At 39.8% G+C, this 287,064-nt stretch overlaps 3 protein-coding genes and 1 pseudogene across 13 annotated transcripts; all 4 read right to left on the reverse strand.

Annotated features, from left to right (window-relative positions):
* Positions 1 to 72,275: 72,275 nt before the first annotated feature.
* On the reverse strand, positions 72,276 to 99,298 carry LOC129636656 (hepatitis A virus cellular receptor 1-like). 2 transcript variants are annotated; one of them, XM_055560229.1, is made up of 9 exons: positions 99,176 to 99,298; positions 98,711 to 98,765; positions 88,914 to 89,246; positions 84,954 to 86,324; positions 83,824 to 83,919; positions 80,500 to 80,555; positions 77,071 to 77,185; positions 76,190 to 76,226; positions 72,276 to 73,132 (listed from the first exon to the last, which is right to left on the reverse strand). In XM_055560229.1, the coding sequence occupies exons 2-9, from the start codon at positions 98,751 to 98,753 to the stop codon at positions 73,030 to 73,032; spliced, it is 2,154 nt and encodes a 717-aa protein (XP_055416204.1). In that variant the 5' UTR covers positions 98,754 to 98,765; positions 99,176 to 99,298; the 3' UTR covers positions 72,276 to 73,029. The 2 variants fall into 2 exon arrangements, with proteins under 2 accessions (XP_055416204.1, XP_055416196.1); XM_055560221.1 differs by having other exon boundaries at positions 99,007 to 99,221.
* A 13,689-nt stretch (positions 99,299 to 112,987) lies between these two features.
* On the reverse strand, positions 112,988 to 189,416 carry LOC129636665 (hepatitis A virus cellular receptor 1-like). Of its 4 annotated transcripts, none has more exons than XM_055560247.1 (10): positions 189,321 to 189,416; positions 173,078 to 173,132; positions 170,446 to 170,778; positions 167,045 to 167,578; positions 165,918 to 166,013; positions 161,085 to 161,140; positions 157,955 to 158,069; positions 148,698 to 148,734; positions 113,581 to 113,640; positions 112,988 to 113,085 (listed from the first exon to the last, which is right to left on the reverse strand). In XM_055560247.1, exons 2-10 carry the CDS (start codon positions 173,118 to 173,120, stop codon positions 113,025 to 113,027), a joined length of 1,335 nt encoding a protein of 444 aa, XP_055416222.1. In that variant the 5' UTR covers positions 173,121 to 173,132; positions 189,321 to 189,416; the 3' UTR covers positions 112,988 to 113,024. The 4 variants fall into 4 exon arrangements, with proteins under 4 accessions (XP_055416222.1, XP_055416233.1, XP_055416215.1 ...); XM_055560258.1 differs by lacking the exon at positions 189,321 to 189,416 and adding an exon at positions 173,543 to 173,559; XM_055560240.1 differs by lacking the exons at positions 112,988 to 113,085; positions 113,581 to 113,640; positions 189,321 to 189,416 and adding exons at positions 144,315 to 144,640; positions 178,806 to 178,899.
* A 28,636-nt stretch (positions 189,417 to 218,052) lies between these two features.
* On the reverse strand, positions 218,053 to 255,267 carry LOC129636686 (hepatitis A virus cellular receptor 1-like). 7 transcript variants are annotated; one of them, XM_055560273.1, is made up of 11 exons: positions 255,164 to 255,267; positions 247,453 to 247,561; positions 246,586 to 246,852; positions 242,555 to 242,609; positions 238,278 to 238,610; positions 232,695 to 234,050; positions 231,549 to 231,644; positions 228,385 to 228,440; positions 222,686 to 222,800; positions 221,763 to 221,799; positions 218,053 to 219,189 (listed from the first exon to the last, which is right to left on the reverse strand). In XM_055560273.1, exons 3-11 carry the CDS (start codon positions 246,685 to 246,687, stop codon positions 219,087 to 219,089), a joined length of 2,253 nt encoding a protein of 750 aa, XP_055416248.1. In that variant the 5' UTR covers positions 246,688 to 246,852; positions 247,453 to 247,561; positions 255,164 to 255,267; the 3' UTR covers positions 218,053 to 219,086. The 7 variants fall into 7 exon arrangements, with proteins under 7 accessions (XP_055416248.1, XP_055416256.1, XP_055416259.1 ...); XM_055560281.1 differs by having other exon boundaries at positions 247,444 to 247,561; XM_055560284.1 differs by lacking the exons at positions 247,453 to 247,561; positions 255,164 to 255,267 and having other exon boundaries at positions 246,586 to 246,957.
* Positions 255,268 to 259,529: 4,262 nt separating this feature from the next.
* Positions 259,530 to 261,519, reverse strand: LOC129631474 (plexin-A1-like; annotated as a pseudogene).
* Positions 261,520 to 287,064: the final 25,545 nt, after the last annotated feature.

A 287,064-nucleotide genomic window follows, 5' to 3' on the forward strand; every position in this document is an offset into this window, starting at 1 on the left:
CCGTCCATGGGATTTTCCAGGCAAGAGTACTGGAGTGGGTTGCCATTGCCTTCTCCAGACCCTGTTTACAACATTCTATATTTCAGGATGCTTTCCAAAGATAGGGTATGGTATTTTGCTATGGCAACCCTAGCAAACTAACATGGATATCAAGCAAACACTAATCTAAACTGATTTCAAAGTAAGTATGAGTGGCTATATTACCATAATATAAAGTAGAATTCAGACAAAAGAAAATTACCAGACACAAAAAAGGACATTATATAAAGATAAGAGGGCTAGCCGAGCAAGACATCAATCCTAAATCCATCCACATCAAACAACAGTGCTGTAAAATATGTGAAGGAAAAACTGACTGAACAAAAAGAAGTAGAAAATTTGATGATTATAGTTGGAGACTTCAGCACTCCCTCTCAATGACTAGAAGAATAAGTAGCCATAAGATCATCAAGGATATAGAATTCTATGATACTATCAGACAACAGGATATAATCAACATTTATAAAATCCATAAATAGCAGAATACATTCTCATCGAGTTACCACAAAACACATGTCAAGACAGAGAACATCCCAAGCCATAAAACAAACTTCAACACATTTAAAAGAATTAAAATCATACACAGTATATTCTGTTTACAATGGAATCAAACCAGAAATCAATAATAAAAAGATTACAGGAAGTTCTTCAAGCACTTAAAAACCAAATAACACACTTCCAAATAATCCAAGGATGAAAGAAAAAGTCTCAAAGGAATTTTACAAATACATTGAGCTGAATAAAAATTAGGTCAGAATTTGTGGGACAAAGCTAAAGCAATATGGAAAGGGGAATTTATAATAATTTTATGCATACATTAGAAAAGAGGAAATAAACTCAAATTAATAATCTAAAATAATCTCAAAAACCTAGAAAAAGATGAGCAGAAGAAACAAAACAAACCCAAGCTAAAAGACAGAAGACAATAATAAAGATAGGAGCTGAAATCAATGAAATTTAAAGTGAAAAACCAATGCAGGAAGTCAAGGAAACAAAGAGCTGACTTTTTAGAAAGGTCAATAAATTGACAAACTTCTAGCAAGACTAACTTTAAAAAATAACAGAAAAGGCACAAATTGCTAACAACACAAATGAAACCAAGACTATCACTACAGGCCCTGTGACCCCCCAAATGATAATAAGAAAATACTAAGAATAACTTTACACAGATAAACTAGTCATCAGATGAAATGGACCAATTCCTCAAAAACACTATCACAACTCACCCTAATTGGAATAGATAATATGAATAAGCCTACAACTATTATAGAAATTGAAATCACAATTTAAAAATGCCTCCAGAAGATCTGTAGGCATATATGATTTCACTGGAAAATTCTTTTTTCTCTCTCTCTCTTTTTTTAACTTTACTTTCTGTCTCTTCAATAGAGAATTCTATCAAACACTTAGAAAGGCTAACATTAATCCTACATGATCTTTTCCAAAAAACGAAAGTAGAATAGCTCCATTTTATGCAGTTGGTATTACCCTGATACCAAAGCCAGATAAAGAGTACAAAAAAGAATACACTCAAGATTATAGATACACAAATTCTTAATAAAATATTAGAAAATAGAATTCAGCAGCATATAAAAGGAATTATGCACTATGACCAAATGAAGTTTATTTCAAGGGTGCAAGGCTGATTGAACATTAAAAATTCAATTGGTGTAATCCATCATATCAAAAGTCTAAAGAAGAAAAATCATAAAATCACATCAATTGATTCAGAAAAAAACATTTGATAAAAGTCAACACCCATGTATAAATAAAGTTCTCAGACAGGTAGGAATAGAGGAGAACTTATTCAACCTAGTAAAAAACATGCACAAAGGAAAAAAAGTCCCTGCAAATAACATCACAATAATGGGGAAAGAGTAAATATTCCCCACAAAGAGTGGGAAGGAGGGAAAGATGCCTCTCTTCCCATTCCTATGCTACAGAGAGCTAAAGTTCTATCCAGGCAATAAAGCAAGACAAGGAAACAAATGATATACAGATCTGAAAGGAAGAATTAAAACTGTCCCTATTTGTAGATTACATGATTGATTGTCTATATAGAAAATCTCAAGGAATCTTAAAAAAACAACAAAAAAAAAAACAACTCTTTGAACTCGGAAGTGAGTTCAGCAAAAATGCAAAACATAAGACAAAAAATACAAAATTTGGTTTATTTCTATGTATTATTTTATTTCTATATACTATCAAGGAACACAGAGATGCCAAAATTTAAAAGAAAACTACATTCAAAGTTATAGATATACCAATCCTTAATAAAATATTAGAAACTAGAATTCAGAAACATATAAAAAGAATTATACATTATGACCAAACTATACACTATGACATTATGACCAAATGGAGTTTATTTGAAGTGTGCAAGGCTGATTCAATGCTAAAAATCTGTGTAATTCACCATATTAACAGACTAATGAAGAAAAATCATAAAATCACATCAATTGATCCAGAAAACGCATCTGATAAAATTCAAACACACATGGGTGAATAAAGCTCTCAGATAGGAAGAGAGGAGAACCTTCTCAACATAATAAAAAGCATATACAAAAAAAATTCCCCAAATAGCATTATACAAGGGGAAAGTGTGAATCTTCCCCATGAAGATTGGGAAGAAGGGAAGGATGCCTGTTCTCCCTGTACTTAGGCTGTGTGTTAATCGCCTAGTCCTGTCTGACTCTTTGTGACCCCAAGGACTGTGGCCTTCCAGGCTCTTCTGTCCATGGAATTCTCCAGGCAAAAATACTGAAGTTGGTAGCCATTTCCTTTTCCAGGTGTTCTTCCCAACCCAGGAGTCAAACTCAGGTCTCCCACATTGCAGGCAGATTCCTTAGTCTGAGTCACCAGGGAAGTCCATTCTAAAGCTACATAGAGCTAACATTCTGTCCAGGTCAATAAGACAAGACAAGGAAACAAATGATATACAGATTAGAAAGGAAGAATTAAAACCATCCCAATCTTAGATAACATGATTTGCTGTCTATATACAAAATCCCAAAGAATCTTTAAAAAAAAAAACAAACTCCTAGAACTCATTAGTGAGATCAGCAATGAGACAAAATACAAGATAAATATATAAAAATTGGTTTCATTCCTATACACCATTTTATTTCTGTGTACCACCAAGGAACACAGAGACACATATACATATATATGAGGCTTGTATGCTAAAAACTACAAAAATGCTGAGGAAACTAATGAAAGAAGATGTAAATATATTGAGAAACATATTGTGTTAATGAGTTGGACCACAGAGTAAAGATGTCATTTCTCTTTCCCCAGACTGATATATATGTTTAATGCAATTCTTATCAAAATCTCAGCAATATTTTTGTAAAAATGAAGATTATTCTAAAATCTATATGAAAATACAAAGGAACTAGAATACCTGAAATAATTTTAGAAAAGTAGAATAAAGTGGGAGGAATAAGTCTACTCAATATCAAGCTTAATTACATAGGTACAGTAATCAAGATTATGCAATGTTACATTCAAAATTGATAACTAATAAGGACCAAATATATAGCACATGGAACTCTGCTCAACATTATGTGACAGCTTGGATGGGAGGGGATATTGTGAGAAAATGGATACATGTGTATATGTATGGCTGAGTCTCTTTGCTGTTCACCTGAAACTATCACAACATTGTTTGTTAATCAGCTATCAGTCCAGTTCAGTTCAGTCACTCAGTCATTTCCGGCTCTTTGCGACCCCATGAATCACAGCACACCAGGCCTCCCTGTCCTTCACCAACTCCCGGAGTTCACTCAGACTCACGTCCATCGAGTCAGTGATGCCATCCAGCCATCTCATCCTCTGTCATCACCTTCTCCTCCTGCCCCCAATCCCTCCCAGCATCACAGTCTTTTCCACTGAGTCAAATCTTCGCATGAGGTGGCCAAAGTACTGGAGTTTCAGCTTTAGCATCATTCCTTCCAAAGAAATCCCAAGGCTGATCTCCTTTAGGATGGACTGTTTGGATCTCCTTGCAGTCCAAGGGACTCTCAAGAGTCTTCTCCAACACCACAGTCCAAAAGCATCAATTCTTTGGTGCTCAGCTTTCTTCACAGTCCAACTCTCACATCCATAAAAGACCACTGGAAAAAACCATAGCCTTGACTAGATGGACCTTTGTTGGCACAGTAATGTCTCTGCTTTTGAATATGCTATCTAGGTTGGTCATAACTTTAATTTCCTTCCAAGGAGTAAACGTCTTTTAATTTCATGGCTGCAGTCACCATCTGCAGTGATTTGGGAGCCCAAAAATTTAAAGTCTGACACTGTTTCCACTCTTTCCCCATCTATTTCCCATGAAGTGATGGGACCAGATGCCATGATCTTTGTTTTCTGAATGTTGAGCTTTAAGCCAACTTTTTCATTTTTTCTCTCCTCTTTCACTTTCATCAACAGGCTTTTGAGTTCCTCTTCACTTTCTGCCATAAGGGTGGTGTCATCTGCATATCTGAGGTTATTGATATTTCTCCCTGCAATCTTGATTCCAGCTTGTGCTTCTTCCAGCCCAGCATTTCTCATGATGTACTGTGCATATAAGTTAAAAAATCAGGGTGACAATATACAGCCTTGATGTACTCCTTTTCCTATTTGGAACCAGTCTGTTGTTCCATGTCCAGTTCTAACTCTTGCTTCCTGACCTGCATATAGGTTTCTATACCCCAATACAAAATAAAAAGTTAAAATAAATTAAGCATAAAAAAAGATTGTGCAGTGTTGAAAAAGGGATAGAAACAGACCACTGGAACCAAATGGGAAACATAGATAACTTGATAAGGGGTTAATACTCAAAACATATAAAGAACATATAAAAATCAATAGCAAAAACACACTCAATTTTTAAATGGACAGAGGATCTGAACAGACATTTTTTCTAAGATAACCAAATGGCTAACAATGAAACATAAAAAGAGGATTAACATTACTAATCATCAGGGTACTGCAAATCAAAACTGCAATGAGCGATCACCTCACACCTGTCAGAATGGCTATCATCAAAAAATAAGAAATAACAAGTGCTGGAGAGAGAAAGAAAACCTTGAACACTGTTGGTGAGAATATAACTGTAGCTTGCCTGTGAGATATACTGGTGGAGAAGCCCAGTCAGCAGTTCACAACCGGGCCTAAAGCTCAGGAGAGTGGTATGACTGTAATAGATAAGGTATCTGGGAATCTCCAGCAAAGAGGGAGATTACAAGAAAGAAGCAAGGAGTGGATTGAGTTCCGGGGACACTAGCACTTAGCCAGATAGAGAAAGAGGATCCAGGCACAGGTAGTAAGAACAAATGTAGAAAGTTAGGAAGAAAATCAGGATTAATGGCACCACTTCCTGAGAGCAAAAGGAAAGAGAGTTGTAGGAAGTATGGCTTGGTCAGTGGGGTCAAATGTTACAAAGAGGTCAGATATGATAAAGACTGAGAAATAGCCACTGCCCTTTCATTGAACTTTTGCTTCATGGCTTCCGTGGAGGAGTAGAGTCAGTTGCATTAGTTTCAGGAGTAAACTGGAGGCAAGGAAGTGGACATTTGGATAGAAAATTTGACTCAGATGTAAACGGAAGGGGGAGGAGGGGTACCTAGAGATTGTTAAAACATAAAATTATCAAGGGAAAGTTTTTAAGGGGCTTTGTTTGTTATGCTCACAGGCAGAGGGGACAATTAAAACAAATAAACAAACAAACAAACCCAGAAGGCTGGAGATGTACATGAGACCGGAATGTGCATATATGAAGATATATTATTTAAAGTTCTCATCAGATCAGATCAGATCAGATCAGTCACTCAGTCGTGTCCAACTTTTTGTGACCCCATGAATCGCAGCACACCAGGCCTCCCTGTCCATCACCAACTCCCGGAGTTCACTCAGACTCATGTCCATCGAGTCAGTGATGCCATCCAGCCATCTCATCCTGTGTCATCACCTTCTCCTCCTGCCCTCAATCCCTCCCAGCATCAGAGTCTTTTCCAATGAGTCAACCCTTCGCATGAGGTGGCCAAAGCACTGGAGTTTCAGCTTTAGTATCATTCCTTCCAAAGAAATCCCAGGGCTGATCTCCTTCAGAATGGACTGCTTGGATCTCCTTGCAGGCCAAGGGACTCTCAAGAGTCTTCTCCAACACCACAGTTCAAAAGCATCAACTCTTCAGCGCTCAGCCTTCTTCACAGTCCAACTCTCACATCCATACATGACCACAGGAAAAACCATAGCCTTGACTAGATGAACCTTTGTTGGCAAAGTAATGTCTGCTTTTGAATATGCTATCTAGGTTGGTCATAACTTTCCTTCCAAGGAGTAAGTGTCTTTTAATTTCATGGCTGCAGTCACCATCTGTAGTGATTTTGGAGCCCAGAAAAATAAACTCTGACACTGTTTCCACTGTTTCCCCATTTATTTCTCATGAAGTGATGGGACCGGATGCCATGAGCTTCATTTTTGGAATGTTGAGCTTTAAGCCAACTTTTTCACTCTCCACTTTCACTTTCATCAAGAGGCTTTTGAGTTCCTCTTCACTTTCTGCCATAAGGGTGGTGTCATCTGCATATCTGAGGTTATTGATATTTCTCCTGGCAATCTTGATTCCAGTTTGTGCTTCTTCCAGTCCAGCGTTTCTCATGATGTACTCTTCATATAAGTTAAATAAACAGGGTGACAATATACAGCCTTGATGAACTCCTTTTCCTATTTGGAACCAGTCTGTTGTTCCATGTTCAGTTCTAACTGTTGCTTCCTGACCTGCATACAAATTTCTCAAGAGGCAGATCAGGTGGTCTGGTATTCCCATCTCTTTCAGAATTTTCCACAGTTTACTGTGATCCACAGAGTCAAAGGCTTTGGCATAGTCAATAAAGCAGAAATAGATGTTTTTCTGGAACTCTCTTGTTTTTTCTATGATCCAGCAGATGTTGGCAATTTGATCTCTGGTTCCTCTGCCTTTTCTAAAACCAGCTTGAACATCAGGAAGTTCAGGGTTCACATATTGCTGAAGCCTGGCTTGAAGAATTTTGAGCATTACTTTACTTGCGTGTGAGATGAGTGCAATTGTGCGGTATTTTGAGCCTTCTTTGGCATTGCCTTTCTTTGGGATTGGGATGAAAACTGACCTTTTCCAGTCCTGTGGCCACTGCTGAGTTTTCCAAATTTGCTGGTATATTGAGTGTGGCACTTTCACAGCATCATCTTTCAGGATTTGGAATAGCTCAACTGGAATTCCATCACCTCCACTAGCTTTGTTTGTAGTGATGCTTTCTAAGGCCTACTTGACTTCACATTCCAGGATGTCTGGCTCTAGGTCAGTGACACACCATTGTGATTATCTGGGTCGTGAAGATCTTTTTTGTATAGTTCTTCTGTGTATTCTTGCCATCTCTTCTTAATACCTTCTGCTTCTGTTAGGTCCATACCATTTCTGTCCTTTATCGAGCCCATCTTTGCATGAAATGTTCCTTTGGTATCTCTGATTTTCTTGAAGAGATCCCTAGTCTTTCCCATTCTGTTGTTTTCCTCTATTTCTTTGCATTGATCACTGAAGAAGGCTTTCTTATCTCTTCTTGCTGTTCTTTGGAACTCTGAATTCAGATGCTTATATCTTTCCTTTTCTCCTTTGCTTTTCACTTCTCTTCTTTTCACAGCTATTTGTAAGGCCTCCCCAGACAGCCATTTTGCTTTTTTGCATTTCTTTTCTATGGGAATGGTCTTAATCCCTGTCTCCTGTACAATGTCACGAACCTCATTCCATAGTTCATCAGGCACTCTATCTATCAGATCTAGGCCCTTAAATCTATTTCTCACTTCCACTGTATAATCATAAGGGATTTGATTTAGGTCATCCCTGAATGGTCTAGTGTTTTTCCCTACTTTCTTCAATTTAAGTCTGAATTTGGCAATAAGGAGTTCATGGTCTGAGCCGCAGTCAGCTCCCGGTCTTGTTTTTGCTGACTGTATAGAGCTTCTCCATCTTTGGCTGCAAAGAATATCATCAGTCTGATTTGGGTGTTGACCATCTGGTGATGTCCATGTATAGAGTCTTCTCTTGTGTTGTTGGAAGAGGGTGTTTGTTAAAGTTCTCATAGTCATGGCTTTTGTTCAAAGCCTGAATGAGGTGCTTTTCCATTAAGTTAAGAAACAAGGTAAGGTTATCTGCTCTCTTTTTCCACATCATGCTTGACATCCTAGCTAATGCAGAAAAACAAGTAAAGAAAATAAAAGATATGCAGATTCAGAAGAAAAGCAAAACTCTCTTTGTTCACATAATGACATGATAGCCCATATAGAAAATTCCAGAGAATTGGCCAAATAATTCCTGAAACTAATGAGTGATTAAATAAAATTTACAAGATACAAGGTTAATATCTAAAGTCTTGCTTTCCTATATAATAGCAATGAAAAATCAGGACTTGAAATTAAATATACAATACAATTTACATTAGCGAACACAAAAATACTTAGGCATCAACCTAACAAAATATGTATAAGATCAATATAAAAAAACTGTAATATCTGAGGAAAGAAATAAAATAATTCAATAAATGGAGAGCTATTCCATATTCAAAGATCAGGAAACTCAATAAGTTAAGATGACAGTTTCTCTCAAATTGATCTTAGACTTAATGTGATTTCAATAAAAAATCCCAGAAAGTTATTTTATTGATAATAACAAACTGATTCCAAAGTGTATGTGGAAATACAAAAGACTCAGAATAGTCAAAACAATTTTGAAGAACAGAGTCCAAAGACGGGTACTCCCCAGCTTCAAGATTTATTACAAAGCCACAGCAACCAATACAGTATGCAACTGGCCAGAGAACAGAAAAATATATCAAAGGAACAGAATAGAGGGCCAAGAAAGGGAACAACACAAATAAAGTCAAATTATCTTTGACAAAGGAGCAAAGGCAATTCAATGGAGAAATGGTTGTGTGTTTTTATTTTTAATAAATGGTGCTGGAATAACTGGATATCTACATCAAAAAATGAATTTAGATGCAGACCTCACACCTGCCACAAAAAACTCGAAATGGATCATATTCTCAAATGTAAAATACCAAACTATAAAACTCCTAGATTATGACATGGGAGAATATCTGGATAACCTTGTATATGGCAATGACTTTTTAAGTACAACACCAAAGACATGACCCATGAGAGGAAAAAAAAAATTGGTAAGTTGAACTTCATTGTAATTAAAGACTTCTACTCTATGGAAGACACTGTTAATAGGATGAGAAGCCAAGCCACAGGTCTGGAGAAAATACTTGCAAAAAACAAACCTCTTAAAGAAGTATAATGTAAAATATACAAAGAACTCTTAAAATTGAACAATAAGAAAATGAATAACCTAATTAAAGATTGTCAAAAGACCTAAATAGATACCTCACCAAGGAAGATATATAGAGGTGGCAAATAAACATATGAAAATATGTTCAACATGATATGTTATCAGGGAATGCTAATTTAAAAAATGAACGGTTAAAGGAGGAGCAAGATGGTGGAAGAGTAGGTGGACATAGAGTACATCTCTCTCCACAGATCCATCAGGAATACACCTTCAGACACAGACGTGCATGCAGAACACCAGCTGAGAGCAGACAGGAGGACCTGACCAGAGGAAAAATATATATAGAACCATGCAAAACTCAGTAGGACAAAGGAACTAGGGGAAAAAACAGGAGTATTAGTAGGACTGGACCTGCCCTTGCCCAGTTGGGGAACTGAAGCAGGGGTTTGATCCCCAAAGTGGAGCAATTGTCTGAGTCAGAGGAGAAACATTTAAGGCTGAGAGTGAAACGCCTGATCTGTGGCAGCCTAAATGGAATGAGAATCAGACAGTCCTTGCCACAGCCATAAATATGCTGGGCAGGAATGTGGGTCTCCTGGAAGGGGCAGCGGCTGAGAGCTGGAGTTTAGGGACCGTGGAACAATCTCAGTGCGAGGGTTGCTGTTGACTGTGGAAAGACGGATCGAGGGGATGTGAGGGAGGAAGACCATGAAGGGAAATGCCTGTGGAGGAAAGCCAGGCAGCCATGGAAGCAAGAGGATACTGCTGAGTCATGCGTAGGAGGTGGAGACATCACCATAGCCTCTCTCTCTCCCCCCACACGCCAGCACTGGCAGCTGAAAAATAGAGAGACTGGCCTATCAAATGCCTCACGCACTGAACTTCAGGGTAGGACCCCACACAGGGTGCTCCTTTAAGTTCCTGATGCACCAATTTACAGAGTAGAACCCCGCCCGCCCCCTCCCCAATTGCTTCTCGGCCTTTTGGCTAAGATCAAGTGCAGAGTAGAACCCCAGCCAGGGGGACCCCTCTATGTGCCTGACATGCTGAACAACAGAGAAGGACCCCAGGCAAGGGAGCCCTCTAAGTGCCTGAACAGGCAGAGCTATGGAGAAAGACTGGCCAAAGAGGCCTTCTGATTGCCAGCCACAAGAGGCTCAAAAAAAGACTCTGATAGGGCCATAACTCCTGCCACGGAGGCAGTTTGTATCCTTGAGCACTTGGTGCCACCAGGGTCCCTGCAAGCCAAGCAGCTGTACCACTTTCACGCTCAACTCTCACTGGGGCAGAACTGCCACAGGCAAAAAAAAAAAAAAAAAAAAAGTCTTATGTTTATGTGCGCTGGGTCACTTAGGTCCTGTCCAATTCTGCAACCCCGTAGACTGTGGCCTGCCAGACTTTTCTGTCAGAGAGGGGCTTCTGCAGGCAAGAATACTGGAGTGTATTGGCCAATACTGGTTGCCATACCTTTCTAGAACACTGTATTTCCTGCTGCCATAGCCACCAACCCCCCTGAGTACCTGGTGCTGCAAGAATCCCTGCAACCCAAGAAGCTGCACCACTTCCACACCTGGCCCTCACAGGGGCAAACCCAAGCCCTCTAGGGCAGCCTCAGGAGCTAAACCCCAATGGGCAGCCCATATGTAAAGGTGGAACTAAAACCACAATTGAAACCCAGGGGCAGTGTGGCTGAGGAAGAAGACCCAAAACCTTCCCACCAGCTGTACAAGCTGCTTTTAACATGTGGTTAAATCCACATGATCAACTATGCAGACTCTGTGTCTATGGAGTATATAAAAGGCCATTGAGAGCTCCCACAAAACAAAACACACTCTCTGATAGCTGTGGACATTGGAGGCAAGAATATAGGACCAGATTAGAATCTGAGCAGCCCCCACAGCAGGTCCAGAGATCAGTATAGTGTTGGCGGGCATCCTAGGGAGGTAAGGTGAACTGGGATTCCCAGTGTGGGAAAGGACTCTGACAGCAGTGACTCAAGAAAAATTTTATTATTCTTATATTTTGACTTGTTCTATAGATTTTTTTTCTTTTTTTTTTCCTCCCCCCTCCCCTGCTCTGTTGTAGTTGTCAATTTTATTGGCACTATGAAATCCAATTAATCTTTTGAGCCTTTTTTTCTTTTTCTTCAGTCACATTTTTTATTGTTGTCATAAACCTCTACCTCTACGTTGGACTTTTGCAGTTCTATGGAGTTTTCCTGGTTTTTGTTTTTTGTTTTTTTTTTCTCTCTCTTTAATTTTAATTTTTTAAACCTATTATTATTTTTCTAAATTTATTCCTTTGTTTTCTTTTCCTACTGTTCTTTTCCCCTTGCAGTTAAACTTTAAAGTATATAAATCTTCTTTATCTACCTCTATTTAATGTTGCATATCTACTCTTTCTTTCCTTTCTCTCCTTTCCTCTCAACATATTTGTTAGTTTTATTTTCAATGCTTTATTCCCCAATTGACATCTCGCTTTAGTTTTTTTTTCCAGTTTGTGCTTTAATTAGTTTTGTTCTGGTAGATATAATTTTTGGTTTCCTTTGTTCCCCAGGTCAATCTATTGTAATTAATTTTTTTTGTACTGTTTTGATTTTGCTTATGGGTGTATTTGTATATGTGTATATTCAGTCACAGTTTCTACTGTTGTTATAAACCTCTGTCTGTACTTTGGGCTTTTGCAGTTCTGTGGAGTTTTCCTTTATTTCCCCTTTATTCTAACTTCTTCAGTTTTTTTCTCTTTTCTCTAATTGTAATTTTTAACCTTTTAAACCTATTATATTTCTTCTACATTTATTCCTTTGTTTGCCTTTCAACTGTTCTTTCCCCCTTGCAGTTAATCTTTAATGTATATAAATCTTCATCTATCTCTATTTAACTTTGCATATCTATTATTTCTTTCTTTCCTTTCTTTCCTTTCCTCTCAACGTATTTGTTAGTTTTGTTTTCATTGCTTTATTCCCCACTTGGCACCTTGCTTTAGTTTTGTTTTCCAGTTTGTGCTTAAAGTTAGCTTTGTTCTTAACTGGTAAATATAATTTTTGATTTCCTTTGTTTGCCAGATCAATCTACAGTACTTTATTTTTGTTGGACTGTTTTCACTTTGCTCATGGGTGTATGTGTATATTCCATTATTTTAATTATTATTTGCCTGAATTTCTAACTGCCATTTGAGGTTCATCTTTTTTGGATATTTGTTTTATTCTGTCTTAAAGCCATAACAAACCACTTGCAGAATCTTCGTTTCTGACCAGAGATCAAACCCTAAACCTTTGGAGTGGGAGCACTGACTCCAAGACCCTAGACTACCAGAGAACTAACCCTGCTGCTGCTACTGCTGCTGCTAAGTCACTTCAGTTGTATCCGACTCTGTGTGACCCCATAGACGGCAGCCCACCAGGCTCTGCCATCCCTGGGATTCTCCAGGCAAGAACACTGGAGTGGGTTTCCATTTCCTTCTCCAATGCATGAAAGTGAAAAGTGAAAATGAAGTCTCTCAGTTGTGTCCGACTCTTCGAAACCCCATGGACTGCAGCCTACCAAGCTCCTCTGTTCATGGGATTTTCCAGGCAAGAGTACTGGAGTAGGTTGCCATTGCCTTCTCTGGAACTAACCCTAGGGAGGATCAAATAGAATTCATACAAAGGAAACCACTTGAATACAAAACCCAGCATCACCCAACTACCAGTATCATCCTATGCAGGATGCCTCATCTAAACAATAAACAAAACAAAAACGCAAACCCAATCATCAGCAGACAGGAGTACCACCTCACTCAGCCTTGCCTATCAGAAGAAAAACAAACAAGCAAACAAAAACTCAACACAAATTTCACCCTATAGAAAGCTCACACAAACCACTGGACAAACCTTAGGAGGTCAGAAACCAAAAGGAATAAAGAATTCAATCTTCTTCAAGGAAAAAATTCAACTGTCCTTGAAGCCTGGGAAAAGGAGCCCTCAAACACAATAACTTAAAAAAAAAAAAAAATAAAGACAGAGAAATACTGCACGAATGAAGGGACAAACTAGAGACACAGAAGTCCAAATAAATGAAGAGGAAATAAGAAAATTACCTGAAAAAGAATTCAGAATAATGATAGTAAAAATGATAAAAAAAAAAAAAAACCTTGAAAACAAAATGGAAAAAAATGCAAGAATCAATTAACAAAGACCTAGAAGAATTAAAGAATAAGCATGCAGAGACAAACAACACAGTTACTGAAATTAAAACTACTCTAGAAGGAATCAATAGCAGAATATCTGAAGCAGAAGAACGAATCAGTGAGCTGGAAGATAAAATGGTGGAAATAACTTCTGAGGAGCAGAATAAACTAAAAAGAATGAAAAGAGCTGAGGACAGCCTCAGAGACCTCTGGGACCATATCAAACACACCAACATTCAAATTATAGGGGTCCCAGAAGAAGAGAAAAAGAAAGGGTATGAGAAAATTTTTGAAGAGATTATTGTTGAAAATTTTCCCAACATGGAAAAGGAAAGAGTCAATCAAGTCCAAGAGGCACCAAGAGTCCCATACAGGATAAACCCAAGGAGAAACACACCAAGACACATACTAATCAAACTAACAAAGACTAAACACAAAGAAAAATATTAAAAGCAGCAAGGTAGAAACAACAAGTAACATAAGGGAAACCCCATTAGCTGATCTTTCACCAGAAACTCTGCAGACCAGAAGGGAGTGGCAGGATATATTAAAGTACTGAAAGGGAAAAATCTACAATCAAGATTACTGTACCCAGCAAGGATCTCATTCAAAACTGATGGATAAATAAAAAGCTTTTCAGAAAAGCAAAAGTTAAGAGAATCCAGTGCCACCAAACCAGCTTTACAACAAATGTTAGACAGACTTAGATAGTCAAGAAATACAACAGAAGAAAAAAGACCTACAAAATGAACCCCAAACAATTAGAAAATGGCAATAAGAACATATGTATCGATAATTAACTTAAATGTAAATGGATTAAATGCTTCAACCAAAAGACACAGACTGGCTGAATGGATATGAAAACAAGACCCATATATATTCTATCTACAAGAAACCCACTTCAGACCTCAAGACACACACAGACTGAAAGTGAGGGGATGGAAAATTATATTCCATGCAAATGAGAAGCAAAAGAAAGCTGGAGTAGCAATCCTCATATCAGACAAAATAGACCTTAAAATAAAGAAGATTACAAGAGATAAGGAAGGACACTACACAGTGATCAAGGGATCATTCCAAGAGGAAGACACAACAATTGTAAATATCTCTCCACTCAATATAGGAGCACCTCAGTACATAAGACAAACACTAACAGACATAAAAGGAGAAATTGACAGTAACACAATAATAGTAGGAGACTTTAACACCCCACTCACACCAATGGACAGATCATCAAAACAGAAAATTAATAAGGAAACAAGTTTTAAATGATACATTAGATGAGCTGGATCTCATTGATATCTTCAGGACATTCCACCCAAATGCAGAAGAATAGACCTTTTCAAATGCACATGGAACATTCTCCAGGATAGACCACATCTTGGGTCACAAATCAAACCTCAGTAAGTTTAAGAAAACTGAAATTTTATCAGGCATCTTCTCTGACTGAAATGCTATGAGACTAGATATCAATTATAAGAAAAAACTGTAAGAAACACAAACACATGGAGATTAAACAACACATTTCTAAATAACCAACAGGTTACTGAAGAAATCAAAAAGAAAATCAAAAAATTTCTAGGAACAAATGACAATGAAAACACAACAACTCAAAACCTATGGGATGCAGCAAAGCAGTTCTAAGAGGGAAATTTATAGCTATACAATCCTACCTCAAGAAACAAGAAAACATCAAATAGACAACCTAACTTTACACCTAAAGCAATTTGAAAAAAAGAAGGAAAAAAAATTAGTAGTAGGAAAGAAATCATAAAGATCTGAGCAGAAATAAATGAAAAAGAAATGAAAGAAACAATAGTAAAGGTTAATAAAACTAAAAGCTGGTTTGAGCCAGACTCATCAAGAAAAAAAGAGAGAAGAATCAAATCAACAAAATTAGAAATGATAAAGGAGAGGTTACAGCAGGCAATGCATAAATACAAAGGATTATAAGAGACTATTATGGAAAACTATATGGTAATAAAATAGATAACCTGGAAGAAATGGGCAGATTCTTAGAAAAGTTTAATCTTCCAAGACTGAACCAGGAAGAAATAGAAGTTATGAGAAATCCAATTACAAGCACTGAAATTGAAACTGTGATCAAAAATCTCCCAAAAAACAAAAGCCCAGGACCAGATGGCTTCACAGGAGAATTCTATCAAACATTTAGAGAAGAGTTAATGCCTATCCTTCTAAAACTCTTTCCAAAAATTGCAGAGGAAGGAACACTTCCAAACTCGTTCTACGAGGCCACCATCATCCTGATACCAAAACCAAACAATGACAGTACAAGAAAAGAAAACTACAGGCCAATATCACTGATGAACATAGATGCAAAAATCCTTAACAAATTTAAGCAAACAGAAATCAGCAACACATCAAAAAGCTCATACACCATGATCAAGTTGGGTTTATTCCAGGGATTCATCAATATACAGAAAGCAATCAATGTGATACACCATATTAACAAATTGAAAGATAAAAACCATAGAATCATCTCAATAGATGCAGAAAAAGCCTTTGACAAAATTCAGCACCTATTTATGATTAAAACTCTTCAAAAAATGGCCATAGAAGGAACCTACCTCAACATAGTAAAGGCCATATATAATAAGCCTATTGCAAACATTATTCTCAATGGTGAAAAACTGAAGCATTCCCCCTGAGATCAGGAATAAGACAAGGCTGTCCACTTTCACCACTATTATTCAACGTAGTTCTGGAAGTTCTAGCTACAGCAATCAGAGAAGAAAAAGAAACAAAAGGAATCCAGATCAGAAAATAAGGAGTAAAGCTCTCACTGTTTGCAGATGGTGTGATACTGTACATAGAAAACCCTAAAGATAGTATCAGAAAATTACTAGAGCTAATCAGTGAATTTAGCAAAGTTGCAGGATACAAAATCAATACACAGAAATCACTTGCGTTTCTATATACTAACAATGAAAAATCAGAAAGAGAAATTAAGGAATCAATCCCATTCACCATTGCAGCAAAAAGAATTAAATATCTAGGAATAAACTGGCCTAAGAATACAAAAGAACTGTACACAGAAAATTATAAGACACTAATGAAAGAAAGAATGATGCTAAAGCTGAAACTCCAGTACTTTGGCCACCTCATGCGAAGAGTTGACTCATTGGAAAAGACTCTGATGCTGGGGGGGATTGAGGGAAGGAGGAGAAGGGGACGACAGAGGATGAGATGGCTGGATGGCATCACTGACTCGATGGACATGAGTCTCAGTGAACTCCGGGAGTTGGTGATGGACAGGGAGGCCTGGCATGCTACGATTCATGGGGTCGCAAAGAGTCAGACACGACTGAGCAACTGATCTGATCTGATCTGAATGAAAGAAATGAAAGATGGCATAAACAGATGGAAAGATATCCCATGTTCCTTGGTAGGAAGAATCAATATTGTGAAAATGACTATACTACCAAATGCAATCTACAGATTTAATGTGATCCTTGTCATATTACTAATGGCATTTTTCACAGAACTAGAACAAAAAATTTCACAATTCATAGGGAAACACAAAAGACCCCCAAATAGCCAAAGCAGTCTTGAGAAAGAAGAATGGAACTGGAGGAATCAAGCTTCCTGACTTCAGGTTATACTACAAAGCAACAGTCATCAAGACAGTATGGTACTGGCACAAAACAGAAATATAGACCAAGGGAATAAGATAGAAGCCCCAGAAATAAACCCATGCACCTATGGGTACCTTATTTTTTACAAAGGAGGCAAGAATATACAATGGGACAAAGACAGCCTCTTCAATAAATGTTGTTGGGAAAACTGGACAGCTACATGCAAAAGAATGAAATTAGAAAACTTCCTAACACCATACACAAAGATAAACTCAAAATGGATTAAATACCTAAATGGAAGACCAGAAACTATAAAACTCTTAGAGGAAAACAGAGTCAGAACACTCGATGACAAATCAAAGGAAGATCTTCTATGACCCACCTCCTAGAGTAATGGAAATAAAAACAAAGGAAACAAGTAGGACCTGATTGAACTTATAAGCTTTTGCACAGCAAAGGACACTATAAGCAAGGTGAAAAGACAGCCCTCAGAATGGGAGAAAATAATAGCAAATGAAACAACTGACAAAGGATTAATTTCCAAAATATACAAGCAGCTCATACAATGCAATACCAGAAAAGCAAACAACCCAATCAAAAAGTGGGAAAAAGACCTAACCAGACATTTCTCCAAGGAAGACATACAGATGGCTAACAAACACATGAAAAGATGCTCAACATCACTCATTTTTAGAGAAATGCAAATAAAAATGACAATGAGATATCACTTCACACCAGTCAGAATGGCCCTCATCAAAAAGTCTTCGAAGAATAAATGCTGGAAAGGGTGTGGAGAAAAGGGAATATTCTTGCACTCTTGGTGGAATGTAAATTGATACAGTCACTATGGAAGACAGTATGGGGATTCCTTTAAAAACTAGGAATAAAACCACCATATGACCCAGAAATCCCACTCCGAGGCCTATACCCTGAGGAAACCAAAATTGAAAGAGATACATGTATCCCATTGTTCATTGCAGCACTATTTACAATAGCTAGAACATGAAAGCAACCTAGATGTCCATCGACAGATGAATGGATAAAGATTTTGTGGTATATATACACAGTGGAATATTAGCCATAAAAAGGAACACATTTGAATCAGTTTCTAATGAGGAGGATGAACCTAGAACCTATTATACAAAGTGAAGTGAGTCAGAAAGAGAAAGATAAATACTGTATTCTAACACATATATACAGAATCTAGAAAAATGGTACTGAAGAATTTATTTACAGGGCACCAATGGAGAAACAAACATAGAGAATAGACTTGTAGACATGGGGAGAGCGGAGTGGAGGGTGAGATGTATAGAAAGAGTAACATGGAAACTTATATTACCATATGTAAAATAAATAGCCAACAGGAATTTGCTGTATGGCACAGGAAACTCAAACAGGGGCTCTATATCATCCTAGAGGGGTGGGATGGGCAGGGAGATGGGAGGGAGTTTCAAAAGGGAGGGGATATATGTATACCTATGGCTGATTCATGTTGAAGTTTGACAGAAAACAGCAAAATTCTGTAAAGCGATTACCCTTCAATAAAAAAATAATTTTAAGAAAAGGACAGTTAGAATGGTTATAATCCAACACCAATTGCTGACAAGAATGTGGAGCAAAAGGAACTCTCATTTATTGCTGATGAGAATTTTAAAATGTTATTTTGCTATTTAGCTATTTTTGAAGACAGTTTAGTAATTTCTTACAAAATTAACAAACTCTTACCATACAAGCAATTGATCATGCTCCTTTACCTACACATGAATTTTTTTTAACAGTTTTATTCATAGTTGCCAAAATGTGAAAGCCACTATTATGCCCTTCTATAGGTCAATGAACTTAAACTAAAAAATATTATTCCACAATAACAAGAAATTATCTATGAAGCCACAAAAAGAAACAGGAACATTAACTGCATACTGCCAAGTGAAAGAAGACAATCTGTAAAGATTCATTGCCGGGAGCCAGCGTGAGGAACTCCGCCCGTGGCAAAGGTCATGAGGAAGGAGGCTTGGCATAAGCAAAGGCGGGATCGAGCCTCAGGAGTTCCCCTGGAAATTCTTGAGCATCTACCCCCAAAACCAGAGTCTGCCTACTTTCTGCTTTGTGCTCTCACATACACCTCTGACTTTACAGGGGGCTGTCCCCCACCACCTCTCTCTGAAAAAAGAGTTAACTTACAGCTCCAGTTAATAAAGTTCCTGGGCATGACAAGAGTGTTTCAACCTACAAACTCCTTTGGAAATCCTCTAGCCTGCCTGAGTAGGTTCTTCCAGCCACATATGATTGTTCAGAGCCTCCCAACTGTGAAAGGCATGAGATGTTCTAAACTGTCTAAATACAGATTCCTTTGAACAGTTAAAAGATTGATGAGAAATTGTATTGGTGAAGGGTTTTTCACTTGTTGGGCCAATGTTTGCTGCTAAGTTTCCATATCCCTTACCTACTGTGTCCCTGGCAGTGTATTGATTAATATAATTGGTGTATAGGAATGTAAGTAGTAGCTTTAATGTTTGTAACCTTGGACCCTTGAGTTAATTCCTTTTCTTGTTATAGCCCACCACACCTTTGCCCTATAGGAATGCAACTTTATCTAATGCTTTCGGAGGGTGGTGCCTGACTTTAGAATAATCACCTTTAGAGAAAAATACGTTTTCTGAAAAAAGGATCTTAAAATGTTGACAGGCCTCAGGGCTGGAAGATGATGTAAATCAGCTAAACTTTTGCATATGATAAGTTTGCAGGAAGAAAGCCTGGCTTACTGCTGACCCTACCCCTTGCCCCATTGTCCTCTAGGCACAGCTTGAGGTATAAAAACTACTTTGGAAAATAAAGTGTGGGCCTTGTTCACCGAAACTTGGTCTCCCCATGTCGTTCTTTCTCTCACCTTCTGGCTGAATTCCCATCTTGAGCGTGGAGGCTCGTCAAGCCTACTAATTTTGCCTGGGCTTCTAAGACCTGACCGGGGAAGCCTTAGTGTCTCCTCTCCTTTGGGAGAATGAGAGGACGCCTGCGGCCTACGTAGGTGATGCAAATTCCTTATTTTGGAATTTTATTAGCTTTCCACGTAAACCAAGTTATTCAGCCTCTTTTCTCCACTGAATTTTCCTACTGAGCTATCCTTATTCTATTACTCTTTATGTCTCTAATTAATATTTAATTAAAGCTATTGTATCCAGTTCGCCGATGCCGTCCCCGCTTCGAATTCCCTGGACCCACCAGGGCTGGACCCCAGTAATTCATACTCTGTAATTCCAACTACATGAAATCTCAGAAAAGGTATGATCTTTCTATGGAGACAAGTAAAAGGTCAGTGGTTGTCACAGGTTTGAGGGGAGGAAGGAAAGGATAGGTGGAACAGAGGGGATTTTTAGAGCAGTAAATAGAGCAATCAAATTGTTTACCATGATTTGGTAATGGTGGATACATATAATGATACACTTGTCAAAACCTTTAGAATGCATCTCAAAAGTTTGAACTCCAATAAACTATGGACTTCTGTTAATAATGATGTATCAATGTTGGTTCATCAAAATGCCAACATTGAGGCACAAGGCTTGGGATACATGTGGATGGTGGGGAGGCTGTGTATTTTGGGGAGAGGGAGACAGGCATATGGGAACTCCCTGTACTTCCCCCTCAGTTTTGCTGTGACCTTGAAACTGCTCTAAAAAATAAAGCCTATTGAGAAATATGTGAATCATTTATTACCCAAGTATCTTTTGGCTCCAGCAGGTGCAGAAACTGCCAGACAGAGCACACCCCAACTCAGCAGTTGACAGCACAAAACACAGAAGGTCACGTTAGAGCACTTCCTCACAGGCCAAAGGGGACTTTCTTCTTTGCTTGTTTTTACAACTGGTGGAAGAAAACATTCAGTTCTTTGGAGGCCCAGGGATGGTCAAAGGAGACAGCTGTGGGCCAGCTTCCTGAGAAGTCTTACAAGAGCATGGCAGCATCCAGACTTCTTATTCCCGGGGCTGCACCAGCATCATGTGGTTGCCAAGGAAGCCAGATGGAGGACAGATCTGCTGTCTCCAGGCATTCTGCCCTTTCCCCACTTGGTGGCTCACCTGCCCCAGACTGGACCAGTGTTGATGTGTTCCTGTTTTAGTGTGTATCTTTCACGCTTTTCTAGAGCATTTGTCACACACAACAAGAAAATATGCCATCATCTTCCTTTTCCAAGTCTCTAGGTCAGTGGTTTCCAAGCTCGACTACACATTGAAATCACCTGGGGAGACTGAAAAGTTCAACACTACCTGTGGAGTCCCATATGGAGGTTACAGGTGTGAGGCCTTGTACTAAGGCCACAGACGCAGAGCCCAGAACTAAGGCCACCTCTGGACGTGACTGAGCCCCACTGTGTGTATGTGGGTGCTCATTAGCTTACTGCTGTCTGACTCTTTGTGACCCCTTGGACTGTAGCCCACCAGGCTCCTCTGTCCATGGAATTTTATAGGCAAGAATACTGGAATGGGTTGCCATTTCCTACTCCAGGGTATCTTCCCAACCCAGGGATAAACCCCACAAGTCCTATTGTAACCATTGCCAAAAAACCCCCTGCTTCTTACTGGCCAGCTCCCTTACCCCTATTAGGCAAAAATACCCACTCTGGTACTCACCCTATAGCACCCTGACCAATCACCAATGATGATGCCATGCTTCCAGCAGGAATTTCCTTTGTTTAGAGGCTATAAAAATTGGCTACTAGCCCATGAAAAGCATTGGTTCTCCCTTGAGCTCGCCCTCTGTTCTAACAGTCGACTCTCTCTGACCTGTCAGGAGGTTGGCCCACTGTGCTCCCAGTGCCTACATTTTCTCTGCTTTTTTTTCTTAGTAAATTCACTTTCTGTAATACTCTGCCCCTGGAAGTTTTTCTTTCAACCGGCTCTCCAACTGGACCACCACCACACTACCTCAGCCCCAGCTGCTGAGATCCTAATTTGATTGGTCAGGGTCTGAGTTCCCAGGTGATTCTAATATGCAATCAAGTTTGAAATTTACTAGTCTCAGTCTCTGGGGTTCACACAGGCTCTCATACTCCAGCCAGTCACAGGAAGGGGGTAGTTTCTAGTTTTAGAGACACTCTTTCCCCATCCCACTCCCAGAACACACAAGAAGGCTCTCAGTTCAGTTCAGTTGCTCAATCATGTCCAACTCTTTGTGATCCCATGGACCACAGCTTGCCAAGCTTCCCTGTGCATCATTAAACTCCTGGAGCTTGCTCACACTCATGTCCATTGAGTTGGTGATGCCATCCAACGATCTCATTCCCTGACTAGAAGGCTTTAGGGAACATTTTTTCAGTCAATGTGTTCACTAATTGTCATGGATAAGTATTGTGTAAACTGGATGCTGGGAAACTACATACACTTCCCTCAAAGAGGTCAGTATAATAAGCATCAGTGATCTGAACACCTCTCATATTACAAGACCAGGTTATAGGGTCACAATTTGTGGTTACAATTTGTAGAGACTCTATTTGACACATCGCTGCCCTGGCTTCAGGGCTCTGTCAGCCAGAAGGAGGAGGGGGTCTCTTTGTAATTCACCCCTAGGTTCAACACAGGTTAGGTGGGTGCTGGCCTCCTGCAGAGGGACCTGAGCTAGGCACTGGCACCATGCCTGGCACATGGGTGGTGCTCCATATTATTCACAGAGAGACTACAATGGGCTGCACAGAAGGGTTCAGGGAAAGGGATGCATTCTGTCTACAGGGATTAGGTGAGAAAGTGTGAAGAGGCTAAGGCTGAGATGAACCTTGAGGGATGGCATGCCTGGTAGAGAGACAGGAGACAAGCATCTCCGCAAGACATGCTGACCTACAGAGTGGAGAGTGGGTATGTGAGGCATTTCTATCTGCCAGAGCACCGCATGGAGGTTCTGCATGAAGTGGACAAGGGAGAAACTGTGAGGGGCTTATGATGGAGTAGGGACTTGTACCCACTGGGGAGCAGTGGGAGGATTTTCAACTCCCATAGCACAATCAGATCCTGGTTCCTTTGATTACACTGGTGGCTGTGTGGAAAAAAATTTAGGAACTATTGGAATCACCAAAAATGCCAACTCACAATTGGAAAGGCCCTTAAGGTTCTTTAGATGTAAAGAACATACTTTTGGACTCCATGGGAGAAGGCGAGGGTGGGATGATTTGAGAGAATAGCATTGAAACATGTATATTACCATTCGTGAAACAGATCACCAGTCCAGGTTTGATGCATGAGACAGGGTGCTCAGGGCCAGAGCACTGGGATGACCCAGAGGGATGGGATGGGGAGGGAGGTGGGAGTGGGGTTCAGGATGGGGAACACATGTATACCCATGGATGATTCATGTCAGTGTATGGCAAAAACCACTACAATATTGTAAATTAATTAGCCTCCAGTTAAAATAAACAAATTCATTTAATAAAATAAATAAATACAAAGATAAGCCATGTTCTTTGATGAGAAGATTTAATATCACAAAGAATCATCTCTCCAAATTAAATTAGGATACACAGGATTTACTATGTTGGAATTTTATAAAATAATCAAAAGCTTGTTTGTAAAGATAAATTAACAAGAATATGCAGGGACATTATGAAAAAGAATAGTGACAGGACTTGCCTTATTGGATGTCATTATATTATAATGTTAATGTCATTATATATGTGTGAGTGTGTGTGTAATAACAAAATAAAGGTGTGAGTTGAAATCATGTTAAAAAAACAAACAAACAAAACAAAACAAAAAAAAACTCATACATGCCCATGATTTGAAATCCTTGAGAGGTCCTAAGGAATATAACATTTGAAGTCACTTAATTAAAAAAAAAATGAAAAAAGGGATCATGAGGTGCTTTCATGTTAAATCCTTTAATCTCAAGTAAGGTTTGCTGATTTTAAGTTGCAGTCAGCTGTTCTGGACAGCCTTGATATCTGAAATAGTGTTTTTTGCCTCCACAATGAGAATTCTTGATGGATAACAGGATTCGTAAGGACTTAAGAGAATATACAATTCCAAAGAGTACGTGTTTAGGAGAGAGCTCTCCAATCACCAGAAAGATTGAGACACTTTTAGTATAAAAAATTAGGACTGTGTGACAGAATTTGACTCTACACAGATCAGCTGCACCCAATGTCCCTGACTCCTTGGAATGCCACTGGAAACTGACCAAAAAATTGTCCTGCTGCTTGAAAGCACTCTGATATGGTACTATCTGGTCACTGTCTTCTACAGTCAAGGGCATAACACCTTAGAAGGCCACTGATCTTAATCCTTGACTTAAAGCTGGTCATCACTAATGTCGACATTGTCTTCTGCTCGGACATGATTCACGTCTGCATTTTTCAAAATTTGAACATGAGAGTCCCCCAGTGGAATCACACTGCAAAAAGAATGACATGAATAAGAGAAAAGCAGACCACTTCTCAAGTATGAGCAACACAGTTTATGTTCAGGCACACTGGGTATTTGCATTTCCCAGAGCTCCATTCACAAGCCTATGAAATGCACAGAAGCTTCCAGAGTTGTAAACATGAAGTTTCAGGAAGTCTGTGTAATAGGGAGGTAGAAATCCTCAGCAGTCATTTCAAAAAACTCAGACGGTCTCCTCCAAGAGACTCATGTAACAGAACACAAAAATGGAAAAATCTAAGACTAATATAAGACATCAAATGGAAGTAGTAAACCAGGATGCACATTCTCAAAGATGGCCAGGAAATGGTTTGGCTGGGGTTTTCCCCAACCGTGGACTGTAACTCTTTAGCGAGGGTTAAATTAAATCTATTTAGTCATCTATTTCCTGTATTTAATATAAATATATATCAGTATACAAAACATAAGAGCACACTGGATATAGAAAAATAGGATTATTTTACATAAGTCTATACTGGCTCATGGAATCAGAAATCTTTCTGTGTCTTAATGGTGAGACTTAGAAAGCCATGGTTTACATGAGCTGTATACCATGTATGCTCACACATCAAGTGTATGAAAAGGTCATTTGTGGAGCTTTGATACAGCTACTTTTTTTAAAATTTGTATGCAGTCACTATTTTTATTACCTAAGTCTGCCCAGAAATGGTATAAAATGCACTGAACCTTCACTCAGTTACAATCTTTAAACAGATTAGTCATACATGTGTGAAAACAGTTTAAATGTTAGTAGCTCAAAATGAGTCAATGTGATATAGCTTCACAAAAAAATAACATCATGAGGAAATGCTCCTTTTTGTTTTGCTTTCTTTTCTATAATATACAATATTTTCTAAAATAAGTATTTTCTAACTAGGTGATAAAAGGTGAAACTTTAATAAAAGTTAACAGTGAAAGGATGAAAATGAACTATAAGGATGCTGTCTTCCATGCTTTTCTTCTCATAGAGAGTATATTTTTCATACATTTTTAGAATCAGATAGTCAAAAACTTCAAGTCTGTGTTTTTGACTCTAAGAGGCCTAAGATGGAGTCTTTTACCTGCTGTGGGATGTGACCTTGGATGTCACTTAACATCTCTAATCCTGTCTTCTAATCTGTAAACTGAGAGTAATACTAGTTCCTGGCTCACAGGTTTATTGCTAAGAAGGGCATAACTGCAATAATAAAAGCCAGCATCGATGGAACACTTGCAATATGCTGGGGATTATTTAAGGCGTGTTCTGTGGATGGGCTCATGTTATTAACTCAGACATAGGAAAGGCTGTGTACAAACATCCAATGAAAGTGAACTAGGAATAATGGATGATGGACTAAGAGGGGTGGATTTTATCAAAGAAAAACCTTTCTTAAAGCCCAAGCTGGACCAGATGCTGTAGGCTGTTCAGATTTGGAAGTAAGTCGTGGTTTCCCACCTTTACAGATGTTTGCAAAAATGACTACAGGGATGCATAGAGAGGAGTTAACTTGTCATTGGGAAGTGGGGTAGATATGTACAACTGTAAATTCAAATGCCTATGAGACCACACAACTAATTGAGCAGAGTAGGCTGGGGTGGAACCATAGGGAATGGTGGGAACCATGGAGAGCTGGAGGCATGTCCCTACCCCCTGCCTTTGTGCATCTTCAACCTGGAGCTATCCTCCTCCAGATCTTTGCAGAGCTGCCTTCTGCTCCTTTGGGGCTCACTCACATAACCTGTTGCCTTGCTACTGTAGTCCCCGTGGTATTTTTCTGAAAGTTCTAAAAGTACACTGTATTCATTTATATGTTTTCTGTTTCTTTTGCTCATCTCTTTGGAATAGGCATCTAATATACATTCAATAAACAAAGCACTGAATGAAATCAAAAATGTACCAAACAACCCATTCTAATGGCCCATCAAAAAAAAAAAAAAAAACACAAAAAAACCCCTGCAAATTAGTTCTTGCTCTTTGAGGTCTGGTTTCAGGTGCTGTTTCTGTAGCAGTTCTAGCACATTTGCAGAGAATACAGAGATGCTAAAATCATCACTGGAAGGTTGGAAAGCAGTGGAGGTTCTCTATATACTAGATTTTCAGGATCCAGAGTATAGAATAGGGAGTTCAGAAGGAATAGAGGAGAGAGACAGAGACATTTTTACTAGAGTAAGAATTGTTAAAAGAGTCATCGACACAAACCATTTCAAACTTACCATCGTAGCTCCAACTTGTTACCCAAGAATAAATTACCTAAATTGGGGAAGAAATAAAGAGAAAATTAAACATGTAAGCCAAGGAGTTCATGAGATGTTTTTTCCAAAAAATATTTTATTTCTGTTATTACTTTAATGTGAATAAAATCTGCACAGATCTCAAACCCTGACAAATTAATTAAGAAGAAAGAATATTTTTTAATTTATTTTTAGAAAGAATATTTTTAAAAAGAAAGAGAAAGAAAATAATTGTGGATCCTTTCCTTGACAACTCCAGGTAACTTTTTTTTTGAATCTAGGAGCCAAATAAGCCCCTTAATGTAAAGCATCACATATACATAGGCAAAACACTCTCCTACATACATCACAGCAGGATCCTTCCTCTATGACCCACCTCCCAGAATATTGGAAATAAAAGCAAAAATAAACAAATGGGACCTAATTAAACTTAAAAGCTTCTGCACAACAAACAAAACTATAAGCAAGGTGAAAAGACAGCCTTCAGAATGGGAGAAAATAATAGCAAATGAAGCAACTGACAAACAACTAATCTCAAAAATATACAAGCAACTCCTATAGCTCAATTCCAGAAAAATAAATGACCCAATCAAAAAATGGGCCAAAGAACTAAATAGACATTTCTCCAAAGAAGACATACAGATGGCTAACAAACACATGACAAGATGCTCAACATCACTCATTATCAGAGAAATGCAAATCAAAACCGATATGAGATACCATTTCATGCCAGTCAGAATGGCTGCGATCCAAAAGTCTACAAGCAATAAATGCTGGAAAGGGTGTGGAAAAAAGGGAACCCTCTTACACTGTTGGTGGGAATGCAAACTAGTACAGCCACTATGGAGAACAGTGTGGAGATTCCTTAAAAAACTGGAAATAGAACTGCCTTGTGACCCAGCAATCCCACTGCTGGGCATACACACTGAGGAAACCAGAAGGGAAAGAGACACGTGTACCCCAGTGTTCATCGCAGCACTGTTTATAATAGCCAGGACATGGAAGCAACCTAGATGTCCATCGGCAGATGAATGGATAAGAAAGCAGTGGTACATATACACAATGGAGTATTACTCAGCCATTAAAAAGAATACATTTGAATCAGTTCTAATGAGGTGGATGAAACTCGAGCCTATTATACAGAGTGAAGTAAGCCAGAAAGAAAAACACCAATACAGTATACTAACGCATATATACGGAATTTAGAAAGATGGTAACAATAACCCTGTATACGAGACATCAAAAGAGACACTGATGTATAGAACAGTATTTTGGACTCTGTGGGAGAGGGAGAGGATGGAATGATTTGGGAGAATGGCATTGAAACATGTATAATATATATGAAACTAGTTGCCCGTTCAGGTTCAATGCACGATACTGGATGCTTGGGGCTGGTGCACTGGGACGACCCAGAGGGATGGTACAGGGAGGGAGGAGGGAGGAGGGTTCAGGATGGGGAACACGTGTATACCTGTGGCGGATTCATGTTGATACATGGCAAAACCAATACAGTATTGTAAAGTTAAAAAATTAAATAAAATTTAAAATAAATAAATAAAGCATCACATATTTATAAAAGATTTAGTATATTTACCCACATGCCATAGGCTACTTTAATGCCATTATATTTCACTGTATAAGAGGTGGGAGATTGTGTTTCTTTCATAGATGACAGGTCTTAAACACACACACTCAATTGGTGGAAGGAAACCAGGAGACGTTGGATGATTGCCTTGCAAAAACCTTCGTTCTCCTCCTGGCCCTGGTATCATGTACCCTCCCAATAACTCATTGCTTCCTCTGTTAAGTTGGTGTTGTAAAACCCTCAACAATTTCACCCCCTATAGGGACAGAAATTGGTCTTGAGGGGAGGGGAAAATGAAGAGTGAGCAAATCTTATATATTATACTGGCTTGTTGACTTCCAAATTCCAGCTCTACCCAATCAATTCTTAATTCTCCATATTTAATTTCTTCTATGGAGAATTTAAATAACATGTTTCTCTTTATGGGACAATAATTTAAGAGAAAAAGAAAAAGAATAATGTAAGAACCAATCAAGAAAGTTACATGAAATTGAAATCATGTGGAATGTAGGGTTATAGGCAGGTTAGATCAAGAATACTTTTGCGGGCACAGTCCTGAGGTGACTTACTTTTATTAATCATGAATACCAAAAACGTGAGGAATAATACCGAGATTGTAACAGATATTCCAATACAGACTCCCTTGTTGATGCATATCCAAGTATCTGGTGTCAGTGTCACAGCCTAAGGAAACATCAGCAGATTAAAAGAAAAAAAAGTCGTGTTAGAATTATGAGTAGAAAACATTTTTGGAAACAATGCACCCTGACACATTTATCTTATTGGCCCTTGGCTAGTTTGGGATTATAAAGGGTGAGACCAAATGACCTGAAGTTATAGCCATATGGTGAAATTCTGACAATTTAAAATTCAAAATGTATTTGGGATGGTGGAAATGTTGTATATTTTGCGACATACACGATATGTATGTTGTATATACATATGTAAATATACTTAAAGAAGTGTATGCATTTGTCAAAAGTGAAACTTTAAGCTTCAATTGAATATGCAATATTATATGTAGTTTTAAATACATATTTTAAAAGATTGATAAGGTATTTCCATACTTCCCTGGTGGTTCAGACAGTAAAGAATCTGCTTACAATGCAGGAGACCCGGGTTGGAATGCAGGAAATCCCTGGGTTGGGAAGATCCCCTGGAGTAGGACATGACAACAAACTCCAGTATTCTTGCCTAGAGAATTCCATGAACAGAGAAGCCTGGAGGGCTAGAGTCCATAGGGTCACAAAGTCAGACACAACTGAGCAACCAATAGTGGCCACTTGCATAAATAATCCTCTTATTAGAAAACAACAACAATTTCTGTTCCTATATAAACTGATGTGGTGTTATTCAATGTTAACTGAATGTGCTCAGTTTTGAATTTGGCTCTTGATTTAACACTTTTTCTCTTCAGGAGAACTCAAGGTAATATCTATGGGTTCATAAATGGACTTGAAAGTGGCTGCTCAGATGTATGGCTCTGCTTAACAATTAAAATGCTGAGCAATTGAAGAAAATAGTTTATTTGAATCTCCTAGTGTGGTCCATAAGTGATCATCACCTCCTGAAATGAACCTGAAATACACCGGGCATCATGCTCTGCCCCTTTACATAGCTTAACTCTAAATCTAAAGAGTTTGCACTACATAGGATTTTAATAGAAACAAAGTGGATGGTCAGAGAAAAGTTTAAGTCTCATGTCTCTTCCTGCATAAGATGTTAAACTCTAGAGTCAGAATCCCAGCTCTTTTACTCTGCTGTGTGACCCTGGACAAGTTATTTAGCCTCCCTGAACTTCTGTTTCTCTGTCTGTCAAATGCAAATTAAAGAAAGTACTTGGGTAAGGTACAGTAGGTATTTCCTGATAAACACTAATAGGAATAGAGAAGATGGTAACTTAGCATTTGAGCTGTCCTTGCCTAAAGGGGAAAAGGCCAGTGTCTTGGAAGGGAAAAGTTGTGTTATCACCTTATTTGTGAAGGTGGGACAGTAGTTAGATGGGATATGGAGTTACAGGAAGTAGGCTTTGTTTCCTTTTTAAAAATACTATGTTACATAAACACTGCAGGTTCATTTCAGAATGTGCAACTCAAGATAAAGAAAGGAGCACAAAAATAAAACATCCAGAAACAGCCACTATTAGTATTTTTCATCACATACTCTTGTAAGACTTTATTCTTGTCCTTTTCTTAACAGAAACAGTGACTATGTTCAATATATAGGATATATATAATTTTACAAGTTCGTTTTTTCACTTAACAATTGACACTGTCTTATGTCGGTAATTCACTGCAGTGGCAACATTGTTAATGGCAATAAGTGAGCATCCTTAACTGACTGAAGTAATTAATCCCTTATCATTGAACATTAGGGTGTTTATAACACCTTCATAATTATAAATAGCAGCAATGAACACCTTTTCTTACACATCCTCATATGTTTGTTCAATTCTCTCCTTAAGAGAGAGTTCAGGAAGGTGACGTGCTGGGTTGAAATGTATGCTGCTTGGCTTTAGGACATCTGGGAGATACCTTGACATCTTCAGAGTCAAGATACAAAAAGTCCAAGATTTTGCTACTGCCTATTGTGAACTGGTTTCTACTTGCTGCTAAACATACCTGTCCTGCAGGTAACTGAGTTTAAGAACAATCCCATTATTCAGAATTTTTTTTAATCCAGGGTAAATCTGGATATTCAGGAGCATAACAGTCAGTTACACAGTGGCACTTCTTCTATTTAACAAGCATAAACAAATTCAGCCCATATCCATCAGATCAATCAGTGCCCATACCATCAGAGTGGTTAAAATCATTCATATCATTCCTATGTGGTGGTGTTCTCATTGTCACTAATCCCACTTTTCCTGAGCTTGACTTTCACTTACAATGGCTATGCTGCAATTACTCACCACTTATGATCAGGATTACTTTCATTCCTGAATCTCTTCATTTGTGTTGCTTCTAAGATTTATTTGCTTATAGTGAAAGGAAAGTTGTTTCACTCAAGGAAGCCAAAAGATCCTACTGGTAAATTCTTGTAACTTACAAAGATGAGGCTTTGATGAACATCCTGAGACTGGGTACCCTGAGCTTTTTCTCAAGCTAACTGTGAAAAACTGTGAGAACATACTACAGAATCACAAAGTTGTCCAAGACCTTAGTATCTTAAAAAGTCATCCTATGGTAAGGTTTACATATAGAAAGATTTAGCAGTGCCTCAAAAATTCTCCATAGAAGGACAATAAGGTTGGAAGAGGACAACAAGGAGCCTATGTTTAAGCAAGCAAACTCATTTACATAATATTTTTAGCTTGGATGGCCCCCATCCCACCACATCAACTCAAGGTATGTTATTTCTCTAACAATGATTAAAATCTTGCTTGATAGTATCTGATTATCTGTAAATTACTTCATTCGTTTTTTTTCTAATTTTTTTGGTCAGGAGAAAGTTTGTACTGTGTGTGTGAAGAGGGGGAAGGTAGATTAAAATATCACTTTTCAGGTATTTCTAACAAACTAGTGCATCTATATAAACTTCTAAAATTAGTTAATGCTTTAATCAATGAAAGCATCCCTATTTATGAGTCAAATTCTTTTCTTCCTTTTGTGAATGAGAAAGAATCAATTGTGAACAAGACTTACAATAATACTCTCTAAATGTAACTTGCTTCCAAGGAAACATACAAGTGAATCAGGCTAATAAAGTAGTAAGGAATACGCTTACACTTCCATTGCAATGCCAAAGGGGATCTGGAGACTGTGTCACCATGCCTTTTCCATCTGCTCAACAAGAAGGAAAATTAATTAGAATTACAAAAAATACTGAAGTTTCACTGTAAACACCAAATACATTCACATGCCTTCTGGTGATGAGTGAAAAGTTTAATAATCATATGGTCAAATGCTGTAGGCAGTGCAAGAGTTATACCAAATTTAAAATATTTACTAACTTAATCTCAATGGTTAAGAAGGTTATATTTTTTAACCATTTTGTCATGAACCCTTTCAAAATGAACCTGGTTTTTTTTTTTTCCATCTTTAACTGTGAAAATGCATGTTCACGGGAAGTTTACATACAGTTTTAAGGGAGTCATAGTAGCTCAGCCTCAGAACTAGGTTAAAAATTACCACTTATAGGTAGATAAAATAAGGAAATGGCAAATCCTGAAGAAGAAAATGGCAACATACTCCAGTATTCTTGCCTGGAGAATCCTGAGTGACTAAGCACAGCACAGGTAGATAATCAATATTTTCATGACAGCTAAGAAACTGCCAGCAACTGCTCAGAGGCCATTACACATCCAAAGAGCAGAGCCACTGTTTTCAAAATGAATGTTACATTGGTTTTACATTCAAAACATGAATGAAATGTATCAAGATACCTCAAACAGGAGCCATCTAAGTCCTACATTATATGCCAGCTTGCCCATTGATCCAAACTTGCTTTAGAAAATATGTAACATCAGCCCCAAGGCCAGTGTATCTTAAACGACATAATACCCCAGTATAAAAGGATATTATAGCATGAAGTTTTGATGCGCAAATTTTAATAGTGTTTTGAAATATCTATTTTGTCATACAGAACATATACTGTTGGACATCATAAGCAACTATAGGTCAAATACAGGATTCTCTTTTTGCTGATTATCTGGCATATACAAAACGCTTAATACATGCTTATACCAATTTCCTTAATTGCATTTTAGAGATGAGGACACTGACCTGGAATGGTTAAACAAGGTGTTCAGGAAAGAAACAGAAGTTACCTGTTGAGCAAGAGTGTGATAATGAGCCTGTTACATTGGTTTCATGTGTTATTGTAGGCTGGTTTTCACTGTCTGTGTTGGAGAAGATAAAGAAAGCACTGGAATGATAAGAATGGAAAAATCATGTACAATTATGGAGGAAAATTTCCACCTCCAACAAAGATAAAACACAAAGCTAAAATCAAGAATTACCCTTCAAATCTTTCTTAGAGAAGTATCACAAAGCTAAAATCAAGAATTACCCTTCAAATCTTTCTTAGAGAAGTATCAAAGGATAACCTTGAGGCATTACATTGACATGTAGGTATTTCATCATCATGAATAAATTTGATCTAGACAATGATCTGGAAAGCCTACCAACAGACAGAATTATTTTGCTTTTTATACTCCTGCTGCTGCTGCTGCTAAGTCACTTCAGTTGTGTCCGACTCTGTGCGACCCCATAGACAGCAGCCCATCAGGCTCCTCTGTCCCTGAGATTCTCCAGGCAAGAATACTGGAGTGGGTTGCCATTTTATACTCCTAGAATCCCCCTAAGGTCTACAACAGTGCATTGTAAGCAGGACATCCAATTAGACTTTTATTCATACCAATGACGTTTCACTTTTGTGGAGAATGACCTGGCACTAATCCATACTCTTCCCTTCACAAGAAACCCAATCTGGATTTCCTGACCTTATTCAAATTCCTAACTATCCATCCACATGTCTTTCCAGGGAGATGCACACGTTGACCAGCACAGAAAACATACTAAAAATATTCAATTCCTTGAGGTCCCTTCCAGGTAATAGTACTGTCCAATGTCTGAGTCTTGGTAATGAGCCACGAAGCAATGTCCCTGGTACCCTGGCTCTTTCTGTAGTTGTGTTCTGTTCACACCTTTCATAAGAATAATTTCCTGTATCATCTGACTAATCTTCCATTTCTCAACAAAAAGCTTCAGTAAGAATTCTCAGAGCTATATTTCCTTTTCCCTTCTTGAAAACTCTTCTTTATTTCCCATCAGACCTCTCACCTTACCTTAAGAGGTGACCCCTTGCCTCTTCAGTTCAGTTCAGTCACTCAGTTGTGTCCGACTCTTTGTAACCCCATGAATTGCAGCACACCAGGCCTCCTGGTCCATCACCAACTCCCGGAGTTCACTCAAACTCATGTCCATTGAGTCAGTGATGCCATCCAGCCATCTTATCCTCTGTCGTCCTCTTTTCCTCCTGCCCCCAATCCCTCCCAGCATCAGAGTCTTTTCCACTGAGTCAACTCTTCGCATGAGGTGGCCAAAGTATTGGAGTTTCAGTTTTAGCACCAGTCCTTCCAAAGAACACCCAGGATTGATCTCCTTTAGAATGGACTGGTTGGATCTCCTTGCTGTCCAAGGGACTCTCAAGAGTCTTCTCCAACACCACAGTTCAAAAGCATCAATTCTTCAGCACTCAGCTTTCTTCACAGTCCAACTCACATCCATACATGAACACTGGAAAAACCATAGCCTTGACTAGATGGACCTTTGTTGGAAAAGTAATGTCTCTGCTTTTTAATAAGATCTTTATATCTCTTCCTCTGAGAGTGCCACAGAATTTTAGAGCAAGTTAGTGGTATTTACTGCTTAGACATGAGTTTGTAAACCTGGGCTTTTCTTATTGCCCCTCATTGGTCTTCCTCTTTCCACTTCCTCACCATGGACTTCACATTTCAGCATCAACTCTTCTCTTATTCTGAGCTGTCTTTTATTTGTGTGTGTGTGTTTTGCTTGGTCATTTCGTTGGTTTGTTTTTAATTTTTACAATGTTGAGTTGGCTTCCTCCAGACAGCAACACAAATCAGCCACAATGACACACATATCCCCTTCCCTCTTGAGCCTCATCCATCACCCATCCCATCCCTCTAGGTCATCACACAGTGCAAGACTGGGCTCCCTGTGTTACACAGCAACTTCTCACCAGGTCTCCATTATCCACATGATAGTGTACATATGTTAACACTACTTTATCCATTCATCCCATTCTCTTGCTCCCCAACTTGTGCCACAAGTCCATTCTCTACTTCTGCATCTCCTTTCCTTCCCTGCAAATAGGTTCATCAGTACTATATTTCTAGATCCCATATATATGTGTAAATATTCAATATTTGTTTTTCTCTTTCTGACTTACTTCACTCTGTATAATAAGCTCTAGGTTTATCCACCTCACTAGAACTGACTCAAATTCATTCTTTTTATGACTGAGTAATATTCCATTGTATATATGTATAACATCTTTATCTATTCATCTGCTGATGGACATCTAGGTTGCTTCCATGTCCTGGCTACCGTAAATAGTGCTGCAATGAACAATGGGGTACACATTTCTTTTAGAACTGTGGTTTTCTCAGAGTATATTCTCAGTAGGGGGGTTGCTGGGTTATATGGTAGATTTATTCCTAGTTTTTAAAGGAATCTCCAAGGTAGTGGCTTTTTAACTTTGTTTTTGCTTCCCCCTAATTCCCAAATTTATAACAGGATATGACTCTCTTTAGGAACTAAGAACAGGACAATAAAAGAAAATCAGATGATCAGAGTCTTCATTCCTCTTAAATCTGTGTGAAAGAAGTCTTGAGCTTAACTTCTTTCCCTAGTTTGGGTCTTTGTGGGCATTTTTTTCCCTTCCCTGTTCCTATGACTTTACTTCCAACTATTACAGAAATATTTTAGGTAATTAGTATGGACAGATGCACAGAGAGGAAATGCATGTAAACATAAATGACTCCGCACTGGATCTGCTAAAATTCAAATCTAATTTCAAACTCTTCAGGAAACCATCGGTTCGGTTCAGTTCAGTCACTCAGTCATGTCCAACTCTTTGCGACTCCATGAACCGCAGCACCCCAGGCCTCCATGTCCATCACCAACTCCCAGAGTTTACCCAAACTCATGTCCATTGAGTGAGTGATGCCATCCAACCATCTCCATCAGGATACATATAATATTCAATGAATTATATCCCCCAGGAGGTCACATGGGCAAATACACTAACACTTTCCTTCTGAAACTCTGCTTTAAACAAAGGCCATAGCTTACACAAGTTCCCCAAACCAGGAGCACTAATCCATCCACTTCTGTCAGCACAAACTATTAAGAAGCTAAATCAATACTGAGAAAGTCAACAGATGCTGTAGTGTGTTTGCTGCCTGGAACTAAGCTTTTGCCTTTTTTTTTTTTTTTTTTATACAAACTTTTCTGACTCTAAAATCCCAGTTTTAACCTAAAGATCTTTCTTCCAAACTCTGTCCAAAATCTAATCCTTCAGATTTCTCAAGTTGAATACACACATGGTTGAATGGGAGTGAGAGGAAATCAATATGTTCCATCAGACTTTTTTAGCTAAGAGGTTGTGACATTTCTGTTATTCCTCAGGATCTAGAGCCATGTCAAAGAGAGAGAATGTTCACTAAAACATTATCTTTTTAATACTAAAAATAGAATGATTGAATGTAAACATGTCCTCAGAATGAGACACTATTTTCCAACCCATAAGGGAAATTAATCTCCATTTCTATTAAATCAAAACTTTTATCTAACTAAAATTTGAAGTATGAATCATGTAGCTTGAATTGAAAAAAACAAATACATGGATTCTAAATTTCTAAAGTCCTTAAAACTGATGTTTACATTCTCATCAGTATAAATAACATTTCTATGCTACATAAATAAATTAAAGGATGCTAGCAGCAAAACTATGTAAGTCAATGACACCCTGGAAAGATAGGGCTTTTCAGTGATGATGTAAAACTATGTAAGTTACTGACAACCTGAAAAGACAGGGCTTTTCAAATGAAGGCTTTTCCAGCGATGATGTCAGATCAGAAGTTCACTCAAATATAAGCTCTATGTTCATAATAGAAGGCAGAAAAGGGCCAACATTCAAACTAATGGGGACATCTAGACTCAACCATTTTTTAGTCATATGACTGTCAACAATGTGCTCACATTTCATTCCTCAGGACTCAGGAATACATAATAGGATTGAATCACACCTACAATTCATAAAGTTGTCCTAAGAATTAAGTGGCTTAATACTTGTAAAGCAGTTAGCATTGTTCCTGATACAGGAAACAAAGTAAAATTAACTTCATTGAAATTTTATCCTCAAGTGTTGGCTTCGGTTTCAAAATAAATTACCTGATCTCTATTCAGAACTCCTTGTAAGGACAGAGTCTCATTTACCTGAGCCTGTTCTGGCATTCCATATATTTTCCTCTGAAATCTATATTCAACTGGGCCAAATTCACTATCATACATAGATATCCAAATCAGTAGTCTGGCTTTCTTTAACTATTGATGAATTCCTTTGAGAATCAGATAATAGCCATGAGTCCCCTTCATTCTGAAAGTGCTTAGACATAAAAAACTGTGAATGTAAGAAGGGGCAGGGAGTTTCAGATTTTTGTGAAACCAGGTTTGGAAATTTGTTGATCATCCTACCATAGATTGTATTTCTGCCTTAACACAGTGCCCTTTCATGGTCTATATCCTCACCTGTAAAGCCTTCTGGGCTGAGAAGCATAGCTGCTTACCTGGTTGGAAGTCCTTTGTGAGTGATTGCATTAAAAAGGCAGAGGTAGAGGGCCTCATTTTCTCTGGAGCAGTGGTGACCATCGTGGTTGTTACAGCAGTGGTGTTCCTTGTTGGAGTGGTGGTGGTTGTCATTTTTTGAGTAATTGTGGTAGTTGTTGAAGTACTCCAGGTTGCAGTTGGAGTAATAGTGGTGGTCGTTGTTGGAATGATTGTGGTTGTTATTGGAGTAGTGGTGGTCATCGTTGTTGAAATAGTGGTGGTTCTTCTTGGAGTAGAGGTAGACATTGTTATCGGAATACTGCTGGTCATTGTTGGAGTAGTCGTGGTTGCTTGAGTAGCAGGGGTCATTGCTGTTGAGATCCTCATGGTAGCTACTGTCGTTGGAGTAGTAGTAGTGGTACTTGTTTCTGGAGTAGTGGTGCTAGTCATTGTTGGAGTAGTGGTGGTGATTGTTGTTGGAGTAGTGGTTGTTGTATTCAGTGGTGGTATCTGTTGTTGGAGTAGTGATAGTGCTTATTTTTGGGGTAGTGGTGGTGGTTGTTGGCGTGGCAGTAATGGTGGTGGTTGAAGTAGGAATGGTTGTTGTCAGAGTAGTGGTAGTGATTGTTCGACTAGTGGTGGTTGTTTTGGGGGTAGTGGTGTTTGCTACTGGAGTAGTGGTGGTGGTAGCTGGGGTAGTAGTGGTGGTTATTGGAATAGTGGTGGTTGTTGTGGGAGTAGTGGTGGTGGTTGTTGGAGTAGTGTTGGTGGTTAATGGAATAGTGGTGGTTTTTGTGGGAGTAGTGGTGGTGGTTGTCAGAGTAGTGGTAGTAGTGGTGGTTGTTGGAGTAGTAGTCATTGTTGTTGTTGGACTAGTAGTAGTTCTTGTGGGAGTAGTGGTGGTGGTTGTTGGAGTAGTAGTAGTTGTTGTTGTTGGACTAGTAGTAGTTGTTGTGGGAGTAGTGGTGGTGGTTGTTGGAGTAGTGGTGGTAGTAGTGGTGGCTGTTGAAGCAGTGGTGGTTGTTGTTGGAGTAGTAGTAGTGTTGGTCGTTGTTGTTGTAGGTGGAGCTAGAAATCAACATGAAAGCTGGGATTCATTAAGCTGCGGGAAACAAGAGACTTGTGCTGGGCCAGTAACCAACACAACCAAGGAGACTATCCCCAGGCAGAACTCAGACTCATCTCCCATGAACTTTGAGTTCTTGTCATTGGTCAGCTAGAATCTGTGACCAAGGAGGGAATGAAGACATGGTCATAACAAGGAAACACCTGCATTGAGAGGATGATATTTAGGGAAGCTGTCAATATAGAAAATGACATTTGGGATTTGTATTGAAGCACTTCATAAGGACTAGTCATGCATATCAGATTTATGCATCTTCAAAAACATCTGTGAGATAGGGGAAAATGTCTACAGCTTGTAACTGTCTTTGTCCTTTTAGTGGTGTATGACTAGGGCTTAAATAGTAATTCCCAAGAACTGGAATATTTATCAAATGAATAGCATTTACTTCAGTCAGTCCTCAGTTCAGTTCAGTTCAGTCACTCAGTCATGTCCGACTCTTTGCGACCCCATGAATCGCAGCACACCAGGCCTCCTTGTCCATCACAAACTCCTGGAGTTCACTCAGACTCAAGTCCATCGAGTCAGTGATGCCATCCAGCCATCTCATCTTCTGGCGTCCCCTTCTCCTCCTGCCCCCAATCCCTCCCAGCATCAGAGTCTTTTCCAATGAGTCAGCTCTTTGCATGAGGTGGCCAAAGTACTGGAGTTTCAGCTTCAGCATCATTCCCTCCAAAGAAATCCCAGGGCTGATCTCCTTCAGAATGGACTGGTTGGATCTCCTTGCAGTCCAAGGGACTCTCAAGAGTCTTAAGAGACTAAATGGAGACAGTGCATCCGGTCCCATCACTTCATGGGAAATAGATGGGGAAAGAGTGGAAACAGTGTAAGACTTTATTTTGGGGGCTCCAAAATCACTGCAGATGGTGATTGCAGCCATGAAGTTAAAAGATGCTTACTCCTTGGAAGGAAAGTTATGACCAACCTAGATAGCATATTGAAAAGCAGAGACATTACTTTGCCAACAAAGGTCCATCTAGTCAAGGCTATGGCTTTTCCAGTGTTCATGTATGGATGTGAGTTGGACTGTGAAGAAAGCTGAGTGCTGAAGAATTGATGCTTTTGAACTGTGGTGTTGGAGAAGACTCTTGAGTCCCTTGGACAGCAAGGAGATCCAACCAGTCCATTCTAAAAGAGATCAATCCTGGGTGTTCTTTGGAAGGACTGGTGCTAAAACTGAAACTCCAATACTTTGGCCACCTCATGCGAAGAGTTGACTCATTGGAAAAGACTCTGATGCTGGGAGGGATTGGGGGGGCAGGAGGAGAAAGGGACGACAGAGGATGAGATGGCTGGATGGCATCACTGACACGATGCACATGAGTTTGGGTGAACTCGGGAGTTGGTGATAGACAGGGAGGCCTGGTGTGCTGCAATTCATGGGGTTGCAAAGAGTCAGAGAGGACTAAGCAACTGAGCTGAACTGACAGAAATTTTCAGAACCTAGGGGGGAAACCACAAATTTGTATTCTAAGATGATTATTTTAAAGACCAAAAGAATAAAACATAATTTAAAAATTGACTTAGCATTCATGGACCTTAGGTGACTATATAGAACATAATGAAATTAGTCAATTGAATGCTGTAAAATTGTTTATATTAATCCAGGTCTTATTGAGGCAGCCGAAATGCCTAAGCTTTAAGAAATGATATTTTTCGAAATATTCTTACCTGTAAATCAGAGGTTGAAACATGGTAGGAGATTCAATAAGCCCCCATAATTAATGGAGCTAGGAACTCAGTGACAGTTCCAAGACATAGGATCAAGTAGGATGCAGGAAGGAAGAAAGGAGAGAGGAAGGAAGAAAGCAGGGAAGGAAAGAAGGAGGAGAAAGGAGAAAAAGTAAGAGGGAAATAAAAAAGAAAGAAAAAGAGAGAAATAAAGAAGCCAGTACATCAAGGGATATTTTAAGGTAATATAGAGGCCTTTCCTCAATCAATCTCTATTGAAGTACAGACTGCAGCCCTGGCAGGATAGAACTGATGTCTGATCCAGGGTGAAATTTCCTGGTCTTTTACTAATTGTCTCCAAGACCCATGGCAGATCAACTGGAAAATCAAAAAAGCTAACCTTTCCATAGAACAAAGGAAAAAATAAAATAAAAAAGGAAATCATGAAACTACAAAAGGAACAATTTAATGAATCTATACACACATATACACACAGTGTTATAGGATGAATATGTAGTCCTCACCTGAAAATTCATATGTTGAAGCCCTAACCCCTAGTAGTTCAAACGTGACTACATTCAGAGATAGTGCCTGTAAAGAGGTAATTAAGATAAAATTGATGCTATATGGATGAGCCCTACTTGAATATGATCGGTGTTCTTACAGAAAGAGGAGATTTGAACAGGAGAAACGTCATGTGATGATACAGGGAGAAGGTGATCCAGGAGAAAGGCCTCAGAAGAAACCAACACTGCTGACCCCTTGGTCTCCAGACTTCTAGCCTCCAGAATTGTGAGAAAGTAAACTTTTGCTGTTTAAGCTGCCCAGTCTGTGCTATTTGTTATACAGCCCTGGCAAACTCATACACACACACACACACATACATAAACCCTAGAACAAGTCACTAGGGTCAAGGGATCAAAAGTACATCTCAGAAGAGAAAGACTGGCCAATTGAATCAGGTACCTACAGTGAGGATGGGCCCCTCGGTGGAAGGCTCAAGGGTCAGTAGTATGGTGTCTTCCTCAGGAAGGGAGCTCAGGGTTGTTAGAGAGCACATAAAGGACATGGTCCTGAGGTCAACAGGGGTTCTCATCTGAAGTGGTGGTGTGGATGTGAGGTCAGATGTAGTCATGACTGTTGATGGAAGCACAGCTGTGGGTTGGGTGTCCTCATGCCAGAGGTGGTTGTGGTGGTGGTGGTGGTGGTGATTGGGTGGTAAGTGATTGTTGAGCATGTATTTGTGGGGGCTGTAACCGATTGAAGATATGTCTGGTACCAAGTGGAGACAGAGGAAGAAGGAAACACCACAGATATAGCTGGCATCTGTCCATTTCTTTGTGTTTCTTTGTGTTGCCTCATCTGGTCCACAAGTCTGGACCATTAAAATGCCCACAATAATTGGGATTATTAATTCTAGTCTTGGCCTTTACAACCTGTACTTCATACACTGGCTAGAATAATCTTTGAAAATAAGAAATTATTATGTAATGACTACTTCTGCTAGCATACTGTTGGCTCCATGAGGGAAAAGCTGGTAATTATTTTGTTCTCTGCTACAAAACTAATACCTACTACAGCATCTGGTTCATGGTAGGTATTCTCAAAACATGGCATGAATGAATAAATGAACAAGGCCATCCAAAGGGAGTGCAAGATGGATTTTGCTGCACACACTGTATTTATAATTAACAATAGTACATCAGTTATTGTTCTTTTTGAACATCAATTCAAAATGCTTGAACAGGGTAGAAACATGCTAGATATTTTTGTCACAATCAAAATCAAAAAAGCAGCTCCAAAGAGTGTGACATAGGGTGAAAACTCACCTCCTAAGCATCTGAATTTGGGCTCATTAGTAACAGTTATTCAACACATACCACCCTCTCTCAAATAGGCCAAAATTCCATGAACTTTAATGGACAAGAAAGACATCATTTTCAAGTGAATTTAGAAATGACCTCATATAATACTGAGGTGAACCAGTACTTTACAAAATAATATGAACAGCTGGTTATATCAGGCTTGAAAAGCGAAGACTTGGATTGGCATTGTTTATCTTCAACAAATAGGAATAACACTCTCTATCTCACAAAGTTGCTTTGAAAGAAAAATATACTAATGCTTATGAAAGTTCTCTAATTAAAAGCATCCACATCTGTTCTCCTCAAAGTTTAGAACACATGAGAGTCATCTGAAGAGATTATTACACATAGTGAGACCCCGCCTTCTAAGATGCCATCCAGTTAGGAAAAGAGCTGGAGAATCCTCAGTCCCTGGGACAGACTGATTTGGCATCTTTGAAGAGCACATTCAGCTCTGATCCTTGATGGTCTGAGTGGTCACTGTTTTCTAAAATGGTCATTTTAAAAAAGTAACTTGCCTTCTTCAAGTAGGATTGGAGAAGCTCACTCAATCAGTGTTCAGCCTGTAGCCTGAAAGGTGGTGTTAGCAACAATCAGCATCATCAAACCCTCCACACTTCCAGTCCACAGGACAAGATAAGACCAGGAAAAAACAATGATAAAGGAAGTGACAGAATTGCTTTCATTCCATGAACTCGCACAGGGTATCTGGGGAGAGACGTGATTAAATGAGCAATTATTACAGGGTGAAAAGTTCTCTAATTGGCAAACTCCAAGGAGGAGAGTAGATCTTGGTGGAAATAATTCAACCAGTTAAGAGGCTACAGATGGTCAGGAAAAGCCTGACTTACATGAAGCCTGAGGATGCATGGAATTACAGATGAAAGAAAGGAACAAAGAACAGTATAACAAAGGCTTGTTTTTCTTGGAATGTAGGTGTTTTCTCATGCAGCACATTTGAAAGATTCATGTGCAGAAACCATGAACTGTTTAAACTGCAAAGAACATTAGGTATTCTTTTCTCCTAGAGTCGTGGATTGTTAAAACCGGTCTTATCCAGGTCCTGCCTTTCTTACCTGGAAGGGCCATAGTTGCCAGTGTGAAAGGATAATAACCAAGATGACTTAAGCTCAGCACAGAGCATCTCACCCTATAAAATCAGGATGTGAAGGTCTATACTAGTCCACACTGAGTGTACACTTTTGCATCATCCAAAATCTGAAAATGATGTGTGGAAAAGGTAAACCTCACCTTGATGCCTGACCCCCACCAAAATAAAACAAATCAAAAGCAAACAGAAGTCCTAAAAATAAAGAGAACAATAAAATATGTATACAGAGCTCTTAGCAGAACAAATTCCTCTGGCTCTAACAGAATAACACCTACAAAGGATGTTTCTTTTCCACATGTTATCTGACCTCTCATCTCTATGTCTTTTCTTAACTTACCAGCTCTGGTATTAACATAAATACCCCCACCCTAAAACATCCAAACCAATCTCAGGATAAATCCTGTGTCACAAATAGGGGGAAAGACCTTCCAGGAAGAGAAGTTGAGTGGATGCAGGAATGAAATGGGCTTCTGCTTTACAGATCAGCCATGGAAATCCATCACAGGGACTCCTGGATGGAAGGACTGAGAACACTTACTCAGAAAAAGCCGCCCAAGTTCAATCACCAGCCAGAGAATCAGAGGCCTTTGGACATTTCGGCTGTTGGTAGGCCACAGGAGTCAGTCTGTCCAAATTCCATTTCTTACACTCTAATTAATGCTGACAGAGCAGGACTTAAGGTTTCATTTCTCTTTTGCATCATAATTTTCTTTTTCCTTCTCCTGAATAGCCTCCCTCAATCTGGGATGTACGATCAAATGTGCGGAGCACTTTTCTCCTGGCCATTAGTGTGTATGCAGACATGTGGAATGGTGGTGTGGGTGTGCTTGTACTCCCTTGTCCAAATCTTGGTACAAATCTTGCGTGAGGCACTGGACTCAAACTAAAACAGAGAGAAAAGGACGGAAATAGAGGGATTCAGAGAAAATCTTTCCACTCAATGTTCACTAAACTGTGGAATTCTTTTCCGATCCCATTCCTAGGAACCTGGAAGATGTAATCTCTGAATAAATGGAATGGTCCAAATAAAACACTCAATAATACTGAGATTTGTGTGCTTCCAACAACATTACCCAATCTCCCTTCAATAAAGTCATCAGAGAGTAAGTCTCGGTCATGCATGCACCTCTCCTAATTACTTTTTAGAACATCAATTTAAAATATGAATAGTAAAATGAGGATCTCCAGACATTTCAGGAAAGTCCTCTGTATGAAAAGGATACAAAAACAAGACAGAGACCAGAACAAAACAAGCAAGCAAACAAACAAATAACCAAAACCAGTATCACCACCCCCAAAAAAAGAGAAGGAACAGAGAAACTATAAAGCTAATCTGTAAAGTCAAATGGCTAGGAGTGTTTCAGAATAATAAAACATAAAATAGAGAGGAGGAAATTATTAAAGAAATCATTTTCTTAATTCTCATATCCAAAAGACATGAGTCTCCAGACTGGGGGGCTCAAACTAATGTTACACATAGTGAATAAAAAATATCCCAGAAAAATACTATTATCATGAAATATAAGAGTATGAGGAATTCCCTGGTGGTCCAGTGGTTAAGAATCCACCTGCCAATGCAGTAAAGAGGGATTTGATTCCTGTCTGGGAAGCTTACAAATGCTACCAAGGAACCAAGAAGGCAACTATGCCTGTGTGCCACAAATACTGAGCCTGCACTCTGAAACCAGTGTTCTGGAACAAGAGATGCCACCACAATGAGAAGCCCGCACACCACAATAAGAGTAAGCCCTCTCCCTACAACAAGAGAAAGCCCACTGTGCATAGCAATGAAGACCCAGTGCATCAAAAAAACAAATAAATGAATAAATAAATAAATCTTTAAGAAAAGAATATTAGACATAGTAGAAGATATTAAAAGACTCCAGAGGGAAAACAAATAAAAAGAAGGGATGCAGAATTGGAATGTCATTGGTCTTCTAAATAGCCAAGCTAGAAAAAATGCAGGAATGTTTTCAAAACTCACAGGGGAAAATGATGCTTATAATAAAAGAAATTGACTCTGGTTTAGTACAAAATTGCAATCTGATGACTTTGGGAAAATGGGCAGACAGAAAGCAGGATGCTGGTGCCAGAGAGTCAAACCTTATTTGCCCTTATAGGACGTCAATAGTTGATGTCCAAATTGACTAAACAATATCAGAGTAAGCATATTATGACTAATATAGAGGTAAAAAACAGAAGAAAAAAAAATCCCAAAGTTAAAATTTTATGGAAATTAATAGAAAAGGAATTTATTTTATTTTTAGTGATTAACCTTCTAAATAACTAGATTACTCTAAACCTTTAGAACAATTTATATTATTTAGAATACATTTAGTTTTTTTAAAAAATGTACATACTGAACACACCTAGCACCCAGATCTTAGTTTGCAACACTGCTCTATAACAAAAGGAACTAGAGCACCTGGGCAAAATGGCTGATTCCAGGATTGAGGCAGGAAATACAACCAGAGCCGGAACAATCTGAACCACATAATACAGGAGTTGTTGTTCAGTCACTCAATCATATCCTACTCTTTGAGACCCCATGGACTGCAGCACGCCAGGATTCCCTGTTCTTCAGCATCTCCCAGAGCTCGCTCAAACTCATGTCCATTGAGCTGGTGATGCCCTCCAACCATCCTGTCCTCTGTCATCTCTTTAGACGCTCTTTAGTTTCTCTTTGCTTTCTGCCATAAGGGTGATGTCATCTGCATATCTGAAGTTATGGATATTTCTCCTGGCAATCTTGATTCCAGCTTGTGCTTCATCCAGCTTGTCATTTCACATGATGTACTCTGCATATAAGTTAAATAAGCAGGGTGATAATATACAGCCTTGATGTAGTCCTTTCCCAGTTTGAACCAGAAGTTCAGAATTTGAATATAGGATTACTGAATTACAGCCCAAGGTAGATAGGAATACCTATGAGTCCATCAGTTCAGTTCAGTTCAGTCGCTCAGTCATGTCAGACTCTTTGTGACCCCGTGGACTGCAGCATACCAGGCCTCCCTGTCCATCACCAACTCCCAGAGTCCACTCAAACTCATGTCCATTGAGTCGGTGATGCCATCCAACCATCTCATCCTCTGCGTCCCCTTCTGCTCCTGCCCTCAGTCTTTCCCAGCATCAGGATCTTTTCGAGTGAGTAAGCTCTTCACATTAAGTGGCCAAAGTATTGGAGTTTCAGCTTCAACATCAGTCCTTCCAATGAACACCCAGGACTGATCTCCTTTAGGATGGACTGGTTGGATCTCCTTGCAGTCCAAGGGACTCTCAAGAGTCTTCTCCAGCATCACAGTTTAAAAGCATTAATTCTTCTGTGTTCAGCTTTCTTTATAGTCCAACTCTCACATCCATACTTGACTACTGGACAAACCATAGCTTTACTAGATGCACCTTTGTTGACAAAGTAATGTCTCTGCTTTTTATTTATTTTTTAGGACTATATATTTTAATTCTTTTATAAAGAACTTAAATGGGAAATAAACATCATATACCCAAAGTCACACAATTAATAAACATGGCAAGAATCTGTAATTGAAGAAAAAGAAAAAATCAGGAGGAAAAGTAGTCCCAATTTTTATTTTTCACTATCTCACAAGGAAAAGATTTAAAATGTGAAAAAATAGCAAACACTAATTTCCTTTTAAAGAAATTATTTTCTTTTCAAAAAAGAGTTATTTTCTTTTTTTTTATTTTATTTTTAAACTTTACAATATTGTATTAGTTTTGCCAAATATAAAAATGAATCTGCCACAGGTATACCTGTGTTCCCCATCCTGAACCCTCCTCCCTCCTCCCTCCCCATACCCTCCCTCTGGGTCGTCCCAGTGCACCAGCCCCAAGCATCCAGTATCGTGCATCGAACCTGGACTGGTGACTCGTTTCATACATGATATTATACATGTTTCAATGCCATTCTCCCAAATCTCCCCACCCTCTCCCTCTCCCACAGAGTCCATAAGACTGTTCTGTACATCAGTGTCTCTTTTGCTGTCTCGTACACAGGGTTATTGTTACCATCTTTCTAAATTCCATATATATGCGTTAGTATACTGTATTGGTGTTTTTCTTTCTTGCTTACTTCACTCTGTATAGTAGGCTCCAGTTTCATCCACCTCATTAGAATTGATTCAAATGTATTCTTTTTAATGGCTGAGTAATACTCCATTGTGTATATGTACCACTGCTTTCTTATCCATTCATCTGCTGATGGACATCTAGATTGCTTCCATGTCCTGGCTATCATAAACAGTGCTGTGATGAACATTGGGGTACAAATGTCTCTTTCCCTTCTGGTTTCCTCAGTGTGCATGCCCAGCAGTGGGATTGCTGGATCATAAGGCAGTTCTATTTCCAGTTTTTTAAGGAATCTCCACACAGTTCTCCATAGTGGCTGTACTAGTTTGCATTCCCACCAACAGTGTAAGAGGGTTCCCTTTTCTCCAGACCCTCTCCAGCATTTATTGCTTGTAGACTTGTGGATTGCAGCCATTCTGACTGGTGTGAAATGTTACCTCATAGTACTTTTGATTTGCATTTCTCTGATAATGAGTGATGTTGAGCATCTTTTCATGTGTTTGTTAGCCATCTGTATGTGTTCTTTGGAGAAATGTCTATTTAGTTCTTTGGCCCATTTTTTGATTGGGTCATTTATTTTTCTGGAGTTGAGCTGTAGGAGTTTCTTGTATATTTTTGAGATTAGTTGTTTGTCAGTTTCTTCACTGGCTATTATTTTCTCCCATTCGGAAGGCTGCCTTTTCACCTCGCTAATAGTTTTGTTTGTTGTGCAGAAGCTTTTAAGTTTAATTAGGTCCCATTTGTTTATTTTTGCTTTTATTTCCAATATTCTGGGAGGTGGGTCATAGAAGATCCTGCTGTGATGTATGTCGGAGAGTGTTTTGCCTATGTTCTCCTCTAGGAGTTTTATAGTTTCTGGTCTTACGTTTAGATCTTTAATCCATTTTGAGTTTATTTTTGTGTATGGTGTTAGAAAGTGTTCTAGTTTCATTCTTTTACAAGTGGTTGACCAGTTTTCCCAGCACCACTTGTTAAGAGACTGTCTTTAATTCATTGTATATTCTTACCTCCTTTGTCAAAGATAAGGTGTCCATATGTGCGTGGATTTATCTCTGGGCTTTCTATTTTGTTCCATTGATCTATATTTCTGTCTTTGTGCCTGTACCATACTGTCTTGATAACTGTGGCTTTGTAGTAGAGCCTGAAGTCAGGTAGGTTGATTCCTCCAGTTCCATTCTTCTTTCTCAAGATTGCTTTGGCTATTCGAGGGTTTTTGTATTTCCATACAAATTGTGAAATTATTTGTTCTAGCTCTGTGAAGAATACCATTGGTAGCTTGATAGGGATTGCATTGAATCTATAAATTGCTTTGGGTAGTATACTCATTTTCACTATTTTGATTCTTCCAATCCATGAACATGGTATATTTCTCCATCTATTAGTGTCCTCTTTGATTTCTTTCACCAGTGTTTTATACTTTTCTATATATAGGTCTTTAGTTTCTTTAGGTAGATATATTCCTAAGTATTTTATTCTTTCCGTTGCAATGGTGAATGGAATTGTTTCCTTAATTTCTCTTTCCGTTTTCTCATTATTAGTGTATAGGAATGCAAGGGATTTCTGGGTGTTGATTTTATATCCTGCAACTTTACTATAATCATTGGTTAGTTCTAGTAATTTTCTGGTGGAGTCTTTAGGGTTTTCTATGTAGAGGATCATATCATCTGAAATAGTGAAAGCTTTACTTCTTCTTTTCCAATTTGGATTCCTTTTATTTCTTTTTCTGCTCTGATTGCTGTGGCCAAAACTTCCAAAACTATGTTGAATAGTAATGGTGAAAGTGGGCACCCTTGTCTTGTTCCTGACTTTAGGGGAAATGCTTTCAATCTTTCACCATTGAGGATAATGTTTGCTGTGGGTTTGTCATATATAGCTTTTATTATGTTGAGGTATGTTCCTTCTATTCCTGCTTTCTGGAGAGTTTTTATCATAAATGGATGTTGAATTTTGTCAAAGGCTTTCTCTGCATCTATTGAGATAATCATATGGTTTTTATTTTTCAATTTGTTAATGTGGTGTATTACATTGATTGATTTGCGGATATTGAAGAATCCTTGCATCCCTGGGATAAAGCCCACTTGGTCATGGTGTATGATCTTTTTAATGTGTTGTTGGATTCTGATTGCTAGAATTTTGTTAAGGATTTTTGCATCTATGTTCATCAGTGATATTGACCTGTAGTTTTCTTTTTTTGTGGGATCTTTGTCAGGTTTTGGTATTAGGGTGATGGTGGCCTCATAGAATGAGTTTGGAAGTTTACCATCCTCTGCAATTTTCTGGAAGAGTTTGAGCAGGATAGGTGTTAGCTCTTCTCTAAATTTTTGATAGAATTCAGCTCTGAAGCCGTCTGGACCTGGGCTTTTGTTTGCTGGAAGATTTTTGATTACAATTTCAATTTCCGTGCTTGTGATGGATCTGTTAAGATTTTCTATTTCTTCTAGGTCGAGTTTTGGAAAGTTGTACTTTTCTAAGAATTTGTCCATTTGTTCCATGTTGTCCATTTTATTGGCATATAATTGTTGATAGTAGTCTCTTATGATCCTTTGTATTTCTGTGTTGTCTTTTGTGATCTCTCCATTTTCATTTCTAATTTTATTGATTTGATTTTTCTCCCTTTGTTTCTTGATGCGTCTGGCTAATGGTTTGTCAATTTTATTTATCCTTTCAAAGAACCAGCTTTTGGCTTTGTTGATTTTTGCTATGGTCTCTTTTGTTTCTTTTGTATCTATTTCTGCCCTAATTTTTAAGATTTCTTTCCTTCTGCTAACCCTGGGGTTCTTCATTTCTTCCTTTTCTAGTTGCTTTAGGTGTAGGGTTAGGTTATTTATTTGACTTTTTTCTTGTTTCTTGAGGTATGCCTGTATTGCTATGAACTTTCCCCTTAGGACTGCTTTTACCATGTCCCACAGGTTTTGGGTTGTTGTGTTTTCATTGTCATTCGTTTCTATGCAAATTTTGATTTCTTTTTTGATTTCTTCTGTGATTTGTTGGTTATTCAGCAGCGTGTTGTTCAGCCTCCACATGTTGGAATTTTTAATAGTTTTTCTCCTGTAATTGAGATCTAATCTTACTGCATTGTGGTCAGAAAAGATGCTTGGAATGATTTCTATTTTTTTGAATTTACCAAGGCTAGCTTTATGGCCCAGGATGTGATCTATCCTGGAGAAGGTTCCATGTGCGCTTGAGAAAAAGGTGAAATTCATTGTTTTGGGATGAAATGTCCTATAGATATCAATTAGGCCTAACTGGTCTATTGTATCATTTAAAGTTTGTGTTTCCTTGTTAATTTTCTGCTTAGTTGATCTATGCATAGGTGTGAGTGAGGTATTAAAGTCTCCCACTATTATTGTGTTATTGTTAATTTCTCCTTTCATACTTGTTAGCATTTGTCTTATATATTGCAGCACTCCCATGTTGGGTGCATATATATTTATAATTGTTATATCTTCTTCTTGGATTGATCCTTTGATCATTATGTAGTGACCATCTTTGTCTCTTTTCACAGCCTTTGTTTTAAAGTCTATTTTATCTGATATAAGTATTGCTACTCCTGCTTTATTTTGGTCCCTATTTGCATGGAAAATCTTTTTCCAGCCCTTCACTTTCAGTCTGTATGTGTCCCCTGTTTTGAGGTGGGTCTCTTGTAGACAACATATGTAGGAGTCTTGTTTTTGTATCCATTCAGCCAGTCTTTGTCTTTTGGTTGGGGCATTCAGCCCATTTACGTTTAAGGTAATTACTGATAAGTATGATCCCGTTGCCATTTACTTTATTGTTTTGGGTTCGATTTTATACACCATTTTTGTGTTTCCTGTCTAGAGAATATCCTTTAGCATTTGTTGGAGAGCGGGTTTGGTGGTGCAGAATTCTCTCAGCTTTTGCTTGTCTGAAAAGCTTTTGATTTCTTCTTCATATTTGAATGAGATCCTTGCTGGGTACAATAATCTGGGCAGTAGGTTATTTTCTTTCATCACTTTAAGTATGTCTTGCCATTCCCTCCTGGCTTGAAGAGTTTCTATTGAAAGATCAGCTGTTATCCTTATGGGTATTCCCTTGTGTGTTATTTGTGGTTTTTCCCTTGCTGCTTTTAATATTTGTTCTTTGTGTTTGATCTTTATTAATTTGATTAATATGTGTCTTGGAGTGTTTTGCCTTGGGTTTATCCTGTCTGGGACTTTCTGGGTTTCTTGGACTGGGTGATTATTTCCTTCCCCATTTTAGGAAAGTTTTCAACTATTATCTCTTCAAGTATTTTCTCACGGTCTTTCTTTTTGTCTTCTTCTTCTGGGACCCCTATGATTCGAATGTTGTAGCGTTTAATATTGTCCTGGAGGTCTCTGAGATTGTCCTCATTTCTTTTGTTTTTCTTTTATCCTCTCTGATTCATTTATTTCTACCATTCTAATTCACTAATCCTATCTTCTGCCTCTGTTATTCTACTATTTGTTGCCTCCAGAGTGTTTTTAATTTCATTTATTGCATTATTCATTATATATTGACTCTTTTTTATTTCTTCTAGGTCCTTGTTAAACCTTTCTTGCATCTTCTCAATCTTTGTCTCCAGGCTATTTATCTGTGATTCCATTTTGATTTCAAGATTTTGGATCAATTTCACTATCATTATTTGGAATTCTTTATCAGGTAGATTCCCTATCTCTTCCTCTTTTGTTTGGTTTGGTGGGCATTTATCCTGTTCCTTTATCTGCTGGGTATTCCTCTGTCTCTTCATCTTGTTTAAATTGCTGAGTTTGGGGTGTCCTTTCTATATTCTGGCAGTTTGTGGAGTTCTTTTTATTGTGGTGTTTCCTCGCTCTGTGTGGGTTTGTACAGGTGGCTTGTCAAGGTTTCTTGGTTAGGGAAGCTTGTGTCGGTGTTCTGGTGGGTGGAGCTGTATTTCTTCTCTCTGTTGTGCAATGAAATGTCCAGTAATGAGTTGTGGGATGTCTATGGTTTTGGGGTGACTTTGGGCTGCCTGTATCTTGGAGCTCAGGGCTGTGTTCCTTGTTGCTGGAGAATTTGCTTGGTATGTCTTGCCCTGAAACTTGTTGGCCCTTGTGTGGTGCTTGGTTTCAGTGCAGGTATGGAGGCATTTGATGAGCTCCTGTCAATTAATGTTCCTTGGAGTCAGGAGCTCCCTGGAGTCAGGGTTTGGACTTAAGCCTCTTGCTTCCAGTTATCGGTCTTATTTTTACAGTAGTTTCAAAGCTTCTCCTTCTATACAGCACCAATGATAAAACATCTACGTTAAAGATGAAACGTTTCTCTACCATGAGGGTCACCCAGAGAGGTTCACAGTGTTACATGGAGAAGACAAGAGGGAGGAGGGAGTTAGAGGTGACCCCAATGAGATGAGGTGGAATCAATAGAGGAGAGAGTGGGCTAGCCAGTAATCTCTTCCTTATGTGCACTCCACAACTGGACTGCTCAGAGTTGTTCACGGAGTTACACAGAGAAGAGAAGAAGGAGGAAGGTGACAGAGGTGGCCAGGAGGGTAAAAGGGGGGAATGAAAAGGAAGGAGACAGATCCATCCAGTAATCAGTTCCCTAAGTGTTCTCCACCGTCTGGAACACCCAGAAATTCACATAGTTGGATAGAGTAGAGAGGGGTTAGGGAGGCGACACAGGCGACCTGGTGGAGAAAAAGGAGAGTCCAAAGGGAGAGAGAGCAGTCAAGCCAGTGAAAAATGGGTACTGAAGATTGGGTTCTTAAAGGTACAAAATTGGTAACAAATACATAAAAGCAAAAATTAAAAATCTAGAGCAGAGTTTATATTTCAAAAATACGATGTTAAAGAAAAGAAGAAGGAAAAGAAAGAGAGAAAAAACGAACAAACAAAAACAAACAAGGTCGCAAAAATTATAAAGAAAATATAGGTACAAAATTGATAACTAATACCAAAAAGCAAAAGTTAAAAATCTAGAGTAGAGTTTGGAATTTCAAAAATACAATGTTACAAAAAGAAGAAGAAAAAGAAAGAGAGAGAAAAAAAAAAAAAAAACAAACAAGAACAAACAAAGTCACATAAATTATAAAGAAAATACAGGTACAAAATTGATAACAAATAACAAAAAGCATAAATTAAAAATCTAGAGTAGAGTTTGGAATTTCAGATATACAATGTTATTTAAAAGAAGAAGAGAAAGAAACAGAGAAAAAGAAAAAAGAAAAAAGCATCACAGAAATTATAAAAAAAAACCTATAGGTACAAAATTGATAACAAATACCAAAAAGCTAAAATTAAAAATCTAGAGTAGACTTTGGAATTTCAAAAATACAATGTTAAAGAAAAGAAGGGAAAAAAAGAAAAAAAAAAAAGAACAAGGTCAAAAAAATTATAAAATATATATATAAGAAGTTTGCTTTAAAAAAAAAGAATAGGGTCTTCTTTTTTTTTTGCAAAGTAATCGGTTATAAAAGTAAAAATTAAAGAAATAATAGAGGACTTAAAAAATTTTTTTAATTAAAAAAATAAAAAAAAAAGAAAGAAAGAATGATCGTAAAAATAGCAAAAATATATCTAGGACTTTCTCCGGTTTTGTTGTGAGTATTGTGGGTTCAGTTCATTTTTGGCTAGTTCCTTGGTCTGACTTATATTTCTCAAGATCTATAGGCCCCTTCCTATGTAGTTGGTACTAACCACAGGGTTTTAATCTATTGCCTGTAGCTTCCAAGGTGGTTCCCTCTGTTATAGCTTCTTCTGTTTACTGGTCTCTTCAGTGTCTGGTTTCTGCCCTGACACAAAGGGGACGGTAGAGGACACTTCTTTTTTTTTAGGCTCACTTGTTCAGTAGCGCTGTGGGGAGGTAGGGAGGGATGCTGCAAACAAATAACACTGGCGTGTGCTCGCAGTGCCTCAGCCACACTGGGTCTGCCCCCCGTTCACGGCGGGTGTAGCCTCCCTGCCCAAGCTGCTCAGGCTCTAGGTTGCTCTGCCAGGAACCATCCGTGGCCGGCCCTGGGCTGCCTGCACTTCCCAGGTCCATGCCGCTCAGGTTCAAGCACTCAGGTAGTCCTCAGAGGCGCAGACTCTCAGTTGGGCCTGCGTTTTGTGCCCTCCCCAGATCCGAGCAGCTCAGGTGATGAGGTGTTTGGCGCGCGATTGCTGCGACTTATCACGTCCCTGCTGCTCAGTTATCTAGGTGTGCAACTGGCGCACCTTCTCAGGCAGATGTTGACCGTCCAGACCTCCAAGAAGTTTTAGTTAGCAAAGAAGCCTGATTACAGTTTTATAGATAATGTCTCTCTGGGGCTCCGATTGTCCCCTTCCGGCTCTGGCTGCCTGTCACCGGAGGGGGATGGTCTGCCGCCGGCTATCTCTGTTCAGTCCTTTGTTCCGTGCGCAGGCATGGCGGTGTCTTAGGTTAGGGCTGGCTTTTCATGTGGTAGATATCCCACAGTCTGGTTTGCTAGCCCAAATTATTTCGCTCAGATAGCGCTCAGGGTATTCAGGCCAGATCCTTGCGATGCAGCCTGTGCCATGCCTCCCTGCCCAGCCCCCACTTGCTAATGGCGGATGCAGGCATCTGCGCTGCTTCTCCGCTGGGGGAGTTACCGTAGGGCTCGCAATGTGCAGGTTTTAATTGTTTATTTATTTTTCCTCCCTGTTATGTTGCCCTCTGTGCTTCCAAGTCTTGGCACAGATTTGGCAGTGAGAAAGTTTCCTGGTGTTTGGAAACTTCTCTCTTTTTAAGACTCCCTTCCCGGGACGGAACTCCGTCCCTCCCTCTTTTGTCTCTTTTTTTGTCTTTTATATTTTTTCCTACCTCCTTTCGAAGACTTGGGTTGCTTTTCTGGGTGCCTGATGTCCTCTGCCAGCATTCAGAAGTTGTTTTGTGGAATTTACTCGGCATTTAAATGTTCTTTTGATGAATTTGTGGGGGAGAAAGTGTTCTCCCCATCCTACTCCTCCGCCATCTTCAAAAGAGTTCATGTCTCTGCTTTTCAATATGTTCTCTAGGTTGGTCATAGCTTTTCTTCCAAGGAGCAAGGGTCTTTTAATTTCATGGCTGCAGTCACCATCTGCAGTGATTTTGGAGCCAAAAAAAATAGTCAGCCACTGTTTCCCCATCTATTTGCTATGAAGTTATGGGACCAGATGCCCTGATGTTAGTTTTTTGAATGTTGAGTTTTAAGCCAACTGTTTCACTCTCCACCTTCACTTTCATCAAGAGGCTCTTTAGTTTCTCTTTGCTTTCTGCCATAATGGTGGTACTATCTGCATACCTAAGGTTATTAATATTTCTCCCGGGAATCTTGATTCCAGCCGGTGATTCTTCCAGCCCAGTGTTTCTTATGATGTACTTTGCATATAAGTTCAATAAGCAGGGTGACAATATACAGCTTTGATGTACTCCTTTTCCTATTTGGAACCAGTCTGTTGTTCTATGTCCAGTTCTAACTGTTGCTTCCTGACCTGCATACAGGTTTCTGAAGAGGTAGATCAGGTGGTCTGGTATTCCCATCTCTTGAAGAATTTTCCACAGTTAATTGTGATCCACACAGTCAAAGGCTTTGCGTAGTCAATAAAGCAGAAGTAGATATTTTTCTGGAACTCTCTTGCTTTATCGATGATCCAGCGGATGTTGGCAATTTGATCTCTGGTTCCTCTGCCTTTTCTAAAACCAGCTTGAACATCTGGAAGTTTACGGTTCAAGTACTATTGAAGCCTGGCTTGGAGAATTTTGAGTCCATACAGACATAATAAATAATTGAATCAATATATATGTTATGGAGAAGAGATAAATCATCACAGAAGAATTCTGAAAAATTGATGTAGATACTCCATCCTCAAGGGGGTGAAACAAAACTCCCCTCTTCCAGTTGTTCTAAATAAAATTTATTTTTAAGGAAGTACCTATATCTTGGTAAAGACCCTGATGCTGGGAAGAATTGACGGCAAAAGGAGAAGCAGGTAGCGGAGGATGAGATGGTTAGATAGCATTACTAACAAAATGGACATGAATTTGAGCAAACTCCAAGAGGTATTAGAGAACAGAGGAGCCAGATGTGCTGCAGTCCATGGGGTCACAAAGAGTCAGACATGACTTAGCAACTGAACAACTACAACAAACATATACCTTTATTTTAGAAATGAAAATGTTAATAGTGATTTGGTATCTGGAAGGGGTCACACACTGGAAAGATGGACTAAGCTTGGTTGTCTCCTCTTCTTAAGAGCAGTGGACAGGCTTCAGGGAATGCATAAACATCCTAATACTGCATGGTTAAAGTTAGTATTCTTGGGAGAGAGGCCATAGAATTCCTAGATTCTTCATGTGTTTGCCACCTTCTCCCTGTGTATATAGGTTGCCTCTGGAGAACCAGTTATCCCTCTTTCTCTATCAACAAAGTTCAGTTGTCATTGATTTCATTTGTGGTGATTGGCTCAAGGATGAAGAGATGACCCAAACAAAGGTAAGGATACACAGTCTTCTCATGTTTACTGGGCTTTTTGAGAAATAGGGACTTTCCTGGTTTTTTACTGGGCTTTGAGCTATGAGGACATGATTCTGAGGCCAATATTAGTCATTAGGCCACCAACAGGTGAAGTCTGCCTGATAAGAGAACCAATCAGAAGGCAAATGGAGACATAGAAAAACCCTGGATCTCTGACAAGATTTGAGCCACTGAAACAAGGCACATCAATGTGCCAGTAAATTCTCTTTGGTGTTTCAGGCATTTCTGTTGAGTCTTCCATCATTTGGAATCAAAAGACCCTAAGTCTAAACTTAGAAGGAACACTACAGAGTGATAATCTGGCTGGATGACTAAAGTTTTCCCAGTCTTAAGAGTTTACACTATTATCTAGTTGAACTACCTGCTTCACCAATCACATGCTTTGCCCCAGCTAGTATTTGTCACTTATACTCTAGGCATGTGGAAATTCTCTTAGGCTCTGGGCTCTGGGAGTAAAGACAAATAAGACATAGATTTTATCATTAAGGACTTGGTAGTTTCAAATCTTTAAGAAGACATGGTACTATCAACTCCCATTTTAAAGATAAGGCCCTTGAGGTCACAGAGAATACGTTTTTTAAATACCAGAAAACAGAATCCAAGTTTTCTGATGAAGGGCTATTTGTGGTAGCCAATAATTCCTTTCTGGTTAAAGGTAATCCTACTCAATAATTTTTATTTGTCCATTTCTTCATCAGTTATAGTGGGACTCAGCAAACTGTGGCCCATGGACCACATCTAGCCCATCATCTAGCTTTGTAAATAAAGTTTTATTGCAACACAACCATGCCCATGTGTTTATGTATTGTCTATGGCTGCTTTCACACTGCAATGTCAGAGTCGAGTAAATGCGACAGATACAGTATGGTCAACACAGCCAAAAATGTTTACAATCTTGTTTTAACACTAAAGAATTGTCAATCTGCAAAACATATATATTGAGTTCTTGCTTTGTGTCCAGCTTCAATGTTTGCCCAGCCATTGTTGGCCTCAATAAGCTCACAGGCTAGTGCTTCCTAGTGTGAGACAAGCAAGTTAATAGACAACAGAGCACACTGTGATAAGATGTGACAGGAAAAGGACAGAACACTATGGGAGTGTTACAAAAGACCTAGCCCAGTCTTACAGGTGGAAGGAGAGAGTCAAGGTCAATCTCTAAGTCTCCAGGATAACTGATTTTCAGGTTTTCAGGAGTCTATATATGATTTAAATTATTTAAAGATGTATATGGTAGTATTTAAAAGTAAAAGTAGAGGTTTGACAGAAAACACAAAACTTTGTAAAGCAATTATCCTTCAATTAAAAAACAAATAACTTTTAAAAAGAAATCAATTCTCAAACTAAAAAAAAAAAAGTAAAAGTAAAATTTAACGCGCTCGCTCAAAAAAAAAAAAGAAAAGAAACCTTAAGAAATAAAACAAGGCTATGTGTAGACTAACAATGAGGCCATGTAGTGACCCAAGGATTATGACTGATGTATTCATGTGTGTGTTCATTTGTGTGTGTGTGAGTGTTTCACTATGGCTGGACTTGAAGTCAGGAGAATGAAGTGGAAGTGTAAACTGAGGTGCCTGGAACACAGTCTGGGGTCAGATCACCAAGGGCCTGAAAAGCCATATGAAGAAGTATGGGTACTTTCTTGAGAGTAAAGAGAAACTCTTTTTTTTTTTTAACTGAAATATAGTTGATTTATATTTTTCATGCATGATCATTGAACTTTAAGGCAAAATTTATTTAAAAGAATAAGAATTTCACCATTGGAAGCATTTTCAAGAGCTAGCTGTAAGATCACAAAAATCTCCTCTACCTTGTACTGTATAACTCTTGAGATCTGGAAATAACTTTAACCTGAGAAAGAGGCTCCTTTTATGGGCTCACTTACTTTTCCTGCTTATCATCAACCATGAGGATCCACTCAGCAAGCCTCCTATCATCTACGACATAAGCATCAGCTTCCGTACTTTCTGTGATTTCCTGTGGAATGGGAATTCAGACTGCCTGGATTCTATCTTGACCACATATGAGCTGTGTGGCTATGAGCAATTTCCTTAACCTCTCTGTGCACAATTACCCTTCTGTAAATTGGAGATAATCATACCTACATCTTGAATTGCTGTAAGTCCTAAATGACATGGTCCATGGAAAGCATTTAGCCAAATACTCAGCAGCAGCAGCAGCAGGCAAATAGTAAGCAACCAATAAAAGTCACTTATCATTCAAGTAGCTGCTATTCAGGTAGTGTTGGAGGAGCATAAAAGAGAGAGTGACCTGTTGCAGTGAGCATTTTGTTACTGCCTGCTCAACATTTCTTCTTTTGTGGAACCCTTTCTTCCTCAATCTGTGTGAATCCAGTCCAGCATCTGAGTCAGTGGGTGCAACCAATCATTTTAACCTAATCCTTCATAGGAACTGGTACAAGACAAAAACAATATATGGTTTACTGGGAGAGTCTAGTTCAGAGACATGGAGAATCATGACACCTGGAAAGGAAAGAAGATCGGTAAATTATCCATGTATCCAAAGCTTGATACATGGTGTCAAGCCTCTGCTTGTGTCTTTCTTTCAAGTTGTCCTTTCTAGCTCTGTACAGCCCTAATGTTAGGAAAATGGAAAGGAAGTATTAGTATCATTCACTCAGTTGCCATTATGTGCCAAGTACTATGTTGTGTACATATATTCCCAACTGCAAACCTGTAAAGAAGAATTAACATTTCACATGATATATGCAAATAAAGAGGAATTGCAAGTGTCAAAATTTTAAATCCCAATATAACTTTTGTTGTCTAGTATATTAGCTAGAGTTTTTATGGGACTGAGAGTCACTCATATTACCCCTGGGAAGAACTAATTCCTGATGAGGACACTCATGGTCAGGAATCACTACACCATCAGGAACCTCCAAGGCATCACTTGCTTTGCTCTCCTCTTAGGTGTCTCGCTCTGCTTGTCCTGAACCTCTCTCTGTGACCAGGTTCCTCATGAGTTCAGCTAGTTCCTGGTCCACTTTATACAACCCAGTCCCAAGTCCTCTCTATGACCCTCAACTCATCTCTCTGAGCTCACTGACTCATCCTCTCATTTATGAGTTCATTGGCCTTGAAAGAGGACTCCAGTCCCTCCAGTTCTCATTTCCCATGGCAGACTTCAGGTTGTAGTTCGCTAGCAGGTCTGCGACTGGCACCCCAGGATCATGAGGAAAAGGACCACGCAGAATACATCATTCCATTTGAAACTTGAGGAATGAGGGCAATGAATGGGACACAGTCCCTCAGAAGTGGCTGGGGTGAATGAGAAATGGCCCAAAACTCTAACACAAATAAGATTTGTTTATGTTTTCCCCAAAATAGTCAGTTGAATCCAGTCAATAGTAACAGAGAATCCATTTCACAGAAGCCTAAACACATAAAGAACTGATTTTCCCTCTCATAACAAGACATCTGGATGTAGGCAACCCACATATTCAAAAATGTCAAGGACCCAGGCTCTTTTCTTTCTGTTCCTCCCTATTGAGTTGTCACAACATGGTCACTGTAGGGCTGACATTATTTCTGGATGTCAAGTTCATCTTTAGGAAAGGAAAGGGAGAGTCAGAGCACTTTCACATCGTGTTCTATTCCTTTCACTGAGGAAGGGAAGACCTTCTACGGAGACTCCCTCTTATAATCTGGAGCATGGCTACCAGTCAATTCTCAAATCCAAACTATATGTCTATGACTGGTTTAGGATGAGCAGAGCAGGGACATCCCCTGAGTGTGGGGTTGGGACTTAGGGTCTCTGACATCAAGGGATGGAACATGCTGGTCTCATGAGAAAGTACTACAGTTGTATTAGGAGAAGGAAAGACTGTTAGCTGAGCAACAAAGAGCACCTTCTTTAACAGAGCACACCTCTAAGAAAAGAGATCCTGAAAATGCACCCTATAGCTGGTCCAGTGCTTCCAACAGCAACAACTTCTTATTGAGTGAATGAGTAGATGAATAAATGAATGAACATTCTGACTCTTGAAACACAGAAACTAATACCAAGTTGAAAGAAGACAAGAGTGACAGTTATGAGATACAAATTTTCAGAATATATGTGATATCTTGTCTCACCTCTTTGAACCTCCACTTCTTTATAAAATAAGACTGAATAATCCATTTGCCATAATTTGGGGATTAAATGAAACTGCTGCTGCTGCTGCTGCTAAGTCACTTCAGTCATGTCCGACTCTGTGTGACCTCATAGACGGCAGCCCACCAGGCTCCTCCGTCCCTGGGAGTCTCCAGGCAAGAACACTGGAGTGGGCTGCCGTTTCCTTCTCCAATGCATGAAAGTGAAAAGTGAAAGTGAAGTCGCTCAGTCATGTCCGACTCCTAGCGACCCCATGGACTGCAGCCTACCAGGCTCCTCCGTCCATGGGATTTTCCAGGCAAGAGTACTGGAGTGGGTTGCCATTGCCTTCTCCATAAATGAAACTGCATACAGGTAATTCTTTGAAACCAAAAAATTAGGAAGTACTGTTTCAATTTACAAGCAATGGAAGCAAACACAGGAGAGAACTGGCATGTGTCAGAAGGCCTTAAAGATCATCCTTCCGATGGGTGGAGGGGCTCCACAAAACACAAAGGAGAAATAGAGCTTGGGATACATATTCTGATTGGCTCAAGAAGTGATTGTTAAATTAATTTTACCCTCTGAAGATATTACCAAGAGTTTCCATTTGAATAATTTAGGAAGTGCTATAATATTGGAAACTCATAATCTTTTGGCAAGTCCAGGACTTGGGTTAAGAAATTGAAAATAGAAGCATTAGACATAAGAGATTAAAAAAAAAAGTACACCATTCAGCTCCCCTGGGGATATCCTACTTGGCCCAAATATAATATAATTACTACTTTCAAGTTATATAACCAACTGCATATGAGTATAGCTCTCTGCCTGTGACAGTTGAGCTCAGTTCAATTTCAGAGACTTAGTGACAGTTGTTTTTTACAAATATTTAAGCTAGCACGATGGCACCCCACTCCAGTACTCTTGCCTGGAAAAATCCCATGGACAGAGGAGCCTAGTGGGCTGCGGTCCATAGGGTCACTAAGAGTCAGACAAGACTGAGCGACTTCACTTTCCCTTTTCACTTTCATGCATTGGAGAAGGCAATGGCGGCCCACTCCAGAATTCTTGCCTGGAGAATCCCAGGGACAGGGGAGCCTGGTGGGCTGCCGTCTATGGGGTCGCACAGAGTCGGCCACGACTGAAGCGACTTAGCAGCAGCAGCAGCAGGCTAGCACAGGATGAAGGAGCATGCCCCACCCCCATGACATTACATATGGCCACCAGGCTTGATAAGGCCTGTGCATGTGGCCAGAACTGTCATGAGTCACCTGCAGGCAGAAGCCTATAAGAATTCATATGCAAGTCACTATTCTCCATCCCCTGTTAGAACAACTGGCTCCAAACAGTGGGAGCTCCACAAGCTAGATCCCAGGCTAAGAATGACATCAAGCCAGATCCCCTGCCTCATGGCCCTCCCATGGAAGCAAACAGAAACACAAACAAAGCTGTATTGTTCTAAACCATTAAACTGGGTCACTGCAGCATAATGTCACGTGTCCTAATGCCACCGCAGTCACATGGAAGCAGCAGCAAAAGGGGTTAGAAACATCTCTTGAAGTAAGGCAGTCCAGGAGTGGAGGCTCTGACACTTCTGAACCAGAAGTCCTTCTACTCTTCACCCTTTATCCTTGCTCTCATTCATCCATCAGCCCAGATCTGTGGCTCTCAGGTCCGCATCTTCGAATCACCAGGGGAACCTCAAATACTTGCCCAGCTTCTACCTTGGACATTGTGATTTCACTGGTCTTGGGCAGGGCCTAGGCATTAGTACTTTTTATGCCAGATGTGCAGTTGACTTTGAGAGCTACTTGTCTGCAGTTGCTTAATGTTATTTAACTGGTTCACCCTTCAACACTCAGTCTGAATCTTCTCCAAAATGTCCTCCTGAATTCAAAGTTCCCCCTTGGGCTCCAGTAGCAACCTGGTTACCTCCGATCTCTAATTAGAACATCACATAAAAGTATCCATTTCCACATCTACTTTTCAAGCAGAATGTAATCTCCCAGAATACAGGGACTGTACTAAAGTCTTTCTGTAGGCCCAGCACCTAGATCTTGGCATCATCCTATATATCAAGGTATATACACAATAAATGCTTATTTAAGCAGAGAAAATACCACCTGATTAAATTTAAGAAATCATTGGCAGTCTCATAGAAAACAACTTTCATGGAAGCTTGGAAGAAATGACAACCATTCAAAGTTGAGAAGTGAATATGAAAGTAAGTTATTTAAAGATGTCGTCTTGAAACGAGAAATAGAAAGGGAGATGATGATGATCAAGAGAATGGGTCGTATCAGGGATGGGGAAAAAAGTCAGTTTTGTAGCACTGGGAATAAAATTAATCAAAAGGGGAAATGTGTTCTGCAGAAAAGTTTAATTTTTATTAGCCAAAGATACAAAAGTACGAGAAGGAGGTAGAGAAAACAGTACAGGTGTGCTAAGTCACTTCAGTCATGTCCGACTCTGTGCGACCCCATAGACGGCAGCCCACCAGGCTCCCCCATCCCTGGGATTCTCCAGGCAAGAACACTGGAGTGGGTTGCCATTTCCTTCTCCAATGCATGAAAGTGAAAAGTGAAAGTGAAGTCGCTCAGTCGTGTCTGACTCTTAGTGACCCTATGGACCGCAGCCTACTAGGCTCCTCCATCCATGGGATTTTCCAGGCAAGAGTACTGGAGTGGGGTGCCATTGCCTTCTCCGAGTACAGGTGTACACAATGCCAAAAATAGCTACTTTTGTGTGGAAGGTTTGGGTGATATTTTTTTGTCTTCAAGCAAGTGCTCAATAAGTATTTGTTGGATGAACAAATTATCTCTGTGTGAGTAAATGAGTGTATTTTTTCACATCTCTACAGTTGAGTTCATCATCAAGTTGAAGGCAGCAGTTCCCAAACTTTTTTGTAGCTGTGACTGGTTTTGAGAGACATTTTTTACACAGATGGTAGTTTCAAGATGATTCAAATGCACTGCATTTATTATGCCACCGCTAATCTGGCAGGAGGCAGACCTCAGGTGGTAATGCAAGCGATGGAGACCAGTTGTAAATACAGATGAAGCTTTGCTCACAAGCCCGCCAATCACCTCCTGCTGTACTGTCTGGTCCCAGCAGGTTGGGGGACCCCCGCTTTAAGGCACAATATCGTCTCAGATCTGTTAAGCCTTCTCAGATTTTTCTTTATATCTCCACACCTGTCTCAATTTTTCTTTCGTGTATCATGTAAATGCCATTGGATATACAAACATCCTTAGAAAATGCAGGGTATTGCTTTGTATACTATGTTTCAAACTCACAAAATGTTTTTCTATTGATCTCATGCTGATTCCTTGTTACTCAACCCAATGTTCTTGAACTGTAACTGTGGTACCATGTGTACATTTATCTTATAGCCCCTAACCGCTGCATAATATTAATATATCACCGAAGTGAAAGAGGAGAGTCAAAAAACCATCTTAAAACTCAACATTCAAACAACTAAGATCATGGCATCCAGTTCCATCACTTCATGGCTAATAGATGGGGAAACAATGGAAATGGTGACAGACTTTATTTTCTTGGGCTCCAAAACCACTGCAGATGGTGATTGCAGCCATAAAATTAAAAGACACTTGCTCCTTGGAAGAAAAGCTATGACCAACCTAGACAGCATATTAAAAAGCAGAGACATTACTTTGTTGACAAAAGTCTATCTAGTCAGAGCTCTGGTTTTTCTAGTAGTCATGTATGGATGTGAGAGTTGGAGCATAAAGAAAGCTGAGTGCTGAAGAATTGATGCTTTTGAACTGTGGTGTTGTGCAAGACTCTTGAGAGTCCCTTGGACTGCAAGGAGATCCAACCAGTCCATCCTAAAAGAAATCAGTCCTGAGTATTCATTGGAAGGGCTGATGTTGAAGCTGAAACTCCAATATTTTGTCCACCTGATATGCAGAACTGACTCATTGGAAAAGATCCTGATGCTGGGAAAGACTGAGGGCAGGAAGAGAAGAGGATGACAGAGAATGAGATGGTTGGATGGCATCACCAACTCAATGGACATGAGTTTGGGTAGACTCCAGCAGTTGGTGAAGAACAGGAAGGTCTGGCGTGCCTCCCTGTTCATGGGGTCACAAAGAGTCAGACATGACTGAGCGACTGAACTGACTGACTGACTGTAGGCATATTCCATATTATAGTCATCAATTCTCTTAACAATGAACACCTAGTTTACCTCCAACTCACTACTAATACAAAAGAGAAAAAAAGTTGCAATAAAGAACCTCATACATGTCCAAACATGGACTTGAGAAAGTTTCTTAGGGCTAGGTATCCAGACAAGGGACTGTTAAACTATAGGCTAGTCACACACTTAACTTCAACAGGTTCTTAAGCTCTGTCCAGAACAACTGCACTGTTTTACTCCTACCTGCTGTGCTTCAGAGTTCTGTTTAACCACAACCTTGCTAACAATATGATCCCTCTAGAATTTTTGCTATGCTGACAGATGCAATGTGCTACTGTGTTCCCTTTGGATTTCCTGACTTCTGTTGACTTTAATCATCTCTTCACTTATTGGTAACATAAGTGAACATATTAAACTCATGTTTTCCCTTCAGTGAATTGACTTATCTTTGCCCATTATTCTAATTGTTCCTTTTCTCTCTCTCAAAGTGTGTGTGTGTGTGTGTGTGTGTGTGTGTGTAATGTGATCTCTGAACATTACAGTAATTCCTTTTGCTCCATTATCTCTCTGCCAGCCTTGTCCATTGAATACTTCATTGAACTGAAATCCTTAATAATGATCTATTAAAGCCTAGTGGAGGTGATGGAATGCCAGTTGAGTTTTTTCAAATCCTAAAAGATGATGCTGTGAAAGGACTGCACTCAATATGTCAGCAAATTTGGAGAATTCAGCAGTGGCCACAGGACTGGAAAAGGTCAGTTTTCATTCCAATCCCAAAGAAAGACAATGCCAAACAATGCTCAAACTACTGCATAATTGCACTCATCTCACGCACTAGTAAAGTAATGCTCAAAATTCTCCAAGCCAGCCTTCAGCAATATGTGAACCATGAACTTCCAGATGTTCAAGCTGGTTTTAGAAAAGGCAGAGGAACCAGAGATCAAATTGCCAATATCCACTGGATCATCGAAAAAGCAAGAGAGTTCCAGAAAAATATCTATTTCTGCTGTATTGACTATGCCAAAGCCTTTGACTGAGTGGATCACAATAAACTGTGGAAAATTCTTAATTAGATGGGAATTCCAGACCACATGACCTGCTTCTTGAGAAACCTATATGCAGGTCAGGAAGCAACAGTTAGAACTGGACATGGAACAACAGACTGGTTCCAAATAAGAGAAGGAGTACATCAAGGCTGTATATTGTCACCCTGATTATTTAACTTATATGCAGATAAATCATGAGAAACGCTGGACTGGAAGAAGCACAAGCTGGAATCAAGATTGCCGGGAGAAATATCAATAACTTCAGATATGCAGATGACACCACCCTTATGGAAGAAAGTGAAGAAGAACTAAAGAGCCTCCTGATAAAAGTGAAAGAGGAGAGTGAAAATGTTGGCTTAAAGCTCAACATTCAGAAAAGTAAGATCATGGCATCCAGTCCCGTCACTTCATGGCAGATAGATGGGGAAACAGTGGAAACAGTGGCTGACTTTATTTTTGGAGCTTCCAAAATCACTGCAGATGGTGATTGCAGCCATGAAATTAAAAGATGCTTGCTCCTCTTTGAAGGAAAGTTATGACCAACCTAGACAGCATATGAAAAAGCAGAGACATTACTTGTCAACAAAGGTCCATCTAGTCAAGGCTATGGTTTTTCCAGTAGTCGTATATGGATGTGAGAGTTGGACTATTGTGAAAGCTGAGCACTGAAGAATTGATGCTTTTGAACTGTGGTGTTGGAGAAGACTCTTGAGAGTCCCTTGGACTGCAAGGAGATCCAACCAGTCCATCCTAAAGGAGATCAGTCCTGAATATTCATTGGAAGGACTGATGCTGAAGTGGAAACTCCAATACTTTGGCTACCTGATGCAAACAGCTGACTCATTTGAAAAGATCTTGATACTGGGAAAGATTGAAGGCAGGAGGAGAAGGGGACGACAGAGGATGAGATGGTTGGATGGCATCACCAACTCAATGGACATGAGTTTGCATAAACTCCTGGCATTGGTGATGGACAGGGAGGCCTGGCATACTGTAGTCCATGGGGTTGCAAAGAGTCGGACACGACTGAGAGACTGAACTGAACTGAACTGAATGATTTTCCTATTCTATTGGTTTTTCTAGCAAAGAGGCTTTGAGAAGAGTTATTCTTTGTGAGAACTCAAAAGGAGTAAGTTTAGTGCCTATGACAGCACAGAGACAATTTGAGAATGGACTCTGACAGAAGAAGTGGACTAAATTTTTATCATTGTCATTGTGGATGGTTACTGAACTGGCTCTTTCCCTGTCAATAGATCTACCCCCACTCTAATATAAAAGGTCTTTTCAACAGGGTCCAAGTATTTTAAGAGATTTCTAGCTAGGAAAGAGAAAAGGAAGAGGAAGAAGTGAAACTTCTGGAGCTGCACTGCTAAAGAAAGCTTATTCTTTCAGACTCTTTGCTGTTAAATTATTACTTAAAGTTATCTTCTATAATTTAAACAAATAAGAAATGAATTCCCAGATGCCACCTTTATTACTGAATCAGAATCTCCAGGAGCAGACCTCAGGAATCTGTATTCTAATGAGTTCCCAGTTGATCTAACTCAAGAATCCCCAACCTTTGGCACCAGGGACCAGATTCCTGGAAGACAATTTTTCTGTGGAGGAGGGGCAGGGGATGGTTTAGGCAGTAATGAAAGCAATGGTTTAGGTGGCAATAAAATTCATGGGGAGCAATAGGGAGCAGCAAATGAAACTTGCTGCCAATCACGTCCTGCTGGGTGGCCAGTTTCCTAACAGGACTCCTACTGGTGCCAGTGCAAGGTCCAGAGGTTGGGGATCCCAATCTAACTCATTGTCTCCTAGGCTTCAGGCATCGGCATAACGTTGCCAAACTCACATTGTCCTTTTGCCATTATTCACTCAAGTTGCTTTAGGTTAACTAAAATTGTAGTCATCCTAAATAATATCCATTAAATCATAGTTTTAATGCACTGTTTTCTAAAAATGCAATTAAAACACATAACTATTTTAAAAATCCATCATGAACTAGCTGAGGGCAGCACCTGCTCCACTCTACTGATTCAAAGCTGTACGTTTGGGAAGACTGGATCAGCTGCTTCCAGGTCCATGTGATTCAAACTTTGGAGTCAAATTTTGGCCCTCTTATTCCAGGACCCACCTTCCTAGGCCTGGGCATCCTCACACAATCCTATGGAAAGCCCCACACTTCCAGGACCCTACCCTGTCTTTCCCCATGTACCCTCTCCTCTCATGCCAATCAAACTGGATTTTTACTTCTGAACTTAGGACAATATCACCTAAAGCATGTCAATAAATGTTAAAATATACTCTGCAGGTTTAACCCTTGATAGCAAAAGTGCTTTCTATTCCAAGAATGGGTTTCTCCTCAAACAGATACATTCATACACCCCTTTGCATCAGCATCTGAAATGGTACATGATTCTCCAGCTTCATTTCTTTTCAGTCTTCCTCAGTCACTCTGCCTCAGCCACACTAGAACACACCTTACTTTCTCCCTTTAATATACAAGCTCTTCCTACCTCAGTACCTTTGCACTTGCTGGATTTCTTCCACATGTCTGCCATCTACACATTCCTTGGGTTTCAACTCAAACTCCCCACTTTCCCAGAGGCAGCTCCTAACCAATCCAGCTAAAGCTACACCAATTCTCCACATCCCCATGCCCTCCAGGCATCCTCTATCACAGAAGTTTTTAACCAAGGGTGACATTTCCTCTAAGGGAGACTTTGGTAATGTCTACAGACTTTTGCAGCTGTCACTACCTAGGGCTGGGGGTGCGGTAGGGGGGAAACAAGTGCCCTGTAGCGAACAGAGGCCATGTATGCTGATAAACAATCCTATGATGCATAGTACAGTCCCCTCCTACAATGCATTATCTGGACCCAAATGCCATGTTTGAGAAGTTTAGCTCTATCAGTGTGTTATGTTTTTTGCTTCTCATCATCAGCACCAGAACTGATGGTGTCGGGGTTTCTTTCCTACTGAATAGAGTTCCTTGGGAACTGGAGTTCACGGTTGTTCTCCACTTCACCTCAGCACCTAGAGGAGTGCCAGGCACCTTGACTTTCAAATCTGGTCCCATTTATCCTTGTCCTGAGATCCCACAGCAAGTTGAGGATGACTGACCTCAAGTAAATGATGAGGATAAGAAAATATGTCACTTTAGAAAACGAAAACAAAAATGTGTTCAATTAATGAGTGTGCATACAAATGAAACTCATGATTGGGAGTTCTTCATGCTTTCATGTACTCACAAAATTATCTTTATAGCCATCAGTGAAAGATTGGTTCCTCTACTTTTAAAAATGTGCAAAATTTCTAACTCCAAATATATGGTTTTAATTATGTTGTTGTTGTTGCTTACTCACTAGGTTGTGTCTGACTCTTTGTGGCCCCAGGAACTGTAACCCACTAGGCTCCTGTCCATGGGATTTCTCAGGCAAGAATACTAAAGTGGGTGCCATTTCCTTCTCCAGAGGATCTTCCAAACTCAGGGATCAAACACACATTTCTTCCACTGGCAGATGGATTCTTTTACTACTGAGCCACCAGGATAGCCCTGGTTTTAATTATACCAGGATCCTAATGTCATAAGCAGATTGTAGAAATGTAATCCCGATAATCTCAAAAGACAAAAATGAAGGTCAATACATTCTATATTATTGGCATATCCACAGAAAATAATTTAATATTAACTAAACACCTTGCCTTCCTTCCTTCTAACCCATTCTTCCCCTTGCGTGTGTGTGCTCAGTCAGTGAGCTGTGTTCAACTCTTTGCAACCCCATGGACTGTAGCCCGCCAGGCTCCTCTGTCCATGGGATTTCCCAGGCAAGAATACTGGAGCAGGTTGCCATTTCCTACTACAGGGGATCTTCACAATCCAGGGACGGAACCTGTGTCTCTTGAGTCTCATGCATTGGCGGGCAGATTCTTTACCACTAACACCACCTGAAAAGCCCATTCTTCCCCTCAGTTATCAAAAAAACTTTTCTACACTATGATAGCCACATTAGCCATTATCAACTTTTCTAAAACAGATACATTTTTTCAGAAAAAATAATAAGGGACCATATAGCAAGAGATCTCTGAATGCAATACCACAGAAATTATATACTGACCCCTGATGATGAAATTAAAAGACGCTTACTCCTTGGAAGGAAAGTTATGACCAACCTAAATAGCATATTCAAAAGCAGAGACATTACTTTGCCAACAAAGGTTCGTCTAGTCAAGGCTATGGTTTTTCGTGTGGTCATGTATGGATGTGAGAGTTGGACTGTGTAGAAGGCTGAGCGCCAAAGAATTGATGCTTTTGAACTGTGGTGTTGGAGAAGACTCTTGAGAGTCCCTTGGACTGCAAGGAGATCCAACCAGTCCATTCTGAAGGAGATCAGCCCTGGGATTTCTTTGGAAGGAATGATGCTAAAGCTGAAAGTCCAGTACTTTGGCCACCTCATGCGAAGAGTTGACTCATTGGAAAAGACTCTGATGCTGGGAGGGATTGGGGGCAGGAGGAGAAGGGGACGACAGAGGATGAGATGGCTGGATGGTATCACTGACTCGATGGATGTGAGTCTGAGTGAACTCCGGGAGTTGGTGATGGATAGGGAGGCCTGGCGTGCTGCAATTCATGGGGTCACAAAGAGTCGGACACAACTGAGTGACTGATCTGATGATAGATCTCCTATCACTACAAACTACACACACACAGACAGAATCTGAATTTCTGTAGTGTTTTTCTTTTTTCTTTTTTTTTTTACTTCTATTTTTCTCCCAAATAACATGTCACTGGAATTACTACTACACCAATGTATGTGTGGAAATATTTCTAATAGGTGTAAAAAATATCAGGACAACATTGTAAGTCAACTATACTTCATTTAAAAATATATTAAAAATTAGGCATAAAGAATGACCTACTCTAATGTCCATGGGGTTGTGAAGAGTTAGACACAACTGAGTGACCTCATTTTCACTTTTCACTTTCATGCACTGGAGAAGGAAATGGCAACCCACTCCAGTGTTCTTGCCTGGAGAGTCCCAGGGATGGGGGAGCCTGGTGAGCTGCCATCTATGGGGCCGCACAGAGTCAGACACAACTGAAGCGACTTAGCAGCAGCAGCACTCTAATGTCATCCAACGTTCCTGGTAAAACTTAGAATTAGAGCTCAGAGAACAGTCTCTAATACTGTGTGCCACCTGCTTTCTACTAGTAAACACTGTTTAAGCAATCTTCTTTGACCATATAACCTTTATTCAGAGGTCCCATTTTAATAGCCAAGAATTTAACAGAAGTGTCAAAAAAACTTTGCCTTCAAAAACAAGCATCCAGCCACCATGGACCACTTTGGTGTGAGTAGCTCTGAATGTCCCCCAAATTACTCAAGCATGAGTTATTTCAGGGTTTACTCAAAGTGGAATTAATCTCCAGTTTTTTAACTGTTCATGTAGAAATGCTTCTAAATGATTAAAATTATCCTTACATTTAGCCTTTGTCTAATTCTTCTGAGAAAACCAAAATTTAATTGAGTTGTGAAAAAGAAATATAACACAGGTATTGATTCAATATGAAAAAGACCTTTTATCCTTCCAAAACAATTTTAAAAATCAAAGTGGTTTGAGGACAATTTAGCATTTTGTAGAAACTGGTAACACTATCAAACAATACTATTATATTTGCAAACTCTAATTTCTAAAACAGAAAGCCTCTTTTGCTACTCTCTCCTTCTCTTTTTTCCTTGTATTTATTTCTGCCCTGACTCATTCTAAAAATCAGAGCCTGCCAGTTGTCAGTATAAGTACCTAGAACTGTGGCACTGAGGTAGCAAAAATATCATAAATTATACGGCTATTGATTTTCTCCTGGTGCCTTCATAGTCTACTCAATACCATTGCTTCTTCTAACTGCTAAAATACCATCCTCCTCCCAAAGAAAGCATTTAATGCCCTGTATTTCCAGAACCCTGAGAAACCAAATTTGTCTATAATGGAAAAATCATACTCACCTCCATTTTTCTATTGGATACATAGAAACCTGTACACACCATGATTTGAAACCTTGAGGACCCTATGCAATATCACATTTGGAGTCACTTTATTTACAAAAATAAGGGACAATCATGAAATGCTTCCATGTTAAATCCTCTAAGTCCCAGACTAGATGTCCTAATTCTAAGTTGTTTTCAGGTATTCTCGACAGCCTTGGTAACTGAGGTAGAAGTGTTTTTTTCTAACTTGTTAATAAGAATTCTTGATGGAAAAGAGGATTCATGAGATCTAAAGAGAATGTACAATTCTAAGAAGTATGTTTCATGTTTTGAAGAGACCTCTGCAAAGTTTTGGCAACAGCTCCCCACTCAAGTACTCTTGCCTGGAAAATCCCATGGACAGAGGAGCCTGGTGGGCTGCAGTCCATGGGGTCGCTAAGAGTCGGACACGACTGAGCGACTTCACTTTCACTTTTCACTTTCATGCATTGGAGAAGGAAATGGCAACTCGCTCCAGTGTTTTTGCCAGGGATGGGGGAGCCTGGTGGGCTGCCGTCTATGGGGTCGCACAGAGTTGGACACGACTGAAGCTACTTAGCAGCAGCAGAAGCAGCTGCAATGATCAGAAAGTTTGAGCCAATTTAGTATAAAAAATTAGGACTCTGTGACAGAGGTTGACTTTACACAGTTGAGCTAGCATTGCTCTACCCAGTGGCCCTGACTCATAGGAATGCCATGGGAAACTGACTGGAAAATTGTGCAGCTGATTGAAAGCACTCTGACACAGTATCTGGTCACTGTCTGCTACAGTCAATGGCATAACACTTTAGAATCTGGATCCAGGACTTAGTGATTGTCATCAATAATGTAGACATTGTCTTCTGCTTGAATAGGCTTCAGAGCTGCATTTTTCAAAGCTCCAATGCGAGAATCTTTCAATGGAATCATACTGTAGAAACAATAACATGAGTAAGAGAAAAGAAGATCACTTCTCAAGTATGAGCAGCATATTTGTTTATGTTCATTCAAGCCTGGGTATTTGCATTTCTCAGAGCCCCATTCAAACATCCTATGAAATGAATAGAAGCTTCCAGAATTGTGAATATGAAGTTACAGGAAATTATTTTTAATAAGGAGGTAGAAAGTCACACGTTTTAGTTTCAAAAAACTCACACTGGTCTCTTTCAAGACACTCATGCAATAGAACACAAAAATTTATAATCTAAGAAGGCAAATACCACACATCAAATTGAAGTACTAAACCAGGAGGCACAGTCTCAAAGACGGCCAGGAAATGGTTTGGCTGGTGTTTTTCTAGCTGAGGACTGTGACCCTTTAGCGAATGTTATTTAGTGGTATGTATCCTATATTTTGAAAGAGGAGAGTGAAAAAGCTGGCTTAAAGCTCAACATTCAGAAAATGAAGGTCATGGCATCTGGTTCTATCACTTCATGGGAAATAGATGGGGAAACAGTGGAAACAGTGACAGACTTAATTTTTGGGGGCCCCAAAATCACTGCAGAAGGTGATTGCAGCCATGTAATTAAAAGATGCTTACTCCTTGGAAGGAAAGTTATGACCAACCTAGACAGCATATTAAAAAGCAGAGACATTACTTTGCCAACAAAGGTCCCTCTAGTCAAGGCTATGGTTTTTCTGGTAGTCATCAATGAATGTGAGAGTTGGTCTGTGAAGGAAGCTGAGCACTGAAGAACTGATGCTTTTGAATTGTGGTGTTGGAGAAGACTCTTGAGAGTCCCTTTGACTGCAAGGAGATCCAAACAATCCATCCTAAAGGAGATCAGTCCTGGGTGTTCATTGGAAGGACTGATGCTGAAGCTGAAACTCCAATACTTTGGCCACCTCATGCAAAGAGCTGACTCATTGGAAAAGACCCTGATGCTGGGAAAGATTGAGGGCAGGAGGAGAAGGGGACAACAGAGGATGTTATGGTTGGATGGCATCATTGACTTGATGGACATGGGTTTGGGTGGACTCCGGGAGTTGGTGATGGACAGGGAGGCCTGGCATGCTGTGGTTCATGGGTTGCAAAGAGCCGAACAGGACTGAGCGACTGAACTGAACTGATAAAAAATATCAGAGTATATCAGATGCAGTAAAATAGTATTGCTTCACCTAAGAGTGTTCTGGATCACAGAGTCGAAAATCACACCCTGCCTTAACAGTCAAAATTAGAAAGTCATGGGTTAGATGAGTTTTATAACATGAATGCTCACAAATCAAGTTTACACAAAGGTCATTTGTGGAGTTTTGATATCAATGCTTTTTTAGAAGTTGTCTCTAGGCACTATTTTTATTACCTAAGCCTGCCCAGAAATTATATGAAATGCACTGAATTTTCACTCAGCTCTGATCTTTAAACAGATTAGTCATACATGTGTGGAAACAGGTTAGGTATCAGTAGCTCAAAATGAGTCAACATGATATAGTTGCCTCCAAAATAACATCATGAGGAAATACACCTTTTTGTTTTTGTTTTGTTTGCTTTTCTATATTATATAACATCTTCTACAATAAATATTTTCTTTTCCAATTAGGTGATTGAAAACTGAAACTTTAAAGAAGTAAACATTGAAAGAACAAAAATGAACTAAAAGGATGTTATCATTCATGATTTTCTGTCTGTAGGGAGCACTTATTTTTTTTTTCCACTCGGAAGCTGACAGTCAAAAACTTCTAAAGGCCTGATTTTTGGACTCTAAGAGACCTGTTGTGTGGTGTGACCATGGATGGCACTTAACAGCTCTAAACCTGTTTTATAATTTGTAAACTGAGAATACTACTACTGCCTGTCTCACAGGTTTATTGCTGTGAAGGGCATGCCTGCAATAATAAAATCCAGCATCTATGGAACACTTGCAATATGCTGGAGATTATTCAAGGCGTATTTTGTGGACTGGCTCATGTGCTTAACTCAGATATAAGAAAGATTGGGTACAAACATCCAATGAAAGAGAACTAAGAATAATGGATGGCAGTTAAAGAGGGACGAATTCAGAACAAAGAAAGACTTTGCTTAAAACCCAAGCTGGACCAGATGAAGTTTATTTTGTTGGAAGTAGGCAGTGGTTTCCTACCTTTACAGAGGCTTGGGGAGATGAATGCAGTGATGCATACAAAGAAGAAAATTTTTTACTGGATGAAGGGGTAAACTTGCAAAAACTGTAAATTGAAATGCCTGTGAGGCCAGACAACTAATGTAAATGAACAGAGCAGGCTGGGTATAGAATAATAGGGGCGGGTGGGAACCATGGGGAGCTGGAGGCATGTCCCTACCCCCTGCCTTTGCGGGTCTTCAGCCTGGAGGTGTCTTCCTGCAGATTTTTGCAGAGCTGCCTTCTGCTTCTTTGGGGCTCACTCACATAGCCTACTGCCCTGCTCCAGTATTCCCCATGGTATTTCTCTGGAAGTTTTATAAGGCCCTGCTTATACATTTATATGTTTTCTGTCTGTTCTTATCTTTTCAGAATATAATAGAGATTCCATAGACATGCAATAAACAAAGCGCTGAATGAAATCAAATACCAAACTAAACAACCCATTCAAATGATCCCTGAAACAATATCTGCAATTTAGTTCTCTTGCTCTAAGAGATAAGGTTTGAGGTGTTGTTTTTATAGCAGTTATGACACAATTCCAGAGAAATATAGAAATGCTTGGAGAAGGAAATAGCAACCCACTCCAGTATTCTTGCCTGGAGAATTCCAGGGAAGGAGGAGGCTGGTGGGCTGCCTTCTATGGGGTCGCACAGAGTCGGACACGATTGAAGTGACTTAGCAGCAGCAGCAGCAGCATAGAGATACTAAAATCATCACTGGAAGGTTGAACAGCAATGGAGGTGCTCTATATACTAGATTTTTCAGGATCCAGAGTATAAAATGGAGAACTCGGAAGGAAAAGAGGAGAGGGACAGAGAAATTTTCCTTATGTTTACTAGAATAAGAACATCAAAAGGCATTATTAACACAAACCATTTCAAACATACCGTAGTAGCTCCGCCTTGCTACCCAGGCAAAAATATCCTAAATTGAGGAAAAAATGAAGAGAAAATTAAACATGCAAGCCAAAGAGTTTTTATTTTTTCCAAACCAGTATATTATTATGATTATTACTTTAATATAAGCAATATCAGTACAGCTCTCAGAGTCTAAAAAAAATCAATTTAGAAGAAAGAATATTTTTAAAAAGGAGAAAAAAATTAATCTGGACCCTAACCTGATAACTCCAGGTAACTTCTCTTGAATCTCTAGGAGCCAAGTAAGCCCCTTGGTATAGAGTATCTTGTGCTTCATAGGTTTAGTGTATTGACCTACATGCCCTAGCTTACTTTAATGCCATTATATTTCACTGAAAAAAACCCTGAATATTGCACTTCTCCCATAGAAGACAGGCTTTACACACACATACACACACAACTGGTGGAAGGAGACTAGGAGGTATGGATGACTGTCATGTAACCCTTTGTTCTTCTCCTAGCTCTGAAATCATGTACCCTCCTAATGAATCTTGTGCTTCTTCTATTTAGTGGGTGTTATAAAACCATCAACAGTTTTACTCCCAATAGGAATAAAATATTGTTATTGAGGGAATGTGAAAAGAACAAAATGGGAGGGAACAAATCTTGTATATTACAATGGCTTTTGACTTCCAAATCTCAACTTTATACAACCAGTGCTTATTTCTCCATATTTAAATTCTCAGAATTTAAATATCATGTTTGTGGAACAATAAATTTAAGATAAATTAAAAAAAAAAAAGAACAAGGTAAAAACCAAGAAAGTTATATGAAACTGAAAACATGCGGCTCAAGAAAACTCCTGTGGGCTCAAGAATATTTCTGAATATTTCAGTCCTGAGGTGACTTACTTCTCCTAATCAAGAATACCACAAACATGACCAACAATGCCAAAATAGTAACCGAGATTCCAATGTAGACTCCCTTGTTGGTGCTCATCCATGTTTCTTGTGCCAGCGCCACAGTCTACAGAAACATCAGCAGATCAAACACAAAACAGAAAAATAAAGCGATCTTGTTAGAGTTACAGGCAGAAAACATTTCAGAAAATAATATACCCAGACAAATTATTGTTTATTGGCCCCTAGCTAGTTCTGGATCATGAGGGGTAAGACCAAATGATGTAAAGTTATAGCCTTATGATGAAATTCTAAGACAACTCAAAATTCAAAATGTATTTGGGAGTGGTGGAAATGTTTACATCTTACTTGCAGTGATATTTAGAGAAGGGTACAGATTTGTTAAAACTCAAACTGGATGCTTCAAATGACTGTGCTTTATTATTATAATTTATACATATTATAAAAAAAATAAGCTCTTTTCATAAATAATCCTCATATGATACTAATCAAAAACAATTTTGGTTCCTATATAAGTTGCCATGGTGGTGCTATTTGAATGTGTTCAGTTCCTGAAACTGGCCATTAATTAAAACACTTTTTTGAACTAGAATTCAAGATTCTATGTCTTTATAAATGGGCATGAAAGTAGCTGCTCAGATTCATGGCTCTGCTTAACAATTAAAATGCTGTGCAATTGGGAAAAAAATTCCTAGTGTGACAGATCATCACTTCCTAAAGTAAACCCAAAATATACCAGGTCATCATCATGCTGGCCTTCTTTACGTAGCTTAATTCTAATTCTAAAGATGTCCTACCAGGTAGGTATTTTTACAGAAAGGAAGTGAAAATCAGAGAAAAAGATTAAGTCTCAAGTCTCCTCCTGAATAAGAGTTTAATCTCTGGAGTCAGAATCCCAGACTAATTTTTGTTTAGTTGCTCTGTGACCCTAGCAAGTTATTTAGCCTCTCCAAACCTCTTTTGCTGTCAAATGCAGATTAAATAGGGTTCTTGGGAAAGGTACTTCAGGTACCTCCTGATAAATACTATGAGGAATACACAGGAGGGTGACCTAGCCTCTGAGGTGTCCTTGCCTAAATGGAAAACAGTCAGTGCCTTAGGAGGGAAAAGCTGTGTTATCACCTTACTTGTGGGAGGGAAAGCAGTTAGATGGAACACAGGGTTACAGGAAGCAGTCTTTGCTTGCTTTTTAAAAAACATTATGTTACATAAAAACTAAAAGTTCATTTTAGAGTGTGCAGCTCAGGATAAAAAGAGGAAAACAAAATTCAACCATGATTTCAACATCCAGAAATAGTTACTATTTCCATTTTTCATTATATACTCTTTTAGAATTTTATCTTTTTAGTAGTTTTCTTAACAGACACAGTTACCATATCCAATGTATACTACAGTATATACATCATTTTATCTTGTATCTATAACCTATTATATAATATATATATATATATATATATTTTTTTTTTTTTTTTTTTTCAGTTTTGGCAATGCTACATGGCATGTGGGATCTTAGTTCCCTAATCAGCCATCCATCCTCTACTTACTTCATTGGAGGCATGAAGCCTTAATCATTGGACTGTCAGGGAGGTCCCAATGCTATCTGAAAAGTTAGTTTTTTCATTTAACAATTGACACTGTCTTCTCATGGCAGTAAGTACACTGCAGTGACACCATTTTTAGTGGCAATAAATGGGCATGCTTAATTGATAAGTTATTAATCTCTTACTATTGAACATTTAGGTTGTTTATAACATTTTCATAATTATAAACAGCAGCAATGTATATCTTGTTTTATACATCTTTATGTATGTGTTCATTCTCCTCTTAAGATGCAGCTCAAGAAGTTGACCTACTGGGTAGAAATATATGCTGCCTGGTTTTAAGATACTTTGGAGACACTTGATATCTTCACGGTCAAGACACAAAAAGCCCACAATTGTGCTACCATCTATTGTGAACTTGCTTCTGTATTGCTTACATTATATAAAAGAGATTAATTGCTACTGAATATACCTGTCCTGCAGGTAACTGAGGTCAAAAACAATCTTCTCATTCAAAGTGTTTGTTTCTTTTTTTTTAAACTATCACAAGTCTGACTGACATGACATTTACATGGTAGCAGTTCTGCTATTTAACAAGCACAACAAATTCAGCCCATATCCATCAGATCAATCAGTACCCATATCATCAGAGTGATTAAAATCTTTCATATCATTCCTACGTGGTAGTGTTCTCATTGTCACTAAGTTATGCAACATAAGGCCATTTGAGGTCACATTAACCCCACTTTGCTTGAACTTGAATTTCTCTTACAATGTCCATGCTGCAATTTCTCACCACTTGCAATTAAGATTATTCTCATACCTGAATCTGTTCATGTTTTTTTCTTCTAAGAGTTATTTGCACATAGTGAAAGGAAAGTTGTTTCACCCAAGGGAGCAAAAAGTGAAAAATCTCACGGATAAATTCTTCTAACTTACACACAAAGATGAGGCTTTGATGAACATCATAAGACTATAGTCCCTTGGATTTTTCCCAAGCTAATTGTGGGAAAAGTGCAAGAACAAATTACAGAAGCAAAGAGTTTCAAGACTTTAGGACCTTAATATGTCATCATATGGGGAGGATTATATATGGAAAGACTAAGCAGTGGCCTCAATATTTCTCTATAGGACGAAAATTGGATGGGAAAAGGATATTAGGTGGCCTATGTTTAAGGAATCACACTTTCATTGAAATAATAATTTTGGTGGGGATGGCCCCCATTCCACTACTTCAATTCATGTTATTTCTCTAACAATGATCTAAGTCTTTCTTGGTATGTAATGTTAAGTCACTATGCCTGAATTAATTTACTCTTTTTTTCTTATTTTCTGGTCAGTAGAAATTCTGTCCTGGGTGTATATGTGTGTCTTGGAGAAGGCAATGGCACCCCACTGCAGTACTCTTGCCTGGAAAATCCCATGGACTGAGGAGCCTGGTAGGCTGCAGTCCATGGGGTCGCGAAGAGTTATACACGACTGAGAGACTTCACTTTCAGTTTTCACTTAGATGCATTGGAGAAGGAAATGGCAACCCACTCCAGTGTTCTTGCCTGGAGAATCCCAGGGACAGGGGAGCCTGGCAGGCTGCCAACTGTGGGGTTGCACAGAGTCAGACACGACTGAAGTGACTTAGCAGCAGCAGCAAAGTAAAATATAACTTTTCAGCTATCTAACAAGTTAGTGAATTTATATACACTTTTAAAATTAATTAAACTATCCCTCCTTAAGAGTCAAATTCTTTCTTCCTTTATTTTTTTAAAATTAGAAAGAATCAATCTGTGGACTATTCTGACAATAATAATCTCTAAATGTAACTTGATTCCAGAAGAGACATATAAGTGAATCAGGCTAATAAAATAGGAAGGAATATGCTTACAGTTTGATTGTTATGCCAGTGGGGATCATGAGATGGTGTCACAGTGCCATTTCCATCTGCTCAACAAGAAAGAAAATTAATAACAATTACAAAAAGATACTGAACTTTCCTGCAAACACCAAATATATTCACACTGCCTTCTGGTAATGAAGGGAAAGTTGAATAATCATATGGCCTAATGCTGTAGGCATCCCAAGAATAATACCAAGTTACTAACATTTATTAATTTAAGTAGTAAGGTTGTGCTTTTAAACCATTTTGTCATGGACCCTTTAAAAATGAACACTTTTTTTTTCCCTCCCTATTGGAGGAAAAAAAAAATGCATGCTCACAGAAAATTTACTGACAACTTTAGACAAGTCAGAGTGGTCCATTTTCAGAACTAGATTAAAAATTACCACTTACAGATAAATAATCAATATTTTCATGGCAGCTCAGAAACTTCCAGTGAGTGCTCAGAGGTCATTACACATCCAAAGAGCAGAACCACTCTGTTCAAAATGAACATTACATTGGTTTTACATTCAAAATGTGAGTGAAATGCACTAAGATACCTCAAACAGGTGGCATCCAACTCCTACATTATATGCCAGTGTGCCTAGACACTGATCCAAATGTGCCTTAGAAAATATATTACGTCACTCCCAAACCAGTATACCTTATACTACCAAAACTCCCAATATAAAAGGATACTATGCCTTAAAGTTTTGAATGCCCAAATTTTAATACTGTTTTGAAATATCTCTTTTGTCCCACAGAACATATACTATTGGCCCTTCTAAGCGACTATAGGTCAAATACAGGATTCTCTCTTTACTGAGTATCTATTACACACAAGCACTTTACATCCTTATATCAATTTTCTTAATCCGAAATTTTAGATGAGGTGCTGAAATGGTTGAAGTTTCCAACTCTACTAAAGGACAACAGCCTCAGCTTATAACCACCGCACACACTATGTTCCCATCCAATGTAAATTCTGCAGGTCTCAGAGATTCCCGTACTACTGACAGAGCTATAAAACCATCATGTTCTAATGGTAGTGAAAATGAACGAACCATATCCCCTTAAATTTTAACAGTTTACATAACTGTATCTACAATTTAAACATTCTGACGCTACTTCTTCAAGAGACAAAGACAGTGTCTACAGTCTAGTCTCTGAATATGACTTATGTTATAACCTTAAATCCTTAAGCTATAGAATGAGTGATGTTTTTAAAAAAATAAAAAGGTCTTGAGTCAGATGAAACTTGACTTCAGTGCTGACATGTCACTTACCAATGTGATCTCGATCAATGTCTTTTACATACACATTACATATATATGAATGTAAATGTATGTATTTATATTTCTAGCTGGGGTAACCTTGAACTACAAGCTCTTGATAGCACCTGTCTCATAAAGTTATCACATTAGATGATGCATGTAAGGTGCTTAACACCATACTAAACAAACATCAGGTATCACAATTATGTTGCTATATAACAATAGGAGGAAAGGGGAAGGGACACCGTGCAATGGATTTTCCAAATATCACGTCCTTCATTCCTTACAAACATGTAGAGAGGAATGAAACAACTTGCCCATGGACGAGCAGCTTGAAACTGCCTTTGATGGGGAGTTGAATTGGAAGCTGTTTGTCTCCAAAGTAGAACTAAATGTCCTCCTCAGTCTGGCAATGGCAAGAAATAAACCTGCCTTGAAAGAATTAAATGAGATAATGCACAACAATTTGCTGGCACATGCATCTGAAAAGGAAGGTGCAGGCCCTATGAAAACCAAAATTCCTCCTGGACTAACATTCTTGGCTTTGTGAGGAGGCTTTAACCCACTGAAGTGTGACTCGGGCACTGTGAGGATTTGGCTAAAGGGCCTCAGAGATGCTGCCAAGATGGCAGCAGTCACAGAAGTTGTGGGGATACAGCTGCTGCAATGTCTGTTCCATGCTGCCAAGTCTACTTGACCAGGTTTCAGTGACATATTCTAGAGAACAATTTCCCATTTTCTACTTTGTTCTTCCTCTTAGCCTAAAAGTGTGGGGTGCAGTTGCCCCAACTGCTCTTACCTGTATTTTTATCTGCTTTCTCTTTGTTTCTGTGCCAAGAAACACTTCACACCAAGGATTCCACTTTCAAAACCAAATGTCACTATTAGCTAATTTCAAGTAAATTGGTCCCTCTCTGAGTCCTGCTGCATGTCCATTTTCAATTAAGAGCTTCCTTGAATGATTGGCGAAGTAGGCCACCCTGGGTGTCTGCTGCTGCTGCTAAGTCACTTCAGTCGTATCCGACTCAGCAACCCCATGGACTGCAGCCTACCAGGCTCCTCCACCTGTGGGATTTTCCAGGCAAGAGTACTGGAGTGGGTCGCCATTGCCTTCTCCGTGGGTGTCTGCTACAGATTAGCAACTCCTGAGCATGATGAATCATACGCACAAGTCTTACAAAATCTTACAAAATCTGACCTTGTTGGATGCTTCACAGGCACATGGACAAATAAGCCAGTTTTGCATTACAAAGGGGTTCACATATGGCACTCTCCAAATTTACCACCATGGGTAACAGAGTTAGTTGGGAAAGATGACAATTCAATATCATCTTTCTCCATTATAAGAAAAACAAACTAATCTTACATCTCAAAAGAATATGGACTTTCCCAAACTAGGGAGAACTGGAGTCTTTGGGAGTGGAATAGCACAATCCTAGTGGGACCTGCCTCTTTGGCTTTGGTGTCCATGTCCCCAATCCAACTCAAAGTGTCCATGTGAAATGAAAGCTCGACAAGGCAGCAAGGGAGCCTCCTGGCTCTGTGTAGTGTCTGGGGCTTAGAGGAAGCATAAACAGGCGACCAGTTCCATCTGGACCAGTTTGGATTTAATTGTTTTAAGGCTCTGTCCAGGGAAGTATGCCCAGAAATAAGTTTAAAAACAAAGCTGATTCATTTTATTTAGAAAAATGTGGATATGTATGTGGATGGTCCCAAATCATACAAGCTGCCTGTGTCACTCAAATGTACGTATTTCTGGACATTCTAAGTAACAGTCATAGTTGCCACTCTATCACTTACCTTGTAACTGTGTCTCCAGATCTTTATCTCAAATAACACTTGTAAGAATAAGTAATATTTCCTCCATTTTCCAAAGGATAAAAACAGATTCAAAGAGAGTAATAAGACATTTGTCCAAACTGCATAGCTGAGTGGAATAGCCATTGTTGGCATTCAAGTCATGCTTGTCTTATTTCAGAATACGTGCTCTGAAAAATGTGCTAATATTATCAAAATTTGAATGTTCCCAGGTGTTCAGGAAAGAAACTGAAGTTACCTGTTGAACAAGAGTGCCATGGTGAGCTGGTTATGTTTCTTTCATACAGGGTAGTAGGCTGGCTTTCTGCTGTCTGAGTTGGAGAAGATAAAGAAGCTATAGGAATGACAAGAATGGGAAAATAGTGTTCAATTAGTGGAGGAAAATTTACACCCCCAGCAGAAAGAACAAACAAAACTAAATCAGAAATCACCCTTTGACTCTTTCTTAGAAATATATTAATAGATGTCCTTGAGGTATTACCCTGCTATGTAAGCATTTCATTATCATGAATAAATCTGATCTAGATAATGATCTCAGAGCTTAACAACAGAATTATTTCACTTTTTATACTTCTTTTGTTGTTCAGTTGCTAAGTCGTGTCTGACTCTTTGCAACCCCATGACCGCAGCATGCCATGCTTCTTGTCCTTCTCTGTCTCCTGGAGTTTGCTCAAACTCATGTCCATTGAGTCAGCAATACTGTCTACCCATCTCATTCGCTGCCACCCTCTTCTCCTTTTGCCTTCAATCTTTCCCAGCAGCAGGGTCTTTTCCAATGAGTCAGGTGTTTGCATAAGGTGGCTGAAGCATTGGAGCTCCAGCTTTAGCATCAGTCCTGGGGTTGTCATAAAAATTAAGGGGCTTAATACTTATAAAGCAGTTAGGATGTTTCCTGACACAGGAAACAGAGTAAGCATCAACTTCATCAAAATCGTATCTTCAAGTATTGGGTTAGGCTTCAAAATGGATTAAGTGATCTCTATTCAGAGCTCCTTGTAAGACAGAATCTCATTCACCTGGCCCTGTTCTGGCACTCTTATTTTTTCCTCATAATTCTATGCTAAACAGGGCCAAATGCATCATCCTTCTTAGATGTCCATGACCAGTGGTCTGGCTTTTTTTTTTTTTTTTTGCTATTAATGATTCCTTTAAGAATCTAATAAAAACCATAAGTCCCTCTCACTCTGAAAATGTAAAGATACAAAAGATGAATATAACAGGGTTCAAGTGGTTCACAGATTCTGTGAAGCCAGGCTTGGAAACCTGTTAAGAATCCCTACCCTAGATTGTCTATATGCCTTAACACAGTGCCCTGGATGGTGTGTATCCTTACTTTAAACTTCTGCACTTAGAAGTACTTTTGCTTACCTGGCTGGAGGTCCTCTGTGGGTGCTGGCATTGGAGGAGCAGAAGTAGAGGACCTCACTGTCACTGGAGCAGTGGTGACTGTCATGGTTGGAGTAGTGGTGTTGATTGTTGTTGGCACAGCAGTGGTGGTGGTTGTTGGAGCAGTGGTGACCATTGTGGTTGGAGTAGTGGTGGTGGTGGTTGTTGGAGTTGTGGTGGGTGCTGTTTTTGGGCTAGTAGTGGTGGTTGTTGTAATAGTGGTAGTCGTTGTTGGAGTAGTAGTAATGGTTGTCTTTCTCGTAGTGGTGGTTGTTCTTGGAGTAGTGTTGGTGGTGGTAGTGGTTCTTGGAGTAGTAGTAATGGTTGTCTTTCTTGTAGTGGTGGTTGCTTTTGGAGTAGTGGAGGTGGTGGTGGTGGTTGTTGGAGTCGTGGTGGTTGTTGGAGTCATCGTGGTTATTGTTTTGGGAGTAGTAGTGGTGGTTGTTGGAGTAGTGGTAGTCATTCCTGGATTAGTAGTAACAGTTGCCTTTCTTTTAGTGGTGGTTGTTCTTGGAGTAGTGGATATAGTGGTGGTGGTTGTTGGAGTCATGGTTGTTGTTGTTTTGGGGGTAGTAGTGCTGGTTGTTGGAATAGTGGTAGTCATTGTTGGAGTAGTAGTAATGGTTGTCTTTCTTGTAGTGGTGGTTGTTCTTGGAGTAGTGCTGGTGGTGGTAGTGGTTCTTGGAGTAGTAGTAATGGTTGTCTTTCTAGTAGTGGTTGTTGTTCTTGGAGTAGTGCTGGTGGTGGTTGTGGTTCTTGGAGTAGTAGTCATGGTTGTTTTTCTAGTAGTGGTGGTTGTTCTTGGAGTAGTGGAGGTGGTGGTGATGGTTGTTGGAGTCGCGGTTGTTGTTGTTTTGGGGGTAGTAGTGGTGGTTGTTGGAATAGTGGTAGTCGTTGTTGGAGTAGTAGTAATGGTTGTCTTTCTAGTAGTGGTGGTTGTTCTTGGAGTAGTGGTGGTGGTGGTAGTGGTTCTTGGAGTAGTGGTGGTAGTTGTCTTTCTTCTATTTCTTCTTCTTCGAGTAGTGGTGGCAGTTGTCTTTCTTCTATTGCTTCTTCTTGGAGTAGTGGTGGCAGTTGTCTTTCTTCTATTGCTTCTTCTTAGAGTAGTGGTGGCAGTTGTCTTTCTTCTATTGCTTCTTCTTAGAGTAGTGGTGGGAGTTGTCTTTCTTCTATTGCTTCTTCTTTGAGTAGTGTTAGCAGCTCTCTTTCTTCTATTGGTTCTTCTTGGAGTAGTGGTGGTAGTTGTCCTTCTTGTAGTGGTAGTTGTTCTTGGAGTAGTGGTAGTGGTTGTAGGAGTAGTGGTGGTAGTTGTTGTAGTAGTAGTGGTGGTGGTTGTTGTCGTTGTAGGTGGAGCTAGAAATCAACATGAAAGCAGGGATTCATCAAGCAGCAGGAAACAAGAGACTCGTGCTGGGCCTGTGCACCAACACAACCAAGCACACTGTCCCCAGGCAGAACTCAGCACTTATCTCCCATGAACTCCAAGTTCTTGTCATGGGTCAACTAGAATCTGTGACTGAGGAGGGAGTGAAGACATGGTCACAACAAGGCAACAGCGGCATTTAAAGGATGATATTTTGGGAGGTGTTGCTATTAAAAAATGACACATGGGATTTGTGTTGAAGCACTTTGTACAGACTAGTCATACATATCAGATTTACATATCTTCATAAGCATCTGTGAAGGAGGGGAAAGTGTCTAGAGCCTGAAGCTGTCTTTGTCCTCTCAGCAGTACATGACTAGAACCCAAATAGTAGTTCCCAAGAACCAGACTATTGACCAAATAAATAGCATTTGCTTCTGTCAGTTCTAAGGGTACCCTCCCAACATATCTGCATCCTAAATGTGGATTAATTCACATCATTAACATACGCTGGATAACACAGATGCCATATGCCACCTGGGAAGCCCTGAAAACAGTCATAGATAGTATATACATGAATGGATGGGGCTGTGTTCTAATAAACATTTATTCATTAAAAAAAAAAAAACCCGTTGGTGAGTTTATTTTATAATCTGATCTGGTCCTATGGCTACAGTTTGCCAACCTGGGTCTAATAGTGTAGTTACAGATTTTGAAGAACAGTGCTGTCTCAATCCCCTCCCTGCAGTTTGAAACGAAACCTAGGAAAAAGAGGAAGCAAGAAAAACATCTGATCAAAGGAGTATAACAAGGAAGAAATTTAATCAGCTTGTTTCACTAATGTGTCTTGCTCAGGAGTAAATACTTCCTAAGGAAGAAGCTAGGACACTAAGGCTAGGAAAAACTGCTGAGAAAGAGCCCTATGAGAGGTTGAAAGTAAGCTCATTCTCTGAAAAGTTTAAGAAAGCTCAAGTAAAGTATTGGGTTGGAGGCAGAGAGTCACTTTGGCTCAGTTATGAACCCGTTTCCCACTGGACAGAGCAGTCACTTTGCAAATACTCATCTATTAAAGAATTTATAAGCACTATAAATGTCCCCTATTAATTTATTTCTTCCTCCAGACAAATCATATAATTTCACAACTCCAGAAATAATCTCTTCCCCACACACAGCCTCCTGCCACATGTATATAGCACCAGCATCTTTTGGCTTTTTTAAATTGCCTCCTAGATGTTTTCACGGAGTCAGCTATTTTCTGCATCACAATTGACCTGATTTTACTTGCCTTCATCAAATAAGCTAAGTGTCCTTGATGAAGTTAGGAAAAATTATGAAATTAAAATATCAAGTTCATTTAAACTAAAAAACAGACTTATATGGGCTCTGATTTGGGTTCTGTTTTCATTAGAAACTTTAGTGGGAGAGTACTTACTATGAAAGAGCATTAGAAACCAAAAAATCCTTTAGAACCTGCTCCTTTCACCAAGTGGTAAGAAAAATTAAAATGTCTACATCAAGATAGAAACACATAAACTTCCCAGAATTTTGGATTTCACAAAATTCTTAAAAGCCAAAAGTGAACAGTTATTGAGATGAAAATGTTCTCATATTGCAATAGGGCAATTTTAATTTTTAAACAAGCAATTTAGTGATATGATGTGAGTGAAAGTGAAAGTCACTAAGTTGTGTGCAACTCTTTGTGACTCCATGGACTATAGAGTTCATGGGATTCTCCTGGCCATAATACTGGACTGGGTAGCCATTCCCTTCTCTAGGGGATCTTCCCAGCTCAGGGATCGAACCCAGGTCTCCCACATTGCAGACTGATTCTTTACCAGCTGAGCCATGATATGGTGTGAATTGTGCTTCAAAAAATCCAAGGGTAGAGGGAGGGGATGAAACTACATAGACTCTTTCAATGTATATGCAACAAAATTGAGTTGACAATTGTCAAAACCAAATAATACATCTATTTGACAGGACATTATATTACCTGTTTTATATGTGTGAATCTCTCTATGAGTCTTAAAATGTTAAGAAAGAACATTTGAAAATTCTGCAAAGAAATGACCTCAGAGAAAAGGTAAGATTTTCAAGAAGAAGAAATTCAGCTCCATAAAAATACTCATTATATTTCAGTGTGGAACAGTGCATACTTTTTCATGAACCAACTAGTGTTCCTGAAGCACTGCTTCAGGAGACAGTTTGCTGACTGGGAAGATCCTCTAGCCTATGGTCTTGAATCAAGGTTAGTCTTAACACTTCACTCTACACAAAAACATGGAGAAGGCAATGGCATCCCACTCCAGTACTCTTGCCTGGAAAATCCCATGGACAGAGGAACCTGGTGGGCTACAGTGCATGGGGTCGCACAGAGTCGGACACGACTGAAGCGACTTAGAGCAGCAGCAGCAGCAGCTACACAAATAAAAGATATTCAATTGAAGAGTTATTAGAAAACAAGATCATAGGAAACTTTTCTTTCCCTACTAAAGGAAAAGAAAGTTAATATCAAATAGAAAACTCTTATCTCTGGGAACCCACAGGAAGTGATCAAAGAAGTAGGAAGATAAGCTCACCTGGATTGATCCTCAACTCTAGGGTGGTTTTTATGTCATTGAACCACCCTCTCACCTCAATTCGGCAACAATACAAGCCACTGTCAGACACGGCAGCATTGTTTATGGTCAAAGACACATCCCTTCCACGAATATTGCCATTTAGCTGATAACGTCCATCCCTCCGATAGGTGACTCTGTATCCATCAGTCCGGATGATGTTAGTTCCGCAATCAAACCATGGACATGCCCCTCGGCCCCAACACATGCTTGTGACTTCTCCATTATAGTAGCAGGGTAGAGTGACACTCTGACCCGCCACTCTAGTCACTTGATTGTAAGAGGTTACACCATCTGTAAATAAAGAGAAACCAGAGCATGAGGTCTCAAAATTTTAACTTTAATTTTATTTTAATTTTGTTCTTTATATAGTTTATGCTGTTTGAAATTATCTAACTATATCTTGAGTTTGTAAATTTAACATATGCATTTTTCTTGTAAACATATTCTTTAGCAGTATTATTATTAACCAGATATATTTGAGGATGAAACATCATATAAACATCTTTCTGTATTCAGGATTACTTTCTAATAGGACAGATTTATGAGAGAAAGTATCAGGATGTTAGGTAGGTAGGATAGGGAAATGGAGTCCAAAATGGCGGTGGCTAAAAGACAAGGAAGGTCAAAGGAAGTTCCGAGGACCAGAGTGAAGACTTCAGGCAAAACAAACAGCACTCCTGGCTAAGCCCAATTTGCATAGGGCAGGCTCAGGGAGAGGAAAAAACATAAAAGGAAGAGCCAAAGCGCTTTCTCACGGACTCTCTCTCCCGCGTGTGTGCACTGTTTTCTTTCTCTTTCTCTCTCTCACTCTCCTGCTGTCTTCTAAATAAAATAGAGCTGTAACACTGATTTGCCTAAGAGCTGTAGCACGGTTTGTCCAAGACCCAAGAGCTGTGATGTGCCAAGGGTTTTAATGTCCATTGCTCCAAATCTTTGTTGTGACGAGACAAAGAACCGAGGAACATACACTCACGTGACATCTATGGTGCCGTGACTCGGATTTAACCTGGCTGAAACAACCTTTGCGTGGAAGAGGCCAAGCACAGCAGGAGCCCAACTCAGCAAAGCTCCCAAGCTAGAAGCGGAAGGCGAAGAAACCCAGCGCAGGGGAAGGCCCATCGTGCTGGAAACCAGGACAGCATAAAACGAACTCAGCAGCAAGCTCACGCAGCCCAGTCTCAGATTCCAGAAGACCTCCGGTTAAGGTAAGAGGTCCTCGCTCCTATGGCTGGAGGGACCTTTACAATCTCTCGTTTCTTGTTTCCTCGAACCTCCCGTGAATAGGTGGGTGGCAGGGGACACAATTGAGGGACTCTTGAGAAGCTACTCCTCAGCATGTCCCAAAAGCGCTATCTGCTGAGCCCCAGTAGCTGTTACACAAGCCAGTGGGGGTTCATCTGTCCTTTATCTTTCTGTGCCAAGGATCAGACCAATGAAACTGTGAGCACTGGTAAGATATTTAGCAAATCTTCCGATGGGCTATGAAGGGGATTCCTTGGCACGTTTTTCCCATTGCTTTTTCCTCCTGTCCTTCAGCTCTCTCCCAGGACTCAAGCCCGGCCAAAACTAATGAAACTCAGGCTCTGATGTCTCATTGCAAAAATTCATTGAGAGACAAAGCGATAAGAGGTGGATTTGTTAGGATCCAGAGAGAAGCCACTCTTCAGGGTGTGAACCATTGCGGAGGGCAAGGGCTGGGGCCATGGAATTAGGCCTGGCTAGGTTTTGTGAAGGGATGGAATTCATATGCTAATAAGTGAGAGAATCATCCCAGCCATTGGGGAACCACTTTCTCCTCCCTCGTGACGTGACCTTGTGCCTTGGAGCTGTCCTGCCACCTCTGGGTGTGTCTGTTGGCTTATAGATTGGGGATTAAGGTTTACTTGAATTTGACTTGTCATCTTGGACCCAATTGATTTTAATTACTTTACATTATACCCTTGTGTTATGTCATTCTTTCAAAGGTTGTGCTCTGCCCCCTTCCCTCCTGTTTCATGCTCTTTTCCTGAGCCCCATCCAGACCCACAAGGTTGCCTCTACAATCTTCTGGAGAGACAACCAGAAAATAGCTGGCCTTGGGAGGGAAATACTCTATAATATTCAACCCCTAATCCTACCCAATACTGGCCACACTGGAGATCTTGGGGAAGCCAAAACTCCAGTCTGGGGGATCCCAGGAGGTCATCATGCCTTGACCTGCCTAGGGATTGGTCTTCAAAAGGTTGTCACGCCTCAACCTGTTCGGGGATCCTCTAGTCCCAGGGGTCTCAGGAGGTCGTCACACCTCGACCTGCCCAGGGACCCAATTCTTGGGAGGCCGTCATGCCTCGATCTGCCCAGGAATTCGATCTCTAGGAGGCTGTCACGCCTCAGCCTGCCTGGGGATCTGCACCCTGACCCGGGGTGCCTGGCTCTCAGGTTGCAACAGTACTAGGTAGGATGAGCTTACATATCTATTCCTGTCCACGGTGAGCAAACTAGCAATGAGTTACAAACCCCTTAATTCTACCCAGCTCTGGTCACACTGGAGATCTTGGGGATGCCCAAACTCCGGTCCAGAGGGTCCCAGGAGGTCATCACGCCTTGATCTGCCTAGGGATCGGTCTTTGAAAGGTTGTCACGCCTCAACCTGCTCGGGGATCCTCTAGTCCCAGGGGTCCCAGGAGGTCATCACGCCTCGACCTGCCCAGGGACCCAATTCTTGGGAGGACATCACGCCTCGACATGCCCGGGGATTTGATCTCTAGGAGGCTGTCACGCCTCAGCCTGCCTGGGGATCTGCACCCTGACCCGGGGACGCCTGGCTCTCAGGTTGCAACAGTTCTGGGTAGGAAAAGCTTCAGAAAGACTCACCCCTAAGGAAGTCCACCCATGGAAACATAAAGAAGCCTGTTACTTGTGGGACTGTGCCCAGTCTCAGCAATAGCTCAGGAGCCAATGAGAACCCCATTACCTTTCTGGAAAGGCTAAAAGAGGCACTCCAAAAGTTTACCAACCTGGACTTAGACTCTTACGAGGGACGGGTGATTTTAAAGGACAAATTCCTGTCCCAATGTGCATCAGATATCAGAATTAAGTTACAGCAGCTACAACAGCAGGACCCTGCTGCCTCTTTAGATGAGATGGTCCAGACGGCCACCAATACCTTTTATAACAGAGAACAGAAGAAGGAGGCCAAGGCCCGGGAGAAGGAGAGAAAGAAAGAGACAAGCCATGCCCAGATGCTGGCCGCCCTCCAGAGAAGCCCTATGGCAAACCCAGAGTCCTTGAGGGACAAGGCACGAGACAGATTCCTGATCTGTAGACAGGCGGGGCATTGGGCCAAAGAGTGTCCAAACCGTGACAAGTCTCCTAGAATGGCTTGCCACAAATGCCATCAACTGTGACATTGGGCAGCACTCTGCCCTGGGGACCCAAGAGCCTCAAGGTCAAGCGCCAAGCCTACCTTCACGATGGTTCAAGAGGACTGAAGCGGCCCGCTCCAGCCAGCCTGCCTGTCACAGATAACCATCACGGGGCTGGAGCCCAGGGTGCAACTGGATGTGGCAGGTAGGTCCGAAAATTTCTTGGTTGACACAGGGGCTACCTACTCTGTCTTGATCTTCTACTCCAGAGCCTTCTCTTCCCAAACCTGTACCATTTTGGGTGCTACAGGAAAAGCAACTACTAAAAGATTCACCCTAGCACTTCTTTGTTGCTGGGATGGACAAATATTTTCCCACCAGCTTCTGGTGGTCCCTGAGTGTCCTACTCCCTTACTGGGAAGAGATATACTCACTAAACTGGGGACCACCCTTGTGATGGGAAGTTTTTCAGCCCCTAGAGCTCTACAGCTCCTGGTTACTACTGAAGAACCCATTACACCTTCAATAGAGAGGGACCAAAAACTATGGGAAGACAAAATTAACCCCCAGGTGTGGGACCAGGGGATTCCTGGACGAGCCCACCAAGCTGAACAGGTCATCATTGTCCTCCGAGATCCCACTCGGTTTCCTAACTGGAAACAATATCCTCTCAAAAGAGAGGCTCAGGAGGGACTACAGCCTTTAATAAATAAATTCCTTGCTTGTGGGCTATTGGTCCCCACCAGTTCGCCATGTAACACTCCAATCCTCTCAGTAAAGAAAAAAAGACAGAACCTGGAGACTGGTTCAAGATCTCTGGATCATAAATGAAGCTGTAGTCCCCCTCCATCCCACAGTACCCAATCCCTATGTAATCTTGGGAGAAATCCCACCCAGTGCCAAGTGGTTTACAGTCTTGGATCTCAAAGATGCATTTTTTGCATACCACTGGCTAAAGAATCTCAATATCTTTTTGCCTTTAAGTGGGAGGCCCCAGGAGAAAAACACCAACAGATGACTTGGAAAGTATTACCTCAGGGGTTCAGAGATAGCCCCCACCTTTTTGGACAGGCCCTTAGCCAGGATCTCCTAGATCTGGACCTGGGACCTAATGGGAAAATATTACAATATGTAGATGATCTACTAATCTGTTCTCCAGATGAGAAAAGTGCCCAACAACATGCAATTCAGGTTCTAAAACTGGCAGAAAGGGGATATAAAGTCTCCTGTGCTAAGGCACAGATGGTCGAGACAAAGGTCACTTACATGGGAGTTCAGATTACACACGGGTCCAGGAGGCTGTCCTCTGATCGGGTACAAGGAAACCTCCAGTTGCCTTCCCCCATGACTCGAAAACAATTGCAAGCTTTCCTGGGGCTAACTGGTTATTGTAGAATCTGGATACCCAATTATGGTCTAATTGCCCAGCCCTTATATAAAAGCTTAAAGGGACGAGATGATTCAATCCCACTGATGTGGGGAACTCCTCAAAAGAAGGCAGAGGCTACACTAAAACAGGCCTTAACTCAGGCACCTGCCTTGAAGTTGTCAGACCCAGAAAAAGCATTCCAACTTTATGTCCATGAAAGAGAGGGAATATCCTTGGGAGTATTAACTCAAAGGTTGGAATCTGAGCCCCAGCCTGTAGCTAACTTATCCAAGAGGCTCGATCCAACTACCCGAGGTTGGCCCCCCTGCCTTCGAAATCTTGCAGCTATTGCAATCATGATAGAAGATGCTTTAAAACTCTCCTTTGTGGGCAAACTATTTTTACCAGCCACCAAGTAAAACAACTCCTAAATGGGAGAGGCCATTTATGGATGTCTGACCAAAGAATCCTCAGATATCAAGTAATGCTGATGGAAAATCCAGGCCTCACTATATCCCCTTGTGAGGTTCTTAACCCAGCCACCCTCTTCCCTACCCCCGAGGGCTCTCTCCCCTTTCACTCTTGTCTAGAAATCTTGGACCACTGGACAAAACCCCGAGAGGGATTGTCAGAAGATCCTCTGACCAATCCTGAGGAAATCTGGTACACTGCTGGAAGCAGCTTTGTCTTAGATGGAAAAAGAAGAGCCGGGTATGCAGTAGTCTCCAATTTTGAGACCATAGAGGCTAAGCCTCTGCCACCTGGTACTTCAGCCCAATTAGCTGAGCTCATAGCCCTGACTCAAGCTTTAGAGCTGGGAAAAGGAAAAAGAATAGCCATTTACACTGACTCCAAGTATGCCTTTCTGGTGCTACATGCACATGCGGCTGTTTGGAAAGAAAGGGGCCACTTGACCACCCGAGGGTCCCCAATCAAATATGGTGATCAGATTCTTCGACTCTTGGAGGCAGTCCACCTGCCCAGTGAGGTTTCAGTCTCCCACTATAAAGGACACCAAAAAGGGAACACAGAAGTGGCATGAGGGAACCAAGCAGCTGATCAGGCAGCTAGGAGAGCAGCATTACAGAACCATGACCTAATAGGGATTGCCACCTTAGTTCCACAGACTAATTTTCCAGAAACTCCTTCATATACTGAAGGTGAAACTCTTAAAGCTAAGAGCGAGGGCTTTCAAGAAGATCATATGGGGTGGTTCCAAAAGAAGGGACTCCTTTTTCTGCCTGGAACCTCCAATGGAAGTTGGTTAACTCCTTACATGCCACTACTCATTTAGGAGAAAAAGTCCTCCACAGATTACTAGAAAGGTCCTTCAGAGGAACAGACTTCCAAACAACTATAAGACAGGTGGTCTCCTCTTGTCCCACTTGCCAATTAAACAACTCCCAAGGAGCTTGAAAACCCTGGCCCAGCCGTCCAACAACGTGGGGCCTACCCAGGAGAGGACTGGCAGATGGACTTCACTCAGATGCCAGTTTCTCAAGGGTATGAATACCTATTAGTTATGATAGATACATTCATAGGATGGATTGAAGGGTTTCCCACTCGAACTGAGAAGGCTGAGGAGGTGGTAAAAAAAACTGATCCATGAAATCATTCCAAGATTTGGTCTGCCCAGGTCATTACAAAGTGACAATGGGACATCATTTACTTCTAAGGTCACCCAAGGGGTCTCGAAAGCATTGGACATTACTTATTATCTCCATTGTGCCTGGAGGCCTCAATCTTCAGGAAAAGTAGAAAAAGCCAATCAATTCTTAAAATCAGTGATAAAAAAGATAACCCAGAAGACCTCCCTGGGATGGAAGGAGGCTTTACCAATAGCTCTCCTCCACACCCGCATTGCCCCTAAGGAACAGGTTGGTCTTAGTCCTTATGAGATGCTATATGGGAGACCTTTTGTTTATGTCAATGACCTCTTCCTAGATCCAGAGGTTCAGACCCTCCAGTCTTATACCATGGCCACTGGGCAATTCCAACAGGATATATGCTTGTGGGGTATGAACCAGGACCCAAAAGATTCTAAAGAGTCACCACTATATGCTCCAGGGACTCAAGTCCTAATTAAAGTCTGGAAAGATGGGTCCCCAAAGGCTCAACTCCAGCCCACATGGAAGGGCCCCTACCCTGTAATACTTTCTACCCCCACAGCAGTCAAGGTACCAGGACATGACTCCTGGATTCACTGCTCACAAGTCAAGCCGTGGAAGAAAACAGAAGAGGACACTAGATACACCTGTGAGCCCCCGGGAGATCTCAGATACCTATTCAAAACTACAAATGAGTGTCATTCTAATGAACACCCCCAAAATCTAGTTTCTGGGGATAAAATTTCTCAGGATAACTCTAAAGAGCCAACACAGCTTGACAGAGACTGTACTCCAAAACAGACAGGAGATATATCTTCTGATCCCTGAACAAGGAGGGACTCGAGCCATCCTGGCCATGTGAATTTAAAATTGACTAATGTCCCTACTAGTCCTTGTTATGCTATATTCATGATGCTTATGATTATTCCATGTACTGTCAATTGGCTAACCTGTTTTGTCTCTGCCCAGGTCAACCAGCTACAACATGCAGTGACAGTTCAACAAAAATATAAAACTACAGCTGACCACGGAAAATATCAAACTCCCTTGGACACCGCTATAAGGACTCTGAGGATTGAGACTAGCAAGAGGGGGAGGCCCAATACCCCTCGCTGTCCCAGTTCAGCAGGAAGTAGCCAGAAAGACCTCGATGCCCCTATTCCCAAAGAATTGGGCCGCCCATCTCTTGAGGGGGGAATGTTAGGTAGGTAGAATAGGGAAAAGGAGTCCAAAATGGTGGTGGCTAAAAGACAAGGAAGGTCAAAGGAAGGTCCAAGGACCAGAGTGAAGACTTCAGGCAGAACAAACAGCACTCCTGGCTAAGCCCAATTTGCATAGGGCAGGCCCAGGTGGAGGAAAAACATATAAAAGGAGGAGCCAAAGCACTTTCTCAAGGACTCTCTCCCGCGTGCTTGCGCTCTTTTCTTTCTCTCTCTCTCTCACTCTCTCTCTCTCCTGCTATCTTCTAAATAAAATAGAGCTGTAACACTGATTTGCCTAAGAGCTGTAGCATGGTTTGTCCAAGACCTGAGAGCTGTGACGCGCTGAGGGCTTTAATGTCCGTTGCTCCAAATCTTTGTTGTGACGAGACAAAGAACTGAGGAACATACACTCGCGTGACAAGGATAAAGGGCAGAAATATGTTCAGTCTTTTGGTGAATATGATTCAAATTCCTCTCCAAAAGGTTTGAAACAAATGACACTCCAGTAATCCATCAATGTGTGTGCATTTTATCCTGTGTTTGACAGGTATCTGCTTACTAAATGTTAATATACACAGGCGGCTTTTCCTCTCCCCTAGATTCAGTCACTGTCTCAGTTGAAATCTGATTTTAAAAGAGAGTTGCATTTAAAATTTTGATTTTCAATTTTATTGCAATTTTTTAAATGGCTATACAAAAAATTTCACCTCACAAATCTTCTCTAAGTTAAAGAAAAAACAGCTAATATCCTACTTTCAGCATCATTGGCTAGAAGGCAGAAGCCTAGTAAAGTCTTTAGAAATCAGTTTTTAGAAAAAAGGGTTTATAATACTCTCAGAAGGAACTGAGGCTTATAATGGGCTTTGTTGTTTTTGTTTAGTTGCTTAGTTGTATTGGACTCTTTGCCACCCCATGGACTGCAGCCCTTCAGATTCCTCTGTTCATGGAATTTCCCAGCAAGAATACTGGAGTGGGTTGCCATTTCCTTCTCCAGAGGATTGTCCCGACTCTGGGATCAAACCCATGTCTCCTGCATTGGTAGGTGGATTCTTTACCACTGAGCCATCTGGGAACCCCATCATGGGATTTAGGAGTGATTAAAAAAACATTCAAGCAGGGATCCCTTCTTGTGAGTTGATGACTGTCCTGCAATGGAGCACTGTCCAGTTAGCCAGGTGAAACCAAAAAATTGGACAATATTCAATCAAATATTAAATTTTACCTCTTAAAAACAAACAGGCAGGAAAACTGTCTCCTGCAGCAGTGGTTTAAAAAACTGTATTGCCAAATGAAGTCTGAGTGGTCCTTAAAAGAAATCTGAGATTCAACAACCAGTCATAGTTAGAACTTGGCTGTAAATCTGGGAAATGCTCTGGGAATAAATCACTCATTGTTATATAAAATAAGTCCAGTTTTTATTACCGAAATTCTGATTATATTTAATTTTGCTTAATATCATTTTTGAATTATAAAGGTAATTTATGCTGATTATAGAAATTTGTTACAGAATATAAATTAAAACTGTACTTTTCCTCATATCCCTACTCTTGGGTTTTGTTTTTTTTTTTAATTTAGGATCATGTCTATTCCTAAAAATTTCCCCTATCTCATAGAATGTTAAAATATGAGATAAATTAAATAATTTTGTCTATTAAAAATTAAATTTTTTGCTTATTGATTAAAAAAAATTTTTGGCCACATGGCACCGCATGTGGGATCTTAGTTCCCCAACCAGGGATAGAACTCATGCTTCCTGCATTGGAAACACAAAGTTTCAACCATTGGAAAACCAGGGAAGTTAAAATATTTTCTTCTTAAAAGAAACAGTTACACATGGTTAAAAAAATCAAAAAGTACAAAATGGTACAATAAAGGATTCATCTCCTTCCCACCCATCCCCATTTCTTCTTCCCACCCTCGTCCACGGTTACTCTCTTACATACACTTGAGTAGTTCGTGCATACACATCCATATTCCTACTATTTTTTTTTTTAATTTAAACACAAAAGGCAGCATAAACTGAACTGTACTGCAGCATGCCTTATTCACCTACCCATAGATTTTTTAATTCTTAGAATTAAGCAATTCCTTTGGCTTAAGTTTTCAGCTTGGTTCTTTGCTCACTAGTTGATCCCATTACCTTTGACAAAGTCCCCCTCTACCACGCCCACACACCCCCTACATACCCCCTACATCCTTGGGGTTCCAAAGCACAATCCACCTATTCACTTACCTGGAAGGAGTAGGAGGCCCAGGATGGCTACCCAAGGGTGCATGATGCTATTGGCCTGAAGGAAAGAGAAAGCAGACTGCTTGGTGTGGCCTTCAATCAGATGGTATCAGAACAAGTCTTAATTCTCAGATTGCAACTTCTCCTTTCACCCTTACAGGGTGAATCACATAAGCCTGCCTGCAGGAAGCAGGAGCACACTTGCAAATGCTTCCGCTGTCTGTCTGCTCCAGGTGACTGAGAGCTCTGCCCCTTCCAACAGACAGGCAAAGCTGTCCTCTGAAACAGTGCCTACTTACCCAGCTCCTTTCCTACACCTAGAGTCCAAACTGACTCTAGGTGCTGACAGAGGAGATGAGGGAGCAAACATGAAGGAAATGAGAGAAAGGCTTAGCAGGGAAAGCCAGAGCAAAGGCCAGATTTCCCATGGCAAAGGTACACTTATCCTTAGCCTTGAAGATGAGTCACCTGGCTTTCTGGCGAGAAGAGGGTACTTCTTCTTTTGTGGTCACAATGGCTAGTTCCCAGCCTTAGTCAAATTATCAAATGCCCACTGAGCTAAGAACTGAGAGTTGTGATTTCACTTATGGCTCAGGAGACTGCCTCTCAGATAGCTCTGTGGAACCACTCCCAAGAGGGATGGAGAGATAAGCTTATATGTGATTTTGGAGAAGTACAATCAAATGTCTCAGTAGAGGTTGCCACTAGGTACAAGAAACAAATAGCTCAATTAATGCCTTTAGCGTTTTTCTAAGTACAAGAAGATGCAACTTGGATTCATAAAATTTTCTCCTGTAAACGTCTATCTGAAGGCTTGTTTTACCAGTTTTCCCAGAACACAGAATACTTCATTTGGATCACTGCACTGAATTCCTTTCAGGGTATATTGAGTATCAGTGACTACAATGGCTAGTGACTTAATTCTTACAGAACCAGATGGCTAGGGACACTCCTTAGCTGGCAGTGGCCCCTAATGGTTATAAATTCAATCATGATTTAGGAGGCAGTTCATGGCCACTTTATCCCATAGTGTGCTGATAAGTCACTTCAGTCATGTGCAACTCTATGCGACCCCATAGACGGCAGCCCACCAGGCTCTCCTGCTCCTGGGATTCTCCAGGCAAGAACACTGGAGTGGGTTGCCATTTCCTTCTCCAATGCATGAAAGTGAAAAGTGAAAGGGTAGTCACTCAGTCGTGTCCGACTCTTAGCGACCCCATGGACTGCAGCCCACCAAGTTCCTCTGTCCATGGGATTTTCCAGGCAAGAGTACTGGAGTGGGGGTGCTATCGCCTTCTCTGATCCCATAATGCAGAGAATACCTTTTTCTCAGTCAGGCCAGTATTTTGATGATCTTCAGTGTGTTCTTACTGGACTCAGTTCAATTCAGTCGCTCAGTCATGTCTGATTCTTTGCGACCCCATGAATTGTAGCACTCCAGGCCTCCCTGTCCATCACCAACTCCTGGAGTTCACTCAAACTCACGTCCATCGAGTCGGTGATACCATTCAGCCATCTCATCCTCTGTCGTCCCCTTCTCTTCCTGCCCCCAATCCCTCCCAGCATCAGAGTCTTTTCCAATGAGTCAACTCTTCGCATGAGGTGGCCAAAGTACTGGAGTTTCAGCTTTAGCATCATTGCTTCCAAAGAACACCCAGGACTGATCTCCCTTAGAATGGACTGGTTGGATCTCCTTGCAGTCCAAGGGATTCTCAAGAATCTTCTCCAACACCACAGTTCAAAAGCATCAATCCTTCAGCGCTCAGCTTTCTTCACAGACCAACTCTCACATTCAGACATGACTACTGGAAAAACCATAGCCTTGACTAGAAAGACCTTTGTTGGCAAAGTAATGTCTCGGCTTTTCAATATGCTATCTAGGTTGGTCATAACTTTCCTTCCAAGGAGTAAGCGTCTTTTAATTTCATGGCTGCAATCACCACCTGCATTGATTTAGGAGCCCCCCAAAATAAGGTTAGCCACTGTTTCCACTGTTTCCCCATCTATTTGCCATGAAGTAATGGGACCAGATGTCATGATCTTAATTTTCTGAATGTTGAGCTTTGAACCAACTTTTCCCTTTCCTCTTTCACTTTCATCAAGAGGCTTTTTAGTTCCTCTTCACTTTCTGCCATAAGGGTGGTGTCATCTGCATATCTGAGGTTATTGAGATTTCTCCCCGCAATCTTGATTCCAGCTTGTGGTTCTTCCAGCCCATCATTTCTCATGATGTACTCTGCATATAAGTTCAATAAGCAGGGTGACAATATACAGCCTTGATGTACTCCTTTTCCTATTTAGAACCAGTATGTTTTTCCACATCCTAGGCACTGCTAATAGTAGCCAAAAGTCTTGGACCACATATCTTTCAAATCTGTTTTGACCCAAGCAAAATACTCTGTGCTGCTTCTTCCCATATGTAGAGCTACACTATTACAATCTTGAGTTCGTAAATAAATATATACATGTATAGCTCTTAAATAAATATATATGTGCAAGTTGCCTAGTCATCATTTTTATCAGAGGCTTAGTCACACATTTAGTAATGCAAGAAATCACAATCTTGTAAAATAGGCCAAATGCAAGTGACATAGCATGTAGCATTAATAGGGTCATAAGTAAATATTTAGGCCAAGAGTTTCAATTAGGTGTGACCCAGTATATTACCAGCTCATCTGACTCAATCTGTCCTGTACAAATCACTATCTTAAAGGTAATGAAAGGCCTGTATTGTTCACAAGGCCTCCAGCCTAATTCCCTAGTGTTATTAGGCTGATAATCCTTAGTTTAACTGTTCCCAATGTAAGGGAGCTTTTAAACTTAAATGATTTAAATAATCTGGTGGGAGTCATATAAATCCACCCTGTGACAAAAGGAGGGTCCCTCCTAATAATCAGGAAGTTAGATTTGCTGGCTGAAATTTTGTTTGTTATCATCGAGTTTGAGTAACTTTAAAAGAAAATTCATGCTATAGCCATGGGCAGAGAAAGCACCATTAATTGGCCAAGTGAGGGAGTCCAGTCTAATAATATCAATAGTTGCTCAAACAGAACTATAGCTTTCTTCTGGAATAAATTTCCTAAGGGTCATCCAATTAGACCCGTGGAGAGGAGAAATCCACCAAGGTAACCCAGAAGTACTAGATGTAGGTAACAGATCATATGCCTAACAATTGGATTAATTTTTATTTTATTTATTTATTTTTTTAATTCTATTTTATTTTTAAACTTTACAATATTGTATTGGTTTTGCCAAATATCAAAATGAATCCGCCACATGTATACATGTGTTCCCCATCCTGAACCCTCCTCCCTCCTCCCTCCCCATACCATCCCTCTGGGTCGTCCCAGTGCACCAGCCCCAAGCATCCAGTATCGTGCATCGAACCTGGACTGGTGACTCGTTTCATACATGATATTATACATGTTGTTCTATACATCAGTGTCTCTTTTGCTGTCTCGTATACAGGGTTATTGTTACCATCTTTCTAAATTCCATATATATGCGTTAGTATACTGTATTGGTGTTTTACTTTCTGGCTTACTTCACTCTGTATAATAGGCTCGAGTTTCATCCACCTCATTAGAACTGATTCAAATGTATTCTTTTTAATGGCTGAGTAATACTCCATTGTGTATATGTACCACAGCTTTCTTATCCATTCATCTGTTGATGGACATCTAGGTTGCTTGGATCCTCTATGACCCACCTCCCAGAATATTGGAAATAAAAGCAAAAATAAACAAATGGGACCTAATTAAACTTAAAAGCTTCTGCACAACAAAGGAAACTATGAGCAAGGTGAAAAGGCAGCCTTCAGAATGGGAGAAAATAATAGCAAATGAAGCAATTAACAAACAACTAATCTCAAAAATATACAAGAAACTCCTACAGCTCAATTCCAGAAAAATACATGACCCAATCAAAAAATGGGCCAAAGAACTAAATAGGCATTTCTCCAAAGAAGACATACAGATGGCTAACAAACACATGAAAAGATGCTCAACATCACTCATTATCAGAGAAATGCAAATCAAAACCACTATGAGGTACCATTTCACACCAGTCAGAATGGCTGCGATCCAAAAGTCTACAAGCAATAAATGCTGGAGAGGGTGTGGAGAAAAGGGAACCCTCTTACACTGTTGGTGGGAATGCAAACTAGTACAGCCACTATGGGGAACAGTGTGGAGATTCCTTAAAAATCTGGAAATAGAACTGCCTTATGATCCAGCAATCCCACTGCTGGGCATACACACTGAGGAAACCAGAATTGAAAGAGACACGTGTACCCCAATGTTCATCACAGCACTGTTTATAATAGCCAGGACATGGATTAATTTTTAAATTCTGTGTAAGATTTACACCACGACAGAAAAACCTGGATTTATGAAAAAGTCCAAGAAATTATCAAAAATAATTATAATATATAATTATATCCATATTTCTGTAATTATAATTATATAATATGACATTATTATCTAATGTAACTATTATGCTGAAAGTAGTATAACTAATCACACAGGTCACATCGAGAATCTAGGGATAGCTGTCCACTTCTGATGTTGTCTTCTCTTTTTCTTGGTGGGAGTATAGTTTCTCCTCTGTTTGAGCTTTGTTTTAAGGTGAGTTTAAGGGCTCCAGTGCAAGAACTCTTTCTAAGTGGAAAATACAAATCCAAAAGTCAATTTCTTTTGTTTGTTCTGTGCATGAGCTAATCAAAATTATCTGACAAGTGCCCTTTGATGTAGGTTGAAGAAAGTTCTTTAAATGATGCCTTTCCAAAATGCATAATCTTCTGGTTATAGGTCAAGGGGCATCGAATATACAGAAATAAGCTTCAGAGACAAACTTAGAGTGTCCTTCTAGTAATTCAATTAAACTCTACAATAATGTAACCTAACAACAGGGGGTCTATCTCAGAAGTGAGTCTTGAGAAGTAAATACAGACCTAAATTAACAATACTAGAATTTAATATCCATATATATAATTTTTCTCTCTAAAACTATGCTGACTTCTATCAAATATAATCAAATTAAAAGTAATTTGTTTGCAAAAATAAGTCTGCTTTCAGTAAACTTGGCCTGATTACTTATATAAGTGTAATTGAACATATAATCCTTTTAAAATTTGGTTTAGGTAGACCTTTTTATAAAGAATCTCAGATTGAATTTTTAAAAGGCTTCTTTCTCAAAGTGAGAAAAGTCGTCCCAAGGGCATGCCATCAGATCCCACCTGTGATGCCTAAAGATCTGGATTAATTTCTCTCTTCTCAGTGTTCCAAAGTGTCTTCAGATTCCTGCAACTGTCGAGAAGTGGACTTTCTTATTTACTTGATAAGTCTGCTAGCAACCTAAGGGTTTACAATTTTGGAGGGATCAGGTAGAAAGAAAAGATACATGTTTCAATTTTGCTTACAATTGTATCACTAACCAAATTGCTGTAAGTCATAATTAGTTTAAGGGGAAAGGTTTCCTTATATCTGGAAAATAGATTAAAAAGCAATAATATTTCAGACCAGAAAAACCATAAAATCTATAACCATGTTCATCAGTTAACTCATTCCCAGGTAACTAATCCTTGATCTTTTGTTAACAGTTTTATAAAGCTTTTAAAAGCCTGCACTTGTCAAAAATCCTTTCTGTGAAACTTCTTGAAAATGAAGCATTTTTGCAAAGGCATCAGGATCAACCAATAACTGTCTATGAACAACAAAGATTATTAAAGACATGATTAAAGATCCGATTGTGATGCAAATGACAAAGAAACTTCTTTACTGCTTTGACAGAACATTTTAAGATAATAATCAGAATTAAGACTGATAACATTTTACTATGACATACCAGATTCTTAGAATTCCAATAACTTCTAGAGTATATAAAACAATATAGCCTAAGGATGTTTATCACCATCCCTTTGAAATGCTTCCCATGCAGTTTAACATAAGCCTAGTTAGTTTAATATTTTTATCTTTGATAAAGAGAGAAAATGATTCCCTTTAGGTGTTTCAGGACCTTTTGGAAAATCTCAAAGTAAGCTAAAGGTCAAATGAACGTCAAGTAGAATTTGATCTCTGGCAAGTTTGCCAATAATATCAAAAGGCTTTAAAAAAACACTTGGTTAGGTGGCATCACAGGTCACTGTGAAACAATACTTATTGACTTAACCAAGAAACAATAAAATATTTCAAAGGCAAATACAGAAAGTTATAAAAAATTACTTAAAATACAAAAAAAAAAAATCAACAATCTGTTACAAAAAGCAGATCAATATTCTTAAGAAAACTCTCCCCTCTTAATAGAGAGAAACCAAATTCAGATTTTGTACCATTTTACCTTTAATATTGAAATTCATTTGCCCAATTAAATTAATTCTAATCTTAGTTCTGCCCAAACATAAAATCTTTTCTAAAGATTCTTTTTCCTCTCAAACCTACAGTTTTCTATACTTATAATAATCTGTCTCTTCTTTCATATTTAGAAATAACTAGCATCAGAACAAAATTATTTTCTTTTTCCTTAATAAAATGCATTTTTATTTCTTATATCTTCTTCTTACTTGCATACAAATATGTTTTCCATATTAACTTTATAGTCTAACTACTTAGAATTATCAATTTTTTAAAAATATTTATTTATTTGACAGCATTGTGTCATCATTGGGGCATGCAGGATCTTTAGTCGCAGCATGTAAACTCTTAGTTGGGGCACATGGGGTCTAGTTCCCTGACCAGGGATCAAACCCAGGCCCCTGCATTGAAACCACAGAGTCTTAATCACTGAACCACCAGAGAAGTCCTGAATTATCAACTTTCAAAAATCTTAATCTCTAGTGAAAACTGAGAAGCAAGCAATTACATACTGTCTTTTACATTAGCATCCCATAGATTGGCAAACTTGAAATACTATTTATAAAAACTCAACATGAAAAAACTAAGATCGTTCAAAATTAAGAAAGGAGTACATCAAGGCTGTATATTGTCACCGTGCTTATTTAACTTACATGCAGAGTACATCATGTGAAATTCTGGGCTGGATGAAGCACAAGCTGGAATCAAGATTGCTGGGAGAAATATTAATAACCTCAGATATGCAGATGACACCACCCTTATAGCAGAAAGCGAAGAGAAACTAAACAGCCTCTTGATGAAAGTGAAAGAGGAGAGTGAAAAAGCTGGCTTAAAACTGAATGTTCAAAAAATGAAGATCATGGCATCCAGTCCAATCACTTCATGGCAAACAGATGGGGAAACAATGAAAACAGTGAAAGACTTTATTTTCTTAGGCTCCAAAATCACTGCAGATGGTGACTGCAGCCATGAAATTATAAGACACTGGTTCCTTGGAAGAAAAGCTATAATCAACCTAGACAGCACATTAAAAAACAGAGACATTACTTTGCCAACAAAGGACCATCTAGTCAAAGCTATGGTTTTTCCAGTAGTCACGTATGGATGTGAGAGTTGGGCCATAAAGAAAGTTGAGCACCGAAGAATTGATGCTTTTGAAATGTAGTGTTGGAGACGACACTTGAGAGTCCCTTGAACTTCAAGGAGAACCAACCAGTCCATCCTAAAGGAATGAATATTCAGTCCTGAATATTCAATCAAGGGACTCATGCTGAAGCTGAAGCTCCAATACTTTGGCCACCTGATGTAAAGAACTGACTCAATAGAAAAGACTGATGATAGGAAAGATTGAGGACTGGAGGAGAAGGGGACAACAGAGGATGAGATGGTTGGATGGTATCACAGACTTGATGGACATGCATTTGAGCAAGCTTTGGGAATTGGTAATGGACAGGGAAGCCTGGTGTGCTGCAGTCCATGGGGTTGCAAGGAGTCAGACACAATTGAGAGACTGAACCGAAGATCGTGGCATCCAGTCCCATCACTTTATGGCAAATAGAAGGGGGCAAAGTGGAAGCAGTGATAGATTTTCTTTTCTTGAGTATCAAAATTTTTGTGGACGGTGACTGCAGCCATGAAATTAAAAGACACTTGCTCTCTGGAAGAAAAGCTATGACCAACCTAGACAGTGTATTAAAAAGCAGAGACATCCCTTTGCTGCCAAAGGTCCATAGAGTCAAAGCTGTGGTTTTTCCAGTAGTCCTGTGAGAGTTGGACCATAAAGTTGGAAGTGTCACCAACTGAGACAGGGGTAGCTGTGTGTAACAGTTTGGGAGGAAATATTGTGGACTTCAGACACGTTGAGTTTCAGATTTCTCAGACACCCAAGTGAAAACTTTTCAGGAGAGGTAATCTGCACTGAAAATACTTATTTCAGAGACATCAGGATAGAAATGGGATTTTAAAGCCATGAACCAGAGTTGATGCTCAGGGAATGTCCTTGGTTCATAGACTAGGCCCTGGGGCCTTGTGCAATTGTAGGAGGTGGAAGAGGCACCATCACACACATAGAAACAAGCCAATGAAGCAGGAGGAAAGGTAAAAAGTAAATGAGATCCTACTGCAGCCAAGTGAAGCAAATGCATTAGCAAAGAGGCAATGATCATGAATCAAATGCCACAAAGGCAAGGAATGAGATTTGCCTGTAGGACAGAGCAACCTGGAGATCATTAATGACTTTAATAAAACAGTTTCAGTAAAGAATAGTTGAATGACTGTTCACTTTCCCAATCTATGTTACATCTCAAGAAAAGGGTTTACAAGGAAAGGGAAAATCAAAAGAGAATTAAAAATTGAAGTCAGGGAACTCTTTCAAGGAATTTTGTGGCAAAAAAATAAAAGGAAGGGGGAGTTTGGAAGTAGGGTTAAGAGAAAGATGATAAAAATAACAGCATGCTTGTATGATTTGGTGATGCCTGAGTTGAAGAATTGATTTGGGCAAGGAAAAAATGCATGGAGCAATAGAGGGACAGAATCCACTGTCCAATTAAGGGATTCTACTGAGACGTGACTGGGGATAGCACATCTTCGAGAGCAAATGGACGAGGGACTCAAATATGACCATTTGGAAGTGCTGAGGTGCCACTGGAAACCAAGGGGTCATGAAAGCAAAGCCCAGGAGGCCAATGTTCTCCAGCTATCTGCAATTGCCAAGTATGAGGAAGAAGCCACATCAGAGGATAGCTATTTTTTAAATCTTCTCCAGTATTTAAATAATCCCATCAATTATCTTCCCCATCTTAAAGCATTCAGGCGTTTTCTAAGACCGAAGTTGAAACTCTAAAAGCTGCCCAAAAGAGACTTCCCAAGATAGCCACACCCTTCCTTCTATCCCAAGCCAATATTGTATTGGTTTTGCCATACATCAACATGAATCTGCCACGGGTGTACACATGTTTCCCATCCTGAACCCCCCTCCAGCTTCCCTCCCCATACCACTCCTCTGGGTCATCCCAGTGCACTAGCCCTAAGCATCTTGTATCCTGCATTAAACCTGGACTGGCAATTCGTTTCTTATATGATATTATACATGTTTCAATGCCATTCTCCCAAATCTTCCCACCCTCTCTCTCTCCCACACAATCCAAAAGACTGTTCTATACATCTGTGTCTCTTTAAACTTCTCTAGTCTGCCAGTCTTTTTGCTGGATTTAATCCAGTCACTAAATAGATTACCGGGAGATTTTAGTGAGCTGGAATAGAATTTGCTCTCTGAAGGCAATGGCACCCCACTCCAGTACTCTTGCCTGGAAAATCCCATGGACAGAGGAGCTTGGTAGGCTGCAGTCCATGCGGTCGCTAAGAGTCGGACACGACTGAGCAGCTTCACTTTCACTTTTCACTTTCATGCATTGGTGAAGGAAATGGCAACCCGCTCCAGTGTTCTTGCCTGGAGAATCCCAGGGACAGTGGAGCCTGATGGGCTGCCGTCTAGGGGTCGCACAGATTCGGACACGACTGAAGCGACTTAGCAGCAGCAGCAGGCTGCTTTTACTTTTTAATTGAAGTAGAGTGGATGTACAATATTATAGAAGTTACAGGTGTATAATGTAGTGATTCACAATTTTAAAAGTTATGCTCCATTTACAGCTATTATAAAGTTTTGCTGTTGTACAATATGTGTTGTGCAGTATATCCTTGTAGCTTATTTTATACCTAATGGTTAATACCTTTTAACCCCCTACCATTGTTTCCTTTCCCCCATTCTCTCTCCCACTGGTAATCACTAGCTTGTTCTCTATAATTGTGAGTCTATTTCCTCATCAATTATATTGACTAGTCTGTTTTATCTTTTAGATTCCACATATAAGTGATGTGAGTAATACAGTATTTGTCTTTCTCTGACTTATTTCTCTAAGCATAATACCCTCCAGACCCACCCAAGCTGTTGCAAATGGCAACATTGTACGTGTATGTATACACACTGTAACTTCTTTATCCATTCATGTTTAAGGACAATTAGGTTGCTTTCCTATCTTGGCAACTTTAAATAAGGCTTATGTGAATATTGGGGTGCATATATCTTTTTGAATTATTGCTTTTGGCAGGGGCGGGGGGTAGGATATATAACCAGGAGTGGAATTGCTGAGTCATAGTCCCATTTTTAGTTTTCTTATGAACCTCCATACTGTTTTCCACTAAGGCTGCACTAAATTAAATTCCCACCAACAGTGTACAAGGGTTCTCTTTTCTCCATATCCTTGCCAACATTTGGTTTTGTGTTCTTTTTTATGAAAGCCATTCTGACAGTTGTGAGGTGATACCTCATTGTGGTTTTGACGTTTTGATTTGCATTTCCCTGAAGAGAAGCAATGTCAAACATGTGCCTGTTGGCCATCTGCATGACCCCTTTGGAAAAATGTCTACTCAGGTCTTCTGTCCATCTTGTAACATGGTTGTTTTTTTGACATTGAGTTGTATGAACTATTTGTATATTTTGGATATTAGCCTTTTATTAGTCATATCATTTGCAAATAATTTCTACCTCTCATTATGCTGCCTTTTTGTTTTGTGATGGTTTCCTTTGTTGTGCAAAAGCTTTTAAGTTTAATTAATTCCCATTTATTTTTGTTTTTATTTCTCTTGCTTTAAAAGGAGCAGATGCCAGAAAACATAGCTACTTTTTTTTTTTTTAATGTACAGGTTTTATAATTCAACATGTATTCTCTTGCTGGCTGACTGCAACATGGGAAAACCCAACTTCCAACCCTCTGGTCACTACATCCTGCTACCAACCAGGCCATTGGGTGTGACCTGAGACCTCGACACTGCCAGGTGCCTGAACAAAGTAAGCAGGAGTCCATTGTTCCCCTAAAAGATGAACAATGGCCCCCAGATGTCCCCTTGCTGCAAGGGGCCAGCATGCTGTTGGGGAGCCAGACTGAAGCCTCTGAAAGGTTGGTGGTGGGTCAGGGAGTGGGGAGGAGTGTGGTCATGACTACTCCTGGACCTCTACAGCTGAGAGCTCAGCCTGAGGCAGGGTGTGGGGGGTGGTGGGCATGGTGAGGGGGAATAAACGAGATAAACTTATACTCATGACCAGAAGCCCCAGGCCCCAATAGCTCCCAGAGGCACAGCCCTGAAGACAGAACAGGAAGTCACTAATGCCCTGGGAGGAACCATCCTGCAACCCATCCATAGGATGGACCCAGGGCCTCTCTCTGGGTGAGGTCAATGTGTCACTCCAACCTCAGCCATGGACAGCATGTGGTGAATCAAGAGGATGGTGGTTGTGGTTGTGTAGCAGTGAGCACAGGGGTGCTGAAACATAGCAGGTGGGTGGTGATGGCCTAGACAGACTTTAGCTCATCATGACTGAACCCTGGGCATTCACTCTCCCAACGTGGGCCATCAGCCAGACCTCCATCCTCAGACTCTGCCCAGGAAGCCAGGCACAGCTGAACCCTCCCAGCCACTGGGTATAGTCCTATCCTTGGCAAACTGGTCTCTCCCTTCCAGAGGGTCCAGCCTCACCTCCAGGTCCTTAGCAGTCACCTTATTGTCCCAAGAAGGACCCTGGTCACACCTGGATTCCCCAACCCCATGGCAAGCAATTCTGGGCACGAAGGGTGCTTCAGGCATTGTCTCATCCACACCAATTAAGAACTGGGACCTTGGCAGGCTCCAAGGGGAAGGTTAGTGCCAAGGGGACCAGGACTGGACACATGGCCCCCAGCACAGGGCACCTGGCACAGTTGGGACCAGGCCTCTTCTACGGATCTCCCAGCTCTGGCTGCTAGATAAGGGTCAGCCCCAAATTCACTCAAGTCCCCCTGGTCAGATGGTCATAGGCCAATGACTCAGCTACTCAGGGGTTCGGTGAGTACTACTCGCTCCAGCTTGCTCCAAAGCAGCTACCACCAGGTCTGCTTATCCTTCTCCAGGGCTGTGTTGGGGTCTTGCCCTTGTACTTGGTGATGTAAGAGTAGATCTCATGCAGGACTCTCATGTTATTGAATTGACTCAGGTCCAACGTGAGATATGCACTTGTGTCCTGGTAGCTGATGGCAGGCCATCTTGGTGATGTTGGCATAGTGAATCTCCACCTAGCTCTTGTAGTTAAGGATATCCTTGATGTAGAGCAGTTTCTTGGAGGGCAAGTCCTTGCCCAGCTTGTGCTCAGATGTGGAGCAGGAGTCCATGAAGGCCTAGGCCACCACTGACAGGCAGGCGTCAGCGCTGCTGCTCTTACAGATGTTGAATAGGACCTATTGGTTCTTGATCATGTTCAACCAGGAGCACAGGAGCAGACAGTTTTTCTTCCAGGTGTGATGCATATCTGCATCATGTACCTGGTATCAATCGGCCTGCTCATCCAGGAAATCAAACATGTACTCGATGAACAGCAGCAGGGCTGAGCCCCAGTACATGCTGAAGATGGTTTGGAAGAGGGCATCCATGAACTTCTGTAGTATGCCTTTGATGGCCAGAAGCCACATCAAGAAGATCTCGAAGACTATCTTGCTGCCTCAGTTGCCACTGAGCTGGTCCAGGTGGTTATGGTTCTTGACCAGGAACACTGCTACTTTTTATACCAAAGAGTGCTCTGCCCATGTTTTCCTCTGGCAGTTCTATGGTTTCCGGTCTATATATGTCTTTAACCCATTTTATTTTTGTATTTTATATTAAAGATGTTCTAATTTCACTCTTCTACCTGTAGCTGTCCAGTTTTCCCAGCACCGCCTTTTGAAGACTGTCTTTTCTCCATTGTCTATTCTTGCCTCTTTGTCATTGATTAATTGACCAAAAGTATATGATTCTGAATTCTCCATCCTCTTCCATTGATCTGTGTGTCTATTGAGCCAGTACTGTAATGTTTTGATTACCGTAGCTTTGTAATATAGTCTGAAGTTGGGAAGTGGGATTTCTCCACCTCTGTTCTCTTTCTCAATATTGTTTTGGCCTTCTGGGGTCTTTTGTATTTCCACATAAATTTAAAATTGTCCCTAGTTCTTTGAAAGATACCATTGGTATTTTTGTAGGGATTGTATTGAGTCTATAAATTGCCTTGGGTAGTATGATCATTTTAACAATATTAATTGTTCCAACCCAAGAACATGGTATAACTTTCCATCTGTATTATCTTCCATAGTTTTCCAAGTACAGGTCTTTCACCTCCTTAGGCAGTTTTATTCTAGGAATTGTATTCTTTTTGAGGTAGGCTGTTTTAAAAAGATTCAGGATAGGTCTTGATTTAGGGTCAGACTTTAGGCCTGAAAAGTCATATGAATTTTGAGACTCTTTATACAAGAAGGAACTTTAACTACCTGGGGCCAAACCTCTTGATTTGTATGTGAATAAACTGAGGACCAGAAAGAAATAGACGAGAGGACCCACAGAAGTCACTCGGGACCAATGCAGAAGTGAAAGCCAGGTTCACCTACCCCTATTCCACTGTTTCTCTTCCTCAACAAACATTATTTCACCAATGTTCTTTGTTGCTGTTTTTCACAACACTCAGCTTGTGGGATCTTAGTTCCCCAACCAGGGATATAAATTCACAGCCTCTGCAATCAAAGTGCAGAGTCCTAACCAGTGGACTGCCAGCTAATTCCTATTTATTTCACCAAATGTTCATCAAGTATCCCGTACTAAGCAATGCAACATTTTAAGTAGATAAAGCAAACCCACAATCTCCACCTTTGAAAGTTTAGGAAAACAAGACACCACTTTCAGTATGAATGAAGTCATCATAGGAAACAGGCTTATGGTTACCAAAGGGGAAGGTGGGAGATAAAGTAGGAGTAAACAGTTAACAGATACACACTACTATACATAAAATAGACAAGCAACAATGATTTACTGTATAGCATAGGAAACTGGTGACTCAGATGGTAAAGAATTTGCCTGCAAGCAAGAGAGCCAGGGCAGATCCCTGCGTTGGGAAGATTCCCTGGAGAAGGTAATGGCTACCCACTCTCAGTATTCTTCCCATGGACAGAAGAACCTGTCAGGCTACAGTCCATGGAGCTGCAAAGAGACAGACAAGACTCAGTGACTTACATCTCACACTATAGGGAACTATATTCATTATCTTGCAATAAACTATAATGGAAAATAATCTGAAATACATCCACATACACACACATGTGAATCACTTTGCTATAAACCTAAAACTAACATAATACTGTAAACCAACTGTACTTCAATTTAAAATAAAGGAGTCGAGTTACACTGTGCCCCAATATAATTTATATACCTCTCTCACATATAATACCATGTCCATTGATGTTCCAGGTTTTGAAGCTGTGAGTGAGAGGATGTCAGAAAATGGAATGTGAGCTAAGTGAGCTCCTGTTCACACAGCTAGAGGGCACTGCCTAGTGTAAAACAGAACATCTCCCCAATTTATGAAATGATGGGTCCTTTTCCTTCGTCCCCAAAACCAAAACAATGTTTTCTACTTAAAAACACTGACATCAGAGATTTGTTTGGGGATGAAAACTTTCACTTTTAGCTATGTACCTTGCTGCATTGTCACATGATTGTAAGTCATTTCCTCTGCATCCATTTGAGGGAAGATGACTGGATCAGAAAAAAAAAAAAAACATGATAGCACTTGGCTTTCATCAGATAAGGTTAAGGGAATCTTATGAAGGACTCAGTACTTTTCCAAACCAAGCCCACTGCAAGACTTGGGCACCAGTTGAACTCCTGTGCTAGTAGAAGTTATTCAAAATGTATGCTGAGCTTTGTCAAAAGTTTTGTCAAGGCACTGCATTTGTAGTGAGTATTGGGACTTACCACACTGACATCAGAACCCTCTGTTAACTAGCTATGTTGCTAAAGAATGTTGACATTTTAAAATGTTAAAACTTCAAACGTCAAAAATAAAAAATGAATAATTTCGAGTGAAAGGAACACTATTGAAATAAATTGCTTTCTAAAATGACTGCCTTGAGAAAAAATATACATTTAGTAATACACTGAATGGTATATTTCTTTAAAAATATACTATTGTTTTACTGTCATGATACTTCAAATACAATCACATCCTTTGACACAACAATTACATGTCCACAATCATAAATATTGGAAGTATACAAATGCATATAGGTTTTTGTATATTTGAAATGGAAAAAAAAAAAAAAAACTAAACATCTATGTGTGGGGAAGTGATTTAATAGATTAAGCACATTTGTTATACTTAGTACTACATAGCTGTCTAAGTAAAGGCTGTTGTCCCATTCTCACAGGAAATGATGAGCTTCTGTAAGTAGTGGAAAAAATTAGGTTACTGTGTGTGTGTATGAGTGAAAGAGAGACAGAGAAAATAAGAGAATAGCCCAGAACTTTGCTAACTCTAGAGCCACTAGCCACATGTGGCTATTGAGCACTTAAAAAGTGACTAGTCAGAATGGAGATGTCCTCTAAATGGAAAAAACTCACTGAACTGTGAAGACTTATAATGAAGAAAAAAAACAACATAAAAAAAACAAAAACACTGCATTTCTATTGGACAGTGCTGACCTAGGACTGTTCCTGGGGAGTGAGACTGGGGAAAATTTTTGATGGAGAGGACAGGGAATAGGCATTTCAACCTTTAATTATTTTCCAGAGAGCACTTTATTTAAAATTTTAAAAATCAGAGTAGGAATCCAAGCAAAATTTATTGTTTAGTTAATATTATGTGTCAGTCTTAATTTCTTAGTTTTCACAAATGCTACCATGGTTATGTAAGCTGTTAACAAAAAAAAAAAAATCTGCTGAATACAGGGACTTTGTACTATCATGGGAATTTTTCTGCAAATCTCAAAGTATTTCAAAATAAAAACCTAAAAAAAAAAACCCAATGAGGGAAACAAGCACTCTAACAAGATGTATCTTCTGCTTGAGATTCTTACTTGGAGTCTCAAAGTACTTGCTGTAAAGTAACTCGCCTACCCATAGCTCCTTGTAAACACGTTTGCTTGAAACAAGGCAGCTAGGATTACTAAATATCATATTCCTTAGCTCCCACCTGAAATTCCAATTCAGAAAACTACTTTCTCCCTTGGTGATTAGAAGCTGTCTGGCTGCTGCTTAGGTACCAGGAATTTTTGCTGGAGTAGGAGGCTTGCTCAAAGAAGAGCAAAGCTGCCACCTCTCCAAGGACTTCACTGAGGCCTGGGCAGCTAGAAGTTTTCAAAGCCCCTTCACTTGCTCCTTGCTCCCTCATCAGCTCCTTGCTTCATCCCTCAGACTAAACCAACACAAAGGTCAAGAGGTTTTTGCTAAGATCTCATCGTGAACTCTGAGATAAAAAAAATGAATCAAAAATCAATATTATTAGTATAACAATCTTCACCTATATTTATACAGGTGTTACTTTTTACTTAAAAGTGTTCAGAACAAGAACTAAACTCTCTTTTTGCTATTGATTTTCTAAGTCAATTCCACTACTAATCAAAGACTAAATTCTTTATAATTTCAATTTTCTTAAATATATTAAGCTTTCTTATGCACACAAAAAAAGAACTAAACTCAGCATGCAAATGAGTAGGAATGGCAGGTAAAACTGGATAACAAAATTAAAAAAAGATTTGATATAGATATATAGATACATGGTTATTTCAGAACTGGCCAAATGAAGATAAATTTAAACACTGTACTGGAGTGTAAAATACTTTTATTTTACATGAAGTAGGTTTAAAAGGCATGAAATGTAGAAATTACAAAGGACGACATGTCAGATTGTCATAAGGCATGTTGTTAAGTATAGACTATAAAGCTGTATTCCAAAGGTGACCCACCCAAAAAACAATTATATTAAAAATAATGTGGGTATTTAAACAAACATTCTACCACCACAACCACACCTTCATAATTTAAATAATTTTTTTAAACATCACTACTTTCTCTGGAAAAAGAGTTACACCATAAGCAGAAGGAGCTTGACTAAGAATTTACAAAAGAAAACTGCTACTATTGAAGCATCCTTGCATCCCTGGGATAAAGCCCACTTGGTCACGATGTATGATCTTTTTAATGTGTTGTTGGATTCTGATTACTAGAATTTTGTTAAGGAGTTTTGCATCTATGTTCATCGGTGATATTGGCCTGTAGTGTTTTTCTTGGTTTTTTTTTGTTTTTTGTTTTGTTTTTTTTGTTTTAGCATCTTTTTCAGGTTTTGGTATTAGGGTGATGGTGGCCTCATAGAATGAGTTTGGAAGTTTACCTTCCTCTGCAATTTTCTGGAAGAGTTTGAGTAGGGTAGGTGTTAGCTCTTCTCTAAATTTTTGGTGGAATTCAGCTGTGAAGCCGTCTGGACCTGGACTTTTGTTTGCTGGAAGATTTCTGATTACAGTTTCAATTTCCATGCTTGTGATGGATCTGTTAAGATTTTCTATTTCTTCCTGGTTCAGTTTTGGAAAGTTGTACTTTTCTAAGAATTTGTCCATTTCTTCCAAGCTGTCCATTTTATTGGCATATAGTTGCTGATAGTAGTCTCTTATGATCCTTTGTATTTCTGTGTTGTCTGTTGCGATCTCTCCATTTCCATTTCTAATTTTATTGATTTGATTTTTCTCCCTTTGTTTCTTGATGCGTCTGGCTAATGGTTTCTCAAGTTTATTTATCCTTTCAAAGAACCAGCTTTTGGCTTTGTTGATTTTTGCTATGGTCTCTTTTGTTTCTTTTGCATTTATTTCTGCCCTAATTTTTAAGATTTCTTTCCTTCTGCTAACCCTGGGGTTCTTCATTTCTTCCTTTTCTAGTTGCTTTAGGTGTAGAGTTAGATTATTTATTTGACTTTTTTCTTGTTTCTTGAGGTATGCCTGTATTGCTATGAACCTTCCCCTCAGCACTGTTTTACAGTGTCCCACAGGTTTTGGGTTGTTGTGTTTTCATTTTCATGCATTTCAATGCATATTTTGATTTCTTTTTTGATTTCTTCTGTGGTTTGTTGGTTATTCAGCAGCGTGTTGTTCAGCCTCCATATGTTGCAATTTTTAAGAGGAGAGGGTGGGACGATTTGGGGGAATGACACTGAAACATGTATAATATATAGAAATGAATTGCCAGTCCAGGTTCGATACAGGATGCTTGGGGCTGGTGCACTGGGATGACCTGGATGGATGGTACAGGGAGGGAGGTGGGAGGGGGGGGTTCAGGATGGGGAACACATGTACACCTGTGGCAGATTCATGTTGATGTGTAGCACAACCAATACAATATTGTAAAGAAAAAAAAAAAACAAACAGTGAAGTGATTGAAAAAAAAAGAAAACTGCTACTATGTAAATGAGTGACCTTTATAATTACAGGCAATACAACTGAAAAAGAGATGTAGAGGATCTAGAATCTTGAAAGCCACATTTCTGATGCATTCTCTACTGCACAGTTTGCCACTGAAAACTGGTTAAAATCTGAGCTGTCCTTAAGCTTGAGTACTCTCCAACCAAGTGTCCCAGCTGCCTCTCTCCTTTTGCCCTCTTTCCAGCTGAGTTCCAGACAAGAATGATGTAAATCTTTAAAATTACAGATCTAGGGCATCTAACCTATATGGCAACTGAACTTTCTTCTATTTAACTTTTCAGCACTGCTTTATTATAAGACATAGGTTGCAAAAAATAATAAACTATTTGTATTGTAAGCTGAAAAGAATGGAATCATAGAATAGATCTGCAGCAATCTCTTCTGAGGATAACATGAAAAATAGACATTTCAATTGTGCCTTTAAATTCACAATCAGGTTGATGGAAACAAATAGCCCCAGGTCGTTCACCATAAAACCTAAATAAAGAAACAAGCAATCGGCGAACCAGAGGTGTAGAATTGGTATAGAAATAAAGGCTCAAGATTTTCTATAACAGGTTAACCTGGGGTATCCTCTAATGCACATTAATGAAGTCTCCTTTATGTACAGTTGGGAAGGTCCCCTGCAGGAGAAAATGGCGACCCATTCCAGTATTTTTGCCTAGAGAATCCCATGGACAGAGGAGCCTGGCAGGCTACAGTGCATGGGGTCACAAAAAGTCGGACACGATTGAGCGACTAATACTAGGGCATCTCTACTTACCTCTGGAAAGACTTTCTCAGTAGAAATCTGGAGACAAAATTAATTTGTATTCAGTTAAAAAAAATTCAAACTTACGTGAAAATTAAATTTAAATGGAAATAAACATGAGGGGATGTTCCCAAATAAATGAATGACAAGTCAAACCACTCGGAATTTCTGCCTTGGGAATTCTAACACTAAAAGTGATAGGGAGGTAAAATATGGCAAGATCTTAAAAGATCAGGGAGCCTCTTCGGGCCCTGTGGGTGTCTATGGCAGAGATCTAGGAGAAAAATTTCTAAGGGACTTCTAAGAAAAAAACCACACATTTAATCTTTCTATGTTGTTTTTAATTAAGTTAACACTTGTCATCACCCACACCCTTTGGGGGTTCCTTGATAGTGTGTTATCTTTCTGCCATCTTCCTCATTACAAATCAATGATTCAGAATTGATCCTACCCTGAAAACCACGGTCCCAATCCCTGCTGGAACCACTCTTGACACGTCTAGAGTGATGCTACACACTACCGCTGGCTGTGACCTGAGCTTATCCAAAGTCTTCATTTCTTTCTATGAGGAGGAGAGTGGACAGGAAAACATTACAATCATACTTAAATCAAATTTTTTTTATTACAAAAAAATGGAGAAAATGGTTCAAACAGTTATAGAAGCACATAAAAGGAAAAAGTGAAACTTTTTTGACTATTTGTCCCTCTGAAATAACCATATTTAGAATATGCTTCTGGAATATTTTACAGTAAAAAAAAATAATTATACTATTCTAGAACCTTTTTCTTTTTATTAGCAATATAGATTTCTCCTTGACAAGTAACACAAGCTCTGTGAAACTAGGGATTTTGTCTGTTTCCTTCACTGCTATATTTCTAGGAACTAAATCACTGTCTGGCACAAAGTAGGTGCTAAAAAATGTTCACTGAATGAATGAATGAGATCCTCCTTCCTGTCAGATCAGTCAGAAGTTCCATGGGGTCAGGGATGTGTCCATTTGGTCTCTGATCCCAACACCAGAGTACCTGGCACAAGGTAAGCACTTAGTATCTGTTGAACTAGCGAAACAACTCAATGATGAAACCAACTAATTTTTGTTTTAACTGTTCCAGTGTGTTGACAATACCACAATAACCAGCTATTTCCCAATTCATGGAAAAAGTCTCTCACAAACACTGTTGCAATAGTTGTTTATATGTGTATATATATATATATATATATATATATATATATATACTTGTTTAAAGATTTTTTTAGGATAAGAATCCCTTTTGTGGTGCAATCATTGACTTGGTATAAATATGTTCTGAAACTGATTCCCTCTGGAATTTCATAAATTAAAAACACTTAAGATTAATTTTCCAACTTGTTTAAAAGCCACTGCCTAGAACTCTGCAAAATGATCTCCCTTTCAAATATCCAGTAGAAAACAAATGCTTCCCAATCCTATCTAGATGCAGCCTGAACACTGTAACAAACAGGCTGCCTGCATCCTTGGTGACCAACATCTCCTGCATGCAACACAGTAGTACTTTAGTCATCACCTGGAGAAGGCCATTTTCAGGCAGGTCTCTACTGTTGATTCATCCAGCAGAAAGGAGAAAGAAGACAGGAGAGTAATAGACTTCCAGGGCCTGAGCTGGAAGAAGATGCTGAGAAAATAAGAGCTGGACAAGACCAGAAACAGAGGATTAAGAGTATTTTTGAGTTCCCCAACAAGTGAAGGTACAGAGTTCTATCTGAACTCTCCAATGGAAGAGTTTTTCCAGAAATTTACCTTTCTGCTTAATTTTTAACTCCAAAGATATTAAATAAATCTCTATTATGTGTCAGAGTTGTGCCATAACTGGGGAGAAAAAGAACAGGCAGGATGGACCTACTCTCCACCATCTTGGCACTGAAGCTTAAGGACCATTGTCGAAGCATGAAGGGGTCTGACTCTGACGAATAAAGACAGCTAGAGACCTTCACCTACTTTGCACCAGGGAACAGAATTTGTGTCCCAGTTACTGCTCCTTCTTTTATGAAAAACACTGCTCCATTTCTCTCCATGAATGGAGAAGTCGGTTAGAGATCTTTCCCTTTGAGTACCCACCAAGCAAAACTGGTCAATGCACACTGAGCATACTTCCTTTTTCTCCAGGAGCATCTGCCACACCACAGGCCTTGCTGGACCATCTTCTTAACTGAGGCCAAGGAGAGCTGTGCATTGGCACTTACTGTTGCAGAGTCAACATTCAAAGAAGTATAAACCTTGAGGCTTTATAGACCATCTAGCCCTACTCCAGTAGTTTCCTAACCCCTTCTATGGATCACAGAGCTCTTTGAGAATCAGTGATCGCTTTAGACTTCTTGTATTGAAAAAGACACACATATATCTCAGCACGTAATTTCCCCTGTATTTTCAGGAGTTTCAGGGACACACCGTGTAATCGAATATCTAGAATTCCAGAGATCCCATATTAAGAATTCTTATTCTCTGTAAAAGCCCACTGGAGCTCTAATGTCCCAATTAGCAGTCTCTGAGTTGGGTGGATGGAACTCAGAGGCAATGTAGTGCCTGTGTATTACCACACAGGTCCCAGCTCAATCCTCAAGTGAGTTAGTTATCTTTAAAATATGGAAAAACTCTGCTCGGTGGCCAAGGACAGAATGTCTCAAATCAGTCAGCTGAGCCATCTCATGTTTTCAAAGAAGACAACACCAAGCCCCTAAATGAAGTGGTTGAATCTGGTGGCATTGAAAGGTGACAGCAGCCCAGAGGTTGTTAGGATTGCTGCCCACTGTTGATGGAGCAGTAACATTCGTATGGATCCTCCACTTCATATACGTTTTCCTCAATGATACAGATGTTTTCCTCTGGGTGCATCCCCTCTGCTGCTGTATTTGCCAACCCTGAAGGAGAAAGGTTGGCCAACGTGATGAGAGTACGGAAATAAAGTATTGTAGTTGAGTTACGCATTTTCTGGACAACATGTAATAGAATTGAGAGAACGGGCTTTGCTGAAGAGTTAGCAACCAAGGCAGTATACGATCCTTGATCAGGTCCTGACTAGGAAAGGAAAACATAAAATAGCAATGAAATAATCTGGGGAATATTCTGTACAAATTCAAATTAATCTGAAATTTCTTAGGTATAAAAGTGGAATTGTGTTATCTAAGAGAATATATTTATTCTGAGAAAGTGCAGACTAAAATGTTTATGTGAAGTGTCAAGATGTCTGAAACACCTGTACGAATGGTTCAGAAAAAAAAAAATTGTATATGTAAAGAGAGAAACAAAGTAAATGTGACAAAATATCAAATAACATGCTCTAACTGCACTGTTATTTCAATTATTATGTGGGTTTAAACAATTCCAAAAAGTAAAAGGAATGTGTTATGGATCCAGTGAGACTTGAGTTTGAATTCTACCTCTGTTGCTTACCATCCATATGATCTAGGCTAAGTCAGATTTGCCTTTTCCATTTATTCATTCAAGAACTATTTAGTGTGTTACACACTGAGCCCATACATCAAGAGATACAAAAGTGAACAAAACACAAAAAGCTCCTGGAGGCTGTATATTAGTAAACTCAGGGTGTTAGGTACTCACCTATACAATGGGAATAAGTACTCTTCTCTCACAGGGCTGCTGTAAGAAACACTTATCCATGCAATCCTCAAATATTTATGAAGTGTGTACAAAGAATCAGGTGTGCACTAGGGGATACAGTTGTTAATGTGGCTGATAAGTTCCTAATTTTCTATGGAGTTTACATTTATAGGTAGAGATAAAACATTAACCCAATAATTTCATAAAGAATGAACTAGTAGTACACATAAATGTAAATATTACCTATTGATATTACAACATTTCAGGTTTCAGCTCTAATAAATACTGGTTATAGATCATATAGAGCCATGATGATTAGATGTTCTATTTGGTCTTACTTGACTTTTTTACTGCAGACTACTTTGTCTTCATAACTATACCATCTACTGTGTGTGAATGCTAAGTCACTTCAGTCGTGTCCAAATCTTTATGATACTAGGTACTGTAGCCTTCCAGGCTCCTCTGTCCATGGGATTCTCCAGGCAAGAGTGGGTTGCCATTCCCTCTTCCAGGGGATCGTCCCAACCCACAGAGTGAACCTGCATCTCTTATGTCTCTTGCACTGGCAGTCTGGTTCTTCACCACTAGCACCACCTAGACTGAGTCTAAAATTATTAGTGGTTCAGATAGTATTCAGTGGACAGAATCATTTTTTTTTCTTAAAATATACTTCATTCTGGCCATGTCCCAAATGTCACAGAAACCCAGTAAAAGTTATATAAGCTTTGTGTGTGGTGTAATTAGGAATGGAGACTAATTCTGCAATATGACAGACAAGCAGTTTTCAACTCTTTTTGTACATTACATTTACCTAGAAAATTTTTAGAACAATAAGGGCTTCCCTGGTGGCTCAGATAGTAAAGAACCCGCCTGCAATGCAAGAGACTCGAGTTTGATCCCTGAGTTGGGAAGATCCTCTGGAGAAGGTAATGGCCACCCACTCCAGTATTCCTTCCTGGAGAATTCCATGCACAGAGGATCCTGGAAGGCTACAGTTCATGGGGTCACAAAGAGTCGGACACAACTGAGCAACTAACTCTTTCACTTTTTCACTATGCTGAGACCTCATCCTCAAAGATTCTGATGTATTTGCTCTGGGATAGACAAATATGTTTAAGTGCCCTAGGTGATTCTAATAGGCAATCAGAGTTCAAAAGAACCAGGCTGAGTTATGAAAAGCTCTGAGAGGAGATGCTGAGCTTATCGTTCACTTCTGTAATCAATGGTCACCTAGAACCTGGGCGTAGTAGATGCTCAATCAGCTGAAGGGTCACCCAAGATTCCTACCTTCTCCTACCCTACACATGATTCTTACCTTGAATTTTGTATCTTCTCTTTTCTATTAGAATATCCTAAGTAGAAAGGTAAAGAAAAGTCCGTTTAAAATGCTTTAAGGGAATGGCAAACCACTTCAGTATTCTTGCCTTGAGAACCCCATGAACAGTATGAAAAGGCAAAATGATAGGATACTGAAAGAGGAACTCCCCAGGTCAGTAGGAGCCCAATATGCTACTGAAGATCAGTGGAGAAATAACTCCAAAAAGAATGAAAGGATGGAGCCAAAGCAAAAACAATACGCAGCTGTGGATGTGACTGGTGACAGAAGCAAGGTCCGATGCTGTAAAGGGCAATATTGCATAAGAACCTGGAATGTCAGGTCCATGAATGAAGGCAAATTGGAAGTGGTCAAACAAGAGATGGCAAGAGTGAACATCAACATTCTAGGAATCAGCAAACTAAAATGGACGGGAATGGGTGAATTTAACTCAGATGACCATTATATCTACTACTGTGGGCAGGAATCCCTTAGAAGAAATGAAGTAGCCATCATGGCCAACAAAAGAGTCCAAAATGCAGTACTTGGATGCAATCTCAAAAACGACAGAATGATCTCTGTTCGTTTCCAAGGCAACCATTCAATATCACAGTAATCCAAGTCTATGTCCCAACCAGTAACACTGAATAAGCTGAAGTTGAACTGTTCTATGAAGACCTACAAGACCTTTTAGAGCGAACACCCAAAAAAGATGTCCTTTTCATTATAGGGGACTGGAATGCAAAAGTAGGAAGTGAAGAAACACCTGGAGTAACAGGTAAATTTGGCCTTGTAATACAGAATGAAGCAGGGCAAAGACTAATACAATTTTGCCAAGAAAATGCACTGGTCATAACAAACACCCTCTTCCAACAACACAACAGAAAACTCTATACATGGACATCACCAGTAGGTCAACACCGAAATCAGATTGATTATATTATTTGCAGCCAAAGATGGAGAAGCTCTATACAATCAGCAAAAACAAGACCAGGATCTGACTGTGGCTCAGATCATGAACTCCTTATTGCCAAATTCAGACTTAAATTGAAGAAAGTAGGGAAAACCACTAGACCATTCAAGTATGACCTAAATCAAATCCCTTATGATTATACAGTGGAAGTGATAAATAGATTTAAGGGCCTAGATCTGATAGATAGAGTGCCTGATGAACTATGGAATGAAGTTCGTGACATTGTACAGGAGACAGGGATCAAGACCATCCCCAGGGAAAAGAAATGCAAAAAAGCAAAATGGCTTTCTGGGGAGGCCCTAAAATAGCTGTGAAAAGAAGAGAAGTGAAAAGCAAAGGAGAAAAGGAAAGATATAAGCATCTGAATGCAGAGTTCCAAAGAATAGCAAGAAGAGATAAGAAAGACTTCCTCAGTGGCCAGTGCAAAGAAATAGGGGAAAACAACAGATTGGGAAAGACTAGAGATCTCTTCAAGAAAATTAGAGATACCAAGGGAACATTTCATACAAGGATGGGCTCGATAAAGGACAGAAATGGTATGGATCTAACAGAAGCAGAATATATTAAGAAGAGATGGCAAGAATACACAGAAGAACTGTATAAAAAAGAACTTCATGACCCAGATAATCACGATGGTGTGATCACTGACCTAGAGCCAGATATCCTGGAATGTGAAGTCAAGTGGGCCTTAGAAAGCATCACTATGAACAAAGCTAGTGGAGGTGATGGAATTCCAGTTGAGCTATTTCAAATCCTGAAAGATGATGCTCTGAAAGTGCTGCACTCAATATGCCAGCAAATTTGGAAAACTCAGCAGTGGCCACAGGACTGGAAAAGGTCAGTTTCCATTCCAATCCCAAAGAAAGGCAATGCCAAAGAATGCTCAAACTACCACACAATTGCACTCATCTCACATGCTAGTAAAGTAATGCTCAAAATTCTCCAAGCCAGGCTTCAGCAATATGTGAACCGTGAACTTCCTGATGTTCAAGCTGGTTTTAGAAAAGGCAGAGGAACCAGAGATCAAATTGCCAACATCTGACAGATCATGGAAAAAACAAGAGAGTTCCAGAAAAACATCTATTTCTGCTTTATTGACTATGCCAAAGCCTTTGACTGTGTGGATCACAATAAACTGTGGAAAATTCTGAAAGAGATGGGAATACCAGACCACCTGATCTGCCTTTTGAGAAATCTGTATGCAGGTCAGGAAGCAACAGTTAGAACTGGACAGGCAACAACAATCTGGTTCCAAACAGGAAAAGTAGTTCTTCAAGGCAGTATATTATCACCCTGCTTATTTAACTTATATGCAGAGTACACCATGAGAAATGCTGGACTGGAAGAAGCACAAGCTGGAATCAAGATTGCTGGGAGAAATATCAATCACCTCAGATATGCAGATGACACCACCCTTATGGCAGAAAGTGAAGAGGAACTCAAAAGCTTCTTGATGAAAGTGAAAGTGGAGAGTGAAAAAGTTGGTTAAAGCTCAACATTCAGAAAACGAAGATCATGGCATCTGGTCCCATCACTTCGTGGGAAATAGATGGGGAAACAGTGGAAAAACTGTCTGACTTTATTTTTGGGGGCTCCAACATCACTGCAGATGATGATTGCAGCCATGAAATTAAAAGACGCTTACTCCTTGGAAGGAAAGTTATGACCAACCTAGATAGCATATTCAAAAGCAGAGACATTACTTTGCCAACAAAGGCTCATCTAGTCAAGGGTATGGTTTTTCCTGTGGTCATGTATGGATGTGAGAGTTGGACTGTGAAGAAGGCTGAGCGCCGAAGAATTGATGCTTTTGAACAGTGGTGTTGGAGAAGACTCTTGGGAGTCCCTTGGACTGCAAGGAGATCCAACCAGTCCATTCTGAAGGAGATCAGCCCTGGGGTTTCTTTGGAAGGAATGATGCTGAAGCTGAAACTCCAGTACTTTGGCCACTTCATGGGAAGAGTTGACTCATTGGAAAAGACTCTGATGCTGGGAGGGATTGGGAGGCAAGAGGAGAAGGGGACGACAGAGGATGAGATGGCTGGATGGCATCACTGACTCAATGGACATGAGTCTGAGTGAACTCCAGGAGTTGGTGATGGACAGGGAGTCCTGGCGTGCTGCGATTCATGGGGTCACAAAGAGTCGGACACTACTGAGTGACTGATCTGATCTGATCTGATCTTAGCCACAGCCAGCTCCTGGTCTTGTTTTTGTTGACTGCGTAGAGCTTCTCCATCTTTGGCTGCAAATAATATAATCAATCTGATTTCGGTGTTGACCACCTGGTGATGTCCATGTGTAGAGTCTTCTCTTGTGTTGTTGGAAGAAGGTGTTTGCTATGACCAGTGCATTTTCTTGGCAAAATTCTATTAGCCTTTGCCCTGCTTCATTCTGAATTCCAAGGCCAAATTTACCTGTTATTCTAGGTGTTTCTTCACTTCCTACTTTTGCATTCCAGTCCCCTATAATGAAAAGGACATCTTTTTTGGGTGTTAGTTCTAAAAGGTCTTGTAGGTCTTCATAAAACCGTTCAACTTCAGCTTCTTCAGCATTACTGGTTGGGGCAGGCTTGGATTACTGTGATATTGAATGGTTGCCTTGGAAACGAACAGAGATCATTCTGTCGTTTTTGAGATTGCATCCAAGTACTGCATTTTGGACTCTTTTGTTGGCCATGATGGCTACTCCATTTCTTCTAAGGGATTCCTGCCCACAGTAGTAGATATAATGGTCATCTGAGTTAAATTCACCCATTCCCGTCCATTTTAGTTTGCTGATTCCTAGAATGTTGATGTTCACTCTTGCCATCTCTTGTTTGACCACTTCCAATTTGCCTTCATTCATGGACCTGACATTCCAGGTTCTTATGCAATATTGCCCTTTACAGCATCGGACCTTGCTTCTGTCACCAGTCACATCCACAGCTGCGTATTGTTTTTGCTTTGGCTCCATCCTTTCATTCTTTTTGGAGTTATTTCTCCACTGATCTTCAGTAGCATATTGGGCTCCTACTGACCTGGGGAGTTCCTCTTTCAGTATCCTATCATTTTGCCTTTTCATACTGTTCATGGGGTTCTCAAGGCAAGAATACTGAAGTGGTTTGCCATTCCCGTCTCCTGTGGACCACATTCTGTCAGACCTCTCCACCATGACCTGTCCATCTTGGGTGGCCCCATGGGCATGGCTCAGTTTCATTGAATTAGACAAGGCTGAGGTCCTAGTGTGATTAGATTGACTAGTTTTCTGTGGTTATGGTTTCAATGTGTCTGCATTTTGATGCCCTCTTGAAACACCTACTGTCTTACTTGGGTTTCTCTTACCTTGCACGTGGGGTATCTCTTCATGGCTGCTCCAACAAAGTGCAGCTGCTGCTCCTTACCTTGGGCAAGGGGTATCTCCTCACTGCCGCCATTCCTGACCTGGAATGTGGAATAGCTCCTCTCGGCCCTCCTGTGCCCGTGCAGCCACTGCTCCTTGGATGTGCGGTTGCTTGTCTCGGCCGCCACCCCTGGCCTCGGGCAGTGGGTAGCTCCTCCTGGCCACGACCCCTGGCCTCAGACATAGGGTAGCTCCTTTCGACTGCTCCTGCTCTGTCACAGCCTGGCACTCTCGGCCGCCACCTTGACCTTGAACATGGGGTAGCTCCTCCCGGCCACCGCCCCTGACCTCAGACGTAGGGTAGTTCCTCTCGGCTGTTCCTTCACTGTCACATCCTGGCACTCTCAGCCGCTGCCCCTGACCTTGGACGTGAGGTAACTCCTCTTGGCCACCGCCCCTTAGGAGTGGGGTCCTCTCAGCTGCTGCCTCTGACCTCAGAAGTGGGGTAGCTCCTCTCGGTCGCAATCTGTGCACTGTCCCAGCCGCCCAGTCTCTATTAACATATATTTCTGCTTTATTGACTATGCCAAAGCCTTTGACTGTGTGGATCACAATAAACTGGAAAATTCTGAAAGAGATGGGCATACTAGACCACCTGATCTGTGTCTTGAGAAACCTGTACGCAGGTCAGGAAACAACAGTTAGAACTGGCCATGGAACAACAGACTGGTTCCAAATAGGAAAAGGAGTACGTCAAGGCTGTTTATTGTCACCCTGCTAATTCAACTTCTATGCAGAGTACATCATGAGAAATGCTGGGCTGGAAGAAGCACAAGCTGGAAACAAGATTGCCAGAAGAAATATCAATAACCTCAGATATGCAGATGACATCACCCTTATGGCAGAAAGTGTAGAGGAACTAAAAAGCCTCTTGATGAGACTGAAAGAGTGAAAAAGTTGGCTTAAAGCTCAACATTCAGAAAACGAAGATCATGGCATCTGGTCCCACCACTTCATGGGAAATAGATGGGGAAACAGTGGAAACAGTGTCAGAATTTATTTTGGGGGGCTCCAAAATCACTGCAGATGGTGATTGCAGCCATGAAATTAAAAGACGCTTACTCCTTGGAAGGAAAGCTATGACCAACCTAGATAGCATATTGAACAGCAGAGACATTTTTTTGCCAACAAAGGTCCGTCTAGTCAAGGCTATGGTTTTTCCAGTGGTCATGTATGGATGTGAGAGTTGGACTGTGAAGAAGGCTGAGCACCAAAGAATTGATGCTTTTGAACTGTGGTGTTGGAGAAGATTCTTGAGAGTCCCTTGGACTGCAAGGAGATCCAAACAGCCCATCCTAAAGGAGATCAGTCCTGGGTGTTCTTTGGAAGGAATGATGCTAAACCTAAAACTCCAGTACTTTGGCCACCTCATCCAAAGAGTTGACTCATTGGAAAAGACTGATGCTGGGAGGGATTGTGGGCAGGAGGAGAAGGGGATGACAGAGGATGAGATGGCTGGATGGCATCACTGACTCGATGGACATGAGTCTGAGTGAACTCCAGGACTTGGTGATGGACAGGGAGGCCTCGTGTGCTGTGATTCATGGGGTCGAAAAGAGTTGGACACAACTGAGCGACTGAACTGAACTGAACTGAACTGAACTAAACTGTGGTAGAAAGTAATAAAGATGTATTTTCATATTTAACAAATATAGGGAGTTCCTACTACATATCTGGTAGTATGCTAACCACCAGGGACACAAAAAATGAAATATGAGCCCTGACATCACTAAGCTTGTCTTCCAGTGGGGAGGCATTGAAAAAAAAAAAAGTAAATGGAAAAAATAAAATAATTTCAAACTGTGATGTGACAGAAAGAAAAGTACTGCAGCAAAATGGATTAACCTAGAGATTATCATACTGAGTGAAATAAGACAGAGAAAAACAAATATGGTATCATTTATATGTGAAAGCTAAAAACATTACAAATAGCTTTATTTACAAAACAGAAACAGACTCACAGACATAGAAAACAAATGTATTATTACCAAAGGGGAGAGGAGAGCAAAGATGAATTAGGAGTATGGAATGAACAGATACATACCACTAAGATGATCTTTAAGCTCAGTTCTGAAAGAAGAGAATGAATCTGCCAAATGAAGAACCAGAGTGAGCATTCTGGATCGAGTAAAGCCCTGGTAAAGATGGTGATAAGTGGCTGAAACTGAAAGCATGACTGGGATAAAAGAGTGGTACAAAATAAGGTCTGAAATAGAGGCTGGGCTAGATACTATAGGACCCTAGAAGTCATAATCAGGAGCTTGGGTTTTATCCTAAAACATAAGAAATAATTGAAGGCCAGACATATGATATAACTGGATTTCAGGAAAGTCACTTTGGTCGCTATGTGCAGAATGAACTAAAAGGAGGTATGAAAAAGAGACCAGGTAAGGCATGAACTGCCTCAGAGTAAGGTAGTGACAGAGAGGCACAGATCATGAATGGATTTTATTTTTTTTATTTTTTTTTCTTACTATTTTTTTTAAATTTTATTTTATTTTTAAACTTTACAAGGATTTTAGATATGTTTTGGGAAAAGTGCAGGAAGTGAAGCTGGAGTGTGTGTAGTTGGGATTGTGTGTCAGGAGTGAAGAAGGAGAGAATTCAAGGAGGGCTTCTAGCTCAGGCAACTAGTTGGGTGGTAGTGAAACACTATGATGAAGACCCAGCGAGGGGAGGTACGGTTTTAAAAAGGTGGAATATAGACTCCAGAGCTCCTTTTTGGACATGGTAAAGTGGGAGACAAATAAGTGGAGATAACACCTGAACAGCTGGACAGTCAGTACCAACACTCCTGAGTGCTGAAAACAGAAAAAAGGATGACATTTAAGTCTATGGAAATATAGGTTATCATCATCCAGAGGGTATGGAGAGAGGAAAAACACCAGCTGTGGAGAATCTCAACACCTAAAGATCATGCTGAATAAGAGAAAATAAAAATGCCTGGAAATGAGTAGCCAAAGTGAGAGTGGTGCTTCAGAAGTCAAGAGAAGGAAGACTTTTTTGGAACATGTGAGGGTCAACTTAGTTGAATATTACTGAAAGATGGATGTACTGCAATGAAGACAGAGGTATCTCCTGGGTTTATCAAAATGGAGATCACTGAGTTTGAACTAAAACTACTTCCATGGCAATTCAGGTGTAGAAGCTAAATGGGGCTGGGGGTGTTTGAAGAGTACAGAGGAATGAAATGTAGGAATAACTCATCTGAAATATGCCTGTGAAGGAGAGGCGAGAAACGGGAGTAGCTGGAGAGAAATGTATGAACTAGATCTTATTTTTACGCTAATAAAAAAAGCATAAATAGGAATGGAGAAAGAGATGATTCTGGAGAAAGCGATCAAAGGAAGAAGGAAGTCATGGCTATGCCAAAGTAGTTGAAACAGGCTTTTAATACTTCATCAGTGCAGTGAGAAGGGAGGGAGGTTTGAGCAGCAGTGAAATATGTGATGCTCATCTCAGACACTGCACTAGGAAGATACAAGATTGCTACACATTTCTGAGTGCCAATTTATGGCTTTGATGTCATGATTAAAAACCTGTTACCATCGTTGTGTGATTTTCTCTAGCAGCTTCTAGGGAAACGACTGCAAATGGTACACAACTTTCCCATCTATTCTTCTAAGTAGTCATGTTTCGAGTTTTGGCAGTAATCATATGTGTGTACAAAACATGACTTCTCCCACTCCTCATCAACCTCTTTCCACACCCTTTTACACAAACCATAATGTCCCCTAATATCCAGGCCTTGGCAGAACTCTAAAAGTGAGTGTTATCAATGCTCCTTATCAACCTGTAGACTCCATATTAATGTGGTCAATTCTCAAACTCCACTGCTACCTCTCCATAAACTCGGGTAAGTGGGAGTGAGTAGCTTCTTCCTCTGAACAATTCATTTACCATTAACGGCAGAATAACAAAAAGGTAAGCAGGATAGCCCTGGTTTCAAATCCTCTATCAATTAACAGTGTCACGTTGGACTAAATGTTACTTAACCTTTCAACACAATGCCTCTCCAACTGGTAAATGAGAACAATATTAGTATCTTTCTCAACAGGGTAATTATGAGGATTTAATGCATATAATTAGAGATACCAAGGGAACATTTCATGCAAAGATGCGCTCGATAAAGGACAGAAATGGTATGGACCTAACAGAAGCAGAAGATATTAAGAAGAGGTGGCAAGAATACACAGAAGAACTGTACAAAAAAGATCTTCAAGACCAAGATAATTATGATGGTGTGATCACTCACCTAGAGCCAGATATCCTGGAATGTGAAGTCAAGTGGGCCTTAGAAAGCATCACTACGAACAAAGCTAGTGGAGGTGATGGAATTCCAGTTGAGCTATTTAAATCCTGAAAGATGATGCTGTGAAAGTGCTGCACTCAATATGCCAGCAAATTTGGAAAACTCAGCAGTGGCCACAGGACCGGAAAAGGTCAGTTTTCATGGCAATCCCAAAGAAAGGCAATGCCAAAGAATGCTCAAACTACCACACAATTGCACTCATCTCACATGCTAGTAAAGTATTGCTCAAAATACTCCAAGCCAAGTTTCAACAATACATGAACCGTGAACTTCCAGATATTCAAGCTGGTTTTAGAAAAGGCAGAGGAACCAGAGATCAAATTTCCAACATCTGCTGGATCATGGAAAAAGCAATAGAGTTCCAGAAAAGCATCTATTTCTGCTTTATTGACTATGCCAAAGCCTTTGACTGTGTGGATCACAATAAACTGTAGAAAATTCTGAAAGAGATGGGAATACCAGACCCACCTGACCAGCCTCTTGAGAAATATGCAGGTCAGGAAGCAATAGTTAGAACTGGACATGCAACAACAATCTGGTTCCAAACAGGAAAAGTAGTTCTTTAAGACTGTATATTGTCACTCTGCTTATTGAACTTCTATGCATAGTACATCATGAGAAACGCTGGGCTGGAAGAAGCACAAGCTGGAGTCAAGATTGCCAGGAGATATATCAATCACCTCAGATATACAGATAACACCACCCTTATGACAGAAAGTGTAGAGAAACTAAAAAGCCTCTTGATGAAAGTAAAAGTGGAGAGTGAAAAAGTTGGCTTAAAAGTCAATATTCAGAAAACGAAGATCATGGCATCTTGTCCCATCACTTCATGGGAAATAGATGGGGAAACAGTGGAAACAGTGTCAGACTTTATTTTTGGGGGCTCCAACATCACTGCAGATGGTGATTGCGGCCATGAAATTAAAAGATGCTTACTCCTTGGAAGGAAAGCTATGACCAACATAGATAGCATATTTAAAAGCAGAGACATTTCTTTGCCAACAAAGGTCCGTCTAATCAAGGCTATGGTTTTTCCAGTGGTCATGTATGGATGTGAGAGTTGGACTGTGTAGAAGGCTGAGCGCCAAAGAATTGATGCTTTTGAACTGTGGTGTTGGAGAAGACTCTTGAGAGTCCCTTGGACTGCAAGGAGATCCAACCAATCCATTCTGAAGGAGATCAGCCCAGGGATTTCTTTGGAAGGAATGATGCTAAAGCTGAAACTCCAGTACTTTGGTCACCTCATGTGAAGAGTTGAGTCATTGGAAAAGACTCTGATGCTGGGAGGGATTGGGGGCAGGAAGAGAAGGGGACAACAGAGGATGAGATGGCTGGATGGCATCACTGACTGGATGGACGTGAGTCTGAGTGAACTCCGGGAGTTGGTGATGGACAGGGAGGCCTGGCGTGCTGCGATTCATGGGGTCGCAAAGAGTCGGACATGACTGAGCGACTGAACTGAATGAAAATGAAGTACTTGGAAGCATAATACCCATAAGACACACAGGATGAGCAGCTCATCCTAGTTTTCCCTGGACTGTGCCAGTTTTAGCACTGAAAACCCACATATTTGGACCACCCCACCCCCTCCACCCCACCTTCAGTCCTGGGAAGTTTTGGAATGGTTTGTAATCCTAAACACAGTTGATGTTTACAGATGAGTAAGAAAGGCTACTAAAATAATAGAGGTATAAGGCCTTGGCCTCTGCCCCAAAGAGAAGAGAATATATCACAATTATTCATGTACATGAGGCTTTTGGAGTGATGGAAGTGTTGGATCAGTGATTGCGGTGATGGTTTCCTGAGTGAAGTCATCTACAAAAATTCGTTAAGTTGGACACATTTTAAATATACAGTTTATTGCATATAAATTATACTTATTTTTTAAATAAACATAAGTAACTTAGAAGTAAAATGTTTGATGAGTGCCACAATGGAGGAAAATAACAAATGCTGCAACCCTGACCATGACCCAGTGTTAAAGGAACCTGCTACCCCTCTTTAAAGAACCACACTTAAGAAATAAATAAGATAGAAAATGTATAGAAGGAAGTGATTGTTGATTCATGAATTTAAAAGATTTATGTTCTTGCAAAATAAGAAAACAGGTACTACAATCAACCTGCCTGAATCTGAATTCTAGTTTTGCCACTTACTGATTCTGAAACCTTGAGAAAACCTTGAACGTTTACCGTCTCTAAGTGTTACTCTCCTCTGCTGTAAAAAATGAGAATAACAGTACTACCTACATTATAATATGGTGATGATGATAAATATAAAAACATGCTTGTTTCATGGTAAGCACTGAATAAAAATGAGCTATTATTAATCCTGTGGTTTGAAAGGACTAAAGAGTATTCATTCTAATTGATATAACCTAATAATTATAATATCTAGTTTGGGGTTGGTTCCTATATTAACAGTTCCTTATCATAGGGAGAGAGAAGCACCATCAAATAATTTACCTTTGAGAATTAAACTACCAGAGATAAAAATTAGAGCCAGGAAAAAACATTTGGGAGGCGGTCCTAAGATGACAGAGGAATAGGATGGGGAAACCACTTTCTCCTCCACAAATTCATCAAAAGAACATTTGAATGCTGAGCAAATTCCACAAAACTTCTAAATCCTGGCATAGGACATCAGGCACCCAGAAAGGCAGCCCATTTTCTTTAAAAGGAGATTATGTGCCTAACAGCAAGTCCCAGCAGAGAAGCAACCCAGATGCTCTATCAGCCACGAGCAAGAAGGGGCTGGACAGGGAGGCGCAGGCTGCATTCTTCGGGTAAGGACTGGGCCTGAATGCCCCGAGGGCAATCTGAGGGAACTAACTTGAGATAGCTTCCCATTCTGTGGGTTAGCTATCCTGCAAAAAGCCCTAACCTAAGATACCACCAGACCCGCTCACAGAACAAAGGACTGAGCAGAACTAGCTAGCTGCGGACCAGCCCATCCCCCACCAGAGACAAGCAGGGGAGGGCAGCCAGAGCTGGAAGGGGGCAATCGCGACCCCAGAGAGGCATCCTCTACCAAACTGCAAGCAGGCTTCACTGCTAACCAAGACTTCTTGGGATTCTGGATGGTCAATCCACTGGGAGGAACACAACCAGAGATCAGCTTCCCAGAAGAGACACACGGCTCACCTGAGAAGGCGTGGCCGCTGTACACCCAGAACACCGAGCGACAGACAGGGAGGCGATAAAACGCAGCCTCCAACGGTCGGGGGCTGGGGACTGCACTCACCAAACACCTGGTCACCTGAGCTGCTCGGACCTGGGAAAGGCACAAAACGCAGGCCCAACGAAGTCTGCGCCTTTGTGGACTACCCAAGAACCTGAACCTGAGCGGCTTAGACCTGGGCAGTGCATGCAACCCAGGGCCTGCCACAGACAGTTCCCCAAAGAGCAACCTAGAGCCTGAGCAGTGTAGACTGGGAAAGCACACACGCCATGAGCAGGGGCAAACCCAGTGTGGCCAAAACACTGCGAGCACTCCCCACACATGCCAGTGATATTTGTTTGCAGTGTTCCTCCCTCCCCACAGCATGACTGAAAAGTGAGCCTAAAAAAACTGACCACCACCACCCCCTTTTATCAGGTCGGAAATTAGACACTGAAGAGACCAGCAAACAGAAGAAGCTAAAATAAACAGAGGGAACTGCTTTGGAAGTGACAGGTGCAATAGATTAAAACCCTGTAGTTAGCACCGACTACATAGGATGGGGCCTATAGGTCTTGAAGAAGTATAAGCCAGACCAATGAAAACGAACTGCCCCAAACTGTCTGCAATAGCTCCAGAGAAAGTCCTAGATATATTTTTTTACTATTGTCATTTTATAAATTTTCTTAAATTTTTTTTTACTTTTAAGTCCTCTATTACTTCTTTAATTTTCATTTTTATAACCTACGATTATCTTGCAAAAAAAAAAGACCCTATTTTTAAAGCAAACTTCATATATGTATATTTTATAATTTTGTGACTTTTTTTTAAATATTTTATTCTTGAGAATCTAACCTCTACTCTAGATTTTTAATCTTTGCTTTGTGGTATTTGTTATCAATTTTGTACCTTTAAGAACCCAAACTTCAGTACCCATTTTTACTTGGGAGTGAGATTACTGGCCTGATTGCTCTCTCCCCCTTTAGGCTCTCTTTTTTTCCACCAGGTCACCTCTATCTCCTCCCTTCCCCTTCTCTTCTCTACCCAACTCTGTGAATCTCTTTGTGTGTTCTGGCCTGCGGAGAACTCTTAGTTAGGGAACTGATTACCGACTGGATCTGTCTCTCTCCTTTTGATTCCCCCTATTATCCTCCTGGTCACCTCTGTCTCCTACTTCCCTCTTCTCTTCTCTGTGTAACTCCATGAACATCTCTGAGGGATCCAGACTGCGGAGAGTACATAGGAAGTGATTAATGGCTAGCTTGCTCTCTCCCCTTTAGATTATCCCTCTTCTCCTCCTGATCACCTCCCTCCTCCCTCTTCTCTTCTCCATGTAACTCTATGAAACTCTCTGGGTGTCCCTCACTATGAAGAAACTTTTCATCATTAACCTAGATGTTTTATCATTGGTGCTGTATAGATGGAGAAGTCTTCAGGCTACTGTAAGAATAAGACTGAAAACCAGAGGCAGGAGGCTTAAGTCCAAATCCTGAGACATCAAAGAAAACCTGACTCCAGGGAACATTAATAAATAAGAGCTCATCAAAAGCCTCCATACTACACAGAAACCAAGCACCACCCAAGGGCCAATAAGCTCCAGAGAAAGACATGCCACACAAATTCTCCAGCAACACAGGAACATAGACCTAAGCTTCAATATACAGGCTGCCCAAAGTCACTCCAAACCCACTGACATCACATAACTCACTACTGGACGCTTCCTTGCACTCCAGAGAGAAGAAATCCAGCTCCACCCACCAGAACACTGACACAAGCTTCCCTAACCAGGAAACCTTGACAAGCCACCCATCCAACCCCACCCACAGTGAGGAACCTCCACAATAAAGAGGAACCACAAACTGCCAGAATATGGAAAGGCCACCCCAAACACACCAATATAAACAAGATGAAAAGGCAGAGAAATACTCAGCAGGTAAAGGAACAGGATAAATCCTCATCAAACTAAATAAAAGAGGAAGAGATAAGGAATCTACCTGATAAAGAATTGCGAATAATGATAGTGAAAATGATCCCAAATCTTGAAAACAAAATGGAGTCACAGATAAATAGCCTGGAGACAAGGATTGAGAAGATGCCAGAAATGTTGAAGGACCTGGAAGAAATAAAAGAGTCAATATATAGTGAATAATGCAATAAATGAGATCAAAAGCCTTCCTGAGGGAACCAACAATAGAATAATGGAGGCAGAGATAGGATAAGTGAGGTAGAAGATAGAATGTTGGAAATAATTGCAACAGAGAGGAAAAAAGAAAAAAGAATTAATAGAAATGAGGACAAACTCAGAGACCTCTGGGACAATGTTAAACACCCCAACATTCGAATCATAGGAGTCCCAGAAGAAGAAGACAAACAGAAAGACCATGAGAAAATACTTGAGGAGATAATAGTTGAAAACTTCCCTAAAATGGGGAAGGAAATAGTCACCCAAGTCCAAGAAACCCAGAGAATCCCAAACAGGATAAACCCAAGGCGAAACACCCCAAGACACATATTAACAAATTAACAAATATCAAACACAAAGAACAAAAATTAAAAGCAGCAAGGGAAAAACAACAAATAACACAAAGGGGATTCCCATAAAGATAACAGCTGATCTTTCAATAGAAACTCTTCAGGCCAGAAGGGAATGGCAGGACGTACTTAAAGTGATGAAAGAGGAAAAACTTACAGCACAGATTACTGTACCCAGCAAGGATCTCATTCAAATATGAAGGAGAAATCAAAAGATTTACAGACAAGCAAAAGCTCAGAGAATTCAGCACACCAAACCAGCTCTCCAACAAATGCTAAAGGATCTTCTCTAGACAGGAAACACAGAAAGGGTGTATAAACTCGAACCCAAAACAACAAAGTAAACAGCATTGGGATCATACTTATCAATAATTACCTTAAATGTAAATGCATTAAATTCCCCAACCAAAAGAAAAAGACTGGCTGAATGGATACAAAAACAAGACCCTTATATATGTTGTCTACAAGAGACCCAACCAAAAACAAGGGACACATACAGACTGAAAGTGAAGGGCTGAAAAAAGATATTCCATGCAAATAGAGACCAAAAGAAAGCAGGAGTAGTAATACTCATATCAGATAAAATAGACTATAAAACAAAGGCTGTGAAAGGAAACAAAGAAGGACACTACATAATGATCAAAGGATCAATCCAAGAAGAAGTATAACAATTATAAATATATATGCACCCAACACAGGACCACCACACTATGTAAGATGAATGATAACAAGTATGAAGGGGAAATTAACAGTAACACAATAATAGTGGGAGACTTTAATACCCCACTCACACTTATGGATAGATCAAATAAACAGAAAATTAACAAGGAAACACAAACTTTAAATGATACAATAGGCCAGTTAGACCTAACTGATCTATAGAACCTAAAGATCTATAGGACATTGCACCCCAAAACAATGAATTTCACCCTTTTCTCAAGTGCACATGGAACCTTCTCCAGGATAGATCACATCCTCGGCCATAAGTCTAGCCTTGGTAAATTAAAAAAAAATTTAAACCATTTCAAGCATCTTTTCTGACCACAATGCACTAAGATTAGATGTCAACTACAGGAGAAAAACTATTAAAAATTCCAACATATGGAGGCTGAACAACACGCTGCTGAATAACCAGCAAATCACAGAAGAAATCAAAAAAGAAATCAAAATATGCATATAAATGACTGAAAATGAAAACACAATAACCCAAAACCTGTGGGACAGTGTAAAAGCAGTGCTAAGGGGAAGGTTCATAGCAATACAGGCACACCTCAGGAAACAAGAAGATGTCAAATAAATAACCTAACTCTACACCTAAAGCAACTAGAAAAGGAAGAAATGAAGAACCCCAGGGTTAGCAGAAGGAAAGAAATCTTAAAAATTAGGGCAGAAATAAATGCAAAAGAAACAAAAGAGACCATAGCAAAAATCAACAAAGCCAAAAGCTGGTTCTTTGAAAGGATAAATAAACTTGACAAACCATTAGCCAGATGCATCAAGAAACAAAGGGAGAAAAATCAAATCAATAAAATTAGAAATGGAAATGGAGAGATCGCAACAGACAACACAGAAATACAAAGGATCATAAGAGACTACTATCAGCAACTATATGCCAATAAAATGGACAGCTTGGAAGAAATGGACAAATTCTTAGAAAAGTACAACTTTCCAAAACTGAACCAGGAAGAAATAGAAAATCTTAACAGACCCATCACCAGCATGGAAATTGAAACTGTAATCAGAAATCTTCCAGCAAACAAAAGCCCAGGTCCAGATGGCTTCACAGCTGAATTCTACCAAAAATTTAGAGAAGAGCTAACACCTAACATATTCAAACTCTTCCAGAAAATTGCAGAGGAAGGTAAACTTCCAAACTCATTCTATGAGGCCACCATCACCCTAATACCAAAACCTGACAAAAATGCAAAAAAAAAAAAGAAAGAAAGAAAGAAAACTACAGGCCAATATCACTGATGAATACAGATGCAAAACTCCTTAACAAAATTCTAGCAATCAGAATCCAACAACACATTAAAAAGATCATACATCATGACCAAGTGGGCTTTATCCCAGGGATGCAAGGACTCTTCGATATTCACAAATCAATCAATGTAATACACCACATTAACAAATTGAAAAATAAAAGCCATACGATTATCTCAATAAATGCAGAGAAATCCTTTGACAAAATTCAACATCCATTTATGATAAAAACTCTCCAGAAAGCAGGAATAAAAGGAACATACCTCAACATAGTAAAAGGTATATATGACAAACCCACAGCAAACATTATCCTCAATGGTGAAAAATTGAAAGTGTTTCCCCTAAAGTCAGGAACAAGACAAGGGTGCCCACTTGCATCACTACTATTCAACATAGTTTTGGAAGTTTTGGCCACAGCAATCAGAGGAGAAAAAGAAATAAAAGGAATCCAAGTTGGAAAAGAAGTAAAACTCTCACTGTTTGCAGAGGACATGATCCTCTATATAGAAAACCCTAAAGATTCCACCAGAAAATTTCTAGAGCTAATCAATGAATATAGTAAAGTTGTAGGATATAAAATCAACACTCAGAAATCCCTTGCATTTCTATACACTAATAATGAGAAAAGAGAAAGAGAAATTAAGGAAACAATTCCATTCACCATTGCAATGAAAAGAATAAAATTCTTAGGAAAATATCTATCTAAAGAAACAAAAGACCTATATATAGAAAACTACAAAACACTGGTGAAAGAAATCAAAGAGGACACTAATAGATGGAGAAATATACCGTGTTCATGGATCAGAAGAATCAATATAGTGAAAATGAGTATACTACCCAAAGCAATCTACAGATTCAATGCAATCCCTATCAAGCTACCAATGGTACTTTTCATAGAACTAGAACAAATAATTTCACAATTTGTATGGAAATACAAAAAAAACCTTGACGAGCCAAAACAATCTTGAGAAAGAAGGATGGAACAGGAGTAATCAACCTGCCTGACTTTCGGCTCTACTACAAAGCTACAGTCATCAAGACAGTATGCTACTGGCACAAAGACAGAAATATAGATCAATGGAACAAAATAGAAATCCCAGAGATAAATCCACACACCTATGGATACCTTGTCTCCGACAAAGGAGGAAAGAATATACAATGGAGAAAAGACAATCTCTTTAAAAAGTGGTGAGGGGAAAATTGGTCAACCACTTGTAAAAGAATGAAACTAGAACACGTTCTAATAACATACAAAAAAATAAACTCAAAATGGATTAAAGATCTAAATGTAAGACCAGAAATTATAGAACTCCTAGAAGAGAACATAGGCAAAACACTCTCCGACATAAATCATAGCAGGATCCTCTATGACCCACCTCCCAGAATATTGGAAATAAAAGCAAAAATAAACAAATGGGACCTAATTAAAATTAAAAACTTCTGCACAACAAAGGAAACTATAAGCAAGGTGAAAAGACAGCCTTCAGAATGGGAGAAAATAATAGCAAACGAAGCAACTGACAAAGAATTAATCTGAAAAATATGCAAGCAACACCTGCAGCTCAATTTCAGAAAAATAAATGACCCAATCAAAAAATGGGCCAAAGAACTAAACAGACATTTCTCCAAAGAAGACATACAGATGGCTAATAAACACATGAAAAGATGCTCAACATCACTCAGTATCAAATCAGATCAGATCAGATCAGTCGCTCAGTTGTGTCTGACTCTTTGCGACCCCATGAATCGCAGCACGCCAGGCTTCCCTGTCCATCACCAAGTCCCAGAGTTCACTCAGATTCACGTCCATCCAGTCAGTGATGCCATCCAGCCATCTCATCCTCTGTCGTCCCTTTCTCCTCTTGCCCCCAGTCCCTCCTAGCATCAGTCTTTTCCAATGAGTCAACTTTTCGCATGAGGTGGCCAAAGTACTGGAGTTTCAGCTTTAGCATCATTCCTTCCAAAGAAATCCCAGGGCTGATCTCCTTCAGAATGGACTGGTTGGATCTCCTTGCAGTTCAAGGGACTCTCAGGAGTCTTCCTCAACACCACAGTTCAAAAGCATCAATTCTTTGGCTCTCAGCCTTCTTCACAGTCCAACTCTCACATCCATACATGACCACAGGAAAAACCATAGCCTTGACTAGACGAACCTTTGTTGGCAGAGAAATGCAAATCAAAACCACAGTGAGGTACCATTTCACGCCAGTCAGAATGGATGCTATCCAAAAATCTACAAGCAATAAATGCTGGAGAGGGTGTGGAGAAAAGGGAACCCTCTTACACTGTTGGTGGGCATGCAAACTAGTACAGCCACTATGGAGAACAGTATGGAGATTCCTTAAAAAGCTGGAAATAGAACTGCCATACAACCCAGCAATCCCACTGCTGGTTATACACACTGAGGAAACCAGAATTGAAAGAGAAACATATACCTCAATGTTCATCGCAGCACTGTTTATAATAGCCAGGACATGGAAGCAACCTAGATGTCCATCATCAGGTGAATGGATAAGAAAGCTTTGGTATATATACACAATGGAGTATTACTCAGCCATTAAAAAGAATACATTTGAATCAGTTTTAATGAGGTGGATGAAACTGGAGCCTATTATACAGAGTGAAATAAGCCAGAAATAAAAACACCAATATCTATACTAATGCATGTATATGGAATTTAGAAAGATGGTAACAATAACCCTATATGTAAGCAAAAGAGACATAGATGTATAGAACAGTCTTTTGGACTCTGTGGGAGAGGGCGAGGGTGGGATGATTTTGGAGAATGGCATTGAACCATGTATATTATCATATGTGAAATGAATCGCCGGTGCAGGTTCGATGCATGAAACAGGGTTCTTGGGGCTGGTGCACTGGGGATGACCCAGAGGGATGGGATGGGGAGGAATGTAGGAGGTGGGGTCAAGATGGGGAGCACATGTACACCCATGGCAGATTCATGCCAATGTATGGCAAAACCACTACAGTATTGTGAAGTAATAAGCCTCCAATTAAAATAAATAAATTTATATTAAAAAAAAAAAAAAACAAAAAAAACACAAACAAGCATCCAGCCCTCATGGACTACTTTGGTGTGAGTAGCTCTGAATGTCCCCCAAATTACTCAAGCATGAGTTATTTCAGGGTTTACTCAAAGTGAAATTAATCTCCAGTCTTTTAACTGTTCATGTAGAAATGCTTCTATATTATCCTTACATTTAGCCTTTGTCTAATTCTTATGGGAAAATCAAAATTTAATTGAGTTGTGAAAAACAAATATAACACAGGTATTGATTCAATATGAAAAAGACCTTTTATCCTTCCAAAACAATTTTAAAAATCAAAGTGGTTTGAGGACAATTTAGCATTTTGTAGAAACTGGTAACACTATCAAACAATACTACTATATTTGCAAACTCTGTTTTCTATTTTTTTTTCCAAACTCTATTTTCTAAAACAGAAAGTCTCTTTGCTACTCCTTCCCTCTCTTTTTTCCTTGTATTTTTTTATTTCTGGCCTGCCTGGTTCTAAAAATCAGAGCCTGTCAGTTGTCAACATAAGCACCTAGAACTGTGGCACTGATGTAGCAAAAATATCATAATTTACATGGCTATTGATTTTCTTCTCCTGTTGTCTTCATGGTCTACTCAATACCATTGCTTCTGCTAACTGCTAAAATACCATCCTCCTCCCAAAAAAAGCATTTAATGCCTTGTATTTCCAGAACCCCGAGAAACCAAATTTGTCTATATAGGCAAAATTACACTCACTGCCATTTTTCTTTCTTTTTTTTTTTTTTTTCATTTTTTAAATTTACAATATTGTATTGGTTTTGCCATATGTAAACATGAATCTGCCACAGGTATACAAGTGTTCCCCATCCTGAACCCTCCTCCCTCATCCCTCCCCTTACCATCCCTCTGGGTCATCCCAGTGCACCAGCCCCAAGCATCAAGTATCGTGCATCAAACCTGGACTGGCGACTCGTTCCATATATATTATACATGTTTCAATGCCATTCTCCCAAATCACCCCACCCTTGTCCTCTCCCACAGAGTCCAAAAGACTGTTCTACACATCAGTGTCTCTTTTGCTGTCTCGTATACAGGGTTATTGTTACCATCTTTCTAAATTCCATATATATACGTTACTATACTGTATTGGTGTTTTTCTTTCTGGCTTACTTCACTCTGTATAATAGGCTCCAGTTTCATCCACCTCATTAGAACTGATTCAAATGTATTCTTTTTAATGGCTGATTAATACTCCATTGTGTATACGTACCACAGCTTTCTTATCCATTCATCTGCTGATGGACATCTAGATTGCTTCCATGTCCTGGCTATTATAAACAGAGCTGTGATGAACATTGGGGTACACGTGTCTCTTTCAATTCTGGTTTCCTCAGTGTGTATGCCCAGCAGTGGGATTGCTGGGTCACAAGGCAGTTCTATTTCCAGTTTTTTAAGGAATCTCCACACAGTTCTCCATAGTGGCTGTACTAGTTTGCATTCCCACTGACAGTGTAAGAGGGTTCCCTTTTCTCCACACCCTCTCCAGCATTTATTGCTTGTAGACTTTCGGATCGCAGCCATTCTGACTGCTCACTGCCATTTTTCTATTGGGTAAATAAAAACCTGTACACACCATGATTTGAAACCTTGGGGACCCTAAGCAATATCACATTTGGAGTCAGGTGATTAAAAAAAAAAAAAAAAAAAGGGCAATCATGAAGTGCTTGCATGTTAGGTCCTTAACGTCCCAGATTAGCTGTCCTGATTCTAAGTTGTATTCAGGTATTCTTGACAGCCTTGGTAACTGAGGTAGAAGTGGTTTTTTTTTTGTTTTTTTTTTCTATCTTCCCAATGAGAATTCTTGATGGAAAACAGGATTTACGAGGTCTAAAGAGAATGTACAATTCTAAGAAGTATGTTTCAGGTTTTGAAGAGACCTCTGCAATGATCAGAAAGTTTGAATCAATTTAATATAAAAAATTAGGACTCTGTGACAGAGGTTGACTTTACACAGTTGACCTAGCATCACTCTACCCAGTGTCCCCGACTCAGAGGAATGCCATGGGAAACTGACTGAAAAATTCTGCAGCTGATTGACAGGACTCTGACACAGTATCTGGTCACTGTCTGCTACAATCAAGGCATAATACTTTAGAATCTGGATCCAGGACTTAGTGATAGTCATCAATAATGTAAACATTGTCTTCTGCTTGGATAGGCTTCAGAGCTGCATTTTTCAAAGCTCCAATGCGAGAATCTTTCAATGGAATCACACTGTAGAAACAATAACATGAGTAAGAAAAAAGAAGATCACTTCTCAAGTATGAGCAGCATATTTGTTTATGTTCATTCAAGCCTGGGTATTTGCATTTCTCAGAGCCCCATTAAAACATCCTATGAAATGAATAGAAGCTTCCAGATTTGTGAATATGAAGTTACAGGAAATTATTTTTAATAAGGAGGTAGAAAGTCACACGTTTTAGTTTCAAAAAACTCACACTGGTCTCTTTCAAGACATTCATGCAATAGAACACAAAAATTTATAATCTAAGAAGACAAATACTACACACCAAATTGAAGTATTAAACCAGGATGCACAATCTCAAAGATGGCCAGGAAATGGTTTGGCTGGTGTTTTTCTACCTGAGGACTGTGACCCTTTAGCGATGTTATTTAGTGGTATGTATCTTGTATTTAAGATAAATATATATAAGTATACAAAATAGCAGAGCATATCAGATATAGTAAAATACTATTGCTTACCTAAGTGTGTTCTAGTTCACAGAGTCAAAAATCACACCCTGCCTTAACAGTCAAAATTATAAAGCCATGGGTTAGATGAGCTTTATAACATGAATGCTCACACATCAAGTGTACACAAAGGTCATTTGTGGGGTTTTGATATCAATGCTTTTGTAGAAGTTGTCTGTAGACACTATTTTTATTACCCAAGCCTGCCCAGAAATGATATGAAATGCAATGAATCATCACTCTGCTCTGCTCTTTAAACAGATTAGTCATACATGTGTGGAAACAGGTTAGGTATCAGAGCTCAAAATGAGTCAATGTGATATAGCTGCCTCCAAAAATAACATCATGAGGAAATACACCTTTTTGTTTTTGTTTTGTTTTCTTTCCTATATTATACAGCATCTTCTACAATAAATATTTTCTTTTCTAATTAGGTGATTGAAAACTGAAACTTTAAAGAAGTAAACTTTGAAAGAACAAAAATGAACTAAAAGATGTTATCATTCATGGTTTTCTGTCTGTATGGAGTACTTTTTTTTTTTTTTTCCATTCTTGGAAGCTGACAGTCAAAAACTCCTAAAAGTCTGGTTTGGGACTCTAAGAGACCTGCTGTGTGATGTGACCTTGGACGTCACTTAACATCTCTAAACCTGTTTTCTAATTAGTAAACTGAGAATAATATTACTGCCTGTCTCACAGGTTTATTGCTGTGAAAGTCATGTCTGCAATAATAAAATCCAGCATCTATGGAACACTTGCAATATGCTGGAGATTATTCAAGGCGTATTTTGTGGACTGGCTCATGTGATTAACTCAGATATAGGAAAGACTGGGTACAAACATCCAATAAAAGAGAACTAAGAATAATGGATGGCAGTTAAAGAGGGACGAATTCGGAATCAAAGAAAGACTTGGCTTAAAGCCAAAGCTGGATCAGATGAAGCAGTTTATTTTGCTGAAAGTAGGTAGTGGTTTCCTACCTTTACAGAGGCTTGGGAAAATGACTGCAGGGATGCATACAAAGAAGATTCAGAGCTAGAACAAATAATTTCACAATTTGTATGGAAAAACAAAAAACCTCGAATAGCCAAAGCGATCTTGAGAAAGAAGAATGGAACTGGAGGAATCAACCTACCTGACTTCAGGCTCTACTACAAAGCCACAGTTATCAAGACAGTATGGTACTGGCACAAAGACAGAAATATAGATTAATGGAACAAAATAGAAAGCCCAGAGATAAATCCACGCACATATGGACACCTTATCTTCGACAAAGGAGGCAAGAATATACAATGGATTAAAGACAATCTCTTTAACAAGTGGTGCTGGGAACTCTGGTCAACCACTTGTAAAAGAATGAAACTAGAACACTTTCTAACACCATACACAAAAATAAACTCAAAATGGATTAAAGATCTAAATGTAAGACCAGAAACTATAAAACTCCTAGAGGAGAACATAGGCAAAACACTCTCTGACATACATCACAGCAGGATCCTCTATGACCCACCTCCCAGAATATTGGAAATAAAAGCAAAAATAAGCAAATGGGACCTAATTAACCTTAAAAGCTTCTGCACATCAAAGGAAACTATTAGCAAGGTAAAAAGACAGCCTTCAGAATGGGAGAAGATAATAGCAAATGAAGCAACTGACAAACAACTAATCTCGAGAATATACAAGCAACTCCTACAGCTCAACTCCAGAAAAATAAATGACCCAATCAAAAAATGGGCCAAAGAACTAAATAGACATTTCTCCAAAGAAGACATACAGATGGCTAACAAACACATAAAAAGATGCTCAACATCACTCATTATCAGAGAAATGCAAATCAAAACCACTATGAGGTACCATTTCACACCAGTCAGAATGGCTGCAATCCAAAAGTCTACAAGTAATAAATGCTGGAGAGGGTGTGGAGAAAAGGGAACCCTCTTACACTGTTGGTGGGAATGCAAACTAGTCCAGCCACTATGGAGAACAGTGTGGAGATTCCTTAAAAAACTGGAAATAGACATGCCTTATGATCCAGCAATCCCACTGCTGGGCTTACACACTGAGAAAACCAGAAGGGAAAGAGACACGTGTACCCCAATGTTCATCGCAGCACTGTTTATAATAGCCAGGACATGGAAGCAACCTAGATGTCCATCAGCAGATGAATGGATAAGAAAGCTGTGGTACATATACACAATGGAGTATTATTCAGCCATTAAAAAGAATACATTTGAATCAGTTCTAATGAGGTTGATGAAACTGGAGCCTACTATACAGAGTGAAGTAAGCCAGAAAGAAAAACACCAATACAGTATACTAACGCATATATATGGAATTTAGAAAGATGGTAACAATAACCCTGTGTACGAGACAGCAAAAGAGACACTGATGTATAGAACAGTCTTATGGACTCTGTGGGAGAGGGAGAGGGTGGGAAGATTTGGGAGAATGGCATTGAAACATGTAAAATATCATGTATGAAATGAGTTGCCAGTCCAGGTTCGATGCACGATACTGGATGCTTGGGGCTGGTGCACTGGGACGACCCAGAGGGATGGAATGGGGAGGGAGGAGGGAGGAGGGTTCAGGATGGGGAACACATGTATACCTGTGGCGGATTCATTTTGATATTTGGCAAATCTAATACAGTTATGTTAAGTTTAAAAATAAAATAAAATTTAAAAAATAAATAAATAAATAAATAAATAAAAGAGGAAGAAAAAAAAATTTTTTTATTGGGTGAAGGGGTAAATTTGCAAAACTGTAAATTGAAATGCCTGTGAGTTCAGACAACTAATGTAAATGAACAGAGCAGGCTGGGTATGGAATAATAGGGGATGGTGGGAACTGTGGGGAGCTGGAGGCATGGCCCTACCCACTGCCTTTGCGGGTCTTCAGCCTGCAGGGGTGTTCCTGCAGTTTTTGCAGAGCTGCCTTTTGCTTCTTTGGGGCTCACTCACATAGCCTACTGCCCTGCTCTAGTATTCCCCATGGTATTTCTCTGGAAGTTCTATAAGGCCCTGCTTATCCATTTATATGTTTTCTGTCTGTTCTGCTCATCTTTTCGGAATATAATAGAGATTCAATAGGCATGCAATAAACAAAGCACTGAATGAAATCAAATAACAAACTAAACAACCCATTCAAATGACCCCTGAAACAATATCTGAAATTTAGTTCTCTTGCTCTAAGAGACAAGGTTTGAGGTGTTATTTCTGTAGTAGTTATGACACAATTTCAGGTAAATATAGAGGTGCTTGGAGATGGAAATGGTAACCCATTCCAGTATTCTTGCCTGGAGAATCTCAGGGAAGGAGGAGGAGCCTGGTGGGCTGCCTTCTATGGGGTCGCACAGAGTCGGACACGACTGAAGAGACTTAGCAGCAGCATAGAGATGCTAAAATCATCACTGGAAGGTTGAATAGCAATGGAGGTGCTCTATATACTAGATTTTTCATGATCCAGAGTATAAAATGGAGAACTTGGAAGAAAAAGAGGAGAGGGACAGAGAAATTTTCCTTATGTTTACTAGAGTAAGAACATCAAAAAGCATTATTAACACAAACCATTTCAAACTTACCGTAGTAGCTCCACCTTGCTCCCCAGGCAAAAATATCCTAAATTGAGGGGGAAATGAAGAGAAAATTAAACATGCAAGCCAAAGAGTTCATGAGATTTTTTTTCCAAACCAGTATATTATTACGATTATTACTTTAATATAAGAAAAATCAGTACAGCATTGAGTCCAAAACAAAAAATTAATTTAGAATAAAGAATATTTTTAAAAAGAAGGAGAAAAAAAATAATCAATCTGGACCCTAACCTGATAACTCCAGGTAACTTCTCTTGAATCTCTAGGAGCCAAGTAAGCCCCTTGGTATAGAGTATCTTCTGATTCATAGGTTTAGTGTATTGACCTACATGCCCTAGCTTACTTTAATGCCATTACATTTCACTGAAAAAAAAAAAAAAAAAACCCTGAATATTGCACTTCTCCCATAGAAGACAGGTTTTACACACACATACACACACAACTGGTGGAAGGAGACCACGACGTGCTGGATGAATGTCATGTGAAACCCTTTGTTCTTCTCCTAGCTCTTAAATCATGTACCCACCTAATGTCTCTTGTGCTTCTTCTATTAAGTGGGTGTTATAAAGCCATCAACAGTTTTACTCCCGATAGGGATAAAATATTGTTATTGAGGGAATGTGAAAAGAACAAAATTGGAGGGAACTCTTATATATTACAATGGCTTTTGACTTCCAAATCTCAACTTTACACAACCAGTGCTTATTTCTCCATGGAACAATAAATTTAAGATAAATTAAAAAAAAAAAAAAGAACAAGGGAAGAACCAAGAAAGTTATATGAAACTGAAAACATGCGGCTCAAGAATACTCCTGTGGGAGGGAGGAGCCAAGATGGCAGAGGAGTACGACGGGGAGAACACTTTCTCCCCCACAAATTCATCAAAAGAGCATTTAAACGTCGAGTAAATTCCACAAAACAACTTCTGAATGCCGGCAGAGGACATCAGGCACCCAGAAAAGCAACCCAACTGTTCGAAAGGAGGTAGGAAAAAATATAAAAGACAAAAAAAGAGACAAAAGAGGGAGGGACGGAGTTCCGTCCCGGGAAGGGAGTCTTAAAAAGAGAGAAGTTTCCAAACACCAGGAAACCTTCTCACTGCCGAATCTGTGTCGAGCTTTGGAAGCACAGAGGGCAACATAACAGGGAGAAAAAAATAAATAAACAATTAAAAATCGCAGATTGCGAGCCCTACGGTAACTCCCCCAGCGGAGAAGCAGCACAGACGCCTGCACACAGCATTAGCAAGCGGGGGCTGGGCAGGGAAGTGCGGCGCGGGCTGCGTCGCTTAGAGTAAGAATCTGGCCCGAATGTCCTGAGCGCTATCTGAGTGAAATAATTTGGGCTAGCAAACCAGACTGTGCGATATCTACCACGCAAAAAGCCAGCCCTAACCTAAGACACCGCCAGGCCCACGCACAGAACAAAGGACTGAACAGAGATAACCGGCTGCAGACCTTCCCCCTCCAGTGAGAGGCAGCCAGAGCTGGAAGAGGGCAATCGCAGCCCCAGAGAGACACTATCTATAAAACTGTAAGCAGGCTTCTTTGCTAACTAAAACTTCTTGGGGGTCTGGACGGTCAACATCTGCCTGAGAAGGTGCGCCGGTTTTACACCCAGATAACCAAGTGGCGGGGAGGTGATAAGTCGCAGCATTGGCGCTCGACAAACACCTCATCACCTGAGCTGCTCGGACCTGGGAAGAGCACAAAACGCAGGCCCAATTGAGTCTGCGCCTCTGAGGACTACCCGAGTGCCTGAACCTGAGTGGCTTGGACCTGGGAGATCAGCCCAGGGCCAGCCTCTGATTGTTCCCTGCGGAACAACCTAGAGCCCAAGCAGTGTGGGCAGGGAGGCTACACACACCGTGAGTGGGGGCAGACCCAGTGTGACTGAGGCACTGCGAGCGCACGCCAGTGTTATTTGTTTGCAGCATCCCTCCCTCCCTCCTCACAGCACGACTGAACAAGTGAGCCTAAAAAAAAAAAAAAAAAAAAAAAAAAAAAAGTGTCCTCTACCGTCCCCTTTGTGTCAGGGCGGGAACCAGACACTGAAGAGACCAGCAAACAGAAGAAGCTATGACAGAGGGAAACGCCTTGGAAGCTACAGGCCATAGATTAAAACCCTGTGGTTACTACGGACTACATAGGAAGGGGCCTATAGATCTTGAGAAATATAAGTCGGACCAAGGAACTAGCCAAAAATGAACTGAACCCACAATACTCACAACAAAACCAGAGAAAGACCTAGATATATTTTTACTGTTTTTACGACCAATCTTGCTTTCTTTTTTTTTTAAATTTTAAGTCCTCTATTGTCCTTTAATTTTCACTTTTATAACCTATTACTTTGCAAAAAAAAAAAAAAAAAAAAAAAGACCCTATTTTTCTTCTTCAGCAAACTTCATATATATATTTTATAATTTTTTGACCGTGTTTTTTTTTTTTTTTCCCTTTTCTTTAACATTGTATTTTTGAAATTCCAAACTCTACATTTTTAATTTTAGCCTTTTGGTATATGTTATCAATTTAGTACCTATAGTTTTTTTTTTATAATTTCTGTGACTTGTTTTTTCTTTTTTTTTCCCCTGTGTTTCTTTCTCTTCTTCTTTTATATAACATCGTATATCTGCAATTCCAAACTCTACTCAAGATTTTTAATTTATGCTTTTTGGTATTTGATATCAATTTTGTACCTGTATTTTCTTTATAATTTTTGCGATATTGTTTTTGTTGGTTTGTTTGTTTTCTCTCTTTATTTTTCTTCTTTTTTTTTTAACATTGTATTTTTGAAATTCCAAACTCTACTCTAGATTTTTAATTTTTGCTTTTTGGTATTAGTTATCAATTTTGTACCTGTAGTTTCTTTATAATTTTTGCGACCTTGTTTGTTTTCCTTTGTTCATTTTTTCTCTGTTCGTTTTTTCTCTCTTTCTTTTCCTTCTTCTTTTCATTAACATCGTATTTTTGAAATCCCAACTCTACTCTAGATTTTTAATTTTTCCTTTTATGTATTTGTTACCAATTTTGTACCTTTAAGAACCCAATCTTCAGGACCCATTTTTCACTAGGGAGCGAGATTACTGGCTTGACTGCTCTCTCTCCCTTTGGACTCTCCGTTTTCTCCACCAGGTCGCCTGTGTCTCCTCCCTAACCCCTCTCTACTCTACCCAACTCTGTGAATTTCTGTGTGTTCCAGACGGTGGAGAACACTTAGGGAACTGATTACTGGCTGGATCTGTCTCCCTCCTTTTCATTTCCCCCTTTTATCCTTCTGGCCACCTCTGTCTCCTTCCTCCTTCTTCTCTGTATAACTCCGTGAACATCTCTGAGTGGTCCAGTTGTGGAGTGCACATAAGGAAGTGACTACTGGCTAGCCCACTCTCTCCACTATTGATTCCACCTCATCTCATTTGGGTCACCTCTAACTCCCTCCTCCCTCTTCTCTTCTCCATGTAACGCTGTGAACCTCTCTGAGTGACCCTCACAGTAGAGAAACTTTTCATCTTTAATGTAGATGTTTTATCAGTGGTGCTGTATAGAAGGAGAAGTTTTGAAACTACTGTAAAAATACGACCAATAACTGGAAGTAGGAGGCTTAAGTCCAAACCCTGACTCCAGGGAACTCCTGACTCCAAGGAACATTAATTGACAGGAGCTCATCAAATGCCTCCATACCGACACTGAAACCAAGCACCACACAAGGGCCAGCAAGTTCCAGGGCAAGACATACCAAGCAAACTCTCCAGCAACAAAGGAACACAGCCCTGAGCTTCAAGATACAGGCTGCCCAAAGTCACCCCAAAACCATAGACATCTCATAACTCATTACTGGACATTTCATTACACTCCAGAGAGAAGAAATACAGCTCCATCCACCAGAACATCGACACAAGCTTCCCTAACCAGGAAACCTTGACAAGCCACATGTACAAACCCACACACAGCGAGGAAATGCCACAATAAAGAGAACTCCACAAACTGCCAGAATACAGAAAGGACACCCCAAACTCAGCAATTTAAACAAGATGAAGAGACAGAGGAATACCCAGCAGATAAAGGAACAGGATAAATGCCCACCAAACCAAACCAAAGAGGAAGAGATAGGGAATCTACCTGATAAAGAATTCCGAATAATGATAGTGAAATTGATCCAAAATCTTGAAATCAAAATGGAATCACAGATAAATAGCCTGGAGGCAAGGATTGAGAAGATGCAAGAAAGGTTTAACAAGGACTTAGAAGAAATAAAAAAGAGTCAATATATAATAAATAATGCAATAAGTGAAATTAAAAACACTCTGGAGGCAACAAATAGTAGAATAACAGACGCAGAAGATAGGATTAGTGAATTAGAAGATAAAATGGTAGAAATAAATGAATCAGAGAGGATAAAAGAAAAACGAATTAAAAGAAATGAGGACAATCTCAGAGACCTCCAGGACAATATTAAACGCTACAACATTCGAATCATAGGGGTCCCAGAAGAAGAAGACAAAAAGAAAGACCATGAGAAAATACTTGAGGAGATAATAGTTGAAAACTTCCCTAAAATGGGGAAGGAAATAATCACCCAAGTCCAAGAAACCCAGAGAGTCCCAAACAGGATAAACCCAAGGCAAAACACCCCAAGCCACATATTAATCAAATTAACAAAGATCAAACACAAAGAACAAATATTAAAAGCAGCAAGGGAAAAAAAACAAATAACACACAAGGGAATACCCATAAGGATAACAGCTGATCTTTCAATAGAAACTCTTCAAGCCAGGAGGGAATGGCAAGACATACTTAAAATGATGAAAGAAAATAACCTACAGCCCAGATTATTGTACCCAGAAAGGATCTCATTCAAGTATGAAGGAGAAATCAAAAGCTTTTCAGACAAGCAAAAGCTGAGAGAATTCTGCACCACCAAACCCGCTCTCCAACAAATACTAAAGGATATTCTCTAGACAGGAAACACAAAAACGGTGTATAAATTTGAACCCAAAGCAATAAAGTAAATGGCAATGGGATCATACTTATCAGTAATTACCTTAAACATAAATGGGTTGAATGCCCCAACCAAAAGACAAAGACTGGCTGAATGGATACAAAAACAAGACCCCTACATATGTTGTCTACAAGAGACCCACCTCAAAACAGGGGACACATACAGACTGAAAGTGAAGGGCTGGAAAAAGATTTTCCATGAAAATAGGGACCAAAAGAAAGCAGGAGTAGCAATACTCATATCAGATAAAATAGACTTTAAAACAAAGACTGTGAAAAGAGACAAAGAAGGTCACTACATAATGATCAAAGGATCAATCCAAGAAGAAGATATAACAATTATATATGCACCCAACACGGGAACACCGCAGTATGTAAGACAAATGCTAACAAGTATGAAAGGAGAAATTAACAATAATACAATAATAGTGGGAGACTTTAATACCCCACTCACACTTATGGATAGATCAACTAAACAGAAAATTAACCAGGAAACACAAACTTTAAATGATACAATAGACCAGTTAGACTTAATTGATATCTATAGGACATTTCATCCCAAAACAATGGATTTCACCTTTTTCTCAAGCGCACATGGAACTTTCTCCAGGATAGATCACATCCTGGGCCATAAAGCTAGCCTTGGTAAATTCAAAAAAATAGAAATCATTCCAAGCATCTTTTCTGACCACAATGCAGTAAGATTAGATCTCAATTACAAGAGAAAAACTATTAAAAATTCCAACATATGGAGGCTGAAAAACACGCTGCTGAATAACCAACAAATCACAGAAGAAATCAAAAAAGAAATCAAAATTTGCATAGAAACGAATGACAATGAAAACACAACAACCCAAAACCTGTGGCACATGGTAAAAGCAGTCCTAAGGGGAAAGTTCATAGCAATACAGGCACACCTCAAGAAACAAGAAAAAAGTCAAATAAATAACCTAACCCTACACCTAAAGCAACTAGAAAAGGAAGAAATGAAGAACCCCAGGGTTAGTAGAAGGAAAGAAATCTTAAAACTTAGAGCAGAAATAAATGCAAAAGAAACAAAAGAGATCATAGCAAAAATCAACAAAACCAAAAGCTGGTTCTTTGAAAGGATAAATAAACTTGACAAACCATTAGCCAGACTCATCAAGAAACAAAGGGAGAAAAATCAAATCAATAAAATTAGAAATGGAAATGGAGAGGTCACAACAGACAACACAAAAATACAAAGGATCATAAGAGAGTACTATCAACAATTATATGCCAATAAAATGGACAACGTGGAAGAAATGGACAAATTCTTAGAAAAGTACAACTTTCCAAAACTGAACCAGGAAGAAATAGAAAATCTTAACAGACCCATCACAAGCACGGAAATTGAAACTGTAATCAAAAATCTTCCAGCAAACAAAAGCCCAGGTCCAGACGGCTTCACAGCTGAATTCTACCAAAAATTTAGAGAAGAGCTAACACCTATCCTGCTCAAACTCTTCCAGAAAATTGCAGAGGATGGTAAACTTCCAAACTCATTCTATGAGGCCACCATCACCCTAATACCAAAACCTGACAAAGATCCCACAAAAAAAGAAAACTAAAGGCCAATATCACTGATGAACATAGATGCAAAAATCCTTAACAAAATTCTAGCAATCAGAATCCAACAACACATTAAAAAGATCATACGCCATGACCAAGTGGGCTTTATCCCAGGGATGCAAGGATTCTTCAATATCCACAAATCAATCAATGTAATACACCACATTAACAAATTGAAAAATAAAAACCATATGATTATCTCAATAGATGCAGAGAAAGCCTTTGACAAAATTCAACATCCATTTATGATAAAAACTCTCCAGAAAGCAGGAATAGAAGGAACATACCTCAACATAATCAAAGCTATATATGACAAACCCACAGCAAACATTATCCACAATGGTGAAAAATTGAAAGCATTTCCTCTAAAGTCAGGAACAAGACAAGGGTGCCCACTTTAACCATTACTATTCAACATAGTTTTGGAAGTTTTGGCCACAGCAATCAGAGCAGAAAAAGAAATAAAAGGAATCCAAATTGGAAAAGAAGAAGTAAAGCTCTCACTATTTGCAGAAGACATGATCCTCTACATAGAAAACCCTAAAGACTCCACCAGAAAATTACTAGAACTAATCAATGAATATAGTAAAGTTGCAGGATATAAAATCAACACACAGAAATCCCTTGCATTCCTATACACTAATAAATAGAAAACAGAAAGTGAAATTAAGGAAACAATTCCATTCACCACTGCAAGGGAAAGAATAAAATACTTAGAAATATATCTACCTAAAGAAACTAAAGACCTATATATAGAAAAGTATAAAACACTGGAGAAAGAAATCAAAGAGGACACTAACAGATGGAGAAATATACCATATTCATGGATTGGAAGAATCAATATAGTGAAAATGAGTATACTACCCAAAGCAATCTATAGATTCAATGCAATCCCTCTCAAGCTACCAACAGCATTCTTCACAGAGCTAGAACAAATAATTTCACAATTTGTATGGAAATACAAAAACCCTCGAATAGCCAAAGCAATCTTGAGAAAGAAGAATGGACCTGGAGGAATCAACCTACCTGACTTCAGGCTCTACTACAAAGCCACAGTTATCAAGACAGTATGGTACTGGCACAGAGACAGAAATATAGATCAATGGAACAAAATAGAAAGCCCAGAGATAAATCCACGCACATATGGACACCTTATCTTTGACAAAGGAGGCAAGAATATACAATGGATTAAAGACAATCTCTTTAACAAGTGGTGCTGGGAAATCTGGTCAACCACTTGTAAAAGAATGAAACTAGAACACTTTCTAACACCATACACAAAAATAAACTCAAAATGGATTAAAGATCTAACCGTAAGACCAGAAACTATAAAACTCATAGAGGAGAACATAGGCAAAACACTCTCTGACATACATCACAACAGGATCCTCTATGACCCACCTCCTAGAATATTGGAAATAAAAGAAAAAATAAACAAATGGAACCTAATTAACCTTAAAAGCTTCTGCACATCAAAGGAAACTATTAGCAAGGTGAAAAGACAGCCTTCAGAATGGGAGAAGATAATAGCAAATGAAGCAACTGACAAACAACTAATCTCGAGAATATACAAGCAACTCCTACAGCTCAACTCCAGAAAAATAAATGACCCAATCAAAAAATGGGCCAAAGAACTAAATAGACATTTCTCCAAAGAAGACATACAGATGGCTAACAAACACATGAAAAGATGCTCAACATCACTCATTATCAGAGAAATGCAAATCAAAACCACTATGAGGTACCATTTCACACCAGTCAGAATGGCTGCAATCCAAAAGTCTACAAGCAATAAATGCTGGAGAAGGTGTGGAGAAAAGGGAACCCTCTTCCACTGTTGGTGGGAATGCAAACTAGTACAGCCACTATGGAGAACAGTGTGGAGATTCCTTAAAAAACTGGAAACAGACATGCCTTATGATCCAGCAATCCCACTGCTGGGCATACACACTGAGGAAACCAGAAGGGAAAGAGACACGTGTACCCCAATGTTCATCGCAGCACTGTTTATAATAGCCAGGACATGGAAGCAACCTAGATGTCCATCAGCAGATGAATGGATAAGAAAGCAGTGGTACGTATACACAATGGAGTATTATTCAGCCATTAAAAAGAATACATTTGAATCAGTTCTAAGGAGGTGGATGAAACTGGAGCCTATTATACAGAGTGAAGTAAGCCAGAAAGAAAAACACCAATACAGTATACTAACTCATATATATGGAATTTAGAAAGATGGTAACAATAACCCTGTGTATGAGACAGCAAAAGAGACACTGATGTATAGAACAGTCTTATGGACTCTGTGGGAGAGGGAGAGGGTGGGGAGATTTGGGAGAATGGCATTGATACATGTAAAATATCATGTATGACACAAGTCGCCAGTCCAGGTTCCATGCGCGATACTGGATGCTTGGGGCTGGTGCACTGGGACGACCCAGAGGGATGGTATGGGGAGGGAGGAGGGAGGAGGGTTCAGGATGGGGAACACATGTATACCTGTGGCGGATTCATTTTGATATTTGGCAAAACTAATACAATTATGTAAAGTTTAAAAATAAAATAAAATTTAAAAAAATTAAAAAAAATAAAAAAAAAAAAGAATACTCCTGTGGGCTCAAGAGTATTTCTGAATATTTCAGTCCTGAGGTGACTTACTTCTCCTAATCAAGAATACCACAAACATGACCAACAATGCCAAAACAGTAACCAAGATTCCAATGTAGACTCCCTTGTTGGTGCTCATCCATGTTTCTTGTGCCAGCGCTGCAGTCTACAGAAACATCAGCAGATCAAACACAAAACAGAAAAATAAAGCGATCTTGTTAGAGTTACAGGCAGAAAACATTTCAGAAAATAATATACCCAGTCACATTATTGTTTTATTGGCCCCTGGCTAGTTCTGTATCATGAAAGGTAAGACCAAATGATGTAAAGTTATAGCCTTATGATGAAATTCTAAGACAACTCAAAATTCAAAATGTATTTGGGAGTGGTGAAAATGTTTACATCTTACTTGCAGTGATATTTAGAGAAGGGTACAGATTTGTTAAAACTCAAACTGTATGCTTCAAATGACTGTGCTTTATTATTATAATTTATACATATTATAAAAAAATAAGCTCTTTTCATAAATAATCCTCTTATGATACTAATAAAAAGCAATTCTGGTTCCTATGTAAGTTGCCATAGTGGTGCTATTTGAATCTGTTCAGTTACTGAAACTAGCCATTAATTTAAACACTTTTTTGAACTAGAATTCAAGATTCTATATGTTAAAAATGGGCATGAAAGTAGCTGCACAGATTCATGGCTCTGCTTAACAATTAAAATGCTGTGCAATTGGGAAAAAATTCCTACTGTGACAGATCATCACTTCCTAGAGTAAACCCAAAATATACCATGTCATCATGCTTGCCTCCATTACATAGCTTAATTCTAATTCCAAAGATGTCCCACCAGGTAGGTATTTTAACAGAAAAGAAGTGAAAATCAGAGAAAAAGATTAAGTCTCAAGTCTCTTCCTGCATAAGAGTTTAATCTCTGGAGTCAAATCCCAGATTAACTTTTATTTAGTTGCTCTGTGACCCTAGCAAGTTATTTAGCCTCTCCAAACCTCTTTTGCTGTCAAATGCAGATTAAATAGGGTTCTTGGGAAAGGTACTTCAGGTACCTCCTGATAAACACTCTGAGGAATACAGAGGAGGGTGACCTAGCCTCTGAGCTGTCCTTGCCTAAACGGAAAACAGTCAGTGCCCTGGAAGGGAAAAGCTGTGTTATCACCTTACTTGTGGGAGGGAAAGCAGTTAGATGGAACACAGGCTTACAGGAAGCCATCTTTGCTTGCTTTTAAAAAAATATTATGTTACATAAAAACTGGAAGTTCATTTTAGAGTGTGCAGCTCAGGATAAAGAAAGGAAAACAAAAATCAACCATAATTTCAACATCCAGAAATAGTTACTATTACCATTTTTCGTTACATACTCTTAGAATTTTATCTTTTTAGTAGTTTTCTTAACAGATACAGTTACCATATCCAATGTATACCACAGTATATACATCATTTTATCTTGTATCTATGACCTGTATATAATATTTTTTTTTTTTCCATTTTTGGCAATGCTACATGGCTTATGGGATCTTAGTTCCCTAATCAGCCATCCATCCTCTACTTACTTCATTGGAGGCATGAAGTCTTAATGATTGGACTGTCAGGGACGTCCCAATGCTATCTGAAAAGTTAGTTTTTTCATTTAACAATTGACACTGTCTTCTCATGGCAGTAAGTACACTGAAGTGACACCATTTTTAGTGGCAATAAATGGGCATACTTAATTGATAAGTTATTAATCTCTTATTATTGAACTTTTAGGTTGTTTATAACATTTTCATGATTATAAACAGCAGCAATGTATATCTTGTTTTATACATCTTTATGTATATGTTCATTCTCCTCTTAAGATACAGCTCAAGAAGTTGACCTACTGGGTGGATATATATGCTGCTTGGTTTCAAGATACTTGGGAGACACTTGATATCTTCACGATCAAGACACAAAAATCCCATGATTGTGCTACCACCTACTGTGAACTCGCTTCTGTATTGCTTACATTATATAGAAGAGATTAATTGCTACTGAATATACCTATCCTGCAGGTAACTGAGGTCAAAAACAATCTTCTCATTTGCAGTGTTTGTTTCTTCTTTTAAAACTAGCATAAGTCTGACTGACATGACATTTACATGGTGGCAGTTCTGCTATTTAACAAGCACAACAAATTCAGCCCATATCCATCAGATCAATCAGTACCCATATCATCAAAGTGATTAAAATATTTCATATCATTCCTATGTGGTAGTGTTCTCATTGTCAGTAAGTTACGCAACATAAGGCCATTTGACGTCACATTAACCCCACTTTGCTTGAACTTGAATTTCTCTTACAATGTCCATGCTGCAATTTCTCACCACTTGCAATCAAGATTACTCTCATACCTGAGTCTGTTCATGTTTTTTGCTTCTAAGAGTTATTTGCACATAGTGAAAGGAAAGTTGTTTCACCCAAGGGAGCCAAAAGTAAAAATCTCACTGATAAATTCTTCTAACTTACACACAAAGATGAGGCTTTGATGAACATCATAAGACTATAGTCCCTTGGATTTTTCCCAAGCTAGTTATGGGAAATTACACAAATTACACAAATTACAGAATCACAAAGTTGTTGAAGACCTTAGGACCTTAATATGTCATCATATGGGGAGGATTATATATAGAAAGACTCAGCAGTGGCCTCAAAATTTCTCTATAGGAGGAAAATTGGATTGGAAAAAGATATTAGGGGGCCTATGTTTAAGGAACCACACTTTCATTGACATAATATTTTTGATGGGGATGGCCCCCATTCCACTACATCAATTCAAGGCATGTTATTTCTCTGACAATGATCTAAGTCTTTCTTGTTATATAATGTTAAGTTACTATGCCTGAATTAATTCACTCTTTTTTTCTTATCTTATGGTCAGGAGAAATTCTGTCTTGGGTGTATATGTGTGCCTAGAGAAAATACCACTTTTCAGGTATTTCTAACGAAGTAGTGCATCTATATAGACTTTTAAAATTAATTAAACTATCCCTATTTAAGAGTCAAATTCTTTTCTTCCTTTATTTTTAAATTAGAAAGAATCAATCTGTGGACTATTCTAACAATAATAATCTCTAAATGTAACTTGATTCCAGAAGAGACATACAAGTGAATCAGGCTAATAAAATAAGAAGGAATATGCTTACAGTTTGATTGTTATGCCAATGGGGATCTGGAGACTGGGTCACAGTGCCATTTCCATCTGCTCAACAAGAAAGAAAATTAATAAGAATTACAAAAAGATATTGAACTTTCCTGCAATCACCAATATATTCACACTGCCTTCCGGTAATGAAGGGAATGTTGAATAATCATATGGCCTAATGCTGTAGGCATCCCAGGAATAATACCAAGTTAATAACATTTCTTAATTTAAGTAGTAAGGTTGTGTTTCTTAACCATTTTGTCATGGACCCTTTGAAAATGAACCTTTTTTTTTCTCCCTATGGCGAGGGGAAAAAAATGCATGCTCACAGAAAATTTACTGACAATTTTAGACAAGTCAGAGTGACCCATCCTCAGAACTAGGTTAAAAATTACCACTTACAGATAAATAATCAGTATTTTCATGGCAGCTCAGAAACTTGCAATGAGTGCTCAGAAGTCATTACACATCCAAATAGCAGAACCACTCCATTCAAAATGAACATTACATTGGTTTTACATTCAAAATGTGAGTGAAATGCACTAAGATACCTTAAACAGTTGGCATCCAACTCCTACATTATATGCCAGTGTGCCCAGACACTGATCCAAATATGCTTTAGAAAATACGTTACAACATTCCCAAGGCCAGTATACCTTATACTACCTAAACTCCCAATATAAAAGGATACATTCTGTTAAAGTTTTCAATGTCCAAATTTTAATAATGATTTGAAATATCTCTTTTGTCCCACAGAACATATACTGTTGGCATTTCTAAGCAAATATAGGTCAAATACAGGATTCTCTCTTTACTGAGTATCTATTATAAAGGACAGAAATGGTATGGACCTAAGAGAAGCAGGAGATTTTAAGAAGAGATGGCAAGAATACACAGAAGAACTATGCAAAAAACATCTTCACAACCTAGATAATCATGATGGTGTGATCACTGACCTAGAGCCAGACATCCTGGAATATGAAGTCAAGTGGGCCTTAGAAAGCATCACTATGAACAAAGCTAGTGGAAGTGATAGAATTCCAGTTGAGCTATTCCAAATCCTGAAAGATGATGCTGTGAAACTGCTGCACTCAATATGCCACCATATTTGGAAAATTCAGCAGTGGCCACAGGACTGGAAAAGGTCAGTTTTCATTCCAATCCCAATGATAGGCAATGCCAAAGAATGTTCAAACTACCGCACAATTGCACTCATCTCACACGCTAGTAAAGTAATGCTCAAAATTCTCCAAGCCAGGCTTCAGCAATATGTGAACCATGAACTTCTTGATGTTCAAGCTGGTTTTAGAAAAGGCAGAGGAACCAGAGATCAAATTTCCAACATCCGCTGGATCATGGAAAAAGCAAGAGGGTTCCAGAAAAACATCTATTTCTGCTTTATTGACTATGCCAAAGCCTTTGACTGTGTGGATCACAATAAACTGTGGACAATTCTGAAAGAGATGGGAATACCAGACCACCTGATCTGCCTATTGAGAAACGTGTATGCAGGTCAGGAAGCAACAGTCAGAACTGGACATGGAACCACAGACTGGTTCCAAATAGGAAAAGGAGTTCGTTAAGGCTGTATATTGTCACCCTGTTTATTTAACTTATATGCAGAGTACATCATGAGAAACGCTGAACTGGAAGAAACACAAGCTGGAATCAAGATTGCCAGGAGAAATATCAATAACCTCAGATATGCAGATGACACCACCCTTATGGCAGAAAGTGAAGAAAAACTAAAAAGCCTCTTGATGAAAGTGACAGTGCAGAGTGAAAAAGTTGGCTTAAAGCTCAACATTCGGAAAACGAAGATCATGGCATCCGGTCCCACCGCTTCATGGGAAATAGATGGGGAAACAGTGGAAACAGTGTCAGACTTTATTTTTCTGGGCTCCAAAATCGCTGCAGATGGTGACCACAGCCACGAAATTAAAAGACGCTTACTTCTTGGAAGGAAAGTTATGACCAACCTAGATAGCATATTCAAAAGCAGAGACATTACTTCTCCAACAAAAGTTCGTCTAGTCCAGGCTATGGTTTTTCCTGTGGTCATGTATGGATGTGAGAGTTGGACTGTGAAGAAGGCTGAGTGCCGAAGAATTGATGCTTTTGAACTGTGGTGTTGGAGAAGACTCTTGAGAGTCTCTTGGACTGCAAGAAGATCCAACGAGTCCATTCTGAAGGAGATCAGCCCTGGGACTTCTTTGGAAAGAATGACGCTAAAGCTGAAACTCCAGTACTTTGACCACCTCATGCGAAGAGTTGAGTCATTGGAAAAGACTCTGATGCTGGGAGGGATTGGGGGCAGGAGGAGAAGGGGATGACAGAGGATGAGATGGCTGGATGGCATCACTGACTGGATGGACGTGAGTCTGAGTGAACTCTGGGAGTTGGTGATGGACAGGGAGGCCAGGTGTGCTTCTATTCATGTGGTTGCAAAGAGTCGGACATGAATGAGCAACTGATCTGGTCTGATTATACACAAGCACTTTACATCCTAATACGAAATTTTCTTAATCTGAAATTTTAGATGAGGTGCTGAAATGGTTGAAGTTTCCAACTCTACTAAAGGACAAGAACCTCAGCACATAACCACCGCACACCCTATGTTCCCATCCAATGTAAATTCTGCAGGTCTCAGAGATTCCCGTACTACTGACAGAGCTATAAAACCATCATGTTCTAATAGTAGTGAAAATGAACGAACCATATACCCCTAAATTTTCACAGTTTACATTACTATATCTACAATTTAAACATTCCGACACTACTTCTTCAAGAGACAAAGACAGTGTCTACAGTCTAGTCTCTGTATGATTTATGTTATAACCTTAAATCCTTTAACTACAGAATGAGTGATGTTGTAAAAAAATAGCATTGACTTGAGTCAGATGAAACTTGACTTCAGTGCTGACATGTCATTTACCAATGTGACCTCAACCATTGTCCTTTACATGCACATTACATATATATGAATGTAAATGTATGTATTTATATTTGTAGCCGGGGTAACCTTGAACTACAAGCTCTTGATAGCACCCGTCTCATAAAGTTATCACATTAGATGATGCATGTAAGGTGCTTAACACTATATTAAACAAATATCAGGTGTCACAATTATGTTGCTATATAATAATAGGAGCAAAGGGGAAGGGACACCATGCAATGGATTTTCCAAATATCATGTCCTTCATTCCTTACAAACATGTAGTGAGGAATGAAACAACTTGCCCATGGGCGTGCAACTTGAAACTGCTGTTGGCGGGGAGTTGAATTGGAAGCTGTTTGTCTCCAAAGTAGAACTAAATGTCCTCCTCAGTCTGGCAATGGCAAGAAATAAACCTGCCTTGAAAGAATTAAATGAGATAATGCACAACAATTTGCTGGCACATGCATCTGAAAAGGTAGGTGCAAGCTCTATGAAAACCAAAATTCCTCCTGGACTAACATTCTTTGCTTTGTGAGGCTTTAACCCACTTATGTGTGACTCGGGCACTGTGAGCATTTGGCTGAAGGGCCTCAGAGATGCTGCCAAGACGGCAGCAGTCACAGAAGTCGTGGGGACACAGCTGCTGCAATGTCTGTTCCATGCTGCCAAGTCTACTTGACCAGGTTTCAGTGACATATTCTAGAGAACAATTTCCCATTTTCTACTTTGTTCTTCCTCTTAGCCTAAAAGTGTGGGGTGCAGTTGCCCCAACTGCTCTTACCTGTATTTCTATCTGCTTTCTCTTTGTTTCTGTGCCAAGAAACACTTCACACCAAGGATTCCACTTTCAAAACCAAATATCACTATTAGCTAATTTCAAGTAAATTGGTCCCTCTCTGAGTCCTGCTGCATGTCCATTTTCAATTAAGAGTTTTCTTGAATAATTGGCAAAGTAGGCCACCCTGTGTGTCTCCTATAGTAACTCCTGAGAATGATGAATCATAGGCACAAGTCTTACAAAATCTTACAAATCTGACCTTGTTTGGATGCTTTACAGGCACATGGACAAATATGCCAGCTCTGCATTACAAAGGGGTTCACACGTGGCACTCTCCAAATATATTACCATGGGTAACAGAGTTAGCTCAGAAAGATGACAATTCAATATCATCTTTCTCCATTATAGGAACAACAAACTAATCTTACATCTCAAAAGAATATGAACTTTCCAAAACTAGGGATTACTGGAAGACTTTTGGAGTGGAATAGCACAATCCTAGTGGGACCTGCCTCTTTGGCTCTGGTATCCATGTCCTCAACCCAACTCAAAGTGTCCATGTGAAATGAAAGCTCGACAAGGCAGCAGGGGAGCCTCCTGGCTATATGTAGTATCTGGGGCTTAGAGGAAGCATAAACAGGCAACCAGTTCATTCTGGACCAGTTTGTATTTAATTGTTTTAAGGCTCTGTCCAGGGAAGTATGCCTAGAAATAAGTTTAAAGACAAGGCTGATTCATTTCATTTAGAAAAATGTGGATATGTATGTGGATGATCCCAAATCATATAAGCTGCCTGCGTCACTCAAATGTATGTATTTCTGGACATTCCAAGTAACATTCATACTTGCCCTCTATCACTTACCTTGTAACTGTGTCCCCAGATCTTTATCTCATATAACGCTATAAGAATAAGTATTATTTCCTCCATTTTCCAAAGGATAAAAACAGATTCAAAGAGGGTAATAAGACATTTGTTCAAGTTTCATAGCTGAATGGAATAGCCATTGTTGGCATTCAAGTCACACTTGTCTTATTTCAGAATATGTGCTCTGAACAATGTGCTAATATTTATCAAAATGTGAATGCTCCCAGGTGTTCGGGAAAGAAACTGAAGTTACCTGTTGAACAAGAGTGCCATGGTGAGCTGGTTATCTTTCTTTCATACAGGGTAGTAGGCTGGCTTTCTGCTGTCTGACTTGGAGAAGATAAAGAAGCTATAGGAATGACAAGAACAGAAAAGTAGTGTTCAATTAGTGGAGGAAAATTTACATCCCCAGCAGAAAGACCAAACAAAACTAAATCAGAAATTACCCTTTGACTCTTTCTTAGAAATGTATTAATATATGTCCTTGAGGTATTACCCTGCTATGAAGGCATTTCATTATCATGAATAAATCTGATCTAGATAATGATCTCAGAGCTTAACAACAGAATTATTTCACTTTTTACACTTCTTTTGTTGTTCAGTTGCTAGGTTGTGTCCGACTCTTTGCAACCCCATGACCGCAGCATGCCATGCTTCCTGTCCTTCTCTGTCTCCTGGAGTTTGCTCAAACTCATGTCCATTGAGTCAGCAATACTGTCTACCCATCTCATTCGCTGCCACCCTCTTCTCCTTTTGCCTTCAATCTTTCCCAGCAGCAGGGTCTTTTCCAATGAGTCAGCTGTTTGCATAAGGTGGCCAAAGCATTGGAGCTTCAGCTTTAGCATCAGTCCTGGGGTTGTCATAAGAATTAAGGGGCTTAATACTTATAAAGCAGTTAGCATGTTTCCTGACACAGGAAACAGAGTAAGCATTAACTTCACTGAAATCTTATCCTCAAGTGTAACCTTCAAAATGGATTAAATGATCTCTATTCAGAGCTCCTTGTAAGACAGAATCTCATTCATTTAGCCCTGTTCTGGCACCCTTATTTTTTCCTCATAATTCTATGTTAAACAGGGCTGAATGGACCATCCTTCTTAGATGTCCATGACCAGTGGTCTGGCTTTTTTTTTTTTTTTTGCTCTTCATGATTCCTTTGAGAATCTAGTAAAAACCATAGGTCCCTCTCACTCTGAAAATGCTTAACGATACAAAAGATGAATATAAGAGGGTACAAGTTATTCACAGATTCTGTGAAACCAGGTTTGGAAACCTGTTAAGAATCCCTACCCTAGATTGTCCATATGCCTTAACACAGTGCCCTGGATGGTGCGTATCCTGACTTTAAAAACTTTTGCACTTAGAAATACTTTTGCTTACCTGGCTGGAGGTCCTTTGTGGGTGCTGGCATTGGAAGAGCAGAAGTAGAGGACCTCACTGTCACTGGAGCAGTGGTGACTGTCATGGTTGGAGTAGTGGTGTTGATTGTTGTTGGCACAGCAGTGGTGGTGGCTGTTGGAGCAGTGGTGACCATTGTGGTTGGAATAGTGGTGGTGGTGGTTGTTGGAGTTGTGGTGGGTGTTGTTTTGGGGGTAGCAGTGGTGGTTGTTATAATAGTGGTAGTCGTTGTTGGAGTAGTAGTAATGGTTGTCTTTCTAGTAGTGGTGGTTATTCGTGGAGTAGTGGTGGTGGTGGTAGTGGTTCTTAGAGTAGTGGTGGTAGTTGTCTTTCTTGTAGTGGTTGTTCTTGGAGTAGTGGTGGTAGTTGTCCTTCTTGTAGTGGTTGTTCTTGGAGTAGTGGTGGTAGTTGTCCTTCTTGTAGTGGTGGTTGTTCTTGGAGTAGTGGTAGTGGTTATAGGAGTAGTGCTGGTAGTTGTTGTTGTAGTGGTGGTGGTCGTTGTAGTTGTAGGTGGAGCTAGAAATCAACATGAAAGCAGGGATTCATCAAGCAGCAGGAAACAAGAGACTCATGTTGGGCCTGTGCACCAACACAACCAAGGAGACTGTCCCCAGGCAGAACTCAGCACTTATCTCCCATGAACTCCAAGTTCTTGTCATGGGTCAACTAGAATCTGTGACTGAGGAGGGAGTGAAGACATGGTCACAACAAGGCAACAGCGGCATTTAAAGGATAATATTTCAGGATGTTGCTATTCAAAAATGACACATGGGATTTGCGTTGAAGCAGTTTGTAAAGACTAGTCATACATATCAGATTTACATATCTTCATAAGCATCTGTGAAGGAGGGAAAAGTGTCTAGAGCCTGAAGCTGTCTTTGTCCTCAGCTTGTTCCACTAATGTGTCTTGCTCAGGACTAAATATTTCCTAAGAAACTAGGACACTAAGGCTAGGAAAAGCTGCTGAGGAAGAGCGCTAAGAGAAGTTGAAAGTAAGCTCTTTCTGTGAAAATTGCAAGAAAAAAGTAAAGTATTGGGTTGGAGGCAGAGAGTCACTTTGGCTCAGTTATGAACCCATTTCCCACTGGACACAGCAGTGACTTTGCAAATATTCATCTATTAAAGAATTTGTAAGCACTATAAATAACCCCTATTAATTTCTTTCTTCCTCCAGACCAATCATATAATTTCACAACTCCAAAAATAATCTCTTCTCCACACACAGCCTCCTGCCACATGTGTATAGCACCAGCATCTTTTGGCTTTCTTAAATTGCCTCCTAGATGTTTTCCCAGAGTCAGCTATTTTCTGCATCACAATTGACCTGATTTTACTTGCCTTCATCAAATAAGCTAAGTGTCTTTGATGAAGTTAGGAAAAGTTATGAAATTGAAATATCAAGTTCATTTAAACTAAAAAAGAGACCTCACTTATAAAGGCTCTGAATATTGGCTTCTGTTTTCATTAGAAACTTTAGTGGGAGAATACTTACTATGAAAGAGCACCAGAAACCAGGAAATCCTTTAGAAACTGCTCCTTTCACCAAGTGGTAAAAAAAAATTAAAATGTCTACATCAAGATAGAAAAACATAAACTTCCCAGACTTTTGGATTTCACAAAATTCTTAAAAGCCAAAAGTGAACAATTATTGAGATGAAAATGTTCTCATATTGCAATAAGGTGATTTTAATTATTTTTTTCTCTTTTTTTGTTATAATTGTTCTATTTTATTATTAGCTTTCCTTAATCTCATACTGTGCCTAATTTCTAAGTTAAAATTTATAGTTCGTATATAAGCAAAGAGGCATACATGACTGAGTGACTGAACTGACAAGCACAGGAAAAAACATGCACAGGGTTTGGTACTCTGTGCAGTTTCAGCTATCCACTGGAGGAGACATTCTTGGAATCAACCCCCCTGGAAATAAAAGCAAAAATAAACAAATGGGACCTAATTAAAATTGAAAGCTTCTGCACTACAAAGGAAACTATAAGCAAGGTGAAAAGACAGCCTTCAGAATGGGAGAAAATAATAGCAAATGAAGCAACTGACAAAGAATTAATCTCAAAAATATACAAGCAACTCCCGCAGCTCAATTCCAGGAAAATAAACGACCCAATCAAAAAATGGGCCAAAGAAGTAAACAGACATTTCTCCAAAGAAGACATACAGATGGCTAACAACACATGAAAAGATGCTCAACATCACTCATTATCAGAGAAATGCAAATCAAAACCACAATGAGGTACCATTTCACACCAGTCAGAATGGCTGCTATCCAAAAGTCTACAAGCAATAAATGCTGGAGAGGGTGTGGAGAAAAGGGAACCCTCTTCCACTGTTGGTGGGAATGCAAACTAGTACAGTCACTATGGAGGACAGTGTGGAGATTCCTTAAAAAACTACAAATAGAACTACCATATGACCCAGCAATCCCACTGCTGGGCATACACACTGAGGAAACCAGAATTGAAAGAGACACGTGTACCCCAATATTCATTGCAGCACTGGTTATAACAGCCAGGACATGGAAGCAACCTAGATGTCCACCAGCAGTCGAATGGATAAGAAAGCGATTTTAACTTTTAAACAAGCAATTTAGTGATATGATGTGAGTGAAAGTGAAAGTCACTCAGTTGTGTGCAACTCTTTGAGACGCCATGGACTATAGAGTTCATGGGATTCTCCAGGCCATAATACTGATCCGGGTAGCCATTCCCTTCTTTAGGGGATCTTCCCAACTCAGGGATTGAACCCAGGTCTGCCACATTGTAGGCTGATTCTTTACCAGCTGAGCCATGATATGGTGTGAATTGTGCTTCAAAAAATCCAAGGGTAGAGGGAAGGGATGAAACTATCTAGACTCTTTCAATGTATATGCTACAAAATTGAGTTGACAGTTGTCTAAACCAAATGATACATCTATTTGACAAAACCTTATGTTATCTGTTTTATATGTGTGAAACTCTTTATGAGTCTTAAAATGTTAAGAAAGAACATTTGAAAATTCTCCAAAGAAATTACCTCAGAGAAAAGGTCAGATTTTCAAGAAGAAGAAATTCAGCTCCATAAAAATGCTCACTATAACTCAGTGTGGAACAGTGAATGCTTTTTCATGAACCAACTCGTGTTCCTGAAGCACTGCTTCAGGAGACAGTTTGCTGACTAGGAAGATCCTCTAGCCTACGGTCTTGAATCAAGGCTAGTCTTAGCACTTCACTCTACACAAATACAAGATATTCAGTTGAAGAGTTATTAGAAAACAAGATCATAGGAAACGTTTCTTTCCCTACTAAAGGAAAAGAAAGTTCATATCAAACAGAAAACTCTTATCTCTGGGAACCCACAGGAAGTGATCTAAGAAGTATGAAGATAAGCTCACCTGGATTGATCCTCAACTCTAGGGTGGTTTTTATGTCATTGAACCACCCTCTCACCTCAATTCGGCAACAATACAAGCCACTGTCAGACACGGCAGCATTGTTTATGGTCAAAGACACATCCCTTCCACGAATATTGCCATTTAGCTGATAACGTCCATCCCTCCGATAGGTGACTCTGTATCCATCAGTCCAGATGATGTTAGTTCCACAGTTCAACCAAGGACATGCCCCTCGGCCCCAACACATGCTTGTGACTTCTCCATTATAGTAGCAGGGTAGAGTGACACTCTGACCCGCTACTCCAGTCACTCGATGGTAAGAGGTTACACCATCTGTAAATAAAGAGAAACCAGAGCATGAGGTCTCAAAATTTTAACTTTAATTTTATGTTCATTTTGTTCTTTATATAGTTTGTGCTGTTTGAAATTATCTAACTATATCTTGTTTGTAAATTTAATATATGCATTTTTCCTGTAAACATATTATTTAGCAGTATTATTATTAACCAGATATATTTGAGGATGAAACATCAGATAAATGCCTTTCTGTATTCAGGATTACTTCCTAATAGGACAGGTTTATGAGAGAAAGTATCAGGATAAAGGGCATAAATATGTTCAGTCTTTTGGTGAATATGATTCAAATTCCTCTCCAAAAGGTTTGAAACAAATGACACTCCAGCAATGCATCAGTGTGTGTGCATTTTATCCTGTGTTTGACAGGTATCTGCTTACTAAATGTTAATACATACAGGTGGCTTTTCCTCTCCCCTAGATTCAGTCACTGTCTCAGTTGAAATCTGATTTTAAAACAGAGTTGCATTTAAAATTTTTGATTTTCAATTATATTGCAATTTTTTAAATGGCTATGCAAAAAATTTCACCTCATAAATCTTCTCTAAGTTAAGGAAAAAACAGCTAATACCCTACTTACAGCATCATTGGCAAGAAGGCAGAGGCTAATAAACTCTTTAGAAATCAGTTTTTAGAAAAAAGGGTTTTTAATACTCTCAGAAGGAACTGAGGCTTATAATGGGCTTTGTTGTTTTTGTTTAGTTGCTTAGTTGTATTGGACTCTTTGCCACCCCATGGACTGTAGTCCACCAGACTCCTCTGTTCATGGAATTTCCCAGGCAAGAATACTGGAGTGGTTTGCCATTTCCTTCTCCAGGGGATCTTCCCGACTCTGGGATCAAACCCATGTCTCCTGCGTTGGTAGGTGGATTCTTTACCACTGAGCCACCTGGGAAGCCCATCATGGGATTTAGGATTGATTAAAAAAAATTCAAGCAGGGATCCCTTCTTGTGAGTTGATGACTGTCCTGCAATGGAGCACTGTCCAGTTAGCCAGGTGAAACCAAAAAATTGGATAATATTCAATCAAATATTAAACTTTACCTCTTAAAAACAAACAGGCAGGAAAACTGTCTCCTGCAGCAGTGGTTTAAAAAAACGTATTGCCAAATGAAGTCTGAGTGGTCCTTAAAAAAATCTGAGATTCAACAGCCAGTCATAATTAGAACTTGGCTGTAAATCTGGGAAATGCTGTGGGAATAAAACACTCATTGTTATATAAAATAAGTCTAGTTTTTATTACCAAAATTCTGATTATATTTAATTTTGCTTAATATCATTTTTAAATTATAAAGGTAATTTATGCTGATTATAGAAATTTGGTACAGAATATAATTTAAAAATATACTTTTCCTCATATTCCTACCTCTAGAGATTTTTTTTAAATTTAGGATAATGTCTATTCCTAAAAATTTCCCCCATCTCATAGAATGTTAAAATATGAGATAAATTAAATTATGCTAAGCTAAGTCACTTCAGTCGTGTCCGACTCTGTCCAACCCCATAGACGGCAGCCCACCAGGGTCCCCCATCCCTGGGATTCTCCAGGCAAGAACACTGGAGTGGGTTACCATTTCCTTCTCCAATGCATGAAAGTGAAAAGTGAAAGTGAAGTCGCTCAGTCGTGTCCGACCCTAAGCGACCCCATGGACTGCAGCCTTTCAGGCTTCTCTATCCATGGGATTCTCCAGGCAAGAGTACTGGAGTGGAGTGCAATTGCCTTCTCCATTATTTTGTTTATTAAAAATTAAATTTTTTGATTATTGATTAAAAAAAATTTTTTAGCCACTTGGCACCACATGTGGGATCTTAGTTCCCCAACCAGGGATAGAACTCATTCTTCCTGCATTGGAAACACAAAGTTTTAACCACTGGTAAACCAGGGAAGTTAAAATACCTTCTTTTGAAAAGAAACAGTTACACATGGTTAAAAAAAATCAAAAAGTACAAAATGGTACAATAAAGGACTTGTCTCCTTCCCACCCATCCCCATTGCTTCTTCCCACCTCGTCCACAGTTACTCTTTCTTACATACACTTGAGTAGTTCATGTATACACAACCATCTACCAACTATTTTTTTTAATTTAAACACAAAAGGCAGCATAAGCTGTACTGTACTGCAGCATGCCTTATTCACCTACCCATAGATTTTTTAATTCTTAGAACTTGAGCTTGATCCCATTACCTTCGACAAAGCACCCTCCACCATTCCCACTTACCCCCTACACACCCCCTACATCCTTGGGGTTCCAAAGCACAATCCACCTATTCACTTACCTGGAAGGAGTAGGAGGCCCAGGATGGCTACCCAAGGATGCATGATGCTATTGGCCTGAAGGAAAGAGAAAGCAGACTGCTTGATATGACCCTCAATCAGATGGTATCAGAACAAATCTTAATTCTCAGATTGCAACTTCTCCTTTCACTCTTACAGGGTGAATCACATAAGCCTGCATGCAGGAAGCAGGAGCACACTTGCAAATGCTTCCGCTGTCTGTCTGCTCCAGGTGACTGAGAGCTCTGCCCCTTCCAACAGACAGGCAAAGCTGTCCTCTGAAACAGTGCCTACTTACCCAGCTCCTTTCCTACACCTAGAGTCCAAACTGACTCTAGGTGCTGACAGAGGAGATGAGGGAGCAAACACGAAGGAAATGAGAGGAAGGCTTAGCAGGGAACGCCAGAGCAAAGACCAGATTTCCCATGGCAAAGATACACTTATCCTTAGCCTTGAAGATGAGTCACCTGGATTTCTGGTGAGAGGAGGGTACTTCTTCCTTTGTGGTCACAATGGCTAGTTCCCAGCCTTAGTCAGATTATCAAATGTCCACTGAGCTAAGAACTGAGAGTTGTGAGTTTCACTTATGGCTCAGGAGACTGCCTCTCAGATAGCTCTGAGTAATCACGCCCAAGAGGGGTGGAGAGATAAGCTTATATATGATTTTGGAGAAGTATAATCAAACATCTCAGTAGAAGGTCCCCACTAGGTACAAGAAACAAATAGCTCAATTAATGCCTTTAGCATTTTTCTAAGTACAGAAGATGAAACTTGGATTCATAAAATTTTCTCCTGTAAACGTCTATCTGAAGGCTGTTTTACCAGTTTTCCCAGAGCACAGAGTACTTCATTTTGGATCACTGCACTGAATTCCTTTCAGGGTATATTGAGTATCAGTGACTACAATGGCTAGTGACTTAATTCTTACAGAACCAGATGGCTAGGGACATTCTTTAGCTGGCAGTGCCCCCTCATGGTTATAAATTCAATCATGATTTAGGAGGCAGTTCATGATCACTTTATCTCATAGTGCAGTTCAGTTCAGTTCAGTCACTCAGTCGTGTCCGACTCTGCAACCCCATGAACTGTAGCACGCCAGGCCTCCCTGTCCATCACCAACTCCCAGAGTTCACTCAAACTCACATCCATCGAGTCAGTGATGCCATCCAGCCATCTCATCCTCCGTCATCCCCTTTCCCTCCTGCCCCCAATCCCTCCTATCATCAGAGTCTTTTCCAATGACTCAAATCTTCGCATGAGGTGACCAAAGTACTGGAGTTTCAGCTTCAGCATCATTCTGTCCAAAGAACACCCAGGGCTGATCTCCGTCAAAATGGACTCATTGGGTCTCCTTGCAGTCCAAGGGACTCTCAAGAGTCTTCTCCAACACCACAGTTCAAAAGCATCAATTCTTTGGCACTCAGCTTTCTTCACAGTCCAACTCTCACACCCATACATGACCACTGGAAAAACCATAACCTTGACTAGACGGACCTTTGTTGGCAAAGTAATGTCTCTGCTTTTGAATATGCTATCTAGGTTGGTCATAACTTATATCTTTTTCTCAGTCAGGCCAGTATTTTGATGATCTTCAGTGTGCTCTTACTGGACTAGGCACTGCTAATAGTAGCCAAAAGTCTTTGGACCACATGTCTTTCAAATCTGTTTTGGTCCAAGCAAAATATCCTGTGTTGCTTCTTCCCATATTTAGAGCTATACTATTACAGTCGTGAGTTCATAAATAAATATATACATGTATAGCTCTTAAATAAATATATATGTTCAAGTTGCCTAGTCATCATTTTTATCAGAGGCTTAGTCACACATTTAGTAATGCAAGAAATCACAATCTTGTAAAATAGGCCAAATACAAGTAACATAGCTGCTGTTGCTACTGCTGCTAAGTCGCTTTAGTGGGGTCCAACTCTGTGCGACCCCATAGATGTCAGCCCACCAGGCTCTCTTGCCCCTGGGATTCTCCAGGCAAGAACACTGGAGTGGGTTGCCATTTCCTTCTGCAATGCATGTAAGTGAAAAAGTGAAAGTGAAGTCTCTCAGTCGTGTCTGACTCTTAGTGACCCCATGGACTGAAGCCCACCAGACTCTTCTATCCATGGGATTTTCCAGGCAAGAGTACTGGATTGGGGTGCCATTGCCTTCTCTGAGTAATATAGCTAGTAGCATTAATAGGGTCATAAGTAAACATTTAGGCCAAGAGTTTCAATTAGTTGTGATCCAGTATATTACCAGCTCATCTGACTCAATCTGTCCTGTACAATCACTATCTTAAAGGTAATGAAATACTTGTATTGTTCACAAGGCATCCAGCCTAATTCCCTAGTGTTATTAGGCTGATAATCCTTAATTTAACTGTTCCCAATTTGGGAGCTTTTAAACTTAAATGATTTAAATAATCTGGTGGGAGTCATATAAATCCACCCTATAACTGAAGGAGGATCCCTCCTAATAATCAGGAAGTTATATTTGCTAACTGAAGTTTAGTTTGTTATTTTTGAGCTTGAGTAAAATTAAAAGAAAATTCATATTATAGAGAAAGCACTATGACTGGCCAAGTGAGGGAGTCCAATCTAGTAATATCAATATCTCCTCAAACAGAATTATTGCTTTTTTCTGGAATAAATTTCCTAAGAGTCATCCAATTAGACCTGTGGAGAGGAGAAATCCACCAAGGTAACCCAGAAGTACTAGATGTAGGTAACTGATCATAAACCTAACAATTAGATTAATTTTTAAACTCTGTGTAAGACTTACACCATGACAAAAAAAAAACAAACATGGATTTATGAAAAAGTCTAATAAATTATCAAAAATAATTATAATATATAATTACTTCCATATTTATATAATTATATAATATGATATTATTATCTAATGTTATTATTATGCTGAAAGTACTGTAACTAATCACACAGGTCAGATTGGAAATCTAGGGATAGCTGTCCACTTCTGATATTGTCTTCTCTTTGTCTTGATGGGAGTGTAGTTTCTCCTCTGTTTGAACTTTGTTTTAAGGTGAGTCTAAGTGCCACCGTGAAATTAAAAGACGCTTACTAAGGTCCATCTAGTCAGGGCAATGGTTTTTCCAGTGGTCATGTATGGATGTGAGAGTTGGACTGTGAAGAAGGCTGAGCACTGAAGAATTGATGCTTTTGAACTGTGGTGTTGGAGAAGACTCTTGAGAGTCCCTTGGACTGCAAAGAGATCCAACCAGTCCATTCTAAAGGAAATCAGTCCTGGGTGTTCTTTGGAAGGAATGATGCTAAAGCTGAAACTCCAGTACTTTGGCCACCTCATGCGAAGAGTTGACTCATTGGAAAAGACTCTGACATTGGGAGGGATTGGGGGCAGGAGGAGAAGGGGATGACAGAGGATGAGATGGCTGGATGGAATCACCTACTCCATGGACGTGAGTTTGGGTGAACTCTTGGAGTTGGTGTTGGACAGGGGGGCCTGGCGTGCTGCAATTTATGGGGTTGCAAAGAGACACGACTGAGCAACTGAACTGAAGGGCTCCATTGAAAGAACTCTTTCTAAGTGGAAAATACAAATCCAAAAGTCAATTTCTTTCGTTTGTTCTGTGCATGAGCTAATCAAGCATGTCTGACAAGTGTCCTTTCATGTAGGTTGGAGACAGTCCTTAAATGATGCCTTTTCAAAAATGCATAATCTTCTGGTTAGAGGTCATGGGGCATCTGATATTCTTCCAAAGATAGATTACAGTGATAAGCTTCAGAGACAAACATAGAGTGTCCTTTTAATAATTCAATTAAACTTTACAATAATGTAACCTAACAACAGGGGCCTATCTCAGAAGTGAGTCTTGGGCAGTAAATATACACCTAAATTAACAGTACTAGAATTTAATATCCATATATGTAATTTTTCTCTCTAAAATTCTGTGACTTCTATCAAATATAATCAAATAAAGAGTAATTTGTTTGCAAAAATAAGTCTGCTTTCAGTAAACTTGGCCTGATTACTTATATAAGTGTAATTGATTATACAATCCTTTTAAAAATTGGTTTAGGTGGAACTTTTTATAAAGAATCTCAGATTGAATATTTAAAAGGCTTCTTTCTCACGGTGAGAAAAGTCATCCCAAGGGCATGCCATCAGATCCCACGTGTGATACCTAAAGATCTGAATTAATTTCTCTCTTTTCAGAGTTCCAAAGTGTCTTCAGATTCCTGCAACTGTCAGGAGGTAGACTTTCTTATTTACTTGATAAGAAGTCTGCTAGCAGCCTAAGGGTTTACAGTTTTGGAGGGATCAGGTAGAAAGAAAAGATACATGTTTCAGTTTTGCTTACAAAGGTATCACAACAAAATTGCTGTAAGTTATAATTAGTTTAAGGGGAAAGGTTGCCTTATATCTGGAAAACAGATTAAAAAGCAATAATATTTCAGACCAGAAAAACCATGAAATCTATAACCATATTCATCAGTTCACTCAGTCCTACATAACTAATTCTTGATCTTTTGCTAACAGTTTTATAAAGTTTTTAAAAGCCTGCTGCTGCTGCTGCTGCTGCTAAGTCGCTTCAGTCGTGTCCGACTCTGTGCGACCCCACAGACGGCAGCTCACCAGGGTCCCCCGTCCCTGGGATTCTCCAAGCAAGAACACTGGAGTGGGTTGCCATTTCCTTCTCCAGTGCATAAAAGTGAAAAGTGAAAGTGAAGTTGCTCAGTCGTGTCCGACTCCTGTCCCACTTGTCAAAAATTCTTTCTGTGAATTTTCTTGAACATTAAGCATTTTTGCAAAGGCATCAGGATCAAACAATAACTGTTTATGAACAACAAAGATTTTAAAGACATGGTTAAAGATCCAATTGTGATGCAATTGACAAAGAAACTTCTTTACTGCTGTGACAGAACAATTTAAGATAATAATCAGAATAAAGTCTGATAACATTTTACTATGACATATCAGAGTCTTAGGAATTCCAATAATTTCTAGAGTATCTAAAACATTTCCCCTAACAATATAGCATAAGGATGTTTATCACCATCCCTTTGAAATGCTTCTCATGCAGTTTAACATAGGATATAAGCCCAGTTAGTTTAAAATTTTTATCTTTGATAAAGAGAGAAAATAATTCCCTTAGGTGTTTCAGGACCTTTTGGAAAAGTTCAAAGTAAGCTAAAGGTCAAATGAACTTCAAGTAGAATTTGATCTCTGGCAAATTTACCAAAAATATCCAAAGGCTTTAAAAAAACACTTGGTCAGGTAGCCTTACAAGTCACTGTGAAACAATACTTATACTTACACCCAAGAAACAATAAAATATTACAAGGGCAAATACAGAAAGTTATAAAAAATTACTTAAAATACAAAGAAAATTCACAATCTGTTACAAAAATCAGATCAATATTCTTAAGAAAACTCTCCCCTCTTAATACAGAGAAACAAAATTCAGGTTTTGTACTATTTTATCTTTAATATTGAAATTCATTTGCCCAATTAAATTAATTCTAACCTTAGTTCTGCCCAAACATAGAATCCTTTCTAAAGTTTCTTTTTTCCTCTCAAACCTACAGTTTTCTATACTTATAATAATCTGTCTCTTCCTTCCTAATTAGAAATAACTAGCATCAGAACAAAATTATTTTCTTTTTCCTTAATAAAATGCATTTTTATTTCTTATATCTCCTTCTTGTGAAGTCGTTCAGTCGTGTCTGACTCTTTGCAACCCCATGGACTGTAACCTACCAGGCTCCTCCATCCATGGAATTTTCCAGGCAAGAGTACTGGAGTGCGTTGCCATTTCCTTCTCCAGGGGATCTTCCCAACCCAGGGATTGAACCCAGGTCTCCTGTATTGCAAGCATATGCTTTACTATCTGAGCCACCAGGGAAGCCCCTCTTCTTCTTACATGCATACAAAGATGTTTTTCATATTAACTTTATAGGCTAATTACTTAGAATTATCAATTTTTAAAAAATATTTATTTGACAGCATTGTGTCTTCATTGGGGCATGCAGGATCTTTAGTTGCAGCATGTAAACTTTTAGTTGAGGCACATGGGGTCTAGTTCCCTGACCAGGGATCAAACCCAGGCCCCTGCATTGAAACCACAGAGTCTTAATCACTGAACCACCAGAGAAGTCCTGAATTATCAACTTTCAAAAACCTTAATCTCTAGTGAAAACTGAGAAGCAAACAACTACATACTGTCTTTTACATTAGCATCCCATAGATTGACAAATTGAAATACTATTTATAAAAACTCAACATGAAAAAACTAAGATCGTTCAAAATTAGGAAAGGAGTACATCAAGGCTGTATATTGTCACCCTGCTTATTTAACTTACATGCGGAGTACATCATGTGAAATGCTGGTCTGGATGAAGCATAAGCTGGAATCAAGATTGCCTGGAAAAATATCAATAACCTCAAATTTGCAGATGACAACACCTTTATGGCAGAAAGTGAAGAGAAACTAATGAGTCTCTTGATGAAAGTGAAAGACGAGAGTGAAAAAGCTGGCTTAAAACTCAGTGTTCAAAAAATGAAGATCATGGCATCCAGTCCAACCACTTCATGGCAAATAGTTGGGGAAACAATGGAAACAGTGACAGACTTTATTTACTTAGGCTCCAAAATCACTGCAGATGTGACTGCAGCCATAAAATTATAAGACACTTGTTCCTTGGAAGAAAAGCTCTAACCAACCTAGACAGCATATTAAAAAAGAGACATTACTTTGCCAACAAAGGTCCATCTAGTCAAAGCTATGGATGGTTTTTCCAGTAGTCACGTATGAATGTGAGAGTTGGGCCATAAAGAAAGTTGAGCACCGAAGAATTGATGCTTTTGAACTGTAGTGTTGGAGAAGACACTTGAGAGTCCCTTGAGCTTCAAGGAGATCCAACCAGTCCATCCTAAAGGAATGAATATTCAGTCCTGAATATTCAATCAAAGAACTCATGCTGAAGCTGAATCTCCAATACTTTGGCCACCTGATGTAAAGAACTGACTCAATAGAAAAGACTGATGATGGGAAAGATTGAGGACTGGAGGAGAAGGGGACAACAGAGGATGAGATGTTTGGATGGCATCATAGAATCGATGGACACACATTTGAGCAAGCTTTGGGAATTGCTGATGGACAGGGAAGCCTGGTGTGCTGCAGTCTGTGGGGTTACAAAGAGTCAGACACAATGAGAGACTGAACCAAAGATTGTGGCATCCAGTCCCATCACTTTATGGCAAATAGAAGGGGGCAAAGTGGAAGCAGTGATAGATTTTCTTTTCTTGAGTATCAAAATCATTGTGGACGGTGACTGCAGCCATGAAATTAAAAGACACTTGCTCTTTGGAAGAAAAGCTATGACCAAACTAGACAGTGTATTAAAAAGCAGAGACATCCCTTTGCTGCCAAAGGTCCATATAGTCAAAGCTGTGGTTTTCCCAGTAGTCCTGTGAGAGTTGGACCATAAAGAAGGCTGAAGACTGAAGAACTGATGCTTTCAAATTGTGGTGCTGGAGAAGACTCTGGAGAGTCCCCTGGACTGCAGGAAGATCAAACTAGTCAAACCTAAAGGAAATCGACCCTGAATATTCATTGAAGGACTGATGCTGAAGCTGAATCTCCAATACTTTGGCCACCTGGTGCGAAGAGCTGACTCATTGGAAAGATCCTGATGCTGGGTAAGATTGAAGACAAAAGGAGAAGAAGGCAGCAGAGGATGAGATGGTTAGATAGCATCGCCACTCAATGTACATGACTTTTAGCAAACTCCAGGAGATAGTGAAGGACAGGGAAGCATGGTGTCCTGAAGTCATAGGGTCGCAAAGAGTTGGACTAGACTTAGTGATTAAACAGCATAATTTCTAAAATGCGTGTGCTTTCTTAGAGAAAATGTCGCAATGTGGCACCAAATGTATTTATTAATAGTCCTGAATCTTTAGGTTCTCTGCAAAATGATATCTATGTTCAGTAATTAATGTTTCAGCTACCTTGTTTTATTTGGAAGGGAACTTGATATTTAATAAACTTTCATCATTCAACTTAATGTAGGAAAATCCTAAAGTTTCAAGTTACCAAATATTTAGAGAGACTAGTTATAAGTAGACATTGCCAAAACATGATTATATCTAAAGAGTTTACCTAAAACCTCTTATCTCTTTTACATTTAACAGCTTGATATTTTATAAAAAATTTCATCATGCCAAGTTATTTTTCTTGCTGACAAGAAGATCTTATTGTAGTAAATCTAGGTATAATAAAAGTATTACATTTAATGTTGATAGCCCTAAAAACATGTCTATATTAATTAAGCCAACAAATTTTTACTTTTACTTCAAATATTAATTTAATACTGAATATTCCTTAGTTCACATGAACCTAAAATTCATTTGGGTTAATTTCTTTTATATTTCTGAGAATCTATGTAAGTATTTAATTTTCTGTAAGTCAAGTAAATAGAGTTCATTTAAAAGTTAATTTTGGTAATGTTCGCCAGAGGTAGACATATCATATCTATAAGGCTCACACAGACATATAGACAGATACAACCAGAGATTTCATAGCTTCATTTTTAAAACTTAGTCATGAATCAGGTATTACAAAACACTAGTATTTTAAATAACAGTTGGAATAAGTTGTTTACTTCCTTGAATTTAAAAAAGATTTCTCCTTTTTTTTTCTTAGTCCCTAGACCATCTAGATACTAGTTCCTGAGAGCACTGGTAAAGTCTTCACGTCTCAAGGCACCAGGAGAGAAACGCAAACTTCTCCTAGGAGGAACATGTCCAACTTCCCACCTAATCATCCAATCCAGATTTCTCCAGTCTCTTTCAACCAACCTCCCAGTGTCTTCCAACTTCAGGGAGGTGGGGGAGAGGGGAGCAGTTATCAATTATACACTGCCAAGTAAAACTCAGGATCATCAGTCAATAATCAGGAGACATGAGAACCAAGAAAAGTCTACTCAAATTCATCTGGACTCATCGAGAATGAAGACAGACACAAGAGACCCTGCTGGTCTTTGAAGTACCAAGGGCTCTTGATCCTCATAAAGTTCAAGCAAAGGAAAGTCTGGTCTGTGTCTCTTCATGGTCCCCAAAACGGTCAACTGAAATAATAATGCACAATGTACCTGTGAGTTTCTGTTTTATTTGGAGACTGAGTACAAGGAGATGGCCTCTCAGAGAACTCTGAGGAACTGCTCCAAAGAGGTGGGGTGGAGGGAGGGGATGTCGGCATGTCTGTGATATTGAAACTGTGCAGTCAGGGCACACAGTAAAAGGTTGCTAGTCACAGGGAAGAGACATTTCAGTTAACTGACTTTAGTGCTTTTCTAAGGATGGGAAGATGAAAGAATTTTGGATTCATAAAATTTTCTCTCAAAAATATCATCTGAAGGGCTATTCTTCCAGTTTTCCCAGAGCACAGAATGCCTCATTCCTGATATCTGCCCTGAACTCCTTTCAGGGTGGTTGAAAGTCAGCTACTACTGTGGCTACAGATTCAATCTTAGTAGAGCCAAGTGGGGAGCAACATTCTTTAGAAGCCACAAGAATTCAGCAAAAATGCAAATAATTATGCCTACCCATTCATTCTACAGGATGTCTCAGGCCACATCTTATTGAGTGATATCAGGAGAATGTTTCAGGAAGCAGAGTCTGGACTAGACAGGTTCAGATCACAGCTCTGTTACTTGATTTCCTCATTTGGAGAATAGCACTGAAAATACTTGCTCTATCTCTATTTTATAAAAGTTCATAAGAACTTTTATTATGAGAAACAAGGCTGTGGGAGCCCGTGTCTGGGGGTGCTTCAGTCTGAAGGAGGCCTTGGATGGAGGAGGCCCAAGTCTTAGAGCTTCCTTGACCTACTTGAACACAAGCTCCCTCCTGTTGCTGGGCCTTCACACATGCTGTGCCCTGAACTACTTGCTAAAAATCAACTCTTCCATAAAACCAAGAGGTGATTATATGTCTTAATAGTCCTCCTAGGGGTTGCAAAAAGTTGGACACAACTGAACAACTAAGCACAGCACAGCTTTATGATGCTATGCACATGAATTTAAGGAGACAACAAGAGGTGTTCTACCAAGGAATAGCATATTTCTGGAAACCTGCTTTCCTCTTTTCCACTGCCTCTATACTCTTGGAGGGGACACTATTGACCCCACTTCAATCAGCACCAAGGGTTAGGGGGAAGAAATGCCTCATACAAAAGTAGGCCTTGCCTTATTTATTTGGGAGACACGGCCAAAGCCCAGTATATCAGTGATAAAAATGTTCTAATTTAATTCAATTCTAACACTGTTATTAATAATATATTGACAGTAACAGGGCACGATTCAATGCATCAAGGATGAAAAATATTCAGAATTGTGCAATCAGGTAGAGACAGAGATAAATAAGCAACTAATAAAATTGGGCAGAATGATAAAACTGATAAACATAATTGGACTACATCACTACTTGACTTACAACCCTCCTATGGTTCTTATAGGGGAAAAAAAAAGTCTAACTCCTTACTCAGATTTACAAAGCCCTAGAAAGTGTTCTAGTTTCATTCTTTTACAAGTGGTTGACCAGTTTTCCCAGCACCACTTGTTAAAGAGATTGTCTATTAAAGACATTGTATATTCTTGCCTCCTTTGTCAAAGAAAAGGTGTCCATATGTGCATGGATTTATCTCTGGGCTTTCTATTTTATTCCATTGATCTATATTTCTGTCTTTGTGCCAGTACCATACTGTCTTGATAACTGTGGCTTTGTAGTAGAGCCTGAAGTCAGGTAGGTTGATTCCTCCAGTTCCATTTTTCTTTCTCAAGATTGCTTTGGCTATTCGAGGTTTTTTGCATTTCCATACAAATTGTGAAATTATTTGTTCTAGCTCTGGGAAGAATACCGTTGGTAGCTTGATAGGGATTGCATTGAATCTATAGATTGCTTTGGGTAGGATACTCATTTTCACTATATTGGATCTTCCAATCCATGAACATGGTATATTTCTCCATCTATTAGTGTCCTCTTTGACTTCTTTCACCAATGTTTTATAGTTTTCTATATATAGGTCTTTAGTTTCTTTAGGTAGATATATTCCTAAGTATTTTATTCTTTTCGTTGCAATGGTGAATGGAATTGTTTCCTTAATTTCTCTACTTTCTCATTATTAGTGTATAGGAATGCAAGAGATTTCTGTGTGTTGATTTTATATCCTGCAACTTTACTATAGTCATTGATTAGTTCTAGTAATTTTCTAGTGGAGTCTATGTAGGGTTTTCTATGTAGAGGATCATCTCATTTGCAAACAGTGAGAGTTTTACTTCTTCTTTTCCAATTTGGATTCCTTTTATTTCTTTTTCTGCTCTGATTGCTGTGGCCAAAACTTCCAAAACTATGTTGAATAGTAACGGTGAAAGTGGGCACGCTTGTCTTGTTCCTGACTTTAGGGGAAATGCTTTCAATTTTTCACCATTGAGCATATGTTTGCTGTGGATTTGTCATATATAGCTTTTATTATGTTGAGGTATGTTCCTTATATTCCTGCTTTCTGGAGAGTTTTTTTTTTTTATCATAAATGGATGTTGAATATTGTCAAAGGCTTTCTCTGCATCTATTGAGATAATCATATGGTTTTATTTTTCAATTTGTTAATGTGGTGTATTATGTTGATTGATTTGTGGATATTGAAGAATCCTTGCATCCCTGGGGTAAAGCCCACTTGGTCATGATGTATGATCTTTTTAATATGTTGTTGGATTCTGTTTGCTAGAATTTTGTTAAGGATTTTTGCATCTATGTTCATCAGTGATATTGGCCTGTAGTTTTCTTTTTTTGTGGGATCTTTGTCAGGTTTTGGTATTAGGGTGATGGTGGCCTCATAGAATGAGTTTGGAAGTTTACCTTCCTCTGCAATTTTCTGGAAGAGTTTGAGTAGGATAGGTGTTAGCTCTTCTCTAAATTTTTGGTAGAATTCAGCTGAATGGCTGTGATCCAAAAGTCTACAAGCAATAAATGCTGGAGAGGGTGTGGAGAAAAGGGAACCCTCTTACACTGTTGGTGGGAATGCAAACTAGTACAGCCACTATGGAGAACAGTGTGGAGATTCCTTAAAAAACTGGAAATGGAACTGCCTTGTGACCCAGCAATCCCACTGCTGGGCATACACACTGAGGAAATCAGAATTTAAAGAGACACATGTACCCCAATGTTCATCACAGCGCTGTTTATAATAGCCAGGACATGGAAGCAACCTAGATGTCCATCAGCAGATGAATGGATAAGAAAGCAGTGGTACGTATACACAATGGAGTATTACTCAGCCATTGAAAAGAATACATTTGAATCAGTTCTAATGAGGTGGATGAAACTGGAGCCTATTATACAGAGTGAAGTAAGCCAGAAAGAAAAACACCAATACAGTATAGTAACAGATATATATGGAATTTAGAAAGATGGTAACAATAACCCTGTATATGAGACAGCAAAAGAGACACTGATGTATAGAACAGTCTTTTGGACTCTGAGGGAGAGGGCGAGGGTGGGGTGATTTGGGAGAATGGCATTGAAACATGTATATCATATATGAAATGAGTCGCTAGTCCAGGTTCGATGCACGATCCTTGATGCTTGGGGCTGGTGCACTGGGATGACTCAGAGGGATGGTACAGGGAGGGAGGAGGGAGGAGGGTTCAAGATGGGGAACATGTGTATACCTGTGGCGGATTCATGTTGATATATGGCAAAACCAATACAATATTGTAAAGTTAAAAAATAAAATTAAAAAAAAAAAAAAACAAAGCCCTAGCCCCCACCAATCTCTCAGATTTCTTTTACCACTCTCTCCTTGCCCACAGGGCTCCAACAAATGGACTTCCTTCAAATGTATCCCTGCTTTAGGACCTTTTCACTACAGGTGCTTCAGCCTAGATCCCTATTCTTTCACCCCATCATTTTCAAATTTCTTCTATTCATTCTGATCCCTTAAATCTCACCTTCTCAGACACTCTCCTGGTCCTTCAATCTAAAGTAGCCAACCAGTCACTGCCTTTTTTTCAGTTCTCTGCATTTATTTACCTTGTTTCCTATGATGTATTTGTGTGTGAGAGAGAGAGAGAAAGAGAAATCCACCTCTCCTCCCTCTTTTACAGTAATATCCAATAGAACTTTCTGTGATGCTGGAGCTCTATGGGTGTTGTGCAAACATTTGTAATATGCCATTACAATCAAAGAATTATTTTTTTTTCCATTTAACTTAATTTATATATGTTTAAATAGCCAAACATGGCTACTGTGTTGGATGGCACTCAACATAGACTATAAATAAACCCCTTCAAGGTAGGCCTCCCCCTTTCATTCTCTATCCCTGAAAACTTGTTAGGGATTCGATGGGTATTGACTGAATAAAGTATGAAAGCACAAAGGCACAGAGAGAGACTGTTCATTGACTGAGGGCCTGGGATTTTGGACTGGGGGGAAGTCTCTTCAAAATGTGACATATGAGCTTCACAACTGGAGAATGGGAAATAGGCAAAGGGTGTTTTAAGTGGGAGAAATGATGAGTAAGAGCCAAAACAGGGACATAGAACCAAGGCTCTATGATGTGCAGTAAGTGTACGATTCCATAGGACTGAATTTTCAGGCAAGCTGTCGCCCATGGGAGCCCCCACTATGTCCTCAAGGCTCCCACATAGCACAATGGATTTTTTCAGTTTGAGCTATTCGACAGTTGCTACTCTAGAATCAACTTTGTGACCCCTTGAAGATACATCCCAGTTGAGAGATAAAGTTCAGGCAGCAAACATGACTTTCCAGCTGCTTACTCCACAGGAAATGAAGCCCCAGTGCAGGCACAGAGAATGAGAGAATCAGGCTCACCTTTGAGAAGGAATGCAGGGGCCACTATGGTGAGAAGCGTGAGGACCTGTCAGGAAGCTACTGCAATATTTCTGTCTGGGGGTGCTTCAGTCTGAAGAAGGCCTTGGTTGGAGGAGGCCCAAGTCTTAGAGCTTCCTCGACCTACTTAAACACAAGCTCCCTCCTGTTGCTGGGCCTTCACACATGCTGTGCCTTGAACTACTTGCTGAAAATCAACCCTTCCATAAAACCAAGAGGTATGATTATATGTCTTTAACAGAAGAGAGGATGGAGAGCAGCTCAGGCCCTGGTTGTTTCAACACAGGACCAGCAGGACTTCTTGCAAGAGTGTGGAGTAACAGCCTAAAGATGACTCCAAGAAATGTGGCCTGAGGAACTGGAAAGACTGGAGGTGCCACCAACTGAGACAGGGGTAGCTGTGTGTAACAGTTTGGGAGGAAATATTGTGGACTTCAGACACGTTGAGTTTCAGATTTCTCAGACACCCAAGTGAAAACTTTTCCGGAGAGGTGATCTGCACTGAAAATACTTATTTCAGAGACATCAGGATAGAAATGGGATTTTAAAGCCATGAACCAGAGTTGATGCTCAGGGAATGTCCTTGGTTCATAGACTAGGCCCTGGGGCCTTGTGCAAAAGTAGGAGGTTGAAGAAGCACCATCACACACATAGAAACAAGCCAATGAAGCAGGAGGAAAGGTAAAAAGTAAATGGGATCCTACTGCAGCCAAGTGAAGCAAATGCATTAGCAAAGAGGCAATGATCATGAATCAAATGCCACAAAGGCAAGGAATGAGATTTGCCTGTAGGACAGAGCAACCTGGAGATCATTAATGACCTTAATAAAACAGTTTCAGTAAAGAATAGTTGAATGACTGTTCACTTTCCCAATCTATGTCACATCTCAAGAAAAGGGTTTACAAGGAAAGGGAAAATCAAAAGAGAATTAAAAATTGAAGTCAGGGAACTCTTTCAAGGAATTTTGTGACAAAAAATAAAAGGAAGGGGGAGTTTGGAAATAGGGTTAAGAGACAGATGATAAAAATAACAGCATGCTTGTATGATCTGGGGATGACTGAGTGGAAGAATTGATTTGGGCAAGGAAAAAATGCATGGAGCAATAGAGGGACAGAATTCACTGTCCAATTAGGGGATTCTACTGAGACATGACTGGGGATAGCACATCTTCGAGAGCAAATGGACGAGGGACTCAAACATGACCATTTGGAAGTGCTGAGGTGCCACTGGAAACCAAGGGGTCATGAAAGCAAAGCCCAGGAGGCCAATGCTCTCCAGCTATCTGCAATTGCCAACTATGAGGAAGAAGCCACATCAGAGGATAGCTATTTTTTAAATCTTCTCCAGTATTTAAATAATCCCATCAATTATCCTCCCCATCTTAAAGCATTCAGGCATTTCCTAAGACCAAAGTTGAAAGTATAAAATCTGCCCAAAAGAGACTTCCCAAGATAGCCACACCCTTCCTTCTATCCCAAGCCTAACAAAAGTCCAAGCCAAAACTTGTACTTGCTAATCTTTGCAAGATCAATTTCTAACACATAAAAGAATACTATCAAACCTGTAAAAGTCAGAAGCAAATATCAGGCTCCTCCTTTACATTTTACAAATATTTTAACTTTATAAACCACAGACATTGATGAACAAAATTGTTCACATAGATACACATACTCCTATTCCCATTTCCTTGATACTATATAACACCCGTCTAACAGATAAGGAGAGACTCACCAAAGGGATGTATTGACTCTAAGTCACACAGCTTTTGTTTGTTTGTTCCACTTGCTTGCCTTGTGGGATTTCATCTCCCAATCACAGATCAAATCCATGCCCCCCACAGTGGAAGCTCTGAGTCCTATCACTGAACTGTCATGGAATTTCCCACACAGCTTTCAAGTGAGCCTCAATGAGTATTTCTTCCTCCAAAGGTACCACACAATTCTGCTCAGGTTTCTTTTCCCCTCTCTCTTCCTCACTGATGTTGCCCAGGAAAAGCTTAAAAAATTCCAATGTGTAAGTCCATGATTCTAATTAAATGAGGATTCCTCTCTCTAGACATACAAATACATTTTATATGAGTGACACAATTTCTATTGGTCCATTCATCATTGTATTAAGATTCCATATTTTACTGAGAAAGTTCAAGCAGCAATGTTCCAGTTTTCTCTTCAGCATAAGAAAAGATTGTATTTACAGGTGGATGTAAGTACATCCATCGATGTACTTGGATTCAATCTGTGAAAGGGAAATCCCACAAGCCATGCAGGGGGACCAAAATAAACAAACAAAAGCTGTGTGACATAGAGACAATACATCCCTTTGCTGAGCTGAAGAGAAGTACAGTGCTTTCCAGAGGATTGTACTTACAGCTGAGTCAGGAGGTAGTTTTCCAGCTTCTCTGGTGGTCTGTCACTGATTCTCTCTCTTCTGTTTATGGATAAAGATGGAATTCTAGTCCTTATCTTTTTGTCACACCTTTCCAGAGAATGTTGGGAGCTATCTTTAGAAGTTAAACTTCTCTAGTCTGCCAGTCTTTTTGCTGGATTTGATCCAGTCACTAAATAGATTACTGGAAGATTTTAGTGAGCTGGAATAGAATTTGCTCTCTGCTAGGCTGCTTTTAGTTTTTAATTGAAGTAGAGTGGATGTACAATATTAAAGAAGTTAAAGGTGTATAATAGTGATTCACAATTTTTAAAGGTTATGCTCCATTTCAGCTATTATAAAGTATTGTCTGTTGTACAATATGTGTTGTACAGTATATCCTTGTAGCTTATTTTATACCTAGTGGTTAATACCATTTGGCCCCCTACTGTTGTTTCCTCTCCCCCATTCCCTCTCCCACTGGTAATCACTAGCTTGTTCTCTATATTTGTGAATCTATTTCCTCATCAATTATGTTGACTAGTCTGTTTTATTTTTTAGATTCCACATAAAAGTGATTTCAGTAATATAGTATTTGTCTTTCTCTGACTTATTTCACTAAGCATAATACCCTCCAGCTCCAACCAAGCTGTTGCAAATGGCAACATTGTGCGTGTATATATATACACTGTAACTTCTTGATCCATTCATGTTTAAGGACAATTAGGTTGCTTTCCTATCTTGGCAACTGTAAATAAGGCTGCTATGAATATTGGAGTGCATATATCTTTTTAAATTATTGGTTTTTTTTTGGGGGGGGTATATAACCAAGAGGTGAATTCCTGAGTCATACCATAGTCCCATTCTTAGTTTTCTTATAAACCTCCATTGTGTTTTCCACTAAGCCTGCACTAAATCAAATTCCCACCAATAGTGTACAAGGGTTCTCTTTTCCCCATTTCCTTGCCAACATTTGGTTTTGTGTTCTTTTTTATGAAAGCCATTCTGACAGGTGTGAGGTGATACCTCATTGTGGTTTTGACGTTTTAATATCCATTTGCCTGAAGAGAAGCAATGCCAAACATGTGCCTGTTGGCCATCTGCATGACCCCTTTGGAAAAATGTCTACTCAGGTCTTCTCTCCATCTTGAAACATGGTTGTTTTTTTGATGTTGAGTTGTATGAACTGTTTATGTATTTTGGATATTAGCCCTTTATTAGTCATATCATTTACAAATAATTTCTACCTCTCATTATGTTGAGAGGTAGAAATTTTTGTTTTGTGATGGTTTCCTTTGTGCAAAAGCTTTTAAGTTTAATTAGTTCCCATTTATTTTTGTTTTTATTTCTCTTGCTTTAAAAGGAGCAGATGCGAGAAAACATAGCTACTTTTTTTTTAATGCACAGGTTTTCTAATTCAGCATGTATTCTCTTGCTTGTTGACTATAACATGGGACGACCCAAACTCCAGACTCTCTGGTCACTTCATCCTGCTGCCAACCAGGCCATTGGGTGTGACCTGAGACCTCAACACTCCCAGGTACCTGAGAAAAGTAATCAGGAGTCCATTGTTCCCCTAAAAAATGAGCAATGGCCCCCAGATATCCCGTTGCTGCAAGAGTCCAGCATGTTGTTGGGGAGCCAGACTGAAGCCTCTGAAAGGTTGGTGGTGGGTCAGAGAGTGGGGAGGAGAGTGATCATGACTGCCCCTGGGACCTCTACAGCTGAGAGCTCAGCCTGAGGCAGGGTGTGGGGTATGGTGGGCATGATGAGGGAGAATAAATGAGATAAACTTACACTCATGACCAGGAGCTCCAAGCCCCAATATCTCTCAGAGGCACAGCCCAGAGGACAGAACAGGAAGTCACTTGGGCCCTGGGTGGAGCCATCCTGCAACCCCTCCACAGGATGGACCCAGGGCCTCTCTCTGAGTGAGGTCAATGTGTCACTCCAACCTCAGCCAAGAACAGCATGTGGTGAAAGAAGAGGATAGTGGTTGTGGGTGTGTAGTGGTGAGCATAGGGGTGCTGAAACATAGCAGGTGGGGGTGATGACCCAGACAGGCTTTAGCTCATCATGACTGAGCCCTGGGCATTCACTCTCCCCACCTGGGCCACCAGCCAGGCCCCGTCCTCAGACTCTGCCCAGGAAGCCAGGCACAGCTGAACCCTCCCAGCCCCTGAGCCTAGTCCTGGCCTTGGAAACCTGGTCTCTATCTTCCAGAGGGTCTGGCCTCACCTCCAGGGCCTTAATAGTCACCTTATTGTCCTAAGAAGGACCCTGGTCACACCTGGGTTCCCCAACCCCATAGCAAGCAATTCTGGGCATGGAGGGCTCAGGCATCATCTCATCCACACCAATTAAGAACTGGGACCCTGGCAGGCTCCAAGGGGGTTAGTGCCAAGGGGACCAGGAATGGACACCTGGCCCCCAGCACAGGGCACCTGGCACAGTTGGGACCAGGCCTCTTCTACAGATCTCCCAGCTCTGGCTGCTAGATAAGGGCCAGCCCCAAATTCACTCAAGTCCCCCTGGTCAGATGTTCATGGGCCCATGACTCAGCTACTCAGGGGTTTGGTGTGTCCTACTCGCTCCAGCTTGCTCCAAAGCAGCTGCCACCAGGTCTGCTTATCCTTCTCCAGGGCTGTGTTGGGGCCTCTCCCTTGTACTTGGTGATGTGAGTAGATCTCATGCAGGACACTCGTGCTATTGAATTGACTCAGGTCCAACGTGAGATATGCACTTGTGTCCTGGTAGCTGATGGCAGGCCATCTTGGTGATGTAGGCATAGTTAATCTCCACCTGGCTCTTGTAGCTAAGAATGTCATTGGTGTAGAGCAGCTTCTGGGAGAAAAAGTCCTTGCCCAGCTTGTGCTCAGATGTAGAGCAGGAGTCCATGAAGGCCTAGGCTACCACTGACAGCCAGACATCAGTGCTGCTGCTCTTGTAGATGTTGAATAGAACCTGTCATTTCTTGATCATGTTCAACCAGGAGCACGGGAACAGGCAGTTTTTCTTCCAGGTGTGATGCATATCTGCATCACGTACCTGGTGCCGATTGGCCTGCTCATCCAGGAAATCAAACATGTACTCGATGGCCAGCAGCAGGGCTGAGCCCCAGTGATGCTGAAGATGGTTTGGAAGAAGGCATCCATGATCTTCTGTAGCATGCCCTTGATGGCCAGAAGCTGCATTAGGAACTTTTCGTAGACTGTCTTGCTACCTCAGTCATCACTCAGCTGTTCTAGGTAGTCATGGTTCTTGAACAAGAGCACTGCTACTTTTTATATCAAAGAGTGCTCTGCCCATGTTTTCCTCTGGCAGTTCTATGGTTTCTGGTCTATTTATATCTTTAACCCATTTTATTTTTGTATGTGATATTAAGTGCAGGAGTGAAAGTCACTCAGTTGTGTCCGACTCTTTGCGATCCCGTAGACTATACAGTCCATGGAATTCTCCAAGCCAGAATACTGGAGTGGGAAACCGATCTTCCCAACCCAGGGATCGAACCCAGGTCTCCCACATTGCAGGCAGATTCTTTACCTGCTGAGCTATCATTCTTCTACCTGTAGCTGTCCAGTTTTCCAGCACTGCTTTTTTTGACTGTCTTTTCTCCATTGTCTATTCTTGCCTCTTTTGTCATTGATTAATTGACCAAAAGTATATGATTCCGAATTCTCCATCCTCTTCCATTGATCTGTGTGTCTGTTTAGCCAGTACCACAATATTTTGATTACAATAGCTTTGTAATATAGTCTAAAGTTGGGGAGTGTGAATTCCTCACCTTTGTTCTCTTTCTCAATATTGTTTTGGCCTTTTGGGTCTTTTGTATTTCCACATAAATTTTAAAATTGTTCCTAGTTCTTTGAAAGATACTATTGGTATTTTGGTAGGGATTGTATTGAATCAATAAATTGCCTTGGGTAATTTTAACAATAGTATTTTAACAATATTAATTATTGTTAAATATTAATAAATATTTTAGCAATAATAATTTACTAATATAAAATTTGATATGCAGAGTACATCATGAGAAATGCTGGACTGGAAGAAACACAAGCTGGAATCAAGATTGCCGGGAGAAATATCAATAACCTCAGATATGCAGATGACACTACCCTTATGGCAGAAAGTGAAGAGGATCTCAAAAGCCTCTTGATGAAAGTGAAAGTGCAGAGTGAAAAAGTTGGCTTAAAGCTCAACATTCAGAAAACGAAGATCATGGCATCCAGTCCCACCACTTCATGGGAAATAGATGGAGAAACAGTGGAAACAGTGTCAGACTTTATTTTTCTGGGCTCCAAAATCACTGCAGATGGTGACTGCAGCCATGAAATTAAAAGACGCTTACTCCTTGGAAGGAAAGTCATGACCAACCTAGATAGCATATTCAAAAGCAGAGACATTACTTTGCCAACAAATGTTCGTCTAGTCCAGGCTATGGTTTTTCCTGTGGTCATGTATGGATGTGAGAGTTGGACTGTGAAGAAGGCTGAGTGCCGAAGAATTGATGCTTTTGAACTGTGGTGTTGGAGAAGACTCTTGAGAGTCCCTTGGACTGCAAGGAGATCCAAGCAGTCCATTCTGAAGGAGATCAGCCCTGGGATTTCTTTGGAAGGAATGATGCTAAAGCTGAAACTCCAGTACTTTGGCCACCTCATGCGAAGAGTTGAGTCATTGGAAAAGACTCTGATGCTGGGAGGGATTGGGGGCAGGATGAGAAGGGGACGACAGAGGATGAGATGGCTGGATGGCATCACTGACTGGATGGACGTGAGTCTGAGTGAACTCTGGGAGTTGGTGATGGACAGGGAGGCCTGGCGTGCTGCAATTCATGGGGTCGCAAAGAGTTGGACACAACTGAGTGACTGATCTGATCTGACATACGACATTATATGTATATTATATAATATATAAAATATATGAATATTGATATATTTATATAAATTTTTAAATGTAAATGTATATAAATATTAGTAAATATTAAATTTAATATTTAAAAATATTAATTATTTTAATAGTCATTTTTAAAATATTAATTCTTCCAATCCAAGAGCATGGTATAATTTTCCTTCCCTATTATCTTCAGTAGTTTTCCAAGTACAGGTCTCTCACCTTCTTAGGCAGTTTTATTCTAGGAAATTTATTCTTTTTGAGGTAGGCTGTTTTTAAAAATTCAGTACAGGTCTTGATTTAGGGTCAGACTTTAGGCCTGAAAAGTCATATGAATTTTGAGACTCTTTATACAAAAGAGACTTTAACTACCTGGGGCCAAACCTCTTGATTTCTATGGGAATAAACTGAGGACCAGAGAGAAATAGACGAGAGGACCCACAGAAGTCACTCAGGCCCAATGCAGAAGTGAAAGCCAGGTTCACCTACCCCTATTCCACTGTTCCTTTTCCTCAAGAAACAGTATTTCACCAATGTTTTTTGTTGTTGTTCTTTGTAACACTCAGCTTGTGGGATCTTAGTTCCCCAACCAGGGATATAAACACACAGCCTCTGCAATCAAAGCTCAGAATCCTAACCAGTGGAGTGCCAGGGAATTCCCATTTATTTCACCAAATATTCATCAAGCATCCCATACTAAGCAATGGAACATTTTAGTAGATAAAGCAAACCCACAATCTCCACCATTGCAAGTTTAGGAAAACAAGCCAGCACTTTCAGTATGAAGGAAGTCATCATAGGAAACAAGCTTATGGTTACCAAAGGGGACGGTGGGAGAAAAAGTAGGAGTATACAGAAAATTAAGATCATGGCATCTGGTCCCATCACTTCAAAGGAAATAGATGGGGAAACAGTGGAAACAGTGTCAGACTTTATTTTGGGGGGCTCCAAAATCACTGCAGATGGTGACTGCAGCCATGAAATTAAAAGACGCTTACTCCTTGGAAGGAAACTTATGACCAACCTAGATAGCATATTCCAAAGCAGAGACATTACTTTTCCAACAAAGGTCCATCTAGTCAAGGCTATGGTTTTTCCAGTAGTCATGTATGGATGTGAGAGTTGGACTGTAAAGAAAGATGAGCACCAAAGAATTGATGCTTTTGAACTGTGGTGTTGGAGAAGACTCTTGAGAGTCCCTCGGACTGCAAGGAAGTCCAACCAGTCCATTCTGAAGGAGATCAGCCCTGGGATTTTTTTGGAAGAAATGATGCTAAAGCTGAAACTCCAGTTCTTTGGCCACCTCATGCAAAGAGTTGACTCATTGGAAAAGACTCTGATGCTGGGAGGGATTGGGGGCAAGAGAGGAAGGGGAAGACAGAGGATGAGATGGCCGGATGGCATCACCAACTCGATGGACTTGAGTCTGAGTGAAATTTGGGAGTTGGTGATGGACAGGGAGGCCTGGCGTGCTGCAATTCATGGGGTCGAAAAGAGTCAGACACGACTGACCGACTGAAGTTATACAGTTCAACTGATACATAAAATAAACAAGCAACAAAGATTTACTGTATAGCATAGGAAACTGGTGACTCAGATGGTAAAGAATTTGCCTGCAAGCAAGAGAGCCAGGGCAGATCCCTGTGTTGGGAAGATTCCTTGGAAAAGGGAATGGCTACCCACTCTAAGTATTCTTCCCATGGACAGAAGAGCCTGTCAGACCACAGTCCATGGAGCTGCAAAGAGGCAGACAAGACTCAGTGACTTACATTTCACACTATAAGGAACTATATTCATTATCTTGCAATAAACTATAATGGAAAATAATCTGAAATACATCCACACACACACATGTGAATCACTTTGTTATGAACCTTAAACTAACATAATACTGTAAATCAACCGTACTTCAATTTAAAATAAAGGAGTCGAGTTACACTGTGCCCCAATATAATTTATATACCTCTCTCACATGTAATACCACATCCATTGATGTTCCAGGTTTTGAAGCTGTGAGTGAGACGATGTCAGAAAATGGAATGTGAGCTAAGTAGCTCCTGTTCACACAGCTAGAGGGCACTGCCTAGTGTAAAACAGAACATCTCCCCAATTTATGAAATGATGGGTCCTTTTTCTTCGTCCCCAAAACCAAAACAATGTTTTCTACTTAAAAACACTGACATCAGAGATTTGTTTGGGGATGAAAACTTTCACTTTTAGCTATGTGCCTTGCTGCATTGTCATATGATTGTAAGTCATTTCCTCTGCATCCATTTGAGGGAAGATGATTGGATCAGAAAAAAAAAAAAAAAGAAAGAAAAACCATGATAGCACTTGGCTTTCATCAGATAAGGTTAAGGGAATCTTATGAAGGACTCAGCCCACTACAAGACTTGGCCCACTGCAAGACTTGGGCACCAGTTGAACTCCTGTGCTAGTAGAAGTTATTCAAAATGTATGCTGAGCTTTGTCAAAAGTTTTGTCAAGGCACTGCATTTGTAGTGAGCATTGGGACTTACCACACTGATAACAGAATGCTCTGTTAACTAGCTATGTTGCTAAAGAATGTTGACATTTTAAAATTTCAAAACTTCAAACGTCAAAAATCAAAAATGAATTATTTTGAGTGAAAGGAACACTATTTAAATAAATTGCTTTCCAAACTGACTGCCTTGAGAAAAAAACATACATTTAGTAATACACTGAATGGTATATTTCTTTAAAAATATACTACTGTTCTATTGTCATGAGAGTTCAAATACAATCACATCCTTTGACACAACAATTCCATGTCCACAAGCATAAATGTTGGAAGTATACAAATGCACATAGGTTTTTGTATATTTGAAATGGGGAAAAAAAACAAAACCTAAACATCTGTGTGTGGGGAAGTGATTTAATAGATTAAGCACATTTGTTATACTTAGTACTACATAGCTGTCTAAGTAAAGGCAGTTGTCCCATTCTCACGGGGAATGATGAGCTTTTGTAAGTAGTGGAAAAAATTAGGTTACCGTGTGTGTGTGTGTGTGTGAGAGTGAGTGAAAAAGAGAGAGAGAAAACAAGAGAATAGCCCAGAACTTTGCTAACTCTAGAACCACTAGCCACATGTGGCTATTGAGCACTTAAAAAGTGACTAGTCAGAATGGACGTGTCCTCTAAATGGAAAATACTCACTGAACTGTGAAGACATATAATGAAGAAAAAAAAACAAAATAACAACACTAAGAAAAAAAAAAAAAACACTGCATTTCTACTGGACAGTGCTGACCTAGGACTGTTCCTGGGGAGTGGGACTGGGGAAAATTTTTGATGAAGAGGACAGGGAATAGGGATTTCTACTTTTAATTATTTTTCAGAAAGCACTTAATTTAAAATTTTAAAAATCAGAGTAGGAATCCAAGCAAAATTTATTGTTTAGTTAATATTATGTGTCAGTCTTAATTTCTTAGTTTTCACAAATGGTACCATGGTTATGTAAGCTGTTAACCAAAACAAAACCAAAAAAATCTGCTGAATACAGGAACTCTGTACTATCATTGCAATTTTTCTGCAAATCTCAAATTATTTCAAAATAAAAACCTAAAAAAAACAACAATGAGGGAAACAAGCACTCTAACAAGATGTATCTTCTGCTTAGAGATTCTTACTTGGAGTCTCAAAGTACTTACTGTAAAATAACTCACCTACCCACAGCTCCTTGTAAACACATTTGCTTGAAACAAGACAGCTAGGATTACTAAATATCATATTCCTTAGCTCCCACCTGAAATTCCATCAATTCAGAAAACTCTCTTCTCCCTTGGTGATTAGAAGCTCCCTGGCTGCTGCTTAGGTACCAGGGATTTTTGCTGGAGTAGGACGCTTGCTCAGAGAAGAGGAAAGCCGCCACCTCTCTAAGGACTTCACTGAGGCCTGAGCAGCTAGACGTTTTCAAAGCCCCTTCACTTGCTCCTTGCTCCCTCATCGGCTCCTTGCTTCAGCCCTCAGACTAAACCAACACTAAGGTCAAGAGATTTTTGCTAAGATCTCATCGTGAACTTTGAGATTAAAAAAAATGAATCAAAAATCAATATTATTAGTATAACAACCTTCACCTATATTTGTACAGGTGTTACTACTTACTTAAAGGTTTCCAGAACAAGAACTAAACTCAGCATGCAAATGAGTAGGAATGGCAGGTAAAACTGGATAACAAAATTAAAAACAGATTTGATATAGATATATAGATACATGGCTATTTCAGAACTGGCCAAAGGAAGATAATTTTAAACAGTGCATTGGAGTGTAAAATACTTTCATTTTACATGAAGTAGGTTTAAAAACATGAAATGTAGAAATTACAAAGGACAATGTGTCAGATTGTCATAAGGCATGTTGTTAAGTATAGACTATAAACCTGCAACAAAATACTTTCCAAAGCTAACCCACCGACAAAACAAGTATATTAAAAATAATGTGGGTATTTAAACAGACATTCTACCACCACAACCACACCTGCATAGCTTAAATCATTTTTTAAAACCTCACTACTTTCTCTGGAAAAAGAGTCACACCATAATCAGAAGGAGCTTAACTAAGAATTATGAAAGAAAACTGCTACTATGTAAATGAGTGAACTTTATAGTTACAGGCAATACAACTGAAAAAAAGATGTAGAGGATCTAAAATCTTGAAAGTCACATTTCTGATGCATTCTCTACTGCACAGCTTTTCCACTGAAAACTGGTTAAAATCTGAGCTCCCCTTAAGCTTGAGAAATCTCTAACCAAGTGTCCCAGCTGCCTCTCTCTCCTTTTCCCCTTTCTAGCTGAGTTCCAGAAAAGAATGATGAAAATCTTTAAAATTACAAATCTAGGGCATCTCTACTTGCCTCTGGAAAGACTTTCTCAGTAGAAATCTGGAGACAAAATTAATTTGTATTCAGTTAAAAAAAAACTTATGTGAAAATTAAATTTAAATGGAAATAAGCATAAGGGGATGTTCCCAAATAAATGAATGACAAGTCAAACCACTTGGAATTTTTGCCTTGGAAATTCTAACACTTAAAGTGATAGGCAGATAAAACATGGCAAGATCTTAAATTTTCAGTCTGAAAAGATCAGGGAGCCTCTTTGGGCCCTGTGGGTGTCTATGGCAGAGATCTAGGAGAAAAATTTCTAAGGCACTTCTAAGAGAAAACCCACACATTCAATCTTTCTATGTTGTTGCTAATTAAGTTACTACTTGTCATCACCCAGACCCTTTGGGGGTTCCTTGATAGTATGTTATCTTTCTGCCATCTTCCTCATCACAAATCACTGACACAGAGTTGATCCTACCCTGAAAACCAGGGTCCCAATCCCTGCTGGAACCACTTTTGACACATCTAGAGTGATGCTACACACTACCGCTGGCTGTGACCTGAGTTTATCCAAAGTCTTCATTTCTTTCTATGAGGAGGAGGGTGGACAGGAAAGCATTGTGATCATATTTAAAATTTCTTTATTACAAAAAAAAATGGAGAAAATTATTCAAACAGTTACAGAAGCACATAAAAGGAAAAAGTGAAACTCTTGACTATTTGCCCCTGTGGAATAACCATATTAACTTTGGAATATGCTTCTGGAATATTTTACAGTAAAAGAAATAAAGAGAATTAACTATACTATTTTAGAACCTTTTTATTAGCAATATAGATTTATCCTTTGACAAGTGACAGAAGCTCTGTGAAACTAGGGAATTTGATTCCTTCACTGCTATATTTCTAGGAACTAAAACACTGTCTGGCACAAGATCAGATCAGATCAGATCAGTCGCTCAGTCGTGTCCGACTCTTTTCGACCCCATGAATCACAGCACGCCAGGCCTCCCTGTCCATCACCAACTCCTGGAGTTCACTCAGACTCACTTCCATCCAGTCAGTGATGCCATCCAGCCATCTCATCCTCTGTCGTCCTCTTCTCCTCCTGCCCTCAATCCCTACCAGCATCAGGGTCTTTTCCAATGAGTCAACTCTTCACATGAGGTGGCCAAAGTACTGGAGTTTCAGCTTTAGCATCATTCCTTCCAAAGAAATCCCAGGGCTGATCTCCTTCAGAATGGACTGCTTGGATCTCCTTGCAGTCCAAGGGACTCTCAAGAGTCTTCTCCAACACCACAGTTCAAAAGCATCAATTCTTCGGCGCTCAGCCTCCTTCACAGTCCAACTCTCACATCCATACATGACCACAGGAAAAACCATAGCCTGGACTAGACAAACCTTTGTTGGCAAAATAATGTCTCTGCTTTTGAATATGCTATCCAGGTTGGTCATGACTTTCCTTCCAAGGAGTAAGCGTCTTTTAATTTCACGGCTGCAGTCACCATCAGTAGTGATTTTGGAGCCCAGAAAAATAAAGTCTGACACTGTTTCCACTGTTCCCCATCTATTTCCCATGAAGCGGTGGGACCGGATGCCATGATCTTCGTTTTCTGAATGTTGAGCTTTAAGCCAACTTTTTCACTCTCCACTTTCACTTTCATCAAGAGGCTTTTGAATTCCTCTTCACTTTCTTCCATAAGGGAGGTGTCATTTGCATATCTGAGGTTATTGATATTTCTCTCAGCAATCTTGATTCCAGTTTGTGTTTCTTCTAGTCCAGCGTTCCTCATGATGTACTCTGCATAGAAGTTCAATAAGCAGGGTGACAATATACAGCCTTGATGTACTCCTTTTCCTATTTGGAACCAGTCTGTTGTTCCATGTCCAGTTCTAACTGTTGCTTCCTGACCTGCATACAAATTTCTCAAGAGGCAGATCAGATGGTCTGGTATTCCCATCTCTTTCAGAATTTTCCACAGTTTATTGTGATCCACACAGTCAAAGGCTTTAGCATAGTCAATAAAGCAGAAATAGATGCTTTTCTGGAACTCTCTTGCTTTTTCCATGATCTAGCAGATGTTGGCAATTTGATCTCTGGTTCCTCTGCCTTTTCTAAAACTAGCTTGAACATCAGGAAGTTCACGGTTCACATATTACTGAAGCCTGGCTTGGAGAATTTTGAGCATTACTTTACTAGCGTGTGAGATGAGTGCAATTGTGTGGTAGTTTGAGCATTCTTTGGTATTTCCTTTCTTTGGGATTGGAATGAAAACTGACCTTTTCCAGTCCTGTGGCCACTGCTGAGTTTTCCAAATTTGCTGGCATGTTGTAGGTGTTAAGAAATGTTCACTGAATAAATGAATGAGATCCTCCTTCCTGTCAGATCAGTCAGAAGTTCCATGGGGTCAGAGATGTGTCTATTTGGTCTCTGTGATCCCAGCACCAGAGTACCTGGCACAAGGTAAGCACTTGTATCTGTTGAACTAGCAAAACAACTCAATGATGAAACCACCTAATTTTTTTTTAACTGTTCCAGTGTGTTGGCAATACCATAATAACCAGCTATTCCCCAATTCATTGAAAAAGTCTCTCACAAACACTGTTGCAATAGTTGTTCATGTATATATCCTTGTTTAAAGATTTTTTTAGGATATGAATCCCTTTTGTCGTGCAATCATTGACTTGATATAAATATGTTCTGAAACTGATTCCCTCCGGAATTTCATAAATTAAAAACACTTAAGATTAATTTTCCAACTTGTTTAAAAGCCACTGCCTGGAACTCTGCAAAATAATCTCCAGTAGAAAATGAATGCTTCCCAATCCTATCTGGATGCAGCCTGAACACTGTAACAAACAGGAAGTCTGCATCCTTGGTGACAAACATCTCCTGCATGAACACAGTAGCACTTTAGTCATCACCCGGAGAAGGCCGTTTTCAGGCAGGTCTCTACTGTTGATACATCCAGCAGAAAAGAGAAAGAAAACAGGAGAGTAATAGACTTCCAGGGCGTGAGGTGGAAGAAGATGCTGAAAAACTAAGAGCTGGACAAGACCAGAAACAGAGGATTAAGAGTATTTTTGAGTTTCCCACAAGTGAAGGTACAGAGCTCTATCTGAACTCTCCAATGGAAAAGTTTTTCCAGAAATTTACCTTTCTGCTTATTTAATTTTTTCACTCCAAAGATATTAAATAAATCTCTATTATGTGTCAGAGTTGTGCCATAACTGGGGAGAAAAAGAACAGGCAGGATGGACCTACTCTCCACCATCTTGGCACTGAAGCTTAAGGACCATTGTTGAAGCATGAAGGGGTCTGACTCTGACGAATAAAGACAGCTAGAGACCTTCACCTACTTTCCACCAGGGAACAGAATTTGTGTCCCAGTTACTGCTCCTTCTTTTATGAAAAACTCTGCTCCATTTCTCTCCATGAATGAAGAGGTCAGTTAGAGATCTTTCCCTTTGAGTACCCCCAAGCAAAACTGGTCAACACACACTGAGTGTACTTCCTTTTTCTCCAGGAGCATCTGCCACACCACAGGCCTTGCTGGGTCATCTTCTTAACTGAGGCCAAGGAGAGCTGTGCATTGGCACTTACTGTTGCAGAGTCAACATTCAAAGAAGTATAAACCTTTAGGCTTTGAGGGAATCAAGACCATCTAGTCCTACTCCAGTAGTTTCCTAACCCATTCCATGGATCACCAAGCTCTTTGAGAATCACTGACTCCTTTAGACTTCCTATGTTGAAAAAGAGTAATATATACACACATATATAATATGTGTAATATATACACATGTATCTCAGCACATAATTTCCCCTGTATTTTCAGGAGCTCCATGGACATACCATGTAACAGAATATCTAGAATTCCAGAGATCCCATATTAAGAATTCTTACTCTCTATAAAAGCCCACTGGAGCTCTAATGTCCCAATTAGCAGTCTCTGAGTTGGGTGGATGGAATGCAGAGGCAATGTAATACCTGTGTATTACCACACAGGTCCCAGCTCAATCCTCAAGTGAGTTAGTTATCTTTAAAATATGGAAAACCTCTGCTTGGTGGCCAAGCACAGAATTTCTCAAATCAGTCAGCTGAGCCATCTCATGTTTTCAAAGACAACACCAAGCCCCTAAATGAAGTGGTTGAATCTGGTGGCATGAAAGGTGACAGCAGCCCAGAGGCTGTTAGGATTGCTGCCCACTGTTGATGGAGCAGTAACACTCGTATGGATCCTCCACTTCATATACATTTTCCTCAATGATATAGATGTTTTCCTCTGGGTGCATCCCCTCTGCTGCTGTACTTGCCAACCCTGAAGGAGAAAGGCTGGCCAAAGTGATGATGCTGTGGAAATAAAGTATTGCAGTTAAGCATTTTCTGGACAACATGTAATAGAATTGAGAGAATGGGCTTTGCTGAAGAGTTAGCAACCAAGGCAGTATACGATCCTTGATCAGGTCCTGACTAGGAAGGGAAAACATAAAATAACAATGAAATAATCTGGGGAATATTCTGTACAAATTCAAATTAATCTGAAATTTCTTAGGTATAAAAGTAATATTGTGTTATCTAAGAGAATATACTCATTCTGAAGAAGTGCAGACTGAAGTGTTTATGTGAAGTGTCAAGATGTCTGAAACACCTGTACAAATGGTTCAGAAAAAAACAAAATTGTATACATAGAGAGAGAAACAACATAAATGTGACAAAATATCAAATAACATGCTCAAATTGCACTGTTATTTCAATTATTATGTGGGTTTAAACAATTCCAAAAAGTAAAAGGAATGTGTTATGGATCCAATGAGACTTGAGTTTGAATTCTACCTCTGTTGCTTATCATCCATATGATATAGGCTAAGTTGGATTTGCCTTTTCCATTTATTCATTCAAAAACTGTTTAGTGTGTTACACACTGAGCCCATGCATCAAGAGATACAACAGTGAACAAATCACAAAAAGCTCCTGGAGGCTGTATATTAGTAAACTCAGGGTGTTAGGGTCCTCACCTATACAATGGGAATAAGTACTCTTCTCTCACAGGGCTGCTGTAAGGAACATTTATCCATGCAATCCTCAAATATTTATGAAGTGTGTATGAAGAATCAGGTGTGCACTAGGGGATACAGTTGTTAATGTGGCTGATAAGTTCCTAATTTTCTATGGGGTTTACATTTATAGGTAGAGATAAAACACTAAGCCAATAATTTCATAAAGAATGAACTAGTAGTAAATGTAAATATTACCTATTGATGTTATAATATTTCAGGTTTCAGCTCTAATAAATACTGGTTATAGATCATATAAAGCCATGATGATTAGATGTTCTATTTGGTCTTATTTGACTTTTTTACTGCAGACTACTTTGTCTTCATAACTACAACATCTAGTGTGTGAGAATGCTAAGTCACTTCAGTCGTGTCCAACTTTTTATGATCCTAGGGACTGTAGCATTCCTGGTTCCTCTGTCCATGGGATTCTCCAGGCAAGAGTGGGTTGCCATGCCCTCTTCCGGGGGATCTTCCCGACCCATGGAGTGAACCTGTATCTTATGTCTCCTGAACTGGCAGGCTGGTTCTTCACCACTAGCACCACCTAGACTTAGTCTAAAATTATTAGTGATTCATATAGTATTCAGTGGACAGAATCATTTTTTTCTTAAAATATATTTCATTCTGTCCATGTCCCAAATGTCACAATAACCCAGTAAAAGTTATATAACCTTTGTGTGTGTGTAGGGTAGTGTAATTAGGAATGGAGACTAATTCTGCAATATGAAAGACAAGCAGCTTTCAGCTCTGTTTGTACAATTACTTAGAAAGTTTTTTGAACAACAAAGGCTTCCCTGGTGGCTGAGATAGTAAAGAATCCACCTGCAATGCAAGAGACCTGAGTTTGATCCCTGATTCAGGAAGATCCCCTGGAGAAAGGAATTGCCACCCACTCCAGTATTCCTTCCTGGAGAATTCCATGCACAGAGGAGCCTGAGAAGTCTGAGAAGTTATGAAAAGCTCTGAGAGCAGATACTGAGCTTCTCGTTCAATTCTGTAACCAACAGCCTCCTAGAACCTGGGTGGAGTAGGTGCTCAATCAGCTGTAGGGTCACTCAAGATCCCCACCTTATCCTACCCTACTCATGATTCTTACCTTGAATTTTGTATCTTCTCTTTTCTATCAGGATACCCTAAGTAGAAAGCAAAGAAAAGTCCATTTAAAATACTTTAATAAAATAAATGAGGTAAAAAACAAAACAGGCTAATGGGAGGCAAAGATTGTTTAGGGAAATCTGGTCTACCGGTTAAGATTGAATTACATCAAACCACTGATAGGTGTCTTGGTTTATTACATAAACTGTGGTAGAAAGTAATAAAGATGTATTTTCATATTTAACAAATATAGGGAGTGCCTACTACATATCTGGTAGTATGCTAAGCACCAGGGACACAAAAAATGAATTATGAGCCCTGATATCATTAAGCTTGTCTTCCAGTGGAGAGGCACTTAAGAAAAAAAAGTAAATAGAAAAAATAAAATAAGTTCAGACTGTGATGTGACAGAAAGAAAAGTACTGCAGCAAAATGGATTAACCTAGAGCTTATCATACTGAGTGAAATAAGACAGAGAAAAACAAATATGGTGTCATTTATATGTGAAAGCTAAAAACATTACAAATAGCTTTATTTACAAAACAGAAACAGACTCACAGACACAGAAAACAAATTTATGGTTGCCAAAGGGAGAAGGGAGCAGAGATGAATTAGGAGTATGGAATGAACAGATACATACCACTAAGATGATCTTTAAGCTCAGTTCTGGAAGAAGAGAATGAGTCAGCCAAATGAAGAACCAGGGTGAGCATCTGGATCGAGTAAAGCCCTGGTAAAGATGGTGATAAGTGCCTGAAACTGAAAGCATGACTGGAATAAAATAGTGGCACAAGATAAGGTCTGAAATGGAGGCTGGGCTAGATACTATAGGACCCTAGAAGTCATAATCAGGAGCTTGGGTTTTATCCTAAGACATAAGAAATAATTGAAGGCCAGAAATATGATATAACTGGGTTTCAAGAAAATCACTTTGGTTGCTATGTGCAGAATGAACTAAAAGGAGGTATGAAAAAGAGACCAGGTAAGGCATGAACTGCCTCAGAGTAAGGTAGTGACAGAGAGGCTCAGAATCATTAATGGATTTTAGATATGTTTTGGGGAAAGTGCAGGAAGTGAAGCTGGATTGTGTGTAGTTGTGATTGTGTGTTAGGAGTGAAGAAAGAGAGAATTCAAGGATGGCTTATAGCTCAGGCAACTAGCTGGGTGGTAGTGAAACACTATGATGAAGACCCAGCGAGGGGAGGTACGGTTTTAAAAAGGTGGAATATAGACTCCAGAGTTCCTTTTAGGACACGGTAAGGTCGGAGACAAATAAGTGGAGATAACACCTGAACAGCTGGACAGTCAGTACCAACACCCTTGAGTGCCGAAGACAGAAACTAAGGATGACATTTAAGTCTATGGAAATATAGGTTATCATCATCCAGAGGGTATGGAGAGAGGAAAAACACCAGCTGTGGAGAATCTCAACACCTAAAGATCATGCTGAAGGAGATAAAATAATAAAATTGACTGAAAAGAAGCGGCCAAAGTGAGAGTGGTGTTTCAGAAGTCAAGAGAAGGAAGACTTTTTTGGAACATGTGAGGGTCAACTTAGTTGAATATTACTGAAAGATGGATGTACTGCAATGAAGACAGAGGTATCTCCTGGGTTTATCAAAATGGAGATCACTGAGCTTGAACTAAAACTACTTCCATGGCAATTCAGGTGTAGAAGCTAAATGGGGCTGGGGGTGTTTGAAGAGTACAGAGGAATGAAATGTAGGAATAACTCATCTGAAATATGCCTGTGAAGAAGAGGAGAGAAATGGGAGTAGCTGGAGAGAAATGTGTGAACTAGATCTTATTTTTACACTAATAAAAAAGCATAAATAGGAATGGAGAAAGAGATGATTCTGGAGAAAGCGACCAAACGAAGAAAGAATTCATGGCTATGGCAAAGTAGGTGAAACAGGCTTTTAATACTTCATCAGTGCAGCTAGAAGGGAGGGAGGTTTGAGCAGCAGTGAAATATGTGATGCTCATCTCAGACACTGCACTAGGAAGATTCAAGATTGCTGCACATTTCTGAGTGCCGATTTATGGCTTTGATGTCATGATTAAAAACCTGTTACCCTCGTTGTGTGATTTTCTCTAGCAGCTTCTAGGGGAAAGACTGCAAATTGTACACAACTTTCCCATCTATTCTAAGTAGTCATGTTTTGAGTTTTGGCAGTAATCATATGTGTGTACAAAACATGACTTCTATTCCTCATCAACCTCTTTCCACACCCTTTTAAACAACCCATAATGGTCCCTAATATCCAGGCCTTGGCAGAACTCAAAAATTGGGTGTTATCATTGCTCCTTATCAACCTGTAGACTCCATATTCGTGTGGTCAATTCTCAAACTCCACTGCTACCTCTCCATAAACTCGGGAAAGTGGGAGTGAGTAGCTTCTTCCTCTGAACAATTCATTTACCATTAAAGGCAGAATAACAAAAAGGTAAGCAGGATAGCCCTGGTTTCAAATCCTCTATCAATTAACAGTGTCACGTTGGATTAAAAGTTACTTAACCTTTCAACACAATGGCTCTCCAACTGGTAAATGAGAACAATATTAGTATCTTTCTCAACAGGGTAATTATGAGGATTAATGCACATAAAGCACTTGGAAGCATAATGCACATAAGCCACACAGGATGAGCAGCTCATCCCAGTTTTCCCTAGACTGTCCCAGTTTTAGCACTGAAAACCCACATATTCAGACCCCCACCCTCTTCAGTCCTGGGAAATTAGTAAGAAAGGCTACTAAAATAATAGCGGTATAAGGCCTTGGCCTCTGCCCCAAAGAGAAGACAGTATATTACAATTATTAAAGTAAGTGAGGTTTTTGGAATGATGGAAGTGTTTGGTCTTTGATTTTGGTGATGGTTTCCTGAGTGAAATTATCTACAAAAGTTCATTAAATTGGACACATTTTAAATATACAGTTTATTGCATATAAATTATACTTATTTTTAATAAACATAAGCAACTTAGAAGCAAAAAGTTTGTTGAGTGCCACAATGGAGGAAAATAACAAATGCTGCAACCTTGACCATGACCCAGGGTTAAAGGAACCTGCTACCCCTCTTTAAAGAACCACACTTAAGAAATAAATAAGATAGAAAATGCATAGAAAGAAGTGATTGTTGATTCATGAATTTAAAAGATTTATGTTCTTTACAAAATAAGAAAACAGGTACTAGAATCAACCTGCCTGAATCTGAATTCCAGCTTTGCCACTTACTGATTCTGAAACCTTCCAAAAACCTTGATAGTTTACCGTCTCTAAGTGTTACTCTCCTCTGCTGTAAAAAATGGGGATAACAGTACTACCTACCTTATAAGATGGTGATGATGATGATAAATATAAAAACATGCTTGTTACATGGTAAGCACTGAATAAAAACGAACTATTATTAATCCTGTGGTTTGAAAGGACTAAAGAGTATTCATTCTAATCATTAAACCTAATAATTATAATACCTAGTTTTGGGTTGGTTCCTATATTAACAGCTCTGAATCATAGGGAGAGAGAAGCACCATCAAATAACTTTCATTTGAGAATTAAACCACCAGAGTTAAGAATCAGAGCCAGGAAAAAAAAATTTGGGGGGTGGTCCTAAGATGGTGGAGGAATAGGACGGGGAGAACACTTTCTCCCCCACAAATTCATCAAAAGAACATTTGAACACTGAGCAAATTCCACAAAACTTCTGATTGCTGGCAGAGGACATCAGGCACCCAGAAAGGCAGCCCATTTTCTTCGGAAGGAGATTACGTGCCTAACGGCAACTCCCAGCAGAAAAGCAACCCAGATGCTCGCATTGGCCACAGCAAGCAGGTGCTGGCCAGGGAGGCTCAGGCTGCGTTGCTTTGGGTAAGGAATGGGCCTGAATGCCTTGAGGGCAATCTGAGGGATCTAGCTTGAGATAGCAAATCAGACTGTGGGATAGCTATCCTGCAAAAAGCCCTAACCTAAGACACCACCATTCAAGAACAAAGGACTGAGCAGAACTAGCCAGCTGTAGACTGGCCCATCCCCCACTGGAGACAAGCAGGCGAGGGCAGGCAGAGCCGGAAGGGGGCAATTGCGATCCCAGAGATGCATCCTCTACCAAACTGCAAGCAAGCTTCCCTGCTATCCAAGACTTCTTGGGATTCTGGATGGTTGACATCCACTGGGAGGGTCACAACCATAGATCAGCTTCCCAGAAGACACAGATAGCATACCTGAGAAGGTGCAGCCTTTGTACACCCAGAAAACTGAGTGACTGGGACAGGGGAAGTGATAAGATGCAGCCTCCAATGGCGGGGCCGTGGCTGGGTGGGGTGGGAACTGCGTTCAAAAATCACCTGGTCACCTGAGCTGCTCGGACCTGGGAAGGGCACAAAACGCAGGCCCAACCAAGTCTGAGCCTTTGTGGACTACCCGAGAACCTGAACCTGAGCGGCTTAGACCTGGAAAGTGCTTGCAACCCACGGCCTGCCACAGACAGTTCCCCACAGAGCAACCTGGAGCCTGAGCAGTGTAGACTGGGAAAGCACACATGCCATGAGCAGGGACAAACCCAGTGTGGCCGAGACACTGCGAGCATTCCCCACACATGCTAGTGATATTTGTTTGCAGTGTTCCTCCCTCCCCACAGCACTACTGAACAAGTGAGCCTAAAAAAAGTGACCTCCACCGGCCCCTTGTGTCAGGGCAGAAATTAGACACTGAAGAGGCCAGCAAACAGAAGAAGCTAAAATAAACAGAGGGAACTGCTTTGGAAGTGACAGGTGCAATAGATTAAAACCCTGTAGTTAGCACCAACTGCTTAGGAGGGGGCCTATAAGTCTTCTGAAGTATAAGCTGGATGAAGGAACTATCTGAAAATGAACTGACCCCACAGTGTCCCCAACAGCTCCAGAGAAAGTCCTAGATATATTTTTTACTATTATTATTTTATAAATTTTCTTAATTCTTTTAAAATTTTAAAGTCCTCTATTACTCCTTTAATTTTCATTTTTATAACCTACTATTACCTTGCAAAAAAAAAAAAAACCTATTTTTAAAGCAAACTTCATATACATATATTTTATAATTTTTGTTACTGTTTTGTTTTTTTAATATTGTATTTTTGGACTCTGAGAGAGAGGGAGAGGGTGGGAAGATTTGGGAGAATGGCATTGAAACATGTAAAATATCATGTATGAAACGAGTTGCCAGTCCAGGTTCGATGTACGATACTGGATGCTTGGGGCTGGTGCACTGGGACGACCCAGAGGTTTGGTGTGGGGAGGGAGGAGGGAGGAGGGTTCAGGATGGGGAACACATGTATACCTGTGGCGGATTCATTTTGATATTTGGCAAAACTAATACAATTATGTAAAGTTTAAAAAATAAAATTAAATTAAAAAAATAAAAAATAAATAAATAAAAAAAGAATTGCATTAAACATGGGAAAAAATATTGTATTTTTGAGAATCTAACCTCTACTCTAGATTTCTAATCTTTACTTTTTGGTATTTGTTATCAATTTTGTACCTTTAAGAATCCAATCTTCAGTACCTATTTTTACTTGTGAGTGAGATTACTGGTCTGATTGCTCTCTCCCTCTTTTGACTCTCCTTTTTTTCCACCAGGTCGCCTCTATCTCCTCCCTCCCCCTTCTCTTCTCTACCCAACTCTGTGAACCTCTGTGTTCCAGACTGTGGAGAACACTTAGGGAACTGATTACTGGCTGGATCTGTCTCTCTCTTTTTGATTCCCCCTTTTATCCTCCTGGCCACCTCTGTCTCCTACCTCCCTCTTCTCTTCTCTTCTCTTCTCTGTGTAACTCCATGAACATCTCTGAGGGATCCAGACTGTGGAGAACACATAGGAAATGATTACTGGCTAGCTTGCTCTCTCCCCTTTTGATTCCACCTCTTCTCCTCCTGGTCACCTCTATCTCCCTCTTCCATCTTCTCTTCTCCATGTAACTCTGTGAACCTCTATGGTGTCCCTCACTGTGGAGAAACTTTTCATCATTAACCTAGACGTTTTATCATTGGTGCTGTATAGATGGAGGAGTCTTGAGGCTACTGTAAGAAAAAGACTGAAAACCAGAGGCAGGATGCTTAAGTCCAAATCCTGAGACACCAGAGAACTCCTGACTCCAGGGAACATTAATCAATAAGAGCTCATCAAAAGCCTCCATACCAGCACTGAAACCAAGCACCACCCAAGGGCCAACAAGCTCCAGAGAAAGACATACCACACAAATTCTCCAGGAACATAGCCCTGAGCTTCAATATACAGGCTGCCCAAAGTCACACCAAACCCACTGACATCTCAAAACTCACTACGGGACACTTCATTGCACTCCAGAGAGAAGAAATCCAGCTCCACCGACCAGAACACTGACACAAGCTTCCCTAACCAGGAAACCTTGACAAGCCACCCATCCAACCCCACCCACAGTGAGGAACCGCCACAATAAAGAGAAACCACAAACTGCCAGAATATGGAAAGGCCACCCCAAACACACCAATATAAACAAGATGAAAAGACAGAGAAATACTCAGCAGGTAAAGGAACAGGATAAATGCCCACCAAACTAAACAAAAGAGGAAGAGATAGGGCATCTACCTCATAAAGAATTCTAAATAATGATAGTGAAAATGATCCAAAATCTTGAAAACAAAATGGAATCACAGATAAATAGCCTTGAGACAAGGATTGAGAAGATGGAAGAAATGTTTAACAAGGACCTGGAAGTAATAAAAGAGTCAATATATAATGAATAATGCAATAAATGAGATCAAAAGTCCTCTGGAGGGAACCAACAGTAGAATAATGGAGGCAGAGGATAGGATAAGTAAGTTAGAAGATAGAATGTTAGAATTAAATGAAACAGAGAGGAAAAAAGAATTAAAAGAAATGAGGACAAACTCAGAGACCTCTGGGACAATGTTAAACACCCCAACATTTGAATCATAGGAGTCCCAGAAGAAGAAAACAAACAGAAAGACCATGAGAAAATACTTGAGGAGATAATAGTTGAAAACTTCCCTAAAATGGGCAAGGAAATAATCACCCAAGTCCAAAATCTCAAAGAGTTCGAAACAGGATAAACCCAAGGCAAAACATCCCAAGACACATATTAATCAAATTAACAAAGATCAAACACAAAGAACAAAAATTAAAAGCAGCAAGGGAAAAACAACAAATAACACAAAGGGGATTCCCACAAGGATAACAGCTGATCTTTCAATAGAAACTCTTCAGGCCAGAAGGGAAGGGCAGGACATACTTAAAGTGATGAAAGAGAAAAACCTACAGCCCAGATTACTGTACCCAGCAAGGATCTCATTCAAATATGAAGGAGAAATCAAAAGACAAGCAAAAGCTCAGAGAATTCAGCACCACCAAACCAGCTCTCCAACAAATGCTAAAGGATCTTCTCTAGACAGGAAACACAGAAAGGGTGTATAAACTCGAACCCAAAACAACAGAGTAGATGGCATTGGGATCATACTTATCAATAATTACCTTAAATGAAAATGGGTTGAATGCCCCAACCAAAAGACAAAGACTGGCTGAATGGATACAAAAACAAAACCCCTATATATGTTGTCAACAAGAGACCCACCTCAAAACAAGGGACACATACAGACTGAAAGTGAAGGGCTGGAAAAAGATATTCCATGCAAATAGAGACCAAAAGAAAGCAGGAGTAGCAATACTTATATCAGATAAAATAGACTTTAAAACAAAGGCTGTGAAAAGAGACACAGAAGGACACTACATAATGGTCAAAGGATCAATCCAAGAAGATATAACAATTATATATGCACCCAACGTAGGAGCACCACAACATGTAAGACAAATGCTAACAAGTATGAAAGCAGAAATTAACAGTAACACAAGAATAGTGGGAGACATTAATACCCCACTCACACCTATGGATAGATCAAATAAACAGAAAATTAATAAGGAAACACAAACTTTAAAAGATATAATGCACAAGTTAGACCTAACTGATATCTATAGGACATTGCACCCCAAAACAATGAATTTCACCCTTTTCTTAAGTGCACACAGAACCTTCTCCAGGATAGATCACATCCTGGGCCATAAGTCTAGCCTTGGTAAATTCAAAAACATTTAAACCATTCCAAACATCTTTTCTGACCACAATGCAGTAAGATTAGATGTCAATTACAGGAGAAAAACTATTAAAAATTCCAACATACGGAGGCTGAACAACACACTGCTGAATAACCAACAAATCACAGAAGAAATAAAAATATGCATAGAAATGAATGAAAATGAAAACACAACAACCCAAAAACCTATGGGACACTGTAAAAGCAGTGCTAAGGGGAAGGTTCATAGCAATACAGGCATACCTCAAGAAACAATAAGAAGTCAAATAAATAACCTAACTCTACACCTAAAGCAACTAGAAAAGGAAGAAATGAAGAACCCCAGGGTTAGTAGAAGGAAAGAAAACTTAAATATTAGTGCAGAAATAAATGCAAAAGAAACAAAAGAGACCATAGCAAAAATCAACAAAGCCAAAAGCTGGTTCCTTGAGAAGATAAATAAACTTGACAAACCATTAGCCAGACTCATCAAGAAACAAAGGGAGAAAAATCAAATCAACAAAATTAGAAATGGAAATGGAGAGATCACAACAGACAACACAGAAATACAAAGGATCATAAGAGACTACTATCAGCAGCTATATGCCAATAAAATGGACAGCTTGGAAGAAATGGACAAATTCTTAGAAAAGTACAACTTTCCAAAACAAAACCAGGAAGAAATAGAAAATCTTAACAGATCCATCACAAGCACGGAAATTGAAACTGTAATCAGAAATCTTCCAGCAAACAAAAACCCAGGGCCAGACAGCTTCACAGCTGAATTCTACCAAAAATTTAGAGAAGAGCTAACACCTATCCTACTCAAACTCTTCCAGAAAATTGCAGAGGAAGGTAAACTTCCAAACTCATTCTATGAGGCCACCATCACCCTAATACCAAAACCTGACAAAGATCCCACAAAAAAAGAAAACTACAGGCCAATATCACTGATGAACATAGATGCAAAAATCCTTAACAAAATTCTAGCAAACAGAATCCAACAACATATTAAAAAGATCATACATCATGACCAAGTGGGCTTTACCCCAGGGATGCAAGGATTCTTCAATATCCACAAATCAATCAACATAATACACCACATTAACAAATTGAAAGATAAAAACCATATGATTATCTCAATAGATGCAGAGAAAGCCTTTGACAAAATTCAACATCCATTTATGATAAAAAACCCCCAGAAAGCAGGAATAGAAGGAACATACCTCAACATAATAAAAGCTATATATGACAAACCCACAGCAAACATTATCCTCAATGGTGAAAAATTGAAAGCATTTCCCCTAAAGTCAGGAACAAGACAAGCGTGCCCACTCTCACTACTACTATTTAACATAGTTTGGAAGTTTTGGCCAGAACAATCAGAGCAGAAAAAGTAATAAAAGGAATCCAAATTGGAAAAGAAGAAGTAAAATTCTCGCTGTTTGCAGATGACATGATCCTCTACATAGAAAATCCTAAAGGCTCCACCAGAAAATTGCTAGAACTAATCAATGGATATAGTAAAGTTTCAGAATATAAAATCAACACACATAAATCCCTTGCATTCCTATACACTAACAATGATAAAACAGAGAAATTAAGGAAACAATTCCATTCACCATTGCAATTAAAAGAGTAAATACTTAGGAATGTATCTACCTAAAGAAACAAAAGACCTACATATAGAAAACTATAAAACACTGATGAAATAAATCAAAGAGGACACAAATATATGGAAAAATATACCATGTTCATGGATTGGAAGAATCAATATAGTGAAAATGAATATACTACCCAAAGCAATCTATAGATTCAATGCAATCCCTATCAAGCTACCAATGGTACTTTCATAGAACTAGAACAAATAATTTCACAATTTGTATGGAAATACAAAAAACCTCAAAGAGCCAAAGCCATCTTGAAAAAGAAGAATGGAACTGGAGGACTCAACCTGCCTGACTTCCGCCTCTACTACAAAGCTACAGTCATCAAGACAGTATGGTACTTGCACAAAGACAGAAATATAGACCAATGGAATAAAATAGAAAGCCCAGAGATAAATCCATGCACCTATGGACACCTTATCTTTGACAAAGGATGCAAGAATATACAATGGAGAAAAGATAATCTCTTTAATAAGTGGTGCTGGGAACATTGGTCAAACACTTGTAAAAGAATGAAACTAGAACATTTTCTAACACTATACACAAAAATAAACTCAAAATGGATTAAAGATCTAAACCTAAGACCAGAAAATATAAAACTCCTAGAGGAGAACATAGGCAAAACACTCTCTGACATAAATCATAGCAGAATCCTCTATGATGCACTCCCAGAGTATTGGAAATAAAAGCAAAAATAAACAAATGGGACCTAATTAAAATTAAAAGCTTTTGCACTGCAAAGGAAACTATAAGCAAGGTGAAAAGACAGCCTTCAGAATGGGAGAAAATAATAGCAAATGAAGCAACTGACAAACAACTAATCTCAAAAATATACAAGCAACTCCTACACCTCAATTCCAGAAAAATAAATGACCCAATCAAAAAATGGGCCAAAGAACTAAATACACATTTCTCCAAAGGAGACATACAGATGGCTAGCAAACACATGAAAAGATGCTCAACATCACTCATTATCAGAGAAATGCAAATCAAAACCACAATGAGGTACCATTTCACACCAATCAGAATGGCTGTGATCTAAAAGTCTACAAGCAATAAATGCTGGAGAGGGTGTGGAGAAAAGGGAACCTGCTTACACTGTTGGTGGGAATGCAAACTAGTTCAGCCACTATGGAGAACAGTGTGGAGATTCCTTTAAAAACTGGAAATACAAAACTGGAAATTGCGATATGATCAGCAATCCCACTGCTGGGCATATACACTGAAGAAACCAGAATTGAAAGAGACACATGTACCCCAATGTTCATGCCAGCACTGTTTATAATTGCCAGGACAGGAAAGCAACCTAGATGTCCATCAGCAGATGAATGGATAAGAAAGCTGTGGTATGTATACACGAAGGAATATTACTCAGCCATTAAAAAGAATACATTTGAATCAGTTCTAATGAGTTGGATGAAACTGGAGCCTATTATACAGAGTGACGTAAACCAGAAAGAAAAACACCAATACAGTACACGAATGCATATATATGGAATTTAGAAAGATGGTAACAATAACCCTGTATGCGAGACAGCAAAAGAGACACAGTTGTATAGAACAGTCTTTTGGACTCTGTGGGAGAGGGTGAGGGTGGGATGATTTGGGAGAATGGCATTGAACTGTGTATATTATCTTATGTGAAATGAATCGCCAGTGCAGATTCGATGCATGATACAGGATGCTCGGGGCTGGTGCTGGGATGACCCAGAGGGATGGGATGGGGAGGAATGTGTGAGGGGGGTTCAGGATGGGGACCACATGTGCACCTGTGGCAGATTCATGTCAATGTATGGCAAAACCACTACAATATTATGAAGTAATTAGCCTCCAATTAATATAAATAATGGGCCAAAGAACTAAATAGACATTTCTCCAAAGAAGACATACAGATGGCTAACAAACACATGAAAAGATGCTCAACATCACTCATTATCAGATAAATGCAAATCAAAACCACTATGAGGTACCATTTCATGCCAGTCAGAATGGCTGTGATCCAAAAGTCTACAAGCAATAAATGCTGGAGAGAGTCTGGAGAAAAGGGAACCCTCTTACACTGTTGGTGGGAATGCAAACTAGTACAGCCACTATGGAGAACAGTGTGGAGATTCCTTTAAAAACTGGAAATAGAACTGCCTTATGATCCAGCAATCCCACTGCTGGGCATACACACTGAGGAAACCAGAAGGGAAAGAGACACATGTACCCCAATGTTCATGCCAGCACTGTTTATAATTGCCAGGACAGGAAAGCAACCTAGATGTCCATCAGCAGACGAATGGATAAGAAAGCTGTGGTATGTATACACAAAGGAATATTACTCAGCCATTAAAAAGAATATATTTGAATCAGTCCTAATGAGGTGGATGAAACTGGAGCCCATTATACAGAGTGAAGTAAGCCAGAAAGAAAAACACCGATACAGTATAGTAACGCATATATATGGAATTTAGAAAGATGGTAACAATAACCCTGTGTACAAGACAGCAAAAGAGACACTGATATATAGAACAGTCTTATGGACTCTGTGGGAGAGGGCGAGGGTGGGGTGATTTGGGAGAATGGCATTGAAATACGTATAATATCATATATGGAACGAGTTGCCAGTCCAGGTTCGATGCACGACACTGGATGCTTGGGGCTGGTGCACTGGGACAACCCAGAGGGATGGTATGGGGAGGGAGGAGGGAGGAGGGTTCAGGATGGGGAACACATATATACCTGTGGCGGATTCATTTCGATATTTGGCAAAACCAATACAATATTGTAAAGTTTAAAAATAAAATAAAATTAAAAAAAGATTTATAAAAAAAATAAAATAAATAAATTTATATTTAAAAAAAAAGCATCCAGCCCTCATGGACCACTTTGGTGTGAGTAGCTCTGAATGTCCCCCAAATTACTCAAGCATGAGTTATTTCAGGGTTTACTCAAAGTGAAATTAATCTCCAGTCTTTTAACTGTTCATGTAGAAATGCTTCTAAATGATTAAAATTATCCTTACATTTAGCCTTTGTCTAATTCTCCTGGGAAAACCAAAATTTAATTAAGTTGTGAAAAAGAAATATAACACAGGTATTGATTCAATATGAAAAAGAATTTTTATCCTTCCAAAACAATTCTAAAATTTTTATCCTTCCAAAACAATTCTAAAAATCAAAGTGGTTTGAGGACAATTTAGCATTTTGTAGAAACTGGTAACACTCTCAAACAATACTATTATATTTGCAAACTCTATTTTCTAAAACAGAAAGCCTCTTTTGCTACTCCCTTCTTCTCTTTTTTCCTTGTATTTATTTCTGCCCTGACTCATTCTAAAAATCAGAGCCTCCCAGTTGTCAATATAAGTACCTAGAACTGTGGCACTGAGGTAGCAAAAATATCATAAATTATATGGCTATTGATTTTCTTCTGGTGCCTTCATAGTCTACTCAATACCATTGCTTCTTCTAACTGCTAAAATACCATCCTCCTCCCAAAGAAAGCATTTAATGCCCTGTATTTCCAGAACCCTGAGAAACCAAATTTGTCTATAATGGGAAAATCACACTCACCTACATTTTTCTATTGGATAAATAGAAACCTGTACACACCATGATTTGAAACCTTGAGGACCCTATGCAATATCACATTTGGAGTCACTTTATTAAAAAAAAAAAAAAAGGGACAATCATGAAATGTTTCCATGTTAAGTCCTCTAAGTCCCAGACTAGATGTTCTAATTCTAAGTTGTTTTCAGGTATTCTTGACAGCCTTGGTAACTGAGGTAGAAGTGTTTTTTCTATCTTGCCAATGAGAATTCTTGATGGAAAACAGGATTCATGAGATCTAAAGAGAATGTACAATTCTAAGAAGTATGTTTCATGTTTTGAAGAGACCTCTGCAATGATCAGAAAGTTTGAGCCAATTTAGTATAAAAAATTAGGACTCTGTGACAGTGTTGACTTTACACAGTTGACCTAGCATCACTCTACCCAGTGTCCCTGACTCATAGGAATGCCATGGGAAAATGACTGAAAAATTCTGCAGCTGATTGACAGGACTCTTATATGGTGCCTGGTCACTGTCTGCTATAGTCAAGGGCATAATACTTTAGAATCTGGATCCAGGACCTAGTGATAGTCATCAATAATGTAGACATTGTCTTCTGCTTGGATAGGCTTCAGAGCTGCATTTTTCAAAGCTCCAATGCGAGTATCTTTCAATGGAATCACACTGTAGAAACAATAACATGAGTAAGAAAAAGAAGATCAATTCTCAGGTATGAGCAGCATATTTGTTTATATTCATTCAAGGCTGGGTATTTGCATTTCTCAGAGCCCCACTCAAACATCCTATGAAATGAATAGAAGCTTCCAGAATTGTGAATATGAAGTTACAGGAAATTATTTTTGATAAGGAGGTAGAAAGTCACACCTTTTGGTTTCAAAAATCTCACACTGGTCTCTTTCAAGACACTCCTCATGCAATAGAACACAAAAATTTATAATCTACGAAGACAAATACCACACATCAAATTGAAGTATTAAACCAGGATGCACAGTCTCAAAGATGGCCAGAAAATGGTTTGGCTGGTGTTTTTCTACTTGAGGACTGTGAGCCTTTAGTGAATGTTATTTAGTGGTATGTATCCTGTATTTAAGATATATATATATATATCTTATGAATATGAATATATGAATACAAAATATCAGAGCATATCAGATGTAGTAAAATAGTATTGCTTCACCTAAGCATGTTCTAGATCCCAGAGTCAAAAATCACACCCTGCCTTAACAGTCAAAATTAGAAAGCCATGGGTTAGATGAGTTTTATAACATGAATGCTCACACATCAAGTGTACACAAAGGTCATTTGTGGAGTTTTAATATCAAGGCTTTTTTAGAGGTTGTCTGTAGGCACCATTTTTATTACCTAAGCCTGCCCAGAAAAGAAATGCACTGAATCATAGCTGAATGATGAAATAACATCATGAGGAAATACACCTTTTTGTTTTGTTTTGTTTGATTTTCTATATTATACAGCATCTTCTACAATAAATATTTTCTTTTCTATTTAGTTGATTAAAAACTGAAACTTTAAAAAAGTAACATTGAAAAAACAAAAATGAACTAAAAGGATGTTATCATTCATAGTTTTCTGTCTGTAAAGAGTACTTTTTTCTTTTTCCCTCTTGGAAGACAGTCAAAAACTCCTAAAAGTCTAGTTTTGGACTCCAGGGGACCTCTGTGTGATATGACATTGGATGTCACTTAACATCTCTAAACCTGTTTTCTAATTAGTAAACTGATAATAATACTACTGCCTGTCTCACAGGTTTATTGCTGTGAAGGGCATGTTTGCAATAATAAAATCCAGCATCTATGAAACACTTGCAATATGCTGGAGATTATTCAAGGCATATTTTGTGGACTGGCTCATGTGATTAACTCAGATATAGGAAAGATTGGGTACAAACATTCAATGAAAGAGAACTAAGAATAATGGATGGCAGTTAAAGAGGGACGAATTCGGAATCAAAGAAAGACTTGACTTAAAGCCCAAGCTGGACCAGATGAAGCAGTTTATTTTGCTGGAAGTCGGTAGTGGTTTCCTACCTTTACAGAGGCTTGGGGAAATGACTGCAGGGATGCATACAAAGAAGATTTAATTTTTGACTGGGTGAAGGGGTAAACTTGCAAAACTGTAAATTGAAATGCCTGTGAGGCCAGACAACTAATGTAAATGAACAGAGCAGGCTGGGTATGGAATAATAGGGGATGGTGGGAACTGTGGGGAGCCGGAGGCATGTCCCTACCCACTGCCTTTGCGGGTCTTAAGCCTGGAGGTGTCTTCCTGCAGATTTTTGCAGAGCTACCTTCTGCTAATTTGAGGTTCACTCACATAGCCTACTGCCCTGCTCCAGTATTCCCCATGGTATTTCTCTGGAAGTTCTATGCTGCTACTCCTGCTAAGTTGCTTCAGTCATGTCTGACTCCGTGCGACCCCATAGACAGCAGCCCACTAGACTCCTCTGTCCCTGGGATTCTCCAGGCAAGAATACTGGAGTGGGTTGCCATTTCCTTCTCCAATGCATGAAAGTGAAAAGTAAGGGAAGTCGCCCAGTAGTGCCCGACTCTTAGCGACCCCATGGACTGCAGCCCACCAGGCTCCTCTGTCCATGGGACTTTCCAGGCAAGAGTACCAGAGTGGGGTGCTATTGCCTTCTCCGGGAAGTTCTATAAGACCCTGCTTATTCGTTTATATGTTTTCTGTCTGTTCTCATCTTTTCAGAATATAATAGAGATTCAATACACATGCAATAAACAAAACACTGAATGAAATCAAATAACAAACTAAACAACCCATTCAAATGACCCCTGAAACAATATCTGCAATTTAGTTCTCTTGCTCTAAGAGATAAGGTTTGAGGTGTTATTTCTGTAGCAGTTATGACACAATTCCAGGGAAATATAGAGGTGCTTGGAGAAGGAAATGGCAACCCACTCCAGTATTCTTGCCTGGAGAATCCCAGGGAAGGAGGAGCCTGGTGGGATGCCTTATATGTGTTCACACAGAGTCGGACACAACTGAAGCGACTTAGCAGCAGCAGCAGCATAGAGATGCTAAAATCATCACTGGAAGGTTGAACAGCAATGGAGGTGCTCTATATACTAGATTTTTCAGGATGCAGAGTATAAAATGGAGAACTTGGAAGGAAAAGAGGAGAGGGACAGAGAAATTTTCCTTATGTTTACTAGAGTAAGAACATCAAAAGGCATTATTAACACAAACCATTTCAAACTTACCGTAGTAGCTCCGCCTTGCTCCCCAGGCAAAAATATCCTAAATTGAGGGGGAAATGAAGAGAAAATTAAACAGGCAAGCCAAAGAGTTCATGAGATTTTTTTTCTAAACCAGTATATTATTACCATTATTAGTTTAATATGAGCAAAATCAGTACAGCTCTCAGATTCTAAAAAAAAAATTAATTTAGAAGAAAGAATATTTTTAAAAAGGAGAAAAAAAAATCAATCTGACCCTAACGTGATAACTCCAGGTAACTTCTCTTGAATCTCCAGGAGCCAAGTATACCCTTGGTATAGAGTATCTTGTGATTCGTAGGTTTAGTGTATTGGCCTACATGCCCTAGCTTACTTTAATGCCATTATATTTCACGGAAAAGAAACCCTGAATATTGTGCTTCTCCCATAGAAGACAGGTTTTACACACACATACACACACAACTGGTGGAAGGAGACCACAACGTGCTGGATGACTGTCATGTGAAACCCTTTGTTCTTCTCCTAGCTCTGAAATCATGTACCCTCCTAATGTCTCTTGTGCTTCTTCTATTAAGTGGGTGTTATAAAGCCATCAACAGTTTTACTCCCAATAGGGATAAAATATTGTTATTGAGGGAATAGGAAAAGAACAAAATGGGAGGGAACAAATGTTGTATATTACAGTGGCTTTTGGCTTCCAAATCTCAACTTTACACAACCAGTGCTTATTTCTCCATATTTAATTTCTCCTATCTAGAATTTAAATATCATGTTTATGGAATGATAAATTTAAAATAAATAAAAAATTAAAAAAAGAACAAGGCAAGAACCAAGGAAGTTACGTGAAACTGATATCATATCAAATGTAAAGCCATATGTATTTGCCGCAAGAATACTCCTGTGGGCTCAAGAATATTTCTGAATATTTCAGTCCTGAGGTGACTTACTTCTCCTAATCCAGAATACCACAAACATGACCAACAATGCTAAAATAGTAACCGAGATTCCAATGTAGACTCCCTTGTTGGTGCTCATCCATGTTTCCTGTGCCAGCGCCTCAACCTACAGAAACATCAGCAGATCAAACACAAAACAGAAAAATAAAACAATCTTTTTAGAGTTATAGGCAGAAAACATTTCAGAAAATAATATACCCAGGCAAATTATTGTTTATTGGCCCCTGGCTACTTCTGGATCATGAGGGATAAGACCAAGTGATGTACAGTTATAGACTTATGATGAAATTCTAAGACAACTCAAAATTCAAAATGTATTTGTGGGTGGTGGAAATGTTTACATCTTACATGCGGTGGTATTTAGACAAGGGTACACATTTGTTAAAACTCAAACGGTATGCTTCAAATGAGTGTGCTTTATTATTATAAATTATACATACTGTAAAAAAAAAAATAAGCTCTTTTCATAAATAATCCTCTTCAGTTCAGTTCAGTCACTCAGTCGAGTCCGACTCTTTGCGACCCCATGAATCGCAGCACGCCAGGCCTTCCTGTCCATCACCAACTCCCGGAGTTCACTCAGATTCACATCCATCGAGTCAGTGATGCCATCCAGCCATCTCATCCTCTGTCGTCCCCTTCTCCTCCTGCCCCCAGTGCCTCCCAGCATCAGAGTCTTTTCCAATGAGTCAACTCTTCCCATGAAGTGGCCAAAGTACTGGAGTTTCAGCTTTAGCATCATTCCTTCCAAAGAAATCCCAGGGCTGATCTCCTTTAGAATGGACTGGTTGGATCTCCTTGCAGTCCAAGGGACTCTCAAGAGTTTTCTCCAACACCACAGTTCAAAAGCATCAATTCTTCGGTGCTCAGCCTCCTTCACAGTCCAACTCTCACATCCATACATGACCACTGGAAAAACCATAGCCTTGACTAGATGGACCTTTGTTGGCAAAGTAATGTCTCTGCTTTTGAATATGCTATCTAGGTTGGTCATAGCTTTCCTTCCAAGGAGTAAGCGTCTTTTAATTTCATGGCTGCAATTGCCATCTACAGTAATTTTGGAGCCCAAAAAAATAAAGTCTGACACTGTTTCCACTGTTTCCCCATCTATCTCCCATGAAGAGATGGGACCGGATGCCATGATCTTCGTTTTCTGAATGTTGAGCTTTAAGCCAACTTTTTCATTCTCCTCTTTCACTTTCTTCAAGAGACTTTTTAGTTCCTCTTCACTATCTGCTATAGGGTGGTGTCATCTGTATATCTGAGGTTATTGATATTTCTCCTGGAAATCTTGATTCCAGCTTGTGCTTCTTCCAGCCCAGCGTTTCTCATGATGTACTCTGCATAGAACTTCAATAAGTAGGGTGACAATATACAGCCTTGACATACTCCTTTTCCTATTTGGAACCAGTCTGTTGTTCCATGTCCAGTTCTAACTGTTGCTTCCTGATGTGCATATAGGTTTCTCAAGAGGCAGGTCAGGTGGTCTGGTATTCCCATGTCTTTCAGAATTTTCCACAGTTTATTGTGATCCACACAGTCAAAGGCTTTGGCATATTCAATAAAGCAGAAATAAATGTTTTTCTGGAACTCTCTTCCTTTTTCCATGATCCAGCGGATGTTGGCAATTTGATCTCTGGTTCCTCTGCCTTTCCTAAAACTAGCTTGAACATCAGGAAGTTCATGGTTCACGTACTGCTAAAGCCTGGCTTGCAGAATTTTCAGCATTACTTTAATAGTGTGTGAGATGCGTGCAATTGTGCGGTAGTTTGAGCATTCAATGACATTGCCTTTCTTTGGGATTGGAATGAAAACGGAAATTTTCCAGTCCTGTGGCCACTGCTGAGTTTTCCAAATTTGCTGGCATGTTGAGTGCAGCACTTTCACAGCATCATCTTCCAGGATTTGAAATAGCTCAACTGGAATTCCATCACCTCCACTAGCTTTGTTCCTAATGATGCTTTCTATGGTCCACTTGACTTCACATTCCAGGATGTCTGGCTCTAGGTGAGTGATCATACCAAAATGATTATCTTGGTCATGAAGATCCTTTTTGTACAGTTCTTCTGTGTATTCTTGCCACCTCTTCTTAATATTTTCTGCTTCTTTTAGGTCCATACCATTTCTGTCCTTTATCAAGCCCATCTTTGCTTGAAATATTCCCTTGGTATCTCTAATTTTCTTGAAGAGATCTCTAGTCTTTCCCATTCTGTTGTTTTCCTCTATTTCTTTGCATTGATTGCTGAGGAAGGCTTTCTTATCTCTCCTTGCTATTGTTTGGAACTCTGAATTCAGATGCTTATATCTTTCCTTTTCTCCTTTGCTTTTCACTTCTCTTCTTTTCACAGCTATTTGTAAGGCCTCCCCAGACAGCCATTTTGCTTTTTTGCATTTCTTTTCCCTGGGGATGGTCTTGATCCCTGTCTCCTGTACAATGTCACGAGCCTCTGTCCATAGTTCATCAGGCACTCTATCTATCAATCTAGGCCCTTAAATCTATTTCTCACTTCCACTGTATAATCATAAGGGATTTCCTTTAGGTCATAGATGAATGGTCTAGTGGTTTTCCCTACTTTCTTCAATTTAAGTCTGAATTTGGCAATAAGGAGTTCATGACCTGAGTCACAGTCAGCTCCCAGTCTTATTTTTGCTGACTGTATAGAGCTTCTCCATCTTTGGCTGCAAAGAATATAATCAATCTGATTTCAGTTTTGACTATCTGGTGATGTTCAAGTGTAGAGTCTTCTCTTGTGTTACCTCCTTTACATAGCTTAATTTTAATTCTAAAGATGTCCCACCAGGTAGGTATTTTAACAGAAAGGAAGTGGAAAATCAGAGAAAAAGATTAAGTCTCAAGTCTCCTCCTGCATAAGAGTTTAATCTCTGGAGTCAGAATCCCAGATTAACTTTTATTTAGTTGCTCTGTGACCCTAGCAAGTTATTTAGCCTCTCCAAACCTCTTTTGCTGTCAAATGCAGATTAAATAGGGTTCTTGGGAAAGGTACTTCAGGTACCTCCTGATAAACACTCTGAGGAATACAGAGGAGGGTGACCTAGCCTCTGAGCTGTCCTTGCCTAAACGGAAAACAGTCAGTGCCCTGGAAGGGAAAAGCTGTGTTATCACCTTACTTGTGGGAGGGAAAGCAGTTAGATGGAACACAGGCTTACAGGAAGCCATCTTTGCTTGCTTTTTAAAAAATATTATGTTACATAAAAACTGGAAGTTCATTTTAGAGTGTGCAGCTCAGGATAAAGAAAGGAAAACAAAAATCAATCATAATTTCAACATCCAGAAATAGTTACTATTACCATTTTTCATTACATACTCTTAGAATTTTATCTTTCTAGTAGTTTTCTTAACAGACACAGTTACCATATCCAATGTATACTACAGTATATACATCATTTTACCTTGTATCTATAATCTATATATAATAAATATATATATATATTTTTAAATTTTTGGCAATGCTACATGGCATGTGGGATCTTAGATCCCTAATCAGCCATCGATCCTCTACTTACTTCATTGGAGGCATGAAGTCTTAACCATTGGACTGTCAGGGAGGTCCCAATGCTATCTGAAAAGTTAGTTTCTTCATTTAACAATTGACACTGTCTTCTCATGGCAGTAAGTACACTGAAGTGACACCATTTTTAATGGCAATAAATGCGCATGCTTAATTGATAAGTTATTAATCTCTTATTATTGAACATTTAGGTTGTTTATAACATTTTCATGATTATAAACAGCAGCAATGTATATCTTGTTTTATACATCTTTATGTATATGTTCATTCTCCTCTTAAGATACAGCTCAAGAAGTTGACCTACTGGGTGGAAATATAGGCTGCTTGGTTTCAAGATACCCGGGAGACACCTTGATATCTTCACGATCAAGACACAAAAATCCCACGATTGTACTACCACCTATTGAGAACTTGCTTCTGTATTACTTACATTATATAGAAGAGATTAATTGCTATTGAATATACCTGTCCTGCAGGTAACTGAGGTCAAAAACAATCTTCTCATTTGCAGTGTTTGTTTCTTTTTTTAAAACTAGCATAAGTCTGACTGACATGACATTTACATGGTGGCAGTTCTGCTATTTAACAAGCACAACAAATTCAGCCCATATCCAGCAGATCAATCAGTACCCATATCATCAGAGTGACTAAATCTTTCATATCATTCCTATGTGGTAGTGTTCTCATTGTCACTAAGTTATGCAACATAAGGCCATTTGACGTCACATTAACCCCACTTTGCTTAAACTTGAATATCTCTTATAATGTCCATGCTGCAATTTCTCACCACTTGCAATCAAGATTACTCTCATACCTGAATCTGTTCATGTTTTTTGCTTCTAAGAGTTATTTGCACATAGTGAAAGGAAAGTTGTTTCACCCAAAGGAGCCAAAAGTGAAAAATCTCACTGATAAATTCTTCTAACTTACACACAAAGATGAGGCTTTGATGAACATCATAAGACTATAATCCCTTGGATATTTCCCAAGCTAATTGTGGGAAAAGTGCAAGAACAAATTACAGATTACAAAGTTGTTGAAGACCTTAGGACCTTAATATGTCATCATATGGGGAGGATCATATATAGAAAGACTCAGCAGTGGCCTCAAAATTTCTCTATAGGAGGAAAATTGGATTGGAAAAGGATATTAGGGGGCCAATGTTTAAGGAACCACACTTTCGCTGACATAATATTTTTGGTGGGGATGGCTCTCATTCCACTACATCAATTCAAGGCTTATTATTTCTCTAACAATGATCTAAGTCTTTCTTGGTATGTAATGTTAAGTCGCTATGCCTGAATTAATTCACTCTTTTTTTCTTATTTTCTGGTCAGGGGAAATTCTGTCTTGGGTGTATATGTGTGTCTAGAGAAAAATATCACTTTTCAGGTATTTCTAACAAAGTAGTGCATCTATATAGACTTTTTAAATTAATTAAACTATCCATGAAATTAAAAGATGCTTACTCCTTGGATGAAAATTTATGACCAACCTAGACAGAATATTCAAAAGCAGAGACATTACTTTGCCACCAAAGGTCCATCTAGTCAAGGCTATGGTTTTTCCAGTGGTCATGTATGGATGTGAGAGTTGGACTGTGAAAAAAGCTGAGCGCCAAAGAATTGATATTTTTGAACTGTGGTATTGGAGAAGACTCTTGAGAGTCCCTTGGACTGCAAGGAGTTCCAACCAGTTCATTCTAAAGGAGATCAGCCCTGGGTGTTTTTTGGAAGGAATGATGCTTAAGCTAAAACTCCAGTACTTTGGCCACCTCATGCGAAAAGTTGACTCATTGGAAAAGACCCTGAAGCTGAGAGGGATTAGGGGCAGGAGGAGAAGGGGACAACAGAGGATGAGATGGCTGGATGGCATCACCGATTCGATGGACGTGAGTTTGAGTGAACTCTGGGAGTTGGTGATGGACAGGGAGGCCTGGCATGCTGCGATTCATGGGGTCGCAGAGTCGGACACGACCGAGCGACTGATCTGATCTGATCTGACCCCTATTTAACAGTCAAATTCTTTTCTTCCTTTATTTTAAATTAGAAAGAATCAATCTGTGGACTAGTCTGACAATAATAATCTCTAAATGTAACTTGATTCCAGAAGAGACATATAAGTGAATCAGGCTAATAAAATAGGAAGGAATATGCTTACAGTTTGATTGTTATGCCAGTGGGGATCATGAGATGGTGTCACAGTGCCATTTCCATCTGCTCAACAAGAAAGAAAATTAATAAGAATTACAAAAAGATTTTGAATTTTCCTGCAAGCACCAAATATATTCACACTGCGTTCTGGTAATGAAGGGAAAGTTGAAAAATTATATAGCTTAATGCTGTAGGCATCCCAGGAATAATACCAAGTTAATAAAATTTATTAATTTAAGTAGTAAGGTTGTGTTTCTTAACCATTTTGTCAGGAAGCCTTTGAAAATGAACCCTTTTTCTTTTCTCCCTATGGGGGGAAGGAAATACATGCTCACAGAAAATTTACTGAAAATTTTAGACAAGTCAGAGTGACCCATTCTCAGAACTAGGTTAAAACTTACCACTTACAGATAAATAATCAATATTTTCATGACAACTGAGAAACTTGCAATGAGTGCTCAGAGGTCATTACACATCCAAAGAGCAGAACCACTCTGTTCAAAATGAACATTACATTGGTTTTACATTCAAAATGTGAGTCAAATGCACTAAGTTACCTCAAACAGGTGGCATCCAACTCCTACATTATATGCCAGTGTGCACAGACACTGATCCAAATGTGCTTTAGAAAATATGTTACAACACTCCCAAGACCAGTATACCTTATATTACCTAAACTCCCAATAAAAGGATACTATGCCTTAAAGTCTTCAATGTCCAAATTTTAATAGTGTTTTGATATATCTCTTTTGTCCCACTGAACATATACTGTTGGCCCTTCTAAGCAAATATAGGTCAAATACAGGATTCTCTCTTTACTGAGTATCGATTATATACAAGCACTTTACATCCTTATACCAATTTTCTTAATCTGAAATTTTAGATGAAGTGCTGAATTGGTTGAAGTTTCCAACTCTACTAAAGGACAAGAGCCTCAGCTCATAACCACCGCACACACTATGTTCCCATCCAATGAAAATACTGCAGGTCTCAGAGATTCACATACTACTGACAGAGCTATAAAATCATCATGTTCTAATGGTAGTGAAAATAAGTAACCATATTCCCCCCAAGTTTTCACACTTTATACTACTGTATCTACAATTTAAACATTCCGACACTACTTCTTCAAGAGACAAAGACAGTGTCTACGGTCTAGTCTCTGTGTATGATTTATGTTATAACCTTAAATCCTTAAGCTATAGAATGAGTGATGTTGTAAAAAAAATAGCATGGACTTGAGTCAGATGAAACTTGACTTCAGTGCTGATATGTCACTTACCGATGTGACCTCGATTAATATCCTTTACATACAAATTACATACATATGCATGTAAATGTATGTATTTATATTTCTAGCTGGGGTAACCTTGAACTATAAGCTGTTGATAGCACCCGTCTCATAAAGTTATCACATTAGATGATGCATGTAAGGTGCTTAACACCATATTAAACAAATATCAGGTGTCACAATTATGTTGCTATATAACAATAGGAGCAAAGGGGAAGGGACACCATGCAATGGATTTTCCAAATAGCATGTCCTTCATTCCTTACAAACATGTAGTGAGGAATGAAACAACTTGCCCTCGGGCGTGCAGCTTGAAACTCGGGCAGTTGAATTGGAAGCTGTTTGTCTCCAAAGTAGACAAATGTCCTCCTCAGTCTGGCAAAGGCAAGAAATAAACCTGCCCTGAAAGAATTAAATGAGATAATGCACAACAATTTGCTGGCAAATGCATCTGAAAAGGTAGGTGCGGGCCCTAAGAAAACCAAAATTCCTCCTGGACTAACATTCTTGGCTTTGTGAGGCTTTAACCCAGTGAAGTGTGACTCGGGCACTGTAAGGATTTGGTTCAAGGGCCTCAGAGATGCTGCCAAGATGGCAGCAGTCACAGAAGTCGTGGGGACACAGCTGCTGCAATGTCTGTTCCATGTTGCCAAGTCTACTTGACCAGGTTTAGTGACATATTTTAGAGAACAATTTCCCATTTTCTACTTTGTTCTTCCTCTTAGCCTAAAAGTGTGGGGTGCAGTTGCCCCAACTGCTCTTACCTGTATTTTTATCTGCTTTCTCCTTGTTTCTGTGCCAAGAAACACTTCACACCAAGGATTCCACTTTCAAAACCAAATCTCACTATTAGCTAATTTCAATTAAATTGGCCCCTCTCTGAGTCCCGCTGCATGTTCATTTTCAATTAAGAGCTTCCTTGAATGATTGGCTAAGTAGGCCACCCTGGGTGTCTCCTACAGCAACTCCTGAGCATGATGAATGATAGGCACAAGTCTTACAAAATCTTACAAAATCTGACCTTGTTTGGGTGCTTTACAGGTACATGGACAAATAAGCCAGTTCTGCATTACAAAGGGGTTCACCTGTGGCACTCTCCAAATATACCACCATGGGTAACACAGTTAGCTTGGAAAGATGACAATTCAATATCATGTTTCTCCATTATAGGAAAAACAAACTAATCTTACATCTCAAAAGAATATGGACTTTCCAAAACTAGGGAGAACTGGGAGACTTTTGGAGTGGAATAGCACAATCCTAGTGGGCCCTGCCTCTTTGGCTCTGGTGTCCATGTCCTCAACCCAACTCAAAGTGTCCATGTGAAATGAAAGCTCGACAAGGCAGCAGGGGAGACTCCTGGCTCTGTGTAGTTTCTGGGGCTTAGAGGAAGCATAAACAGGCAACCAGTTCATTCTGGACCAGTTTGGATTTAATTGTTTTAAGGCTCTGTCCAGGGAAGTATGCCTAGAAATAAGTTTAAAGACTAGGCTGATTCATTTCATTTAGAAAAATGTGGATATGCATGTGGATGGTCCCAAATCATACTACCTGCCTATGTCACTCAAAGTACATATTTCTGGACATTCTAAGTAACAGTCATAGTTGCCACTCTATCATTTACCTTGTAACTGTGTCCCCAGATCTTTATCTCAAAGAACGCTTGTAAGAATAAGTAATATTTCCTCCATTTTCCAAAGGATAAAAACAGATTCAAAGAGGGTAATAAGACATTTGTTCAAGTTGCATAGCTGAATGGAATAGCCATTGTTGGCATTCAAGTCACGCTTGTCTTATTTCAGAATATGTGCTCTGAACAATGTGCTAATATTATCAAAATTTGAATGTTCCCAGGTGTTCAGGAAAGAAACTGAAGTTACCTGTTGAACAAGAGTGCCATGGTGAGCTGGTTATGTTTCTTTCATACAGGGTAGTAGGCTGGCTTTCTGCTGTCTGACTTGGAGAAGATAAAGAAGCTATAGGAATGACAAGAACGGGAAAATAGTGTTCAATTAGTGGAGGAAAATTTACACCCCCAGCAGAAAGAACAAACAAAACTAAATCAGAAATTACCCTTTGACTCTTTCTTAGAAATGTATTAATAGATGTCCTTGAGGTATTACCCTGCTATGAAGGCATTTCATTATCATGAATAAATCTGATCTAGATAATGATCTGAGAGCCTAACAACAGAATTATTTCACTTTTTATACTTCTTTTGTTGTTCAGTTGCCAAGTTATGTCCTACTCTTTGCAACCCCATGACTGCAGCATGCCATGCTTCCCTGTCCATCTCTGTCTCCTGGAATTTGCTCAAACTCATGTCCGTTGAGTTAGCAATACTGTCTACCCATCTCATTCTCTGCCACCCTCTTCTCCTTTTGCCTTCCATCTTTCCCAGCAGCAGGGTCTTTTCCAATGAGTCAGCTGTTTGCATAAGGTGGCCAAAGCTTTGGAGCTTCAGCTTTAGCATCAGTCCTGGGGTTGTCATAAGAATTAAGGGGCTTAATACTTATAAAGCAGTTAGCATGTTTCCTGACACAGGAAACAGAGTAAGCATTAACTTCACCGAAATCGTATCCTCAAGTGTTGGGTTAGGCTTCAAAATGGATTAAATGATCTCTATTCAGATTTTTGTCATAATTCTATGTTAAACTGGGCCGAATGCACCATCCTTCTAAGATGTCCGTGACTAGTGGTCTGGCTTTTTTTTTTTTTTTTTTTTTTTTTTTTGCTACTAATGATTCCTTTGAGAATCTAGTAAAAACCATAGGTCCCTCTCACTCTGAAAATTCTTAAAGATACACAAGATGAATATAAGAGGGCACAAGTGGTTCACAGTTTCCAAACTGTGAAGCCAGGTTTGGAAACCTATATAGCAAAACCAATACAATATTGTAAAGTTAAATAAAATTAAAAAAAAAAAGAGTCCCTACCCTAGATTGTACGTCTACCTTAACACAGTGCACTGAATGGTGCATATCCTTACTTTAGAAACTTCTGTGCTTAGAAGTACTTTTGCTTACCTGGCTGGAGGTCCTTTGTGGGTGCTGGCATTGGAAGAGCAGAAGTAGAGGACCTTGCTGTCACTGGAGCAGTGGTGACTGTCATGGTTGGAGTAGTGGTATTGATTGTTGTTGGCACAGCAGTGGTGGTGGTTGTTGGAGCAGTGGTGACCATTGTGGTTGGAGTAGTGGTGGTAGTTGTCTTTCTTGTAGTGGTTCTTCTTGGAGTAGTAGTAATGGTTGTCTTTCTCATAGTGGTGGTTGTTCTTGGAGTAGTGGAGGTGGTGGTGGTGGTTGTTGGAGTCATGATGGTTGTTGCAGTCATGGTGGTTATTGTTTTGGGAGTAGTAGTGGTGGTTGTTGGAGTAGTGGTAGACATTCTTGGAGTAGTAGTAACAGTTGTCTTTCTTTTAGTGGTGGTTGTTCTTAGAGTAGTGGAGATGGTGGTGGCAGTTGTTGGAGTCGCGGTGGTTGTTCTTTTGGGGGTAGTAGTGGTAGTTGTTGGAGTAGTGGTAGTCGTTCTTGGAGTAGTAGTAATGGTTGTCTTTCTCATAGTGGTGGTTGTTCTTGGAGTAGTGCTAGTGCTGGTGGTGGTAGTGCTTCTTGGAGTAGTAGTAATGGTTGTCTTTCTAGTAGTGGTGGTTGTTCTTGGAGTAGTGGAGGTGGTGATAGTGGTTCTTGGAGTAGTGGTGGTAGTTGTCTTTCTTCTGTTTGTTCTTCTTTGAGTAGCGGTGGTAGTTGTCTTTCTTCTAGTGGTTCTTCTTGGAGTAGTGGTGGGAGTTGTCTTTCTTCTATTGCTTCTTCTTAGAGTAGTGGTGGGAGTTGTCTTTCTTCTATTGCTTCTTCTTAGAGTAGTGGTGTGAGTTGTCTTTCTTCTATTGCTTCTTCTTAGAGTAGTGGTGGGAGTTGTCTTTCTTCTATTGCTTCTTCTTCGAGTAGTGGTGGCAGTTGTCTTTCTTCTAGTGGTTATTCTGGGAGTAATGGTGGTAGTTGTCTTTCTTCTAGTGGTTCTTCTTGGAGTAGTGGTGGGAGTTGTCTTTCTTCTATTGCTTCTTCTTGGAGTAGTGGTGGCAGTCGTCTTTCTTCTAGTGGTTATTCTGGGAGTAATGGTGGTAGTTGTCTTTCTTCTATTGCTTCTTCTTCGAGTAGTGGTGGCAGTTGTCTTTCTTCTAGTGGTTCTTCTTGGAGTAGTGGTGGCAGTCGTCTTTCTTCTATTGCTTCTTCTTCGAGTAGTGGTGGCAGCTCTCTTTCTTCTATTGCTTCTTCTTGGAGTAGTGGTGGTAGTTGTCCTTCTTGTAGTGGGGGTGGTTGTTGGAGTAGTGGTGGTAGGTGTTGTTGTAGTAGTAGTGGTGGTGGTCGTTCTCGTTGTAGGTGGAGCTAGAAATCAACATGAAAGCAGGGATTCATCAAGCAGCAGGAAACAAGAGACTCGTGCTGGGCCTGTGCACCAACACAACCAAGCACACTGTCCCCAGGCAGAACTCAGCACTTATCTCCCATGAACTCCAAGTTCTTGTTATGGGTCAACTAGAATCTGTGACTGAGGAGGGAGTGAAGACATGGTCACAATAAGGCAACAGCAGCATTTAAAGGATGATATTTCAGGAGGTATTGCTATTAAAAAATGACACATGGGATTTGTGTTGAAGAACTTTGTAAAGTGCTTATTAAACTTATATGCAGAGTACATCACGAGAAATGCTGGACTGGAAGAAGCACAAGCTGGAATCAAAATTGCCGGGAGAAATAACAATAACCTCAGATATGCAGATGACACCACCCTTATGGCAGATAGTGAATAGGAACTAAAAAGCCTCTTGATGAAGGTGAAAGAGGAGAGTGAAAAAGTTGGCTTAAAACTCAATATTCAGAAAACGAAGATCATGGCATCTGGTCCCATCACTTCATGGGAACTAGATGGGGAAAGAGTGGAAACAGTGTCAGACTTTATTTTTGGGGGCTCCAAAATCACTACAGATGGTGACTGCAGCCATGAAATTATTCCTTGGAAGAAAAGATATGACCAACCTAGATAGCATATTGAAAAGCAGAGACATTACTTTGCCAACAAAGGTCCATCTAGTCAAGGATATGATTTTTCCAGTGGTCATGTATGGATGTGAGAGTTGGACTGTGAAGAAAGCTGAGCACCGAAGAATTGATGCTTTTGAACTGTGATGTTAGAGAAGACTCTTGAGAGTCCCTTGGACTGCAAGGAGATCCAACCAGTCCATTCTGAAGGAGATCAGCCCTGGGATTTCTTTGGAAGGAATGATGCTAAAGCTGAAACTCCAGTACTTTGGCCACCTCATGTGAAGAGTTGACTCACTGGAAAAGACTCTGATGCTGGGAGGGATTGGGGGCAGGAGGAGAAGGGGACGACAGAGGATGAGATGGCTGGATCGCATCACTGACTGGATGGACGTGAGTCTGAGTGAACTCCGGGAGTTGGTGATGGACAGGGAGGCCTGGCGTGCTGTGATTCATGGGGTCCCAAAGAGTCGGACATGACTGAGTGACTGAACTGAATTGAACTTAACTTTGTAAAGACTAGTCATAGATATCAGATTTACATATCTTCATAAACATCTGTGAAGGAGGGAAAAGTGTCTAGAGCCTGAAGCTGTCTTTGTCCTCTCAGCAATACATAACTAGAACACAAATAGTAGTTCCTAAGAACCAGACTATCGACCAAATAATAGCATTTGCTTCTGTCAGTTCTAAGGTACCAAACATATCTGCATCTTAAATGTGGATTAATTCACATCATTAACATACTCTGGATAACACAGATGCCATATGCCACCTGGGAAGCCCTGAAAACAGTCATAGATAGTATATACATGAATGGATGGGGCTGTGTTCTAATAAACCTTTATTTATTTAAAAAAAAAAAAACAAAAAAACAAAAAACCTGTTGGTGAGCTTATTTTATAATCTGATCTGGTCCTATGGCTACAGTTTGCCGACCTGGGCCTAACAGTGTAGTTAAAGATTTTGAAGAACAGTGCAGTCTCAATCCCCTCCCTTCAGTTTGAAAAGAAACTTAAGAAAAAGAGGAAGCAAGAAAACCATCTGATCAAAGGAGTATAACAAGGAGGAAATTTAATCAGCTTGTTCCACTAATGTGTCTTGTTCAGGAGTAAATATTTCCTAAGAAACTAGGACACTAAGGCTAGGAAAAGCTGCTGAGGAAGAGCCCTAAGAGAGGTTGAAAGTAAACTCTTTCTGTGAAAAGTGCAAGAAAACTCAAGTAAAGTATTGGGTTGGAAGCAGAGAGTCACTTTGGCTCAGTTATGAACCCGTTTCCCACTGGACAGAGTGGTGACTTTGCAAATATTCATCTATTAAAGAATTTATAAGCACTATAAATGTCCCCTATTAATTTCTTTCTTCCTCCAGACCAATCATATAATTTCACAACTCCAAAAATAATCTCTTCTCCACACACAGCCTCCTGCCACATGTGTATAGCACCAGCATCTTTTGGCTTTCTTAAATTGCCTCCTAGATGTTTTCCCAGAGTCAGCTATTTTCTGCATCACAATTGACCTGATTTTACTTGCCTTCATCAAATAAGCTAAGTGTCTTTGATGAAGTTAGGAAAAGTTATGAAATTGAAATATCAAGTTCATTTAAACTAAAAGAGACCTAGCTTATAAAGGCTCTGAATATTGGCTTCTGTTTTCATTAGAAACTTTAGTGGGAGAATACTTACTATGAAAGAGCACCAGAAAACATGAAATCCTTTTGAACCTGCTCCTTTCACCAAGTGGTAAGAAAAATTAAAATGTCTACATCAAGATAGAAAAACATAAACTTCCCAGTCTTTCGGATTTCACAAAATTCTTAAAAGCCAAAAGTGAACAGTTATTGAGATGAAAATGTTCTCATATTGCAATAAGGTGATTTTAACGACTTTTTTTCTTTTTTTTGTTATAATTGTTCTATTTTATTATTAGTTATTCTTAATCTCTTACTGTGCCTAATTTCTAAGTTAAAATTTATCGTTGGTATATAAGCAAAGAGTCGTACATGACTGAGCAACTGAACTGACAAGCACAGGAAAAAACATGCACAGGATTTGGTACTCTGTGCAGTTTCAGCTATCCACTGGAGGAGACACACTTGGAATCAACCCCCATGGAAATAAAAGCAAAAATAAACAAATGGGACCTAATTAAAATTAAAAGCTTCTGCACAACAAAGGAAACTATAAACAAGGTGAAAAGACAGCCTTCAGAATGAGAGAAAATAATAGCAAACGAAACAACTGAAAAAGGATTAATCTCAAAAAATACAAGCAACACCTGTAGCTCAATTCCAGGAAAATAAACGACCCAACCAAAAAATGGGCCAAAGAACTAAACAGACATTTCTCCAAAGAAGACATACAGATGGCTAACAAACACATGAAAAGATGCTCAACATCACTCACTATCAGATAAATGCAAATCAAAACCACAATGAGGTACCATTTCACACCAGTCAGAATGGCTGCTATCCAAAAGTCTATAAGCAATAAATGCTGGAGGGGGTGTGGAGAAAAGGGAACCTGCTTACACTGTTGGTGGGAATGCAAACTAGTACAGCCACTATGGAGAACAGTGTGGAGATTCCTTTAAAAACTGGAAATAGAACTGCCATATGACCCAGCAATCCCCTGCTGGGCATACACACTGAGGAAACCAGAATTGAAAGAGACACATGTACCCCAATATTCATTGCAGCACTGTTTATAATAGCCAGGACATGGAAGCAACCTAGATGTCCACCAGCAGTCGAATGGATAAGAAAGCCATTTTAACTTTTAAACAAGCAATTTAGTGATATGATGTGAGTGAAAGTGAAAGTCACTCAGTTGTGTGCAACTCTTTGAGACGCCATGGACTATAGAGTTCATGGGATTCTCCAGGCCATAATACTGGACTGGGTAGCCATTCCCCCCTCTAGAGGATCTTCCCAACTCAGGGATCGAACTCAGGTCTCCACATTGCAGGCTGATTCTTTACCAGCTGAGCCATGATATGGTGTGAATTGTGCTTCAAAAAATCCAAGGGTAGAGGGAGGGGATGAAACTATCTAGACTCTTTCAAAGTATATACTACAAAATTGAGTTTACAGTTGTCTAAACCAAATGCTACATCTATTTGACAGGACCTTATATTACCTGTTTTATATGTGTGAAACTCTCTATGAGTTTTAAAATGTTAAGAAAGAACATTTGAAAATTCTCCAAAGAAATGACCTCAGAGAAAAGGTCAGATTTTCAAGAAGAAGAAATTCAGCTCCATAAAAATACTCACTATATCTCAGTGTGGAACAGTGAATGCTTTTTCATGAACCAACTAGTATTCCTGAAGCACTGCTTCAGGAGACAGTTTGCTGACTGGGAAGACCCTCTAGCCTACGGTCTTGAATCAAGGTTAGTCTTAACACTTCACTCTACACAAATACAAGATATTCAGTTGAAGAGTTATTAGAAAACAAGATCATGGGAAACTTTTATTTCCCTTCTAAAGGAAAAGAAAGTTAATATCAAACAGAAAACTCTGTCTCTGGGAACCCACAGAAGTGATCAAAGAAGTAGGAAGATAAGCTCACCTGGATTGATCCTCAACTCTAGGGTGGTTTTTATGTCATTGAACCACCCTCTCACCTCAATTCGGCAACAATACAAGCCACTGTCAGACACGGCAGCATTGTTTATGGTCAAAGACACATCCCTTCCACGAATATTGCCATTTAGCTGATAACGTCCATCCCTCCGATAGGTGACTCTGTATCCATCAGTCCAGATGATGTTAGTTCCACAGTTCAACCAAGGACATGCCCCTCGGCCCCAACACATGCTTGTGACTTCTCCATTATAGTAGCAGGGTAGAGTGACACTCTGACCCACCACTCCAGTCACTCGATGGTAAGAGGTTACACCATCTGTAAATAAAGAGAAACCAGAGCATGAGGTCTCAAAATTTTAACTTTAATTTTATGTTCATTTTGTTCTTTATATAGTTTGTGCTGTTTGAAATTATCTAACTGTATCTTGAGTTTGTAAATTAAATATATGCATTTTTCTTGTAAACATATTCTTTAGCAGTATTATTATTAACCAGATATATTTGAGGATGAAACATCATATAAATGTCTTTCTGTATTCAGGATTACTTCCTAATAGGACATCACCAGATGGTCAACACCGAAATCAAAGTAGCCAAAGATGGAGCCAAAGATGGAGAAGCTCTATACAGTGAGCAAAAACAAGACCAGGAGTTGACTGTGGAAAGATATAAGCATTTGAATGCAGAGTTCCAAAGAATAGCAAGAAGAGCTAAGAAAGCCTTCCTCAGCAATCAAAGCAAAAAAATAGAGGAAAACAACAGAATGAGAAAGACTAGAAATCTCTTCAAGAAAATTAGAGATACCAAGGGGACATTTCATGCAAAGATGGGCTCAATAAAGGACACAAATGGTATGGACCTAACAGAAGCAGAAGATATTAAGAGGTGGCAAGAATACCCAGAAGAACTGTACAAAAAAGATCTTCATGGCCCAGATAATCACGATGGTGTGATCACTGACCTAGAGCCAGTCATCCTGGAATGTGAAGTCAAGTGGGCCTTAGAAAGCATCACTACGAACAAAGCTAGTGGAGGTGATGGAATTCCAGTTGAGCTATTCCAAATCCTGAAAGATGATGCTGGGAAAGTGCTGCACTCAATATGCCACCATATTTGGAAAGCTCAGCAGTGGCCACAGGGCTGGAAAAAGTCAGTTTTCATTCCAATGCCCAAGAAAGGCAATGCCAAAGAATGCTCAAACTACCGCACAATTGCACTCATCTCACACACTAGTAAAGTAATGCTCAAAATTCTCTAAGACAGGCTTCAAAAATACGTGAACCATGAACTTCCAGATGTTCAAGCTGGTTTTAGAAAAGGCAGAGGAACCAGAGATCAAATTGCCAATATCTGCTGGATCATGTAAAAAGCAAGAGAGCTCGAGAAAAACATCTATTTCTGCTTTATTGACTATACCAAAGCCTTTGACTGTGTGGATCACAATAAACTGTGGAAAATTCTGAAAGACATGGGAATACCAGACCACCTGACTTGACTCTTGAGAAATCTGTATGCAGGTCAGGAAGCAACAGTTAGAACTGGACGTGGAACCACAGACTGGTTCCAAATAGGAAAAGGAGTACATAAAGGCTGTATATTATCACCCTGTTTATTTAACTTATATGCAGAGTACATCATGAGAAAGGCTGGACTGGAAGAAACACAAGCTGGAATGAAGATTGCCAGGAGAAATATCAATAACCTCAGATATGCAGATGACACCACCCTTATGGCAGAAAGTGAAAGGAACTAAAAAGCCTTTTGATGAAAGTGGAGGTGGAGAGTGAAAAATTGTCTTAAAACTCAACATTCAGAAAACAAAGAATATTGGCATCCGGTCCCATCAGTTGATGGGAAATAGATGGGGAAACAGTGTCAGACTTTATTTTGGGGGGCTTCAAAATCACTACAGATGGTGATTGCAGCCATGAAATTAAAAGACGCTCACTCCTTGGAAGGAAAATTATGACCAACCTAGATAGCATATTCAAAAGCAGAGACATTACTTTGCCAACAAAGGTCCGTCTAGTCAAGGCTATGGTTTTTCTAGTGGTCATGTATGGATGTGAGAGTTGGACTGTGAAGAAAGCTGAGTGCCGAAGAATTGATGCTTTTGAACTGTGGTGTTGGAGAAGACTCTTGAGAGTCCCTTGGACTGCAAGGAGATCCAACCAGTCCATTCTGAAGGAGATCAGCCCTGGGATTTCTTTGGAAGGAATGATGCTAAAGTTGAAACTCCAGTACTTTGGCCACCTCATGCGAAGAGTTGACTCATTGGAAAAGACTCGGATGCTGGGAGGGATTGGGGGCAGGAGGAGAAGGGGACGACAGAGGATGAGATGGCTGGATGGCATCACTGACTCGATGGACGTGAGTCTGAGTGAACTCCAGGAGTTGGTGATGGACAGGGAGGCCTGGCGTGCTGCGATTCTTGGGGTCGCAAAGAGTCAGACACGACTGAGCAACTGAACTGAACTGAAGGACTGGTTTATGAGACAAAGTATCAGGATAAAGGGCAGAAATATGTTCAGTCTTTTGGTGAATATGATTCAAATTCCTCTCCAAAAGGTTTGAAACAAATGACACTCCAGCAATGCATCAGTGTGTGTGCATTTTATCCTGTGTTTGACAGGTATCTGCTTACTAAATGTTAATACATACAGGTGGCTTTTCCTCTCCCCTAGATTCAGTCACTGTCTCAGTTGAAATCTGATTTTAAAACAGAGTTGCATTTAAAATTTTGATTTTCAATTTTATTGCAACTTTTTAAATGGCTATGCAAAAAATGTCACCTCACAAATCTTCTCTAAGTTAAAGAAGAAACAGCTAATATCCTAGTTTCAGCATCATTGGCTAGAAGGCAAAAGCCTAGTAAACTCTTTAGAAATCAGATTTTAGAAAAAAGGGTTTATAATACTCTCAGAAGGAACTGAGGCTTGTAATGGGCTTTGTTGTTTTTGTTTAGTTGCTTAGTTGTATTGGACTCTTTCCACCCCATGGACTGTAGCCCGCCAGACTCCCCTGTTCATGGAATTTCCCAGGCAAATTCCCTGAAGAATTTCCTTCTCCAGGGGATCTTCCCGACTCTGGGATCAAATCCATGTCTCCTGCATTGGTAGGTGGATTCTTTACCACTGAGCCACCTGGGAAGCCCATCATGGGATTTAGGATCGATTAAAAAAAATTCAAGCAGGGATCTCTTCTTGTGAATTGATGACTGTCCTGCAATGGAGCACTGTCCAGTTAGCCAGGTGAAACCAAAAAAATTGGACAATATTTAATCAGATATTAAACTTTGCCTCTTATAAACAAACAGGCAGGAAAACTGTCTCCTGCAACAGTGGTTTAAAAAACTGTATTGCCAAATGAAGTCTGAGTGGTCCTTAAAAGAAATCTGAGATTCAACAAACAGTCATAGTTAGAACTGGGCTGTAAGTCTGGGAAATGCTCTGGGAATAAACACTCATTGTTATATAAAATAAGTCTAGTTTTTATTACAGGAATTCTGATTATATTTAATTTTGCTTAATATCATTTTTTAATTATAAATGTAATTTATGCTCATTATAGATATTTGTTACAGAATATAATTTTAAAATGTACTTTTCCTCATATTCCTACCTTTAGAGATTTTTTCTTAATTTAGGATTATGTCTATTCCTAAAAATTTCCCCTATCTCATAGAATGTTAACATATGAGATAAATTAAATTATTTTGTTTATTAAAAATTAAATTTTTTTGTTTATTGATTAAAAAAAATAGGGCCACATGGCATCGCATATGGGATCTTAATTCCCCAACCAGGAATAGAACTTGTGCTTCCTGCATTGGAAACACAAAGTTTTAACCACTGGTAAACCAGGAAAGTTAAAATACTTTCTTCTTAAATGAAATAGTTACACATGGTTAAAAGTATCAAAAAGTACAAAATGGTACAATAAAGGACTCGTCTCCTTCCCACCCATCCCCATTTCTTCTTCCCACCCTCGTCCACGGTTACTCTCTTACATACACTTGAGTAGTTCATGCATACACATCCATATACCTACTATTTTTTTTTTTTATTTAAACACAAATGGTAGCATAAGCTGTACTGTACTGCAGCATGCCTTATTCACCTACCCATAGATTTTTTAATTCTTAGAACTTGAGCTTGATCCCATTACCTTTGACAAAGCCCCCCTCCACCATGCCCACACATCCCCTACACACCCCCTACATCCTTGGGGTTCCAAAGCACAATCCACCTATTCACTTACCTGGAAGGAGTAGGAGGCCCAGGATGACTACCCAAGGATGCATGATGCCATTGGCCTGAAGGAAAGAGAAAGCAGACTGCTTGGTGTGGCCCTCAATCAGATGGTATCAGAACAAGACTTAATTCTCAGATTGCAACTTCTCCTTTCACCCTTACAGGGTGAATCACATAAGCCTGCCTGCAGGAAGCAGGAGCACACTTGCAAATGCTTCCGCTGTCTGTCTGCTCCAGGTGACTGAGAGCTCTGACCCTTCCAACAGACAGGCAAAGCTGTCCTCTGAAACAGTGCCTACTTACCCAGCTCCTTTCCTACACCTAGAGTCCAAACTGACTCTAGGTGCTGACAGAGGAGATGAGGGAGCAAACACGAAGGAAATGAGAGGAAGGCTTAGCAGGGAAAGCCAGAGCAAAGACCAGACTTCCCATGGCAAAGGTAAACTTATCCTTAGCCTTGAAGATGAGTCACCTGCCTTTCTGAAGAGAGGAGGGTACTTCTTCTTTTGTGGTCACAATGGCTAGTCCACAGCCTTAGTCAAATTATCAAATGCCCACTGAGCTAAGAACTGAGAGTTGTGATTTCACTTATGGCTCAGGAGACTGCCTCTCAGATAGCTCTGAGTAACCACACCCAAGACAGGTGGAGAGATAAGCTTATCTGTGATTTTGGAGAAGTACAATACAACATCTCAGTAGAAGGTCCCCACTAGGTACAAGAAACAAATACCTCAATTAATGCCTTTAGCGTTTTTCTAAGTACAAGAAGATGCAACTTGGATTCATAAAATTTTCTTCTGTAAATACCTACCTGAAGGCCTGTTTTACCAGTTTTCTCAGAGCACAGAGTAGTTCATTTTGGATCACTGCACTGAATTCCTTTCAGGGTATATTGAGTATCAATGACTACAATGGCTAGTGACTTAATTCTTACAGAACCAGATGGCTAGGGACACGCCTTAGCTGGCAGTGCCCCCTAATGGTTATAAATTCAATCATGATTTAGGAGGCAGTTCATGACCACTTTATCTCATCAGATCAGATCAGATCAGTTGCTCAGTCATGTCCGACTCTTTGCGACCCCATGAATCTCAGCACGTCAGGCTTCCCTGTCCATCACCAACTCCCGGAGTTCACTCAGACTCACGTCCATCGAGTCAGTGATGCCATCCAGCCATCTCATCCTCTGTCGTCCCCTTCTCCTCCTGCCCCCAATCCCTCCCAGCATCAGAGTCTTTTCCAATGAGTCAACTCTTCGCATGAGGTGGCCAAAGAACTGGAGTTTCAGCTTTAGCATCATTCCTTCCAAAGAAATCCCAGGGCTGATCTCCTTCAGAATGGACTGGTTGGATATCCTTGCAGTCCAAGGGACTTTCAAGAGTCTTCTCCACCACAGTTCAAAAGCATCAATTCTTCGGCGCTCAGCCTTCTTCACAGTCCAACTCTCACATCCATACATGACCACTGGAAAAACCATAGCCTTGACTATATGAACCTTTGTTGGCAAAGTAATATCTCTGCTTTTGAATATGCTACCTAGGTTGGTCATAACTTTCCTTCCAAGGAGTAAGCATCTTTTAATTTCATGGCTGCAGTCACCACCTGCAGTGATTTTGGAGCCCAGAAAAATAAAGTCTGACACTGTTTCCACTGTTTCCCCATCTAGTTCCCATGAAGTGTTGGGACCGGATGCTATGATCTTCATCTTCTGAATGTTGAGCTTTAAGCCAACTTTTTCACTCTCCACTTTCACTTTCATCAAGAGGCTTTTGAGTTCCTCTTCACTATCTGCTATAGGGTGGTGTCATCTGCATATCTGAGGTTATTGATATTTCTCCTGGCAATCTTGTTTCTTCCAGCCCAGCATTTCTCATGATGTACTCTGCATATAAGTTAAATAAACAGGGTGATAATATACAGCCTTGATGTACTCCTTTTCCTATTTCGAACCAGTCTGTTGTTCCATGTCCAGTTCTAACTATTGCTTCCTGACCTGCATACAAATTTCTCAAGAGGCAGATCAGGTGTCTGGTATTCCCATGTCTTTCAGAATTTTCCACAGTTTATTGTGATCCACACAGTCAAAGGCTTTGGCATAGTCAATAAATCAGAAATAAATGCTTTTCTGGAACTCTCTTGCTTTTTCCATGATCTAGCGGATGTTGGCAATTTGATCTCTGGTTCCTCTGCCTTTTCTAAAACCAGCTTAAACATCAGGAAATTCATGGTTCACATATTGCTGAAGCCTGGCTTGGAGAATTTTGAGCATTACTTTACTAGCGTGTGAGATGAGTGCAATTGTGTGGTAGTTTGAGCATTCTTTGGCATTGTCTTTCTTTGGGATTGGAATGAAAACTGACCTTTTCCAGCCCTGTGGCCACTGCTGAGTTTTCCAAATTTGCTGGCATATTGAGTGCAGCACTTTCACAGCATCATCTTTCAGAATTTGGAATAGCTCAACTGGAATTCCATCACCTCCACTAGCTTTGTTCGTAGTGATGCTTTCTAAGGCCCACTTGACTTCACATTCCAGGATGTCTGGCTCTAGGTCTGTGATCACATATCGTGATTATCTGGGTCATGAAGATCTTTTTTGTACAGTTTTTCTGTGTATTCTTGCCATCTCTTCTTAATATCTTCTCCTTCTGTTTGGTCCATACCATTTGTGTCCTTTATCGAGCCCATCTTTGCATGAAATGTTCCTTTGGTATCTGATTTTCTTGAAGAGATCCCTAGTCTTTCCCATTCTGTTGCTTTCCTCTATTTCTTTGCATTGATCTCATAGTACAGAGAATACCTTTTTCTCAGTCAGGCCAGTATTTTGATGATCTTCAGTGTGCTCTCACTGGACTAGGCACTGCTAATAGTAGCCAAAAGTCTTTGGACCACATGTCTTTCAAATTTGTTTTGGTCCAAGTAAAATATCCTGTGTTGCTTCTTCCCATATGTAGAGCTACACTATTACAATCTTGAGTTCATAAATAAATATATACATGTATAGCTCTTAAATAAATTATATGTTCAAGTTGCCTGGTCATCATTTTTATCAGAGGCTTATTCACACATTTAGTAATGCAAGAAATCACAATCTTGTAAAATAGGCCAAATGCAAGTAGCATAGCATGTAGCATTAATAGGGTCATAAGTAAATATTTAGGCCAAGAGTTTCAATTAGGTGTGATCCAGTATATTACCAGCTCATCTGACTCAATCTGTCCTGTACAAATCACTATCTTAAAGGCAATGAAATACTTGTATTGTTCACAAGGCATCCAGCCTAATTCCCTAGTGTTATTAGGCTGATAATCCTTAGTTTAACTGTTCCCAATGTAAGGCAACTTTTAAACTTAAATGATTTAAATAATCTGGTGGGACATATAAATCCACCCTGTAACTGAAGGAGGGTCCCTCCTAATAATCAGGAAGTTATATTTGCTGACTGAAATTTAGTTTGTTATTTTTGAGCTTGAGTAAAATTAAAAGAAAATTTATATTATAGCCATGGTCAGAGAAAGCACCATTGATTGGCTAAGTGAGGGAGTCCAATCTAGTAATATCAATATCTGCTCAAACAGAACTATAGCTTTCTTCTGGAATAAATTTCCTAAGAGTCATCGAATTAGACCCATGGAGAGGAGAAATCCACCAAGGTAACCCAGAAGTACTAGGTGTAGGCAACTGATCATATGCCTAACAATTGGATTAATTTTTAAACTCTGTGTAAGACTTACAGCATGAAAAAAAAATATGGATTTATGAAAAAGTCCAAGAAATTATCAAAAATATTATAATATATAATTATATCCATATTTCTATTATATAATATGACATTATTATCTAATATAACTATTATGCTGAAAACTCTATAAATAATCATACAAGTCAGGTCGGTAATCCAGGGATAGCTGTCCACTTCTGACGTTGTCTTCTCTTTGTCTTGGTAGGAGTGAAATTTCTCCTCTGTTTGAACTTTGTTTTAAGGTGAGTCTAAGGGCTCCAGTCGGAGAAGACATTGGCACCCCACTCCAGTACTCTTACCTGGAAAATCCCATGGACGGAGGAGCCTGGTGGTCTGCAGGCCATGGGGTCGATAGGAATCGTATACGACTGAGCGACTTCACTTTCCCTTTTCACTTTCATGCATTGGAGAAGGAAATGGCAACCCACTCCAGTGTTCTTGCCTGCAGAATCCCAGGGACGGGGGAGCCTGGTGGGCTGCCATCTCTGGGGTCGCACAAAGTCGGACACAACTGAAGCAACTTAGCAGCAGCAGCAGCAGCAAGGGCTCTGGTGCAAGAACTCTTTCTAAGTGAAAAATACAAATCCAACAGTCAATTTCTTTCATTTGTTCTGTGCATGAGCTAATCAAGCAAGTCTGACAAGTGTCCTTTCATGTAGGTTGGAGACAGTCCTTTAAATGATGCCTTTCCAAAATGCATAATCTGGTTATAGGTCATGGGGCATCTGATATTCATCCAAAGGTAGATTACAGTGATAATCTTCAGAAACAAACTTAGAGTGTTCTTTTAATAATTCAATTAAACTCTACAATAATGTAACCTAACAACAGGGGTCTATCTCAGAAGTGAGTCTTGGGCAGTAAACACAGACCTAAATTAACAATACTAGAATTTAATATCCATATATGTAATTTTTCTCTCTAAAATTATGCTGACTTCTATCAAATATAGTCAAATTAAGAGTAATTTGTTTGCAAAAATAAGTCTGCTTTCAGTAAACTTGGCCTGATTACTTATATAAGTGTAATTGATCATACAATCCTTTTAAAAATTGGTTTAGGTGGAACTTTTTATAAAGAATCTCAGATTGAATTTTTAAAAGGCTTCTTTCTCAAGGTGAGAAAAGTCATCCCAAGGGCATGCCATCAGATCCCACGTGTGATACCTAAAGATCTGAATTAATTTCTCTCTTCTCAGTGTTCCAAAGTGTCTTCAGATTCCTGCAACTGTCAGGAGGTGGACTTTCTCATTTACTTCATAAGTCTGCTAGCAACCTAAGGGTTTACAATTTTAGAGAGATCAGGTAGAAAGAAAAGATACATGTTTCAGTTTTGCTTACAAAGGTATCACTAACCAAATTGCTGTAAGTCATAATTAGTTTAACGGGAAAGATTTCCTTATATCTGGAAAACAAAAAGCAGTAATATTTCAGGCCAGAAAAACCATAAAATCTATAACCATGTTCATCAATTCACTCAATCCTATGTAACTAATCCTTGACCTTTTGTTAACAGTTTTATAAAGCTTTTAAAAGCCTGCACTTGTCAAAAATCCTTTCTGTGAATTTTCTTGAAAATGAAGCATTTTTGTAAAGACATCAGGATCAAACAAAAACAGTCTATGAACAACAAAGATTTTTAAAAACATAGTTAAAGATCCGATTGTGCTGCAATTGACAAAGAAACTTCTTTACTGCTGTGACACACATTTTAAGATAATAGAAATAAGACTGATAACATTTTACTATGACATACCAGATTCTTAGGAATTCCAATAATTTCTAAAGTATCTAAAAATTGCCCGCCTGCCCCATACAATATAGCCTAAGGATATTTATCACCATCCGTTTGAAATGCTTCCCATGCAGTTTGAAGTGAAAGTGAAGTCGCTCAGTCCTATCCTACTCTTTGCGAAACCCCCGGACCACTAGGCATCTCCGTCTTTAGGATTCTCCAGGCAAGAATACTGGAGTGGGTTGCCATTTCCTTTTCCAGGGGATATTCCCAACCCAGGAATCGAACCCAGGTCTCCCGCATTGCAGGCAGACGCTTTAACCTCTGAGCCACCAGGGAAGCCCTTCCCATGTAGTTTAACATAGGATATAAGCCTAGTTAGTTTAATATTTTTATCTTTGATAAAGAGAGAAAACAATTCCCTTAGGTGTTTCAGGACCTTTTGGAAAATCTCAAAGTAAGCTAAAGGTCAAATGAACTTCAAGTAGAATTTGATCTCTGGCAAGTTTGCCAATAATATCAAAAGGCTTTAAAAAAACACTTGGTCAGATGGCATCACAGGTCACTGTGAAACAATACTTATTGACTTAACTAAGAAACAATAAAATATTTCAAAGGCAAATACAGAAAGTTATAAAAAATTATTTAAAATACAAAGAACATTCACAATCTGTTACAAAAAGCAGATCAATATTCTTAAGAAAACTCTCCCCTCTTAATAGAGAGAAACTAAATTCAGGTTTTGTACCATTTTACATTTGATATTGAAATTCATTTGCCCAATTAAATTAATCCTAATCTTAGTTCTGCACAAACATAGAATCCTTTCTAAAGATTCTTATTTCCTCTCAAACCTACAGTTTTCTATACTTATAATAATCTCTCTTCTTTTCTATTTAGAAATAACTAGCATCAGAACAAAATTATTTTCTTTTTCCTTATTAAAATGCATTTTTATTTCTTATATCTTCTTCTTGTGAAGTCGCTCAGTCGTGTCCGACTCTTTGCAACCCCATGGACTGTAGCCTACCAGGCTCCTCCATCCATGGAATTTTCCAGGCAAGAGTACTGGAGTGCGTTAACATTTCCTTCTCCAGGGGATCTTCCCAACCCAGGGATTGAACCCAGGTCTTCCATATTGCAGGCAGATGCTTTACCCTCTGAGCCACCAGGGAAGCCCCTCTTCTTCTTACTTGCATACAAAGACATTTGTCATATTAATTTTATAGGCTGCTGCTCCTGCTAAGTCACTTCAGTCGTGTCTGACTCTGTGCGACCCCATACACGGCAGCCCACCAGGCTCCCCCGTCCCTGGTATTCTCCCAGCAAGAACACTGGAGTGGGTTGCCATTTCCTTCTCCAATGCATGAAAGTGAAAAGGGAAAGTGAAGTCACTCAGTCGTGTCCCACTCCTAGTGACCCCATGGACTGCAGCCCTACAGGATACTCCGCCCATGGGATTTTCCAGGCAAGAGTACTGGAGTGGGTTGCCATTGCCTTCTCTGAACTTTATAGGCTAATTACTTAGAATTATCAAATTTTTAAAAATATTTATTTATTTGATTGCATTGGGTCTTCATTGGGGCATGCAGGATCTTTAGGTGCCGAATGCAAACTCTTAGTTGGGGCACATGGGGTCTAGTTCCCTGACCAGGGATCAAACCCAGGTCCCTGCATTGAAACCACAGAGTCTTAATCATTGAACCACCAGAGAAGTCCTGAATTATCAACTTTCAAAAACCTTAATCTCTAGTGAAAACTGAGAAGCAAGTAATTACATACTGTATTTTACATTAGCATCCCACAGATTGGCAAACTTGAAATACTGTTTATAAAAACTCAACATGAAAAAAATAAGATTGTTCAAAATTGGGAAAGGAGTACATCAAGGCTGTATATTGTCACACTGCTTATTTAACTTACATGCAGAGTACATCATGTGAAATGCTGGGCTGGATGAAGCACAAGCTGGAATCAAGATTGCCAGGAAAAATATCAATAACCTCAGATTTGCAAACGACACTACCCTTATGGCAGAAAGCAAAGAGAAACTAAAGAGCCTCTTGATGAAAGTGAAAGAGGAGAGTGGAAAAGCTGGCTTAAAACTCAGTGTTCAAAAAATGAAGATCGTGGCATCCAGTCCATCCACTTCATGGCAAATAGATGGGGAAACAATGGAAACAGTGACAGACTTTTCTTAGGCTCCAAAATCACTGCAGATGGTGACTGCAGCCATGAAATTATAAGACACTTGTTCCTTGGAAGAAAAGCTATAACCAACCTAGACACCATATTAGAAAACAGAAACATTACCAACAAAGGTCCATCTAGTCAAAGCTATGGTTCTTCCAGTAGTCATGTATGGATGTGAGAGTTGGGCCATAAAGTAAGTTGAGCACTGAAGAATTTATTCTTTTGAACTGTAGTGTTGGAGAAGACACTTGAGAGTCCCTTGAACTTCAAGGAGATCCAACCAGTCCATCCTAAAGGAAATCAGTCCTGAATATTCATTGGAAGGACTCATGCTGAAGCTGAAGCTCCAATACTTTGGCCACCTGATGTGAAGAACTGACTCTTTAGAAAAGACTCTGATGCTGGGAAAGATTGAGGACTGGAGGAGAAGGGGACAAAAGAGGATGAGATGGTTGGATGGCATCACAGACTCAATGGACATGCATTTGACCAAGCCTTGAGAGTTGGTGATGGACAGGGAAGCCTGGTGTGATGCAGTCCATGAGGTTGCAAAGAGTTGGACACAACTGAGAGACTGAACTGAAGATCATGGCATCCAGTCCCATCACTTTATGGCAAATAGAAGGGGGCAAAGTGGAAGCAGTGATAGATTTTCTTTTCTTGAGTACCAAAATCATTGTGGACGGTGACTGCAGCCATGAAATTAAAAGACACTTGCTCTTTGGAAGAAAAGCTATGATCAACCTAGACAGTGTATTAAAAAGCAGAGACATCCCTTTGCTGGCAAAAGTCCACATAGTCAAAGCTGTGGTTTTCCCAATAGTCATGTAAGAGTTGGACCATAAAGAAGGCTGAACACTGAAGAACTGATGCTTTCAAATTTTGGTGCTGGAGAAGAATCTGGAGAGTCCCCCAGACTGCAGGAAGATCAAACCAGTCAAACCTAAAGGAAATTGACCCTGAATATTCATTGAAGGACTGATGCTGAAGCTGAATCTCCAATACTTTTTCCATCTGATGTGAAGAGCTGACACATTGGAAAGATCCTGATGCTGGGTAAGATTGAAGACAAAAGGAGAAGAAGGCAGCAGAGGATGAGATGGTTAGATAGCATCACCAACTCAACGGACATGAATTTTAGCAAACTCCAGAAAATAGTGAAGGACAGGGAAGCATGGTGTCCTGAAGTCATGGGGTCCCAAAGAGTTGGACTAGACTTAGTGATTAAAAAACATAATTTCTAAAATGTATGTGCTTTCTTAGAGAAAAGGTTACAATGTGGCACCAAATGTATTTATTAATAGTCCTGAATCTTTAGTTTCTCTGCAAAATGATGTCGACATTCAGTAATTAATGTGGACAAGGCTCTGTGATGTGCAGTAAGTGTACAACTTCATAGGACTGAATTTTTGGACAAGCTGTTTCCAAAGGGAGCACCCACTATGTCCTCAAGGCTCCCAAACAGCACAATCAGATCAGATCAGTTGTTCAGTCGTGTCCGACTCTTTGCGACCCCATGAATCGCAGCACACCAGGCTTCCCTGTGCATCACCAACTCCCGGAGTTCACTCAGACTCACGTCCATCGAGTCAATGATGCCATCCAGCCATCTCATCCTCTGTCATCCCCTTCTCCTCCTGCCCTCAATCCCTCCCAGCATCAGAGTCTTTTCCAATGACTCAACTCTTCGCATGAGGTGGCCAAAGTACCAGAGTTTCAGCTTTAGCATCATTCCTTCCAAAGAAATCCAAGGGCTGATCTTCTTCAGAATGGACTGGTTGGATCTCCTTGCTATCCAAGGGACTCTCAAGAGCCTTCTCCAACACTTCAGTTCAAAAGCATCAATTCTTCAGCACTCAGCCTTCTTCACAGTCCAGTTCTTATGTCCATACATGACCACAGGAAACAACATAGCCTTGACTAGACGAACCTTTGCTGGCAAAGTAATGTCTCCGCTTTTGAATATGCTATCTAGGTTGGTCATAACTTTCCTTCCAAGGAGTAAGCATCTTTTAATTTCATGGCTGCAGCACCATCTGCAATGATTTTGGAGCCCAGAAAAATAAAGTCTGACACTGTTTCCACTGTTTCCCCATCTAGTTCCCATGAAGTGATGGGACCAGATGCCATGATCTTCGTTTTCTGAATGTTGAGCTTTAAACCAACTTTTTCACTCTCCACTTTCGCTTTCATCAAGAGGTTTTTAGTTCCTCTTCACTTTCTGCCATAAAGGTGGTGTCATCTGCATATCTGAGGTTATTGAGATTTCTCCTGGCAATCTTGATTCCAGCTTGTGTTTCTTCCTGTCCAGCATTTCTCATGATGTACTCTGCATATAAGTTAAATAAACAGGGTGACAATATACAGCATGACGTACTCCTTTTGCTATTTGGAACCAGTCAGTTGTTCCATGTCCAGTTCTAAACAGCACAAAGGATTTTTTCAATTTGAGCTATTCGACAGTTGCTACTCTAGAATCAACTTTGTGACCCCTTGAAGATACATCCCAGTTGAGGGATAAGGCTCAGGCAGCAAACATGAATGTCCACAGGAAATGAAGCCCCAGTGCAGGCACAGAGAATGAGAGGATCAGACTCACCTTTGAGAAGGAATGCAGGGGCCACTATGGTGAGAAGCATGAGGACCTGTCAGGAAGCTATTGCAATATTTCTATCTGGGGGTGCTTCAGTCTGAAGAAGGCCTTGGTTGGAGGAGGCCCAAGTCTAAGAGCTTCCTCGACCTACTTAAACACAAGCTCCCTCCTGTTGCTGGGCCTTCACACATGCTGTGCCCTGAACTACTTGCTAAAAATCAACCCTTCCATAAAACCAAGAGATATGCTTATATGTCTTTAACAGAAGAGAGGAGGGAGAGCAGCCCAGGCCCTGGTTGTTTCAACACAGGACCAGCAGGACTTCTCGCAGAGTGTGGAGTAACAGCCTAAAGATGACTCCAAGCGATGTGGCCTGATCAACTGGAAAGACTGGAGGGGCCACCAACTGAGACAGGGGTAGCTGTGTGTAACAGTTTGGGAGGAAATATTGTGGACTTCAGACATGTCGAGTTTGAGATTTCTCAGACACCCAAGTAAAAACTCTTCCGGAGAGGGGATCTGGACTGAAAATACTTATTTGAGAGACATCAGTCTAGAAGTGGGATTTTAAAGCCATGAACCAGAGTTGATGCTCAGGGGATCTTCTTGGCTTAGAGACTAGGCCCTGGGGCCTTGTGCAAATGGTGGAGGTGGAAGAGGCACCATCACACACATAGAAACAAGCCAATGAAGCAGAAGGAAAGGTAAAAAGTAAATGGGATCCTACTGCAGCCAAGTGAAACAAATGCATTAACAAAGAGGCAATGATCATGAATCAAATGCCGCAAAGGCAAGGAATGAGATTTGCCTGTAGGACAGGGCAACCTGCAGATCATTAATGACCTTAATAAAAGCAGCTTCAGTAAAGAATAGTTGAATGACTGTTCACTTTCCCAATCTATGTTACATCTCAAGAAAAGGGTTTACAAGAAAAGGGAAAATCAAAAGAGAATTAAAAATTGAAGTCAGGGAACTCTTTCAAGGAATTTTGTGACAAAAAATAAAAGGAAGGGGGAGTTTGGAAGTAGGGTTAAGAGAAAGATGATAAAAATAACAGCATGTTTGTATGATCTGGAGATGACTGAGTGGAAGAATTGATTTGGGCAAGGAAAAAAATGCATGGAGCAATAGAGGGACAGAATCCACTGTCCAATTAGGGGATTCTACTGAGACATGACTGGGATAGCACATCTTCGAGAGCAAATGGACGAGGGACTCAAACATGACCATTTGGAAGTGCTGAGGTGCCACTGGAAACCAAGGGGTCATGAAAGCAAAGCCCAGGAGGCCAATGCTCTCCAGCTATCTGCAATTGCCAACTATGAGGAAGAAAACACATCAGAGGATAGCTATTTTTTAAATCTTCTCCAGTATTTAAATAATCCCATCAATTATCTTCCTAAGCATTCAGGCGTTTCCTAAGACCAAAGTTGAAAGTATAAAATCTGCCCAAAAGAGACTTCCCAAGATAGCCACACCCTTCCTTCTATCCCAAGCCTAACAAAACTCCAAGCCAAAATTTGTACTTGCTAATCTTTGCAAGATCAACTTTCTAACACATACAAGAATACTATCAAACCTGCAAAAGTCAGAAGCAAATATCAGGCTCCTCCTTTACATTTTACAAATATTTAAACTTTACAAACCACAGACATTGATGACCAAAATTGTTCACAGAGATACACATATTACACCCATCTAACAGATAAGGAAAGACTCACCAAAGGGATGTATTGACTCTAAGTTACACAGCTTTTGTTTGTTTGTTCCCCTTGCATGCCTTGTGGGTTTTTAGTTTCCCAATCACAGATTGAATCCATGCCCCCTGCAGTGGAAGCTCTGAGTCCTACCACTGAACTGTCATGGAATTTCCCACACAACTTTCAAGTGAGCCTCAGTGAGTATTCCTTCCTCCAAAGATCCCACACAATTCTGCTCAGGTTTCTTTTCCTCTCTCTTTCCCTCACTGATGTTACCCAGGAAAAGCTTAAACAATTCTAATGTGTAAGTCCATTATTCTATTTAAATGAGGATTTCTCTCTCAAGAGATACAAATCCATTTTACATGAATTACTCAATTTCTATTGGTTCATTCATCATTGTATTAAGATTTCATATTTTACTGAGAAAGTTCAAGCAGCAATGTTCCAGTTTTCTCTTCAGCATAAGACAGAATTGTATTTACAGGTGGATGTAAGTACACCCATCGATGTACTTGAATTCGATCTGTGATTGGGAAATCCCACAAGCCATTCAAGGGGACCAAAAAAACAAACAAAAGCTGTGTGACTTAGAGACAATACATCCCTTTACTGAGCTAAAAAGAAGTACAATGCTTTACAGAGAATTGTACATACAAGTGAGTTAGGAGGTAGTTTTCCAGCTTCTCTGGCGGTCTGTCACTGATTCTGTCTCTTTTCTCTTTATAGATAAAGATGAAATTGTAGTCCTCATCTCTTTGCCACACCTTTCCAGAGAATGTTGGCAGGTATCTTTAGAAGTTAAACTTCTCTAGTCTGCCAGTCTTTTTGCTGGATTTGATCGAGTCACTAAATAGATTACCAGGAGATTTTAGTGAGCTGGAATAGAATTTGCTCTTTGCTGCTGCTGCTGCTGCTAAGTTGCTTCAGTCGTATCCAACTCTGTGTGACCCCATAGATGGCAGCCCACCAGGCTTCCCCGTCCCTGGGATTCTCCAGGCAAGAACACTGGAGTGGGTTGCCATTTCCTTCTCCAATGCATGAAAGTAAAAAGTGAAAGTGAAGTCATTCAGTCATGTCCGACTCTTAGCGACCCCATGAACTGCAGCCCACCAGGCTCCTCCATCCATGGATTTTCCAGGCAAGAGTACGACTGCTTTTATTTTTTAATTGAAGTAGAGTGGATGTACAATATTATATAAGTTACAGGTGTATAATGTAGAGATTCACAATTTTTAAAGGTTATGCTCCATTTACAGCTATTATAAAGTATTGGCTGTTGTACAATATGTGTTGTGCAGTCTATCCTTGTAGCTTATTTTATACGTTGGGGTTAATGTCTTTTAACCCCCTACCGGTGTTTCCTACCCCATTCCCTCTTCCACTAGTAATCACTTGCTTGTTCTCTATATTTGTGAGCCTGCTTCCTCTTCAATTAAATTGACTAGTTTGTTTCATCTTTTAGATTCCACATATAAATGATTTCAATAATACAGTATTTGTCTTTCTCTGACTTATTTCACTAAGCATCAGTTCAGTTAAGTTCAGTTCAGTCACTTAGTCGTGTCCGACTCTTTGCGACCCCATGAATCACAGCATGCCAGACCTCCCTGTCCATCACCAACTCCTGGAGTTCACGCAAACACACGTCCATCGAGTCAGTGATGCCATCCAGCCATCTCATCCTCTGTCGTCCCCTTCTCCTCCTGCCCCCAATCCCTCCCAGCATCAGAGTCTTTTCCAATGAGTCAACTCTTCGCATGAGGTGGCCAAAGTACTGGAGTTTCAGCTTTAGCATCATTCCTTCCAAAGAAATACCAGGACTGATCTCCTTTAGAATGGACTGGTTGAATCTCCTTGCAGTCCAAGGGACTCTCAAGACTCTTCTCCAATACCACAGTTCAAAAGCATCAATTCTTCGGTGCTCGGCTTTCTTCACAGTCCAACTCTCACATCAAATACATGACCAATGGAAAAACCATAGCCTTGACTAGACGGACTTTGGTTGGCAAAGTAATGTCTCTGCTTTTGAATATGCTATCTAGGTTGATCACAACTTTCCTTCCAAGCAGTCAGTGTCTTTTAATTTCATGGCTGCAATTGCTGTCTACAGTGATTTTGGAGCCCAAAAAAATAAAGTCTGACACTGTTTCCACTGTTTCCCCATCTATCTCTCATCAAGTGATGGGACCAGATGCCATGATCTTAGTTTTCTGAATGTTGAGCCTTAAGCCAACTTTTTCACTCTCCACTTTCACTTTCATCAAGAGGCTTTTTAGTTCCTCTTCACTTTCTGCCATAAAGGTGGTGTCATCTGCATATCTGAGGTTATTGAGATTTCTCCCAGCAAGCTTGATTCCAGCTTGTGCTTCTTCCAGCCCAGCGTTTCTCATGATGTACTCTGCATAGAACTTCAATAAGCATGGTGACAATATACAGCCTTGATGTACTCCTTTTCCTATTTGGAACCAGTCTGTTGTTCCATGTCCAGTTCTAACTCTTGCTTCCTGACCTGCATATAGGTTTCACAAGAGGCAGGTCAGGTGGTCTGGTATTCCCATCTCTTTCAGAATTTTCCACACTTTATTGTGATCCACACAGGCAAAGGCTTTGGCATAGTTAATAAAGCAGAAATAGATGTTTTTCTGGAACTCTCTTGCTTTTTCCATGATCCAGCGGATGTTGGCAATTTGATTTCTGGTTCCTCTGCCTTTTCTAAAACCAGCTGGAACATCTGGAAGTTCACGGTTCACGTATTGCTGATGCCTGACTTGAAGAATTTTGAGCATTACTTTACTAGCGTGTGAGATGGGTGCAATTGTGTGGTAGTTTGAGCATTCTTTGGCATTGCCTTTCTTTGGGATTATACCCTCCAAATCCACCCAGGCTGTTGCAAATGGCAACATTGTGCATGTATATACACACACTGTGACTTTTTTTTCCATTCATGTTTATGGACAATTAAGTTGCTTCCATATCTTAGCAATTGTAAATAAGGCTGCTATGAATATTGGGGTGCATATATCTTTTTGAATTTTTGCTTTTTTGGGGGGTATATATAACCAGGAGGTGAATTGCTGAGTCATACCATAGTCCCATTCTTAGTTTTCTTATAAACCTCCATAGTGTTCTCCACTAAGGCTGCACTAAATCAAATTCCTAACAACAGTTTACAAGGATTCTCTTTTCCCCGTATCCTTGCCAACATTTGGTTTTGTGTTCTTTCTTATGAAAGCCATTCTGACAGGTGTGAGGTGATACCTCATTGTGGTTTTGACTTTTTAATTTGCATTTCTATGAAGAGAAGCAATGTCAAACATGTGCCTGTTGGCCATCTGCATGACCCCTTTGGAAAAATGTCTACTCATGTCTTCTGTCCATCTTGTAACATGGTTGTTTTTTTGACATTGAGTTGTATGAGCTATTTGTATATTTTGGATATTAGCCTTTTATTAGTCATATCATTTACAAATAATTTATACCTTTCATTATGTTGCCTTTTTGTTTTGTGATGGTTTCCTTTGTTGTGCAAAAGCTTTTAAGTTTAATTAATTCCCATTTATTTTTGTTTTTATTTCTCTTGCTTTAAAAGGAACAGATGCAAGAAAACATAGCTACTTTTTTTTTTTTTTTAATGTACTGGTTTTATAAATCATCATGTATTCTCTTGCTGGCTGACTGCAACATGGCCCAAACTCCAGAACCTCTGGTCCCTGTATCCTGCTGCCAACCAGGCCACTGGGTGTGACCTGAGACCTCAACACTGCCAGGTGCCTGAACAAAGTAAGCAGGAGTCCATTGTTCCCCTAAAAAATGAACAATGGCCCCCAGATGTCCCCTTGCTGCAAGGGGCCAACATGCTGTTGGGGAGCCAGACTGAAGCCTCTGAAAGGTTGGTGGCGGGTCAGGGAGTGGGGAGGTGTGTGGTCATGACTACTCCTGGACTTCTAGAGCTCAGAGCTCAGCCTGAGGCAGGGTGTGGGGGATGGTGGGCATGGTGAGGGGGAATAAATGAGATAAACTTACACTCATGACCAGGAGCCCCAGGCCCCAATAGCTCCCAGAGGCACAGCCCTGAGGACAGAGCAGGAAGTCACTTGGGCCCTGGGTGGAGCCATCCTGCAACCCCTCCATAGGATGGACCCAGGGCCTCTCTCTGGGTGAGACTGATGTGTCACTCCAACCTCAGCCATGGACAGCATATGGTGAATCTAGAGGATGGTGGTTGTGGGTGTGTAGTAGTGAGCATAGGGGTGCTGAAACATAGCAGGTGGGGGATGATGGCCCAGACAGACTTCAGCTCATCATGACCAAGCCCTGGGCATTCACTCTCCCCACCTGGGCTACCAGCCAGGCCCCCGTCCTCAGACTCTGCCCAGGAAGCCAGGCACAGTTGAACCCTCCCAGCCGCTGGGCCTAGTCCTGGCCTTGGCAACCTGGTCTCCCCCTCTCAGGAGGTCCAGCCTCACCTCCAGGCCCTTAAGTGAAGTGAAGTCACTCGGTCGTGTCTGATCTTTGCAACCCCATGGAATGTAGCCTACCAGGCTCCTCTGTCCATGGGATTTTCTAGACAATAGTACTGGAGTGGACTGCCATTTCCTCCTCCAGGGGATCTTTCCAACCCAGGGATCGAACCCGGGTCTCCCACGTTTTAGACAGACACTTTATCGTCTGAGCCACCAGTGAAGTCACCTTATTGTCCCAAGAAGGACCCTGGTCACACCTGGGTTCCCCAACCCCATAGCAAGCAATTCTGGGCATGGAGGGTGCTTCAGGCATCGTCTCATCCACACCAATTAAGAACTGGGACCCTGGCAGGCTCCAAGGGAAAGGTTAGTGCCAAGGGGACCAGGACTGGACACATGGCCCCCAGCACAGGGCACCTGGCACAGTTGGAACCAGACCTCTTCTACAGATCTCCCAGCTCTGGCTGCTAGATAAGGGCCAGCCCCAAATTCACTCAAGTCCCCCTGGTCAGATGGTCATAGGCCCATGACTCAGCTACTCAGGGGTTTGGTGTGTACTACTCGCTCCAGCTTGCTCCAAAGCAGCTGCCACCAGGTCTGCTTATCCTTCTCCAGGGCTGTGTTGGGGTCTTGCCCTTGTACTTGGTGATGTAAGAGTAGATCTCATGCAGGACACTCGTGCTATTGAATTGACTCGGGTCCAATGTGAGATATGCATTTGTGTGGTAGCTCATGGCAGGCCATCTTGGTGATGTAGGCATAGTTAATCTCCACCTAGCTCTTGTAGCTAAGGATGTCCTTGGTGTAGAGCAGCTTCCGGGAGGAAAAGTCCTTGCCCAGCTTGTGCTCAGATGTGGAGCAGGAGTCCATGAAGGCCTAGGCCACCACTGAAAGCCAGGCGTGAGCACTGCTGCTCTTGTAGATGTTAAATAGGACCTGTCCGTTCTTGATCATGTTCAACCAGGAGCATGGGAACAGGCAGTTTTTATTCCAGGTGTGATGCATATCTGCATCATGTACCTGGTGCTGATCGGCCTGCTCGTCCAGGAAATCAAACATGTACTCGATGGCCAGCAGCAGGGCTGAGCCCCAGTGCATGCTGAAGATGGTTTGGAAGAGGGCATTCACGAACTTCCGTAGCATGCCCTTGATGGCAGAAGCTGCATCAGGAACTTCTCGTAGACTGTCTTGCTGCCTCAGTCACCACTGAGCTGTTCCAGGTGGTCATGGTTCTTGAACAAGAACACTGCTACTTTTTATACGAAGAGTGCTCTGCCCATGTTTTCCTCTGGCAGTTCTATGGTTTCTGGTCTATTTATGTCTTTAACCCATTTTTGTATGTGATATTGAATGAGTGAGTGATTCAAAGTCACTCAGTCGTGTCTGACTCTTTGCAACCCCATAGACTATACAGTCCATGGAATTCTCCAAGCCAGAATACTGGAGTGGGTAGAATTTCCCTTCTCTAGGGGATCTTCCCAATTCAGGGATCGAACCCAGGTCTCCCGCATTGCAGGTGGATTCTTTACCAGCTGAGCTGTCATTCTTCTACCTGTAACTGTCCAGTTTTCCCAGTACTGCTTTTTGAAGACTGTCTTTTCTCCATTGTCTATTCTTGCCTCTTTTGTCATTGATTAATTGACCAAAAGTATATGATTCTGAATTCTCCATCCTATTCCATTGATCTGTGTGTCTATTGAACAAATTTTGATTACCATAGCTTTTGTAATATAGTCTGAAGTTGAGGAGTGGGATTTCTCCACCTCAGTTCTCTTTCTCAATATTGTTTTGGCCTTTTGGGTCTTTGTATTTCCACATAAATTTTAAAATTGTTCCTAGTTTTTGAAAGATACTATTGGTATTTTGGTAGGGATTGTATTGAATCAATAAGTTGCCTTGGGTAATTTTAACAATATTATTCTAACATTATTAATTATTGTTAAATATTAATAAAATATTTTCATTAATAATAATTTGTTAATATAAATTTATGATATATAATATATAGTACATTGTATATAATTATATGTATATTATATATGATATATAAAATATATGAGTTTATGTATTTATATAAATTTTAAAATATAAATTTTATATAATATTAATAAATATTATACTTAATAATTACCAATATTAATTATTTTAATAATCATTTTAACAATATTAATTCTTCCAATGCAAGAACATGGTATAATTTTCCATCCATATTATCTTCAGTAGTTTTCCAAGTACAGTTCTTTCACCCCCTTAGGCAGTTTTATTCTAGGAATTTTATTCTTTCTGAGGTAGGCTATTTTTAAAAATTTAGTACAGGTCTTGATTTAGGGTCAGAATTTAGGCCTGAAAAGTCATATGAACTTTGAGACTGTTTATACAAGAAGGGACTTTAACTACCTGGGCCAATCCTCTTGATATGTATGTGAATAAACTGAGGACCAGAGAGAAATAGACAAGAGGACCCACAGAAGTCACTCGGGACTAATGCAGAAGTGAAAGCCAGGTTCACCTACCCCTATTCCACTGTTCCTCTTCATCAACAAACATTATTTCACCAATGTTTTTGTTGTTCTTCGCAACACTCAGCTTGTGGGATCTTAGTTCCCCAACCAGGGATATAAACCCACAGCCTCTGCAATCAAAGCTCAGAGTCCTAACCAGTGGAGTGCCAGGGAATTCCCATTTATTTCACCAAATATTCATCAAGCATCCCATACTAAGCAATGCAACATTTTAAGTAGATAAAACAAACCCACAATCCCCACCTTTGAAAGTTAAGGAAAACATGACACCACTTTCAGTATCAATGAAATCATTATAGGAAACCAAAGGGGAAGGTGGGAGATGAAGTAGGAGTATACAGTTAACAGATACACACTCAATTACATCAGTCGTTCAGTCGTGTCCAAGTCTTTGTGACCCCATGAATCACAGCATGCCAGGCCTCCCTGTCCATCACCAACTCCTGGAGTTCACTCAAACTCACATGCATCGAGTCAGTGATGCCATCCAGCCATCTCATCCTCTGTTGTCCCCTTCTCCTCCTGCCCCCAATCCCTCCCAGCATCAGAATCTTTTCCAATGAGTCAACTCTTCGCATGAAGTTGCCAAAGTACTGGAGTTTCAGCTTTAGCATCATTCCTTCCAAAGAAATCCCAGGGCTGATCTCCTTCAGAATGGACTGGTTGGATCTCCTTGCAGTCCAAGGGACTCTCAAGAGTCTTCTCCAACACCACAACTCAGAAGCATCAATTCTTCAGTGCTCAGCTTTATTCACAATCCAACTCTCATATCCATACATGACCACTGGAAAAACCATAGCCTTGACTAGATGAACCTTTGTTGGCAAAGTAATGTCTCTGCTTTTGAATATGCTATCTAGGTTGGTCATGACTTTCCTTCCAAGGAGTAAGCGTCTTTTAATTTCATGGCTGCAGTCACCATCTGCAGTGATTTTGGAGCCCAGAAAAATAAAGTCTGACACTGTTTCCACTGTTTCCCCATCTATTTCCCATGAAGTGATGGGACTGGATGCCATTATCTTCGTTTTCTGAATGTTGAGCTTTAAACCAACTTTTTCACTCTCTACTTTCACTTTCATCAAGAGGCTTTTTAGTTCCTCTTCACTTTCTGCCATAAGGGTGGTGTCATCTGCATATCTGAGGTTATTGATATTTCTCCCAGCAAGCTTGATTCCAGCTTGTGTTTCTTTCAGTCCAGCGTTTCTCATGATGTACTCTGCATATAAGTTCAATGAGCAGGGTTACAAGATACAGTCTTGATGTACTCCTTTTCCTATTTGGAACCAGTCTGTTGTTCCATGTCCAGTTCTAACTGTTGCTTCCTGACCGGCATACAGATTTCTCAAGAGGCAGGTCAGGTGGTCTGGTATTCCCATGTCTTTCAGAATTTTCCACAGTTTATTGTGATCCACACAGTCAAAGACTTTGGCATAGTCAATAAAGCAGAAATAGATGTTTTTCTGGAACTCTCTTGCTTTTTCCATGATCTAGCAGATGTTGGCAATTTGATCTCTGGTTCCTCTGCCTTTTCTAAAACCAGCTTGAACATCAAGAAGTTCATGGTTTACATATTGCTGAAGCCTGGCTTGGAGAATTTTGAGCATTACTTTACTAGCATGTGAGATGAGTGCAATTGTGCGGTAGTTTGAGCGTTCTTTGGCCTTGCCTTTCTTTGGGATTGGAATGAAAACTGACCTTTTCCAGTCCTGTGGCCACTGCTGAGTTTTCCAAATTTGCTGGCATATTGAGTGCAGCACTTTCACAGCATCATCTTTCAGGATTTGAAATAGCTCAACTGGAATTCTATCATTTCCACTAGCTTTGTTCATAGTGATGCTTTCTAAGGCCCACTTGACTTCACATTCCAGGATGTCTGGCTCTAGGTCAGTGATCACACCATCGTGATTATCTGGGTCATGAAGATCTTTTTTGTACATTTCTTCTGTGTATTCTTACCACCTCTTCCTGATATCTTCTGCTTCTGTTAGGTCCATACCATTTCTGTCCTAGCCCATCTTTGCATGAAATGTCCCCTTGGTATCTCTAATTTTCTTGAAGAGATCTCTAGTCTTTCCCATTCTGTTGTTTTCCTCTATTTCTTTGCATTGATCACTGAGGAAGGCTTTCTTATCTCTCCTTGCTATTCTTTGGAACTCTGCATTCAGAATCTTATATCTTTCCTTTGCTCCTTTGCTTTTCACTTCTCTTCTTTTCACAGGTATTTGTAAGGCCTCCTCAGACAGCCATTTTGCTTTTTTGCATTTCTTTTCCCTGGGGATGGTCTTGATCCCTGTCTCCTGTACAATGTCACGAACCTCATTCCATAGTTCATCAGGCACTCTATCAGATCTATAGAGTATAATGGAATTAGCCAATTCAATACTGTAAGGTTGTTTATATTAATCCAGACCTTATTGAGGCAGCTGAATTGCTAAGCCTTAAAATTATCTATGCATCTTTTCTAATATTCTTACCAGAGAAGCAGAGGTTTAAACATGGTGGGAGCTTTGATAAACCTCCATAATTAATGGAGTTAGTAATTCAGTGAGAGTTCCAAGAAAGATTCAGCAGCAAGGGAGGGAGGGAAAAAAGGAAGGAAGAAAGGAAGAGAGAGAGAATTAAAAGTAGAAGTTGTTCATCAAGGGTCATTAAAGGCATCTGGAAAACTTTCCTCAGTCTTTTATGCCTAAACACAGGCTTGAGCCCTGTCAGGATGGTACAAGTGTCTGACCCAGGGGGACATTTTCTGGTTCTTTAAGTGTCTCCAAGACTCATGGGATGTCAACTGGAAAAGCAAAAATGCTGACTTTTCAGAAGCACAGAGGAAAAAAAAGATAGCAACAAAAAAGTAAATCATAAAACAATGAAAAGAAAAAAATTATTGAAACTATATATATATATATATATATATATATATATAATTCTGTGTGAGTGTATATACTGAATTATGGAATGCACTGGGTATCCATAACAACCCCTTGTTATTCCTACCCATAAATTCATTTGCTGAAGCTCTAACACCTAGTAGCTTGAATGTGACTGTATTTGGAGGTACCTTAATAAAGAGGTATTTAAAGTAAAGTGATGTTGTATGAATGGGCCCTAATTGAATATGACTGGTGCTCTTACAAAAAGACAACATTAGAATACAAACACACAGAGGAAGACCACCTTAGAGCATAGAGAGAAGAGTGTTATACAAGTTAAGGAAAAAGGGCTTGGAAGAAACCAACCCTGATGAAACTTTGATCTCAGACTTCTAGCCTCCAGAATTGTGAGAAAATAAACTTTTGTTGTTTAAGCTACCCAGTCTGTGGTGTCTGTTATGACAGCCTTGGCAAAGACCACACACACACACACACACACACACGTATATATAGACCCTAGAGCAAGTTTCTGGGCTGCCCCATTCAGTAGGAGAACCCTCTGCCAAGGGATCCAAGGCACACCTGAGCAGCAGAAGGGAAAGAATGGCCAGGTGAGCCAGGTACCTGCAGTGAGGATGGACCCTTCAGTGGAAGGCTCAAGGGTCAGAACTGTCATGTCTTCCTCAGGAAGCAAACTTGGTGTTGTCAGAAAGCACATGGAGGCCATGGTTTTTGTAACATCAGTGTTTCTCATCTGGAGGAGAGGTGTGGTTGTGAAGTCAGGTGTAGTCATGACTGTTGATGGAAGTACAGTTGTGGGTGTTGTCAAGGCAGTGGGATTGGTGGTGGTGGTATTGGCTGAGTGGCAGATGGTTGTTGAGTGTGTAGTTGTGGGGACTGTAACCAATAGAAGATACGTCTGGTACCAAATGGAGATAGAGGAAGATGAAAACACCACAGGAATAGCCAGCATATGTCCATTTCTCTGTGTTTCTGCTGCCTCACCTAACCAGGATCATTAAAATGCTCATGAAAACTGGGTTTATTAACTCTAGTCTTGGCCTTTCTAACCCATACATCACACAGTAGCTAGAGTAATCTTTGAAAATGAGAAATTATTATGTAATGTCTGCTTCTTCTAGTACACTCTTACCTCCATGAGGGAAAAGCTGGAATTTATGCTGTTTTCTGCTACAAATCTAATACCTACCACAGTGTCCTGTACGTAGTAGGTGCTGTGTGTATGCTCAGTGATACAAAACCATCCCATAAAAAGTATGTTCAAACATTTCAGTCAAATAAAATGAATAAGTTCTAGAAATGAGCTGCACACATTGTAAACACAGTTAACTAAAGTACATTTTACGCTTGAAAAAGCGTAAAGTGGGCAGAAGACATTCTAGGTGTTGTTTCCACAATAAAAATCTAAAACTAAAAAACAGTTCAAAGATCATAACATAAGGTGAAAGTATACTCTTTCAGATTAAAGATTGGGTCATGCCCAAATCACTCATTCCTTAAACATCGGAATTTGGATTCATTTGCAACAGTTATTCTACACATACCATCCTCTCATAAATATTCCAAATTTCCATTGACTCTAATGGACCAGAAAGACATTATGAATTATGTTTAATTTCAAGTAAACATAAATGATCTCATAGAGTATTAAGATCAACCTGTATTTTATAAATAATATCAATAGCTGGTTATACCAGGCTTGAAGAACAAAGATTTGGATTGGCATCATTTATTTTCCACAAATCCAAATAATACCTTCTGTCTCATAAAGTTGCTCTGGGAGAAAAAAATACACTAATGCTTGTAAAAGTTCTCTAATTAGGAGCATCCACAATAATTCTTCTCAAATTTTAGAGTACATGAGAATCCCCTAAGAAAATTTTTATGCATATGGCTGGTGAGACCCTGCCTTCTGAAATGCTGGTACAGTTAGGGAACAGAGCCCAAGAATCCTCAGTCCTTCGTGCAGACTGATATGGCACCATTTATCATTTAAGAGAACTTTCAGCTCTGATCCTTGATGAGTCTGAGTGGTCACTGTCTGAGTGACCACTGAGTGACAGTAAGAAAACACTCACTGTGTTCTAAAATGGTCATTTTGAAAAAGTCACTTGCCTTCTTCAAGTAGGGTTGAAGCCGGAAATGAGGTATTAGCAACTATCAGCATCACCAAAGCCTCCACACCTGGAGTCCACAGGAAAGATAAGACCAGGAAAAAACAGTGATAAAGACAGTGACAGGAATTGCTTGCATTGCATTAATTCCCACAGGCTATCTGGGGGGAGAGGTGGTTAGATGAATAATTACTGCGGCTGCTGCTAAGTCGCTTCAGTCGTGTCTGACTGTGCGACCCCATACACGGCAGCCCACCAGGCTCCCCCGTCCCTGGGATTCTCCAGGCAAGAATACTGGAGTGGGTTGCCATTTCCTTCTCCAATGCATGAAAGTGAAAAGGGAAAGTGAAGTCGTTCAGTTGTGCCCAACTCTTAGCGACCCCATGGACTGCAGCCTACCAGGCTCCTCCACCCATGGGATTTTCCAGGCAAGAGTACTGGAGTGGGTTGCCATTGCCTTCTCCGAATAATTACTACAGGGTGACAAGTTCTTTGACTTCCCTGTTGGCTCAGATGGTAAAGTGTCTGCTTACAATGCGGGCAGACTCCAGGGAGGAGAGGAAATAATAGTGGAAACAATTAAACCAGTTTGGCAGCATAGGTGGACAGGAAAAGCCTGACCTAGATGGAGACCTGAGGATGCATGGAGTTATAGAGGAAAGAAAGGAACAAAGAGCAGCAGGACAAGGGCTTGTTTTCCCTGGAATACAGATATTTTCTCATGCAGCATTTTTGCAAGATTCATGTGCAGAAACTGAATTATTAAAACCTCACGGGACATTAGATACTGTCATAGATTTTTAAAACTGTTTTTTCCAGGTCTCTCCTTTCTTATCTGGAAGGGCCATAGTCATCAGTGTCAAAGGATAATAACCAAAACGCAACTTCACCTCAGCCCAGAGCATCCTTCTCTATACCATCAGGATGTGAAGGTCTATACTGGTCCACACTAAGTATACACATTTGCATCATCCAAAACCTGGAAACAATTTTCAGAAAAGGTAAACTTCACCTTGATGTTGCCGAAAGGTTATGTCCAGCTGTATACAGCTGAAAAGCCAGTAAACAGGCTAGGTTGGTGAAAGGAAAGTTTGCTTTATTTCAGATGCCAGCAAGTGTGGGGAGGGTGGCAGACATCTGTTCAAAGGATGACTCCCCACCCTGACAAGCAGCGGGTTAGAGCTTTATAGACAGAATGGTGGGGTGGAGGGTTACATTCAGAAACAGCAGTCATCTCTAACAGTCTTCTTCAAACGGGTCATCAGTGATCTGACTTGCATCATCTTGGTTGTTTTAGGTAGAGTTAATCTTCAGTTCCAGGGTGCACTTGTTCCCATTTCTTTGAGGTCAATTCTTGAAATTGTGGCAGCTCAAGTCCTGGGTACACTCTGGTCATCATGTAGTTAACTTCTCCACCTGGTGTTTTGGTATCTATATGACAGCTCACAGGATATGGCTCAGAATATTATCTATAGCCCTTGAGAAATAACTAAAGGTCCTTGATTATGCTTAATAACTACAGTATTATTATTTAGTCTCTATTTAGTGTTTTAAGATTCTTGAGAGTCCCTTGGATTACAAGAAGATCCAACCAGTCCATCCTAAAGGAAATCAGTTCTGAATATTCATTGGAAGGACTGATGTTGAAGCTGAAACTCCAATACTTTGGCCACCTGATGTGAAGAACTGACTCATTGGAAAAGACCCTAATTCTGGGAAAGATTGAAGACAGGAGGAGAAGGGGATGGCAGAGGATGAGATGGTTGGATGTCATCACCAACTCAATGGACATGAATTTGAGCAAGCTCCGGGAGTTGGTGATGAACAGAGAAGCCTGGCATGCTGCAGTCCATGGGGTTGCAAAGAGTCTGACACGACTGAGTGATTGAACTGAACTGACACTGTTTTCCTTTCTTTCAGCATTTCTCACTTCTCTGATTAAACTGATCCTTTGAATAAAATTTTCCACAGGCAAAAGGCAGGCAGAGAATATGGTTGGGGGGTGGGGAGGAGGGTGACAAGAACCATATGGTCCTGCTCCATTTCGTTGACACCTGAACTCCAGCAAAATAAAATAAACCAAGAACCAAAAAAAACCTCCTAAAAAATAAAGAGAATAATAAACTGAATGTAATCTCTGAATAAACACTCAAAGATACTGAGCACACAAATCAGTTAAAGCAAAAATTAAATCTCAGTATCATTCAGTGTTTTATTTGGACCGTTCGGTTTATTCAGAGATTACATTTTCCAGGTTCCTGGGAATGAGGTGGGAAAGGACTCCAAAGTTGAGTGAGCAGTGGAAATACTTCCTCTGAATCCCTCTATTTTCATCACTTTCCCCCTCTGCTCTTGCATCTCTGAGTCCTGTGCCTCACCGAAGATTTGTACTTTCAACAGTATTTCAATGTGAGAAATATGAGGTTTAAGGCTTATTCGGTTGGTTATAATTAAATGAGATTTTTAGAAAATATTCTAAAACATTTATGTGTCATTATATTCCCTTTTGCATGTCCCCCAACAACATCAGGCTTCCATGGTTCAGATGGTGAACAATCTGCCTGCAATGCAGAAGACCTGAGTTCAGTTCCTGGGGGAAGATTCCCTAGAGAAGGAAATGGCTACCCATTCAAGTATTTTTGCCTGGAGAATTCCATGGACAGAGGAGCCTATGGGCTACAGTCCATGGGGTCACAAAGAGTCAAACATGACTGAGTAACTAGAGGGCTTCCCTGGTGGTTCAGATGGTAAAGAACTCATCTGCAATGCAAGAGACCTGGGTTCAATCTCTGGGTCTGGAAGATCCTCTGGAAAAGGGAATGGCTAACATGACTGAGCAACTGACACACTTTCGACAATATCAACCAAATGGGCTTCCCTCATAGCTCAGTTGATAAAGAATCTGCCTGCAATTCAGGAGACCCAGGTTCGATTCCTGGGTCAGGAAGATCCCCTGGAGAAGGAAATGGCAACGCACTCCAGTAGTCTTGCTAAAGAATTCCATGGACAGCTGAGCCTGGCAGGCTACAGTCAATCAGGTCACAAGAGCCCAGGAGTCCAAGAGCCTGACACAACATAACAACTAAACCACCACCCCTTCAATAAAGTCATCAGAGAATGATTCTCAGTACCTCTCCCAATTAGTTTTCAAGATATAAATAGACAACAAAGGATTGCAAACATTTCAGGAAAGTCTTCCACATGAAAATGATAGAAAAATGAGAGAGAGTAGAAGTTCAGTCAGTTCAGTTCAGTCACTCAGTCATGTCCAACTCTTACCGACCCCATGAACCTAGAAGGCCGGGCCTCCCTGTCCATTACCAACAGCTGGAATCCACCCAAACCCATATCCACTAAGTCAGTGATGCCATCCAACCATCTCATTCTCTGTCATCCGCTTCTTCTTCTGTCCTCAATCTTTCCCAGCATCAGGGTCTATTCCAATGAGTCAGCTCTTCACATCAGGTGGCCAAAGTACTGGAGTTTCAGCTTTAGCATCATTCCTTCCAAAGAAATCCCAGGGCTGATCTCCTTCAGAAAGGACTGGTTGGATCTCCTTGCAGTCCAAGGGACTCTCAAGAGTCTTCTCCAACACTACAGTTCAAAAGCATCAATTCTTTGGTGCTCAGCTTTCTTTATAGTCCAACTCGTACATCCATACATGACTACTGGAAAAACCGTAGCCTTGACTAGATGGACCTTTGTTGACAAACTAATGGCTCTGTTTCTTAATATGCTGTCTAGGTTGGTCATAACTTTCCTTCCAAGGAGTAAGCATCTTTTAACTTCATGGCTGCAATCACCATATGCAGTGGTTTTGGAGCCCCTCAAAAAATAAAGTCAGCCACTGTTTCCACTATTTCCCCATTGATTTGACATTAAGTGATGAGACCAGATGCCATGATCTTAGTTTCTGAATGTTGAGCTTTAAGCCAACTTTTTCACTCTCCTCTTTCATTTTCATCAAGACGCTCTTTAGTTCTTTTTCTCTTTCTGCCATAAGGGTGGTGTCATCTGTATATCTGAGGTTATTGATATTTCTCCTGGCCATCTTGATTCCAGCTTGTGCTTCATCCAGCGCAACATTTCTCATGATTTATCTGCATATAAGTTAAATAAGCAGGGTGACAATATACAGCCTTGATGTACTCCTTTTCCAATTTGGAACCAGTCTGTTGTTCCATGTCCAGTTCTAACTGTTGCTTCCTGACCTGCATACAGGTTTCTCAAGAGGCAGGTCTGGTGTTCTGGTATTCCCATCTCATTAATAATTCCACAGTTGTTGTGATCCACACAGTCAAAGGCTTTGGCATAGTCAATAAAGCAGAAATAGATGTTTTTCTGGAACTCTCTTGCTTTTTCCATGATCCATCAGATGTTGGCAATTTGATCTCTGGTTCCTCTGCCTTTCCTAAAACCAGCTTGAACATCTGGAATTTCATGATTCATGTATTGCTGAAACCTGGCTTGGAAAATTTTGAGCATTACTTTACTAGTGTGTGAAATGAGTGCAATTGTGCAGTAGTTTGAGCATTCTTTGACATTGCCTTTCTTTGGGATTAGAATGAAAACTGACCTTTTCCAGTCCTGTGGCCACTGCTGAGTTTTCCAAATTTGCTGACATATTGAGTGCAGCACTTTCACAGTATCATCTTTTAGGATTTGAAATAGCTCTACTGGAATTCCATCACCTCCATTAGCTTTGTTTGTAGTGATGCTTCTTAAGATCCACTTGACTTCACATCCCAGGATGTCTGGCTCTAGGTGAGTGTGAGTGATCACAGCATCATGATTATCTGTGTTGTGAAGATCTTTTTTGTACAGTTCTTCTGTGTATTCTTGCCATCTCTTCTTCTGCTTCTGTTAGGTCCATACCATTTCTGTCCTTTATTGAGCCCATCTTTGCATGAAATGTTCCCTTGGTATCTCTAAATTTCTTGAAGAGATCTCTAGTCTTTCTCATTCTATGAGAGTAGAAGAAAATAAGCAAACAAGAAAATAAACAAACAAACAAACAAAAAACCCAAATGCATATCACCCAGGAAAAAAAAGAGGAAACAGAAAAACTATTAAAGAGAAAAGTCAGAGAAAAACAAGAGCTGTTAATAGTTAAGATTATACTTACTCCAAAATTTTATGACAGGCTTTGAAAAATAACATTGAGGAAATTTTCTAGAAAATACAATCTATCTACAAAGTCAAATGGCTGAGTGTGTTTCAGAATATTAAAACAGAAAATAGAGAGGAAGAAATTATTAATTCTTATGCTCAAAAAAAAAAAAAAAAAAATGAGTCTCCAGACTGGGAGGACCAACCAAATGCTAAACTTCATGAATAAAAAGATCCCCACAAGAAATAGTACATTATCATGAAATATAAGAATATTAGACATAAGGAAAGATATTAAAAGACTCCAGAGTGAAAATGAACAAAAAGATACTCACTGAAAGGACATACAGTCAGAACGGCATTGGTCTTCTAAATAGATAAGGTAGAAAATAATGCAGGTTTGCTTTCAGAATTCATGGGGAAATGATGGTCATTAAAATAAAAACTCTGACTACAGGTTTAATACAAACTTGTAATTTGATGACATTGGGAAAATGGGCAGACAGAAAGTAGGGTGGTGGAGGGAGAGAGTCAAATCCTATTTGCAGTTATAGGATGCCACTAGTTAATGTCCAAATTGACTAAAGAATACCAATATAAGCACATTATTACTAAAATCGAGGTAAAAAACAGAGGGATAAACCTAAGGATTTAAAATTTTATGAAAAGAAATAGGAAAACAATTTATTATATTTTTTATTAGTAAGCCTTAAAAAATTTAGAGTAAGTTATTTATGTTATTTTTAACACATTTTTAAATGGAAATATTGAGCATACTTAGCACCTAGATCTTAGTTTCCAACACTGCCCTCCAACAAAAAGAAATAGAGCACCTTGGAAAAATGGCTGATTCTGGGACTGAGGCAAATACTTGAGATGAGTTTGGAACATCTTGCAATGCTAGGAAGTACAGAATGTTGGGGAAAATCCATATTTAACAGTAGGATTATTAAAGGGACAGAGGAGACAACAGAAAAAGCTCCCAGTGACCAGAGGAAGTACAATTTGAACAATAAAAAATAATGTAGTACTGGATTATTACACAAAGTAGACAATAAATCCTATGATTCCATACTGACACAATAAATAATTGAATCAATACATACGTTGGGGAGAAGAGACAAATCTTCACAGAATTCCAAATAATTGATGTAGATACTCCCTCCCCAAGGAGGTGAAGCAAAACTCCCCTCCTCATGTGTGGGCAGGACACAGTAATTTTCTTCCCTAAAAGTACAGAATGGAGAGGGAGAGAAAAAGACTAACTTTGCAGTGGAGAAACCTGGCAAACACTGCTTGAGGCAGGCGGTCAAGATCAATGTCAACAGAGATTAAGTCATGGTGATAGCTTGAGAGATGGGAGGTAAATGGAGCTTTAACTCTGCAGCCTCCTTCCAGAACCCACAACCTAAGTCTAGATACAAGGAAACCATCAGACACAACCAAATTGAGGGGTGCTCTACAAAAGTTCTGTCAATGTCATCAAAAATAAGGAAGGTCTAAAGAACTTATACCTAAGAGGAACCTATGAAAATATGATGACTGAATGCAATGTGGTATTCTGAATGGAATCCTGGAAGAGGAAAAGGCCATTAGGTAAAAACTAAGGAAATCTTTGGACTTTGGGTAATAATAATTATCAATGTTTGTTCAATATTTGTCACAAATAACCACACTTGTGGAAGATATTAACAATAGGGGAAACTAGGTATTGGCTATATGGGAACTCCCTGCACACTTTTCAGAAGTTTTCTGTGAACCTCAAGCTGTTGTAAAATACATTGTTTACTTTTAAATAAGTACATATACCTTTGTTTTAGACATGAAAATGTTAATAGTAATGTGGTATCTGGAAGGGGTCACACACTGGAAACATGGACTAAACTTGGTTGTCTTCTCTTCCGAAGATAAGGTCAGTGGACAGACTTCAGGGAATTCACAAATATCCTAATACTGGATGGTTAATTCATATCATTGTATAAAAGTCTACTATTCTGGGGAGGGGCCATAGTAGTCCTAGACACTTCGTGTGTTTGCCACCTTCTCTCAGTGCATGCAGTTTGCTTCTAGAGAACCAATTCTCCCTCCTTCTTGGTCAACAAAGTTCAGCTGGCATTGATTTCATTTGTGGTGATTGGCTCAAAGACGGAGAGGTAACCCAAACAAAGGCAAGGATACACAGTCTTCTCACATTTACAGGCACAGTTGAGAAACAGGGACTTTCCCTGTTTATCACTGGGCTTTGAACGGTATGGACATGAGCCTGAAACCAGTGTTGCTCATTGTGCCGCCAGTGGGTGAAGTATGCCTACAAGAGAGCCATTCAGGCAGAAGGCAAGTGGAGACATAGAGAAACCCCGGTTCTCTGACATGGTTTGAGCCCCTGCAACAAGGTCTACTAATTGTGCCAATACAATCCCTTCCAGGTTCAGCATTGTTTTGAGTCTTCCATCATTTGGAATCAAAAGACCCCAGGTCTAAACCTAGAAGGACATCTACATGTGATGATTTGGCTGGATGACTAAACTTTTCCCACTCTTAAGAATTTAACTATTATCTGGTCCAATAACCTGCTTCACTAAATGCCTTGCTTGTTGGTTTAGTTGCTAAGTAGTGAGGGACTCTTTTGTAACCCCATGGACTGTAGCCCACCAAGTTCCTCTGTCCATGAGATTTCCCAGGAAAGAATACTGGAGGAGGTTGCCATTTCATTCTCCAGGGTATCTTCCTGATCCAAGGATTGAACCCATATCTCCTTCACTGGCAGGCAGATTCTTTACCATTGAGCCACCTGGGAATCCCCTCACTCAACACCTGACTTGCACCAACTACTGTCACCTATTTCAGTTTAGGCATGTGGGAATTCTTCTAGATTCTGGGCACTGGGAGTAAAGACAGATTTTTTACACTTAAGGACCTGAAAGTTTCAAAACTTTAAGCAGAGGCAGTATTATCAGGTCCCATTTTAATGATAAGATGCTGAAGGACATAGACATACAAGTCTTTTAAGTAATAGGAGAAAATAGAATCCAAGTTTTTGGATAAATGGCTCTTTCTGGTAGCCAGTAATTTCTCTCTGGTTAAATGTAATCCCACTCATTCATTTTTATGTGTTTGTTTCTTCATCAGTTATAGTGAGGGTCGGCAAACTGTGGACCATGGACCACATCCAGCTTTATAAATAAAGCTGCAACACAGCTTTACTGCAACACAACCATGCCCGTGTGTTTATCTATTGTCTGTGACTGCTTTCAAACTGCAATGGCAGAGTTGAATAAATGTGACAGATGTGATCTGTATGTATCTGTATACAGATATATCATCTGTATACAGTATGATCCACACAGCCAAAAATGGTTACTATCCAGTCTTAACAGTAAAGAATTGTCAACCTCTGAACTATATATTGCTGTGTGCCAGGCTGCAGAGTAACCCAAATGTTCTTGTCTTCAATAAGCTCACAGGCTAGTGCTTCCTAGTGGGAGACAAGCAAGTTAACAGAGGACAGAGCACATTGTGATAAGATGTGACAGGGAAAGGACAGAACACGGGGGTGGTAGGAAAGAATCCTAGCTCAGTCTTAAAGGCGAAAGGAGAGAGTCAAGGTCACTCTCTAAGTCTACAACTAAGGAACATTGGAGAGGATTGGGGTGGGATAGAAGGAATTTCAGAAGAGATTATCAGTGGTGATAGCTGCAAGACACTTTGGATTAACAAGAATTTCAGGTTTGCACGTGTTTTTTTGTATTATTTAAACTCTTTAAATATGTATATCATCGTATCGAAGCATAAAAACATTCTCTCTAAAAATAACTTTAAAAAACAGGGCTAACAATGAGACAATGTAGCAGCCCAAGGATTTTGAGTGATGTGTATGTGTGTGTGTATGTGTATGGAAACCCACTCCAGTACTCTTGCCTGGAAAATCCCATGGACAGATGAGCCTGGTAGGCTGCTGTCTATGGGGTTGCATAGAGTCAGACACGACTGAGCGACTTCACTTTCACTTTTCACTTTTCATGCATTGAAGAAGGAAATGGCAACCTACTCCAGTGTTCTTGCCTGGAGAATCCCAGGGAGGGCGGAGCCTGGTGGGCTGCCATCTATGGGGTCGCACAGAGTCAGACACGACTGAAGCGACTTAGCAGCAGCAGCAGCAGCAGCAGACTTGAAATAGAACTGGACATGGAACAACAGACTGGTTCCAAATAGGGAAAGGAATTCATCAAGGCTGTATATTGTCACCCTGCTTATTTAACTTTTATGCAGAGTACATCATGAGAAACACTGGGCTGGAAGAAGCACAAGCTGGAATCAAGATTGCAGGGAGAAATTTCAATAACCTCAGATATGCAGATGACACCACCCTTATGGCGGAAAATGAAGAGGAACTCAAAAGCCTCTTGATCAAAGTGAAAGTGGAGAGTGAAAAAGTTGGCTTAAAGCTCAACATTCAGAAAACGAAGATCATGGCATCCGGTCCCATCACTTCATGGGAACTAGATGGGGAAACAGTGGAAACAGTGTCAGACTTTATTTTTCTGGGCTCCAAAATCACTGCAGATGGTGACTGCAGCCATGAAATTAAAAGACGCTTACTCCTTGGAAGGAAAGTTATGACCAACCTAGATAGCATATTAAAAAGCAGAGACATCACTTTGCCAACAAAGGTCCATCTATGGACTTTGTCAAGGCTATGGTTTTTCCAGGGTTCATGTATGGATGTGAGAGTTGGACTGTGAAGAAGGCCGAGCACCGAAGAATTGATGCTTTTGAACTGTGGTGTTGGAGAAGACTCTTGAGAGTCCCTTGGACTGCAAGGAGATCCAACCAGTCCATTCTAAAGGAGATCAGTCCTGGGTGTTCTTTGGAAGAAATGATGCTAAAGCTGAAACTCCAGTACTTTGGCCACCTCATGTGAAGAGTTGACTCATTGGAAAAGACTCTGATGCTGGAAGGGATTGGGGGCAGGAAGAAAAGGGGATGACAGAGGATGAGATGGCTGGATGGCATCACTGACTCGATGGACGTGAGTCTGGGTGAACTCCGGGAGTTGGTGATGGACAGGGAGGCCTGGAATGCTGCAGTTCAAGGGGTCACAAAGAGTCGGACATGACTGAGCAACTGAAATGAACTGAAACTTTTGTTGTTTAAGCTGCCCAGTCTGTGCTATTTGTTATATACAACCCTGAAAACCCATACACACACACACACATACATATACCTTAGAACAAGTCACTAGGGTCAAGGGATCAAAAGTACATCTCAGCAGCAGAAGAGAAAGACTGGCCAATTGAATCAGGTACCTACAGTGAGGATGGGCCCCTCGGTGGACGGCTCAAGGGTCAGTAGTATGGTGTCTTCCTCAGGAAGGGAGCTCAGGATTGTTAGAGAGCGCATAAAGGGCATGGTCCTGAGTTCAACAGGGGTTCTCATCTGAAGTGGTGGTGTGGATGTGAGGTCAGATGTAGTCACGACTGTTGACGGAAGCACAGCTGTGGGTCGGGTGTCCTCATGCCAGAGGTGGTGGTGGTGGTGGTGGTGGTGGTGGTGATTGGGTGTTAAGTGATTGTTGAGCATGTATTTGTGGGGGCTGTAACCAATTGAAGATATGTCTGGTACTAAGTGGAGACAGAGGAAGAAGGAAACACCCCAGATATAGCTGGCATCTGTCCATTTCTTTGTGTTTCCGTTGCCTCATATGGTCCACAAGTCTGGACCATTAAAATGCCCACAATAATTGGGATTATTAACTCTAGTCTTGGCCTTTACAACCTGTACTTCATACACTGGCTAAAATAATCTTTGAAAATAAGAAATTATTATGTAATGACTACTTCTGCTAGCATCCTGTTGGCTCCATGAGGGAAAAGCTGGTAATTATTTTGTTCTCTGCTACAAAGTTAATACCTACTACAGCATCTGGTTCATGGTAGGTATTCTCAAAACATGGCATGAATGAATAAATGAACAAGGCCATCCAAAGGGAGTGCAAGATGGATTTTGCTGCACACACTGTATTCATAATTAACAATAGTACATCGTACACTTCAAAATGCTTGAACAGGGTAGAAACATGCTAGATATTTTCGCCACAATCAAAATCAAAATCAAAAAGCAGCTCCAAAAAGTGTGACATAGGGTGAAAACTCACCTCCTAAGCATCTGAATTTGGGCTCATTAGTAACAGTTATTCAACACATACCACCCTCTCTCAAATAGGCCAAAATTCCATGAACTTTAATGGACAAGAAAGACATCATTTTCAAGTGAATTTAGAAATGACCTCATATAATACTGAGGTGAACCAGTACTTTACAAAATAATATGAACAGCTGGTTATATCAGGCTTGAAAAGCGAAGACTTGGATTGGCATTGTTTATCTTCAACAAATAGGAATAACACTTTCTATCTCACAAAGTTGCTTTGAAAGAAAAATATACTAATGCTTATGAAAGTTCTCTAATTAAAAGCATCCACATCTGTTCTCCTCAAAGTTTAGAACACATGAGAGTCATCTGAAGAGATTATTACACATAGTGAGACCCCGCCTTCCAAGATGCCATCCAGTTAAGAAAAGAGCTGGAGAATCCTCAGTCCCTGGTACAGACTGATTTGGCATCTTTGAAGAGCACATTCAGCTCTGATCCTTGATGGTCTGAGTGGTCACTGTCTTCTAAAATGGTCATTTTAAAAAAGTAACTTGTCTTCTTCAAGTAGGATTGGAGAAGCTCACTCAATCAGTGTTCAGCCTATAGCCAGAAAGGTGGCATTAGCAACAATCAGCATCACCAAACCCTCCACACTTCCAGTCCACAGGACAAGATAAGACCAGGAAAAAACAATGATAAAGGAAGTGACAGGAATTGCTTTCATTCCATTAACTCACACAGGGCATCTGGGGAGAGAGGTGGTTAAAAGAGCAGTTATTACAGGGTGACAAGTTCTCTAATTGGCAAACTCCAAGGAGGAGAGGAACTCTTGGTGGAAATAATTCAACCAGTTAGGAGGCTACAGGTGGTCAGGAAAAGCCTGACTTACATGAAGCCCTGAGGATGCATGGAATTACAGATGAAAGAAAGGAACAAAGAACAGTATAACAAAGGTTTGTTTTTCTTGGAATGTAGGTGTTTTCTCACGCAACACATTTGAAAGATTCATGTGCAGAAACTATGAACTGTTTAAACTGCAAAGAACATTAGGTATTCTTTTCTCCTAGAGTCGTGGATTGTTAAAACTGGTCTTATCCAGGTCCTGCCTTTCTTACCTGGAAGGGCCATAGTTGCCAGTGTGAAAGGATAGTAACCAAGATGACTTAAGCTCAGCACAGAGCATCTCACCCTATAAAATCAGGATGTGAAGGTCTATACTGATCCACACTGAGTGTATAGTTTTGCATCATCCAAAACCTGAAAATGATGTGTGGAAAAGGTAAACCTCACCTTGATGCCTGACCCCCACCAAAATAAAACAAATCAAAAGCAAACAAAAGTCCTAAAAATAAAGAGAATAATAAAAAATGTATTCAGAGCTCTTAGCAGAACAAATTCCCCTGGCTCTAACTGAATAACACCTACAAAGGATGTTTCTTTTCCACATGTTATCTGACCTCTCATCTCTATGTCTTTTCTTAACTTAGCAGCTCTGATATTAACATAAATACCCCCACCCTAAAACATCCAAACCAATCTCAGGATAAACCCTGTGTCACAAATAGGGGGAAAGACCTTCCAGGAAGAGAAGTTGAGTGGATGCAGGAATGAAATGGGCTTCTGCTTTACAGATCAGCCATGGAAATCCATCACAGGGACTCCTGGATGGAAGGACTGAGAACACTTACTCAGACAAAGCCGCCCAAGTTCAATCACCAGCCAGAGAATCAGAGGCCTTTGGACATTTCGGCTGTTGGTAGGCCACGGGAGTCAGTCTGTCCAAATTCCATTTCTTACACTCTAATTAATGCTGACAGAGCAGGACTTGAGGTTTCATTTCTCTTTTGCATCATAATTTTCTTTTTCCTTCTCCTGAATGGCCTCCCTCAATCTGGGATGTACGATCAAATGTGCAGAGCACTTTTCTCCTGCCATTAGTGTGTATGCAGACATGTGGAATGGTGCTGTGGGTGTGCTTGTACTCCCTTGTCCACTCATGTAGAGGGTTTTCCAGCATGTACATGAACACCTATGCTGTGTGTATGCATGCTTATAAACTATGCATCAGCCATGGTCCTTCTGGCTACTGTGCAGCTCACACTCGAATACAAATAACTCTCCTCCTACTGGCAGTGTTTCACACACAGACTCCTCATGGACCCAAAGGGAAGTTAGATGGGAATTTTGCCCTGCTCCCATTCTGGGTTCTCCCTCATCCAACTCCTTGGCCCCCTTGCCCTGATAAGAGAAATAAAAGCAGGGCTGCCATCAACCATCCCATAAGCCAAAATCCCCATTAGAGTTTACTGGGCAAGGAAAGAAGAGGTTCAACAGAGGAAATGTATGCTGATTGTTACCAGACAGGCTCGGGTAGAAAGAAGCCAATGTCTGGGCCCAATTCCAACACTTGTTAAAGAAACAACTTGATATTGAAGAGCACACGAACCAGATTTCAGGGCTTAAATCTCCTGATATTTATGACCCTTCTGGACTCTGGATTCAATGATATATTCTGAACCACAGAATCAGTTAGAAGAGAAATCAAATCAATGCTCAACAACCAAATGTGTTTTATAAAACAGATTTATCTCATCATTAGTTATTGAATGCTTAATTATATGCCAGGCACTCTGATACATATTATATGCTAGGCACTCTGCTATAGATAGATAGATGTATTATTTAATTTTCACAGCCCTAATAAATAGATACTACCATTTCCTATGTAGCAGATTAGGAAACTGAGACTTAAGTGAAAGTGAAGTAGCTCAGTCGTTTCCGACTCTTTGCAACCTCATGGACTCTTCTGTCCATGGAATTCTCCAGGCAAGAATATTGGAGTGGGCAGCCGTGCCCTTCTCTAGGGGATCTTCCCAAGCCAGGATCAAACCCAGGTCTCCTGCATTCTTTACCATGTGAGCACCAGGGAAGCTCAGAAATACTGAAGTGGATAGCCTATCCCTTCTCTAGGGGATCTCCTCAACCCAGGAATCAAACCACGGTCTCCTGCATTGCAGACGGATTCTTTACCAGCTAAGCTACCAGAGAAGCTTAAGGGAGCTAAGTGATTGACATTCACAGCAAAAAATATTGTAGAAACAGAACTGAAGCCAAGACTTTCTGACCTCAAAGCCCAGATCTTAATCACTACACACTTGTTTGATCTGTGACCCTTAGGGCAATACACCATGAGACCAAGCATATCAGTGGCTAGTGCCTATCTAGCCCCAGAGAGGGAATTTAAGGATGCACAAATATTCTAGAATTTTTTTAAAAAATCTTATTTGATTGTAACCAACCAAATGAGCCTTAAATCTTCAAATTTCTCACACTGAGATATTATTGAAAGTACAAATCTTGGGTGAGGCACTGGACTCAAACTAAAACAGAGAGAAAAGGATGGAAATAGAGGGATTCAGAGAAAATCTTTCCACTCAGTGTTCACTAAACTGTGGAATTCTTTTCCAATCCCATTCCTAGGAACCTGGAAGACTTAATCTCTGAATAAATGGAATGGTCCAAATAAAACACTCAATAATACTGAGATTTGCGTGCTTCCAACAACGTCACCCAATCTCCCTTCAATAAAGTCATCAGAGCGTGAGTCTCGGTCATGCATGCACCTCTCCTAATTACTTTTCAGAACATCAATTTAAAATATGAATAGCAAAATGAGGATCTCCAGACATTTCAGGAAAGTCCTCAATATGAAAAGGATACAAAAACATGACAGAGACCAGAACAAAACAAGCAAGCAAACAAACAAATAACCAAAACCAGTATCATCCCCCCAAAAAAGAGAAGGAACAGAGAAACTATAAAGCCAATCTGCAAAGTCAAATGGCTAGGAGTGTTTCAGAATAATAAAACATAAAATAGAGAGGAGGAAATGGTTAAAAAAATCATTTTCTTTATTCTCATATCCAAAAGACATGAGTCTCCAGACTGGGGGGCTCAAACTAATATTACACACAATGAATAAAAAATATCCCAGAAAAATACTGTTATCATGAAATATAAGAATATGAGGAATTCCCTGGTGGTGCAGTGGTTAAGAATCCACCTGCCAATGCAGTAAAGAGGGATTTGATTCCTGTCTGGGAAGCTTACACACGCTACCAAGGAACCAAGAAGGCAACTATGCCTGTGTGCCACAAATACTGAGGCTGCACTCTGAAACCAGTGTTCTGGAACAAGAGACGCCACCACAATGAGAGCCCACACATCACAATAAGAGTAGGCCCTCTCCCTACACGGAGAAGGCAGTGGCAACCCAATCCAGTACTCCTGCCTGGAAAATCCCATGGATGGAGGAGCCTGGTAGGCTGAAGTCCATGGGGTCACTGAGGGTCGGACAAGACTGAGCAACTTCACTTTCACTTTTCATTTTCACGCATTGGAGAAGGAAATGGCAACCCACTCCAGTGTTCTTGCCTGGAGAATCCCAGGGACGGGGGAGCATGGTGGGCTGCGGTCTATGAGGCCACACAGAGTCGGCCACGACTGAAGTGATTTAGCAGCAGCAGCGGCCTCTCCCTACAAGGAGAGAAAGCCCACTGTGCATAGCAACGAAGACCCAGTGCATCAAAAAACAAATAAATTAATAAATAAATAAATCTTTAAGAAAAGAATATTAGACATAGTAGAAGATATTAAAAGACTCCAGAGGGAAAACAAATAAAAAGGAGGGATTCAGAATTGGAATCTCATTGGTCTTCTAAATAGCCAAGCTAGAAGAAATGCAGGAATGTTTTCAAAACTCACAGGGGAAAATGATGCTCATAATAAAAGAAACTGACTACTGGTTTAGTACAAAATTGCAATCTGATGACATTGGGAAAATGGGCAGACAGAAAGCAGGATGCTGGTGCCAGAGAGTCAAACCTTATTTGCCCTTACAGGATGTCAATAGTTGATGTCCGAATTGACTAAACAATATCAGAGTAAGCATATTATTACTAATATGGAGATAAAAAACAGAAGAAAGAAATCCCAAAGTTAAAATTTTATGGAAATTAATAGAAAAGGAATTTATTTTATTTTTAGTGATTAGCCTTCTAAATAACTAGATTACTCTAGACCTTTAGAACAATTTATGTTGTTTAGAATACATTTAGGTTTTTAAAAATGTACATAGTGAGCACACCTAGCACCCAGATCTTAGTTTCCAACACTGCTCTATAACAAAAGGAACTAGAGCACCGGGCAAAATGGCTGATTCCAGAGTTGAGGCAGGAAATATAACAAGAGCCGAAACAATCTGAACCACATAATATAGGAGTTGTTGTTCAGTCACTCAATTATATCCTACTATTTGAGACCCCATGGACTGCAGCACGCCAGGATTCCCTGTTCTTCAGCATCTCCCAGAGCTTGCTCAAACTCATGTCCATCGAGCTGGTGATGCCCTCCAACCATCCTGTCCTCTGTCATCCCCTTCTCTCTTGCCTTCAATCTTTTCCAGCATCAGGGAATTTTCTAATGAGTCAGCTCTTCACATCAGGTGGCCAAAGTATTGGAGTTTCAGCTTCAGCATCACTCCTTCCAATAAATATACAGGACTGATTTCCTTTTGACTGGTTGGATCTCCTTTTTGCCCAAGGGACTCTAAAGAGTCTTCTCTAACACCACAGTTCAAAAGCATCAATTCTTCAGGATTCAACCTTCTTTATGGTCCAACTCTCACATCCATACATGACTACTGTAAAACCATAGCTTTAACTACACAGACCTTTGTTGGCAAAGTGATGTCTCTACTTTTTAATATGCTGTCTAAGTTGGTCATACCTTTTCTTCCAAGGAGTAAGCATCTTTTAATTTCATGGCTGCAGTCATCATCAGGAATGGTTTTAGAACCCAAGAAAATAAAGTCTCTCACCTTTCCACTCTTTCCCCATCTATTTGCCATGAAGTGATGGGACAATATGTCATGATCTTCATTTTTTGAAGGTTAAGTTTTAAGCCAGCTTTTTCACTCTCCTCTTTCACCTTCATCAAGAGGCTCTTTAGTTCCTCTTTGCTTTCTGCCATAAGGGTGATGGCATCTGCATATTTGAAGTTATGGATATTTCTCCTGGCAATCTTGATTCCAGCTTGTGCTTCATCCAGTTTGTCATTTCGCATGATGTACTCTGCATATAAGTTAAAATAAGCCCGGTGATAATATACAGCCTTGATGTATTCCTTTCCCAATTTGAACCAGAATTTCAGAATTTGAATATAGCATTACTGAATTATAGCCCAAGGTAGATAAGGAATACCTATGAGTCCATCAGTTCAGTCGCTCAGTCATATCGGACTCTTTGTGACCCCATGGACTGCAGCATGCCAGGCTTCCCTGTCCATCACCAACTCCCGGAGTCCACTCAAACTCATGTCCATTGAGTCGGTGATGCCATCCAACCATCTCATCCTCTGTGTCCCCTTCTGCTCCTGCCCTCAATCTTTCCCAGCATCAGGATCTTTTCCAGTGAGTCAGCTCGTCACATGAGGTGGCCAGGTATTGGAGTTTCAACTTCAACATCAGTCCTTCCAATGAACACCCAAGACTGATCTCCTTTAGGATGGACTGGTTGGATCTCCTTGAAGTCCAAGGGACTCACAAGAGTCTTCTCCAGCACCACAGTTCAAAAGCATTAATTCTTCTGTGTTCAGCTTTCTTTATAGTCCAACTCTCACATCCATACATGACTACTGGAAAAACCATAGCTTAAGTAGATGGACCTTTGTTGGCAAAGTAATGTCTCTGCTTTTTAATATGCTCTCTAGGTTGGTCATAGCTTTTCTTCCAAGGAGCAAGGGTCTTTTAATTTCATGGCTGCAGTCACCATCTGCAGTGATTTTGGAGCCAAAAAAATAAAGTCAGCCACTGTTTCCCCATCTATTTGCTATGAAGTGATGGGACCAGATGCCTTTATCTTAGTTTTCACTGTCCACCTTCACTTTCATCAAGAGGCTGTTTAGTTTCTCTTTGCTTTCTGCCATAATGGTGGGGTTTCCAGCTTGTGATTCTTCCAGCCCAGAGTTTCTCATGATGTACTCTGCATCTAAGTTAAATAAGCAGGGTGACAATATACAGCCTTGACAGACTCCTTTTCCTATTTGGAACCAGTCTGTTGTTCTATGTCCAGTTCTAACTGTTGCTTCCTGACCTGCAAACAGGTTTCTGAAGAGGCAGGTCAGGTGGTCTGGTATTCCCATCTCTTTCAGAATTTTCCACAGTTAATTGTGATGCACACAGTCAAAGGCTTTGGCATAATCAATAAAGAAGAAGTAGATGTTTTTCTGGAACTCACTTGCTTTATGGATGATCCAGTAGATGTTGGCAATTTGATCTCCGGTTCCTCTGCCTTTTCTAAAACCAGCTTGAATATCTGGAAGTTTACAATTCAAGTACTATTGAAGCCTGGCTTGGAGAATTTTGAGTCCATACAGATATAATAAATAATTGAATCAATATATACGTGGTAGAGAAGAGATAAATCATCACAGAAGAATTCTGAATAATTGATGTAGATACTCCCTCCTCAAGGGGGTGAAACAAAACTCCCCTCTTCCAGTTGTTCTAAAAAAAATGTATTTTTAAAGAAGTACCTATATCTTGGGAAAGACCCTGATGATGGGAAGAATTGAAGGCAAAAGGAGAAGCGGGTAGCAGAGGATGAGATGGTTAGATAGCATCACTAACAAAATGGACATGAATTTGAGCAAACTCCAGGAGGTATTAGAGAACAGAGGAGCCAGATGTGCTGCAGTCCATGGGGTCACAAAGAGTCAGACATGACTTAGCAACTGAACAACTACAACAAACATATACCTTTATTTTAGAAATGAAAATGTTAATAGTGATTTGGTATCTGGAAGGGGTCACACACTGGAAAGATGGACTAAGCTTGGTTGTCTCCTCTTCTTAAGAGCAGTGGACAGGCTTCAGGGAATGCACAAACATCCTAATATTGCATGGTTAATGTTAGTATTCTTGGGAGAGAGGCCATAGAATTCCTAGATTCTTCATGTGTTTGCCACCTTCTCTCTGTGTATGTAGGTTGCCTCTGGATAACCAGCTATCCCTCTTTCTCGATCAACAAAGTTCAGTTGTCATTGATTTCATTTGTGGTGATTGGCTCAAGGATGAAGAGATGACCCAAACAAAAGTAAGGATACACAGTCTTCTCATGTTTACTGGACTTTTTGAGAAATAGGGACTTTCTTATTTTTTACTGGGCTTTGAGCTATGAGGACATGATTCTGAGGCCAATATTAGTCATTATACCACCAATGGGTGAAATCTGCCTGATAAGAGAACCAATCAAGCAGAAGGCAAATGGAGACATAGAGAAACCCTGGATCTCTGACAAGATTTGAGCCACTGAAACAAGGCACATCAATGTGCCAGTAAATTCCCTTTGGTGTTTCAGGCATTTCTGCTGAGTCTTCCATCATTTGGAATCAAAAGACCCTAAGTCTAAACCTAGAAGGAACACTACAGAGTGATAATCTGGCTGGATGACTAAAGTTTTCCCAGTCTTAAGAGTTTACACTATTATCTAGTTGAATTACCTGCTTCACCAATCACATGCTTTGCCCCAGCTAGTATTTGTCACTTATACTCTAGGCATGTGGAAATTCTCTTAGGCTCTGGGCTCTGGGAGTAAAGACAAATAAGACATAGATTTTATCATTAAGGACCTGGTAGTTTCAAATCTTTAAGAAGACATGGTACTATCAACTCCCATTTTAAAGATAAGGCCCTTGAGGCCACAGAGAATACGTTTTTTAAATACCAGAAAACAGAATCCAAGTTTTCTGATGAAGGGCTGTTTGTGGTAGCCAATAATTCCTTTCTGATTAAATGTAATCCTACTCAATAATTTTTATTTGATCATTTCTTCAGCAGTTATAGTGGGGGTGGGGGTCAGCAAACTGTGGCCCATGGACCAGATCCAACCCATCATCTAGCTTTGTAAATAAAGTTTTTTTGCAACACAACCATGCCCATGTGTTTATTTATTGTCTATGGCTGCTTTCATACTGCAATGTCAGAGTTGAGTAAATGCGACAGATACAGTATGGTCAACACAGCCAAAAATGTTTACAATCTTGTTTTAACACTAAAGAATTGTCAATCTGCAAAACATATATATTGAGTTCTTGCTTTGTGTCAAGCTTCAGTGTTTGCCCAGCCATTGTTGGCCTCAATAAGCTCACAGGCTAGTGCTTCCTAGTGTGAGACAAGCAAGTTAATAGACAACAGAGCACACTGTGATAAGATGTGACAGGAAAAGGACAGAACACTATGGGAGTGTT

This window comes from Bubalus kerabau, chromosome 1 (genome assembly GCF_029407905.1).
Source record: "Bubalus kerabau isolate K-KA32 ecotype Philippines breed swamp buffalo chromosome 1, PCC_UOA_SB_1v2, whole genome shotgun sequence".
In the NCBI taxonomy this organism is placed as follows: domain Eukaryota; kingdom Metazoa; phylum Chordata; class Mammalia; order Artiodactyla; family Bovidae; genus Bubalus; species Bubalus kerabau.

Bases quoted from the DNA above. Each gene is read 5' to 3' on its own strand.
- LOC129636665 (XM_055560247.1), bottom strand. From the start codon at position 173,120: ATGCATCCTTGGGTAGCCATCCTGGGCCTCCTACTCCTTCCAG. The intron at 167,579-170,445 runs GTGAGCTTATCT...GTTGATTTCTAG, and splicing joins AGAGTTGAGGATCAATCCAG to CTCCACCTACAACTACAACG. The intron at 161,141-165,917 runs GTAACTTCAGTT...CTTGTTGAGCAG, and splicing joins ATGGCACTCTTGTTCAACAG to ATGGAAATGGCACTGTGACC.
- LOC129636656 (XM_055560229.1), bottom strand. From the start codon at position 98,753: ATGCACCCTTGGGTAGCCATCCTGGGCCTCCTACTCCTTCCAG. The intron at 83,920-84,953 runs GTAAGCAAAAGT...TCATTCCTATAG, and splicing joins CACAGAGGACCTCCAGCCAG to CTTCTTTATCTTCTCCAACT. The intron at 76,227-77,070 runs GTAAGTCACCTC...TCCTCAATTTAG, and splicing joins GGTATTCTTGATTAGGAGAA to GATATTTTTGCCTGGGTAGC.
- LOC129636686 (XM_055560273.1), bottom strand. From the start codon at position 246,687: ATGAAAGTGAAAAGGGAAAGTGAAGTCGCTCAGTCGTATACGATTCCT. The intron at 234,051-238,277 runs GTGAGCTTATCT...GTTGATTTCTAG, and splicing joins AGAGTTGAGGATCAATCCAG to CTCCACCTACAACGAGAACG. The intron at 228,441-231,548 runs GTAACTTCAGTT...CTTGTTGAGCAG, and splicing joins ATGGCACTCTTGTTCAACAG to ATGGAAATGGCACTGTGACA.